General features: G+C 39.8%; 3 protein-coding genes and 5 non-coding genes across 12 annotated transcripts; 3 read left to right on the forward strand and 5 right to left on the reverse strand.

Moving 5' to 3' along the window:
* The first annotated feature begins 3,934 nt into the window (after positions 1–3,934).
* On the forward strand, positions 3,935–139,507 carry Bptf (bromodomain PHD finger transcription factor). Its single transcript, XM_047546629.1, is given in 34 exon segments — positions 3,935–4,779; positions 39,591–40,413; positions 53,860–54,083; positions 60,277–60,483; positions 61,007–61,195; positions 71,219–71,407; positions 75,847–76,034; positions 77,413–77,768; positions 78,228–78,359; positions 88,689–88,818; positions 89,190–89,328; positions 91,945–92,124; positions 93,166–95,476; positions 99,867–99,991; positions 100,510–100,636; positions 102,676–102,828; positions 103,290–103,332; positions 105,477–105,723; positions 106,453–106,517; positions 106,519–106,599; positions 107,217–107,222; positions 107,506–107,550; positions 107,552–107,611; positions 112,531–112,534; positions 112,953–113,158; positions 117,308–117,539; positions 118,236–119,164; positions 120,466–120,548; positions 120,820–121,045; positions 126,368–126,699; positions 130,724–130,916; positions 131,787–131,871; positions 134,941–135,127; positions 139,167–139,507. Coding segments are annotated over 34 exon segments (9,162 nt in total). The 5' UTR covers positions 3,935–4,151; the 3' UTR covers positions 139,204–139,507.
* Positions 36,571–36,693, forward strand: LOC124981548 (small Cajal body-specific RNA 23). The gene has a single exon (XR_007108058.1). It is a non-coding gene; the product is annotated as a small Cajal body-specific RNA 23 (non-coding RNA).
* A 2,808-nt stretch (positions 139,508–142,315) lies between the features above and the next one.
* C3H17orf58 (chromosome 3 C17orf58 homolog) lies at positions 142,316–149,134 on the reverse strand. Of its 5 annotated transcripts, none has more exons than XM_047547376.1 (4): positions 148,996–149,134; positions 146,300–146,818; positions 146,031–146,130; positions 142,316–145,429 (listed from the first exon to the last, which is right to left on the reverse strand). In XM_047547376.1, exons 1-4 carry the CDS (start codon positions 149,069–149,071, stop codon positions 145,291–145,293), a joined length of 834 nt encoding a protein of 277 aa, XP_047403332.1. In that variant the 5' UTR covers positions 149,072–149,134; the 3' UTR covers positions 142,316–145,290. The 5 variants fall into 5 exon arrangements, with proteins under 5 accessions (XP_047403332.1, XP_047403330.1, XP_047403331.1 ...); XM_047547374.1 differs by having other exon boundaries at positions 145,939–146,130; XM_047547375.1 differs by having other exon boundaries at positions 146,031–146,133.
* Positions 149,135–158,223: 9,089 nt separating this feature from the next.
* On the reverse strand, positions 158,224–158,330 carry LOC124981458 (U6 spliceosomal RNA). Its single transcript, XR_007107982.1, has one exon. It is a non-coding gene; the product is annotated as a U6 spliceosomal RNA (small nuclear RNA).
* Positions 158,331–161,308: 2,978 nt separating this feature from the next.
* Trnar-ccg (transfer RNA arginine (anticodon CCG)) lies at positions 161,309–161,381 on the reverse strand. Its single transcript has one exon. It is a non-coding gene; the product is annotated as a tRNA-Arg (tRNA).
* Positions 161,382–172,905: 11,524 nt separating this feature from the next.
* On the forward strand, positions 172,906–183,855 carry Kpna2 (karyopherin subunit alpha 2). The gene is made up of 11 exons (XM_047545154.1): positions 172,906–173,022; positions 174,340–174,437; positions 174,601–174,738; positions 178,022–178,110; positions 178,780–179,048; positions 179,446–179,540; positions 179,637–179,900; positions 180,089–180,322; positions 180,868–181,050; positions 182,522–182,671; positions 183,507–183,855. Exons 2-11 carry the CDS (start codon positions 174,363–174,365, stop codon positions 183,597–183,599), a joined length of 1,590 nt encoding a protein of 529 aa, XP_047401110.1. The 5' UTR covers positions 172,906–173,022; positions 174,340–174,362; the 3' UTR covers positions 183,600–183,855.
* On the reverse strand, positions 181,973–182,047 carry Trnak-uuu (transfer RNA lysine (anticodon UUU)). The gene has a single exon. It is a non-coding gene; the product is annotated as a tRNA-Lys (tRNA).
* Positions 183,856–209,117: 25,262 nt separating the features above from the next.
* On the reverse strand, positions 209,118–209,229 carry LOC124981480 (U6 spliceosomal RNA). The gene has a single exon (XR_007108004.1). It is a non-coding gene; the product is annotated as a U6 spliceosomal RNA (small nuclear RNA).
* Between the last annotated feature and the right edge of the window lie 1,141 nt (positions 209,230–210,370).

Here is a 210,370-nt window from a genome sequence, read left to right on the forward strand (position 1 = left end):
AGGGTAAAGCCGATGCATATATTATTAAGGTATGAGACTCTGACAGCCAGATGAGTGCCATTCACACCTCACTGTTGGCAAACAGTGGAAACACAATTCAACAAAATCACCCGTGTCACTTGGAATTAAAGGCAAGTCTCTAGATAAGTGGTTGTGGCCAAAGCTGGTGTGGTTTCTCTTGACAGTACTGGGTTCTCTGGATTTATATATACCTCATCTGCATATAATGCTTCATCCCATTTTGCAAGTGACCTGAAGCTTGCTAATGCTGAGCCACAAGGCAGAGCAGGAGGTTCTTCAGCAGATCCAGACTGCTGTGCAAGGAGCTCTGCTAATTGGGCCCCACGATCCAGGGTATCGCATGATCCTCCATGCACAGTTGAACTCTGGGTTGACAAACCCCCAAAGGAACATCACTATGCATCTGCTTAGAGTTTTGGAACCAAGTCTTGCTCTTTGGCTAATAACTATTCTTTTTGGAAACTGCTTTTAATTTGCCCCTGGGCCCTAACAAAGATGAAAAGTCAGATGACCATATACCTGCGTAGTTTACTGTGTACTGAGTATCTGTTCCACTTAGCCATAAAGTGCCCAGTAGCACTCCTTTCCCCAGGAAGTATGGTATATGCGAGCGGGTCTGAACAGGTTCTGGTGAAGCACAGATGTGGTGCAACGCCAAGCATGCTTGTTCTCACCTCATTATCTCGTTGCCACCACTCCCTCGATTCACACCATGTCCTTCTGGAGAATTCCCCATGACGAGGGGACTGAGGCGAATATTTGATTTAAGGATGGCATCAGCTGGACAGGGTAGAACTGCACTATGTGTTCTTGAAAGACAGAGACAAAAAGAAACCTTCCTAGTGGATGGAGGTTTGAGTTGTACTCTTCCATTCTCTTTGCCATGAGAAAGACTATTCAACCCAGGGACCAGGTGTCATGAACCTAGATTGGTGACAAGGAGGTTTGGGAATGAGGATGTAGAAGAACATCTCAGAGTAGACCTAGAGACTATTTGTGCCTCATATTGAACACTTATCAAAATGTTCTCATTGCTAAGGAAGTTTTAAGAAGCAAGTTGGGGGCTGGGGTTGAGCAGTGGAACACTTGCCTCGCATGCAGGAGGTCCTGGGTTTGATCCTCAGCACCACATAAAAATAAATACATAAGATAAAGGCATTGTGTCCATCTACAACTAAAAAAAGAAGGAAAAAAAGAGGAAGCAAGTGGATGAGAAGAGCCACCTGTGATGTAAATCAAGCTTCTCCTCTAGTCAAGTCAGTGCCTGCTTACTGGGGACCTGAACAAAATGGCAATAAGGCTGGGACTGAGGCTATGACAGGCTCATCATGGGTTTCTCCACATCAGGATGACCTGGCTATTGCCACTGTCAAGTGACCATTTTAAAAGGAATCATTATAATGGACTCTTTCTATCATGGAGGGACAGTGAGTCAGTTATCTTGGGAAAGTGCTTATACTGAATTTGGATCTGCTTTTCCTGCTAGCCAAGCTTTTACCAGCATCTCTCTATGTGAGTTTTCTGAATACCTAACTCAATAACATGGTATCTTATTCACCATGGTATTTGCTTAAGGAACTAACTTCACAGTGAAAGAAGACTGTCCTATTAGATTCACTAACCTTATTATTATTATTATTATTATTATTATTATTTTTTGCGATGCTGGGATTTGAACCCAGGGCCTTGGGCTTGCGAGGCAAGCACTCTACCGACTGAGCTATATCCCCAGCCCTCACTAACCTTATTGTGCACACCAACAACCAAAGTAGCTAGCTTCTTGGAACAGTGGAATGGCCTATGAAACATCAAGAATCTGAGCCAGATGGAAGGCAACAGCTTGAGAGCTTGGATTCCATTTGAAAGTCTATAAGTAAACTTATAGACTCTGGGTTGTAACTGTTCTATTTTTTTTTTTTTTTTTTTTTGTATAAGGAATTGGACCCAGGGGCACTTCTGAGTCACATTCCCCAGTCCTTTTTATATTTTGTTTTGTTACATTTGGTCTTGCTAAGTTAACATAGGGCCTACTAAATTGCTGAGTTTGGCTTTGAACTGGCAATCCTCCTGCCTCAGTCTCCCGAGCCGCTGGGGTTACCAGTGTGCCCCACGGCACCCTACTTGTACCACAATATTTTAACCAATCTGAAGGGTTTTAAAGAAGTTGACTTTTGCCAACATCTAAAAATCAAGAGATTTCATATGGAAACCACACTCTGATATTCTCTCGCCATTTAGGGCTACATTCCCATAGATGTCTTCATTAAACAAAACACGGGCACTTCCGTTTGCCAAAGCCATCACCTTGCCCGCTTTATGTATTTTCATTACTTATCTGGTTGGTGCTCAACCGAATTACAGTGAATGCATTTGGCAGTCAGTCCTTGTATTTTATTTATTTATTGGTACTGGGAATTGAATCCAGGGTGCTTTACCAGTAAGCTACATCCTTGGTCCTTTTTATTTTAAGACAGGATCCAAGTTGCTGAGGGTGGTCTGGAGAAATTTCGGGCCTCCTGTCTAACCCTCCGCAGTTGCCGAGTGTTGGACCTGGCTGTCGCTTGTATTTCAATTTACATTTCATATATGTGTATTTCATATATATGTATATTGTATATATGTATATTATATATATATGTATATTATAAAATTTTTTGTTGTAACCGGGGATTGAATCCAGGGGCGTTTAACCACTAAGCCACAACCTCGGCCCTTGTAATTTTTAAATTTAGAGACAGGATCTCACTGAGTTACTTAGAGCCTTGATAAATTGCTGAGGTTGGCTTTGAACTCCTGATCCTCCTGTCTCAGCCTCCCTAGCCGCTGGGATTATAGGTGGGTGAGGCTAGTCCGGCTTAATTTTCACTTCATGTACGTGTTCTATTCTCCTAAGTAGACTGTAGAAAGCCAATTAGTGGACTGAACCCTATTAAGTATTTTTCTTTAATTTGCTTTCTGGTTGTCTCATATTTCAATAGATATTAGTACCTGTTTATAAAACCTTTCTCTGATCCCCAGAGCTAACCTTGGCCCCCTGGGTTGAGTCCTACAGATTCGAGGTGTGAGCCTGCAATTTCGTCAACATGGTTCGTTCCAGGGGCCAAGTTGAGACCTAGTGACTTGTCAAGTAAATAAATTAGAGCTATTTTCCGATTATTACAAACATACAACACCTCGAAGTCGACTCGAGGCGGGATGCTCTTCCACCGTAAAGGAGAGCGAGGCAAGTTCTGGCCGAGTAGCAGAGTTCCTAGCTGGGACTTCGGGAAAGGGGAGGGGAGTGCGGAACGCAGCTGCGTTCAGGTTATCCCAGGCTTTCGGGAAGGGGACCCTCTGCCGCGATCCTGAGTGAACCTCCCTCCGGGCCGGCAGCCCCGGGCGTGGTTCCTGGCAGTCCCCCAGCAGTGGTCATTGGAACCAATTTCAGGGCTCTACCACCTAGCCTTCGGAGTTCACATTTCCGGGGGCTAGCCTCCCCGACCCCCAATTTCCCTCGGTCGCCGGCGCTGCCCAGCACGGCAAGTCGCTAGCTCGACCCCTCCGCGACAGCTTCTAGGGCTCCGGTTTCCCCACGGGGGCGCGAGGGGCATGATTATCTGGGGACTCTCCTGCCCTCCGGTACGAGTCGGGGAGGAGGCTGTGCAGCGTTCGGGCTCCAGCCGGGACCGGGTGGGGACTATGGTCCCCCGAGGCTTCCGGCTGGGGCAACTCGCGAGCGGCGCGCCCCTCTCCCAGCCGAGCCCCGGCGCCCGGCTCCCCGGCTCCCCGGCTCCCGGGCTCCCCGCCCCCGACTCGGCGCTCCCGCGCTCCCCCTAGCGGCCGCCGCGCGCCCTCGCTCCGTCCCAGGCTCGTCGGCGGCGCAGCTCACGTGACCGCGCTCCGGGCCTGCGGCCGCTGTCGGTTCCCCCAGTCACCGAGCGAGAGGGAAGAAACAAGATGGCGGCTGAAGGCGATCCGGAGTGGGGCCCCAGCAATTCGGACTGAGCCTTCTCCCTCCACCCGCTTCCGCCGGCCGGGCCCCTCCCGCCCGGCCGCGCCGGCCTCCCCACCCGGCCCCGGCGCCCCCCACCGCCCCCTGCGCCCGCCCCTCCCCCCTCCGCCTTCCCTTCTCCCCCCGCCGCGGCTCCGACATGAGGGGCCGGCGGGGCAGGCCGCCCAAGCAGCCCGCGGCTCCCGCTGCGGAGCGCTGAGCCCCGGCCCCGCCGCCGCCGCCGCCGCCGCCGCCCACGTCCGGACCCATCGGGGGGCTCCGCTCCCGGCACCGCGGCAGCAGCCGGGGCAGGTGGGCCGCCGCTCAGGCTGAGGTGGCGCCCAAGACGCGGCTGAGCTCGCCCAGGGGGGGCAGCAGTAGCCGGAGGAAGCCGCCGCCGCCGCCGCCGCCGGCCCCCCCCAGCACCAGCGCCCCGGGCCGGGGGGGGCGAGGAGGCGGGGGCGGCAGGACGGGGGGCGGGGGCGGCGGCGGCCACCTGGCCCGGACCACCCCGGCCCGCAGGGCCGTCAACAAAGTGGTGTACGATGACCACGAGAGCGAGGAGGAGGAGGAGGAGGAGGACATGGTCTCCGAGGAGGAGGAGGAAGAGGAGGAGGAGGACGGCGACGCCGAGGAGACCCAGGATTCCGAGGACGACGAGGAAGATGAGATGGAGGAGGACGACGATGACTCCGATTATCCGGAGGAGATGGAAGACGACGACGACGACGCCAGTTACTGTACGGAAAGCAGCTTCAGGAGCCATAGCACCTACAGCAGCACTCCAGGTACCCACCCCGGCCGGGCGCTGCAGACTCCTTCCTCACCTCCTCCCCCTCCCCCTCCCCCTCGCTCACTCCCTCTCGTGTGCACTGAGTGCATCCTGCTCCGGTCTCCCCCCACCCCCGCCCGCCCCCCAAACGGAGGGGAAATGCGACGACACATCAAGTGGCAAAAAACTAGATTTACAAGAGGAAAGAGGCGCATTGTTCAAAATGGAGATTGCATTGTTGCAGTTTGCAGGCCACACACTCGCTCGCTCTCTTTCTCACCCCCAGCCCCCCCTTTTCCTCTTCAAAATTTGTGCCAGTGCAGTGTCTCCACCGGGCAGGATTGAAACTTTGGCACACACACATCCATTGCGTTCATTTTTCTCCCCTTGTTTTGGTGTGGGCTTTTTGGAATGAAGGAAGCCTCTTGTTTTGCAAACCTCTTTGCATTTCTAATGTGGTTTCTTGTAGATTTTTATTGTCTATCTGTTCCTTAAAAGGGTATTAAGGATTTAGACAGTTTGTGGCACCCAAACACACAAAACATGCTTCCCTTCTCACCCCTGACTGTGCGGTTTAAAAATTATGTTAAGGAAATGATCAGTTGAGTTGGTAGGGGATTCTTATCTGGTGGTGTGTGTGTGTGTGTGTGTGTGTGTGTGTGTATGCAAGTGCTAATGGGCGTGTGCAACAGTTGTTGGTAAATGGTTGATTAAAAAACAAAGTCGAAAACCAAACCAAACCAAACCTAACGTGGTAATCCATTCGATTCAAAATCATTTTGGTTAAATCTAAAGTAAAATACAAAACCGCAGAAACGTGCATCCGGATGTGATCCTTGCTTTGTTTGGGAAATGCAAGTTCTGTGGCACCTGTTGCAGAAGATGTGCGGTTGATCATCCAGACATAATTGTTGAAGATGAACTTTTGAAGTCACAGCAGAAGTGTCAGATTTATTACAAAATGACTGTTTCTTTTCACTCTGTTTCTGAGGAAAAAGTCTTCCCTGGAACTGTAATGAATTTCTCTATGGTGAATTCTCTCCTGTTTTCTCACAGGAAAGTTTTTCAGGCTGGTGTTGAGATGCATTTTGTTAAAAAAAAAAAAAAAAAAAAAGCCACGTACAATTACTGCTTTGTTTTAAATACATAGTTGTAGTTTACTAAATTGTGAAAAAAACAACTTGTAGCAGCAACCTACCAGACTTTTCCTTTATATTTTTTATTAACCTGGATTAACTAAATTGGAATCCAGCTTTAAGAGCATTTACAAAATAGTTTTTGAGGAAATGGGAGGGTCTTAAGAAGGCAATTAATGTGTGTCCTGTCATTTTCTGAGAGACTAGGATAGTAGAAATGGTTACTTTGAAACATTTTTAATAATGCTTAAATTCTTATTGGGTAAGTGTGGGTATTAGTATTAAACCAGATGTAAACCCATTTAGATTGTCTTAACATCAAATAAGACAAGGTGAGTTTTGACTGAGAAGAATAGTTTCTTGTCTTCTTGGGGAGATGCTGGCCAGGAGAAGGAAGAAAACCATATCAAGTGTCAAGGGTTTATGTCTTGTATGTACAAGGGACTGTTTGCAAGGTTTCATTTATTGCCAATTTAGTTCTAGTATGTCTTTTATAGTAATAGGTTTTACTTTAAGAAATCACATGTCGATCATCGTTGTACCAAGAACCTGGAATTGAAACATGGAGACTGAATTACAGACACTAGGGAAAAAATTTTTTTCAAGTTAGAATTGAGGCATTTTGGCAGAGTAGTTCAGCTAACTTTAATTCCTACCTGAAGAAATTAAATAATATTTAAGAGTGATGGCTGTGCATATGCTGAATTAAATTATTGTGGCTAGTTGTTCTTTAAAACAAACGTGTATTTCTGATACTTCTGTGACATTTTGTTTTTAGTGACAGTTGTGACCTACCTTATAAACTTGTCCTGTGTTTATAGGAAATTGTTAATTTCTTAGGGGTAGACGTTTGTATGTACTCAGCATCTCCTGAGGGCGTGTTTTACACATAGCAGGTACCCATCAAAGATTGGTTGGACAAATTATTGTTAGTAGCTGAGAATTTGTAGTAAGTGAAGTTTTGATGAGTCACTTATTACATTATTATGCCATTGCTTAAATATTTTGAATTGAGGAAACTAACAATTGATCTCATTAAACTTTTTTTTTAAATATTTTTTTTAGATGTTGATTGACCTTTATTTTATTCATTTGTTTATATGCGGTGCTGAGAATCGAACTCAGTGCCTCATACATGCTCCGCCAGTGCTTGACCACTTAGCCACGACCCCAGCCCAATCTCATTAAATTTTGATAGACATTTTGACTAGTGAATGTTTCTAATAGCAGAGTTAACTGTTTTGAGCTGCTATTTCATATTGCTTCCCAGGCATTTTCCTTTTATTGGATGTGGCGTTAACTGGAATGTTTTGCCTTTTGGAACATATTCTCAAGATTATGGTAAAATGGATGTTACATTTTGTGTTCTGAACTTTTAGAATATGTCCACTGGCCTACAGTGAGTAACAATGCAGGGCAGTGAGTTGTTCAGGCTAAGGATTAGTTTCATTATCTGTATTTTCTGGGAGGAAGGCTGTCAGGTACATGTATATGTGTGTGGTTTAAGATATCACAAAGAAATAGAGTTGGTGGATATGAATTCTGTTGTACTATCAAGGCTAAAAGAGGAATATATTTTATTGATAATTTAGAATAAGTGGGTTAGTTTTTGTATTTTAGAATGTTGGCATAAGCACTATTAAATTCCTTGTATAAAAATAGCTTATTCATCTGTTGGGCACTTTGTAGTACTGTGTATCGAGTACTTTGAATATTTATTGATACAAAGACATTGGTTGACATTGCTAAAGCCATAGATTTAAAAAAGTATATTCACTGGAGATTAAATGTTTTCCTTAAAGAAGAAAACAATTTAAATGGATACCTAAGGTATTCCCATGATAAACATTATTGTAGGAATGTCAACTTGGAAATCATCTTATTTTGCTTAAACTAGAGACATTTGAATGAATAAAACTTTCATTATTTTTATTTATAAAATTTATTTTGGCCAATAGTCATACTTTGCTAATGCATTGAGAAAGATTATATAGAAAATTATTTTGAATAGGCATTTGCTAAAGTTTTCTTAGCACTCTGAAATTAAGCATTTGCTAATTTAAATGTTCTACTTGAAACATGGTTCTTGAATTTAACTTGTGTAAAATTTCTAAGAATACCTACCTGCAGTTTTGAAATTTGGAATCTCTGATAATGTCAGAAAGCAAAACCCCTGCCATTATACTGGGAGACTTAAAGATTATGTCCACAGTGGAGATCAGTGGCAGACATGCCTTGAAGGAACTGTAGATTCATCTGAAATAGAACTTGTTACTGGTTTGGCGATATTTATTCCCAGCAGTGTCAGCTAAATATCTTTTCAGTATACATGTAATTCCTGATTGCTACAAGTGAGGTACAAAGTGCAGAGGTGATTTAAAGGAAGGCAATATCATACTGGGTTAAGGGGGGTGGTGTGGGCAGATGCTTCCTGGATGGGTTTGTGGATTTAAGGACAGACTGAGGGAGGGAGTGAACAGCATGAGCTCAGGCACTGATAGTAACGTGTGGGCAGTTGGAAGAGCCTAAGCATGTGAATAGGAAATAAACTGTAAAGCTCCATTGTATGTCGTGTTGGGCAGTTCCTAGAGAAGCAGTCCAGAGCAATTTATTTCCTCCCTCGTTTGTTGAATAAGGCTTGTGCCAGATTGGTGATGTCAGGCTTTTTTTCACCTCCTGGAACACCCAAGGGATAGGCTGTATTCCCATCAGCACCATGCACAAGTGTGAATCACACCCACATCACTTCACTTCCCAAAGATACCACTGAGCCCTGGTGTAGCCCTTTCCCCCAAACTGAGAACTACCTGTGAGGTCGTCTGAAACCAAACCCCCCGACCCCTCCCCCCCAGTCCATTTCATATGTCTAATTTTGAGTACTGAGAATCAGTTAGAAGATCTGACAGCAGGGGGATAAGATGTCAGTGGTCTGCTAGGAAATTTAGCTTGGTTTCTGTGCAACAGGATGGATCTGAAGAGGATGTGATAATGGGTGGGATCTGGATGGATTTTGTAGCCTTGGGTGGAACATCTATCCAGAAGGCACTTCAGAATTCTCTGGGTCTTAATCTGTCAGAAGTGTAGAGTGAGAGTGGAAGCTTCACAGGTGCCTCTGAAAGGCAGCATGTGCAGTACCAGCAGGCAGGTCAAGATTATAAGGGATTCCCCTTATAATCTTCATTCAACACCATCTCTTTCCAGGTATGAGCACCTGAAGAGGTTAAACGTGAGAATTAAAAGAAAGGAAATGAGGGCCGGTAGAGTCATTAAAAAGTTGGGCAACATGATCTATGAATCGTATAGAGGTGTGTCCTAGGTTTGTGATAATAAATAGGTTTGCTCGATTGCTCTTCTGGTACTTGCCCATAGGCATGTTTGGAAATGGGTCTGTGTATTAAAACGTGTGCAGCAGGATTGGGGGAGTTAAGGCCAGGTGATCTGGTCTCTCCTGTTAGGTCTTCTTTTCCTCACTCCTCAAGACCCTGTTGTCCTCTCAGTGACTATAGCCCCTTGCAGGTGAGTATATGGGAGTGAGAGATTGGTGGGTAGTGATGGCCAGTGACAGCTGGGTGACAGCAGGAACAAATCCTAGCTGATGCCCTCTTTCTTCTCTGTTGCTTAGGCTCAAATCCCTCTTGCTGTGAGAAGTCTTCTTGGATTCTTCTTGCTCACCTTGGTCTCTTCTCCTTGAATGTCTGTTTATTGAGGTGATTATAGTCTTAGTTTTTTTTCTTTGTCTCTAGCTTAGTAGAGACCCTCGTTATTCTAACTTTTTTCACGTTTTTGGTTCTCTAAAAGGACAAAGCTTGGAAGTTTTTTTTTTTGGTAATGGGGATTCAACCAGGGTTGCTTTGCCACTGAACTACATTCCCACTTCTTTTTCTTTTTTTAATTTTGAGATGAGTCTCACTAAGTTGCCCAGATTGGCTTTAACTTGCACTTGTGATCCTCCTGCCACAACCTCCCTCCCAAATTGCTGGAATTATAGGCCTGTGCCACTGTGCCCAGTTGAAGGCAGAATATTTTTGAATTTACAAAGAAAAAAGGCAAAAAGCTTACACATGGAAAATGCACTTCAAAGACTGAAGGAAAATAATAAAGAATTAAAATGCACATTATTAGATATTGTTATGGTTCAGTTGTTTGTTGGTATATATCTAAAATTTTTTATTTCTTTTTGTTATATTATTCAAATAACTTTTTTTTTTTTTTTTTTGGTACCCGGGATATTGAACTCAGGGGCACTCAACCACTGAACCACATCCCCAGCCCTATTTTGTATTGACAGGGTCTCACTGAGTTTCTTAGCACCTTGCTGTTGCTGAGGCTGACTTTGAACTCTTGATTCTTGATTGATTGATTGATTCTTGAGTCTTGGCTTCCAGAGCTGCTGGAATTACAGGCGTGCCCCCTCTGCCCCACACATCCTCAGAAACATTTTTGATTACCCATAGTTTGCTGAAAAATTATTAACACAGTAACAGTAATAGCTAACATTTATTGGACATCTTCTAAATTGCTGATTCTTAAAACAATTTTTTTGATGCTGGGAGTCGAAACCCAGAGTCTTATGCATGTTAGATAAGCGCTTTACTACTGAGCTACATTCCCAATCCCCAAATTGAATTTTTTTTCTTTTGTTTTTTGGTACTGGGGATTGAATTCAGGGGCATTTTGTCATTGAGCTATCCCTAGTCCTTTTTATTTTGAAACAGGTTCTCACTAAGTTATTTAGGGTGTCTTCCCTAAGTTGCTGAAGCTGACCTCCAACTTGTGATTCTCCTACTTCAACCTCTCAAGTCACTGGGATTCTAGGTTTGTGCCACCATACCCAGCCCCCAAATTAATTTTTAAAATAACAACTTTATTGATATATAACTTACATATTATAACAAACTTTATCCTTTATATGTATATTAACTCTTGTGAATATACCAAAAACCCCCAAAGTGTGTGGTTTTGGTATAGTCACAAGAATAAATAACCATCAACACTGCCTGCTTCCAGAACATTTCTGTTACCCAAAAGAAACCCACACTTCCAGAAGTTACTCCTTGTTCTTTCCTCTTCCCACTTCTCTTTAACCACTAATCTACTTCCATTTTCTATTGATTTGCTTCTTCTGGACATTTCTTAGAAATGGAATCATAGTGAATGGGGTGCATGCCTGTCAAGATTTGTGCATGTTGTAGCAAGTATCAGTACTACGTTTAAATAGTATTTTCATTTTATATGAATATATGTTGCGCTTTTCTGTTTCATCAATTCATGGTCGTTTGTTTTCAGTTTTTGACTACGAAAAATGCCACTATGAACATTCATGTATATGTTTTTGTCTAGTTGTACGTTTTCATTTCTCTATACACACATACACACGTGTGTGTATACATATATGTGTGTATATATTTACTTAGGTGTGGAGTTGTTGAATCATTACAAATTAAAAAAAAAAAAACTTTGCTTTCTGTATGGGGGATTGAACTCAGTACCACTGAGCTACAGTCACATTCCCTTTTTATTTTTTATTTTGAGACAGGGTCTTGGTAAATTGTTGAGGTTGGCCTCAATTTGCAGCCCTCCTGCCTCAGCCTTCCTAGATGCTGGAATTACAGATGTGTGCCACCATACCTGGCTGCAAATTCAATATTTTTAAAAAAAATTTTTTAGATGTTGATGGACCTTTATTTTCTTCATTTATTTATATGTGGTGCTGAGAATCAAATCCAGTGCCTCACACATGCTAGGCAAGTGCTGTACCTTGAAGCCACAACCCCAGCCCACAAATTCAATATTGTTAGACCTACTTCAGCCAGGCCTGTTTCATTTGTTAATAATAGTTTCTTTCCTTTTTTTCTGTCCTGGTGCTGGGAATGGAACCCAGGACCTCACTCATGCTAGGCAAGTGCACTACCACTGAGCTATATCTGCAACTCTGTTTATAATTGTTTTTAAACAGAATTCTCTTAGGACAAAAGGCAGCTGGATTTTAAGTCTTCCTAAAGGTCTATGATTATTGGATTGCCTTCAGTCAGCTTGGGGAATTTATTCTAGAAGAATTTGCCTGATAAGGACCAGTATAAGTGGGATCATATGCTGATGTTCACACTTGTGTGTGGCAGGTATCAGGGGCATCTGTAATATATAAGCATACCACATAATTTAGTCTGTCATAATTTATGAGAATTTGGGGATTCTAGATGAGTCTTTTTGGATTTTCAGGGATCTAGAGAGGTGATTTGTGGCATAATGATTTAGGATAGAAACTGGAACCACATTTCATGAGTTTAAATCTGGGATCTGTTTTTTTTTTTTTTTTTTTTTTTTTTTTTTTTTTTTTTTAAGTACTGGTGCTTGAACCTAGGGGTCCTTAACCACTGAGCCACATCCCCAAGCCTTTTTATTTTTTGAGATAGTGTCTCATTGAGTTGTTTAAGACCTTGTCAATTTGCTGAACCTGGTCTTGAATTTGTGATCCTCCTGCCTCAGCCTCCCGAGTTGCTGGGATTACAGGCATGTGCCACTGTGCCTTGCAGTTGCTTAATTTTCTGTTTCACTTTTTTTATTTGTAAAATAGAGATATAGTACTGAATTCAATGTTTTATGAGTATTAAGTGGATTAATAATAATTGAAATGCCTAGAACTGTGCCTGGCAGAGTCAATGTTAGCTATTATTGTCTTGATCCACCCCACCCCCGAACTGCAGATGGCAATTCTTTGAAGATTGTTTACTGTATGGTAGTGAAGTAGTATTTTATTCTCTCAAATGCTGTCAACTGACTCATAAGATGTTACAAAATATTTTGAGGAACACCTTTAAGTAAAAATGCAGGTTAAAGTAGAGCTTTATTTCCCCCCCACTTTAATAGAAATGTTAAATGTTGCTCATTTAAAAATTTTAGTTCGCCTGACATTAGGTTTATTGCTCAACTATAACAATGAGGTGACCACTAGAAATGGGTTTATATAATTGTTCCATTTTTTAATAAAGTTTTTATCTACATAGTTAAAAAAGATAATCTGGATCATAGTAAACTGATTGTTTTTACTTAATATATGGCAAAATGTTTCCTATATCATTTTTTATTTGTCAAAGTAGTACATGAATATAGTTTAAATAAAACTGTTAAAAGTTTACGATAGGGGGGCTGGGGAGATAGCTCAGTTGGTAGAGTGCTTGCCTTGTAAGCACAAGGCCCTGAGTTCGATCCCCAGCACCCAAAAAAAAAAGTTTACGATAGGAGCCGGGGTTGTGCTCAGTGATAGAGCTCTTGCCTGGCACGTGTGAGGCATGGGTTTGATTCTCAGCACCACATACAAATAAATGAATAAAATAAATGTCCTTTGACAACTAAAAAAATATTTATAAAAAAAGTTTATGGGGGCTGGGGATATAGCTCAGTTGGTAGAGTGCTTGTGTTGCAAGCACAAGGCCCTGGGTTCAATCCCCAGCACCAAAAAAAATAAATAAATAAAATAAAAAATAAATAAATAAATAAAAAATAAAAAAAGTTTATGGCAAACAAAAGTAATTCCCTGCTGTACCTCTTCTCCCCTGAGGCTTCTCCAGAGGCCAGGGCTTTCTCTCCTGCAGCTGTTTTGTCCTGTTCTGTTTATCTGCGGTTTTTGCTATAGAATTTAAAAAAACACTATGCTCATTCGATTTATTGATTTTAGATATTTATTTCTTATTTGTTTAGTACCAGAGATTGAACCCAGGGGCACTTATACACTGAGCCACCAGGATTATAGGTGTGTGCCACCATACCCGGCCCAGACATTTATTTCTTTAACTTTGTTGTGGTAGATGAAGATTTAACCCTAATATAGTTCCCTTCACCCTCTCCTTATCCTCCTTTCATGGGGATAGTGTTGAGTTTTGGATAAATCATGAAGAATTGATTTTAGCTGTGCATAGTGGCACACATCTGTAATCCCAGTGACTTGGGAGGCTGAGGCAGGAGGATCACAAGTTCAAAGCCAGCCTTAGTAATTTAGTGAGGCACTAAGCTACTCAGTGAGACCCTGTCTTAAAATAAATTATTAAAAAAGCTGGGGATGTGGCTCACTGGATAAGTGCCCCTGGGTTTAATCCCTGGTACTAAAAACAAAAAAACAAACCCTAACTGATTATACCCGTATGACCTTTTGAATCAAGTAATGTATATGATTGTATTTTTTTTAAAGTTATTTTCCTTTTTTTTTCTTTTTTCATTTGCTTAATGTTCTGTGTTAACCCAGTTTGCTATCAAGTCTGTAAAATGTCATTGCTTATTATTTCTCAAACTTTCAAATGTGATAATTCTGTTTTTATTTATTGATCTCCCTTGTGCAGTCCCCAGCATTTCTCCTTTTGCTTGAACTGTTTGCTCTTTGGGTCTGTTGAACATTGCTCTGGGAATTATTGCTTCTCTCCCATGTTGATCCCTTGTCTTTGGTCTCATAACTTCTTTTTTGGGTCCTTTTTTTGCACAACCCCTAGTGCCTTCTTCAGAATGGTGGCACAAGAAGTAAACTTCTATCATTACATTACACGTGCGCAAACTTCCTTTTTTACTCTATTACTTGATGGATAGTTTGGCTGGGTATTGTGTCTTAAATTTTAAAAATCAGTTTCAGTTGGGGGGTTTGCTTTATTGTGTTCCAGCATTGTATATTGCTGTGGACAAGTCCAGTGCTATCTCATTACTTCTTTCATGTCTGACCTGCAGGCTCTTTTCGTGGTAATGGTACTGTAATTTTATATTCTATCGTGTGACTTTTTGCTTTTTTTGTTGTTGTGCTGGGTTGTTTGGATCTGGAGATTTGTGGCCTACTTCTATTATTTGATAATTATTTTCCCTCAAATTTGCTTAGTTCTGGAGCTCCTAGTTAGATGTTGGATCATCTAGACTGTTCTTTAGTTTCAGATCTTTTTTATTCTTTTTATATTTGTCCTTTTGGTCTGCTTTATGAAAAATTTCTCTTTATAGTCTAAGCCTTCCTTTTTAAAATTTTTTTTGTGGTGCTGGGGATTGAACCTAGGGCATTGCTATACCTTCTTTTGAATCAATTTTTATTTCAGCTACTAGGTATTTAATTTCCAAAAGCCGTTTTCTCTGTTCCTTTTTTATAGCATCCTGTTCATCTTATATTTCTCTGGGGACACCAATGATAATTTTCAAAAATTAGTGAAGTTCAATTTACACATACAGGGTGGGAGGGGTTAGTGTTAGGGTTAGAGTTAGGGTTAGGGAGGGGGGCAAGAATGGAGGAAGGAAGGACTGTATAGAGGGAAAAGAGGGGTGGGAGGGGTGAGAGGGAAGGGAAAAAATAACAGAATGAATCAAACAACATTACCCTATGTAAATTTATGATTACACAAATGGTATGCCTTTATGCCATGTACAAAGAGAAACAACATGTATCCCATTTGTTTACAATAAAAAAAATTTACACATACATTAAAATTCATCCTTATTAGTGTATGATTTTAAGTTTTGGCAAACAGTTATGTAAACACTAGAAGGTCCCATCATGACCCCACTTCCAAATTCCCTTGTGTCTTTTTTTTTTTTTTTTAAATTGTGGTACCTGGAGCCTCACACATACTAGGCAAGTGTTCAGCTATATCCCCAGTCCTTTTTTAAATTTTTTATTTCAAGACTAGAGTCTCATTAAATCACTGAGGATGGCCTTGAACTTGTGATCCTTCTGCCTCAACCTCCCAAAGAGCTGGAATTACATGCAAGTCCCTCCTTTCCCGGCCCTTGTGCTCCTCTAGTCAACTCCTACCTCTGACCTTTGACCAACTAATCTATTTTCTGTTCCTTTAATTTTGCCTTTCACTGAATGTTATAAATGAAATTATACACCATGTAGGCTTTTGAGTCCAATTTTTTTTATTATCTAGCATAATGCATTGGAAATTTGTCCAAGATAGTGCTCATATCAGTAGATCATCAGTTTTTTGACACTGAATAGTGTAGTTGGTTATGTGGGTGTACATCGGTTGGTTTACCCATTCACTAAGGAAATTTGGGTGTTTCCGGGCTTTTGGAGATTATGAATAAAGCTGCTCTAAACACAACTACAGTTTTGTGTGAACATAAATTTTCATTACTCATCAGTAAATAACTAGGAGTGGAATCACTGGATTATATGCTTAGTTTATTTCAACTGTTTTTTTAAGAAATTGGTCCTGGGTGTGGTGAGCATGCCTGTAACCCCAGCAACCCTGGAGGCTGAGGCAGGAGGATCGTAAGTTGGAAGTCAACCTCAACAACTTAGTGAGACCCTTAGTAACTTGAAGGGACCCTGTCTCAAAATAAAAAGGGTTGGGGAAGTAGCTTAGTAGTAAAGCACCCTTGGATACACTCCCATCCCCCAAAAAAGAAGTTGCCAAACTGTTTTCCAAAATAGTTTTACCATCTTATATTAGCAACAGCAATATATGAGAATTTCAGCCATTCTTATAGGTGTGTAGTGTTATGTTTCATTATGGTTTTCATGTATCATCCTAAGGTATTTTACATTTAATGAATGTGTTTATGCCAGTAATATATGAAAGCCCATTTCACCCAGAATTGATTGTTTAAAAACCATCTCTGGGGGCTGGGGAGATAGCTCAGTCGGTAGAGTGCTTGCCTTGCAAGCACAAGGCCCTGGGTTCGATCCCCAGCACCCAAAAAAAAAAAAAAAAAAAAAACCATCTCTGGCCATGTGTGTGGGCACATGCCTGTAATCCCAGCTACAGTGAGGAGGTGGTGAGGCAGCAGAATTGCAAGTTTGAGGTCCTCTGGGTCACTTAGTGAGACCCTGTATGAAAATTTAAAAAGAATAAAAAGGGGGTGGGACTAGGATTGTAGCTCAGAATCCTCCAGGGTTCAGTCCCCAGTGCTGCTGAAAACAAAAAACAAACCCAACTTTGCATTTAATAGGTTAAAAGTTCTGTTAGAATTTGTATTTCTTTGACTACTTCATTGATTTGTTCATTTATTAAAAAAAATACCTATTGAGTACATGCTGTGTTCCAGGTGCTGTCTCAGATACAGCAGTGAGTACCTCAGATTTGGCCCCTTCTCTAATGAAGTTTCTCCAGAAGCAGGACAGGCAGCCTGGGTGTCAGCAAGAGAACTGTTTCAAAAGGGGACAAGTAAATATAATGGAGTCAGCAGGGCTTGGAGAGAAGGCTTCCCTGAAGAAGTGATAGTTAAAATTAGAGTAACCAGGTTAAAGGAGGGGAGAGAGGGTTCTATACCCTGGGATCAACATGTGCAGTCGATGGGAGGGGAAAGCATGAGTACTTTAAGTAGGCATCATGTGATCAGATTTATGTTCTTTAAAAAATGTCTTTGGGCCAGGTGTGGTAGTGCACACCTCCCAACAAATTGGGAGGCTAAGACAGGAGGATCACAAGTACGAGGCCAACCTCAGCAATTTAGTGAGACCCTATCTCAAAATAAAAAATAAAAAGGCCTAAAAGGGCCTGAGGATATAGCTCAGTGATAAAGTGCCCCTGGGTTCAATCTCCCCTTGGGGTGGAGGTGGGGGTGGAGGGTGGCGACCCTCAAGTCTCTCTGTCTGTGGAATAGAGATTGAATTGGAGTGGTTCAGATTATAAAGGATTAAGGGAGCTAGACTGTTGTAGGTTGATATTGGTGGGAATGGAGGGAACTAATTCAGAAAATCAGGAGTTGGAATGGCTTCTTAGTGATGCACTGACTGGACTGGAGTATGGTGAGGGGGAAAAAGAAGACAAGGAAGAACTGACTTCTGGCTCTCCTGCATTTATGTTTCCTTGTTCTTATTTCTCATCACTTCAAATCTGATCTTCAGGTAAGACTGAATTCTTCGTAGTTCTCACAAACTATAGTTATTCTCTGCTGTGAATATTGCCTGCTGAAATATTGTCAGTCCAGTGGAATGTTCCATATGCACTTGAAAAGAGAGTGCATTCTATCATTGGGTGGAATAGTCCATTAAAGTTAATTAGGCCAGGTTCTTTGGTAGTGTTAAGATCTTCTGTGTCTTGCAGATTTTCAACTTGTTTTATTGATTCCTGGAGAGAGTAGTGTTAAGGTCCACAGCTGCTGTTAAGGATTTATGTCTTTCTTCTTGGAGTTCTATCAGTGTGCAGGTATTTTGAAACTGTTATCAAGGTCATAAACCTTTAGAAAGGTTTGTTTCATCCTCTTGATTATTTGATCCCTTTATTGTTTTGTCTTAATATGTTAAGACATTAGACTGTGAAGTAGCTGTTGATTATCTGGCACCTTCTTCCTTGGAACCTTCTTAGGGCTGGAGGGTCTCACCCAAGATCCCGCTTAGTGCCTGGCAGTCTCTAGTATGCAGAAGGCAGCATTGGGTAACTGTTGACTGGGTCAAAGAAAGCCTCTGGGTTCTTTTCACCCTCTAGTTCTAACTATTTAAGTTAATTAAAATGAAATTAAGCTTCTGTTTCCTCAGTGGCATTAAGTATGTTGCATGTGCTCAGTGGCCACATGTGGCTAGTGGCTTCTGTATTGCACCACACATTTGAATCATTTCATATTGTGCAGAAAGTTCTCTTAGACTGATTGTGGTAGTCACTGGCCTCTGTTAGTCCTGACATCTGTTTTCCTTTGGACTTTTCTTTGCCTCAAATCTTGTGCTACCTGGGTAGCCTCAGCATTCCGGCTGTGGTCCTCTGTCAAGATTGTTGGCCCAGTTTTGTGTATATGATGGTATCACATTTCTGTGGTAGGTGTTGGGGGTCTTTGAGATGCATGTACATTATTTGTTGTTCTTGGTGGTAGGGGTCAGGTGGGCGAAGAGGCAGTTAATAATGTTAGAAAGCCTGCCACAGTCCTGATAAAATTAAGGCAGATTTGGTAGTGTTAAAATCTTCTTCTTAAGATCTTATATACAGAACAGAAGGAAGGAAGGATTACAGTTCAGACTTGGTTGAAGAATTTAATGTGATAACTCAAACCATTGTGGTGGTGGATGTCTATAATCCCAGTGACTCCCGGAGGCTGAAGCAGGAGGATTGTAAATTTGAGGCCTGCCTTGGCAATTTAGCAAGACCCTCAGCAATTTAGTGAGACTCTGTCTCAAAGTAAAAAGGACTGGGCATGTAGCTCAGTGATAAAGTGCCACTGTGTTCAATCCCCAGCACATACCCACACACCCACACCCCCCAACCCACCCACACACACAGAAAAAGATGAGAGAATTCCTTCCTATGTTGTAAAATTAAAAGTTACAGTATATGAACCAAATTGTGAAATACTAGTGTGTCCTAGTATGCCAATATTTGTGGACTCTTTCATATGTGAAACCTCTTTCTCAAGAGTTACTGCCAAGTTGGGTGTGGTGGTTCATATAATCCCGTAATCTAAGTCACTTGGGAGGCTGAGGTAGGAGGATCACGAGTTTGAGACTAGCCTCAGCAATTTAGTAAGAACCTGTCTCAAAATAAAAAATAAAAAGGACTGGGGATGTAGCTTAGTGGTAAAGGGCCATTGGGTTCAGTTCCTGGTACCACACAAAGATAAATAAATGGTAACTGCCAAATTATTTAACGGTTTTCAAGGAAAATGCTTTTGTGACTTAAATGGTTAAGTTGCAGCCCTGGAACCTCCTGAAGTTTGCTAAGAAAGTTAATGTTTAGCTTCCTCTCCACTCATGGATATGTTCTGTAATTCACACACTGGAGACAGCCTGGCCAAGTGATTCACACTGAATGGCACTGTTCAGTAGGTGCGGTTTCTATATTTTACTGAAATATGGCTTCCTGCTTAATTTCAATATGTTCACATTACCTCCTTTGAGGTCTGTTTATAGTATATTATATTTATGGAACTTAAAAAGTATTTCAGAAATGTACATAATAATCAGTGTGGAATTTTTCTTGTCCTTTTTCCTTTCTAATGTGTGCACAACTATATTGAGACTTGTCTGAAGAAATAATCCAACATTTAAAATAGCTGATAAAATTTTAGCCCCTCCCATCAGTTCATTTTTCTGTTTTAGACATCAAATTATTTCACATACTTCTTAAACTCTTAGTACCTTTGTTTTTCTTCAACCATGACCATACTCATTTTTCAGAGTATTGTAAATAATGCACAATTTAACGTGATTTTTCTGTAATTTTGGATACATATTCAAATTTTTGAGTTTGAATTTTCCAGGTAAAAGGTCTTAGATTGCTGATCTTCTGTAAACTTGGACGCTTGCCTCCTGGATAGTTTGAGTTGCTGTCTCTAAAGTGGAGATTGATTGTGACAGGCGTCATAAACTCACATACTCAGAGTCCTAGCGTGTAAAGAGGTGAAGTGCCCTTTTTTAACTTTGTTAACATATAACTGCATTTGTTATTTGTCTTAAATTGCCTGAAAAATTAGTTGTATTGAAGGACTGGGAATGGAAATCACTGCTACAGTGCTCGCCTCACTTAAAAAGGGCTCTGGGTTCTACCCCAGCACCACACTCCACTGACAAAAAAAAAAAAAATTCAGTCCCCGTTTGCGTTTACAGCCAGTGCTGTCCTAAGTGTGCTGGCCATGTATCTTTAGTCGTGAACGCTGGTATTTCTTTCTGTCGAGTAGATTCCTAGATGGTGATGAGTGTGTGCTGTTTTGAAAGTCTGAACCAGGTTATACTCCCTTTGCTTGTTTGTTTTGACCTTTTTTTTTTTTTTTTTTTTTTTTTTTTTGGTAAAGGGCCACATAGTGAATATCTTAGGCTCCTAGTCCTTGTCACAACTCTACGGTTGTGGCACAGAGCAGCCATAGACAATATGTAAATGAGTGATGTTCTAATAAAATTTTATGGACACTGCAATTTGAATTTTACCTAATTTTTCTTTTTTTTAAGTTTTTTTTTTTAAATAATAACTTTATTTAGTTTTGTATGAGGTACTGAGAATTGAACCCAGGACCTCTGCATGCTAGGCAAGCACTCCACCACCAAGCACAGTCTCAGCTGTGAATTTTACCTGATTTTCAAATCACCTAATACTGTAATTCTATTGATTATTTTCCCACTCCTTTAGCTCTCATGGGCCCAAGAATAACAGGTGATGGTCTGGCCTTAATTTTCTCATCTCTAGCCTAACTGGCCTAAATTCCTAAAGATTTTCTTCTTTGATTTCTTCCAAGTGTTTTATAGTTTTACATTTTATATTTAGGTCTATGATTCATTTGTAGTTTTTTTTAATAAGATGTGAGCTAGGGGAGTTATTTTTTTCTGTAAGGAGTGAGATAGGGGTTGAGGTTCTTTTTTGGGGGCATATAGATGTCTGTTGTTCTGATAACTATTTTTTTGTGGCAGTGACTATTGAACCTAGGACCTTGTGCATGCTAGGCATGCGCTGTACCACTTACTACCTCCTCAGCCTTGCACTTGGAGTCCTCCTGCCTCAGCCTCCTCTGGGTAGCTGGGATTACAAGTGTGCACCACCATGCCCGGCCCTCTCTCTATCCTTTTGCTGCAATAATCTTGATTACTGTTTATAGTTAAACTTTGAAATAAGGTGGATATGTCCAACTTTATTCTTACTCAGTTTGGCTATTTTACATCTTGTGGCTTTCCATTTATGTTTTTTAATTGATTTATCCATAGCTACAAATTATTCTACTGGGATTTTTTTTTTTTTTTTCTTTTTAGTTTTTATTTTGACACAGGGTCTCAATAAGTTACCAAGACTGTCCTCAAACCTGGGATCGTTTTGTCTCAACCTCCCAAATTGCTGGGGTTATGAGTGTGAGCCATTTTGCCCAGTTTCCTACTGGGATTTTTGATTGGGATTATGTTGAATCTCTAGATCGGTTTGTGGAAAATTGACATCTTAATAATATTGAATCTTGCAATCCCTTAATTTAGGCCTTTTTCATCAGTTTCTTTTTAGTTTCCAGCTGGTCCTTCATGTATTGCTACTTTGATACCTAACTATTTTGTGATTTTTGGTGCTATTATAATTGGTACTCCTTTTTTTTTTTTTTGGCATGTGGTTCTGGGGATCAAGTCCAGGTTTTTGGACATGGCATGCAAGCCTTCCACCACTGAGTGTATATCCATTACCACTGTACTTCTTTTTTAAATTTGAATTTCCATTTATTTTTTATTAATAATAGAAATGCAGTTGGTTTTCGTATTTGGAATTTGTCAACCTGCTGAACTCACGAAATTGTAGCTTTATGTTTCTATAGATTTGTTAGGATTCTTCTGCATAGGCAAATCATCTTGTGTGGGAGCTGGAGATCATTTTATTTCTTCCTGTCTAATATGGATCACCCCCTTTATTGCACTGGCTAGGACTTTTAATATGTTGAACATGAGTGGTGAGGTGGATGCCTTTGTTTTGTTCCTGGTATTTGGCTTAAAGCATTCAGTCTTTCACATTACTTAGATTTAGCTGTTGCTTTTCAGATTGAAGAAAGTTCCTGTTTAGTCTTTTTCTGTTTTACTGAGAGTTGCTGAATTTTGTTCAGTGCTCTTTTTGGCAGCTGTTGAAACGTTCATGTGGTTTTTTTTGTTTTTGTTTTTTTTTCTTAGTCTGTTGATGTAGCAAATTATATAGATTTGTTTGTTTTTAAATGTTGAACCAGCTTTGTATTCCACAAGTTAAATCCCACTTGATTGTGATGTATTATCCTTTTAATTTATTGCTGAATTCTCACACATGGTGTTTTTAAAGTGTTTTTGTTTCTTGTGGTGCCAGGGGATTGAACCCAGGGCCTTGTGCATGTGAGGCAGGCACTTTACCTACTGAGCTGTATCCCCAGCCCTAAAGTATGTTTGTGTTTGTATTTATGAAAGATATTGGTCCGAAGTTTCCTTGTAATGTCTTCATTTGATTTTGGTATCAGAGTACTGCTGGCATCACAGTGAGTTGGAAAGTTTGCTGCTTTTTCTGCTTCTGCAGGTGATTGTGTCGAATTGGAATACTCACTCTTTAACGGTTTGGTAGGATATACCAGTGAAGCCATCTGGGCTTGGAGTTTTCTTTGCTGGAAGGAAAATTTTCTCACTGTGAATTCAGTTTCTGATAGTTTATTGCAGTTATAAATTCCTTTTGAATGGGCTTTGTTTTTCTCTTTTATGAAATTGGTTCCTTTTATTTGAGAGGTCCAGTTTATGAATATGCAGTTCATAATAAGTTCCTTATTATTCTTTTAATATCTATATAATCTATAGTAATGTACTCTCTCATTGAAATTTGTGTTCTCTCTCTGGCCAAACCGTCAGAGGTTTATTGATTTAGTTGATCTCAAAAGAAGCAATTTTGGAGTTCAGTGATTTATTTTATTTTTTATACATAGTTCTGGTACCAGGGATTGAACTCAGAGGAGCTCAACCACTGAGCCACATCCCCAGCACTTTTTTTTTTTTAATTTTTTTTTAGTTGTAGATGAACACAATACCTTTTTTTTTTAATTTTTTTTTTTATTTGTTTTTATGTGGTGCTAAGGATCGAACTGAGTGCCTCACACATGCTAGGCAAGTGCTCTACCACTGAGCCATAACCTCAGGCCCTCCCCAGCACTTTTTAAAAAAATATATATATTTTTAAATTGTAGATGGACAAAATACCTTTATTTTATTTATTCATTTTTATGTCGTGCTGAGAATTGAAGCCAGTGCCTTACTTGCTAGGCAAGTGCTCTACCACTGAGCCACATCCCCAGTCCCAGTCCTTTTTATTTTTTGAGACAGAATCTTGCTAAGTTTATTGCATTGCTAAGTTGCTGAGTCTGGCCTTGATCGTGATCCTTCTGCCTCAGCCTCCTGAGTCTCTGGGATCATAGGCGTGAACTACCATGCCCAACTGTCTATATAGTTTCTTTTATTTTTTTGATTTCTGCTCTTTATTGTTTTCCTTCCACTTGCTTTGGGTTTAGTTAACTTTTTTTTACTTCTAGTTTCTGAAAGCAGTTTGAGTATTGATTTAAGACCTTTCTTTTCTAATATAAGCATTAATTACTATAAATGTCCCTCACACAGTGTTATGCAACTTCTGATATGTCTCACTAAAAGCTGAGGCTGACCTTGGGTGTGTGGGCTTCCTGCCTCAGCCTTCTGAACTGCCTGAGTTAAAGGTGTGCTCTGAGACACTGGCGTTGATCCATGGATTTTTTTTTTTTTTTTTAATTGGGTATTGGGGATTGAACTCAGGGGATTCGACTAATGAGTCACATCCCTAGTCCTATTTTGTATTTTATTTAGAGAAGGGTCTCACTGAGTTGCTTAGTGCCTCGCTTTTGCTGAGGCTGGCTTTGAACTTGACAGCCTCCTGTTTTAGCTTCCCAAGCTGCTGGGATTACAGGCATATGTCACTGCACCTGGTGAGCCATGTTTTTTTTTTTTTAATTAAAACATTTAAAGGTTTTTACAGACTGCATTTTGATTCATTGTACACAAATGGGGTACAACTTTTCATTTCTATGGTTGTACATAATGTAGATTCACACCATTCTTGTAGTCATACATATACTTAGGGTAATACTGTCTGTCTCATTCTACTATCTTTCCTTCCCCCACCCACTCCTGCTCCATTTCCTCTACACCATCCAGAGTTCCTTCAATCTCCTCTCCCCTCTCCCGTTACCCGCCGACTTGTTATGTATTGTCATCTACTTATCAGAGAAAACATTTGGCCTTTGATTTTTTGGACTTGACCTATTTCACTTAGCATGATATTTTCCAACTTCATCCATTTACCAGCAAATGTAATTTTATTCTTCTTTATGACTGTGTAATATTCCATTGTGTATATATACCACAGTTTCTTTATCCATTCATCAGTTGAAGGGCATCTCGGTTGGTTCCACAATCTAGCTATTGTGAATTGAGCAACTATGAACATTGATGTGACTGCATTTCTGTAGTATACTGATTTTTAAGTCCTTTGGGTAAACTGAGGAGTGGGATAGCTGGGTCAAATGGTGGGTCCATTCCAGGCTTTCTGAGGAATCTCTATACTGGTTTCCAGAGTGGCTGCACCAATTTGCAACTCTACCAGCAATGTATGAGTGTGCCTCTTTCCCCACATCCACGCCAACACTTATTATTGCTTGTGTTCTTAATAGTAGCCATTCTAATTGGAGTTAGATGAAATCTTAGGGTGGTTTTAATTTGCATTTCTCTAATTACTAGGGAAGATGAGCAGTTTTTCATATATTTGTTGATCACCTGTATATCTTCTTCTGTGAAGTATCTGTGGGTTCTTTGTATTTTTTTTTTTTTTTTAATATATATTTATTTTTTTTATGTGGTGCTGAGGATCAAACCCAGTGCCTCACACATTTGATGCAGGTTCTCTACCACTGAGCTACTGCCCCGGTTCTTTGTATTTTTGGTGTAAAGTTTTTAAGTTCTTTATAAACTTTGGAGATGAGTGTTCTGTCTGAAGTGCATGTGTGGAAAAGAATTTCTCCCACTCTATGTAGACTCTTTTTTCACATTATTGTTTCCTTTGCTGAGAAAAAGCTCTTTAGTTTGAATCTATCCCATTTATTGATTCTTGGTTTTTATTTCTTGTGCTATGAGGGTCTTATTAAGGAAGCCTGGTCCTAAGCCAATGTGATAGAGATTCGGGCCTACTTTTTCTTCTGTTTGGTGAAGGTCTCAGGACTGATTCCTAGGTCCTTGATCCATTGTGAGTAGATTTTTGTGCAGGGTGAGAGATAGCGGTTTAATTTCATTTTATTGCATATGGATTTCCAGTTTTGCCAGCACCATTTGTTGAAGAGGCTATCTTTTCTCCATTGTATGCTTTTGGCACCTTTGTTTAATATGAGGTTACTGTACTTACTTGGGTGTGTCTCCGTGTCTTCTATCCTGAACCATTGGTCTACCTGTCTATTTTGGTGCCAATACCATGCTGTTTTTGTTACTATTGCTCTACAGTAGAGTTTAAGGTCTGATATTGTGATACATCTTGCATCATTCTTCCTTTCTTCCTCCCAGGATTGCTTTGAGCCATGTTTTTTTTTTTTTTAATTACGATGGTACTTTATTTTAATAGGCGCAAGATTTTACACTTCAAAAAAAAAAACTAATAAATAACAGAAGTGGAATGCTTATTAAAGTCACAGTAGACATAATGTTCAGCTGAGAATTGCTTCAAGATACCAGAGAAGTCAGTACTTGCTGGAATACACTGTGCGCTTTCTTACAGTTGGGTTATAGAGGTCCTAGTGCTTTGTGGTCAGGGTTATGGTCATAAAACCAGTTTGAGCACAACTGTGCTTCAAAATGAATTTTCAATAATTGTGACAGTCTGCACAAGATTTTGAGAAATGCCCCCCTGGAAAAGGTTAAAGTTTGAAAACTTCCTTCTAGAATTTCCAGTAGCTAATATATTCTTACATCCCTGAAAACAGAGCAAAATGAAATTTAATAGATTGCAATTTGTATCTGATGGAAGAGGTTTATATCAACTTGGTAAGTCTACATTTTGGGGAGTACAGGCAGCAGAATGTATTCAAGTTAGAATGTGGGAACTATCAGGACCAAATGAGAATACATTTCTTGACCAGTGTCAAAAATCCTCAACTTCATACAAAATGGTTAATAGCCACCAAAACTAAACATAAAATTTTTAAATATTTGATGTTTCTCCATACTGGTAACACTAAAGTCACTAAAAACTAAAGTGTATAATCCTCCTTGTAGAGGTAATACACAGGAATGAACTGACAACGGAAAGCTGCTAAACCTTTAAATGGGTCTACCCCTTTGTGTCTGCTCCCGATATTCCATCCCCCTCTTCCCTCCAAAATCCAGCTCAGGTTGTCCTAAAGTGATCTGTTGCAGAATACAAGCTGTTGGGTTCTAGCGTCTAGGACAGTGGATTTCTACTCTTGACTCTCCAATTTGGAAACCCCAGGTCCAGACCCCTTTAAAACCCTTCCTGATAAAACAATTTGTAATCCGTAGATTAAGACAATATAAGTTAAAGTAGCCTAATATGTGAAAACCCCTTTTTGAACTTTCAAATAAAAGCCACAGGCTTCTTAGTGGCCAAAAACCTAAATCTGAATTATTCGTGTCTGGCATTGTGTAAACATATTTTTAAGTTCCTTCTGCTGGACTTCATTAACTACTTCTGAGCCATGGGTTTTTAAAGTGGAATAACTTTCAAATATTTTGGATTTCCCAGGTGTCCTTCTATTAATAGTTTAACAGAATAATTTAATTCCATTATGGTCAGAGAATTTTTTTTTTTTTTTTTTTTTTTTTGCCTTACTGGGGATCGAACTCAGGGCCTTGTGCTTGCGAGGCAAGCACTCTACCAGCTGAGCTATCTCCCCAGCCCATGGTCAGAGAACTTAGTATGATTAATTAAAAAAAGAAATTGAAATTTGCTTTTTGGCCTGAAAGTTTGTTTGGGTGAATGTTCCATTTGCAATTGGAAAAAAAGGTGTATTCTGTTGCTGTTGAAAAGTTTCATTAAATGTCATTGAGACCAAGTTGGTTGATAGTGTTGTTAAGGTTTCTGAATCTGGACTGATTTGTAGTCTGCTTGTTCTGTTGGTTGCTGAGAGAGGTTGTTGAAGTCTGCAACTACCATTAGAGTTTTGTTCTCTTTCTCCTTGCAGTTTCATAGGTTTATGCTACATATATTTTGATGCGCTGTTCTAGGTGTATGAACATTTAGAGTTGTTTTTTCCTCATGGTTATTTAATCCCTTTATCATTGTGAAATGACCTCTAGCCCTGGTAATATTCCTTGCTTTAAAATTCACTCTTCCTGTAATCCCAGTGACTGGGGAGGCAGAGACTGGAGGATTCCAAATTCGAGGCCAACCTGGGCAATTTAGCAAGACCTTGTCTCAAAATATAAGAAAAGACTGTGGATGTAGTTCAGGGGTACAGTGTCCCTGGGTTTAATCTCCAGTACTACCAGAAGAAAAAAAAAAAAAAAAAAGAAAAAAAAAGCCATTCTTTCATTTCTTCATATCTCTTTTTTTGAGTTGGTGTATTTGGACCATTTACATTTAATATAATGGATATGGTTGGGTATAGGTTTGCTAGTTTGTTATTTTGTTTTCTTTATATATTCCCTCACCCCATTTCCCTTTCATGTCTATTTTTGGACTAATTGAATGTTTTTTCATGTTCACTTTTAATTTATTGGCTTTAGTATCTCTTTTTTAGTGATTGCTCTCAGAATTTCAAAATATATACCTCATTACTTAGAGTTAGCATTTTACCACTTTAAATAAAATGTAAAAACATCACAACCATATAGGCCCCTTTTATCTACCCCCATGGTGTACTTGTTATCTATCTATCTATCTGTCTATCTACATTGAAACCCTATAATCAGTGTTACAGTGTTTGCTTTCAACCATTATATGTACTTTAAAAAGTTTAAGAGGAGAAATAGTATTTTTTCCTTTTTTGCTTTGTTGTTGTTGTTGTTGTTCTGGGTTTTGAACCTAGGGCCATTGAACCACATCCTTAGCCATTTTTATTTTTTTAAATTTTGAGATGGGGTCTTGCTGCTGCTTAGGAGCTTGCTAAATGACAGCCTGGTCTTGAACTTGCGGTCCTCTTGCCTCAGCCTCCTGGATCACTGGAATTACAGGGATGCATCATTGCATCTGGCTCATGTTTTGCTTTTTAATTTACCCAGCTCATCTACTCACCATCTCTTCTTTCTTTCTAAATTAAAAAAAAAAAAAATTTTTTTTTGTATTCGTAGATGGACAGAATACCTTTATTTTGTTTATTTGTATGTGGTCCTGAGGATCCAACCCAATGCCTTACATGTGCTAGGCAAGCGCTCTGCCACTGAGCCCCAGCCCCAGCCCTCTTTCTTCATTCTTGTAGTTTTAGTTTTCCCTCTGGTTGCATTTTCCTTCATCCTAAAGACTGTTTACCATTTTAGTATTTGCTTTTTTAAGGTAAATTTTCTTAGGTTTTCTTCATCTGAAATATCTTCATTTTGCTTTAATTGTCGAAGGATATTTTTGCTGGATATTGAATTCTAAGTTGACATTTTTCTAAGTACTTTAAAGACACAGTGCTGCAGTTTAAGTCTCTGAGATGCTTAAAGTTAGGGCTGGTACAGTCACATATATGTTTTATAGGGAGGTTCATTACTTTTATATCCTCATCGTAGACTGTATTCTTTGTCAGTATGAATCATTCGTAACAGTTTTTAAAGTTTGCTTTGAAGTAAATCTTTATAACTCGCTTCTTTTTTATTTTCTATAAGGTGACGTTTATCTGGGGATAGAATAGGCAGTTAGAAATGTGTGTTTGAGGGGCTGGGGAGATAGCTCAGCTGGTAGAGTGCTTGCCTCAAAAGCACAAGGCCCTGAGTTCAATCCCCAGTACCGCAAAAAAAAAAAAAAGTGTGTTTGAAATTTATAAGAGAGAGGTCTGGGTAGAGAAATGCACTTAGAAATCATTGATATTTTGATGGTTTTGAGTCAAATGATACCTGGGGGAAAGTGAGGGCAGCTGGTTGGGAAGAACTGGCATGTGCGAGAGGGATGTGTGAATGAGATTGTCATGAGTGAGCAGTGGGAAGCTCAAGGACATGGCATCTGGGTGTTGTGGCACATGTCTGTAATTCCAGTGGCTCAGGAAGCTGAGGCAGGAGGATCTCAAGTTCGAAGCCAGCCTCAGCAATTTAGTGAGGCCCTGAGCAACTTAGCCAGACTTAGCCAGACTCTCTCTCTAAATAAATAAATTTGAAAAAAAGGGGGGGGGGGGACTGGAATGTGGCTCAGTGGTTAAGTACTCTGGGTTCAATCCCTGGTACCAAAAGAATAAAAAGGACATAGTAATCAGAGGTGACAGAGTTTTTAAAAGAAGGTGGTATGTTACCTTTATTTTTTTTTTTAATTTAATTTTATTTATTTTTTTTGCGGTGCTGGGGATTGAACCCAGGGCCTTGTGCTTGCAAGGCAAACCCTCTACCGACTGAGCTATATCCCCAGCCCTATTTTATTTATGTATTTTATGTGGTGCTGAAGATCGAACCCAGTGCCTCACACGTGCTCTGCAAGCTGTCTACCACTGAGCCATAACCCCAGCCCATGCCTTTAATTTAAAGAGGTTCTGTTACCTTCTCCTGGAAGGTTTCTTTGTGACAGTGACATTTTCTAATTGTCTAGGCCAGTGTCTTATCAAATGTCTGACTGTTGGGATTTGTCTGGTTGTTTTCTACATGCATAGATTTAGTTTACATACTTTTGGCAGCACATCTTATTAGGAGGCACACCATTAATTTGTCCTGTTAATGATGGTGGTAAGTTTGATCACATGCTAAAGGTAGCATCAGCCAAATTTCTTCCTTTAAAGCTCCCTTCCCCCTTTTTGGTACTGGGGATGGAATCCAGGGGTACTTTACCATTGATCTAAATCCCCAACCCTTTTTTAAATTTTGAGATAGGGTCTCACTAGTTTGGTAAGGCTATCCTCGAACTTATGATCCTCCTACTTCAACCTCCGAAGTTGCTGGGATTGGAATTGCAGATGTGTGCCCCCACACCTGGCCAGGGTTTTTAACACTAGGGGAGGAAGGGCAATGTGGTAGTAGCGTAAACTTAGGAGACAGGTTGGGTTTGTGTTTTAGCTATAACTTTATGGAACTGGCTGTTACCTTAGACAAGGCATGTAGGCTCTGTGAGCATCTTGGGAGGAAGTAATAATAGTACCTACTTCATGGAGTTTATCTGAGGATAAAATGAGATAATGTATTTAAAAGTGCCCAGCATAATTCCTAGCATATAGAAGGCACTCTGTGAAAGCTAGCAGCTTTTGTATTATCACTGGCGTGAAAGGATAGGGAATGGGTGCAGATGGAATGTACTTGAAGAGAAAAGCACAGCCTTGTGAGTAAGTAACCTCATGCTGGATTGGGATACTATTCCAGATCAAAGGGTAAAGCCTTGTTATTTTTGGCAAATTCATTTCCTTCTTCCTTCTGGAGATCCACCCAGGACCTCATGCATGGTAAGGCACTCTACCACTGACCGACACTGCCAATCCTTGTTTCATATATACGTATGTTTCATATATATTTTATATATATGTATATATGTATATATATATATATATTAATTTTTTTAGTTGTAGATGGACGCAGTGTCTTTATTTTATTTATGTGGTGCTGAGAATCGAACCCAGTGCCCCATGCATACGAGGCAAGTGCTCTACCACTGAGTCACAACCCCAGCCCCCATATATTTTTATTTCTGAGTTTTTTTTTCCCCTCCCTCCCCTCAGGCGCTAGGGACTTGAACCGGGACCCATGCGCATGCTAGGCGGGTGCTATTTCTTCAGCTCCCTCATATATTTTTATTTAATTTTATTTTAACTTTTTGGTACTAGGGATTGAATTCAGGGGCACTTTGTCACTGGACTACATTCCCAGTCCCAAGACCAGCTCTTGCTGAGTTTCTGAGTTTAGCCTTGAATTTTCAGTTTTTGTGCCTTAACTTCCTGAGTCTCTGGGATTACACACATGCACCATGATGCTCGACTGGTTTTGTAATATTTTAAATATGACTATTAAATTCATCCAGATTATTTTTGCTATGCCAATCATGGCTTATGTGTGTGTAATAGTAGATTAGAGAATTATATTTTATAAAATTTATGCTGTAAGTGAAATTCCCTCATCCCTCTACCAATACTGAGTTGTCCCTCTTTTCTTTAAATACCAGTTAGAAATAGGGGAGCATATTATTTCCCCTTTAGAAACATACATCGTATTTAGAATTGTCTTAAGAAGTCTAGAAGTAAAAATATTCCTTTCAGAATTAAAAATAAAAATTTTAGGTGTTGACTCTGAAAAATCATCAGTGACTTCTGGCAGTTAATCTTGCATGACGTCATTCCTAGGTCTCCACCCTCTGCAAGCATTTTGTTCATGGGTGTCACTAGTTCAAAACATATTTTTAGTTCTACAGTACTAAAGTGACAATCTGTGTTCTAAAGAAGTTAACAAATGAGACCGGGGCACATGAGTGATTGTAATCTGATGGAGGGCTGTACACCCTGGTCAGAGAAGCACAGTGCCAGCCGGCATACAACGGCACAAGACCATGGAGGTGACATACTTTTTTTTTTTGGTACTGGGACTTGAACTCAGGGAAGCTCTACCACTGAACTACATACCCAACCCTTTATTTATTTATTTGTTTGTTTATTTGTTTATTTATTTATTTATTTTGGGGATACCCGGGATTAAACTCAGGGGCACTTGACCACTGAGCCCCAGCCCCAGCCCTATTTTTTGTATTTTATTTAGAGACAGGGCCTCACTGAGTTGCTTAGTACCTTGCTTTTGCTGAGGATGGCTTTGAACTCGTGATCCTCCTGCCTCAGCCTCCTGAGCTTCTGGGATTACAGGCATGTGCCACCATTCCTGGCCATTTTTTCTTTTTAGACTGGGCCTTGCCAGTTGCTGAAGCTGGCCTCCAACTTTTGATGCTCTTACCTCAGTGGAGGTGACATTTGAGTGCAGCTTTGAAAACTGCCTCAAGTTTCTCAAAGCTTTAGCAATGTAAGGAAATATTTATTTAAAATGTATAGACAGGGTGGGTGTGGTGGTGTACCCTGTAATCTCAGTGATTTGGGAGGCTGGGGCAATGGATCACAAATTTGAGGCCAGCTTTAGCAACTTAGCGAGGTCATAAGCAATTTAGTGAGATCCCATCTCAAAATAAATAAATAAAAAGGACTGGGGTGATGTGACTCAGTGGTTAAACACCCCTGGGTTCAATTCCTGGTATAATATATCTATATCCATATCTATATCTATATATATCTATATATCCATATATGTGAACTTGTACACACTCACACATACACAGAGTTTTTTTAGAGAAATTAATTAAACAAATACAGATTGTTACTACAGTGCTTATTTTAAATACTCAGGCATGTAGAAAACTCTGCAGCAGTTAACACGTGGTGAGCCCTGTCAACCAGTTCAACCAGAGTTCAGAAGAGGGCATCCCGGTGAAAGACTTTTCTGTTACAAAATACAAAACTGCAGACAGTTTTGCCCCCCAAACTGCTAGGTCCTTTAAATTAAAGCATCTGTGCATAGCAACATAATTCCTCTCCAAGACCACCTGTTAGCTGCTCCTTGCCATTCCGGCTAAGTTCATTCCCTCAACCGAATGTGCTGGAAATTCATTGACAGATTGTTGCTCTTTCATTCTTTCATGCAGACCACATTCCTTCCTTTTCTTTTTGTAGGCTTATTAATGTCTTTGATTAAACTTAAACTTCCTTTTATATCAGTCTTATTCTAATCATGCCTCCTGAGGCAACCTATTCCTTCCCTTGCTTGAGTTTCCACGAAAGCCCTACTTTCTGCTTGGTATGGGGAATATCCAATTTCTTTAAAGAAGCAGTTTTCAAATTTGGCTGCACATCAGAATTATCTGGGGAGAAGGATGGAAATACAGTTTGCTAAGCTGCTCCTCCTGGGTTGTGTAAATTTTGGGTTGCATTCGGAGAATGCTTGAAGGATGACTTTGCAGCCTCTCTACTTCAGACTTAGGATTGTTTTTAAGGCAGCTTCTCAAATTTTAATGAGTGCATGAATCACCTGAAGATTTTGAGAAATCAGATCCAATTAGTAGATCTGTGTGGGATCTGAAATTCTGAATCTGTCTCAACATCATTTCAAATAGAAAGGCTTGAAGGGAATTCCTGGAATTTCAGCTAACACATTGGTTTTTTTACACATCTGGATCTCAAAAGGGAATGAATTTTCTACGTCATAGGGAGTTGCTTCAAAATGTGGTCCCCAGGGTTGGGGGTGTAGCTCAGTGGTAGAGTGCTTGCTTGCCTAGCATGGCCAAAGCCCTGGGTTCCATCCCCAGCACTTAAAAAAGAAAAGTGTGGTCCCCAGAACAGCAAAGTTAACATCACCTGAGAATTTTTAGAAATGCAGATTCTCAGACTCCTACCTTCATCTGTTTTAATCAGTCAGCCCTCCAGTGATCCTGATGCACTCTAAAGTTTGAGGACTACTCTTCCTGGGTTTCTTACTATAGTCCTCTATTTCCTTACACAGAAGTCAAAACACATTGCTAACGTTTGCAAGTAATGTAAAAGGCACCATTTCTGTGTAATTGTGTGGACTAGCAGTTCAAAACTACTGATTCTTTCAGTGTTTAAATAATTTACTATATGATGGCCACTTTTTAATTTAAACAAACAACATAAAACTCCCTGCCTTTAAGGAGATTATATTCTAGTGGTGATGTTAGCTACCAGTTCATATATGTATCCACCCACAAGCAGTAGAAAAACTGTTTACATGGTTTTAAATTGTTTAACCTTTTGTTTCAATGTTTTTAAGATTGATCCACGTTAATATAAGTAGCACTGGTGCTGGGGCGTGGCTCAGTGGCACAGCACTTGCCTAGCAGTGCACTGGGATCCATCCTCAGCACCCCATAACAGATCAAAAAAAGGCATTCTGTCTATCTACACCTACAAAAAATGAAAAGAAAAAAATATAAGTAGCACTAAATCCCTCTGGACTGCTCAGTAGAATTCTGTCAGATTAATGTGCCACATTTTAACCATTTTCTTGCTGATGGACATTTTGATTGTTTTCAGTTTGCTTTTTTTTTCTTTGGTTTTAGAAATATCAAACGTTCTACATATGCATGCATAAGGAGAGTTTCTTCAGAGGTGTTTTTCAAACTGTGGGCTGCAACCAGCTTTTTAAAAAATAATGGAGGTGGAGTAGACTAGGAGGTGGAGTAGACTCATAAGGCTTATAGTGAGCCAGGCACGGTGTCACAGGCCTGTAATTCCAGCAATTTAGGAACCTGAGTCAGGAGGACCACAAATTCAAGGCCAACTTTAGCAACCTAGCAAAGCCCTAAGCAACTTAGACCTTGTCTCAAAATAAAAATTAAAGAAGAACTGAGCATGTAGCCCAGTGTAAAGCACCTCTGGGTTCAATCCTTAGTACCAAAAAAAAGAAAAGAAAAGAAAAGAAAAGAAACGGCATGTTGTAAGAGCAGTGTTCTGGTTGGGTGTGGTGGCACACCTCTTTAATCTCAACTATTTGGGAGGCTGAGGCAGGAAGATTGCATGTTAGAAACCAACCTGGGCAATTTTGCAAGACTCTGCAAAATTTTTAAAGGTACCTCAGGATGTAGCTCAACTGAAGAATACTTGCCTGGCAAGTGTAAAGTCCTCGGTTCAGTTCCCAGTAATGCAAAAATAAATAGTGTTTTGTAGAACTTTTGTTTTCAGGGGTATTTATACTGGATTAAGATGTGAACTATACTTCCTACTGTGGTCATGGGCAAACAAGTTTGCAGGCTCTTTTCTCAGGATTATATATACAGCCTTACACCTGACTAGCTGAAGTTGTGATACTAGTTTATAATGTAAACTGGTATTAACTGATGTTTCTGGTGTTCTCCATCCTTTCCAATAGTTTATTTGGTTGTTTCTTTAACATTTTTGTCCCTTGGTAAGTATGAAACAGTATTTCATTGTTTGTTGTATTTTACTTTGCTGTTTCCTGCTAACTAGTGAGGTTGAGGGTTTTTTTTTTTTTTGCCGTGCTGGGGATTGACTTTCTTTTCTTTTCTTTTCTTTTTTTTTTTTTGTCGTGCTGGGGATTCGAACCCAGGGCCTTGTGCTTGCAAGGCAGGCACTCTACCGACTGAGCTATCTCCCTAGCTCCCCGCTTTTTTTAAAAAAAATTCTAGGGTGCATGTAATTACTGAGCCACATCCCCAGCCCCTATTTATTTTTTATTTTGAGACAGTATCACTAAGTTGCTTAGGGCCTCGCTAAGTTGCTGAGGCTGACTTTGAACTCAAATTTTTTTTAAACTAAGGAAAATTAATATAATTAGATTATTGATAAAAACAGTAACATCTCTAACACTTACTTAAAAGTAATTCTGTGACTAGTCAAAATGACTTCACTTGCTAATTATCAGGAGTGGAGGACCTTAAGTGGCTTAATTTTATGAGTTCTATAAGTCTGAACCTTTGAATTTGATATAATCACCTTATATTCATACAGGATCATCAAAAGTCACTACTGGGAGCATTTTATTGATTTAAATATTAATACTCCTTTTTTTTTTTTTTTCTTTCCCTTTTTTATGGTCCTGGAGATCAAACTCGGGGCCTTGTGGGTGGTTGGCATGCTCTGTACCACTGAGCTTATCTCCTGTACCTGAACATTAATATTCTTACATATTTACATAGATACTTGCCCAGTATTTTCTTTGAAATTATTATAATAAAAACACATTCATGAGATATTTTTAAAAGTATAAAAGGGTTAAAAATTTATTCTTTGTTCTTTTCCTGTCACCCATTTCTCCCCAGACACAAATACTTTTAGGTGGCACATACCGTTATCCCAGTGACTTGGGAGGCTGAGGCAGGAGGGTCACAAGTTCGAGACTAGCATCAGTAACTTAGCGAGGCTCTAAGCAACTTAATGAGACCCTGTCTCAAAACAAAAGAATAAAAGGGACTGAGGATGTGACTGAATGGTAAAGTGCCTCTAGATTGAATCCCCAGCCATCACCCCGAAAAAAGATTCTTATGTGACCTCCCTATCACTGTTCCCATCTTCTTTTCTTCCCTGCCCCTCTTTACTCAGATGACATCATTCTATTAATTTTCTGTAACTGGCTATTTCCTCCACTTATTAATATATCTTAGATTGTTTCATGGCTGCTCACCAGGACTGGGTCCTCTCCATGTGGTCCTGACCCACCCTCTGAGCAAGAGAATTGGGACTGGTTTGGGGGTGTCCTGTCCAAGTGGGCACAGGACACCACGGTTTCCAGTACAACAAGTTAAACTAGTAGCTGGGAGTGGTGGTACATGTCTGTAACGCCAGCTACTTGGCCTTGAGAGTTTGAGGCTCCCCCTTGGCAATTTAGGGAGATCCTGTCTCAAAATAAAAATAAAAAGGGTTGGGGAATGTTGCTCAGTGGTAGAGTGCCCTGCCTTCAGTTGTCAGTACCAAAAAATAAAAATAGAAGATTGTTTTGTTTTGGCACATTTTGTTAATACTTTTCGACTGCTAGATTTGATTTCCTTATGTAGTTCATTAGAATTCATTTAACTACTGATGCATATTTAGGTTAAAAAGAAAAAGCCACAAAACTTTAGCTTTTATGAACCATGTTGAATTAAGTTTTTTTAAACTTTTATTTATTATTTTGAGACAGGATCTTGCTAATTGCTAAGGATCTCATAAATTGCTGAGGCTGGCCTCAAACTTGTCATCCTCCTGCCTTAGCCTCCCTAGTTGAAAGTATACACATCTATCACCATGGCCAATGTTATACATTAAATACCTATATGGATATATCTGCAGGATAAATTCCAAGAGGCAGTATTTCTGGGTCAAAAGGAAGTGGGTCTTTTTTTTTTTTGGGTGCTGGGGATTGCACCCAGAGCCTTGTGCTTACAAGGCAAGCGCTCTACCAACTGAGCTATCTCCCCAGCCCCAGGAAGTGCTTTTAATAGATCTTTTACCAGATAATCTTCTAAAAATTGAACCCATTTATACTCTTCTAAAAATGTGTTCACATTTAATGCTTATACCGTTCAATATGTATACGAAAACAGTTTGAATGGAAGCTATTTTTTTGGTTTCCAGCTAGATAATATACTGTTCAATTTATGGATGTCCTTTGGCTTTCTTTACCTTTAAAACCAACAGAAAACTGACTTCAGCTTCATGGATTCTGAATGACTGAGAGAGACACAGGGACTTGCTCTAAAGCAGTTTTGTCTCGTGCTTTTTTCTTCTGTTCTCTATATTTGGGAGATTCATCTAGGCCCAGTCTTCCCTTCTTACTCCTTTTCTCAGTCATACTTATGTAGATGAGTCCCCGGTGTTATTTCCCAAAGATTGTGAGACTGCCCAGCCTGACTTTTGTTGTTGTTATTTTGGGGTACCAGGGATTGAACCCAAGGATGCTTAACCACTGAGCCACATCCCCAGCCCCTTTTATTTTTTATCTTGAGACAGTCTTGCTAAGCTGCTGAGGCCACCCTCAAACTTGTGATCCTCCTGCCTCAGCTTCCTGAGTCACTGGGATTACAGGTGTGTGTCACTGTGCCAATCCTCACATTAACTAGCATGGTGATTCTGTGATTTGATGGCTGTGTGACAAATGCATTTCTGTAGATGTAGTTGTCATTTTGCTAAGTCTACCAAGATGGAAGCGGCTCCTTTTACACTATATATGGCTCAACAGCCAGTTCTGGTCCAGGGTGATCACAAAAAAATAACAGGTACATTCTTGGAAAATATACTCTCCAGTGTAATGAATGTTGGGGTGCATTGTATATATTTAAAGATTTTGACTTTTTATATCCTTTAGCATGCCTTTTTTTCTCTGGTACAATGTACCAACTTAATTTGCAGATAGGGAAAGAAACCTGGAGGTGAGGAGAGTGTGTTAAGAGAGAGTAGTTAAGAGGCAACCCAGAATTGTGGTTCATAAAACTTGTACAAGAATGTATTTAATGTTTTATTGATGTCTTTAAAATTACTCCTGAAAATTAGGAATATATTTACTGTTCCACAGAAAACATCAGAAAGTGTAATAACAACAAATGACTTGGGAGGCTGAGGTAGGATGATCAGAAGTTTGAGGCCAGCATCAGTAACTTAGCGAGACCCTTGTCTTTAAACAACAACAACCACCACCAACAACAACAACAGAAACAAACTGGGGAGGTAGTTCAGTGATGGAGCACCCCTGGGTTCAGTAACCAGTGCTGCAAGATAAATAAGCAAACAATAAAACAATTTTAATAATACAGGCAGTTTAAGAATAACTTGTTAATTTCCACAAGTTTTCACATTTGTAAAACAGGGCTGATTATAATCCTTACTTGGACTTGTTCAGAAGCTTACATAAAATATGTTTATGCGTTATGGACTAAGCTCTCAGTGTGTATGTCATGATATATTTATGTACCTACATATGTGTGGCTGGGCCTCACAGCTTCCTAAACTGGGGACTAGGTGACTAAAAGTTACTTGGTTCCTTAACTGCCCGTTTCCTAGGCAGGATACCTTTTCCTCCCAGTGTTGGAATTCCTCTTCTCTCTTTCCTCCTTTTTGCTTTCCTTTCTGCCTCTGCCCTGAGGCTCTGCCTCACTTCGGGACTCCTGTCTGGAAGTACTTCTGGCAGTGTACATGGTGACCTTGCTGTCAGGCTGAGGGGTGTTTCTGTGTTGTACTTGACGCTCTCTGAGCTCTCTTGTCCCCTGTGCCTGTCATCTTGTATGTAGATGTTTTGTCTCCTTTATGCTGTTGTATCTTTCACAAATAACAGTTACTTTTGTTATTATTGTTACCTATAAACTAGTTAATCCCTTTGGGTAACTGAGAGTTGATTATAATAAAAATTATTTTGTCTGGTTTGGAGTCTAGTGGGAATGTTAATTTAGATTTTCTATAGACTTAAGAATTAGAGCTAAAATTAGAACTTCTGGTATTCTTAATGTTGGTGGTGGGGATTGAACCCAGGACCTTGTGTACTAGGCAAGTTCTATAATACTGAGGTCCACCTCCAAACCCTGTTCTTGGTATTTTGAGAATTAGTGTCATAATAGAAGCATGCTTATCTATTTTTTGAGGTGTTTGTGTTCAAAGAGGAAAAACTGGAGAGCCCTTAAGTTGTGCTAATGTACTAATTTATAATGGTACCATTTTTTATTTACAGGTAGGCGAAAACCAAGAGTACACCGGCCTCGTTCTCCAATCTTAGAAGAAAAAGACATCCCGCCCCTTGAATTTCCCAAGTCCTCTGAGGATTTAATGGTGCCTAATGAGCATATAATGAATGTTATTGCCATTTATGAGGTACTGCGGAACTTTGGCACTGTTCTAAGATTATCTCCTTTTCGCTTTGAGGACTTCTGTGCAGCTCTGGTGAGCCAAGAGCAGTGCACACTCATGGCAGAGATGCACGTTGTGCTTTTGAAAGCAGTTCTGCGTGAAGAAGACACTTCCAATACTACCTTTGGACCTGCTGACCTGAAAGACAGCGTCAATTCCACGCTGTATTTCATAGATGGGATGACGTGGCCGGAGGTGCTGCGTGTGTACTGTGAGAGTGATAAGGAGTACCATCATGTTCTTCCCTACCAAGAAGCCGAGGACTATCCCTACGGACCAGTAGAGAACAAAATCAAAGTTCTGCAGTTTTTAGTCGATCAGTTTCTTACGACAAATATTGCCCGTGAGGAGCTGATGTCTGAAGGGGTGATCCAGTATGATGACCATTGTAGGGTTTGTCACAAACTTGGGGATTTGCTTTGCTGCGAGACGTGTTCGGCCGTATACCATTTGGAATGTGTGAAACCACCTCTTGAGGAGGTGCCAGAGGACGAATGGCAGTGTGAAGTCTGTGTAGCACACAAGGTGCCTGGTGTGACTGACTGTGTTGCTGAAATCCAAAAAAATAAACCATATATTCGACACGAACCTATTGGATATGACAGAAGCCGGAGGAAATACTGGTTCTTAAATCGAAGACTCATAATGTAAGTAAATCTGGTTCTAATGTTTTTATGTATTTAAAATTAAACCATTTCCCTTCATCATTGATGCAGCAGAGCTATGTGCTGATGTGGTTTAAACTTTTGTCAATAGAGAGTTGTAGTTCACTTGTAGTTGTAATGCATTCACACAGTTAAAAATTATTAGAAACAGTGTATAAAGTTACAAAATGCATACCATTGGTTTAGAAGCCTAGGCTTGGAAATAGAATGTTCCTGGGTGGAATGCCACTGTGGGCCTTTCCTTGGGGCCTGTTGAGGTAATTGCACCCTAACGTTGCTGCGAGGAGTTTTTTGGCTCTCTTATTGTTACCATATCTGTGTTAAATGGAGCAGCACAAGCAAACCTCCCTGTCTAAGGGAAGATCAGCTTTGCTGTTGTTGCAGTCTTCCAGGAGAGAGAATCCTAGACTGGCCTCAAGGTTCTAAAGCTCTTTTGGGTATCATTGGGCAAGGTCAGGAAAACACTGGTGGGTTTTCTGCAGGGCATTTGGCAGGTTGAGTTTTGGCTTCTGAAGTCTGCAAAGCCTTCTTCCATTTCTCAGGAATAGATCAGATCTGAAAATCTGTGATGGAATGAAATGAATGTCAGAGTAGCGCATAGAGAACCTGAACTTCACCAACTTTGCTGTTGAGAAATATGAACTTGTTCTGTTCTCCTTTTTTTTTTTTTTGGAGGGGTGGGGGTGGGTATAGGGGAATGAACTCAGGGGCACTTGACCCCGAGCCACATCCCCAGCCCTATTTTGTATTTTCTTTAGAGACAGAGTCTCACTGTGTTGCTTAGGTCCTTTCTTTTGCTGAGGCTGGCTTTGAACTTGTGATCCTCCTGCCTCAGCCTTCTGAGCTTCTGGGATTACAGGTGTGCGCCACACTTGGCCCCATTCTGGTTCTTGATCTTTTTGTGGGTGACTGGTTTGGACTTAGCTGAAGGCTGTGGAATCTTCTGTGCCCCGTGTTCTGCTTGCCCTTTTGTGGGTTTGTGTTCATCCCGTGGCCGCTTGGTGGGCATTTTCCACTGGGCAGTCATGTCCTTGGTTCTGAGAGCTCTTCTGATGACTTCTTCCTCTCCTTTTCCCTGTTGTATTTGCCTTGAGCTATTATTTCATTGAATGTTAGACTTCTATTTTACTTTTCTGATTTTTTTTTTTTTTTTTAAATCTTTCCAGTTTTTCTCTTTTTTTTTTTTTTCCTCTCCCTTCCTTGGAGTAGGTGTGTGTTGATCAATATTTCTAGATTTCCTTATGTTTCCCCAATCCTATTTAGTTTTTCTTTTCTGCTACCATGGTTTTCCATGTTTTTACGTTAATAGCTCTTTTATTGTTAGAATCTTCCTATTTAAGAAAAATAAGTCCAGTTTTTGTTTCATATTGTATTTTCTCTTAACTTTCGTCAGGATGTTAATCATGGCCCTCCACCTTTGTATAATCCGTTTCTTCTAAATTGCTTCTATTATTGATTTGGTATTGCTCTTTCATCCACAGATGTCTGTATATAAGGATAAAAAACAGATGTTTTCTGTTCATGATTAACATTGTGCAACTGTACAGCTAATTGGGGAAGCTCTGAACAAGTGGGTGGGATTTAACAATTTTTGTTTTGGCCACAGGGTGACTTTCCTAGTTCTTTTGTTGGTGAATCCCTGGTGTCCGGATCTTTAGCCTCTTTCTCTGGAGCTGGTTGGTGACCCAGAGAACCTTTTCCAGTGTGCTCATTGGAGCAGACAGGTGTGCCTGGTGGCATTCTGGTGGTTGAGGGGTGAAAGCAGGTTGCTTTATGGTGCCTGTACATTTTTTGTTGCACTTAAAGCCTAATTTTCTAACCAGTACCTTTGTTCATCTGAGTCTAGTGTCTCCTGGTCCAGAGAAACCATTTTTTTAAAAAAAAAATATTTGTTCTATTTAGTTATACATGATAGCAGAATGAATTTAAATTCATTGTACACAAATGGAGTATGACTTTTCATTTCCCTCTGGTTGTACCTGATGTAGAGTCACACCATTTGTGTAATCTTATGTGTACATAGGGTAATGATGTTTGTCTCAGTCCAACATCTTTCCCACTCCCTGCCTGTTCCCCTCCCCTCAGTCCCCTCTGCACAATCTAAAGTTCCTCCACCCCCACCCCCCCCCTTATGTGCCAGCATCCACTTACCAGAGAAAACATTTGACCTTTCGTTTTTTGGGATTGGCTTATCTCCTTAGCGTGATATTCTCCAACTATCCATTTACCTGCAAATGCCATAATTTTATTCTTAAGGCTGAGTAATATTCCATTGTGTTTATATACCACAGTTTCTTTATCCATTCATCTACTGAAAGGCATCTAGGTTGGTTCCACAATCTAGCTATTGTGAATTGAGCTGCTATAAACATTGATGTGACTGCATCCCTATAGTAAGCTGATTTTAAGTCCTTTGGGTATAAACTGAGGAGTGGGATAGCTGGGTCAGATGGGGTGGGTCCATTCCAAGTTTTCTAAGGAATTTCGATACTGCTTTCCAGAGTGGTTGTACCAATTTGCAACCCCACCAGCAATGTGTGAGTGTACTTTTTCACCCATATCTTCACCAACATTTATTGTTGCTTGTAGTCTAGATAATTGCCATTCTAATTGGAGTGAGATGAAATCTTAATTTTGATTTGCATTTCTGTAATTACTAGAGAGGTTGAACATTTTTTCATATGTTTGTTGATCGATTGCATATCTTCTGTGAAATGTCTGCTCAGATCCTTAGCTCATTTATTGATTGTGTTATTTGTATTTTTGGTGTTAAGTGTTTTGAGTTCTTTATAAATTTTGGAGATTAATGTTCTGTCTGAAGTGCATGTGGTAAAGATTTTCTCCCACTCTGTAGGCTCTCTCTTCAAATTATTGCTTCCTTTGCTGAGGAAAAGCTTTTTAGATTGAATCCATCCCATTTATTGATCTTGATTTTATTTCTTGTACTTTGGGAGTCTTTTAAGGAAGTTTGGTCCTAAACCAACGTGATGAAGATTTGGGTCTGCTTTTTCTTTTATTAGGTGCAGGGTCTCTGGTGTAATTCCTAGGTCCTTGATCCATTTTGAGTTGAATTTTGTGCAGGGTGAGAGATAGGGGTTTAATTTCTTTTGCTGCATATCATTTCCAGTTTTCCTCACCATTTGTTAAGAGGCTATCTTTTTTCCAAGGTATATTTTTGGTGCCTTGTCTAGTATGAGATAACTGTATTTATGTGGGTTTGTCTCTGTGTCCTCTGTCCTGCACCATTGCCTATTTTGGTGCCAATACCATGCCTTTTTTATCACTATTGCTCTGTAGTATAGTTTAAGGTCTGGTATTTTGATGCCCCCTGCTTCACTTTTCCTGGTAAGGATTGCTTTGGCTATTCTGGGTCTCTTATATTTCCAAATGGATTTTATGATTGCTTTCTCTATTTCTTTGAGGAACCTCATTGGGATTTTAATTGGAATTGCATTGAATCTTTGTAATACTTTTGGTAGTTATGGCCACTTTGGCAATATTAATTCTACCTATCCAGGAATATGGGAGATCTTTCCATCTTCTAAGGTTTTCTTTAATTTCTTTCTTTTGTGTTGTGTAGTTTTCATTGTAAAGGTCTTTCATCTCTTTTGTTAGATTGATTTCCAAGTATTTTATTTTATTTTTTTGAGACTGTTGTGAGTGGGGTAGTTTTCCTAATTTCTTTTTCAGAGGATTCATCACTTATGAATAGGAGTGCACTAGATTTATGAGTGTTGATTTTATATCCTGCTACTTTGCTGAACTCATTTATCAATTCTAGAAGTTTTTTGGTGGAATTTTTAGAATCCTCTAAATATAGAATCATGGCGTTGGCAAATGGTGATAGTTTGAGTTCTTCTTTTCCTATTTGTATCCCCTTAATTTCTTTCGTCTAATTGCTCTCGCTAGAATTTCAAAAAGGACAATGTTGAATAGAAGTGGTAAAAGAGGGCATCCCTGTCTTGTTACGGCTTTTAGAGGGAATGCTTTCAGTTTTTCAGAGAACCTCCTTTTTGCCTCCTATGGATTCAGACCCTTAGTGGATATAAAAGGAGGGATGGTCTAGAGATCTCTTAAACCGCTTGCACCCAGTGTTCTGTGCATGTGCAGTGCCCTTTGAGGGACTGGGAATGTAAATTGGGCTAGTTTGGGATTGGACACTCTTGGCTCTGCACTTTGGCAGTAATCACTTGTTCGTCTGCTTTCAAAAACAAAAAAATTTTTTTCTCTCTCCTTTTTTCCCTGTCCTTAGGAGTTTTTCTCCCCTGACCCCTAGTAGGGGTTGAACCCAGGAACTCTGTACCACAGAACTGTATCCTCGGTTCTTTTTTTGTTTTCTATTTTGAGACAGATCTTATTAAGATGTCCAGGCTGGCATTGAACTTGGAATCCTCCTGCCTCAGCCTTCTGAGTAGCTGGGATAGTGGGACTGTGCCTCTGGGCCCTGAGAGTTTATGTGTTTGAAAAGATTTCTTTAGCGTAGTTTTAAGAGGGCTTCAGGAGGGAGCAGAATTAGATCTGTCACTGTTATCCAGAAACTGCTATAAGAAACAGTATATCAACATTTATTTATTTATTTTTTTGTCGGTAGCGAGGCAAGCACTGTACCAACTGAGCTATATCCTCAGCCCTATATCAACTTTTAAATGAATATTTTGTCTCTTTTGGTTTGGATCAGTTTTTTTTTTTTTAATATGTATAATTTTTTTTTTCTTGACTTCTTTATTGCCCAAGTATTTGGTCTTGTGTTCATTGTCCCTTTTCTTTTCTTTTTTTTTTTTTTTTTTTTTTTTTTTGTTGTTTTGAGGGGGCATCTTGCTGTGGAGATGGTAGCACAGCAACAGATCTTTGTTAAGAGTGATTACCAATGATGAGATAACTATAACCACATTTGGGGTTGAAATTTAATGCTGAATTGTCATTGCAAGTGAAAATTGAGTCACATTGTACATCAGGGAGCCTGGTGCTTGTCAGCCTCTCTGTATCCCTCCGGCAGTTGACAGCGATGCACACTCCGTCTCACATGCTCATAGGCATCAGGGTTGCTGTGAAGAGATAGATTAGGAAGTGAAACAGTCCTTGCTGCTCTTCTCCTGGTCCTGTGCTTGCTTTTCTTTCCTGCCTGCCTTCCTCAGCCTTCTGGATGTTCATTTTTACTGCCTCTTTCTTTTCCACAGCTGCCCTTTTTGGCCAAATAGTGACCAAAGGTGCTTTGTCCTCATAAGCCTTGAAATCGTTTTAAGGCTTATTACACAGTAAGCAGTGGTTGAGGCCTTCCTTAGTTTTAGAGAACTGGAAGTAGAATTAGTTGGTGGTGTTTACTGATAATAATACCCCAAAGCAATATTTATTGGGCACTTGATATATGTGTCACAGTGTCCTAAACATTTTATGTACTTTTTTCGTTCAACTTCACATAGTCCAATAATGTAGGTGCTATATTAGTCTGCATTTTATAGATGGAGTTAGTAAAGCTTGGAGCAAATTAAATAACTTGCTCTTGGATTTGTCCAAGATCCTGTGGCAATTAGGAGGTGGGACTGGACATTTTTTTCAGAGCCTGTAAGAATATTAAAAAATTTTTTTTTGTTGTTGTTATAGATGGACAGCATGCCTTTATTTTATTTGCCTATTTTCATATGCATTTCTAAGGATCAAACCCAGTGCTCACGTGTTAGGCAAGCGCACTGCCTCTGTGCCCCGCCCAGCCCCATAAGAATACTTTTAATACCTAATTTTATACTGCATTTAGTTTCCAAATGGCCACTTTGAAAAGTCTGTAACTTGTATTGTTTTAGCTGTTGAAACCAAAGCTTATACCTGGGGGATACTACTGTAGTGGTTTTTGTTATGTATATCCCCTGAGTATTTCTGACAGCTTTTAATTTAAAAATAAAGGCATTTTTAGAAAATATAAACTAAATGAACTGGTATTCCAGACAAATTCTGCTTCTTGATATATCAAGAAGCATGTAGAGCTGGGGTTGTGGCTCAGTGGTAGAGCGCTTGCTTGGCATGTGTGAGTCCCTGGGTTTGATTCTCAGCATCACATAAAATAAATAAAATAAATGTCCATCAACAATTAAAAAAAGTAAAACAGTATGTAGGAAAGAAAATTATGTACTACTTTGAAAGTAGTTAAGTAAGTGTGAGCTTTTGAAATACTATGACAGAAAGGACTTAAGCTCACTTTTGGGGTTGTAGTTCAGTGGTAGAGTGACTGACTAGCTTGTGTGAGTCACTGGATTCAATCCTCAGCACTACATAAAATTTACGTAAAGGCATTGTGTTCATATACAACTTAAAAAAAAAAAAAGAAAATAAGAAGAAGCTACCTTTTGTTGGATTTTTGTGGCCATGCCTTTAATCCCAGAGACTCGGGAAGCTGAGACAGGAGGATTGCAAGTTTGAGGCCACTTAGTGAGGCTCTAAGCAACTTAGTGAGACCCTGTCTCAAAATAAAAAATAAAAAGACTGGGAATGTAGCTCAGTGGTAAAGTGCCCTTGATTCAATCTTCAGTTAAAAAAAAATTTTTTTTTTTAAACTTTTAACCACCTGTGGATGAATTTTTGGTACATTATTAATAAAGTTAAATTTCTACTCTTCTAAATTGAACAGTAAAATTATTCATCTGTTTCATAATAAAATTATTCGTTAATTTAAATTTGTTTAAAAACCTCAAAATTAGTCCCTCAAGTTGCTTACCTTCCTTCCTTTCTCTTTTTTCAGTACTGGAACTTGAACCCAATGGTGTTTACCACTGAACTGTGCCTCTCTACCGCCACCCCTTTCCCCCACCAACCCTTTTTAAAATCTTGAGACAGAGTCTCACTAAATTGCTCAGGCTGGCCTTGAACTTGTGATCCTCCATCTTCTGCCTCCTGAGTCACTGGGATTATAGACATGCACCACAGAACCCCCACTCAGATGACCTTTCTTGATGCATAGTGAAGTGCACAGAATTTAATGATGATTTCAGACAAATAAGGATATCTCTTTTCATGCTGTGATATAGTGAATATTTTCTGTGTAAAGTCAAATAGGGAATCTAACATTATAGTTAGTGATAACTAAGTGTTCTCTTGCAATAATTTTAGTACACCTGGAAGATCATACATCTTTTTTTTTTAATTAAAAAAATTTTTAGTTGTAGATAGACACATAATACCTTTGTTTTATTTATTTTTTTTTTATTTTTATTTGGTGCTGAGGATTAAACCCAGGTCTTTACACATTCGAGGCAAGTGTTCTACCACTGAGCTATAGCCCCAGCCCAGATTATACATCTTTAATGAAAATTAGATTAAAACAATTTCAAGTTATGTGTCCCCTTGTAGTAGATTATATGTGAACTCCTGTGAAAGTTTTAAACCCACATAAAAGTTTACAGTATGTGGAGGTTTAGTATATGCTTTCCTTGGAAGCCCAGAAACTTAAAATGATGAATCTCAGTGGCCCTGTTGACCCAACTGGAAGGGGGTGCCCAAAACAAAGTCTTTGTCAGTGAACAATTTTTTAATTGTAATTTTAACAGGTCATAGAAAAATTTCCATTGTTTTCTTTATTGCTCTTAATAAGTTTTAAAATATTATTTGCATAAAAGTTAGTGATGCATACAATAAAAGAAAGTCTACCTAAGTAGTCTGCCTAAGGAGCTGAGATTTTCAGCAAACAACTTAGAGGTTGGTTTTAATTCAAAGTGTAAGATGACGTATCTTTCTTAAATGTTGCTTTCATCCTGACAGTCCCTTGCTCTGATACTGGAACTTTGGTACTATAGAAGTTACCAGATTGGATTAGTATCTTCTTTCTCTCTCCATTCTGAATAAAATTATCTTGGACGTAGCATTTAAAACTTTGTTTTTTAATTTTCCAAATGAACTAAATTACATTTAAAAAAAATTATACAGCTTTCTACCCACAACTCCCCATTCTAGCTACTTACTTAATGGTTTAGATTGCCATCAAACCTGTGCCTGAATCCCTGCCGCCCACATCCAGTTGTGTATATTCAGCAACCTCCTGGATATGTCCACACCACAGGTGCCTCAAAGATAGCAACACATCTAAACTGGAACTCATCAGTTCCCCTATTATCTGCTCTTCATCCATTCTTCTCATCCAGAGAAGCTGGAAACCTGGGAATAATTTTTTGTGATATATTTGTTATACCTTTTATTTATTATTACTGTTGTCTTTATTTATTTATTTAGTTCTGGTGGTACTTGGGATTGAATTGAGGGGTGCTCCACGCTAAGCTGTACCCCTAGTCTTTTTAAATTTTTGTTTTTTTGAGACAGGATCTCACTAAATAGATGAGGCTGGGCTCAAACTTGAGATTCTCCTGCGTCAGCCTCCCAAGTCACTGGGATTACAGGTGTGTACCACCATGCCCAGCTGAGTGATTTTTAAAACAAAAAATTTGGACTTTGGCAAGGTCTCTTTCCCCATAAATTGAAAAACCTTTTAGTTACTTTCATTTGCTCTTAACAGGTCCCTAACTTTGTATATTTAAATCTCTTCCATATCCAAAACAATAAATAAAAAGCCAACTAAAATACCTAAAAAATTCTTGGATTACCTGTTCTTCAGTGCTCAGCCTTATTTATGCCATTTCTTAGGGCTTACTTTTCTGAACCCTTCTCGTGTTCTGAAATACTTTGATACCCAGCCAAAGGTGGGGAAATAGTGGCATCTGCATATTATTCATGAGGTGTTGGCTCTGTTCTATGCACTTTACATATCCGAACTCATTTAATCCTAGCAGCATATCCATACTAGAACTGTCACCTTGTTTTGCAGTTGGAGAAGGCGTAGAAAGTTTAAGTAATTTATTTAAGATCACTCAACTAGTAAGTGGTGGAATCAGAATTTGATCCCAGACAGTCTGGTTGCAGAATGTGTATTCCTAGCCACTACCTTGGCCATTTGACTTGGTGTTTTCTTTAATTGCTGAACTACTAGTTAGTTGTTTTAGTTTCTTAGTCTGCTGTAACTAAGTTCCGCAAACAAGGTGACTTAAAACAGAAATTTATGGTCAAATAGTTATGAAGGCTAGAAGTCTAAAACTCAAGGTGCTAATCAGACGCTACCTACTCTGCAGGCTCTAGAAATGATCCTTTCTCCTTGTCCCAGCTTCAAGTTCCCCAAGTAGAAGCTTGTTCGCTTGTTGGCAGCATAATTCTATGTGCCTACCTCCATCTCTTCACTCAGACTGGGCCTTTTCTATCAAATGTCCCTCAATTAAAAAAAAAAAAATTGTAGTTGTAGATGAATAGAATGCCTTTATTTGTTTATTTTTAATGTGGGACTGGGGTTCAAACCCAGTGCCTCACACATGCTAGGCAAGCACACTGCCTCTGAGCTATAGTCCCAGCCCTGTGCCTCAGTTTTTCCAGCCTCTTTTCAATATCCATTTCCAAAGTTATTCCACATTTTTAGGTGTGTGTTACAGCAGCACTCTGTGTCTTGATACCAAACTTTGGGAATTTCCCAGGACTGCTGTAACAAAGCACCACCTACTGAGTGGTTTGAAACAACAGGAAACTTACTGTCTCACAGTGCTGGAGGCCAGAAATCTGAAATCACATGTCTGTGGGGTGGTTCTTTCTGGAGGCTTTTGGGGAGACTGTTCCACGCCTCTCTGCTATCTTCTGGCAATCGTTGGCTCTTTCTTGACTTGGAGACAGATACATCTCTTCAGCCTCTGCCTCCATCTTCACACTACCCTAGTTTCTGTGTGTTTCTGTTTCTTCTTTTTTAAGGGATGATTTCATCTCAGACCTGTAAGTAATTATATCTGCAAAGACCTTACTTCCAAAAAAGCCCACACTCTAAGGTTTTAGGTGGAACTGAATTTGGGGGGACACCATTCAACCCATTATAGGGTTTCTTACTGTTCATTTCTATGGATTTGTTTAGAAATGAAACTTGAAACATTGTCAGTCACACTGTCAAACTTACTGTCTAGCCTGGTAAGTTAGTCAAGCTTACTATCTAACTAGAAAAATTTAAAGAAACTTTAAAATGTTTATGTTCACCCTAAATTATATTTTTGGCAAATGTTTTCTTTCCACCCTGTCCTCTCCCTGGCACCTTGTGGGCTCCTAGAGAAATGGGTGCTGTTGTGTGTGTTTGGTTTGCCAGGCCATTTGGGTGGGCCTTGGGAAGTTCGTAGGCCTGTAGGAGTAGAGCCTCTGTGGAAACCATGGTGTAACTCCAGAACCAGCTATACACAAAAAGCAGGGGGTGTTTATACAGGAAAGTTGCTGTTGTCACTTTAAAATTAGGACGGATAATTTTGATTATATAAACTGTGTAAATAAGCGCAAGTACCTAACGATAAACAAGTAACTTCTCTTTGAAAGCACTAGCAATTATTGTTTTGCTACTTTGTGCTTGTAATGAATTTATCCTTCAGCCTCAAGAAGAGAAAGTGTAGTCAGTGTAAATATTGTCTTTGATGAGCAGCAAAGAGGAAAAACAGTTACTAGCATCACAGTTTTAGAGGGACATCAACAAACTATACTTTTGGAGGAAAATAACGGGGTTAGTGAAGTCTGGAAGACTTGCTGTGTAAAGAGTTATTAAGTATTTGAGCATATTTAGCATGAGACAGAAAAGCAGTAAAATTATAGATGCTGTGAGTGATTTGAATGATGATGTGTGGAGGAGGTGTTGGATTTATTTTGTACACTGCTAGCAGGCAGAACCAGGACTAATTGGTGGAGATACTAGGAATTTGAGTCATCTCATTATAAGAAAAAACTTACTAAAAACAATTCTAGTGTAGAATGGAATGCCATATGATGAAGTGAGTTCTCTGTTGTGGATAGGAGATTTCTGCAGATGCCAGCATGGACCTCACATGACATCAGCTCTTAGGGCCCCTTTCCATAGTCCTTGAGTTGCTTGAACAAATCGACAGAATGTCTTTAGTGAAAGTTGTTCCTATAGCATCTCATTTTTATAATGTAATCATAACACAAGTTACATTTTCTATCCCAAAAATGTTTAATGTAGAATGTTTTTCTTATTCCATTGAAATATGTAAACAAAGACTGGGCGCAGTGGTGCGTGCCTGTAATTCCAGCGACTTAGTAGACTGAGGCAGGAGGATCACAAGTTCAAGGTCAGCCTGGGCAACTCAGGGAGGCTCTTAGCAACTTAGTGAGACCCAGTCTCAAAATAAAATAAAAATGGCTGGGGGATGGATCCCAGTGGTAAGTGCCTCTGGGTTAAATCCCCAGTATGACAAAAATAAACAAACAAACAAACAAAAAAAACTAGTTCCATAGAACCTCATATGTTGGGGGTGTGTTCAGTGAAATGCACTGTCAGGTGAGCTTGTTAGTATGACCATCATAGAAACTGCATCCGGTATGACGTCACTAGGCAGTATGCTTGTATGGGACTGCCATCATCCATGTAGTCCATTGTTGACTGAGATATCATTATGTGGTGATGCATTTCTGAATAAAGAAAAAAATGAAGCCTAGCATGGTGACACACACCCATAATCCCAGAAATTCAGGAGGCTGAGGCAGGAGGATCAGAAGTTCAAAGCCGGCGTCAATAACTTAGTGACGCCCTAAGTGAGGCCCTTAGCAAGACCCTGTCAAAATAAAAAGAAATGGTGTAGATCAGTGGTAGAGCGCCCCTTAGTTCAATCCCCCCAGTATTGGGGAAAAGAGAAAATGAAACAGGTGAAGAAGTAGTTCAGCATCTTTGGGAAACTAAGAAGATTGGAAATTTTAGGAAAATAAGACTGTCTTAAAACTCTTAGACTTATTCAGAGCTCATTAAGTATTTTCAGATCTTGTCACATAATTAGGATTTTTTTTTTTTATATTAGGAATTAAACCCAAGGGCCCTTAACCACTGAGCTATTGAGCTATATCCCTAGTCCTTTTTGTTTTTTTATTTTGAGACAGAGTCTCCCTAAGTTGCTGGAGTTGGCCTCAAACTTGAGATTCTCCTGCCTTATCCTCATGACTCCCTGAGATCACAGGTATGTGCCACCGTGCTTGGCTGACCATCTTTTTTGAAGTCTCCAACTCCCTTAAAAGTGAAAGGAAGGGACTGGGGTTGTAGCTCAGTGGTGGAGTGTTTGCCTAGCACATGCTGGGCACTGGGTTCAATCTTCAGCACCACATAAAAACATAAAGTAAAGGTATTATGTCCATCTACAACTAAAAAAAATTTTAAAAAATGGAGGGAAGGGCTGGGGTTGCAGCTCAGTGGCAGAGTGCTTCCCCACCTTGTGTGAGGCACTGGGTTTAGCACCACATATAAATAAATAAAATAAAGGTCCATCAACAACTAGAAAAAAAAAATAAAGTGAAGGGAATCTCAGAAGAGATTAGTCAGGAAAGAAAGCTGTGCTTTTCTCCAGTTTTAGAGCTTTGATTATTCTTTTTTTTTTTTGTACTAGGGGATGAACTCAGGGGCACTAAGCCACTGAGTCACATCCCCAGGCCTGTTTTGTATTTTATTTAGAGACAGGGTCTCACTGAGTGACTTAGTGCCTTGCTTTTGCTGAGGCTGATTTTGAACTGCTGATCCTCCTGCCCTAGCCTCCTGAGCTGCCAGCATGCCCCACTAGCTTTGATTATTCTTAAGAGAGATGAGACATTGTTGCTCCATTGAGATGACTCCTTCAAGGACCAGAACTTAGCAAAGCATTTGTTACTGCCTGATGAAAATAAATCTAAACTATCTTAAAATGTGAACCTATTCTCTACCTCCATGTACTGATCATAGTTTAACATTTCTGATGGCTCAGTGGTTAAAGTTTTATCAGTTTGTTATATTGATGATGTAGTTAGTTGTTTAAGGTAAAACTGAACTGTCTCTATCAGGTGCTCTTTCATGGCTCCAAATTGTGAGTTCATCTTTCTGTTTGTCCTATTTTTAGATGTCTTTGTTTGCTGATAACCTCTCTTCCCACCATTAGTCCCAAATTATTTTATCCTAAGATACTGTGGGTTATGAAATCAAAATTAGTGGAGGGTGGTTAAATGAAATCAAAGTGCATTGTGTTTGAATAAGACCCAAGGGTATGTCTCATAATCTCATATAATGAGTTCATAAGATTTCGAAAAAACATTTATTTTTGCAGTTATAGGGTTTGCATCCAGGAATGCTCTACCACTGAACTGCATCCCCAAACCTTTATTTTATTTTGAGAAAGTCTTGCTAACTTGCTGAGGCTGTCCTTCAACTTGCAGTCCTCCTACTTCAACTCCCTAGTAGCTGGGATTATAGGCACGCACCACTGTGCCTGGAGAACTCATAAAATGTGAATGTATAGTGCTCATATAGTGAGCACATATCTTTGTGTTAACATATTTTAACTTTTCATTGGATAGATGAATTTGTCAGATGAGTGGCAAGTGTCTAATGTGTTTCTCCCCCTTCTACAACAGAGAAGAAGATACAGAAAATGAAAATGAAAAGAAAATTTGGTACTATAGCACGAAGGTCCAGCTTGCAGAATTAATAGACTGTCTAGATAAGGATTATTGGGAAGCAGAACTTTGCAAAATTTTAGAAGAAATGCGTGAAGAAATCCACCGGCACATGGACATAACTGAAGACCTGACCAATAAGGCTCGGGGCAGTAACAAATCCTTTCTAGCGGCAGCTAATGGTAAGTGGGGTTTTTCTCATTAAGTATTTATAGTTCCTTTCTCCAAGATAACCTCATTTACTCTAACATAAATTAGATATGCTATGTATTGTATTATTTTGTTTCTTTTTTTAGATTATTTTTATTTTTTTTGCTTGAATACTTCCTTTTTTATTATTTTTATTCATCTTTTAATTTTTTACAGACTGCGTTTTGATTCATTGTATACAAATGGGGTGCATCATTTTGTTTCTATGGTTGCACACGATGTAGAGTCATACCATTCGTGTAATCATACATGGACATAGGGTAATGATGTCTGTCTCATTCCACCATTTTTCATACCCCCCTCCCTCTCATTTCCTTCTAAAGTTTCCCCATTCTTCTCTCACTCCCCACCCCCCACCCCTATTATATATCATTCTCCACTTATCAGGGATTTTGTTTCTTTTTTTAAAAAAAGGTTTTTTTTTTTTTTAATTTTTTTTTCTGTTTGTCCTATTTTTAGATGTCTTTGTTTGCTGATAACCTCTCTTCCCACCATTAGTCCCAAATTTTATCCTAAGCAACTTTAGTTGCTGATGAACCTTTATTTTATTCGTTTATTTATATGTAGTGCTAAGAATCGAACCCAGTGCCTCACACATGCTAGGCAAGTAAGTGCTCTACCACTGAGCCACAACCCCAGCCCTGGTCATTCCTAGTACTCCACAAACGATTTGTGTCTTATTAAACCTTTGTGGCACTCCTCCCCCCAACCCCCATTCTTGTGCCTCAGCCTCTTGAGTTGCTGGGAGTTAACAGGAATGTGTCATCACACCTGTCTCCAGTCCTTTTAATTATAAGAAATGATATTCTCTTTGAATCATTCTTTGCTTTTGTTTTTCAAAATAAAACTAATTTTGGAATAGTTTTAGATTTATAGAAAGTTATAAAGAGGGGCTCCTGGGGGTAACCTTCAGTGGTAGAGCATTTGCCTAGCATGTACAAGGCCCTGGGTTTAATCCCCATTTCCCCCTCCTTCCACAAAAAAATATGGAAGAAAGTTTCAAAGATAGTACAGACAGTTCCCATGTTCTTTTTACTGTTTTCCATTAGTATAATACATTTATCTCAACTAATGAATCAATATTGATACATTGTTATTAAAGTTTTTATTCAAATTTCTTTAGTTTTTACTTACTCTCCTGTTTTTTTGGCCTCATGTTCTTATCCAGGATATACCACATCATATTTAGGTACTATGTTTTTCTCTAGACTGTAGCTTCTCAGACTTTTTACTTATTTTTGAAGACGGACAGGTTTTATTTTTTTTTTTTGGTACTGGGGATTGAACCCCTGGATGCTTAACCACTGAGTAACATCCCCAGCACCTCCACCCTTTTTTTAAATTTAGAAACAGGGTCTCATTGAGTTGCTACATGCATCCCTAAGTTGCTGAGACTGACTTTGAACTCTCATCCTCCTGCCTCAGCCTCCCGAGCTGCAGGGATTACAGACGATCACCACTGTGCCCATCTTAAGACTGACAGTTTTGATGAGTGTAAATCAGGGATTTTGGAGAATGCCCTCAGTGTGAATTTTTCTCGTATTGTTTTGATGATTAAGCAGGGTTATGGATTTTGGAGAAGAAGAGGGAAGAGTCAGAGGGCCATTGCCCTCTCATCAGTTCAGGGGTCCATGCTCTCTCCATGACAGCTTACCATCACTGATGATGTTCACTTCCATCACCTGGTTGAAGTGGTGTTTGTCAGGTTTCTCCATTGTAAAATTGCCCCCACCTCTACACCTTAAACCTTAGTACTTGCTTTATCCAAGCAAGTCACGCGGTGGAGCCCACACTTAAGTGATGGGGAGTTATGTTCTACCTCCGTGAGAGAGCAATAGCTATGCAAATTATGTGGAATTTTTTCTGCCTACTAGACTTGTCTGTTTTGTATTTATTCAGTCATTTACTATTATCAGGATAGACTCGTGTATTTGTTTTAGACTTTGGGTTGTAATTCATTGCTGCCTTATTTATTTTGTTACTTAACTCTTTGAACAAAATTTCCATGTTTTAAAGTAAAAAATACATGTGATTTTTTTCTTAAAAAGTTTAAAAAATACGGAAGAGTGTGCAGGGAAAAGTGACTCTCCTTGGTAACCACAGTCTCACTTGCTTTTTACAGAGGCAGACAGATTGCTCTTTTGTTTTTTCCTCCCTGCAGTACTGGGGATGGAACTTAGGGCTTACCATTGAGCTACACCCCCAGCCCTTTCCTTATTATAATTTGGAACCGGATCTTAAACATTACCCAGGCTGGCCTTGAGCTTGGGCTCTTCCTGCCTCAGCCTTTCTGAGTTTCTGGAATTACATGTGTGCACCACTTGCCTAGCTCGTTGCCTGTTTTGCATCTTGCCGGCTATATTTTGTGCGTGTTTACTAGATACCACCTGTCTTTTCTAATAGTGCCTTTTAATTTTAACTTAGATAAATACAAGGTAAGATTCTGTAAATACACATTTACCTGCCTCATTCTGTTCCTCTCTTTATATCATCTGCTGTATGTATAATCCTGTTTATTTTCCCCATTCTCCATTTGCTTACAAATAAAATGTTTAGATTTAATAAATGTATTCAGTTCAGTTATATCCACTCTTCTTTACACACTTTGCATCAGTGTTCTCTTCAGTTCATGATTGTTTTTAGAGAATGGTAATCATGCTGTCACATATAGATACTGTTGCCCACAAATATACTGTCTTCAGAAACATTTAGCTACCACAAATTAAATTTATTCATATCTGATAGTTGGAAGCATTTTTCTATTAGTTTTTTTTATCAGAAAAGTTTCAATCTTCAATAATATAATCCCTCTTTCCCTCTCCTCCATGCTATTGATTATATTGCAGAAAGTTTTATTTCAACCAGGTTACTTCCCCTCTTAATTTATTTTCATGAAGGCTTTCTACCATTAGTAGAGTAATAGAGAACCGGTCTCAGACAGTGTAAAGTATGTTTTATCAAGTATGTTGAATTATTAATGTTTCAGAATGAGTTTACCTGTTTAAACAATGGTATATGCAGTATTATCCATTATTAGTTAATTATCCATTCCAAAACAATGGATAATCACAAATCGTTAGTGGTCTGTTTTGGGGGAATGTCAAAAACTAAAACTAAAATCTTAAGTAGGGGAATTGAATAAAGGATTATCATGTGATAGAAGACTATGGGAGAATTAAAAATAGTGCCTGGGTAAAGAGGTACTCAAATTCACTTCATCTGAATAACCAATTTTATCATTAAAAGATAACGAATTTAGATGTTCATCAAACATCAGAGAAATATGATTAGTCTCCCTATACTTTTGTATTTTAAATGATCTAAGCATAGTAAGTCTTTAAAAAGTTTTTCTTGTTCTTACCGAATGGTGCTTTGTCAAGTAGGGAGATAAACAGGGGTTTGGTTGGGAGACAATTACAGTGGAGGATCAACAAACAGTTATGTGCCTTTAAGAAAAAAGGTAATTGGTAATTAAAATTTTCATTTTCCACATAAAGAGTTCTTTAAAAAAACAATCATTGAGATACTCTCATTGGTAAGTTTAGCAAGAGTAGTTGAAACTTGGGTAGATTTAAACTCAAAGGCAGTCTGTGTAGGTAGGTAAAAAGATAAAAACAGCTGGGCACCTGTAATCCCAGTGGCTCAGGAGGCTGAGGCAGGAGGATTGCAAGTTCATAGGCAGCCTCAGCAAAAGTGTGAGGTGCTAAGCAACTCAGTGAGACCCTGTCTCTAAATAAAATACAAAATAGGGCTGGGGATGTGGCTCAGTGGTCAAGTGCTCCTGAGCTCAATCCCCAGTACCCCATTCCCCCTAAGAATAAAAAGATAAATACAAATTATGTGAAAGGGGATCTGGGAAGACAGTTATGTTTCCTACAATTTAAAATTATTTTCCTGTAACTATTATAGGTGTTAATTTAATCATCAGCTCTGAATTCTTATTAGCAGTTAGGATTAGAAAAGATGAGAGTGTGGGGAATTAACTCTAGTCAACTCAATATGATCACTTTACTGGAAAAGTCTTTTTCTTTTCTTTTCTTTTTTCTTTTTCTTTTTCTTTTTCTTTTTTTTTTTTTTTTTTGAGTTGGGGATACTAGGAATTGAACCCAAGGCTGCTCTACATCTGAGCTACATCTCCAGTCCTTTTTATTTTTTATTTTGAGACTGTCTCTCGCGTGGTTGCCTAGGATGACCTCAGATTTGTATCCTCCTCCCGCAGCCTCCTGCACCAGTAGGATCACAGGGAAAAGTCACTGTTCTTTACAGGATTGGGTTGTTCTGTTGTTTTGGAGGTGCTCATGGAGCATTCCCCCATGAGCTAACCCTCTCTCCCTCTGCAGGGTTTTTTCTAATCCTGTCAAAACAGGTGAGATACCTAACAGTTTAAGAAATATTGGCCAAAATGAAGATCGAAAACATTTAAGGAAAGGAAAGATAAACAAAGAAATTTAAAAATCTGGAAAGGAGTATCATGGGTACACATGGCATTGCAAATGTTTTTTCTTCATAAACACTATACTCTAATTGGTAAGCTTATTTCTCATGGGGATACAGTGTAACAGTTCGGAACCTACTTTATCATGTGTACCAGGATTGAACAGATAACTGGATATCTTATAGATAATGAGAGCCAGTTTTCTCACCATTGACAAGTTGCAAATAAGCAAGGTGGCAGTGCTAGAGTGAGTCGCAGATACACTTTCACACATGGACACAAGTAAATATAGAAATAATGAACATGGGGGAAAATAATATCTGTGTACATGGCTTAGGACACAGTATTAATACACTGCCTAGCTGTGTTGGTGAAGAGAACCTAGAAGCAAGCAGGGTGCGGTGATGCACACCTGTATTCCCAGCCGCTGGGGAGGCTGAGGCAGGAGGATCACAGGTTCAAGATCAGCCTCAGCAATTCAGCAAGACCCTGTCTCAAAGTAAAACATAAAAAGGGCTGGGGATGTAACCTGCATTCAGTCCCTACTACTGGAAGAAAACAAAAAAAGAACCTAGAAGCAACAGTACTCCAGCAGCAGCAGGTACACCTGGATGTTTATTTTCTGATCTAAAAAAAGAACTAAGGCTGCTCGTAGAGAGAGCAGATTGTAGGACTGGGGCAGGGAAAAATACACTGTATCCTGGAGTAATATCTTGTAGTGCTGGAATGTAAGCAGATGCTTGTTGAGTGTATGAATGGATGAGATGTGAAAAAAGGACTTCGGAAAAGCTCCTAGTGGTCAAAGTTGGAATATTTTCAGGGGGAAAAAAAAAGTGTTGGGTTGTAACCTAAATACTGTCGTTAATACCCATTTGTCCATACTGATTTACTATGTGGTCTATACCCTGTGGTACTTTCTGTACTCTGTAGCCTGTGCCCTGCTGTATTATCACTCTCCACAAGTTGAAAGATGGTTAGGGTTCACTCTTAGAGACTTAGTGACTCTCAGAATAGTTTTGGGTTTTAGAGAGAAAAGTCATTTCCACATGGGCCTCTGCTTATTTTGTTTGTTTCACAGTGCTGGGCATGGAACCCAGGATCTTGTTCGTACTAGGCAAGGGCTCTACCCCTGATCTACACCCTAGCCCTTGGGACTGGGGAGATAGTTCAGCTGGTAGAGCGCTTGCCTTGCAAGCACAAGGCCCTGAGTTTGATCCCCAGTACCACAAAAAAAAAGAAGTATACACCCTAGCCCTTGACCTCTGCTTATTTTGCACGCTTGAGGAAATAAGAGGCCTGGAGAGGTTAGGTTAGCTTGCCTGAGTCACAGACTGGATTCAATTCAGTCTCTGTTGAGTCCCAGGCCTCTAGGTTTTGATCCTTGCACTGTACTGCTCAGACTGAGTTTATGTCAGCTTCTGGTTTCTGTCCTGTGGCAGAGGATATGACAGTAAATCTATATGAAGTCTCAATTTCAAAAGTAGACTAATTTTACTTTTTTTTTTTTTTTTTTAAAGAAAATAGAACCTTTAATCAACGTGTTTTCTAGAAGGTAATTGGTGGTGTGCTGAATACAAAATTTTGCTTGAAATCTGGTTATTTCATAGTTCAAATGATTTAAAAATATTTAATTTTTTCTTTAGCATTAAAACTCTTAAGTGGCATTAGTAGTACTTTTATATATGATTAAACTGAAAATAAAAATTTTATAATTTGATTTTTGTTTACAGAAGAAATTTTGGAATGCATAAGGGCCAAAAAGGGAGAAATTGATAATGTTAAAAGCCCAGAAGAAACAGAAAAAGAGAAGCATGAGAATGAGAATAACAACTCTAAAGATGCTGAGAAAAGCAGAGAGGAGTTTGAAGACCAGTCCCTTGAAAAAGACAACGATGACAGAATACCAGATGATGATCCTGAGCAAGGAAAATCTGAGGGTAAAAGAATTACTTAGTTAAAAAGAAATATTTTATCAGTATGATTTATAAAACCTCCAGTTCACTTGCAAAATAATGGAAAATTTTATTGCAAACAACTACTTTTTATTTCTAAAGAGGTTAGGGTACCCTCTTTCCCTTGTAATATACATAATAGTTATTCTATGTGTTGATGATTTACCACGATGTTACACCCATGTTTCTACTTACACTTCCTAGGTAGTTTCCATTCCCTGAGATTTCTTGATGAAAAATTACTATTTTTGTACCAGAATACACACTTTTGTGACAAACTGTTTATTTTTATATTAATTAAACATTCTTAATATAGTAAATAATCTTAAATAATTTTTGAATTACCTATTGCAAACGTATCCCAGAATCTAATTGCTTTAAAATGGCCATCAAATAGAGGCAGGTTTTTTGGTGATTGATCATTTTTAGTAGTTGTTTGAATGTGGCCATTTGTCCAAAAGCAGTTTTAAAGAATATCTTTAAAGTTTTGTTGTGCATTTTACTGTAGAGCCAACAGAAGTTGGGGATAAAGGTAACTCTGTGTCAGCAAATCTTGGCGACAACACAACAAATGCTTCTTCAGAAGAGACTAGTCCCTCTGAAGGGAGGAGCCCCGTGGGGTGTCTCTCAGAAACCCATGATAGCTGCAACATGGCAGAGAAGAAGGTGGCATCTGAGCTCCCCCAGGATGTGCCAGGTACAGAGGGCAGTGTATCAGTGCCTCTGTAATGGGGGGAATCCTTCCCTTTGTAGTAAAAGCTGAATGTCACCTAGAACTCTAAAGTATGTGTTCATTCATGCTGCTTGCTTCCAGTGCCATCCCTGATTGCTAAATTGTCACCTAACATTGGAAGTTTGATAAATGTTCTTGCAGTTAGTGCTTGAAACTCATCATAATCCTCATGCTTTTAAAACTTCATTTAGCTGTTTTTATTTAATACTTATTTTTATATTTTATCACCAGGCCATAGTGGCAGATACTTTGGTTTTAATTACTTACATATTAATGGCTTGGTGTTGAATGATTTGACCCTTCAGCTTTGTATATACTAACAAATTAATTTTATGTTTGCATGTGCTCATTTCAAATCATAATGTTATGACAGAAAATCCATCCTCAAAAAACATTTTTGTAAGGTACATTTTTATGTAATTTATGTTAACCAGTAACTCATTTTAAGCTGTTTAAAATTATATTCAAAGTAAGTTATATTGTACCAAGAATGTCATTATGTCTTTTTGCTTTTTTTGAAAATGAAAATGTATTTTTATTGTAGCATATATATGTTTTTCAAAAAATTCAGATGAGTAAAACAAGTTAGTATTGATAACCTCACAAAAATACCAAGAATTGTAGATGAAGGAAATCCTTAAAGATCTTTTTGTATGTGTATAAGAATGTTACCTATTTTCAAACTTTAGTAATTTTGTTACTACATCTTTTGCCAAGTTGTGAATTTACTGTGTTGGAAGATTAATATTTGAAAGACCTGTATTCTGGGTCTACTGCCATTAAGTTAATGTCATTTAATCTTCCAAGACGGCTGTGTTTCTATTTTATAACATGAAGGATTTTAGCAAACAGCAGTTGTTCTTTTGGGGGCTATTTACTTGAGTACTTGTCAACAATGAGCTGTTGCTGAAAATAATAGTTTTAAGATTAGGCTGTGCATCAGGCTGTACATGCAGACTTTATGAGTCACAGCTGTCAGCAGAAAGTTCACTGGACATTATATTGTTTAGAGAGTGACCATTAAGATGAGAAAAGCCGGGGCTGGGGAGATAGCTCAGTCGGTAGAGCGCTTGCCTTGTAAGCACAAGGCCCTGGGTTCAATCCCCAGCACCCACCCACTCCCGCCCAAAAAAAAAAAAGAAAAAAAAAAAAGATGAGAAGATCTGGGGTGGTGGTGCACACCTGTAATTCTAGCAGCTTGGGGGCTGAGGCAAGGAGGATTGTGAGTTCAAAGCCAGCCTCAGCAACTTATTGAGGACCTAAGCACTCAGCAAGACCCTGTCTCTAAATAAAAATATAAAAAGGTTCTGGGGATGTGGCTCAGTGGTTAAGTGCCCCTGGGATCAATCCCTGGCACCCCCGCCCCCCCCCCCAAAAAAAAAAAAAAAGAGAGAAAAAGAATTGAAAATTCTGCCATCTGGTAAAACTAATAAAGAAATTTGTTTAGCCTAGAAAATAATAGGCATGGCAGTTGGAAGTAATATAATTGTTCTCAAATACTTGATGGTTAAAAATGTTCTTTGAAATATAGGGTGTTTTGTTATAGAAATTATAGTAAAGAGTATTTTTTTTTTAATTTTTTTATTTTGTGGTACTGGGGATTGAACCCAGGGCCTTGTGCTTGCAAGGCATGCACTCTACCAACTGAGCTACATCCCCAGCCCAGTGAAGAGTATTTTGATTAAATATTTGCCATATTCTTAAATTAAAGCTGTTTATAACATAGAAGTAATAAGTTCCCTTTCACTATAGGCGTTCACTAAATTCCTATCATATTATTTCAGTGAGTCTTTTAGTGAAGGAATTGGAGAAACTAACAAGTCTGTAATTTGATTCTGTAATTTTATAGTTAGATCTCTAGGTACTGTCCAGTTTTTACAGGGTTAAAAGTTTGATAGTGGAGTACTACTGCTATGATGTGGGAAAAAATTGCATTTTTATTGGAATCATAGTTATATTTTAGTAAATACTTTAAAAATACTATGTGTTTTTTTAGACTGGAATACTTAATGTCAATCTCAGACTTAGTAGTGGGTTCATATATGATTTAGCAGTTGTGTTTTTTGTTTTGTTTTTGCAGTATTGTGGATTAAACCCAGGGTCTCACACATGCTAGACAAGCACTCTGCCATTGAGCTATATTCCCCAGCCCTTTTTACCTTAAGACAATGGTTCCTGAGTCCATAGGATTGTGGGTGTGTGCCATCACATCAGACTACATTTGCTTTTTAAGTTTTTTATTATCAATTTATTTATTTATTTGTAATATGTAGAATGTTTTTTTGGAAAAACTATTATCCTGGTATCTGACATATTTTTGAAGAATACAAAATGAATAATATATAAAAAGCATTTAGGATTGTGTCTAACACATTAACTGCACAATAAAAGTTGGATATTATTATTATCATTACTGCTATTATAAATCAGCTCTTTTGATGAGTGAGAAGGCCTAGCAAGAAAATAATAAAAATGAGTGACTTGTATTATACACTTACTGATTCAGTATTTATTAATCAACATATTGATTGTGAGATTGCTTATAGTTAAACTTGGCAGTTCAAACGGTATTTTCATGTATATATCAAAATAAAATAGTTACATTTGAACCTAAACCGGAAATTTTAAAGGAAGGTGGAAGGAGGTGAACAGCGGTTGTCAGTAGCTGGCATTAGAATGGAGTTGGGGTCATTATCAGGATGAGAGTGCTGTGTGGCCAAAGATTGCTATCTCTACATTATTGCTTTCTGTATATTAATAGAAATATTATTGCTATCTCTATAATAAATTCAAAACCTGACCAGTTATCAACTCATAATTCTCTTAAAACAAAACAAAAAACCAACCCTGGAATCTCTATTCTCATACCTGTTTCCAGAACATGAAAAATATTTTTTAAAGACTGGTATTGAACATATCACACCATTCCTCCCCTAGTGCTGGGGATCAAGCCCAGGGACACAGGCACGCTCAGCAAGCACTCTACCACTGAGTCACACACCCTCTCCCTCATGCCAGGTTTTAAAGAAGAATTTGTTATTTTTGTAAAGTGAATAAGCATTATAAGTTGTTTCTGACTTAATATACTAGTGGGGATAAATCAGTGACTAAAGTAACATGTAACTCTGCATTCTAGTGGATAGTAGACAGACTTATTGGCGAAGTTCTGACCTCAGAGATGACTCTTCTGCACCCCAACCCGCACCCTCTACCCCACTCCACCCGCTTTCTCTTTGCCTCCCTCCTTTCCTTGTTTTCTGTCCAGCATTTGGTTAATGCCCTGTGTGTATTTGAATAACACATACATGCACTTTCAGCTATTGAATGCAGTGTAAGACAATTAGGTCAAAGTTGTTTTTGTTGTTGTTTTGGGGGGTGGGTATTGAGGATTGAACCCAGGGGAGCTTTACCACTGAGTTAAGTTCCCAGCCCTTTTTATTTTTTGAGACAGGGCCTTGCTAAATTGCTGAAACTGGCTTTAAACTTGGAATCCTCCTGCCTCAGCCTCCTGAATTGCTGGGATTACAGGTGTGCACCAGGTCAAAGGTTTTAATTGTGTTGAATTAATCTATTTTCCTTATTGTGTTTTTCTCCCCCATTGAATGAGATACACACACACACACACACACACACACATATAAATTAGTTGTAGATGAACACAATACCTTTATTTATTTTTTATGTGGTGCTGAGGATTGAACCCAGTGCTTCACACATGTGAGGCAAGCGCTCCACCACTGAGCTACAACCACAGTCCCCACTGAATGATTTTAAATACTACTTAACAACCATTTATTGTGGAATTGCTTCTTTCTTTCTTTCTTTTTTTTATTATTTGTGGTGCTGGGGATTGAACTCAGGGAACTTGCTCCTACTAGGAACACTGAACTATACCCCAAGTTCCCTCTCTTTTTAAGTTTTTTTTTTTTTTGTATTAGTTTGAAGCTGTTAGATACACCTAATTTTTATATTTTCTTATTAATTTAACATTTTATTATTGTGAAATGTCCTTAGTGTTTTTTTAGAAATTATTTTAATATATATTTTAATTATTGATGGATCTTTATTCATCTATTTATATGTGGTGCTAAGAATTGAACCCAGTGCCTCATGCGTGCTAGGCAAGTACTCTACCACTGAGCCACAACCCCAGCTTGTCCTTAATGTTTAATAACATTTCCATGCTATCCTACCTTTCTTTCAGTTTGTATTTATTACATTTTGTATATTTTCTGTAGTAGAGGTTTTTCGTTATGCGTTTTTGTTTTTTGCTTCAGGGTCATGCTAAGTTGCCCAGGTTGGCTTGGAACTTGCTATTCTCTTGCCTCAGCCTTTTGAATCAGTGGAATTACAAGCATGGGAATTTGTCTTTTCTTTTAGTAGTATGAGGTTTAAAATATACTTTAATGTTCACTTTAGGAATTCTAATAGAAGTGTGTATCTTTTATTTCAAGATTAACCTGGAGATAAAATCTCATCAAAGACACTATCATTTTCTTGCAGTTTGACAGAAGATATTATACAAAGCAAAATGACAAGTTTGTAGCCTAGAACTATAGCAAGTGAACTCAAATATAAGAATGGATCGGTTTCATGATACCCACCCATTATTTTTAGGTATAATCAGTGATCTGAAATATTTCTTATGGCTCAGATTGAAGATGAAACTGAAAATAGGAAAGTATCAGTATTAAATAAAACTATTTCCATAACTATTTTTAATTGCTTTGAAAAAATGTTCTTGGACATGGTTAAGCTTTCACATCTATTACATTGAACTACAAAAACGTATTGTTTTAACCTATTTCTTAATTTCTTGGGAGAAGGACACCTTAAAAGAATAATCAGTTTTGTATTTTATTACAAAGGTAATCCACCAGTTACGAGGCTTCCTTTCCTTCTTCTGTTTTTGGTACTAGAGATTGAACCCAGTGCTGCTTTATGATTAGCTGCATCCCCAGCCCTTTTTATTTTGTTTTGATACAGGGTCTCACTAAATTGCCCAGGCTGGCTCCTCACACTTGTTATCCCCCTGCCTCAGCTTCCCAGGTAACCAGGATTATAGATGTGTACCGCCTTGTACTCTGGCTTTGTCAAGTTGATCTCTATGATTTGCTAAAAACGCTGTATTTCTGACTGGGTGTAGTGGCGCACTTCTGTAAATTCCAGCAACTTGGGAGGCAAAGGCAGGAGGATCAATCACAGGTTTGCCGCCAGCCTCAGCAACTTTGTGAGACCCTTCACAACTTAGTGAGACTCTGCCTCAAAATAAAAAAATTAAAGGACTGGCGATGAGACCCAGTGCTAAAGCACTGTGGGCTTCAATTCCCAGTATCAAAACAAAATAAAACAAAACAACTACATATTTCTGTTCTCGGTTCAAGAATATTGTGTCGAATGTAACTTGAAATTTCATTTTTCACTTCATATATACTGACATTATATTGCTGGAGGCCTTTTATATTCATGCTTTATAATTTTAATTTTCCTCACTGTAACTACTTGCTTGTTTATTCTGTTTTCTGTTTGTGTGAATTTGTGTTATGTTTTACTGAGGAATGCTTTTAAAATTCCAGCCACCATGTCATATCAATCCTGCATATGTCTAAAGAATTAAAGAATATGGACATTTTCTTACATAATTACTGTGTCATTTTAATAAACTGACAGTTCCTTAATATCATCTAATATTCTGTCCATGTTTAGATTTTTTCACTTACTTTTTTTTTTTCCAAATAGTTGATGTATTTGCAAATAAGATGGTTTGCATGTGACATGACATGACATGACATGACATTTGGTTTTCCATCTCTTGAGTCTCTTGGTCTAGAGCACTCTCTCCTCTGACTTTTTGTTTCCACATGCTATTGAACTTGTTAATGAATTCCAGTCTGTCCTATGGATTGTTCCATATTCAGGATTTGTCTATTTCTTTTCTAATTGTGTTTTTTTATTTGTCCTAAAGGCTTAATTAGATTTAGTTTCAGCTGTTCTTGGCATGAATACTTTACAAGCAATGTGCTGGGTATTTTGTATCATGTCAAATGGCTCATGGTGCTTGGTTGTTCTGCCTTCACAAATGGTAAGATCGATCAGTGAGTTCATGTAATGAGATTGTAAAGTTCTCTGATAACTTCTAATTCAGTAGTGATCTTTCCAGAATCGGTTATCTATTTGGAGGTTATAATATGGATCCTAATTCTATCATTTATTTCTGTATTTTTTAAACTGAAGTTCTCCTGTAAAGAGTTCTTGTGTAAAGAATATTCAGGCTGTTTGAACTCACTGTAACCTTGCTAGAACAGGAATGGTGAAATAAATGCTTAGGTTTTTTTGTTTGTTTATGGAGCTGGGGATTGTTCTTTGGGGTGCTCTATCCCTGAGCTACATCTCTAGCTCTTTATTATTTTTTATTTTGAGGCAGGTTCTCACTAAGTTGCTTAGGGACTCGATAAGGTGCTGAGGCTGGCCTCACACTTTACAGTCCTCCTGCCTCACTCTCTGGACCTGCTGGGATTACAAGCGCATTGTGCTTGGCTAGTTATTTCTCTTAAATTGTTATTTTCAGAATCAGAAGTTGATGTTTCCTTTGTTTTCAGTGGTGATTCATGAGTTAGGGTCTTCTCTCGTTTTTAAAGTATCAATTTATGTTTGGGAGGTTTTTAAAAAATATATATTTAGCTGGTTTCATTCACTTGCAGCTGTCATTCATTTTGTTTCTTTTCGACAGTGGAAGCCTCTTCATGGTGACTCTCAAGTCCTTTTAACCATTCATGACGTCTTAGATAGATGGCTTCCTCACTTTTTGGTAAAGTAGGATGTCTGAGACTTGTCTTATACCTTTCCTATCCTTGACTGGGGATCTCCCCCACCCCGCCCCAAGAAGTTTCAGTTCCTTTGGTGGGGAACGATATTCACAGACCACAGTTCAGACCGAGGGATACTTTATGCTATTATGCTATCATTTACTCTATGGTTTTTTGGTGAGTAATAGGAAATGCATGGTGAAAATGAAAAATATTTTTGAAGGGAAAAAGACCATCAGTCTGTTTTGATTTTTCAAATTCAGATAGGATTTTCTGCTTAGTTGGTTTTCACACATGTAGCTCTTTTTCTTACATGAAAAGTATTAATTCTTAAACTAGTAACTCAGTTATGTATTTATTTTTATATAGAATATGTGCTAATGTGCATTAATAAGAGGAAATGATTTTATATATGTATCATTATTTTCATAAAATCAATATTGCTGTTGACAGTAAACATTCCAAATGACTTTTAAGTTTATTAACTTAAAATTATTCATTTTTTGGTATTGGATATGGAACCCAGGGGTGCTTTCCCTCTTGAACTGCATCCCTAACCCTTTTTATTTTTGAGAGACGGTCTCACTAAGTTGATGAGACTGACCTTTCAAATTTTGATCCTCCTGCCTCAGCCTCATGAGTAGTAGGAATTATAGGTGTGGGCTACTGTGCTTAACAGCACTTAAGATTTTTTGCAACTCTTTATTTGTCCTTTATTTGTTTATATATTTATTTGTCCTATATTTCCAGTTAGAACATAAAATATTTCCCTCCCCTTCTGACATGAAAAGTCCCTATTTTTTTATTTTTTTTTCCCCACCGCCAGTACTGACAATTGAACCCGGGGGCTCTTTACCACTGAGCTATACCCCAGACCCTTTATTATTAATATTATTTTTTTGAGATGGGGTCTTGCTAAATTGCTCAGGCTGGCCTCAAATGTGTAATCTTCCTGCCTTGGCCTCCTGAGTACCTGGGATTGTAGGTCTATACCACTATGCCTAGCATTGAAAGTTGCCCCTTACATGAAATTTAACGTACTACAAATACTATTCTGCAACTTTCTTTTAACCTTGGAGATCATTGCTTGTGTGAATATAGTAATTCTCCTTGCTTAAGTGCATGGTATTTCCTTTTATGTACTCTTTTATTCAGTCAGAGTCCCATTGATGGACAGTTTGCTTTTGGCATTTTGCTGTTATAAATAATGCTTCATTGAATAGTTTTACAGCTAAGTAATTCAGATTTTTTTTGCAGTAATTTTCTGCACACAGGATTACTAGGTTAGGAGTAAATGCATTGCTCATTCTTGAAGGTACTTATTTTCATGTTATTTAACATTCTGTATGATATACTTATTTTGGTTATCCCAAATAATATAAGTTCTGTGAATAAATATGATTAGAAAAGAAAAAAAAAAAAAAAGAGTGAATGCATTTGCTGGCCATGGTTGTTCACAACTGTAATCCCAGCAACTGAGGCTTAAACAGAACAGCAGGTTCTGGGAGGGACAGCCCTGACAACTTAGTGAGATCCTGTCTCAAAAAATAGAAAGTTGCTGGGGATGTAGCTTGTCAGTAGAACACACCTGGGTTCAGTCCTTAGTGCTATAAAACAAAACAAAAACAAAAAGAATAGCAGGTGCGCCTGAAATCCCTTGGCTCTGGAGGCTGAGGCAGGAGGGTCACAAGTTCAAAGCCAGCCTCAGCAAAAGCAAGATGCTAAGTCACTCAGACTCTTGTCTCTAAATAAAATAGAAATAAGACTGGGGATGTGGCTCAGTGGTCGAGTGCCCCTGAGTTCAGTCCCTGGTACCAAATAAAAACCCAACCAACCAAACATTCAAACAAAAAAACAAACAAAGAGAGTAAAGTCTGTGTAGTTTTTCTAGATACTGTCAGTTCCCTTTTATCTACTGTGGCCCATTTTCCACACCTGCAAAGTGTAGGGAGTGTCCGGAACCAGCACCACTCCCCCTGAGTGTCTTGGGAAGGGTGGATTTCTGCTAGGCTTATAACTGTATGTTCTTTCCACATAGTTTTATTTTTTAATATATTTTTAGTTGTAGATGGATACAGTGCCTTTATTTATTTTTATGTGGTGCTGAGGATGGAATCCAGTGCCTCACATGTGCTAGGCAAGCGCTCTGCCACTGAGCCACAACCCCAGCCCTCTCCATGTAGTTTTATTTTGCATTTCTTTTAGCTTGAACAAAGTGAGCATTTTTCTTTAAGTTTAAAGGCCACTTCATTTCTTTCATAATTATTCCTATTTTCTGTCAGGTTGTTGGTTTTTTTTCATGAAAAATATTTTAGGCGCTCGTTATACATTCGAGATAGTCATTGTGACGTTCTGTTAACCACCTTTTACTTTAACTGATTCAAATACTATCTTACTATTGGCAAATTTGATTGCAGAGGGAGACTCTTAATTTCTGAACGGTTCTGGAAAGACTTGGGCTTTCAGTTCATGATTGTGTTAATTTTTTTTTTTTTTTTTTTTTTTTTTTTTAGTTGCCAATGGACCTTTATTTTACTTATTTGTATGTGGTGCTGAGGCTGGAACTCAGTGCCTTACACATGCAAGGCAAGTGCTCTACCACTGAGCTACAACCCCAGCCCATGATTTTGTTAATTTTAATACACTTTTAGGAATCAACCTCTTAGTTTAGTGGTTATGGTTCAGTTGTCGTGGAAAGTGAATTGCCTTTAGGCATTACCTGGGGGATGTAGAACTCAGACAGAACCTTAGAGGCAAATAATCCTGTTTAAATCTCTTCCTAGTATGATGGAATACTTTTGAAAAGTAAGAATATAAACTTCAGATTTTGACATATCTCAGCAAAACCACTTTGGCTGTATCTGGTATACCCTACGTTATGTGAAGTAGTTATATCAGTTGTTTTTTTCCTTCAGCTCTGGGGTATCTGACAGATTGTCTGCCTTGCACTATAGACTGAAATGGTAAGAGTCTGTTAGTTAATAGACAGTAGACTGAAAAAATAACTCATAGGGTGATGCTTATCCATTTCTTTTCATACAGTGCTTTATTCACACATGATCAGCTTTTTAAAAAGATACTAAAGCTTTGTAATGAAATCCTGAAAGTTAAATGCCTTTTCTGACAACTAGTTTTTTTTGTGTGATTTCCAATTTAAAAATCAGATATTCTATTTTTCTAGAAGAATCTAACAAGACATGTGACAGCAGTAACACTAGTGGTACCACTACCTCCATCCAGCCTAATCTGGAAAACAGTAACAGCAGCAGTGAACTAAATTCTTCCCAGAGTGAATCTGCTAAGGCAGCTGATGATCCTGAAAATGGAGAAAGAGAATCCCATACACCTGTCTCTATTCAGGAAGAGATAGGTAAGAATATACTTCATCCATTAAAGGGACTTTTTTTTTTTTTTTTTACATTTTTCAATTTTTTAGAATAAAATTTTAGTGGGGATGGGAAGATTTAAATTTTTCTTTACCCATTTTGTTTTCCTTTTTCTTTTTACATTTTCTTTTTATTTTTTTAAACATAAGTAGCCCCCCCACCCCCCGCCTTCCTTTTTTTAAGCAGAAAAGCAAGCTGGGCGTGGCGGTGCACGCCTGTAATCCCAGCTACTGGGGAGGCTGAGGCAGGAGAATCAGGAGTTCAAGGCCTGGCAGTTTTGTGAGACCCTGTCTCAAAACTAAAAACATACAGAGGAATAAAATAAACGACCCTTTTTATACCCTTTCCCCAAGTGTAACCACCATCAGTGATTTGATGTGTACCATTTTAGGTCTTTCTCCCTGCAGTTACATTTGTGTATGTGTGTTTATGAAGTTGTTTGGTTTTGTTTTTCACACAAATGGGATCATTCTGCATGTATCATTCTGCATCTTTTTTTTTTTTTTTCATGTCAAATGCACTATTTTTAACTGCTGCATGATGTTTGATTATTATAAATTGTGGTGCTTTTTAACATTCTCAGCATTTATCTTTGTATACGTGGGCAAGTATATCTGGCAGTATAGAAACACTAAATGGAATTGTTTGTTAAATGGTAGGCATATTTAAAAATAATGATAGCTACTGCTTAATTGTATGTCAAAGGAATTTATACCTATAATTCATACATCTGTTTTCCCCCATTCTTAAACCTTAAATTCAGTATCATCAATTCTACATGTTTGCCAACAGTAAAAAGTATTTCATTTCAAAATTTGCACATCCTTCCTTATTCATGTGGTTGAATTTCACATGTGTGTTGAACTTTCTGCGACTTGAGTAGTCTTATGTGCTCATTTTTCCCTATTGAATTTTGATATTTTTCCTTAGTGAATTTTTGGACTGCTTTACATATTATGGTTATTAATCTTTGATTTTTACGTATATATGTTTAAATAGTAGTTTCTCATTTTAGACTGCTGTATGTGCATCCAGAAATTTTTACATTTTTATGTAGTTAAATTTTTTAATCTTCAGTGTTTCTCTGAATTTTATGTCTTATCAAGGAAGAATAACGTGTCTCACAGCAGATTTCTCATGACACTTCTATAACTTTGTTTTTAATTTATCTAGAATATAATTTGGTATATTGTATAAGGTGAGAAACTGTTTTAATTAGGACATTTTCAATTGCAAATAATCAAACCAGTTTAAACTAGCTTAATTGAAGAGAAATTTAATTAGCTTATGCAGTTGGGACTTCTGAGCCATCATCAGGCATAACTGGACCCCCAGGTATAATGACTCTTTCTGTCTTCCTCTCTTTCTCTCTCACCTTTTGAATCTACATATGTTTGTATGTTAATTTCATTCTCTCCTAATACAAACAGGCTTTTTCCAAGTGGCAGGGAAGATGGCACCAGCAATTTGTATTCCTATCTTTCCAAGCAAGGTCTGTGACCCAAAGACAAGGCCCCTACTCCTGCTCCAAATCAAAAAGTCCTTGAGGAAGGAATTTGAGTGGCCTATCTTGGATCATATTGTTCCCACCCCTGTGGCCAGGGCAGGCAAGGTATTATGATTGATGACTCCAGCAAAAGTATGTGATTAGAGTGGGGTAGGAATGGTTTTCCAAAGAAAGAGGGGTACTACAAAGATAAAACATGTAAATACCTGCAATTCCACCCTGTGGTAGCTCAGCACATACATGTTTACTCACATTTGTTCCTGTACATACAGTTAAAAATACCTCTGCCTAACATAATGCAAAAATCTCACCCATAAGTGAAAAATTCCAAAACCTCTGTCCCACAGTTACATTCAGTAACTGTAATTGTTACAGTAATTGTAATTGTATCTAGATCCAAATCTAGATTTCTGTGCTGTGCATTAATTTTGACAGGTCTTGTCATGGCTTATCTTGATTTTGCAGTCTGTGAGTCAAATTATGAATTTAACTGCCTGTAGCATTCATTATCCTGATAGTAGAGGGTGCTCTTCAGTAAGTCTGGGAGGATAAATGTGCATGAGAGGTGAGAAGTATATGAGAAAATTCTCCTTCTGGAGGCCATTCTGTTGTAGCAGCCTGGTTCCTGCTGGGAATGGATTTCTGGGGATTGCTGTAGGATTCAACAGACTCATACTCCAATTTGGCAGGTTTGGAGTTTTTTTTTCTGGCAATAGCACTCCCTTACAGATCATTAGATATTCTGCTGATAACTTATTAATGATAATTAATGATTAATAATAATGTGTCAAGGTCCCTGAAGGTGAATCCTCCCTCTGCTTCCTCATTTTGTCTGTTTAGTAGGTCAGTAGCCCTAGCCCTCAGGTGAATAGAGTTTGTTTAGGCTTCTGCCTCCTGACATCATTCAACAATGAACTTTAGAGACTGGGGGAGAGCAGGTCTGTACTCTGCCACAGGCTGCATGGGAATGACTCACTCCTTTATAATAGAAAGAATATGGCCCTTGGGTACAATGTGTTGGGTAAGGACGTCTACTGTCAGCCTTGCTTCCTTTGCTCTTTCAGGTCTTCCCCTGGGGATCAGTTATCTCCTCCTAAGCAAGTGGCAAAGTATTAATTCTGAGCAATATTGGATTGTTGGCTCCAAATTGAGGAGCTTCCTTTAAAAAGCGCTGTGCCAGTCATTCCCTTTCTGTTTCTGGGAAGTCCAGACTACACCAGATGTTGTGAATAAGGTCTCATAGGGTGGTATAGATGGTTCTTAGAAGTAGCCGCCATAGCTCAGCATCGTGGCATAAAGCTCCAGCATGTGGGGAGTAAGGATTTGAGACCCAAGAGAAGACTAATGGTTTTACATTCAGCGTTACCAGCATTCAAGCTCCACATCAGAAGATAACTCGGTTTCTTCACTCCATCTTGATTTAGTCAGTGCCAAATTTTGGAGCCAAAATCTTAAAATACTCCTCTGCATTATTTAGGACTAGCTGGTTTTTGACAGAAACCCATCAAACTTGCTTAAAACAAAAAGGGAATTTTATTGGCACAGTTTAGTAGTCAGCAGGTTCAGGGCTGCTGGCAGCCCTAAGTTTGTTAGGTAGGGGTCCAGATAGCTGAATGAGATTATCATGGTCTTCTCTCAGTTTTCCCTTCTCATATTCCTCTCTTTCTTCTCTGTGATGGGCTTATTGTTTTCTACCAGTGTTAGTTTTTTCCATTTGTAGGAGTAAAATCAGCTCTCCCCTAATTTAAAACCCCTCCAGCTCACAAAAAGAAAAGGCAGAGATCTTTTCTCCATCTCCAGATTAAAAGAACTGGAGTAGAAAGCCGACTGACTGGACCACCTAGCCAGTTCCTGGGAGAGTCACTGTGGCCAGTAGTGGTGCTCTCTGTCTGGCCAGGCTGAGCCTGTTGTTCAACCCAAAGGAGCAAGATACTTGATTTGTAGCTCTGGCTGTATCATATGATTGAAGTGGGGAAGAAAGCATTTCTCCAAAGGAAAGAAGAGATGTGGAACAGATTAAAAGAACAAATGTTGGCTAAACTGTCTTAACTTTTTTCCCCTCCAACATGCACAGCAGTTTTCCTAATCCTATCTTTGTCTCTACTTACTTTAAATGCCATCTTTAGAATATATAATGTGATAAATTCTTGTCCTTTTAATTACCAATGCCACACTGTCCTAATTTAAAAAAAAAAACAAAACAAAACTTTAAATTAGAAAATTCATATCTTAAATTCAGTTGTCTGGCCAACATGGATGTTGGAACATGATGCAGTAGTTTTAATATAGAGAGAAATATTCAACTGAAGTGAGATTACATAGATACCTAAAGCAGAAATTGCTCCTAGGCAGTTTAGTCCATCACTTTAAAATTTTTACTATGAATATGTTGAGAGATCTTTGTTATATTAAGAAAACTAATTTAGTTGATTTTTATAATAAGCTTACACATCTAGCTTCCCAGGAGAAAAAAAATCACTTGGTATTTCTAAATACCAAGTTCAAAACTATTAGGTATTCAGACAGTTTCCTTGAAAATCTTTCTAAAATCAACCATGTCCTTTTAATACAGAAATCCATATTGAACAATGTTTTGTTAGCATGCATTTTGTGTCATTATGTTCGTTACTTGTAAATTTTGTAACAGCCTTTCCTGTTCTAGTAGATGAATTTTGAAACAGGTAACCTTGCCCATATATATTTTCTTTAAAATAATAAGCGACTCACAATAAAATTCTGACACGTTTTCTTTTAACTACACTAAAGAATTAGTGACATTTGCTTTGACTAGTCAAGAACTTTATCTGTTTACTTTCTGGATCTTAGATGCACACCACAGATGAGTTTTGAATAAATGAGGCATTGTTCTTATACTTATTGTCAGCAATTACTTTGTGGCTTTTTCATTGGTAACAGGTGACTTCAGATCAGAGAAATCTAATGGGGAGATGAGTGAATCTTTTGGAGCTGGAAGAGGAGCATCTGGCTCAACTCGCATTATCACCAGGTTGCGGAACCCAGACAGCAAACTGAGTCAGCTGAAGAGCCAGCAGGTGGCAGCAGCAGCCCATGAAGCAAATAAATTGTTTAAGGAGGGGAAAGAGGTATATTCTTTCTTCTTAAAAAAAAAAACTCTGGAGTATGAATAATTATAGTTATTATACCTTAAAATAGGTGCAGAGGTTTATAGATGTACTTTTGAATTATATTTTCACGAATGTAGTGGGTAACAAGTATAAAAGCCTTAGGCTTATATTATGATAAGTGTATTTGCACGCCCAAAGATGCTGTAAGAGGGTGATACTAGATGATCTTTTTTTTTTTTTTTAAATGTAATTCTAAAGAGATTACAACCTTTTACACATATGGTATGTGAGAGCTTTACAAAAAGCTTTAGATTATTTAATCACTTTGAGTGAGCTGCAGCTACAGGACAGGATATACCTAACCAAAAGCAGAAAACAGTGCACAGGATAGACAGCACCAGCTCTGGTAATGGGATCAAAGGTGGGACTCAGTGTCTCTGTCCCCACCTAGCTGTGGTGACAGAACAGTGACCACAACTGTTGTCTCCTAGAATTATTTGGAAGTAAAAGAGATTAGACAATGTTCTTTTTCTTCTTTAACATCACAACAGTTGCTTTCAGGCAATAAGTTTCAAACTTCTTTTTGACCCAGACCCTTAGTAAGATAAACATTTTTTTCCTAGTAATTCATTACACACATCTAAAAGCTTCCTGAGGTAGTATTTATCTTACTGTTCCAGAAGCAATCTGATATTTTTTTCTTGTAGCCTAATGCATTTTATTATATTTTATTATTTTAAAAGTTGAATAAGACCCACCGTCATTTCATAATCCACCAAAAGGTTAGGATCAACTTTATTTTCCCTTGCCGTGTGGTACTGGTAGTCAAACTTGGGCCTTGTGTATGCTAGGTAAGCACTCTACCAACTGAGCTATACCCCAACCTGGGGATCAACTTTTTTGTCAGTGCTGGGGATCAAACTCAGGGTCTCTCACATGCTATTGCAGTGGAATCAACTTTTTGAAAGCACTGTTTTAAATTATCCATACATTTCTTCTACTAAAACTGGAATAATAAAAATGCAGAAAGAAAGAGATGTTTTGGAGAATTTATTTTAGATGTTAATAACATGTAATGCCCTCTAATGTTACAAATTTGATATTATGGTTGGTGAATACTTGCACATACAGTCTCGTGTATATTTGAGATCGTGAAAGTAGTCACTAGTGTCTAACACTCACTTAATGTTAGTTTTCTTTCTTTTCATGGTCATATCTTGGTTGTTTAATTGTAAATTATTAGCTTTCACTTTTAACTTTTAAACCTCAATAGTTCAATTATAAGATGCATCTTAACTCATAGAAATGTTTAATTACACTTATTAAAAGGCAGTTGATAAGATAAAATTTGCATCTTTGCTATGAATAATGAAGATTTTTAAATTTTCTTTGTCAGGTACTGGTAGTTAACTCTCAAGGAGAAATTTCACGGTTGAGCACCAAAAAGGAAGTGGTCATGAAAGGAAATATCAACAATTATTTTAAATTGGGTCAAGAAGGGAAGTATCGCGTCTACCACAATCAGTACTCCACCAATTCATTTGCTTTGAATAAGCATCAGCACAGGGAAGACCATGATAAGAGAAGGCATCTTGCACATAAGTTCTGTCTGACTCCAGCAGGAGAGTTCAAATGGAATGGTTCTGTCCATGGGTCCAAAGTCCTTACCATATCTACTCTGAGACTGACCATCACCCAATTAGAAAACAACATCCCTTCCTCCTTTCTTCACCCCAATTGGGCTTCACACAGGTAAAGGAAACTAAGGATCATTTTTTGCTGTTAATTACTAAGTACTTATAAAGTGATTGATATGCCTTAAAATGTCATTACTAGTGAATTAAATGAAGTTAGTTTGGTCAGTCAGTGAAGAACCTAGAGGCGTGGGTGTACTTTTAAATTGTTGAATCAGCACTGGCAGTTGAGTGATTATTTTAGGAACCAGTCTTTATGCCTAGAAAGTGTAGGCCATCAAGTTCCAGGACATTGTAGAAGGTCAAGGAATTGAGAGGACTAAAAGATTTCTGAAATTTCCTCTAATGTTTAAAATCTAATTCTGTGAACTTGAAACTTCGAGTAGCAGTGCATTTTTCTCTGCCACCTAGAAACTTTGCTCACATGCACTCTAAGATGGAGTTACCATAAATTAACAACTATTATGCTTTTAACTTAAAATCAACTGAATGAAATAATTTTTCTTCTGAAATATAGGGCAAATTGGATCAAGGCAGTTCAGATGTGTAGCAAACCCAGAGAATTTGCGTTGGCTTTAGCTATTTTGGAGTGTGCAGTTAAACCAGTTGTGATGCTACCAATATGGCGGGAATCCTTAGGACATACCAGGTGAGTGAACTCTGATCCTTGTGAATGATGAATATTGGATACTGTTTTGGAAGTACTTATTGATTAAAAATGAAAGTTAATGTGGTTAAGAGTCACACTAAAGATGTCACACTTCTTGGCCACCTTTAGTTCTTATTTGTAATACAGTACTGTAATAAAGATCAAAAGACATCAGATATGGAAATTTTTTTAAAGTAAAAAGTATTTTTCTTGGAATAGGAAGAATACTCATGTTTTTTGAGTATCTGTACTAGAATGTTCCAGGTACTATGCTAAGGATCTGCCTTATACCCTTTTTGAGACTTGAGTGACTGAAAATCTTATAGTTCCCAAGGAGACCCAGAACTGTGTAACTTGGACAGATAAATCTTGAAACTTGAATCTGCTTAGCCCTGATAGACTTAAAAAACAAAACAAAACAAAACTTTAGTCTTTAAAAAGTTATTTCAAAATTAATATACGCTTATGGTAAAAAATGCAAATATTACCCAAGAGTATAAAGCTTTTTGCTTATTTTTTATAAGATTCATTCTATCTTCCCTGCTTCCCTATGAGGCTTCTACCATTTGTCTAACCCTTTAATTTTAATTTTAATTTTTTATTTTCTGTGGTAGTAGGGACGAACCCAGAGACCTCCTCCTACATTGAGCCACACCCCCACCTGGGATTACAGTATGCTGTTACTTTCCACATTTGTTTTATTTTATAATGAATTAACTTTTAGGTAAATTTATATCTACTAAACATTTTCATGTGCTAAAAACTGCTTCCAGTTTTCTTTGGTGTTCCCCCCGCATAATCTTATTGATGCTCCTGTCTTCTCCCTGGCCCCCTTTTCCTTCCCATTTTGAATATAATTGCTGCTATTTGTAGAGTCCTCCACAAATGGATGGACTTAATTTTTCCTAGCAACTGAAAAACAAAGTTAAACTAAGGTGCTGTAGAACTGTGCACCAGGGGACAAGAGAGCTCAGTGGGTGTCATGCATCTGTTGTATTTTTTTCTAGTTCTCTTTTATCAAGGCCAAGCCAGGAAAGAGCCAAAGTAACTGGGAGGTAGTACCCTGTTTCTGTTGCTCCTTCTTGTATGTACCTCCAGCCTTGTCCAAAACCATTCTTTTAGGAGGTGATCATCCTGAAACTTGTGTTGGCGGGCCAAGAAGCCATATGTCTAGTGACAGAACAAAGCTTCAAGAACTAACTATGTTAATTGTTAGCAAGTAAACCTCCATTATTCGATGTAATTTAAAATTAATTGTACCTTTTATAGATTTGTTTTCAAGTACTGAATATTCTAGTAGAAGATAGAATTCAGACTTTTTTAACCCATTTTTTTCATCGTGCTTTGTCAGTATGGCTGGTCTTTTCAAAATGTTCTTTAGACTTACAAAATTCTGCTGTGAATTGCATTAGTATAGCATCTGGTAATATATACATAAGAACTCTTGTTTAATATAATGATGCAGGGAGATAAAATAGAATAAATTTTTTTTTAAAAATTAGGGGCCATGATTTAAGAAAATTAGAAATTAAAAATAGGACTTCCTCTTTTGGCAATGGTATGGTTAACTAAATAGGTCACAAATTTCTAAAACTAGATTCTAAAGAAATACCTAGAAATTCAAACTAATATTTTATTCAAAAAGATTTTTTATTGTGATAATAAAGTTTTAGTTGAATTTCCTGTAGAATTGGTAAGATGATAGGAAAAAAGACTAATAACAGAAAAGGCAAATTTTAAGGACAGGTGGGAAGGACTTGCTCTGCCAGGTTACAAGATGACTTCTTTTTTTCAAACCTTTTTAAAGGTTTTTTTTTTTTTTTTAATATAATTTTAGTTGTTGATAGATTTTTTTTTTTTTTTTTTCCACATAAGGGAGTTTATTAAGCAAACAGAGTGTCTCCCTGCAGGGTAAGAGAGAAAATGAGAGGAAAAGAGAAAGGAAAGAGAAAGGGTGCGCGCTAGAGAGAGTGGAAAAGCGAGGAGGATAGAGAGAGTGAGGAGGAGAGAGAGAAGCATGAGAAAAGATCTTGTTGATAGATCTTTATATGCAGTGCTGAGCATCGAACCCAGTGCCTCATATGCTAGGTAGACACTCTACCACTGAGTCACAACTCAAGCCCCACAAGACTTCTTTTAAAGCTATGATAATACAGTGGTACAGACGCAAAGATAAACGTAGACCAATGGTACACCGTAAAGAGTCCACAATCAGACCAGCCCATGAGTGGAAAGGTAAGGCATGATGTTCAGGGAAAGGGGAGTGGTCAATGAGTTATCCATGTTGGTGGAACATGGTTCCCTGATTTATGCCACAAAGAAGTCATTTCCAGATTGAGCAAATCCTAAATGTGAAAAGCAACAAACACTTTAACAAACTCCAAGTAGAAATTATGGAACATTTTCTTTATGACTCTGGAAGAAACTTCCCAATTGTCTCTTCCCCCACCTTTTTCATTTACAAGCATGTTGCCAGATGAAAGTGAGTGTAAAAGAGTGTGTATGTATACACTGCAATGAGTTCCTATGTTTATAAGTGATACAAATGTAAGATTCTGTGTAATGTAAGCTGTAATGGATAATAATAAAAGTGAAGCCATATGCAATGGTGCACATCTGTAACCCCTGCAACTCAGGAGGCTGAGGCAGGAGGATTGCAAGTTCAAGGCCAACCTCAGCAACTTAATGAGGTCCTAAGCATCCTATTGAGATCCTGTGTCAAAATAAAAAGGGCTGGAGATGTGGTTCAGGTGTTAAGCACACTTAGGTTCAATCCCCAGTACCCCCAAAAAATAAGCATCTATGCATTCACCACCCAACTTAAAAATAAGGACATTACCATGATTGCATTTGCTTTTCCACTCACATTATCTTATTTCTCCTGAGAAACTTACTTTTTTTGTGTGTGGGGTGTGGGGGGTATTGGGGATTGAACCCAGGGTCATGTGTATGCTAGGTAAGCAGTATACTGTTGAGCTACATTCCTAGTTCTTTGTATTTTATTTTGAGACAGGGTCTCACAAACTTGCCTAGCTGGTTTCAATCTTGTGATCCTCCTGCATCAACCTCCTAAGTAGCCGGGATTATAGGCATGGGCCACCATACTTGACTAGATGACCACAACCTTTAAGTTTGTGTTTTATTATATGCTTCCTTTATAATAGTAGTTTGTTTTTTGTTGGATTTGAGCCACCTTGTAATAAAGTATTGTCCTAAAAGACTGGGTCATGAACTGGTTGAATTTATTTTTGTTGTTTTATTGTAATATAATCAAAAGAGGGTTAGTATCTATAGTATATTCAAGAACTCTTACACTTCAGTAATACAAAAAATGAAGCCATTTAGTAGTGGGAAAAAAGCTAAAAATATAAATATAATTTACTCAAGAAGAGACACAACTAGTCAGGAAGGATGAAAAGGTGCTTAACTTTCATGGTAAGTTGGGAAATGCTCATCAAAACCATAGGCTACTGTTCCACATCCACCAGATTGACAAAAATTTAAAGAAAGACTATTAACAAAGAGGTGACATACGAGTAAGACACTCTAATACATTTCTGATAAAAGATCAGTAGTGGAAGGAGTGGTATAAAAAGTGAAGTTTGGTGAAAAAGTTAAGGCAATTCTTGTGTTTCATACCAGAGAGGAACTATTACATGTATACACAAGGACGCATGTTAGAAGAATGTTCCTTAGAATTTTATATTTATGGTAAGATATGAAAATAGTCCCCAAATAGTCATCATTGGGCACATTTAAACTATGACATTGTCTTATAATAGATTACTATGTAATAGCAAAAGTCAAATAGAGCAACAATTTTAATGAGATTGGATCTATAAATATAGAAGAAAATGAAAAGAGTTCTATCACTAAAAATACATGTAGTTTGATATTATTTGTGTTAAGTTTTAATGCATATATGCTAATATACTACAATATTATTAAGGAAATATAGATATTTATAGTTAATGCTTAAAGAAATTCAAGGACTGTATGCTTTAAGCTTAAGAAGTAATACTTAAGGGCTGGGGTTGTAGTTCAATGGGAGAGCACTTGCTTGGCATGTGCAACATACTGGGTTTGATTCTTAGCACCACATATGAATAAGTAAAAATAAAAGGTCCATTGACAACTAAAAATATTGAAAAAAATAAAAGAAGTAATACTTAAGTAAATACGATCAAGAAATCATGAGTCAGGTACAGTGATACACCCTGTAGTCTCAGCAGCTGGGGAAGCTGAGGTAGGAGGATCTCAAGTTCAAAGCCATCTCAGTAAAGGTGAGGTGCTAAGCAACTCAGTAGAACCCTGTCTCTAAATAAAATACAAAGTAGGGCTGGGGACGTGGCTCAGTGGTTGAGTGTCCCTGAGTTCAATACCAGGTACCAAAAAAAAAAAAAAAAAAAAAGTCATTGTGAAAACAAGCAATTTTGATTTGAATGTTAATGAAAGCATTATATATATTGAAATTTGTAGGATGCAATTAAAAAGTTCCTAGATGAAATTGGTAGTCCTCAATGTTTGTATTAGAAAAGAAAAACTGCAAATTAATTAGCTACATATACATATACATCTCAAAGAGGCAATGTAAAGGAAAGAAATGTTGAAGGTAAGAACAGATTTATTGAAATAGCAAATACACCTTAGATGTGTAAAACTATAATTTACAAAATTCTGATGAAATTATCAAGGAAAATGAAAAGCCAGAAAACACAAATAACTGATATCAAGAATAAAGAAAGGAACTTACTAACCAATATTTCTGATTATCTAGTACTAGCACTGGGGATTTTAAAGTCCCTACAGGTCCTCTGACAAATACCCAGGCTCCCTACATCCATAGAGAAAGCATCCACCTTGGCTAATTTGGGGTTGGAGGGGGAGTTGGAAAGGAGATGCTAGAGTGATCTTATCTTTAGACGGCAGGTTATAGGCCACACTTAGAAAAAGGATTTCTGGTTATATTACTGTATCTATGATTGTTTAAGTAAGTTGTGGAAATTTCAGGAATCAGAAATTTTAAGTCCTACCAAAGTAGAAAATGAAGGAAATCTTGTAGATCTTAATTTGTGTTAGTATATAAAACTTGACAAACAAAGCACAGTGTGTGTACCTGTGGTGCATATCTGTGATTCTAGTGACTCAGGAGGCTGAGGCAGTAGGATTGCAAATTGCAACTTAGCAAGACCCTGCTCAAAATAAAAAGGGCTTGGAACTGGCAATGTGTCTCAGTGGTAAAGCATCCCTAGGCTCAATTCTCAATACTCACTTCCCAAAAATACTAGAAAGAAACTTGATAAAAAGAAGCAGGCAAATAGAAAATATTGGTCCTGTTTCTCTTATTAATATTTATCATTCATCAGTAATTAATAACAGATGTGCACATAGGAAATCTTATATAAAATATTAGCAAATATATTCCAAATAAATTCAAAGAATAGCAAATTGACTTCTTGCTAGGCATGGATAACTTGCTCTAATATTAGATTATTTTGAGAAACCAAAGAAAGAAATTTTATGATCAGTTCATTAGATGGCAGAAAAGTTTTGGTTTTGTTAGTTCATTGTCAATTAAAAAAAAAAAGCTTAATAATAAATTGTTCTTTTTTGTGTGTGGTAAAGATATATTTCAAACAAAATCATTGTCCTTTTTTCTAAAACCCTTAATGTATTCCCCTTTAGGTGGAACGAAACAAAGATGCCCACTATCTCTATTATTTTTATTTTTCAAAGATGTAGATGGACAGCATGCCTTTATTTTATTTGTTTGTTTTTATGTGGTGCTAAGAATCCTCCCCAGTGCCTCACACATGCCAGGCAAGTGCTCTGCCTCAGCTCCAGCTCCAACCCTCACTACTATATTTTGACTTTAACTAAAAATAACAGCCAGTGCAACTTGCCAAGAGAAATAATATGTTAACATTGCCAAGATATAGGCACAGTTATTATAATTGATCTAATTATGTACTTCAGAAATCCCCCCATGGCTGAAATACCATCAGAAACAATATGAAAATTAAATAAGATTTGTGGCATACTGAATAAGAGCTTTCATGTAAACAAAAAAATAACCATGTAGAAAACACCAGGGGATTTCTGAGTTAAAATAGCAAATTAAATAAACACATTTAATTTTGTTCTTCCCTGACTTCCATCAAAACTGACAAAGGGATGATGGTGATGGTGGTGTTGGTGGTGGTGGTGGTCGTGGTGATTTTTCAGTGGTGTTATGGATTGAACTCAAGGCCTCTTGTGTACTAGGCAAATCTCTACCACTGAGCTGCATTCCCCAGACCCCAAGGGCTATTTTGAAGTTGTGAACCCAGAGGGGCAAGGAATAGCACAGCATATAGCAGTAGTAAAATTACAGAAGCAGTAATTGAAATGGACATTGGTAACCTATTTATCAAGGCCACTGCTCAATGGGAATGTTCCCATGTCACACCACTGAACCCTCAAAAAGCACAAAGGCAGAAGTTGAGAGCAGTCCACTCTGGACTCTCTCTCTGTAACGGGCCTGTTTTACACTGCAGCCTGCCAGGTACTGTGATTGTGGTGGGCCCTCTGTCATCTTGGGCTTGCTCATAACCTCGCCTGCTAATTCACCAAAAGAGGCTCTTACAAAGCTACAGCCAGACTGTGTGACACAGGAACAAGGTCATATTTTATTGGAAACTTTTCGTATTGACAATATTACCCTTTTTCTCATGCAGCCAGTTTTATGCATGCTACTGAGTTTTCAAAAGCCAAACTTTTTACTATTTGGGATATAGACATAAGTAGTAAAACTGTAAGGACAAACAAGGGAATTTTTAAAACACAAAAGTCAGAGTAGTAATTGCCAAGGGTTAGGAGACACAAGCTTCTTGATACATTGCTTATTGATAAAGTTCAATTTTTTGAACTATGTTGCATTTTATATATTTTAAAAATTTTTAAGTGAAAAGATGCCAGCAACAACCAGAAAAGCTGTCAAACAGCTAGGAATAAGTTTTAAGATGAAATATTCAGGCCCTGCATAAAGGAATCTTTAAAACTTCAGTAGTCTTAAGAGATACTCTGCCTTGTGAATAGGATTTGCTCTCCTGAGGCCATGGGTGGCTTGACCAAAATGATATTAATAGTTCATCTAGAAAAATTAATGTGCAAGAATAGTCTTAAAGGAAAATGGATATTTAGAATAGGTGTTACAGCATATTTTGAAGCTAACATAATTAAGATAATAATTTGTCCTGCTGAAGAAGGAGAGAAATGGAGTAGATTAGGAAATCTAGAAATAGATATAAATGCATGTAGGCATTTAGCAAGTGGTAGCATTACATGTCAGAAATCAAAGAGGGCATGTTTGGGGAAAATGTTATGTAGATCCTGCCTTAGCAAAAACATTCAGATTAATGAAGATTAAAAAAAAAAAAAAAAAAAACCCTAAAACAAAGAAAATTGCAATAAGAAAGCATGCATTAATTTATATTTTTGTTGTGATACTTTCTTTTTAAACAGATAAAAACCCCAGATGGCATACAGGAGAAAAGTGGATACATGTATTTAAAATTGTGTGGAAAAATATTATAATCATATTCAAAAGACAGATGAAAAACTGAGGAAAAATATTTGCACTACAAATGGAAAATGTCCTTAATTGACAAAGACCTTTTATAAATGAAAAGGACTAATAGTCCAGTACAGACAAGACAAAGGAATTGAACAGGCATTGTGCAGAAAAATAAATATGAAAGGCCAGTAGACATAAAAAATGATTACTTCTCTCATAATTAAAGATCCATGGGATAGTGTCTCTTACTGCTCAGTTGGGCTAACAATTTGGAAGTTTGATACTAACTCAGCTCATATGGATGTACGGGACAGCAGGTTGTCTTTGTAATGGATGGGAGGCTGGAGGGCACAGTTCTGAGGAGCAGTTTGGCACTGTCTTGATTGGTTAAGTGCAGGAACTTTTGGTCTCAGCCATCCCATCACTAAGGAATCTAGAAGGATATTCTCCAACTTTACCAAGATACGCTACATGAAATGCTGTATGTAGTAGTTTTAGTATAATAGCAAAACAACCACAACAGAATCCTGAGCACTGCAGGCCGTCAGGAGTGGAGTTGATACTCAGTCCATTCCAGCTCTCAGATGACTCTGTAGATGTGGAAGGAAAGTCTGCCACCCACTATGCCCACCACAGTGGAGTGGCTGCTGAAGCCTGCGTGTTACCAGTCTGATAGGTCTTCCTTCCTGTGGCCTCCTGGCCGCCAGTAGTGCCAAAGATTTCTCCCTAACAAAAAGGATAGAAGTCCAACCAAGCTCCCTGTGCTTCTGCCTCTCCCGAATAAGATCATCTTGGTGACAGTGGTTTTTTTATTGGGAAAACATCACAGATTAACTGTAATACTATAATAATATAACTATTAGTTGTATCTATAACACTTAATGGCCTAGCAGCCTCAGTAAAGTATAAATCCTTTGAATTTGGGGACAGAAACCAAGAGCCCCAGAGTGTCATGGTGCTAGCATTCTCGACACAGTGCTCCATTCCAGGCCTATCTCAGGAGATAGCTCAGTTAGTATGGTGGACCTGGCCTTTTAGAGGCAGAAGAAACCAAGGTAACAAAAACTGTGGCAACTACTATTGGGTTCTGGCATTAGCATCCCTTCCTCAGGGTATCCGCCATGCTATGCCTCTGAGAGTATTGGTGAATAGATGGTATTTGAGTGAGTTAGTTCCTAATGAGAGACCTTTCCTCTCCAGCCATCATGTTAGGAGAACCTGGGAGCCTTATGGAGTATGTTCTCTATTGTAGTTGTGTGCAGTTAATAGTCATGAACTCTGAACCTGGGGGAGCCAGTGTGCTGAGGTCCTATGATCGTAGGAACACAAAGACTTCTTAAAAAGAGGGAAAGGAAGGAGGGCAGAGAGAAAGGGAGAGAAATGGGGAGTGTTTGATGCAAGATGAAGGTAAAAATAATCCAGTTGTCGTGTCCTCCCACACCCATCTTTGTAGCATCACTACACTAAGTTGACTAAAGGTCCCACACAACAATGCGTGAGAAATTGACTTACTTTGGTTTGGTTGGTATGAAAGCAATTCTACCCCTGGAGCTCTTAGAGACAGGAGCTCCTTTCTCTCTTTGTAGATTTTGGTTCATGTCTGTTTATGAGAAATATTCCCACTCATGAAAATCTGGACTAACCACCTTAATGTAGAATCCCACATAGGCCTGCACATTACTGGTGCATAGGTGCCTGTTTTCCTGCCTGATAATAGAGGGTGACTGTGCTTTACTTAGGTCTTATGATTGAGTTCATTGTAAACCTCCTTTCCTGATTCTTCCTCTTATCCAAAAGGGCCCCTTTTTCTGTGCATGTATAGTAAGCCAGAATTCTTTGTTAGTGGACCCTGCGAAGTCTTCAAAATCTCCAGTGCTAGTGAGAAAGAAACAGAATTATTGGTTGATGTAAAAATAAAAGCTTTTTGTGGGAAGGAAAAAAACACTGAAAATACACTTAAAATTTTTTTTTTGTTTGTCGATGAACCTTTTCTTTATATGCAGTACTGAGAATTGAACCTGTGCCTCACACATGGTAGGCAAGTGCTCTACCACTGAGCCACAACTCCAGCCCTGTGAAATATACTTTCATAGTGAACTAATTCAGTAAGATAGTTTCTCCCTGCAGTGGCATATTTTTTAGTTCTTTTGAAAAGATCTTTTACTCTGATATAGAAAGATCTTCTAGTACAATTATTCACTGTTTAAAAACCGTAGTGTGTACTACCAGTTCTTTTGTATAAATGCATAATAGACTAAAAGGTGAAAGATTTGTAAGATCTGAAGAGAAACCAAAGTATGCATGATGGACTCTGAAGAGACACATAAATGGTATTATGTGTGAAATCTTTCAGGAATAAAACGGAAGTATTTCTTTCAGGAAGGTATATGGAAAAGATAACATTTTTTGTTTTTGCTATTTTCTCTTTTTTTAAAAATTTTTATTTATTTATTTTTTTTTTGTAGTTGCAAATGGACAGTGTGCCTTTATTGTATTTGTTTATTTTTATGTGGTGCTAAGTATCTAACCCAGGGCTTCACAAGTGCTAGGCAAGTGCTCTGCCCCTGAGCTACAGCCCCAGGCCCCAGTTCTGCCATTTTCCACTCTTGATTTTTCTTGTTAACAAAATTCTAAATCTATTTTTTTTTGTCAGTTGGGACCGGGTTTGTGGGATTACAACTAACCAGACTTTGGTTTTATGCCTCATTTTCAGAATTGCATTTTTACCTTTTAAAGTTAAGTGTATTTCTGTTTTTATATCTATGTGTTTTTAGGTTACATAGAATGACATCAATTGAAAGAGAAGAAAAGGAGAAAGTAAAAAAAAAAGAGAAAAAGCAAGAAGAGGAAGAAACAATGCAGCAAGCTACGTGGGTAAAATACACATTTCCAGTTAAACATCAGGTAATTTTTACTGTAATCCTTCTAAATAGTGTTACCCATTTCTGAGACATTTATTCTACAACTTTGAATACCTTATAATTTTCACTTTTCACATAACCTTTTAATTGATACAGTTGGGACGAAGTACATCTGTCTGATAATTTTATAAGCATAGATTCCTCTTACTAGGGAGTGTTTGAGACTAATTTGTAGAAATTGTTATAAAACTAAAACTTTGTTAAATTTTGCATTTTAGGAAGAATTTAAGCTCTTTCATAAATCTCTGATTCCCAGTGAAAACTCAGTCAATTGAGAAAATTAATTTGCCTGATTCTTACTCTTGTTTGATAATATGCTGTGTTGTTTAATTAACTTGTTTTTATTTATACCAGGTTTGGAAACAAAAAGGAGAGGAGTATAGAGTAACAGGATATGGTGGTTGGAGCTGGATTAGTAAAACTCATGTTTATAGGTTTGTTCCTAAATTGCCTGGCAATACTAATGTGAATTACAGGAAGTCGTTAGAAGGAAGTAAGTAATTGAGTCTTTGAATAGTTATGCTTAATATGAAATATTTTAAATGTTTAGTTTTTCACTAGTAATAATTATATTTCTTTCTGAATAACCATGTTTGATTTGTCTTATTTTTTTTAATATTTTTACTTGTACACGGACATAATAACTTTATTTATTTATTTTTTATGTGGTTCTGAGAGTCGAACCCAGTGCCTCACGAGTGCTAGGCAAGCGCTCTACCGCTGAGCCACAACCCCAGTTCCCTGTCTTATTTTCTTATAAGTTGACAGTATATTGGCTATAATTTGGATTAAACCATTTTTCTGAAATTTTTGATATTATGTGCAAAATTACTGTTGTCATTACTAATTATAAACTCTTAAATTTTAAAAATTACCGTGAGCTGGGACTATAGATTAGTTGGCAGAGTGCTTGCCTCACAAGCACAAGTCCCTGGGTTGTTCAATCCCAAGCACCACAAAGAAAGAAAGGAAAAAAAGGATCTATATTCACAAGATTTTACTATCTAGAATTTCAGTTAAAGAAATACAGTATTAAAAAAATTTTTTTTTTCTTTAAAGCCACAGCCACCTAATTATAATATTGCTTTCAAAATCTTAAACTCACTACTAGTTGACTTCAGGAGTAGTTACATATCTGGTAACCTCAACATACTGCACATAGCAAGTCTAGAGAAGAAGTGATAAGTCTCCTGTACCAAGCATGTAAATGAGGTGTTCATTTGATTTACTACTGGCTAATAAACTTTAGCATCTAGAAATCAGAGTTCTAGAGATAAACTTTCCTTTGCAGAGACTACATGGCATGTCAACCTTCACACCGGCAGGGAGTGAGAAGTCCTTGACCAAAATGTTCTGTGACTCTTGGCTTCTGTAGTCCTGTTTCCTGTTTGCCATGTAGTCTCTCCCCATTGTTACCTAAGCAATTTTTAACAACCACTGTGCTGATTTATGTTGTGATGTGTGCTGTGAAACTTATATGTATTGCACAATAGTGTATACTTACCTAGTTAATCAATTTGGCTTCTTTGTGAATACTGATGAAAACTGGACTGGTAGGTTTGTGCTGTTGTTAATGTAGGAAAGTTAGTATTGTTTTATCTTTTTTTTAAAAATATTTTCTTAGTTGTCAGTGACCCTTTTATTTATTTATTTATATGTGGTGCTGAGAATTGAACCCAGGCCCTTACACATGCCTGGCATGCACTGTACCACTGAGCCACACCCCCGTGGCTTGTTTTATTTTTGAACAGGAAAAAATACATGTTTTATAAGTATCACTGGTATTTATTTTGTCAGGTCTGACAGTATCTTGAAAATGGTAGTTGCTCAATGAATATTTCTATTTGGTAAATAGCAACAGTCAATACTCAGTTCTATTATTATTGTATCCTTTATAATAAATTCCAGCTGATTATTGTAAGGTTCTTTTATTACCTTTTTGTTGCTCCACTTATCTACTTAGGACTTAAAATGTATTGAGCTCTTTAATTGTATCTGAACTGCTTTGATATGTATAGTAAAATACAGATGATCAATGTACAAATTATTTATACTTTTGCAGATTTACTTTGAATCCACTTTCCTTTTTTTTTTTTTTTTTTTTTGTGGTGCTAGGGATTGAACCCAGGGCCTTGTGCTTGCGAGGCAGGCACTCTACCAACTGAGCCATATCCCCAGCCCTGAATCCACTTTCCTTAATATAGGGTTTCTCATATTCAGATGCCAGACTTTATCTAATCTGGTACCAAGTTGATTTTTTTTTTCTGCTGTACAGGGGTTGAGCCCAGAGCCTTGTGCATGTTAGGCAAGCGCTGTACCATGAGCTACACCCTGACCCAGGAAGTTTGGGTCTTTTTGAGACTTTCTTTCCAGGTGGTAGTAGGGAAGAAAGCAGCAGTGCACACTGTCCCTGGCTCTGGGCTTAACTACAAAATAGGAACCATAGTGAAGGCAGTAGAAACCGCAATTAATGATGGCAGAACAACTGTTGCTATAATAATAGCTAACCTAGACTGATTGGGTGAGGGAGGCGCATTTATGTTGAAAAACAGAAAAATGCATTTGGGAAACTTGACTTGACCCAAGAAGACCAGAGTGTTGAATGTGTCTGGCTATTTATCTCTGACTTCTGGCGTCACATTAAAACTGGGCATTTGTATTGCACACCATTTTTTTAATCTTCAGTAAAGATTAGGTTTGAGATACTCTTTATGTTAAGACCCTTTTTTTTTTTTTTTTTTTTTTTTTTTTTAAATGTGATGATGGATATGGAACTCAGGGCCTATGTGTGCCAGACAGGGGCTCTGTCACAGAACTGCATTACCAGCCCATGAAGATCTTTAATGCAGGAAAAAAATCCAAACATTTGTAGTTGTCTATTTTAAATGTCAGTGTTCTTACAACTTGTAAAGGGTCTCCTGCTGGCTTGTAAAAATTTTCTGAGCAACTTGAATGTAAGAAAGTATAATGTTACCTTCAGCTTTTGTTTTGTTTTAATGAAATATGACTGACTGGAAAATAGTTGGTTATTTCTACTAAACTGGATATATTAAAGTATATTTCCAATATTGGAAATAATTGTAACTGACATAAATGTGGTTCTTTATAGCCAAAAATAGTATGGATGAAAATATGGATGAATCAGATAAAAGGAAAAGTCCACGGAGTCCAAAAAAAATAAAAGCAGAGCCTGATTCTGAGAAAACCGAAGTGAAAGATGGAGATGCTGCAAAAGGAACAGACCAAAGCGAAATGGAGATCTCAAAGATTACTGAAAAGAAAGACCTAGGTAAAGAGGCCAGAGTGGAGGGGAGGCAGCCTGGGTGTGGTGAGAGTACAGAGGGTCAGGTTCACACCACAGTGTGTGTGGTAGATAACAACTTTATTGAAACATAATTCATACATCTTACAGTTCCCCCTATTAAAGTGTAAATACAGTGGTTTTAGTATATTTCCAGAGTAGTTCAACCATTTCATCATCTGGAAAGGAAGTCTCATGCTCATTAGCAGTCACTTCCCAATCCTTTCTTGGATGGCCCCAGCCCACCAATCTGTTTCTATCTTTGTGGATTTGACTGTTTGAAATATTGCATGTAAGTGGAATCAGATAATATGCTTTCCTTTATGACTGGCTTCTTTAACTTAGCATAACGTTTTCAAGTTTCATTCGTATTGTATATTTCAGTACTTTATTTCCAAATAAGGATTACATTGATTGGCCACATTTTGTTTATGCAGTCATTGCTTGATGCACTTTGGGCTATTTCCACTTTTTAACTATTATGAATAATGCTACTCTGAACTTTCATGTACAAGTTTTTTTGTAGACACGTTTTCACTTCTTAGAGGTATACCTAGGACTGGAATTGCTGGATCATATGGTAACTCTGTGTTTAACCTTTTGAAAAATTTTCATTGTCTTTCGTAAAAAGTGGTTTTTTGAAAAACGATATGAGTTAGACAATGCATGCGTCTAAAGATATTTTAAAAATACAAAATCTTTTCATTAATGTGTGCAATAGCATAGTACATACTAAATAATTTTTCATTATAGCATTCCATCATTTTTAGATACTAAGAAATACTAAGAATCAGAATATTTATATATTTGTAAATTTGTGAATTCAGAAATATAGATTTTGTGTTTTTTAACCTTTTATCAAGTTTAGCCCTGTTCATATTTTAATCATGTATCAAGAACTTTGAAATATATACTGCTTTTTAAGCCCTAATGTGAAAAGAAGAAAAACGGGCACTTTTAAAAATAAGTCTCATAAATGTCTTGTTTTAGAATAGAAATTACACTTATATAAATGTCTTTATTTCACAGATGTAAAAGAACTTTTAGATTCTGACATTGATAAATCCTTCAAGGAAGAACCAATGGAAATAGATGATGATGTGAAAACAGAGTCCCATATAAATTGTCAGGAAAGTTCTCAAGTAGATGTGGTCAATGTCAGTGAGGGTTTTCATCTAAGGACTAGTTACAAAAAGAAAATAAAAACTTCCAAACTAGATGGACTTCTTGAAAGGAGAATTAAGCAGTTTACACTGGAAGAAAAACAGCGCCACGAGAAAATGAAGTTGGAGGGTGGAATGAAGGGAGCAGGGAAGTCATCTCCAAGTTCTTTGAAAAGTATTTCTGAGTCACCAGTAATAACAAAAGCAAAAGAAGGGTGTCATAGTGACCTGCTTAGACAAGAACAGAGCCCCAGTGCAGGTAATGATAAATCAGAGGACTTGATTCAGGGGTGTTCACAAAGTGATTCCTCAGTTCTTGGAATCAGTGGTCCTAGTCTTAACACAGACAAACTCTATCCAAAAGATCAAGTGTTAGATGATGTCTCCATTCAGAGTCCTAGGATGAACTATTGCAAACAAACTTCTGTTGAAAATGACATAGATGAGAGTGTCTCTGAACCTGCCAGTAAAGGCCAGGAACTCGGTAAGATTAAAACAAAAGGAAGTGATTTTTTCATTGATGACTCTAAACCAGCCAGTACAGATGATATCGATACTTTGATCTATAAGAACAAAAAACCACTCATACAGGAGGATAATGACACCATTGTTTCTTCTTCTAAGAGTGCTGTACTTCCATCAGTACCTAAGAGTACCAGTGACAGAGGTGCCCCATCTCTGTCAAAAGCATCAGACTTTGATGGAAAACTGGGATGTGACTCTGAATATAATAGCACTTTGGAAAATAGTTCTGATACTATGTCTGTTCAAGATAGCAGTGAAGAAGATATGATTGTTCAGAATAGCAGTGAAAGTATTTCTGAACAGTTCATGACTCCAGAACAAGGTATTGAAAGCTTGGAGCCATTGAAGTGCGATTTTGTTTCTACTAAGTCCACTGGAAACTGTGATGACAGGCTGCAGGGTAGGGTAACTGAAACAAATGGTAAAAGACCAAGTCAACAATACAAGTTAGAGGAGAGACCAGTTAATAAATGTATTGATCAAGTAAGTCTAAAAAATATCACTGACAAAAGGAATAATGAAAATCGAGAGTCTGAAAAGAAAAGCCAGAAAGCAAGTGCATTTCAAATAAATGGAAAAGATAATAAACCTAAAGTATATTTGAAAGGTGAATGCTTGAAAGAAATCTCCGAAAGTAAAATCATAAGTGGTAATGTTGAACCAAAGGTTAATAATATAAATAAAATAGTCCCGGAAAATGATATTAAGTCATTGACTGTTAAACAGTCAGGTGTAAAGCCATTCATTAATGGTGATGTTGTTATGGAAGATTTTAATGAAAAAAATAATTCAGATACAAAGTCACATGTACTGAGTTCTTCAGCTGGTGAAGGTAATTACCAAGATAGTCTTGAGGCACTACCATCAACCAAAGAGTCTGACAGTACAGAGCCCACCACGCCTCCACCATCTTGTCCAGGCAGTAGTTCATTTAATCAGGTAGAAGATATGGAAATTGAAGCCTCAGAAGTTAAGAAGGTTACTCCATCACCCATCACATCTGAAGAGGAATCTAATCTCAGTAGTGATTTTATTGATGAAAATGGGCTGCCCACCAACAAAGATGAAAATGTCAATGGAGAATCTAAAAGAAAAACAGTCATCACAGAAGTCACCACAATGACATCCACAGTGGCCACAGAGTCAAAAACTGTAATCAAGGTAGCAAAAGGTGATAAGCAAACCGTTGTCTCTTCCACAGAAAATTGTGCCAAGTCCACTGTCACAACCACCACTACGACAGTAACAAAGCTGTCCACACCCTCCACGGGCAGCAGTGTAGACATCATCTCTGTAAAGGAGCAAAGCAAAACTGTGGTCACCACAACAGTGACAGACTCACTGACCACTGCAGGAGGCACACTGGTAACATCCATGACTGTGAGCAAAGAGTACTCCACAAGAGACAAAGTGAAACTGATGAAGTTTTCAAGACCGAAGAAGACTCGCTCAGGTACCGCTCTGCCATCCTATAGAAAGTTTATTACCAAGAGCAGCAAGAAGAGCATATTTGTTTTGCCTAATGATGACTTGAAAAAGTTGGCAAGAAAAGGAGGAATCCGAGAAGTCCCTTATTTTAATTATAATGCCAAACCTGCCTTGGATATATGGCCGTATCCTTCTCCTAGACCGACCTTTGGTATCACATGGAGGTATGTGCGTTAGAATGTATTTGGGGGTGGGATAAAGATTTAAAAGAATTATCTCATAAAAGTATCTCATTTTCTAATAAAATGAGATGATAGAGATAAGACGAGGAAGCGTCTGTTTAATGGCCAAAGGTAGTAACTGGAAGTAAAACACAGGAAACTTCTAACTCAGCCAGCTTAGGTAGGTAATAACATTTACTTAGGAAAAAATAAAATGTTTAAGGACTTAAAATGTGGGCTGGGGAGATAACTCAGCTGGTAGAGTGCTTGCCTCGCAAGCACAAGGCCCTGAGTTCAATCCCCTGTACCGCAAAAAAAAAAAAAAAAAAAAAAAAAAAAAGACTTAAAATGTAAGGGAATTTTTTAACATGACTTTCAGTTTTAACTTTCACATGACAAAAAGAACATGTTGAACCTGATTGTTTTTGTGTCTAACTTCCAAGTTATTGCCATAGTGTTTATTCTGGGAGCAAGATACCCACAGAAGTGGATAATCACCACCTTTCTGGAATGTTTGTATTGTGTTGGTATTAGGTAATGCATAAAAACATAAGACTTAAGGAAACACGACTATAAAATTTTATAAAGTTCATCATAATGTGGAAATCTTCCTAATGTAATTTATTTGCATGAGAAACATGTTCTAGAATTCTCTGCTATTTATATGAGAAAAAGTATACCCTAATATTCCTTAGGAAAGTTTGAAACCCGGAAATAGTTCTAATTTAAAAATTTCTGGGCACTTCAGGCTGTGGGGACAAATCACAAGTATGTAGTATTGGCAGTTATAAAGTCGTGAAGTTTTTATATTGGGAAGAGATCTTAGAAATTCTTTTACAGACGTATAGTGATTTGTCTCTGACTACAGAAAGGCAGTATTAGGAATTAGTGCCTGGTTTTCCTAAATCCCATTCTAGTATTTTATCTCCTGTATCACATTTCACATATTTGTTCTTGCTTTTTCCTTTTTCATGTCTTTGTTTCTTATCTTTTCACTCTAAAATTGAGAATGATGAAACATAAACATTGAAAAAAATTGTGGGGAATATGCTAATCTTAGTAGCTATTAGATTTTGCTAGATTCCTGAAAGTATAATTTCAGTAAGTTACTAAGCAGATTTCATTTCTCTTAAGGTTTCATTTCTGTGTGTCTTTTAATGTTTCCAATTTCTTTAAAATCACACTTTTTTGTGTCCTTTATATTACAGTCAGCTAATATCAGAAACGACCAAAAAAGAATGTAAATAAGTGCTCTCTATAAAAGAATTAATTTACTGATACAAGCAGTCAGAGTTTGTATGACCAAGTTTTTTATAACTCATCTTTTGATTTGAAGTAAAATATCATCACTCCATTACACATTCAATAGAGACAGCTGAAAAGTACAATTTCTCTGCAGGGCCTGCAATGAAGGATTTGCAGAATCCTGCAGGGAATCAAGGAACTCTTCATTACAGTTCATGGATTTGTAGGATTACTCTGCACTTTTCTGCTTTCTTCATTGAGAGCGGTCCCAAAATGTATCCTTGACTGTCCTGCAGGTAACTTCTTTCCCACTGGAAAAGTTACTGTGTACAAATACTTTAATTAAAATGACCTGGCAGTTGTGGAGGCTGGCCTTTCTGCTCTTGTCTATTCTGAAGTGGAAGGTAGGCTCTACTGGGAAGCACTTTTCTCTGAACTCTCAAGAAGAAATAGTCACCAGTCCTAATCATGTGGTGCTCAGGGCCCTTCTCTGCACGGCTGGGTTTCAGGAGCCTTATATTATGTTTTAATATGCATTGTGACACAATTTGTATCTGTGTAGTTGATTTCTCATTTTTTAGTAGAAGGAAATACCTTCCTGTACATTTTTTATAAATAATTGCCTTCAAATATATGCTAACATCTTAATTCACTGCAGTTGGGACAAACATAATCCCTCTGTCTAATGGAGTCATGGGTACAGATGTAAGTTATTCTTGATTTTAGAATGCATTTTTAAAAACAAAATAAAACCATGCATGTGAAATGCATTTTATACTAACACTTGAATCAGATATGTTTTGTTGTTTAGAGTAGGAGCTAAGAATGCCAGCAGTGCATGTATGATCTCTGTTTATTTAATGTTAAGGCTGAACAATATGGAAAAAGGAAAACTTGTCTCATAAATGCCGGAGCGCCTCTTCTCCCTCCTACATTGTCCATTCCCTTATTTCCTTTCCCCCAGGCCCTGATGTTGTGTTTCGTTATCACTTTGAGCTGGTAGTTGTCTTCCACAGTGCTGCCAGAGGTTTTTTCCTAAAATGCCAGTCTCTCCCAGGAATATTCCTAGTGAGCTGAGGGACTTGCTGACTATTGCAGGGAGAAGAGGGAGAGCCGCTGTCACCTGTAGATCATATCTGTGAGCAGAACTCCACCCTGCCCAGTGCTGGAGGCTTTAATACATTGGCTTTTAATGCTCTTCTTTACACCTTCAGTCTGGTTTCCGCCTTCTTCTTCCATGCCAGCCTCACTCTGCATCTCCATACCCTCTCCAGAGCCATAACACATTGGATGTGGTGTCTGGGAAGAAGTGCGTGCTCTTGCACACTTTCCTCTTTAGCGTTACGTGTGCCCCTTGCCTTCAGTCAGCCACTCTCATACCCTTAACTTGTCCTCTGAGAGGCCAGCAAACTGCTGACCTTCCCTGAGCCCAGTCAGATATCCCTCCCTGGTACTTCCTCTCTGCAGTTCCTTGAGAATACAAGGACAGGTTAGAGTTGACTTCTGTGTCACCAGTTCCTTTCATATAGTCCAACAACCTAAAAGACACTCAACTTTTCCCCCCCGTCTGGGCATCAAACCCAGGCCCTGGCATGTGCTAGGCAAGTGCTGTATCACAGAGCTATGTCAACTATTTTCTGAATAAGTGATTCATCGAGCAGGCTAATAATCCATGAGGTGTGTTTCTCTTCTAATGTTATATCCATTTTAAATAGAGTGCTTTGAAGCTATTATTTGGCCATAGAGAGTTAGTGGGAAAGAAGAGAGAATGAGAGTGAACTTTTCTTTTCATTTGCTTTCTTCCATGAGAACAGTTCCTTAGGTGATTTTATAGGGTATGGTCTGAAAGTGACAGACACTTTCCCCCTCTCAGGACATCCCTGCACTAGTTAGCATTTCCCTGATGATTTAAAGATGATCTGTCCTGGGCTGGGGATATAGCTCAGTTGGTAGAGTGCTTGCGCAAGCACTAAGGCCCCGGGTTCAATCCCCAGTACCGCCAAAAAAAAAGATGATCTGTCCAGCTTAAAAGATTCACCGGGTGGTAACAAAATGAAAAGAATGGGATCTGCATGCAGAGATGGGATGTTAGGAAACTGTAGCAACTTTTTAGCTAGAACTTTCCCTTTCTTACATTGTTCATTTTTCCAACTAATGCTAACAGTAGAAAATATTGCCTTTCAAATACAAAGTTGTCTGAAGATTTACTGTCTACTTCTGTTAGTGGGGAGGAAATGATTTTCATTTTATAGGCTTCCTCTACATTGCAGTCAACCATATATTTATTTACATAGTTTGAAAATGTCCAAAGAATATTTAATTATCCAGAGATCCTGTTGGAGAAGTGATAACCCAGGATTGCTTTTAAAGCATTTTATGATAAATTACATGTTAGGACATGATAGTCACTACAATTGAGTAATTTCATTTTGAAACACGTCTTTAGTATTATAAAAGTATTCAATAACTCCATGCACAATGTTTAGGGGAAAGTATGGATACAGATTCCTTTTTCTTCTGATTAGTTCTTTTTCTAATGATGTTTTATTGTTTTTTTGTGGGATACCCAGACTACACTAACTTGGTTAAATGTTGTTGGTATTTGCAGTATTCATCATACTGTAGTTTGTGTTTTGAAGAATCACTATTTGGATACAAAATTTTCTTTCTGTTTGGGAAGGTCTTACTAGATTTCTAGAGGGATTTTAGTTTTGCTTTGCTTTTTGAGAAAATGTGAACATACTCAATTATTTTGTTTCAGCAAAATCTAATTAGTCACGATTTTATCCTTCAAGACTTCTGTATCAGTTAGTAGGAGTCTTTGATTTTTCTCTATTTGCTCTCCATAATTTTTCTGACATTTTTGAATTAATTTATAAAATCTTCATAAATTGTTGATATGTCAACCTTCCAATGAAACATGCACTCTTTACATATTTATATGGCATTTAAAGTTGTTAGATGCATGTTATGCCTAGAAACAGAAAGTTCTTTTAATGGACATGTAATGTCACAGTCTTATAAAACCACATTATAAATGCTGAAGTCACAATAAGGACAAGAAACACAATCTTTCAGTTTGTATAGAGAGGGGAGTGTGTGTATGTGTATGTGTATACATGTGGCTTTATTTGGGTTGTTCTTTCAGGTATAGACTTCAGACTGTGAAGTCCTTAGCAGGAGTGAGCCTGATGTTACGGTTACTGTGGGCCAGTTTGAGATGGGATGACATGGCCGCCAAGGCACCTCCAGGAGGAGGGACTACGCGGACAGGTAAGGGGTTCGATACTCTTGTTTAAGTTCAAAAGATGAAATCCTTGACCATTCACTTAATTTTAAGCACCTCTGTAATTTATAAAAAACAGCTTTGCTTAAGTTTGGCATATGCCATAAAATCCCAAGGGTCAGGAAGAAAGGCAGGATTATAAGGTGAGTCACGATAGGTGAAACCATTCTAATTTCAAAAGTAATATTTATTATTGTGTAGTGTAAGTCATTTAAACTGAAACTTCTGGAACCCTGTGCTTGTTGCTTGGTTCTAGGGTGTTTATTATTCTGGCTGAGTGCTACCAACCATAGCTAAGTGGCACCCAGAAGCATTTAAAAATTCTCCATGTGGATGAATCTCAGTATCATTGCAGTCTAGCAGTAATCCTGTAGTCATTAATTAATCAAATGTTTCTGAAAGTTTATTCCATGTGTCTCTTTTTGAAAGCACCAGATGTTGTACCTTTTTGGTCTCTTGAGTTTTTTAGGTGGTTATTAATACTATGTGAATTAAATTACCATAGAAACATCTGAAACGGAAATTACAACAACAGAAATAATTAAGCGGAGAGATGTTGGTCCTTATGGTATTCGTTCTGAATATTGTATCAGGAAAATAATTTGCCCCATTGGAGTTCCAGAAAGCACCAAAAGGTAAGGAATAGGACTTCTGTCCTTTTGCTACTGACCTATTAGCCCTAGTTTTATGAAATTGATGATAATTATTTCCTTACCGATTCAGGTTTTAAAAAAGGTATTCTTTCCCCACATATCAGGATTCCATTAGGCACACATTGATGACAACAGGTATTGTGCAGGCAACCATAGGATTCAAAGCCCTATAATAATACCTCATGTAATGAAGATAAGGGATGTGGCTTTATTGCCACTGTTAGCTCCAGAAAGGGAGCCACCATTCTGTTTGGGTCATCTGGGTCCTGGCACCATGAATAGAGTTGATGTAAAGGTTTGTGGGCTCAAAGGTTAAAGCTATTGCAAAATATTCCAATGCGCAGTATAGAAATAATTTAAGAGGCATATTCAAGATTCATACAGACTTCCATGAGAGATACTGTTTGGAAAATGAATAGAAGGCGATCTGGCCCTATTCTCAAGGAAGCAAAGAAAAGGTTATATATCATCATTATGTGTAATGTGCTGCAAATAAGAAAGATTAATGGATGGTTCAGATTGTAGATATATGTCAGTAATTCTATATGAATAAGAAATATATTAGGAAAAATATGTTAAGAAAAGTATGAAAGGAAAATGTCTTTAGATCGAAACTTATAAACATTGATTCTACCCTTGTGCACACATTTAATTTTTGAAAATTGATTAAGTTACTTAAAATTCATCTTTGTGAGTAAATTACAAGAAGGATTTTTTGAAAGAACACCAACAAGGTGGCACCTGTCCTGGTAGATGATGAAATATTATCATAATTAAAACAGCATTGTCCTGGCAAGAAATAGACATTTCAAATAGGCTGAGCCGCAGATGGGAGTAGACGTTCCTGACAGGTCTTCCATTGCCTGGACCCCACAGCTTTCAGTGCAGTTCCCTTTTCTTTGTCCTACATCACTTCGTATAGTCCAGGACCTACTGCTATTTCAGTTTCCTTCTGTTGCTCCCCTGTGATTATATTGCTTCTCTGTCCCTGAACGTGCAAGAAGGTTCCGTGCTCATCCTTCCCGTTTTTATTTTTTTTTTAATCTTAGCCTTAGAAGATCTGATCTGATTTTGATACTGGGGATTGAATCCAGGGTGCTTTACTACTGAACTACATCTCTAGTCTTTATTTTTTATTTTGAGACAGTATCTCACCAAGTTGCTGAGGCTGGCCTTAAATTTGCGTTCTTCCTACCTCAGCCTCCCGAGTCACTGGGATCATCAGCCCATACAACCACACCCTGCTTTATCTATTCTTAGTAGATTCAGATCTCTCCTTTATGTTAGGTAAATTTAGTGAATCCTCCTCTCAGTGCTGTGATGGAGAAATACATATAGCCATAGTTGTATACCACTGAACCTGTGAGAGGAACATGCTAGGTTTTTGAAGGAAGTTGAATCCATATTGATCCCTGAAGGATAATTTGGTTTCAGTGAGATGTAGGGAGGTGACTTGGAATGGAATTCAAAGCACAGAGAAAAGGCGTGGTAGAGGGGTTGGATTGCCTACTTTTTGGGGGTGGGAGGAGGTACTGGGGATTTAACCCCAGAGTAATTCACCACTTAGCTACTTCTTCAACCCCCAATACTCCACCCCCACCCCCCCTTTATTAACTTTTTATTTTGAGGCAGGTTTCACTAAGTTGCTTAGGACCTTGCTAATTTGCTGAGCACTTGCCTTGATCTTTCGATCCTTCTGTCTCAGCCTCCTGAGCCACTGGGATTATAGGTGTATGCCACCATGCCTGTCGGACCACCTACCTTTGATGTGAAATTTGATTGGAACCCAGCCACACTTAGTTATGCATCGGCTTTGGCTCTTATCATGATACAAAGGCAAAGTTGAGTAATTGCAACAGAAACCATCTGGCCCTGCACGGTCTTAAGTATTTACACCATCTGGCCCTTTAAGAAGAAAATGTTTGCCAACCATTGCTTTTCATGATATGAGAGGTTATGCCAGAAGTACTCTAATTTTAGTAGCTATATTGCTTAAAATATTCTGATTTCTTTACCACAGAAACACCTACACCTCAGCGGAAAGGCCTTCGATCAAGTGCATTGCGACCAAAAAGACCAGAAACACCCAAGCAAACTGGCCCTGTGATTATTGAAACCTGGGTTGCAGAAGAAGAGTTGGAACTATGGGAAATCAGGGCATTTGCTGAGAGGTAAGGAAATGGTTACCAGCTCATTACGTATTTGAAGAGTTTTGTCACTTCAGAATTAAAGAACCTTGATTTTAATAGTTTATTCAACACATCCCCATTAATTTTACTCCACCTTTTGATTTTAAGTGCTGTGAATAGTTTATTAATGTCCCATTTCTAATTTTTTTTTTTTTGCGGTGCTGGGGATCGAACCCAGGGCCTCATGCTTGCAAGGCAAGCACTCTACCAACTGAGCTATCTCCCAGCCCCCATTTCTAATTTTTAATATCTTATTCATTTGTTTCTGTTTGTCTGAAATTTTTTAAATTTATTTTTTTGTGGAGATGGAAAATGTTTACTTTTAAATAGAAATAATTTCATGCCTTTGTATAAAATGAAGGTCAGCCAGATTTCATGTACATTAGATTCCAGATGTCTGACAGGAGAGTTTCTGACAAATTTCTCCTTTTATTTCCCTACAGAGTGGAGAAGGAAAAGGCACAAGCAGTTGAGCAGCAGGCTAAGGTTAGTATCTAGAAGGTGTCACAGGGCCTCAGGCTCAGGTAGAGGCTTCCTAAGACAGCAGCGACTGGCCACCCAAGAAATTCCCACCCCGACACAAATTTGCATTTTGTGACAAACTCATGCACACCAAAAGCACAGTAACCGTATATTCATGTGGACCTCATCTGTATCTTAATTTTATTAGGTGACAATAACTCTGTGGGGTTGGTGATGTAGCTCAGCAGTAGAATGCTTGCCTCACATGCACAATAGAAGGCCCAGGGTTCAGTCCCCAACACTGCAAAAAAGAAGAGAAAAGAACTTTGGGATAATACCAAGCTATGGTTTTACATAGTATACATATTTGGAGAGCATTGAAATAATTTTTTAAATTATCTTTATAATGCCATGAATAGTTTCTAGAAATAGTTTTTCCTGCAAAATTCCAATCTGGAAAATTTCTGTAGTCCATGATAAAGCAAACTGTACTAAGATTGTATAAGAGTTTGTTGATCATAAAGCTACTAATGGTTTCTTAGCATTTCCATACTGTAATAAATGTAATGTAGACACCTAGATATTTGATACCCTAAGAAAAGGTGCTTATTTCTATTGAGAAGATATGTTAAGATTTTAGCCAACATGAATGAATAAACTTTTGGAATATACGGTAAATCTACATATATTTATAGTAAGTAGTATTAACATTATTACACATAACTACTTAAAAATTAATCATATAAATCAGTGTTTCAAACTGTTTTCTCTCACTTTCTGTAAACTTTTTTTTTCAAATTCTTCTGTATCTCTTAATTTATTGTATATCCTTATCTTCACTTAAAGTTTGAAAAGACAGCATATTTGGATGTTACCTTTCACAGGAAGTTTATCCAAAAATCACAGTTATCGATTCACATAGCAACTGCGAAGTGGTTTTGGTTTTCACTTTATGGGTTTATTTTGTTATCTCTACAATGTAGCAGTGTATTACATTTTTAAATTTTAGTAAAAAGCATGTTTTCAAATAGCCAATACTTACAGTTTTGAAGGCAGTAACCCCCAGTAAATTACTATTAAATGTGTTCAGTTTCTTTGCCTTGGTTTTTTTTTTTTTTTTTTTTTTTTTTTTTTTTTTTTGTCTTAAACTAGTTCAGTAAGATGAACTTCTTAAGTATCCGAAACTCAACTTCTGTTCTAAGGAATGAAAAATTATGCAGAGTACCTCACATTATATTCAGGTATATAAAGTGTGTGCAAAATAGATTCAGGAAAATTGAACAGAATGTCGTAGGCAAGCAGTTTGCAATAGCAGTGAAGCATTGAAATTTGATCTTAGTAGACATCCCAGCTCCATCATGAACTAGCTCTGTGGCTTTGGACCAGTTACACAACCTCTCTGAGTCTCAGTTTCCTCATCTTTAAAGTCACAATATGAGCAACCTTATCAGGAGTGTTAAATAAATTAATGGAGGTAAAGCATCTGTCACCAAATTGGCAGTAAATTTCATCTCTTGTTTTTACATGTGTACACTTATACTATTGGAAAATGTCAGCAATCTTAATGAGACATAAAATCCATCTTCAATCATGTACTTTTAAAGACCAGATTGTACTATTCTATATAGTCAAAACTATTTTTCTCTGAAGTTGTTTGAACTGAATAGTATAAGAAGTCTAGTATAATTTTCAGTTTGCTCGATTGCAGGTTTGTCCACTTGAATAATAATCTTAAATATTAACATGCTCCTTCTCACTTGGGTACGTAATATACCGTAGTAAACCAGAAACCTTTTACAGCTCCCAGATTTTGTTCTTTGCTCTAAATTTCACTGCTAAGCAATAAAGTTTTTTCTTTCTCCAATAGGATTACTCATATCTCCTTTAAAAGTTTGGATATTTGTACAGGCCAGAAAAATTAGAAGATGTATTATTTTCTGTTATGAACTCCTTAGTACTTGAAATATATGTGATGTGGAGATGTGAAATATTGTCTTCTTTTAAGAAATTAAATTCAAGGCCACATTTACATGGGCATATTTTCACAAGTAAAATATCTTAGAAATTTAGTGTAGTTTCTTAGCATAAGAAACATTGTGGCTAAACTTCTTGCAGAACGGAATTTTTATTTAGAATGATTTTGGTTCATGTTTTCTTTCCGGACTTAGAAACGATTGGAGCAGCAGAAGCCTACAGTCATTGCAGCTTCTACTACTTCCCCAACAAATAGTACAACCAGCACCATCTCTCCAGCTCAGAAAGTGATGGTGGCCCCCATAAGTGGCTCAGTTACCACTGGAACGAAAATGGTATTAACTACTAAAGTTGGATCTCCAGCTACAGTCACATTCCAGCAAAACAAGAACTTCCATCAAACCTTCGCTACATGGGTTAAGCAAGGCCAGTCAAATTCAGGTACACAGCTATAATGAAATCAAACATTGCATTCATTCAGGAAAAAGCATTTTCAGTTCTTTGCCTACTAAAATGAAACATTTCTTTAGAAAATTGTTTTCTTCTTTGGCTGGTTGAAAAAAACAAGCTGTAACATTTGGTTTGTTACAGATAATATTACATTAGCAAAGTTCCTCTCTTACATTATTTCACTTGCAACATCTACATTGTTCACCTTGAGTGGAGAGGAATGTTTTTATTAAAAATACAAGATGAGCCAATACATTTCATGCATTGGTACCCTACCTAGAAGTCACTACGTTGCTGGTTATTTTAAATCTAAAGCTTATTAAATGTCTTATACCCCATTAGCCACCAGCACAGCTGCCACATCTGCTACAACCATTGCCAGCACAGGTCAGACGTTTCCAAATTACAGGCAATCCAGTCACTATGGCAGGAAAAGTAATTACCAAACTGCACTTCCTGCAAACAGCAAGATTGTCGCTGTAAATGTGCCAGCAACACAAGGAGGTAAGGGAAATGTGAAGTTTTAATTCACATTTGCCCAGATCATACTGTTGCCATTATTTTTCATTTCCTTTTCACTGATTTCAGTCCTCAGATCTCACATTTTATGTAGCCCACTATAAAACCCTGCCACACATAGTTTCTCCTTAGAAACAAAGCAGCACTCAATGCTTTTCTGTAGAGGGGCAGTACTTAATTACTTCTTCATCTTTTTTTAAGGCGTTGTTCAAGTACAGCAGAAAGTCCTGGGTATCATTCCATCAAGTACAGGTACAAGTCAGCAAAACCTTTACTTCATTCCAGCCCAGGACAGCAACAGTCACAATTAGGCCTAATACCTCAGGCTCTGGAGGAACCACCAAGCACGTCACAAGTAAGAGTTCTTCATGGGCTCATTCTCTTTGGAAGCATCGAATGTTTCAGGTTGAAGGATTTAGAATGGCCTCTTCCCATATGAATATAGCTGATTTTCCTTTACTTTTAATCTGTCATCAAGTACTTATTTGTGAAAATTCCATTTATTCTGATAAGTAAAACTGATACTTGAAGTGTTAATTTTAATATTTGTTAATAGCACATTAGTGTAGTTTATGAATAATAGTAATTACTTCAAGGATTTTATAAAGAAACCTGCATTAATCACTGGACCTCCCTTCCCCTCAACAAAGAAACATGCTGTGCAGCCTAGTTAAGAGCTAAAAAGAAAAATAGTCCGTGGCACTATAAGTACTCTGTTCTCAGCTGTTCTGTAAACATAAAGGACACATTATTTCTAGTATTAAGGCAAAGGTTTGACATTTTGCAGACTTGAAAATGTTCTTTCTATAAGTAAAACTGGAATAATTTGCTATCTAATTGCCCTTTTAAAACTATGAAAGAACTTTTTTTAGTTTCTTATCTAACTCTTAAATGGTCTGGGTTACAGGTATAGATTGGAGCGTAGATAATAGGACTCAACATTTTCCTGTGAGCAGTAGTTACAGAGCAGAGTCTTGCTGGTTTCTTTTCCCTCCTTTCAGTCGGTAGACTGTTCTTGGTATCAATGGCAAGGAATTTCATACTATCGTATTTGAGTTAAATAAAATTTTCTCTTCTTAAAAATTCATCTTTATTCCAATGCTTAACATAATTAAAATGCAGTGTCCAGGAGCCTCTATCATTTCTGTAGGCATGTTTATCAATATAGAGTGTTTAAACATCTTGTGTTCTAAGACCATCCTGCTTTAGTAATTTAAAAACATTTTAATTCATTGTCCTTTGTGTCATTTATAGGTAATCACAGGGCCTCAGATCCGCCCTGGTATGACGGTGATTAGAAACCCCACTCCAACAGTCAACACTAGGAAAGGCAATTATTCGAACACCTGTGATGGTACAGGCCAGGTATTCATCCATCTAGTATTACCATTTTACATCTACGCAGCCAGTCTAAGAAGTCTGTAATACTCTGTATTTGGCACTGTGCGTATTAGAAACTACCAATTTGAATTAATACCTCAGAGCATACTAAATTTCGAATCCATTATGGGATACTCTATCATAGATATTATGTCAGTCTTGGTCTTGCCATTAAGAAAAAAAAATGGGTTCAAGTATGCTTAATAAAAATGTTAAAGAAACTGCTAATGAAAGGAATTATATAGGTTAAAAATCATTGAAGTAAAAAAATCACACTGAAGTTTGTATGACAAAAGACAATCAAGAAACAGCTAAGAAACATAAAACAGCAAAAATCAAAAATATGAAGGCAGTGCTAGAACTTCATTTATTAGAATTAATGTGAATGCCTTAAAACTACCGTATTAAAATTGGAGTCTGTAAAGATGGAGTAAAAAACAACCAAAAAAACCACCCCTATACATTTATGAGAAATATACCTAAAATCAAATTTCCAGAAAAGGTACAAATAAAAGATTCACAAAGACATTTGACATAAAGGCCAAAGAAAGAACAAGGATAATCCTACATAATATTCAGTGTTTACAAAAAGAAGGGGAAAAAAAAACAATTAAGACAAAAAATTTTATATTGTATTGACTTAAAGATAAGAAATTGCAACAAAGCTGTAACTGGAGTCCTTATAAATAAAAAGTATTTCAAAACTATTCAAAGTCAAGGAGGCACCAGCAAGAGCATAGTAGACCACAAATGGACCACTGTCTACCAACCTTTGTGTTTTCAGGAATGCACATTCATTTTAATATTTATTGACTACTTAGTGGAAAAATGGTTTTGCGCCACAAATAAATTCCCAAAAGTAGATGTGTATAGGCCATGTTCTTGGTAATAAAGCTAGAAGTTAATAAGATGATCTACTAATGACCTTTATTTACTTGGAAAATTTTCAAAACCTATAAGTAACTTTTAAGTTATAGAACATCAATTATGTAATTATAAATCGTCAAAAGCAAATTCAAGCCTTTCCACCAAAGCTGAACTCAGACATATTCAGTTTATTCATTAAGTATTTGAGCACCTACTCTAGGTGTTAAAATACGTCTTAGGTCGTAATCAGAAGTTAATAAAATGTAGAGAACAAGTCTTAAAAGAGAATAAAAGGAGAAAATAAAAGCACAAGTACCAACGATTAAGAAACAGAAAGGGGGGAAAATTAAATCAGACAGATCTGTTGCAAGTCTAATCTTGAGAAATGGAAGGAAAATGCCAGTTCACAAAATTGGGAAGTTTGAGAAAGTATAATAAAAACAGGAATTTTTTAAGTCAAGAGAATTCCAAATAGGCACCTTTATGGTAAGTCTTGCAGAATTCTCAGTCTCTAGCCTTTGGAATGAAATCTATTTGAATAATATAATGTAATTAAATACTGTGCTTATAAAATGAAAGCATCAGTGATTCATGTCCAAGGAAGAAATTTGGAAAGTTGCCACATTTTACCTACAAAAAGGAATTCCAGACAACTTGGTTTCATCGGTAAAATTCTTCTAAATGGATATGAAATAATTTCCTTATTATAAAACATAGTTCTAGGGTACAGAAGGAAAGATTCACAAAATAGTTTATAATCGTTATGTAATTTAGCACAATTCTAATGTTAAACCAGAGTTTTATGATTTTTGCTTTTTTAATAAAAAGCAGTCTTCTGACAGGCATAATGTTGTATCCCTGTAATCCCAGCTACTTCAAAGCCTATCCTGGGCTATTTAGCAAGACCCTGTCTCAAAATAAGAAGTAAAAAGGGCTGGGAATATAGCTCAGTGGTAGAGTGCTGAGATTTAGTTAATTTGCAGATTAACTGTTTCTCCTTGATACCTTATCCAGTGCAGTCATGTTTATCTGACCCGCATATGTGAATCTAGAGCTTCCAAACTGCCCATACCTGGGGTTTTACCATTTTTTTCTTCCCTGAAGTCTTAAATGCCCTATAGGGTGGAGTTTGATAAAACTGCTCAACCTTGCTCAAATGAGCTGTGCAGTGCTCATTTATTGTCTGTTAGACAAAGTTTGCCTTGACATACTGATTCTTAGTAGTAGTGATAATAATAGCAATTCTCATATACTGATCACTTACTCTGTGCCAGGATATATTCTCTTCATTCATAAGTTCTCATTTAATCTTTATATAAAATAAGTACTAATATTACCCCCATTTTATACATGAAGAAACTGAAACTCAGCATGTTGAGCAATTTCTCAAATTATTAAGCTGGATGGACTCATTTTGGATTTGTCTGATTTCCAAGTCCATATATTAATTTATTCATTCAACAAATACTCAGTACTACTTATGTGCCAGACACTGTTCCAGACCCAGATGATTGTACTTTGAACTAATTAGCCAAAATTACTTCCCTCATGTAACTGAAAGTATAAAATAGATAATAACCAGATAAATAAATTACATGTACATAATATTGTATATGTGTTTAAAATGTAATTGTATATAATGATATATAAACTTTATAAACAATAAATTAATGATCAGTACCTTGGAAAATGGAAATGAGGATGATAGAAATGTTGAAGAGTTGGGGTTTGGGTGTGATTTTCAGGGAGGGTTGAATTTTGGAAAAGACAGCTGGAGAAAGTTGAAAATTAGAATTTACCGACCTGAAGAAGTAAGAGAACTGAGCACGTCTCAGAAAAGAGTTTCATGCAAAAGGAACAGCAAATGTGAAGGCCCTGAGGTGAAAGTGGGCATGATTCCTTCAAGGAAGACAAGGTGGCCCTTTTGGTGATGAGGCCTAAAGAGGACAGGCACTGGGCGAGGCAGAGAAGGGTGGGTGGGCGGGTATATTCCATGCCTGTCTCCAGATTGCACTGGAACTTAACGATCCCTCTTCCCTCTACCACACTAGTCTGTCTTAAAGTGGGATTCACAATCTTGTAAGGTCTAATTGTCATTATTAAATTTTTGAGTTTAGATTTTGATGATAGTCTAAAAATAACATGTACATATTGGATTATTAATGAGATCCATAGAATTTACTAGTACCAGTCCTTTTATCTGTGTTTATTATAGCAATTTATTAGTGCCAGGTCATCACTTGAAATGATAACTTTTCATATATTGTTCCTCAAACCGCAGTGAACAAGGACATGGTATTGGAGTCCAAAAGCTCTCAGATTTAAAGCACTCGACCACACTGTTTTTTTAATTCATCTTGAATAAATAGATGAGAACAACTAAGAAACATTTAGGAGTAATAATAGAAAACTTGAACTGTCAGTTGTTAAAACATAAATTCACCAGAGTTGGTGGCATGATACCAGAGGAAACTACACAGATAATTGTAATTAAAAAGGTGTTGTATATGAACATTTACTGTATGACAAAAGTGTCATTTTGAATCAGTGAATTCTGCTGGAGTAATTGGCTTACAGTTTGCGGGGTGGAAATAGACTTCTGTTGTCACAACCTAATACCATAAATAAGAACACACCGATGAATGTATGTCTAGTCAGCGACTGCATGAATGTAGGAAAACTTCTTGAGCAAAAATTAAAGCAAAAACAATAACAAAAAACCTAAATTAAAAAGCTTAGGTTGGGGATGTAGCTAAGTTGGTAGAGTGCTTGCCTTGCAAGCACGAGGCCCTGGGTTCAATCTCTTACACCACACACACAAAAAATCCCTAGCCTACTTGACTGCATTAAAAAATATTTATAGGTTTAGAAATAAATAAAATTGAAGGCAAAGTGGGAAAAAGACATTATTTAAAGTGGGGAAAGTAGAGAAATGGACAAAGTATGAGAGGGAGTTCACAAGTGAAGTACTTTGAGATGCTGACTTTCTGTGGTACTTGAGGCAGTTCAGGCACTGTGATACTATGATACTTTTGATTACTGGAATATTCTAGGGTTTGAAGAGATGGGCACTTGGAGGTGGGGTGGGAGTGTGAATTTGCATATCCTTTCTTAAAACTCAAACAGCGTTATTTCCTACTGTGAACCCAGGAATATTTTGGGGTTTATTCTAAGGAAATCACCAGAAACACAAAATTTGTAATGAAGGATTTTACTCTTTTTCTTTTCCTTTTTTTTTTTTTTTTTTTTTTTTTTGGATACCTGGGATTGAACCCAGGGGTATTTAACCACTGAGCCACATCCCTAGCCCTTTTTATTTTTTATTTTTTATTTATTTATTTTTTTTCTATTTTGGGTGCTGGGGATCGAACCCAGGGCCTTGTGCTTACAAGGCAAGCACTCTACCAACTGAGCTATCTCCCCAGACCCCCTTTTTATTTTTAATTTAGAGACAGGGTCCCACTGCGTTGCTTAGAGTCTTGCTAAGTTGCTGAAGTTGGCTTTGAACTCTCAATCCTCCTGCCTCAGCCTTCCAAGCTGCTGAAATTACAGGTGTTACCACACCTGGCTTTTTTACTGTATTTTAACAAAGAAAAATGGGAAGTACTCTGAATTTTCAAATACATTCATGTAGTTTATCCATGTACAGTAATTGGAAATATTATTTAGCTATTAAAATGCATATATGTATACATACATATATTCATAGAAGGAAAAAAGAATAAATATAAAAACTTCAAAAATCTGATGTCATTTACTAGTAATGAATCTGTAAATGTCAAAATAGCTACCAAATAATTATCTTTAACAACAGGGGGGAAATTCCACTCTCCTATTTCTTCTAGTTTTACCAAATTAAACAAGAAATTTGTAGAAAACTATAGAGCCATTTCAGTTAAATGCATTCATTCAATGAACTTTTATTGAACAATTACAATGAAAGCATTCTTTGAAGACTTTTCCCTAGTTTTGAGGACATAAAATGGTACTTACCCTCATGGTTCTCCTAGCTATGTCAAGTAACTGTTAGAGCCAGGCGCACACCTGCAATCCCAGCTACTCTAGAGGCAGAGGCAGAGAATTTCAAGGTCAGACCAGCCTGGGCAACTGAACAAGACCCTGTCTGTAAATAAAAAGAAACAAAAAGGGCTGGGTGATAGAATGCCCCTTGTTTTAATCACCAGTACTGCCAAGGGAAAAGTAGGAGAAGATTATATTTAGAAAAATGAGAAATAATAGAAATAAAAACCAACCTTATAAATGTCTTATTTTTACATGTTCTCTTTTGTCTTCCCTGCTGTCATTTTGGCTTTTATCGAAGAATATTATTTTCATACTCTAGTACTTCAGATAGCAGAAACTGGAAAATGTTTGCTGCTAAAGTGTTGAATTATTTGAATTCAAGATAATGCTAAGGGCACGTGAGCATCTGGGATATTTTGCTGTTTGTGCAGGCACTCCCCAACAAGTGGTGACTCAGATCATCAGAGGTCAGCCTGTTTCCACTGCAATTTCTGCCCCAAGCACAGCTTCCTCAACACCTGGGCAGAAAGGAACATCAACTGCAAATCTACAGTCTCCAACTCCACAGTCCCCTCGTCCCCAGCAAGGGCAGGTGAAGCTTACCATGGCTCAGCTCACTCAGTTAACTCAGGGCCACGTAAGTAATTTAACTTTAGAGGTGATCTTATTTATTCTTGGTATAAGTTTGAAAACATGCCCTTAATTTTGATAAGTTAAAAAATGTACTTATTTTAAGAAGGATTTTTCCTAGAGTACCAACAAGAGTGCTTAACCAGGTGCCATGGTACACACCTGTAATCCCAGCTCTGTGAGAAGTTAAGGCAGGAAGATCACAAGTTCAAGGCCAGCCTTAGCAACTTAGCAAGACCCTATCTCAAAAAAAAAAAAAAAAAAAAAAAGTAAATGCTGGGCATGTAACTCAGTGGTAAAGCACCATTAGGTTCAATCCCTAGTACTGAAAAAGAAAGAAAGAAAGAAAAACAAAAAAAGAAGTGTACTTCTTATAATACAAGATACAATAAACCCCACTATGGAGTCCCTAGGTGGGGAGGTATACTAGTGAAATGGATGGATAACCCTTTTACCTGCCAAAGGTTTATTAGTTGTCCAGTTTCCATGGGAAAACCAAATTTTGAGCACATTAAACTGGTTCCTTGGAAGATACAATATTGTAATCAGGTCATTGTTTTTGGTGGCGGGGGAGAGGAGTGGGGGTGGAGTGGTACCAGGGATTGAACTCTGGGACACTCGATCACTGAGCTACACCTCCAGCCCTATTTTGTATTTTATTCGGAGACAGGGTCTCACTGAGTTGCTTAGTGCCTCACCATTGCTGAGGCTGGCTTTGAACTCGAGATCCTCCTGCCTCATCCTTCCAAGCTGCTGGGATTACAGGTATGCACCACTGTCCCCAGCAAGTCATCCAATATTGATCAATAGATTAAATGCAGTTTCCATCAAAATCCCAAGAGATTTTTTTTAAAAAAGAATCAGCACTAGCTGATTTTTAAGATTTAAATGAAAGCACAAAGGATCAAAAATAATTATGATGCTATTGAAGAATGGGAGAATTCGCCTTGTGATATCTTGATATCCATATTAACTATAGTCCTTCACCAATTCATAAATCGAGTTACCAAGGCAGGGATAAAGAGACTTAACAGAACAGTAGAATACAGAATGTAATCTCCACCTATGTGGACACTTGTTATACCACAGAGGTCACTTTACAAATCACTGAGGTAAGGAAAGATTTTTGAGTAAATGGTGTTAGGCCAACTGACTGTGCGTGTGTGTGTGTGTGTTATGTATATAATATGTATATTATATATAATGTGTAACCACAGAATTGGGCTACTCCCTTATTCTGTGAATAAACTTGATTCCAAGAAGATGGAAGTCCTAACCATGAAAGATAAGATACAAGAAGGTATCTTTCATAGCTTTCTTTATTTGATTTAGTTTGATTTATTGCAGTACTGGAGATTGAACCCAGGGCTTCATGCAACTTATGCAAGTATTCTACTACCAGGCCACATCCCCAGCCCTATAACTTTCTCTAAACCCACAGAGACCCTCACTGTAAAGGAAAACATTTAATAAATTCAACTTTCTAAAAATAAGAGCTGAGCATGATGATGTACACCTGTAATCCCAGCAACTTGGGAGGTTGAGGCAGGAGGATTTCGAGTTCAAACCCAACCTCAGAACTTAGAGAGACCGTGTCTGTAATAAAATATAAAAAAGGACTGGGGATGTGGCTCAGTGGTTAAGCGCTCCTGAGTTCAATCCCTGGTACCAAACCAGCCCCCTCCCAATCCCAAAATGGAAAAATAGGTCAGTAGAAAAAAGAATAAACAAACTTGATAAGGAAAGAGGAAATTCACATGCGTAAAATTTTTTAAAACTGATGAACTTTATTAATGATGAAGGAAATGCACATTAAGACTATATGCCTAAGATGGGTCTAAAGTTAAATGTTCAGCAGAACCAAGAATTAACAAAGCAGTGGAGCTCAGTGGACTCTGGCACGGTTCATTGGAGTGTCATTTAGTTTAGCCATTTTGGAAAAAAAAATCTAGATGTTAGCTAGTACAGTTAAAGATGTGCATTTTCCAGGCCATAGTAGTTCTGCTATTTATGTCCCTATGGAAATCCTTGTTCCTGTGAGCTCCAGAATACATGGATATAATATCTATCGCAGCATTATATGTAATACCCTCCTGTCAATCTATAGATAAATCGTATATTCCTACAAAAATTAAAGTGAACACATTGCAACTACTCAGAAATGCATAGATGACTCTCACAAATATTGAGTTAAAGATGGAAGTAACAAATACAGGGGCTGGGGATATAGCTCAGTTGGTAGAGTGCTTGCCTTGCAAGCACAAGGCCCTGGGTTCAAATCCCCAGCACTGCAAAAAAAATAAATAAATAAATATATATACATATATACATATGTATGTATATATACATATATATACATATGTATGTATGTGTCTATATATGAAATTCAGAAATGGGCAACACTAAGCTATACTGCATAGGGTACAGAGCTGCTTTATTCTACCTGGAATGGGAACCATTTCCATTGTATTATTCATGAAGCATGTTCTTGAAGTCATGAACTGCTATAGTCCTATAAAGACCTCATTAGGAACACTCCAAGAAGATAAGTGTTTTCAACAAATGCAGGTAGTGGTTACCTCTAGGGGTAAGGGAGAGAATTGAGATCAGGGCGCATTACAGGGGTCTTCCTGAATACGCACAACAATGGCTAGAGGGGTGGTTTTATAGATGTTTACTTTATAATTATTCTTTAAGTTATACTTGGTCTTCTGTATATTTTTGAGCTTGCCCAAAATATATAAATTTTAGGCCAGGTGCATTAGCACATACCTGTAATCCCAGTGGCTAGGCTTGAGAAAGCTGAGGCAGGAGGATCACAAGTTGGAGGCCAAACTTAGCAATTTAGTGAGACCCTGTCTCTAATTAAAAAATAAAAGGGGGGCTGGGGTTGTGGCTCAGTGGTAGATTGCTTGCCCAGCATGTGTGAGGCATTGGGTTCAATCCTTAGCACCACATAAAAATAAACACATAAAATAAAGCCATGCTGTCCATCTATAACTATAAAAATTTTAAAAATAAAAATAAAAATAAAGAAATAAAAGGACTGGAGATGTGGCTCAGTAGTTAAGCACCTCTGTGATCAATCCCCAGGACCAAGGGGGGAATATCTATGTATATAGGGAGATTTCTTTTTCCTGCTTGAAAAGCAAGAGTAAATAAGCTTTGAGAGATTAATGAGTATAGTGAGCTCAGTACATAGACTTTGTGGCATCAGTTTTGTCCACTGGGAATTTATGGGATTATTTTTTACTTTCGCTTTCTAATTCTTTGCCATGTTCCTGGCAGTCAAAGTTTGCTAGATTAAGGTTGCTAGGTTCTTCTTTTTTTCTTTTTTATTGTTGTTGTAGATGGAAAGAATACTTTTTTTTTTTATTTTTATGTGGTGCTGCTGAGGATCGAACCTAGTGCCTCACATATGCTAGGCAAGTGCTTTGCTGCTGAGCCACAGCCCCAGTCCCCAAGGTTGCTAGGTTCTTGACAGAAGAGGCAGTACATCCATAGTTTTTGGTTCCTTGTTCTCATTTGGATAACTGCTCAGACATTTGTGACCCTTCTTATTTGGGGTTTGCAACTGATACCCGGAACCCTAAGATTTTTGTACTTGTGTACACATAGACACTCAAACACACTGTAGGTAAAAATTTGATACACATTGAAAAAAGCAAAACTCAGTAGACCTGGGTTTCTCATTTTATCTCACCTTTAACTTGGGCTGGGGACTTGACCTTTCTAACCTGACCATTGTATCAGATGAGGTATTATATGTGAAGGTACTTTGAAAATTATGAATTAATATGAGTGTCAGGTGATTTAAATTCAAAATTTTATTGAGACCATACTTACTCACTCCAGTGCCTTATCTTATAGATGGGGAAGCTGGATCTGGAGGATTGATGTTGCTTATAGATAGATATCTGACTGTCCATTTGAAGTGCTTGAACTGGAATTCTGGATTGTTCATGTTTTTTCCACCAAACAATCCAAATATCCTTATTTGAGCTTATCTAAATTCTTGGAGATGACATTCCTTAGATATTCAAATATGTTTTTCCATTATGATGAGGGATCTTCACAACATAGAAATGATGTAGTAAAAATGCTTTACAGATTGATATTTTGAACACTGTTTACATGCTGTGTGTTTTTTCCACAGGGTGGCAATCAAGGTTTGACCGTGGTAATTCAAGGACAAGGTCAAACTACTGGACAGTTGCAGTTAATACCTCAAGGGGTGACTATACTCCCAGGTCCAGGACAGCAGCTCATGCAAGCTGCAATGCCAAATGGTACAGTTCAGCGGTTCCTCTTTACCCCATTGGCAACAACAGCCACGGCAGCCAGTACCACCACCACCACCACCACTACGGTGTCCAGTGCCGCAACAGGTAGAACTCTGGGCTTCCTGAGAAGGCCATGTGTTATTACCACTTGTTGCTGGGCTGATGGGGATGAGAGGATTGATACTTGCCCTTAGCAGGTCAATCTTCAAGCCAGTGAGCTAAGTAGTTGACATAGCCTCAGAACATTTCAGTGCTTTGATGGTTTGTTCTTATAGACTTCCTGTCTATACTACCCTTTGCTCCCATTAAAAAACAAACATACCCACAAACAGAAAGGGACAAAATAACAGGTATCATGATAACTGTGCCCACGCTTCCTCTTTATTGAGCCTTGTAGGTACTGAAGGCTGTCACAGAGGTGATCTCAGGAAGGGTACCTATATCCAGTTCAGATTCTGTAATTGCAGGGCACTATCATTAACTGCCACCACCCATAGGACAAATGTGAGACTTGGTACTACCCTGGCTCAGAAGACTTCGTTGATTTCCAGAGGCTGCATCTCGCTTTGGAAGCCAGCACTCTGGAAAGTTAGAAAAGTTAAGAGGCCGCCAAGAAGCAGGTCTCCCTCTCCCAGTTCAGGAGAGTCCTAACGTGAGCATGTCTAAGTGGACCTCTTCAAAGATTGAAGTCTTTGTACCAAAATCTAGAATTATCAACTTTAGGAAATCCCTTTCACATTTGTCTTTAACCACAACCATATGTTCTAGAAGAATAGAAATGCTTTGTCTTTTTTTTCACAGGTTCAGGTGAACAAAAACAGAGTAAATCATCACCCCAGACACAGGTGCAACAAGCTAAAACCCTGCCACCAGCTCAGTCATCGAGTGTGAGTCCTGCAGAAGCCCAGCCACAGACTGCTCAGCCTTCAGCACAGCCCCAGCCCCAGCCCCAGCCCCCGCCCCCACCCCCAACCCCAACTCAGCCTGAAGTTCAGACTCAGCCTGAAGTTCAGACCCAAACAACTGTTGCATCCCATGTCCCTTCTGAAGCACAACCCACCCAAGCACAGTCATCCAAACCCCAAGTTGCAGCACAGTGCCAGCCTCAAACTAATGCCCAAGGACAGTCTCCTGTTCGTGTCCAAAGTCCACCACAGACTCGAATACGTCCGTCAACTCCATCCCAAGTGTCTCCTGGACAGCAATCCCAGGTTCAGACTACAACCTCACAACCGATTCCAATTCAACCACATACATCTCTTCAGATTCCTTCCCAAGGCCAGCCACAATCACAACCCCAGGTACAGTCTTCAACTCAAACTCTTTCGTCAGGACAAACGTTAAATCAAGTTACTGTTTCATCCCCATCCCGTCCTCAGCTACAAATACAGCAGCCACAGCCCCAAGTCATTGCTGTGCCTCAGCTGCAACAACAAGTCCAGGTTTTCTCTCAGATCCAGTCACAGGTTGTGGCTCAGATACAGGCTCAGCAAGGTGGTGTGCCCCAGCAAATCAAACTCCAGTTACCTATTCAAATTCAGCAAAGCAGTGCTGTGCAGACTCACCAGATTCAGAATGTGGTTACAGTGCAGGCAGCCAGTGTGCAAGAGCAGTTGCAAAGGGTTCAGCAACTCAGGGATCAGCAGCAAAAGAAGAAGCAGCAACAGATAGAAATTAAGCGTGAACACACCCTCCAAGCTTCTAACCAAAGTGAAATCATTCAGAAACAGGTAAAGTTATTAAGTCAAAGCAGCATGTTCAGTAGCTTGAAATATTGTGCTGTGCAGTAGACTTAGTGTTTGGTGGTATTAGGTTTCCTAAAGGAGACAAAATCATTGGTGTTCAAATAGAAGCAGCACTGGGTGGACCAAAGGCAGTGAATAACTGCAATGGTTTGGAACTCTTTCCTTGGCTCTAGAGTCAGTGCCTATGAGAAACTTCCTATATTTTGGGAGAACTAGGAGGGGAAGAAGAATTCTGAGTTAAAATATCATTAATACAAAACTTGAAAATTTAAGCCTTAAAGCTACTTCAGGCATTATAGTAATTCATTGAAGTTATTTACAGTTGTCATTCCTTAGTTTACATAGAGACTATACAAATTGTAGAGAGATTAAATTCTTTTGCATTTCTAGCCACACCTTTGTAAAAAATGTTTTGAATACTGTTCCATAGCTTAAATAAAAAGTGGCACCATGTAAAGACATCTGGTACTAGCATTTTAGTAAAGCAAGGCAATTTAGATGATTTAGAATTATTCCACTAAAATGCAGTCACACATACAGCATCCTGTAACATTACTGGAGAAAACTTTGCTTTTCGCCTACAGTGCACTCTATTTAGCATGAGGCAGGAATTTGAGTGTGGATTCCAAGTGTTACCAAGTCATGAAACTCTCTTAACCCTGAGCTATCTCATTAAAACTCCTTTCTTTGCAGCCACAGAGGATTATTAAATGATTAAATGAGGTCATGTATGTGATTTTAAAGATGTAAGGTAATATTCCTATAAAAATGAAGTTATGTAATTTGTTTATATGTCTTTAGTACAGCTCTCGGTACTCTGTGATCTTCAAATTGAAATTTTTTCTAGTATCTTTCTTCCTAATCTTTATATAAGTGGGGGGTTGGAACACAATTCTTTAAAATATATGCCTGGGAAGGAAGCATAATGTTAAAAATATGGCCTTTGGGGCATGATAATTGGGTGAAAATTCTGGCTTTATTACTTATTATTTAATCTCATACTACTTGGTTAATTTCTTTATGTTTCAAAATTTATTTACTTATGAAATTATAGCTATGGTCAGTGTTGTTATAAGGAATAAAAAAAGTATTGTCAAGTGCCTACCTTAACATGATACCCCACATGTAGCCCTTCTGGTAACTGTTAATTTTACTTGTGTTAACGATATAAAATTCTTTGCATTTTTTGGAAAACGTGTGCTCTGATTTCTACTGCTGTTGTCTGTGAAGTAACTAACCTGTGGTCATTATAAAATGTGCATTTTTGGATTTGTTCTGTTCTAAAGGTGGTGATGAAGCATAATGCTGTAATAGAACATTTAAAACAGAAAAAGACCATGACTCCAGCTGAAAGAGAAGAGAATCAAAGGTAGGGAGAAACACAGGGCCTCCTTCCGTGTCGGTCTCTTCTCTTTAGCCTGTATGTGCACCAGAATTCTGATTTTGTATTTGTCTTGATTGAAGTTCATTAACTGAGAAGACTTGGCACTAATAGTTGCTCTTATTGGGTTTGAGTCACTCTTTGAAGATTTACAGTTGCAGAAAGTTTGCATATCATCTGTAGGGACATAGAAGACTCATGTCTTAAACCTTGCAGATTGAAACACCCAGCATTACATAGGTTGTATATTTTTCTCTAGAATGATTGTCTGTAACCAGGTGATGAAGTATATTTTGGATAAGATAGATAAAGAAGAAAAACAGGCAGCCAAAAAACGGAAGCGTGAGGAGAGCGTGGAACAGAAACGTAGCAAGCAGAATGCTACCAAGCTCTCTGCTCTGCTCTTCAAACACAAAGAGCAACTCAAAGCCGAAATCCTGAAAAAGAGAGCGCTCCTAGACAAAGATCTGCAAATCGAAGTGCAGGTAAGAGGGTGTATCTTTTACTTCTGTCAGTATTTAGTGTCTCAGGTTATTCTTTTTTGCCTTGAATTTCTGATTAAGCCTAAAATGTTAGCTTTATTTTCTCGAATTTACAGTTGTGCGTATGGTGTACATAGAGTAAAAAAGGCATACATATCTTTTGAAACAACAGAGCTTTTCTAAGTGTATTTTTATACCATATTCTCTGAACTGGCCACTCTGAGAGATTAATCCACTGATTAATATTTTAGAACTCTGTTGGGAGTAACTTTTATTGTCTGTGACATCATCCTGCCAAAAGTTACCAGGAGCCAAGTCCCACAAGAAAGATCTGACAGTACTGCAAAATAATGTTATAAGTATGAAAAATAAAGTGTGTCTTTTAAAAGACAGATTTTCCCCTAACTTATAACTATTTCTGAAAATGTTGCTAATCTACTACTTTCTTGGGGGATTTATTGGAAAATGGAAGAAGGTATTTGAATACTTGCGCATATTGACACAGCTGTTTCCTCCCTCTCGTTGCACTCTCATGACGGGGGGAGCAGTCATGCATGACTTTTTTAAAGACAGTAGGTGATTGAAAACTTCTCATAAAATGTCTTGTACAGGGGCTGGGGTTGTAGCTCAGTGGTGGAGTGCTTGCCTCACATGTGTGAGGCACTGGGTTCCATCCTCAGCACCACATAAATAAATAAAATAAAGGTATTGTGTCCATCTACAACTAAAAACAAAATTTTTTTTTAAAATGTCTTTTACAGTTTTAGGTGAGAAATACAAAGAAAATATCAACCAGACCAGTGGGCAACATTACATAACTACAGTACTGGAGATCTTCCCACTGAAGTCAGAAACCAGGCAACAGTGCCAACGGGCATCATTATTAGTTAGCATCTTGGGAAGTTCTGCCTAATGTGTTAGGCCAAGAGAAAGAAATAAGAGGCAAAAATTGAAAGAAAGAAGACAAAATCGTTATTATGTGTGATGTGATTATTACATTGAAACCCCAAGTTTCTTAAATCTTTTTTTTTTTTTTTTTTTTTTTTCTTTTTCTTTTTCTTTTTTCATACTGGTGATTGAACCCAGGGGTCTGTACCACTGAGTTATGCCCCAGGCACCACCACCCCCTTGTGAGGCAGTATCTCTCTCATTAAATTGCCTAGGCTGGCATTGAACTTAAGATCCTCCTCCTGGCTCAACCTCCCAAGAGGCTAGAACTACAGGTGTGTGCCTCTGTACTTGGCTGAGAAAATGATTTAAATTTATGAGAAAATTCAGCAAAGCATTCAACTACAATTAAACATTGAAACTGTGACCATTGTCAGTGTGTCATGCATAAAAGTGCCATTTCACAGTAGCAAAAGAAAATTTAAAATACTGCCCTCCTACCTTATAGATTAAGATACTCTTCATATAGATCAAGAATTTAAATGTATAAAAGAAAATCACAGGGCTGGGGATTTATATAGCTCAGATGGTAGAGTGTCTGTCTTGCAAGCAAAAAGCTCTGGGTTCAAACCCCAGCACTGAAAAAAAAAAAACAAAAAAAAAAAAAAATCACAAAAATACTACAAGAAAATTGTCATTTTAATGAGGAGGGAAGATCACTACTAAACCTTGGAAAAACAAGTTGTAAGTGTTGTAAGAAGGAAAAATACTGTAAACAGTATTAAAAATTATAACAAATAAGAAAAAAATAGTTTCTGTGTACAACAGAATTGGTATTCCAAAAGTTCATAGCACTCATGTCAATAAGAGAAAGATAAACAATGTGGTAGAAAGTCTAGTTCCTGGTAAACATAAACAAAGATACTCAGCATAAGTACTAATGAAAGAGAAAACACCATTTTTTAGAGAAAATACTATTTCTAAACCACATTTCATCAGTGCGTGTCTAAAATGTAGATGTCATCTAATCCATAATTTAACTTCTAGAAATTCATCTAAATCATCTGGACAAGAGATTTGTCTAAGAGGTTTGTCTGGACAGGGTCATTCGTTAAAGTGTTAATAACAACAAAAATTTATAATCACTCTCAGGTCTGCAAAGTGGAGATTGGTAATCAACCTTTCTCAGCAAGAACAGTATGACACTTTGACTAGGCTAGTTTTTATACTGTTGGAAGTTTAGTATCTTCAACCCTGGGTACCAAATGCTTGTAGCATCCCCCTTATTTTAACTACTGAAAAGGTGGCCCAGCCCCCTCCACCTATATTCTAAACACTCTCTAGGCTGTTTGAGGACCATCCCCAGTTGAGAACAACTAGTCTCTGCACAAAGTAGAATTACATTTTAACAAAACAGTAAGGGATTGGTATTTGTTTATTAATCTTGAGAAATTATCAGTGGTAAATGCTCAAACAAAAAATATAGGTTATAAAATAGTATATGTAGTGTGATGTTGATTCATTCAACAAATATTGAAATTTAAGTTGCAGCTGGGTGTGGTGGTGCATGTCTGTAATCCCAGCGAGTTTGGAGGCTGAGGCAGGAGGATCTTAGATTTAAAGCCAGCCTTGACAATTTAGCGAGGCCCTAAGCAATTTAGCGAGACCCTGTCTCAGAATTTTTTAAAAAACTTGGAGATGTAACTCAGTGGCAAAGTGACCCTAGGTTCAATCCCTGGTACCACCAAAAAAAGTGGGGGGGAGGGGACTTTATTTTCTACAGCAATCGTACATTTGTGCAGAAGGTACAGAGAATTTCCTTATGAGTCCCTACAACCCCCATACAGTCACCCTTATTATTAATATCTTGCATTAGTGTGGTACTTTTGTTACAACTGATGAGCCAGTATTGACCAAAGTCATTGTTTACATTGTTTCACTCTGTGTTCTATTATAAACTTGTATAAATGTATGTTTTCTGTCCTCCATTACAGTATTATACAGAATAGTTCTGCTGTCCTACAAATCTTTGCTTTGTCTTTTTATCCCTCTGCCTTTCTCCCTGCCTTTTTCTTTTTTAGTTGAGATGGACATAATACCTTTATTTTTATGTGATTCTAAGGATAGAATCCAGTGCCTCACAAGCACCAGTGCTAGGCAAGCACCCTACCACTGAGCTACAACTCCAGCCCCTGCTTGTATTTTTGATAAAATATTTCTTGTTTGTCTTTTGACACATATTTATTTAGCTCTTTGAGTATGGTAGACACATGTAAATTTTGTCAATTTACTTTATAAAATTAATTTCATTTGTAGTACATTCAGGTTCTGCTATTGATTTTGTTGGTTGCCTTTTTTCACATTCTGTGTTTTCATTTTTTGGCATTTGAGTGTTGCAAGCTCATCTTGATGGGAGTTGGATTTTTGCTTCCTCTCTTGAAGCCCAGTGTTGCTCAGCCAACCTTAGCTTCCAGTAGGAAGCCTGTTCACAGCCTCCAGTCCCAGGAGGCTTTTCTTGGGCCTGTCCCCTGCTGTGGGTTGGCTGCCACTTTCTGGTTCTGAACCTAGAGCCCAGCAGGCCTGCAGTGTTATCCCTGCTTAGTTTTGTGTCCCCATTCCAGAGAATTATTTATATTTTATTCAGGCATATCTTCTCTCTTTGCTCTTTGTAATATTTTGTTGCTGTGTGTATATAAGTTCAGAAAATTAAACTCAAGTACATTCTTTCTGTCTTTTTAAATATAAAAGGTCTGTTGAGTTAGTCACACCACTAACCTTCTCACTTCCAGACTGTCTCTAGGCTCTTACAGAGATAATGGATTCGTTAAGTAAGGCATTCAGGTTTGTTTGATAGAATTTTTCTGATGTATGTTAGCTTCCCAAAGTACTAACATCATGATTATTACTAAGGTACCTTAGGGCATGGTGGCAGAGGTGAAAGGTACAGGGTAAACTGCTGTGTTGTTTTTCCCAGATTCATGGACCTTTTCTTCAGACAAATCCTTGAAACGAACTTCCTCCCTCCCTTATCTTTTCATAGACCTCTCTTTTCATGATGTCTCTGCTTTATTTTTTCATATTTTGTTTGTTTATTTGAATGGTACTGAGGATTTAACCTAGGGGCACTTATACAACTGATCTACTCCCCCAACCCTTTCTATTTTTTACTTTTGAGACAGGGTATCCCTAAGTTGCTAAGCTTGGCCTCGAACTTTGAATCCTTCTGCCTCAGCCTCCTGAGTTAGTGGGATTGCAGGTGTGCACACCGCACATGGCTAAGTGTCTGCTTTAAAATCTGTGTAACTCCTGTAGGTCCAGGAATTCATTTAAATTACCAGTTAGAGCAGCTTCTTTTGTTCATTTTGCTATGGGGAAGCTATTCTGTGTCTTTAGAATTTAAGCAAAACTACTATAATAGCGAAAATGGGATCAGAAGTAGTGAACAGTGTACTCAGTTATTCCATCATATGAATGAGAGATTCAAAAGTCTCCCCCTTTGTAAACCTTTAATACCTAGAATAACTTCAAATGTTTATTAGTATTTTTAAAAGAATAATTCTTCTCAGTATAACTCTAAGATCAGTGGGATAGTTTTCTTTTTTTAAGGGGGAGGGGATTATTTAGAAGCCTGTAGAAAATTCTTCGAAGGAAATGGGAGCTATAAATGGTTGACCTGAACGCCTAAAAATTTTTGGAAGGAAATTAACAATGATTAAAAAAACATGTTTGGTATTTTGATTTATTGTGGAAGTTTATAAATACCTCAGATTTTAAGAGATTCTCTTGTTCATGGCGGTGGTTATTTGCACTGTGTTCATAGTTGTTGATCGCAGTGGTTTTTCTCAGGAGTAACCCAGTTTTCTTTACTCACTATTTCCAAGAGTAAGTTGAAGTTCTGGAGAGCAGAGTTCTGTCTAAGGAGTATTTCATGTGAAAAAGTCAGATTTTAACTTAACGGCAAAACTCATACTGAGAAAACCATGTGTTTTGGTGCTAGCTGCCCCCAGTCTTGATTGAGGGCTGATCTGTCTCATTCACTTTGTACTGGTCAGAATGCATTTGAGTCTCATGTTCAGTCCACGTCCTGTCTCCCTGTAAGGACAAGAATGCGAACAGCTACAAAAGCAGTACCCTAAGCAACCACTGAAATAACCCGGACAGGACAAGGGCTGTCTGGCAGGGGTGTTCTTTCTAGGCATTTGCTCATCTTTCTCTCTGATCTCCCTCAAAGAGATCTAATAGTTTCTTCATTTTCTATTTCTGATTGTTTTAATTGGGCTTAAGATATAGCAATAAAACTCTTAGAATTACTGAAACTCTCTCATCAGACCGAAATTGAACTATGGCAGGAAGCGGGGGTCATGTAGCCCCACCTGGCCAGGTCGTGCTGGTACGTATTTCTAATGATCCTCTTACATTGTCTTTAATTGACAACAGGAAGAGCTCAGGAGAGATCTGAAAATGAAGAAGGAGAAGGACCTGGTGCAGGCGGTGCAGGCCAGTGCAGTGGCAGCACCCTCTCCCCCAGCATCCGTGGCCACAGCCCCCCCACCCCCTCCACCCTCACCTCCTGCAGCGCCCCCTCCCCAGCACTTGGCCCTCCTCCCCACGCCCCCACTGCCTGCAGCTTCCCAGAAAAGGAAGCGGGAAGAGGAGAAAGACTCCAGCTCAAAGTCCAAGAAGAAGAAAATGATTTCTACTACCTCAAAGGAAACGAAGAAGGACACAAAGCTTTACTGTATTTGTAAAACGCCTTATGATGAATCTAAGTGAGTAGATTTTTTAACTCTAGTTCATATTCTTTAAAGTTTTAGCTGTTAAATTATCAGTTTTGAAGAAAATGTGTATATTGGTAACAGTATAAGCAAAAATCATCCATTGGGAGGATAATAATGTTATATCTCTGATCTTGAGTATGGTGTTCTTAACACTTGTAAAGTAAAATTTGCCATTTCACATAGTTACAAGTCTTGTGTCCTTCGTTATATTCTTTTCTGTCAAAAGCAAGCTTTCTGTTGCTCCTTTGCTTCCTCCTGTTCTCTCTGAATTAACTCCAAATCCATCAGTAATCTTCTGGAGGAAGTGTATTACCATTGATGCCCAGAACCAAGATGGTCCTTTCTAGGGTCTCCAAATCCTAGAATCCATCTGAATGAGACTGGTTCAAGAGGCTTCAAATTTGAGTGATTCCCTTTTTTATTGTTTTGTTTTAAGCAATTCTTTTTTGTATTGAAATCCTGCAACTTAATATTTTTTGTCAAAGTTTCAAACATCTTAATGAGAACAAAAATCAGAAAATTTTATAACATAAAATTATCTTTTAAAACTGATCACGGTGGTACTTGCCTGCACCCAGCACTCAGGAGGCTGAGGTGGGAAAATCCCTTGAGTCCTTGAGTTCAAGACCAGCCTGGGCAAAGGAGACCCTGTCTCGGGGGGAAGGGGGGGGATTTTCTTTTACCCATTCCTCAAGTATAAGACTCAAAAATTTAATAACCTTGGCAGCTGGAAGCTGTTTTTGACAGTTGTGACTTGTATTTGGTGATATAAATAAGACTTTAGAAACAGTAATCCATAAATGTAGTTTCTTTTCTTTTTTTTTTTTGTCATTACTATCATTAAATATTTAATTTTTATTTTGAACATTCAAGCATAAGTCAGTTTTTAAAGCCGCAATTAATCACAATATTTTTTTTACAGTGCCAAAAAGTCTGTGCTTTTAAAAAAATGATCATTTAGAATTAGAATGTTGACATGAAACATTCTAACATTAATGGGGTGCATGACCACTACGTAGGATAGATAGCTGTCTCTTAATGATGTCTGAGTGGCAGTGTTGTGGCTGCTCCCGCGCTGCAGGGCTGCACTATCATCTGTCTGCAAACGCTAGACAAACACTTTTTGTGTTGAATTAAACACAGATCAGTTTAGGCAGCTTCACTTTTCATTGTCTTACATTAGAAATTATACATAGCATAAAGAGTGGAACCCTGTTAACTGATTTGTCCCTCAGTTTGGTATAAGTGTGCCTCACTTTAAGCAAGACCTACTAAATGATTCCTTAAACAAATCAGAACATGAGTTACTTTCTTTATAAAAAGATCTGCTTGTGGAATTTCTTTAAATAATAAGGGTTCTTTGGCCTGTTAAAAGTATTCAAATCATAGAAATTCATTTCATACACAACTTTTTTGGAATATCTGAGTTGCATAAAATGAGGTGCACATGTATGTGTGCTCATTCTACTGAGATTGCCTCATTATTTTGTGGATATTTCATATTTTTCAGTTTGTCATCATTAACATTTCAAGTATTCCCGGTTCATTCATTCCCTGTTCTAGTTGGAATGAGTATTTTTTTAGGAGTATTTCCTAATCTCTCGTACCAAACCATCCTGGTTTGAGAATCTAGTGAAAGTGACTAAAAATTGAAATTCAAGCCGGGCATGGTGGTGCATGGCCTGTAATCCCAGCTACTCAGGAGTCTGAGGCAAGACAGTGGCAATTTATAGAACAGCCTGACAATTTAGCCAGACCTTGTCTCAAAATAAAACATTAAAAGAGCTGGGGAGGTAGCTCAGTGGTAAAGCACCCCTGGGTTCAGTCCCTGTTACTGGAAAGAAAGTTGGAATTCAAGTCCTGCTCTTACTCGGAGAACACACAGCCTACCACACTGAAGAGGCAATGTAGAGAAATGCCTCAGAAGATTCTCCACCTGTGACAGGGAATATCATGTGACTAACCTCATAGTTCAAAAGAAAACATTGGTAACAGGATAAACCACGTAACTATGTGTTATTCCCTCATATTTGTGAAGCAGGTCAGTTTGAAGCCTGAGGACCCATTTCCATTCTTCCAGGTGGATTTACCAAGAAATGTCTTGGTAGAAAGAAGGTGTCAGTGGTGTCGGCAAGGCCAGTCTGAGTCTCTGTGACTCACATTGACTGACTTTGACTCGGCGTGGTTTCAGCAGAGGGCCTGTCAACACTTTGTTAGAGACACTTTGATGTTTGTCATTAGGGTGCCTAATCACAAACTCCTTGAGGTTGCGTACCATTACATACCTGCACAGCCTCACCTTGCCAATGCTACAGAACCTCTTGGGGTTCCACAGAACTGTTTTACATCGTTCTCCCCGCCGTGTGTCCCCATTTGAGTTGAAGCAGTTCCTTCAGCACTCCTTACCAGTTAGCTCTCCACATTGTCACATACATGGTATGAACTGCAGAACTGGCCCATGTCATGCTCCTTTATGAAAGGTTAGATTAAATGCCAATGTTTATGTAGGAAACTTGGTAGAAAGTGAATTACTACATGTACCTTTTTAGTTTTCTTCTTCATATCATGTTTTGACCATTTATCTTCTGCACCTGGCTGACCTTGCATGTTCCTTGTAGTGTAACTTCTACTTGGTGTTTGCGCTTTCTGCTTTGTTTTCAAATTTAAATTGTGAGATACATTTTCAAACCTATCTAAGAAATAGCCCTGATATTGAAATGGCTTTTGTGGAATAGGTTTGACAGATGTAAGTCTTCGATTCTTTGGCTTTGGTTTTTGTGCCTGTTATAGTTTTACACACATTCATTAAGAGGAAGACATTACCATCAGTGTGTTGTTTATTTTTTCAAATTCCAGTATGTTTTTTAAAGACCCATATTTCACTAAACAGTGTGTTTGTTGAAATTGATGTGAGTGACCTTATGTTTCCACATTTGATACAGTGTCAGATGCTGTAGTTTGCTAGGGTTAGCATGGTTGGATTCAGGGTATTTAGCTGACTTACTGCAGAAAGTTATCCTGTAAGAAAAGTGAATCAGGGCCGGGAAGACAGATTTAAGTACCATGCAGCTCAAAATGACAATTACATTGTCATTTTCATTGTGAATACTTTTAGGTTCTATATTGGCTGTGATCTTTGTACTAACTGGTATCATGGAGAATGTGTTGGCATCACAGAAAAGGAGGCTAAGAAAATGGATGTGTACATCTGTAATGATTGTAAACGGGCACAAGAGGGCAGCAGTGAGGAATTGTACTGTATCTGCAGAACACCTTATGATGAGTCACAGTGAGTTCTGATAAGACCATCATATTTAATAATTTAGGAAGCCAAATTGCTCTGACTGGTTACTTATTTATTTTTAAATAAAAAGCAAGATATTTTTCTGCATATATTATACACTTACAATACAAATTCCTTTCCAATTTTTTTTCTCTTTTTCCCTCTTTACCTCCCCTTCGAAATTTATGTTGCTTCATAGTGAATGCTTGAGATGCTTTGGGAAAAATGTGGTTTAATGGCAGTTTTGATTCTTTAATATGTAACATAGAAATTAATGAGATTAAAATAGCCTGATTTGTTTGGACTTTATCAGTGTTTGAAATGGTGCTTTATTGTAGGTTAGAAAACTGCTAATTTGGGTACAAGCTCTGAGACTCTGTTATTAGCTTATAGGATTCTGAACTCCCATTTGATATGGTACTAGTTGAAAGATTTCTGGCTTTATTTTGTTTTGAACTTTAAAATCAATGAAATGTTTTATATTTTTCTTCAGATTGGTTCTCCAATATTACACAGTTCTCTTAAACTTTTACTGCTTGTTCTTAACATCAAAAATACTAAATTAACACGTTGGAATGTCAATCTCAAGAGTTTTTAAACAACCATAATACTAAAATTATACCCCAGAGTTTAGCAAATTCTCTCTTGCATGTTTTATTGTTTTTAAAAGTAAATTATAACCAATGTTATCCCATGTGTTTTGGACTCACATTTCCATTTCGGATCTTGCAGATTTTATATTGGCTGTGATCGGTGTCAGAATTGGTACCATGGGCGCTGTGTTGGCATCTTGCAAAGTGAGGCAGAGCTCATTGATGAGTATGTCTGTCCACAGTGCCAGTCGACAGAGGATGCCATGACAGTGCTCACGCCACTCACCGAGAAAGATTATGAGGGCTTGAAAAGGGTGCTGCGTTCCTTACAGGTGAGAAGCCACTGTGCCCAGCTTGGGAAAATGAAACCAACCTGCCTGATTTTGGAAACATTTCTAGGGTTTGAACTTTTGATCTTCCAATTCGTGGCTGTTTGCTGACTCCCAGCTCTTGGAGTGAAGAGCCTGATAAGCGAGGGGCTTCCCATGTCCACATCCCACCTCAGCTGTCGTTTAGCTAACACTCTGAGTTAAAACAGCTCACTTGTTTTTGACTTAAATTCTGTTCTTAAAATTTTATCTCATGGCCATAGGTCAGGAAGAATTTGATTAAATTTTAGTTATTCTTTTGTTTAAAAAAAAAAAAGTGAGGGGATCTACGTGGTTTACAAGATTAGGGAGTATTAGAGAAGTATGCAAGACACAGAGCAGCAGACTGAAACTTTTCTTCTGTTGTAATCAGAATCACAGAAATGGGAGGAGCTGAAAGGAGAACCAGAGACTCGATAGTGGTTGAATGTTGTTTAACATCACATCTTTGCCACCTCATTACCCGGCAGTGGTAACCATTCAACACTTTGAACCCATCCACACCAGCTTTACAGAAGTGATTGCATGCCAGCTTCACTCAGTTGGCAGGTCATTCACGCAGAAACCAGAGCACAGATGTCGTGACTCCTAAGCCAGTGCTCCTCCCCCCACACCAAGGTCCTCAGACCAACCTTTTGAGAGCCATAATTGTAGAGTGCACTCACCTTAGGTAACTTGTAACTAGAGCAGAAATCATCTAGTATTAATAATTTCATCTCAGATTTAAAGCTGACTTTTAGAATTTAAGGGTTTCTTGGTATGGTAATTCACCTGAGAAACTGAAATAGAATTAGTATTTCTACTGATAGTAATGATACCTGTTTTTTATCATAGGCTCATAAGATGGCCTGGCCTTTCCTTGAACCAGTAGACCCTAATGATGCACCAGATTATTATGGTGTTATTAAGGAGCCTATGGGTAAGTACCTGAGTTGAAGATAAAGTTTTTTCTGGAAGTCTCAATATCCATATAAAATTTTTACATCATGAGGATATCTTGAGCAAGACTGATGGGAGTGTAAATTGGTATGGTCACTCTGAGAGGTAAATTGGGAGTATCTGGTAAAGCTTAAATGTGCTTGCCCCTGAACCCAGCAATTTCATTTCTTAGGTGTCATGTGTGCACAAACAAGTATGTATTCATTGCAACAGTGCTTATAATTCCAAAAGCACTGGAAATGAAATGAATGACCATCAGCAGAGGAGTGACTAAATTAAATGATGTGAGTGGAGTATTACTCAGCTGTATGAAGGATAAATGTCTGACCCTCTCCTCCACGCTGTCACCTCTTCCTCATATTTTCCTGAGAGCAAAGCTGATAGACCTGCAAGAGAATATAGATTCATTTTCCAGAAAAAAATGATAATAAGTAGTAGCTATAACTGACTATATTAAGATGAACAGCTACAAGTGATTATATTAAAAAGTAATGTATTTCTAAAAAAGATTACAAAAATTAAAACAGATAAGAGCTACCAAAGCTGCTAAAGGATTAGTTTCAGCTGATGAAAGAATTGTGCTCCAAAAACCAGCAAAGCATTTTTTAAGTGGGGAGGATTTGTGTGTGGTGGCAACTTAAATGAGGGGACATCATAAAGAAGTAAGGGGACTTGGTTGGAGCTGTCTGATAAACAAGCGGCATCACCTGTTGCTTAATGACGAGGTGCTTAGACAGTTTCGCCATGGCAGGAGCACCGTGTTGCACAAGCTAAAATGACTGACACCCCTGGGAATATGGTCTTACGGAACTACCACCTACGTGGGGCCACAGTTGGCCGAGGCCACTCTGCTGATTACCTTTGTGCTCCTCTTGTGGAAGATCAGAGGAATTAAACATTGAACATATTTCAGGTTCACGTAGTCTTTGAGAAGGAACGAGAGTTGTTTGTTAAAATAAATTAATGAATTCTAATAAAAAATTATACTTATTAATTGTAGAAAATTTAGAGATGGAAAGAGAGACAGGAAATCCTATACAAACATGTTCCTAAGTCAGTCATGTTCAAAACATTGTCAGTGGTATTTTATAGTTTAGTAATTAAATATACCTTAATTTTTTAACCACAATTCTTTTCTTGAAGAACTAGGTTGTTTTTCTGTTCTTTCCCTTTCTCAAAATTTTGTTAATATCATGAAGGTAAACATTGTGTGTACCTCTTCTGTAGATGCAGGAAGATAACATAGATCTCTAATACATGTTGTTAGAGGAAGAAAAATGAACATTACCAAACAGTACCTTGCAGTAAACAGTTGTGTATTTAGAGTATGTGAATGTGTTTAGAAATGCATAGAAAATGTATGGACTGATACAGACTAAATTGAAAGTTGTTTCCTCTGGAGTTAGGAAGGAACTAACAGGAAAAATTAACAGTAGCTTTTTGTTTGTTGGTACTGGGGATCAAACCCAGTGGTGCTTTACCACTGAGCCACGCCCCCAACCCTTTTTATTTTTTTGAGGCAGGGTCTTGAAGTTGTTGAGGCTAGTCTTGAACATGCAGTCCTCCTGCCTCAGCCTCTCAAGTTGCTGGGATTACTGGTGTGTGCAACCTGTAATAAGAGCTATAAATAACCCTTAAGTAACAATGACAGTAATATGGATATCTCAAGAGAAAAATGGGCAAAATACATGAATAGGGAACAAATAGAAAAAAATTCAAACTGGTAGTAAAGACATGAAGAGTTACAGAACCACTTTCATTCTCCTAACAGCAGAAATTAAAATTGTAACATTGGGGTCTGGGGATGTAGCTCAGTGGTAGAGTGCTTGCCTAGCATGTGTGAGGTACTGGGTTCGATTCTCAGAACCACATAAAAAAATTAATCAGTTAAAGGTATTGTGTCCATTTACACCTAAAAAAAAAAAAAAAAAAAGACTTTTTTTTTTTAAATTGTAACATTGGCTCTTTACCAGAGATCATTCAGGATATTACATTTCAGACTATAAATTGGGATTCCCACAACCCCTTCCTCACTTCCCTTACTTTGCTACAGTGATTCTTAGAACTCAAGGAAACATTTATGTTTACTGGTTTATTTTAAAGGATATTACAAGGGATAGAGATGAACATCAACTTAAAAAAATGAATAGGACAAAGTATGGGGAAGTATGGGGCACCATCCTCTGGGAACCTTCACATCCTTGGCTATCTGGATTCTCCTGGAACCTAGTCCTTTTAGATTTTTATGAATGCTTCATTGCATAGGTATCATTGACCAGTGGTGATCAACTTAATTCTTCAGCCCCTTTCCCCTCCCTTGAGGTCACAAGTGGGGGTGAAAGTTCCAGCCCTCTAATCATACCTTGGTGTCTCTGGTGACCAGCTCCCATCCTGAAACTAAATATTATACCTATCTACCACTGTAATGATTTTTGTTGTTTCTGCATCCTGCTTGAACTATTAAAAACCAGTTATTTTTATTCATAACGGCTAATATGTTCCCTTGCATTTATTTTTAGTAATAATTTATATTACTACTGTATGAATGGTAAGTTAGTATCACTTTTTATAAATATAGGGCAGCAATGAAAGGGAATAAAGAAAATATTTAAGTCTAATACAGAATCACAAAATCACTAATACAGAGATTTTGCTCATAATTCTAGATTCCCACTTCTTTCTGTACTGTATGTAATTTTTTACATGTGAAAATTTATTATACTTAGACATGCATAGATCCTGTTGATGTGGTTTCCTTTACCTCAAACCAGCTGAATGAAGAGTTGTTCTGTGTAGTTAATTAAAAGTACAAGAACCTTCTTAACAACAACCAGTTTTTCTATTTTAAAACCCCAGTCAAAAACAAAATTTTGAAAAGATGCTGGTATGTTCTTCATGAATTGCAAAATAGTCTCCAGTGATAAAACAGCTTGGCTCCAGGACTGTTTGAGCAATAAATGTATATTCTAGTTGATCAGAACTGCAGGGCATATTCATATTGGAAAAAACCTTAAAACTTTGAAAATGGTTTCCATTTTATGTTTTGAAGACCTTGCCACCATGGAGGAAAGAGTACAAAGACGATATTATGAAAAGCTGACGGAATTTGTGGCAGATATGACCAAAATTTTTGATAACTGTCGTTACTACAATCCAAGTGACTCCCCTTTTTACCAGTGTGCAGAAGTTCTTGAATCATTCTTTGTACAAAAATTGAAAGGATTCAAGGCTAGCAGGTAAGCACATATGCTCGGGTTCTGAATTAACTCATCTCCTCAAACTCTATACTGTTCCATCCAAGGAATCCATCTAATTTAGTTTATGGTAAATTTGAACCTTAAAGTGAAAAGCTTAAAAAAAAAAAAAAAATCAAGACTCCACATTATACTGTTAGGACAAGTGGACAGGCTCAGCAGTGAGAAATTGCTGGTCTGTTTTTAGTGTGCTTAAAAATTAGAATTTTTAAATTCAAAAGTATTTATCTCATGCTTCCAGAATGCAAGCTGCCACCCTAAGGCCAAGGGGTGTGTGCACAGGTAGGCAGAGCTCTTCTTAACGTTTCCTATAAGGGATTGAAGAAATAGAAATGCCTCTTCTTAAGGGGAAGACCTGAGGGGTGTTCTCCTTGATTGATGTGTGCTTTGTCTTTGAAATCATAAAATGTTCTGTTCTCTGGGTATGTGTTCTGAAGGTAAAACTAGACTTTAAATCCATAGGCCTCTCCTTAAACATCTGATGACATAAAATCATTGAGCAACTTTGTGTGAAAGTCACTTACTGTTACCTTCATGCCCATCTGTTTCTGAACCTCAACTCCTTTCTCAAGCCCATGATTTTCTTCCTTTCCATAGAGACCATGTTTCCTTTCCTATGATAACTGCTACCATTCTATAGAGATTCATTACTTACTATACCCCATTCACCAAGCTGCCAGCTTACTAGTCCCTAGACATTTCAGATTGGTAGACCTTGACTGGGGTTGGGGCCTGGGCATCTATATATTATCTAATGAACTCCTAAGGGATTCTATACCCAGTATTAAAATCAACATTATGAAGCTGGGTGCCTGTAATCCCAGCTACTCAGGAGGCCAAGGCAGGAAGAATCTCAAGCTCAAGGCCAGACTGGGCAACTTAGTGAGACCCTATCTCACACTAAAAAATGGAAAGGTCTAGGGACATAGCTCAGTGGTGGCGCACCCCTGGGTTCAATCTATAGTATCAAAAAAAAAAAAAAAAAAAAAAAAAAACAGATAAAAGAAGTTATCAAGTCTAATATAAATTGTTACTTACTATACCCCATTCACTTTATATCCAAGCAAATCTATTCAGCAAATAATTATTGAGAACCTGCTAATAACCCAGAATTTAGCAGTGAATGAAGTAAAGCCCTTTCCTCTATGGAACTTACATTCTTGAGGTCAGTGGAGAACAACTGGTAAATATCATAAAACAGGAGGACAAATAGAAAAAGATCTATCCTCACTGTAAAATTTCTAAATGCCTAGGATGAAAAAAGCTCTTCTACAGAAGGCAATCTATAAAAAATACTAGCTAGAATGACACCAGACTTTTCTACTACAGTATGGGACTCTAAAAGGTTATGGAGGAATACATCCAAAAGTTTGAAGAAAAATCATTTTCAGCTTAGTTATCTATGTACAGCCAAACAATCAAATGTAGAGGCAGAATAAATACAATTTTAGTTATGTCTTAACAAGTTATTTTAAGATATGTGCATTAGCAGAAATAAGGAAGCAAATCAAAGCAGAGGTTCAAGAATTCTAACCTGGGGTGACATTTGTACAGAAGGCCTGTGTAGCAAGCATCTAATTAGAGCAAGAGAATGGAATTCTCCCAAGACAGGGGTGTATAGGGGAAGAAAATGGTTTTATGTATTAAATTTTAAAAGATGGTGATTAAGCCCAAAAAATGTAAGGAATAAAAAGAAAGTCCATTAGAAACTCCATGAAAAACAAAAAGCTATAGAAGAATGCGTCCTTAGCAAAAAACAAAATGCAACAAAGAAAGATATGCACAGACGATAATACAACTGCTGCATTGCTTTTCAGCTTTTAGAATCAACCTATAGACAAAGCAGAGAAAGATATAATGATTACAGGGAAATAAAACTTGGCTCAATAAGTAGGGTGAGGCCAGGTGCCATGGCACACATCTGTAATCCCGGTGGCTCTGGGCTGAGTCAGGAGGATCACGAGTTCAAAGCCAGCCTCAGCAAAAATGAGGCGCCAAGCCAACTCAGTGAGACCTCTGTCTAAATAAAGTGTGAAATAGGACTGGGGATGTGGCTTAGTGGTTGAGTGCCCCTGAGTTCAATCCCCAGTACACACCGTCCCATCCTGGGGAAAAAAAGGGTGAGGGGCTGGGGTTGTGACTCAGTGGTAGAGCGCTTGCCTAGCACATGTGAGGCACGGGGTTCCATCCTCAGCACCACATAAAAGTAGATAAAAAGTATCATGTCCATCTACAACTAAAAAAAATAAAATTTTTAAAAAGTAGGGTGAGAAAATGGATGAGAAAACTCAGTTCTCTTTTGTCATAGTAGGGTTTAAATAAAATAAAGTTGATAAAGCAAGAAAAAGCAGTGTAAGAAATCTGACTACCCAAAGAGCTAAGAGATGGAAGGACTTGGCCTCAGGGAGCCTGGAGTCAGGCTGAGTGAAGATAGGGCAGAGGAGGATGACTCCTCGTCGCAAGCCTCTGCTCCCGTGCTTTCAGCTTTGTGCCTCATGCAGTTATTCCTCTGATTAAAATTTCTAAAATTGCATTTTTAAATTGAAAGGCTTCAGAAGGCAGAAGCTGGGATATTTGAATCCCACTCTTGCTGCCCAGCTTGCAGGCAGAACCCTGAGGTGAACGGTTGCAGCTGCTGATGGAGAGGAAAGTGCCTAGTGTTCCTGAACCGAGTGGCAAAGCAGAGAAATTGGAGGAAGGAGAGGAGGCTTAGTGGCCGAGTTTGTGCAACAAAAGGGCCACTAGTACTTTTTTTTCTTTTTCCTTTTTTTAATTGTTGTTGTTGTGCTTAGGCTCAAACGCAGGCCTTTGCTCTGTGCACCTACACCACCAGGCTACACCCCAGCCCAAAGGGACCACTTAGGAAGTCTTGTCCCCTAGTTATTTAATGCAGCTTTTTATATACTCAAGTTAACATAATTTTCATTTAAAAATATGGAAACTAGATTGAGACATTTGCTCAGTTCCACTTAAATAAAAAGTTGTATAAAGGCCACTCACTACTGCCTTTTTAGGGAGTTTCTGTTATTGCAAGGTTTGAGGCTGAATGAAACATAAGTAAATTTATCAATCATTGAAACGTGATTTATGCATTTCCAGTATTTCCTTTGCCATTTCCCCATTTTTAATTTATGATCTCCAATATAGTTTGCACATCATTTTCATTACTGCACTTTGTTATATAATTCATCATTTATACCATCCATGTTCTTTCTTTTCTTACAGATTGTGATATCTTTAGTCTGAATTTTTAACTGGAATCAGAACTGGATGTTGGGGTCACTGTTTTATTGTACCACGTGATTACCTAATTCAAAATTGTCCCCCTAAAAGTTGAGATTAGTTAATATAATTTTTTAATGTTAAAAAAAGATGTATAGTGGTAAAAAATTTATTCTAGCAGCCATGTTGAACAATGTATTTAAAAATTGTAAACTCTTGGAATACTGTATTTATCTGCTATTGCAATATAAAGTACTTTGACTTAGTCCTGGTAACTGTACAGTAATTGGTTTACTAACGAAAGTTGTGAATAAAACTGTGAAACTAGAAAGAAGACTTTCTGGACTTTAATAGAAAAATGTGATTTTAATATTACTATTTCTCTTCTTTTAATATAATTTTTCCTTTATATTTCCCAAATCAATGTAAATAGACACACATACACACACACACATACACACAGTGCACACACACTCACACACTCCTTTTTCTATAATGGTAAAGCTTCTGTAAATGTCTCTATTTGTCCCGTTGGCTAAAAATGTTGTAATCTTTATTAGACAAATATATATATTTTTTAAAATATTGGCTTTTTCCAGTGAGCTATCATGTTTAGTGTACAGTGAAAAGTTTTAATATTATAGGTTAAAAATTTAATTGTTCTCTTCTATTTGCTTGCCAAGGATGAGTGAAAGAACATGGCTGCTTCCCCCAGACTGACTGCCTTGGCATCCACGTAACATCATTGTTTCCAAAAATGAAGGGTGCTTAATTGTTCCCTTTTCTCTGTATTCTGTAGGTCTCATAACAACAAACTGCAGTCTACAGCTTCTTAAAGTTCAGCGTGTTAACCTAACATAAAACACAGCAAGAATCTGGTTGTCTGAACTATTTTAAATTAAGGAGCCAGATGTTTTTAGTCAGGTTATCCTGACAAGACTTGACCTAAACTTCATTTTTATTGGTCATAACAGTCCAATTATATTCTTGGCCAATTTTGTCCAACGGTCAAGGGAAAAGCAAAGTCAACGACACCATTATCTTGTCAAGATCAAATGGTTTTACTATTGTGGCAGAAGCGGGAAAACTGTTTATTGAAAAAAAAAAAAAAAAAAAAGAAAAAGAAAGCAAGAAAAAAGATACTATGGGGTCAAGTGTAACTCCATGGAAATGCCACGTCTGCTCTTCAGTGAAGAAGCTGGTTTAGAGTCTCACAGAAAACTTTTGACTGTATTTATTTATTGTTGCAAAAAAGACGCTTTTTTATTGCTGCCCTCATTTGTCAGCTAATTATTTTTTCTTATAAAATCCAGCCCCGGTTCCATGTAATCCATCCTGTATCTTATCATGATTCCTGAAGGTAAAAGTACAAGACGACCTCTAGATGTCTTTTCTTTCTATGAAAGGAGCTGCTATGTACACATGTGCACACACACACAACTGGGAATCAACAATGAGTTTATTATTCATGGTAGACAAACATTAAGCTTGCAGAAAGGTTGGACTGAGTGGTCCTGGACTACAGACTCTGTTGCCTTGAATATACCAGTACAGTTTGTCATTTACTCCGCACCAGGCTAAAATGAGCAAAATCTATTTGAAGGTATCTTGTTTGTAAACATTTGTCAGATTCTAATTTTTTCTTTTTGTATTAAAATTCAACTATGGATGTATATGAAACAAATAAATGGAGATAATTTTTCTCCCACAGACGAAGGTGTCCTTGAATGTGCGCTAATGATTGTCTGTAAGCCTTTGTGGGAGAGGGAGGGCTGCCAGTTGAGAAAGGCAGAAGGCTCTACTCAGGTGGGTTTCTCCAGGACAGTAGTGGCCCTTAGTTGTGTAATTCCCAATTTGTTGTCACCATCTCAGAAAATCTGCAGGTGTTACATTGCACCAGTGATAAGGGGGATACGACACAGTACAAATTGCCTTCCTCTGTACTTCCTGATTCCAGTCAAACTACCAGTTACAGGCAGCTGCTTATATTGTACGAAGGGCATTTGTAGATGACCTCACCCTCTGTGTTTTTTTATTTGTCGGTTGGGTTGATTTGTTCCTTGTAAGGAAAAGTAGTGGCAGGAGTAGGGAGAAAATGGAAACTTGAGAGTTAGGTGTATTTTGCATGTTTTTCCTTTCAGTGTTCTAACCTTACACGTGGTATTACTGCGTTGTAATAATGGCTTCTCTAAAGTCTGCCAGAGTTGGATTATGCAGCTTTGCAAAACTTTTCCTAGTTTTGCACCAATTCATATTAGCTTTGTCCCATTGAATTCTGGAATTTACCTAGTTTTACTGCTCTTTAAAAGTTTCCATCTGTTTAATATTGCCCTGCTATGCAAAACCTTTCCCAGACCAGTTTCTTAAAAGAAAGATGTTGCTACAGTTCCCAGTTCTTTCTTATTACAGGCTCAGGTGTACGGGTTGTTCTGGGTTAATTTTGTCTGATGAAGCCCATTCCTTTTTGTGCATAAAGATATCACTTAAACCTATGCTTACAAACTAAAGAAACTAACTGCTCGATATGGAAACAGGACAACAACGTTTTTGCTAAAAGTATTAAGATGGAAGTAGTTAAATACAGGTTATTTTGTCCTTTTAGTTTTTAAAAAAATGTTACATATGTATGCACTGTGCCGATGCAAGAATTCTACATTTTAATGAATTATAAAATTATTCTGCATCTCATCATGTCACAGTATTTCTGTAATATTTATTCATATACATATATATAAATATATATGAGCTTAATCATTTAAAACTTGTTACAGCAAGAACTTTCCTACCTATAGGCAATAGATTGCTATGTTTTTAACAAATTGTGGCAAATTCTAAACAGCAATTCTTTTTGTACGTAATAGGACATTTCATCCTAGAAAAATAAAGTAATGTTTTTGACATTGGATTTGGTGCCGTTTCTAATGAAACAATGGTTGGTTGGTTGATTGGTTGGCTGATATATTTTCTAAAGCTGTTGGCATTGCCATATTGTACAAAAAAAGGTAAATTTTATGAAAATCCTGAGACCAGGAAGATGTTAATTTCATATGTGTATAATATAAAGCCTTTTGCAATTTCTATCACCATATAAATACATAAAGACATTTTATAGTTTTATCAACTATAGAGCTTTAGTCTTTCAAAAGTAATTTTTGAAAAACATACATTCTTATTTCAAAAGCTGCTTTTCTATGAGTATTCTTTGACAAGCTTCTACTACTCAATAAGATATTAAACTATTTTGCTTTCAGTATTCAAAGTAGTATAATGCATATTTGTGATACTGTTAGGATGTTTCTATCCCAGTCTTTAGGCCTGTAAATATACTTAATTTGCATCAGCAGATTTCTTTGGCTAAAAGTATTTTCAATGTTATGCTTTATCTGCCAAGTTTACAGTCCTGGAAACCATTTCACAAAATGTATTTTCATAATATTGGTAATGCTTTTTTCTCCTATCCTAATTCTGTGGGATTTGTATTTAGTGTCCTACAGTAAGTTAAAAAAAAAAATCGTGAACTTTTGGAGATAACTTTCTAAAGTAGAACAGTTAATTAGCTTTTTGTATTTCAAGTGGTCTGGAGTGTTATGTAGAGACCCTAAGATATGCCGTTGTTTGTAACCCACCTTCCTAGAATCTGCAAATAAACGTTCTTTCCCAATTTCTCTTCATTCCTGTTAGGCAAATTCCTGGCTTCTTTGTTGTGTATCCCATATTAAAGAGCCAACCGGATGCTAGGCACGTTGGCATACACTTGTAATCCCAGAGACTTGGGAGGCCGAGGCAGGAAATCTCAAGATCAAGGGCAGCCTCAGCAACTTAGCAAGACCCTGTCTCAAAATAAAAAGGGCTATGGTGGGTGTAGCTCAGTGGTACAGCACCCCGGGTTCAATCCCCCAGTACTGCCAAAAAAAAAAAAAAAAAAAAAATTAAAAGCCAACCTGGTGGCCTTTTAGAATGTCTACGTATGACAGAGTTGAGCAGACCTACCTGTTGTTACAGCAGTCACTCTTCTCTGATTGAGGCTGTTCCCCAGAGGTCTCAGAACTGTGTCCTTCAGTTGTGAACTGTGTACTTCATGGGCAAAGTAATGACTGCTAAATACTTAGTGGGGAAAGGCCAACTGAAGTATTGTTAATATTTTGAAATAGTGTGAGGCACTTCTAAATACTTAGAATGATATACCAAAAAGACATTTCTCAGAAGATCACACCATTTGATGCAGTTTGAACCAAATTCTATGAAAGAAATATGCCATATTTTAAAATGATAAAGATCTGCTTCATCTAACATACTTCCTGCAAGTGAGGTTTTTGCACTGTAGGTGGCAAGTCAGTTTTCAAATGTTTGCACATATGTGTGCTTAGTCAACCTGAAAAAAAAAATTTTAAGAGAAAGTTGAACAGTGCCAAATGATACCTTCAAAGGATAGTTTTGAAAAAACTAGTAACCCCTGAAAAAAAAATCCATGTCTTGTAGACCTTTCCCTACCGAAAGAAAAACAAGTACTTTTTTCCCCCTTGAATTCTAAAGTAACAGTTTAATTTGGAGGAGGGTCGCCATTGAATTACTCTTGAAGGCAACTGAGTATTTTATTGATGAGGGACTATTATGTGTGCACATAGGCACAAAGGGCTCTTCAGTCTTCAGAGCACAAAGCCATGTGCTAAGAAAAATCCTTATCAATGGGATAAGAGGATTAGAAACTACAATGAATTCACTAAAATTTTCCATCAAATTAAAAAGATTGTATTCAAGGTCCTAACTGAATATTGAAAGAGAAATTCCACTTTAAATTTTGCCTAACCTGGAATTCCCAGTCTGTTCTTCACTGTCTCCTGTTCATGTCCCCAGCCCTCTGCCATTCTACCTCAGCTGCTCCTCACTATTCCTTGAATGATGGCCTTAGTTTTTATCCAGGCAGTCTCTAAAAATCTGGCCTGCATGTTTTTCTGGGATGTACATGTTACCTGTGTGACCTCCAAGTGTCACAGATATCAGGGCTCTGGCTTTTTTTTGTATTTCCAAAATTTTTCATATAAAGTGTTATCAAATCAAACCAAGTCAAAACCTAACTCTCAGGTTTATGTAAAAGTGATTTTTATCTGTTTTATTTATTATTGTGTTTGTTTGAGTCAGTGTCTTTCTAAGTTGCTCATACTGGCCTCCAATTTGTGATCCTTCCATCTCAGCCTCCTGAGCAGCTGGGATTATAGTGTGAGCCACCATGCTGGGCTTTTTCTCTCTTAAACTAGGCCCACTTATAAGTTCTGTCTTATGCTTTAACATCTGACCATCCTACTAATAATTTATCTATTTAGCTATATTGGAATCTTCCCATAATGTTCCTTAAATCACCGCTTAGCCTTCTGACAATTAAAATTTTGACATTTTACTGACACTATCTTATGACTGAGTTAGTTAATTTTATATTAAAGAAAACAATTCATCAGCTGCTTACTCTATTGCCAGTAGTTTATGTCATAGGGAAGTTGTTCCCAAGAAATTCTGGTAGAATTTTTTTAATAAATTTGGGTAAGACGTATTTTGGGAAAATTATCCAAAAGTCCCTCAGAATGTCAGAACCTCTTTTCACCTCTATGCCTATCTTTGAGGCAAAAGTATCAAATGTTTTGTTTTATGCAATTGCTTCTTGCTTCCTTGTTAATTCTCTAGTGTCCCATCTTGGACATCCTTTAGATAATGTAGTTCTTCTCTGTGGCCATTAACATTGTGAACTCCCTGAATATGTCACCTTGAGACCAAATAAGCTGCTATTCTCTGTTTTTTGGCGGGAATCTTCATGCATATTGGCGTCTCTGTTCACAATGCTTCAAGTTAACTGAAGGACAGCTTAATCTTCTAAAAAGAAAATGCCATTGAACTCAAATATAAAATCATGATTAAATTTAGCTAGTGATTAAGCCTTTTTCAGGCCATCCAGAAAATATTTAAAATTCACTTGCTTGTGAGCTGTCATTGATGAATATTGGTTCCAGGGTTTGGGGACCAAGTTTGAAATTTTTGTTTTCTCAAAACCTTTTGGCTCAGTAAGGCTAAAAAACCCAGGTGCGTCCAAGATCTGATTTCAAGGCAAGATTTACTGCTTTACAAACACAAACATGATACTTGGTCTTAATAGAAAAATGACATCAGATACACCCAAAATACATTTAGCAGTGGAATAGCTGTCAGTTCAGCACAAAACATAAGTTATTGGGAGCAGGGAGGCATGAAAATATAGTATATCTTACATTTTGGTACATCAGGAACACTTGCTTTGAATACTATTTTGCTTGAAGTAAGCCCTTTAGTACTCTGCATATGTAAAATTTTAATACTTGTCCTGAGCTCTGACCTAGTGTTTGATCTAAATGACATTTCATACGTAAATGTCTTCTGACTCGTGTGCTTACTGTTATGTACAGTTATAAATGTGATGGTTTGAGTATATAAAATTTGGTTTGATATATGATATAAACTATTCAAAAGTTGTATATTTAAATTCAAGAAATGTTTTTTGTGAACTATTTCTACTGAAGAATGTATTAAATTAAAATAATTTAAAAACCTAACATGAAGCAGTGATCTGTTAACTGGACAGGTCAGGTATCTGAGCTACGTGAATCACTGTCTGGGACAACAGTTGACTGGGACTACAGTTGAATAACCGCCATTGAGCTCCCGAGGATATCACTTAAGAGGCATTTTGTAAATAATAGTGGCAATGTCAAGAGTAGAGCTGGAACTGTACAAGTCGTTCATAAAGCAGTGGTGGGCCAAAATTGTAAAGGAAGACCCCATTTCTAAAGATAGACCTTTCATGTCTTGTTCAAGTCTCCTGTCCAACATCAGTGGCGGATGGGTTGTTTTAAATGCACTGGGTGTGAACTGCACTCTGAACTTGCCGGTCCCTTTTCCGGTTAAACCTTTTCACATAGCTGCTGCTGCTCCTGAGCAGTCCATCTCCTGGCCGCAGGCGCCCTCTGAGAACCTGGAGCAGAGCTGTAGGGAGCTGCCGTCTCTTGTGGTAGATGTGGCCCATCACAATATACCTGCTGCCTGAACAAAACAATCAGAACATCAATTAATGGTGTCTTTACGTGCCATAAGACAATGAGAATATGTGAAACCTTTAAGATGCCTGAGTTTGAATTTTATTATCTTGCTGCATATGTTAAAACTCATGCAACCTGTAGGCTACAGGTGGGGACAATCTAATACTTTTAGGAAATAGCCAGGTAACCTGTAAACAACGGACGTTACACAACAGAGGTCTTAATCCCAACGTATGGTGCCAAAAAACGCTTCTCAGTTCTGTACAGAACTCCTTATCCCTTCTGAGAACAGGGTTATCCACTCCACTTGTTAATGTAGTTAAGTGCCTACTTCGTGCCTATCCCTAGTGATCTCACCTTTGCGGGGGTGAGGGTGAGGGTGGTTTAACTCACAAGGGGTCGAAATTATAACCTGTCGTCTAAATTCTATTGGTTAACAGTATTCCCAGAAGAAGGTACAAATGGCGGAATAGAGAAAATCTATGAAGCGGTCATTTAGGTCAGTTTCAATACCAGGTTTAAATTCTGGACATGGCTTATTGCAACTGGAGGAGTCTAGGGCTAATATGTGGACCCTGAAGAAAAACCCGTCCGGAGCGATGTACAGGCGGTTCATCTTGTACAGCCCGTCCTGGTCCACCAGCAGAGTCACCAGCCGGATCCCCGTGCCGAGCACGTCCACATCATGCACGATCCCGTTCACGGCTGCTTTCAAAACAGTGTGGAGAAAAGCATTACAGTGACTTCCTCTCCACTGCCCCGCGGGACTTTAGCAAATCACGCAATAGCCCAGGGGGCCGGGCGGGGCCTCTAGGATGGAGAGGTGGGTTTCTCTGGGCTCGGAAAGGCTCGCCTCGGCCGGGGACAGGCTCACCGAATTCGCTCTCGCAATACGACTCGCGCTCGTCCAGGTCCGCCCTGCAGGCGCGCGCGCAGGACTCGGCGCCGGGTTCCGCTTCCCTCGGCGGCAGCGGCGGCGGCGGCGGCGCGGGCGCGGGCCCGGGGGGCGGGGCGGCGGCGCGCGGCCTGTTGGGGTGGGTGGGGCCAACGGGGTTCTCGGCTGCGCGCGCGGCCGGGAAGCGCAGGGAGCGGGCGCGGGCGCGGGTGCGCGGGGAATCCTCGGGCGCGCGGCGCGGCGATGCGCGGTTCTCTGCCTGCCCGAGGCGCGGCCCCGGCGGCCCGGCAGGCGCGCGCGCGGCCTCCCGGAAGCCCGCCCGGTTCTCGGCTGACGGCGGGGGCTTCCGGCGCCGCGGATCCGGCCAGGCGCGCGGGGTGGCGTCCGCCGCGCGCGGCCGTCGCGGGGCCTCCGGGACCTGCTGCACCTGGGGTCCGGGAGTCTCCTCCGCGCTCGCGCCGCCGCTGGGGTCGGGCTTTCTGTTGTGTGGCGGCGATGCTGCGGGGGTGGGGAAGGGGAGAAGTAGTGAGGAGGGGGCCGGGGACCGCGGGAAGGGAGGAGAGGAGATGGCCTGGAAGGGAGGGAGGCCCCTGGGGGCAGCCAGAGAAAGGGCTCTGGGAGAGGAGACTGGGGACCAGGGGGATTCAAGGAGCACCTGCAAAAGCGGAGGCGGGAGGCCGAGAGACCTGGAAGTGAAGGAACGAGAACCAGGGGGTTCCCGCCCCTGTGGTGAGGGGAGGGACACGTTTCCCAACCCCCAAGGAAGGAAATGGGGGTCTTGCCCTCTAAGAATGGGGCCAACTAAGAAAATTTTACAAGTACCGTATGGGGAAATCAGAGGCCTGATTGTAACGTTTTATTCTGTTAAGGAACCATTTCAAATCTATAGCTTTTCAAATTACAGTTCTCTATTCTAGGACTCAACAGTTTTTATAACATTAGTTAACAGATTTTTTGCCCATATATACATATATACATATATATGTATATATATGTATATATATATATATATATGTATGTATACACATATATATGTATACACACACACACACACACACACTGTGTGTGTGTGTAAACATCCGGCTTTTTGCTATTTACAGTTTGTTGAGACAGTACCAAGAGCAAGCCCCAGGGGGAAAGTCTCATGTTACAGGTTCTCCTAATTGTTTAAGCGCCCCTGACAACAGAACTATTTGGTTTTCCCATCCGTATTTACACTGTCCTCTTGGTCTCTGCAGAATCAAGCATTTGTGAGTGGATTTTTATCTGGCTTCTTGGACACCACTTACTGGTAAACCGCAGCTTAGAAAGGGTTTTAAAAGCTTGACTGGGAGGCAGAGGCCCCTAGTTAAGTATAAAGCACACATTGCTTCCAGTTTTCTCCCCATTAGATGGTGGAGAAGTCTCCTAAGTGGTATGGCATGAAGACACACTTTTAAAATTATTAATGATTTTTCTCCAGTTCTGCAGACAGGTTGGTGAGCAAACCTCAGCCAGCTTGGAAGCTGGGCAACTTTCCATGCCCAGTTACACAACATCACCCGCCCCCAGCCCCCGCCTTTTGCCTTGGTCCCAGTGCCCTCCAATCAGACACAAGAACTGGGAAGCGGTCTTAATTTTTCGCTCCCTTTGCATTAAAGAGCTTGATCTGCCTATTTGGAACTCTGGCAATACTTCATTTAAAGTGATTTATCTTGCCAAATTGATAATCTCCTTTAAAATCAGGTTTTGCCCAGCAATAATGGCTGGTTATAGTTCATGTTTTGCAAAGAGGTTGATTCTGACTCACTATATTGGAAGGGTGTATCCTCCACAGCTGAATAAAGTTCTGGTGGATATCCAGTTCCTGACTGTCAACTGTTGACCTCGCAACTACTTCCCCGTTGATATCACCATCTGTTGTCATGGGAATGATGATCTGATATTTGGGTTAAATGCCACTGAAGTCATTCATTTCCATTGGAAAAATAACCCAAAGTAAATTGCCCTATGAGGTACGGAAGCTATTTTTCCCAGAGATAACGAAGAGAATAAAGCATCCAGATAAAAGCAAAACAAAAACACGATTCTGCAGAGAACGCCTGATTTCTTAATTTCCCTCGGTAACAATTTCATGTCATGCATGAAATGTGCGTATTGTGTCTTAAAAACAGATCCTGGCTCAGGTGTCCCAAGGCTATTCGCTGGGGCTGCGGGGAGCAGTGCCCGGGGCTGTCGGATCTCCGCTCGCCTTCACCGACATCCCAGCCCCTCCTGCGCGCACCCGGCGCGGTGCCCACCCGCGGCACCCGGGCGCCGGCAAGGCGGACCCCGCTCTCCTGGGCGCCCTGAGCGCCCGGCCCCGGGCACGGCTCCCAAAAGGCGCGCCACGACCCCTTTTGACACTTTCCCTCCTCTGGGACGGAGCAACTACTTAACATGCAAAGTTTTCTCCAGCCTGCCTGGCTCGCCCGGGATCGTTTCAGTAGTTAAACCGGCTTCTCTCCGAAAAGGCCGCCAAGAGACACAAAATCCTGGGGACCCGTTTTACCCCTTTCTAACACGCACACAGATCCGGAGTCTTCCCCATCTGGCAGGCTCCGACCCCTGCCTCGTCCCGCCCTTCATCAAGTCCTCTCGCCAGTCCCCGCCGGATCCCCGCTCCTCTCTCAGGGTCTGCATTTCAGCGATCCTACCTTTTCTCTCCGCCACCGGGGCTTCGGGGGATGATCCCACGATCAAACAGAGAAGCCAGAGGGCTCTAGCTGTCATTTTTGTAGACAGGGTTCGCAGGCTCTAACATGAGCCAGGGCTTTGGCTGGCTTTCTCTCCCCCCACCCCTGCTCCACACCCCCACCCCCGTTCATGCTAATGAGGGGCAGCCTTTGGGGAAACGGGCATCGCCGGCTGAACAGACCATTGGAACAAAACCGAGCGGCAGGGATCTCCCCCTCTTCCTAAGGGGGACGAGCACATGGCCTCTCGAAGTTCTCCCTGGCAAGGTCTGTCCTGGGATCTGTGGGCAAGGATAACATCACATCCTGAACTTTGAACCCGAGTGGTTTGCAGGTTGGGATGGGGTGACAAGTGAAGAGAATAAAGGTACTGAGGGGCCGAGGTACAGGGCGGGGGAGCATGAGCAATGGGAACGTTTTTCTAGATTTAAATCAACAACAAATAGAAAATTAGTGCTCAAGACAACCATGGCTTGTGGAAGGGGAGAGATGCCAGAGGACAGAAAATCCACACCAGAATGTGTGCCACCGTTCCAAGAGAAACCAAGTCAATACCTCTGGTCTGGTAAAACTATTTCACTGTATATGCAACATTGCTGTTTCAGAACCAGAGGGGGAAAGCCCTCCACAAAATAGCTCCCATCCCCCTCCCACCCTCCCTCCCTATTTTCCTCCATTGAAATTGGTATTTGAGATCTATCAAGTGCTTGCTGAGTGGCTTTTACCTGCTAAGTTCTAGGAGACAAAGCTGAGCAAAACACCTTCTCTGAGCCCTGGGAAGGGTTCCTCACCTGGAGAAAGGTAGGCTTTTTTATTCTTTCTAAGAAAAAGCTTCCTTCACAGCTTAGGTCTGATGTAATTAGACAGCACTGCAAGTTGGTCCTGAGCTAAGGGGACTTTTTGCCTTGGATTGGACAGAAACTCAAAGGGAAATAAGTTCACCAGAGTAAGTCCCCAACCTCATCCGGGGTGTCCACAACTTCAAATTGCAGTAGAAGAGATGAAGGAACTTTATCTGAAGTGCAAGAGCCAACAGAGAGGGGCAGCTGCTAAAGGAAATAACAAACTTGCTGCACCAAGAGCTTTTGTCTCAGAATAATAGTGCTAGTGGACCGAGCAGATTCTGGGGACCATGCCCTCAAAAAAGGCACTGGGAAGCTAGAGGGAGAGCCAGGGGCTGGTGAGAGGGCAGGACTCCATCATTTTCAAGTTCTTCTGGAGGGACTGAGGATAGGCAGCTGGGCCACACAAAAGCATTGGCTTTGTGCTGTGAAAGTACCAGAAGACAGGAGTTAGGAAGTCACTGGCTTAATGTTAGCTTCAGAAAGGATATTCTAGGGCTGGAGGTGTAGCTCAGTAGTAGAGCACTTGCTTAGCATAAACAAGGTCCTGGATTCCATCCCCAGTACCATTAAAAAACAAAAAAGAAAGAAAAGAAAAGAAAAATCTTACCGTCAAGGTCTCCAAGAAAGCAGACTGCTTAAAGGGGTTGTGGCAATGAACTGCCTGCTGCCGGGGGCATCCAAAGAGGAGAACCTCAGGGCTCCTGCAGAGCAAGCAGGTTCCTAATGTGTGTGTTGCAGTTTGAGGGTATAGTGTGTTCAGTAAGGTCACCTAGAGAAAGGCTGGGGACTGGGGGTGAAGTTCAGTGGTAGAAGACTTGCCTAGCACACACAAGGCCCTGGGTTCAATTCCCAGCACAAATAAATAAATAAAAATAGAAGAGGCTGGCTGCTTTCTGCAGCTCAACTCAATTTTGTTAAGGGACTGACTGATCAAGGGCCCAAACTCTAAAAAAAACAGATGCATAAACTAAACTATCATTTTTGTTTGTTTGTTTTTGGAGTATCTGGGATTGAACTCAGGGGCACTCAACCACTGAGCCACATCCCCAGCCCTATTTTGTATTTTATTTAGAGACAGGGTCTCACTGAGTTGCTTAGCACCTCACAGTTGCTAAGGCTGGTTTTGAACTCTCCATCCTCCTGTCTCAGCTTCCTGAGCTGCTGGGATTACAGGTGAGTGCCACTTCGCCCAGCCTAGACTATCATTTATTAATTTGGCATGGAGAGTCTGCAAAGTGAGTCACAGGTATAATTATGAATCAGAAACTTGCCTATGAAGCACTAAATCAGATCATACCTAAATGAGGAGTGAACTAATCTTCCTCATTCAAATGCAAAGGAGCAAATTTTCTATTTCTTCCAAAAGAATGTCATTACTGTAAGTCCCGTGTACACCAGAGTCTGTCCACACGCCATAGAGGACCAGATAAACACAGGCCCCTTCATGCTCTGGAGGCCCAGATTATCAATATTCTCAGATTCCGGTCATCCAAAGGTTCTTTTTTAAGCCAAATGGAATAAAAGCAATTAGGTCTAAACTTTCTCAGTTACAACTATATCTTAGTAACTTCAAGTGATTATATTCAAGTCACCCAGATTCAATGTGGGGTGTTCCCGAAACGCTTCTGTGACAGAGATGTTATGAATGCCCTGAACCCACTCCCTGAAATACAGTGGCAAAGAGTGAGTAGCTCCCAGGATGGCATCAATGGAAGAATTTGCCAGAGTTCAGGACTAGGTTTTGAGCAGCATCTGCCTTGCAAGTTCAGAAACCAAACTAGGGTGGAAAGCACAGAGAGTTCAAAGGGATTTTTCTATGTAGCCAGAAAGTCTACTTATTAATGTACAAGGGACAGTTGACTCAGGCAGATGCACTTGCTCATGTCAACCTGCCTAGCATCCTCTTATAAACAAGCCACATGGGAAACCAAGTTATCATCAGTGTGCTTCCTAATAGAAACCAGAGTATAGAGACTCCGTCATGTGATTAGAATGCTTCAGGTATTGGTTTATCCTAGCCTCATGTGGAAGATTCCAAGAGCCTAATTGGCATCCCCTTTCTTGACCATTTCTGGTATTTTGAGTGTACCTTTCTGCTTAGCAGATACTTACTGAGCATCTACTATGTACGTGTTGGAATTTTTCAAGTGATAGAAATGCTTTTGTTATTCATGAGCTTCCCGAATCATACCTGAGTTCATGCTAGTTAAGGTGGCTCTTGGAGGGTCTCCTGGTACTTCAGGATGAGGAAAGATACCATGATATGGTCAGAGGGTTGGGACTTTGAGTGAGGCCAACAATCTCTAGGTAAGAGGAACTCTAGAGATTGAGTTCACTTCCATGGTCAATCATATCTTTCCAATGAAAGCCCAACTGGAAACTGTGGACTCTGAAACTTCGTGATTGGTTGGGAAGTTGGTGTGCTAGGAAGATGGTATGCCTTGTTGCACAGAGAGAGGACGCATTTGGGACCCTGCCAGAACTTGCCATAGGTGCTTCTTAATTAGGCTGGCCCTAATTTGCATCCTTTAAATTAAACTGTAATCTCAAGTATAGCACCTTTCCTGGTTCTGCAAGGGAATTCTAGAGAATTATGAAACCTGAGCAGGATCATGAGGATCCCCCAGATTTGTAGCCAGTTGACCTGAAATAAGGGCAATCTCCTTATGGACCGCACTCCTGCATCCATAGGGTCTGTGCTAACTCTGAGTGTCAGTGCCATAATTGAATTACAATATACAAGTTGGTATCAGAATCCTACGTACAAAGCACTGTCTTAGAAGCCAGAAATACTACGCATACTGCTCTTCAAAAAGAGTATAATACCATGGCTTTGGTTTCCCTTATGTAAATTACAATCCCATTTTAGTTCTGTTTCAGGAACATCTTGATTGGGGCCAGTGTGTCCCCAGAATTCTTCAGACTTTCACAGACAACCCCTAAACTTAATTCCCACAAGCACTAGTCTAAGTCCTGGATTATGAAGACATAATTCTCCTCCCCTAAGTGGGTCACAGACTATTATGGGAAATAACATTTAATACATTATGTTAAGTGCAACATGATAGTACCTGCTAGAGAGAAAGGAGTGGTTCATAGGAGGTGGAGGCAAGTAAAGGTTGCTGGGAGACATCACATATGTGGGGTCGACCATCCAGAGCCATGGGTACTGCATCTGTGAATTCAAGCAACTTCTGATAAAATATATTTTTAAAATTGTGTCTGTACTGAACATATCCAGACTTTTTCTTGTCATTCATTATTCCCTAAACAATACAGTAGAACAACTGTTTACACGGGATTTACATTGTGTTGTGTATTACAAATAATCTAAGTTTTTTTTTTTTTTTTTTTATGGTGCTGGGAATCAAACCCACACACTTGTGCTTGCTAGGCAAGCACTTTGCTGACTGAGCTATCTCCCCAGTCCTAAGATTTTTTTTTTCTTTTGGTATTGGGAATTTAACCCAGAGGTACTTAACCACTGAGCCACACCCCCAGCCCTTTTTATTTTTTTATTTGGAGACAGGGTCTCACTAAGTTGCTTAGGTCCTCACTAAATTGCTGAGGTTGGCCTTGAACTTGTGATCCTCCTGCCACAGCCTCCCAAGCTTCTGGGATTACAGGCGTGCACCACCATGCCTGGTATGGACATGATGTAAAGTCCACAAGAGAAGGTGTGTATGTTGTTGCAAATACTACTCCACCTTATATGAGGCACTTGAGTATCTACAGATTTTGGTATCTGAGGGCATCCTGGAACCAATCTCCCAGGGATACTGAGGGAAAATATCACGTAATTATATTAAATACTCCAAAAATTTGAAATTAGAGTTTTCAACAAAACAAAACTTTCAAACCAGGCACAGTGGCATATGCCTGTAGTTCCAGCTATTTGGGAGGTTGAGGCAGAAGGATCACAAGTTTGAGGTCAACCTCAGCAACTTAGTGAGACCCTACCTTGAAATTAAAAAATAAAAATAAGGACCGGGGCCTGGGGGGATAGCTCGGTTGATAGAGTTCTTGCCTCACAAGCACAAAGCCCTGGGTTCAATCCCCAGCACCACAGGAAAAAAAAAAAAAAAAAGAAGGGATAAAAATAAGACCTGGGAATATAGCTTAGTTGGCAGAGTGCTTGCCTTACATGCACAAGGTCCTGGGTTCAATCCCCAACACAACAATAAGTAAACAAACAAATAATAAGTAAAAATAAAAAGGACTGGGGATATAACTCAGTGGTAAAGTTCCCCCAGGTTTAAGCTCCAGTACCAGAAATAAAAGCAAACAAACAATAACCTTCAAAATTCATTTCTAAGCTATTTTTATAATAGTAGTTGGAATAGTCACAATAGGAAAAAAATGCTCAAGAGATTGGTAGAAGCTCCAGGTTCAGGATAATGAACTGGTCCTTGGGGAAGGCAGGAAATTGGAGAAAGAAGGGCTTGAGAGGCCTTCCATTCTGTGTTAGTCATTTATTGCTACAGAACACATTATCCCAACATTCTGCAGATTAAAACAATAAGCATGCTATTTCATACTTTCAGTAGGCTGGCAGTTTGGCACTGGCTTAACTGGTGTTCTGCCCAGGACGTTTCGGTTGGTCTGCGGGCTGGGGCTGTAGTCTGACCTGCAGGCTCAGCTGGGGGAGGGTCTGCTTTCCAGTTCATAGTTCATGCACTGGCTGGCAGCTGTAGACTCCTGCTGGGTTTTGGAAGAAGACTGAAGTCCTTGCTAGTGGGGGACCCCCCCCATAACACTCTCTCTCTCTCCTTCTCTCTCTCTCTCTTTCTCTCTCTCTGTCTCTCCATATGTATACGTATAATTTTATGTATGTGTGTGTGATTTTTTTTTTAATTGAAGAAAGTCTTCTTTTTGTGTGTGTGTGGGGGGAAGGGGGTTTACCGGGAACTGAACTCAGGGGAACTCAACCACTGAGCCACATCCCCAGCCCTATTTTGTATGTTTTGTGCAAAGACCGGGTCTCATTGAGTTGCTTAGTGCCTCACAGTTGCTGAGGCTGGCTTTGAACTCTCCATCCTCCTGTCTCAGCTTCCCTAAGTCGCTGGGATTACAGGTGTGCACCACTGAGCCTGGCCTGGAGAAAGTCTTCTAAGAATAGCCCAAAAGACACCAGGGACATTGGTAAACAAAAGACTGATGGATTTTACTGTACAAAATTTAAAAGTTCTGTGGGAAAAAAAATCAGTAAAAAGTTAAATATTAAACAAAATATTCTGATGAAATATTTACAACATATATAGACAAATCATATGAACAGGCAATTAGCGAAAGAAGAAATACAAATGGACAGTAAACCTGTGGGGGAAATGTGTAGTATTATCAGTGATCAAAGAAAAGCCACATAAGACAAAAGAAATCTTAAGGAAAAACAAACGAACAAACAAAACTTTAGAACAGCAAGAACGTAAAATGCTGGTGATTTTCAAATGTGGGGAAATAGGTGTTATAACATTCCTATACTAACTGCTGCTCTGTGTGAACTGAGGTGATGCATCTGGGTGTCCAGTCAGCAATATGTAGCAAAAATGTGGAAATGGTCATAGGCTTTGACCCAACAATACAGCATCCAGGAACTTGGTCATTTAAAATTATTATGGAATCCTGTAATTACTGAATTATAAATAGGTTAATAGGTATTAAAGTTTTAAAAACCATGTCATAAAAATGTATCTGTAAACAAAAAATTACTTGTATACCATCATCCCACGTTTAGATTCAGAAATTATGTAACATATTTACATGTACATACCTGCATAGAAAAAGTTTGGAAATTGATATGTGAAACTATTTAGTTATTTCTAAACAGGATTATAGTTGAGGTTTTCTTTTTGCTTATTTGTGATATCCAATTATTCTGCAATTAATAGGTATTTCTTGTATACGGCTCTTTTTTAAAATTATGACAATCTTTTATTTTTACAGACTGCATTTTGATTGATTGTACACAAATGGGGTACAACTTTTCATTTCTATGGTTGTACACATCTCTTCTTATAAAGACACTGATCCTTTCGGGGGCTCTAACCTCATCCGAACCTAAGCACCTTTCAAAGGCCAGATTTCCAATGCCATCACCCTGAGGGTTAGGGCTTCGCCATGTGAATTTGAGGGGGCATACACTGAGCCCGTATTCAGTGGTCCCCTTCTTTGCCTGTTGATGCAGCAGCAGGACAAGCCCTGGATGACCCGGGTGGGCAGCCTCAGCCTCCACCTGAATGGAACCCTCACCGTTTCCTGGTCTCAACATTTTTCCCTCGGCCACTAGGACCTCCGCACCCACTGTGTTCCAGATCTCTGGCAAGAGAAGCAAAACTTTCTTCTTGTTATTTATTATCTAATTATTAGAGGCCTTCCACGGTGTATTGGTTATCTATTACTGCATAACAAATCATCCCAACATTCAGCAGCTTGAAACAATAAACCTTTGTCACTCCGCCCTTTCTGGGGGCCGGCCAGCTGCGAGTGGCTGGAGAAGGGCCACGCCCACCGCCCGCCTCCACATTCTGGACCCGCGCATTCTGGCGTTGTCTAGATCCAGGGAGGTAGGGTTTGCAGAAGCCTTGCAGGCAAGGGAGGCAAATGCAGACGCAGAACCTGAGTCTGCCCTGAGAGAAAGAGGCGCAGTGCGCACACCCCAGCCTGTCCTTACGAACAAGGGATTATTGTTCAGCCCCGCAGGGTGCGACCCTCACCTTGGAGAGGCGCCCTCTGCTGGCCGCTCCTGAGATTCGCGGCCAGGAGCCTCCGCCAATCCTTTTCCCCTTGAGGTTGGAGTTTTCAACCTCCCTCCACTGAAGGTGTTGCTTGAGGCTCTGATTCTCATCCCACGTGCTGCCGCCGCGGAATTCCCGAGAGTAGGAAAAACTAGCATCATTACCCATTTTTAAGGCTGGAGTATGGTGCAACTTTAAAAAGCAAAAATTTGAAAATTAATGCTATTGCATTGTATTTTCATATGGATTCTGCTATAGTTTCTGGCATTCCTAAATGAGTTTTGAAAACCTGCACTAATACAATACTAATAAAGATTTGTATTTACTCAAATGTTCGTTGCAAACATTAAAATTCCAATGTAACCAAGTCTTAAAAATAGGCCAAACTAATCGATATTGTTAGAAGTACGAGGTAGCAGTAGAAGGGGAGTCAATAGTGAGCCAAGACCTGTGTTTTACTACGGTATGGGGATTGAACTCACGGGCTCTGTACCACCATGCTACAACCCCAAACCTTCATTTTTTAAATTTTATTTTGAGACAGAGTCTCGCTAAATTACCCAGGCTGGCTGGCCTCCAACTTGGGATCCTCCTGCCTCAGCCTTCCCAGTTGCTAGGATTACAGGCGAGCACCACTACTACCAGACTAGTTTCATGGTCTGAGTGCAGATGATACAAATGTGTTCAGTTTGTGAGCACTAATCTGCACACACGGGTGAGTTTTTCTGATTGTATGTTAGTTACATGTTGATAACAATTATTTTTTAAAAATTCATAAGTAAAATAGCCTATAATTAAAAATAAATCATGACCCTAATAAATACTATTTATCTGACTCAATTAAAAAATGATCATTTTAAGTGAAAAGTTCAAATAATTTAATTTCTCCGAACAATTGGATCCATGGTCATATAACGCTAATGGGCACAATCACCCCAGTCTCCATACTGTCAAATGAATTCTGACCTATTCCAACATTTATCCCTTCACAGGCCAGCCTGTCCTGCGCAGCAATATTAGGGTTTTAGAACTAGGCCTTAGGCTCAAGAAGCTCAAGAAAGACCTGTGGGAGGCAGGGCTTCCCCCTGCTCACCCCAAGTGTCTCAGGTGGGAAACATCTTTGACTTCCTCTCTCATTTTACCCCTGAACCTGTTTGGGGAACTAGAAGAAATCTCAAAAATGGGGGCATGGATGAGGCCCTAAAATATTTTAATGTGGCCCATCGATAATATAGCTGTACAATGCCTGCTTGCTACACCGCTCAGGCAATCTTGGCATTGTGGGCATTTTGCCCTGGATCCTTTTTCATTTGGGGAACGTCCTGTGTGTTATAAGATGTTGAAGAACGGCCATGACTTCTCCCACTGGGTACCTCCCACTTGTGATTATTAAAAATGTGTCCAGACATGGCCCAATGTCCCCTGGGAAGTAAAACTGTCTACAGTAGACCAAACCATCTGGCTAAAAGAAATGATTGACCTTTACCACAGCAGAGCATTTTTAAATCTTCAAGTTGATTTTAAACCACTTTTAACCATATTATGTAATATATCTTAGTTTTATCTTTCTTCTTTTTTTTTTTTTCCTCAAGCCAAACTGTAAACAGCTTAAAAATATGGAACGCTCCACAAATTTGTGTGTCATCATTGCACAGGGGCCCTGCTAATTTTCTCTGTGTTGTTCCAATTTTAGTATATGTGCTGCTGAATTGAGCACTCCTCTCGGTCTTGATGTAATAAATCTGATGTGCCTGCCATTCGTTAAAAGTTGTTAACTTTGTTCCAAGGTCTCTTGCTCTGTCTCCCAATCATGTCAAAGGGCATACACTTTATATTGCAAAATAAAATGGGAGCCTGTGAAACTTTTGCAGTTTACATCACCTGAAATTCACGGTGGTGATAGAATAATTATGCAGAATATGAAAAGGAAATGTACAAGATTTGTGCAAGGGAACAGTAAGGGTGTTCACCATGGCAAGCATCGATGGCACTCGACTCAAATTTCTGTGTAAGAAATTAGCTTTTCCTATTTGTAGGAAGAGTGGATAGGAGGGTAGTTCCTGGGTGGCCTCATGAATCAACATAAAGAAACATCTATGACCCAAGCTGGACCAATCGTAACTCTCCCCTGGAAACTTAATTCTGGAGAGAGTGACATCTCTCTGGGATGAAGAAAATCACTAGAGGTGCTTATTTTGGTGATGACCCTCTGGCTCTGAGAATCATAGCGATTCCAGCTTCTTGCACTTTGGGGTCCTCTGGTGTATCCTTGCTTCCTACTGTGGTCCCCAAATCGGGTCCTCCAGCTCCACCTCCCCTTCTCTTTACTGGGTGCCCCTCCCCTCTTGTCTTTCCGGTGAGTTATCAGGTGCTTTGCTTCAGGCCTGATTTGCCGCCACCATTGGCAACAAGAGGAAACTGGAACTACTGAGCAGTTGTTCGCAGAAACAAGAAAAAGAGAAGCTCCTGGAAGCCTGGGCCAAGAATATGAAAACTGGGGCACGGACCAAAGACAAGGGCAAGACAAAAGCAAGACGAGGACTGAGAGGTATTTCTTCAATTTTCCAACTAACAGGTCACGCTTGGGAAGGAGCGTGCTGGGAGGCAGGGAGTGAGGACAGGGTGTGGAGAAGCCACTGGACACATGGAGATTGTCCTTGAGGCTGCCTGACTGCATGGAAAGAGGGCAACCAGGACTCTTGAGAGGCACCACAGGGCCAGTGGTGAGCTTTTCAGGAATGGAGACGCTGCAAAATACCTTGGGGCTCAGAAGAAATAGCCAGCAGAGGAGCAAGGCGAAGACCCAGGCAGCTGGGGAAGTTAATGACTTGCACCTTTCCAGTGACTGCTAAGTGACAGCTAAGTTTCCCAAAGAGAAAGGGGTAGGTTCAGAGCAAAGGCAGTGGGAAGGACTGACCTGGGCATGGGAAGGGACATTTTCTCCTCATGAGACAGGAGAGGGAAGGAATCAGGAACAGACCAGAGATGGAGGGAAGAGAAATTTGGAATTTGCATTGAGTGATCTGAATCCAGGATATTCAGGAGGCACTCCATCAATGTTTGCTGACCTCAGCTGAATGAGCTACGGTGGGTGAGTGAGAAACATCTTCCAGAGAGTTGCTGGGCGGGGGAGTGCCAAGGGAGGACTGAGGCAGGCCAGTAGCACCACGGAGGACTGAGCCACCCAAGGCAGATGCCTGGTGAATCTGCACACGCCAAGATCTGTGAGCAATACTTGCATTTAGGGAGCCGGGGTTACAGTGTCACCATTTTCCTCCAGATGTTGTCTACAAATGACAGGCAGGAGTCAGTGCAGTTCAGATTTTTTCAAACGCCTACTGCATGTATAGTCCTAATGTGGTCACCAGCTCCCAACTCTGAGTTAGAAAGAATGTGATGGAAATTATCCTCTGGTCTTCCTAATTCCTAATCTTAAAAAGGGGAGGACAAAGGTGTCAGTTAAAATTCTCCCTTGGTTGTTTAGTTGTCATTGTCGTCTTAATACAGTTTTTTATTTTGGAATAATTTCAGATTTACAGAAAAGTTACAAGATAGTGCAGAGTTCTCCTATATCCAGTTTCTCTGGATTTAACATGTGACCATATCATGATCCTTTGTCAAAACTAAGAAATCAACATTGCACATTACTAGCAACTACATTTCATACTGTATTCAGATTCCACTAATTTTTCCACCAAAGACCCTTTTTCTGTTTGAGACTCAAATCCAGTTTACCACCGTGACTTTAGTATTTAGTTGTTTTCAGAGTAGGACTTAACTCAGTGACATTCTTTTTGTACAAGTTTGCAAGAAGAGTTTAAACCGTTTATGTTAGTTAGCTGAACCAGTCTTTAACAGTCTGAACTCTATTTCTATTTCAATAATTTGTAGAAAACACATGCACGAATGTGCACCCAAACCCCCATATTCTAATTACAATTTACTATTCATAATACTTGAGGAAAAGAAACCATAAATTATGTTTATTATATTTGTGTGTTGTAACAGCACAGTTGCTTTTCTATAAAATCTGTTTAGCAGTGGAAACCTGGAGGCAGCCCAGTTGGATCTTGTCCCACGTCCCTTGGGATTAGGGTGAGGAGAAAGTCCTGCAAGTGTAGCTGCCCAGTGCGAAGCTCAGCCAGAAAAGCTAGACGGTAAAAGAGGTGATACTCTTTGTCCAGTTATCAGTTTATGTTTCCTAAGAATTTTTTTTCTTTCGAGATCAGTATAGACCCTGGGTGTGATCCCCAGCAACGCAAAAAACAAAAGAAACAAATAAATTGTATGAACGAAGCAAGAGTAAATTCTTCGTAAATATATACAATTTATATTTGTCAATTATAACTCAATAAAGCTGGGGGAAATACATTTTTCTCAGTATTTAGAGAATAAATTTATCAGTTTCTGTCATTCTATAAATGAGACTTTACATATTGCAGTGCTACTCCTGTACAAATGGGAAAAAATTGTTTAACGTTGGAGGAAATTCTTTTAAAAGGAGAGTAAATGCCCCTCTTTGGAAGCAGATTTAGTATTCCCCTCAAAGCTACAGTGGTTTCAAAACACTCCGATACTTCTCTCACTTTGTATTACAATAGATCTCAAAATCGCTGCAGAGAAGCGAAATAACGATTGCAAAGCCGACTTTTGGGTTTATAATCACCTTTCTCTCCACCAAAACTAATCTCCGTGCGACCCAGATGGGACTCGAACCCACAATCCCCAGCTCCGGAGGCTGATGCCTTATCCATTAGGCCACTGGGTCACCACAGAATCCGGGTTCTCACACCTTCTCCTTACGTGATGCCATCATCGCGGTACCGCCCCCGCGCACCAACGTCTTGCGTAAGGATGGCGTGTGATTTGAGGCTGCCCCCAGCGGCTGCAACGCGCGCCTGCGCCCTCCTGAGCTGTCGTCCTGGCATCGCATGCGCCTGCGCAGTCGACCCTTAGCCGCCGCTCTCGGCTCGTAGCTGTCACTCACCGCTCGGCGCGCCTGAGTTTGAGTTCCCTAACTGCGGGAACTTCGTGTGCTGCACGCGGACCGCAGCTGAGCGGTCTCCTTTCCGTTGAGTTTTTTCGTGAAAGGTTCTGAACAGTGGCTGTACGCTAGGCGCCACAGTGAACTCTAAGCAAAATCCCAATGCCTGCCCTTCTCTCCTGTATTCGAATTCATTTGTCCTGGGCAGGCCCCGGCGTTTGCATTTCCCAATGTCCCCTGGTACTATGCAATGAAAGACGGTCCTCAATGCCGTCTGCAAGGAAGCACTCGCAGATCTTCAGGTCCTCCGCTTTACACGAGCCCCAGCCCTAAACTTCCTGAAGCTCGCCGCCTTCTCCCTTTCTTTCCTGCTTTTACTCAACAAAGATGAATTTATTAATCTGCTATATACTGGGGACTGTGCTGGGGACCGTTGGCCGATTCCAGGGCGAACAGACTTTTTCACCCCAACAGAACTTAAAGTTAATCTGCCCTTTCTCACGCACCACTTACCTAGATCCGTTTTTCTCATCGTCTCCTCTTTGCCTCCAGATGAAAGGTTTTTCTCTTCATTTTAAAACTAGATCTTGGATAAGAATTTAGAGACTTCCTGATTCCATGCACAATATCTCTACGCTTGCTGCATGTAGATGCTGCATTTGTAGAATTTAAAAATACTTGTTTTCTTCTTGGACGAGTAATATTTGTCCTTTGCAACTTAAAAAAAATAATAAAAAATTGAACGGAGCCCTAGTTCTATCATTTGGAGTTAAACACTATTGACATTTTTGTGTATATTTTTACTTTTTTTGTGTATGGTATGTCACTCTTCTTATTACCTGTGGCCTGTGAACCCATGGGACGTTCAGGAATTGCTTTTCATGAAAGCTAGGGCGTTATTCGTTGGTTGACATTTGTATTGATGATGTGGCAGAAGCAATAATGTGAAAAACTGGCACAGCAAATTGAGGCAGTGGGCTACTAGTAGTCAAACTCTTCACCTTCATGACATGGGAAGAGGGGAAAAACAACTTCACTTAGCAATGTGGTAGGTGAAGCTATAAGAATAATTATTTGGGGTTGGGGTTATAGCTCAGTGATAAAGTGTTTGCTTAGCAGGTGCTGGGTTCGATTCTCAGCACCACATATAAGTAAAAAAAAATAAAGGTCCATTGACAACTAAAATTAAAAAAAAAGAATGATTAATTGTATTAAGTCTTAACTCTCAAGCACATATGTTTAAGAAACTGGAAAGTATTCATAAACCTCTTCTACCCCATCCTAAAATATGATGGTTGTCTCGAAAACATTAGTGGGATGTTGGAGTGTAGGCCGAACTAGCTGATTTGTTAAAGGGAAGTATGATTGTTTGAACTCGGGCATTTTCTAGGTATTTTTTAGAAAGTGAAAAGAATAAGCATGTCACTCCAAGAAAATAATAGACACTCTTTGTTGTGAATGAAACAAACTTTCAAGAAAACATTTTAAACATTGATACTTTGTGTGCACCACCAGGAGCTTGGCAGTTTTCAAATAAACATTTTCCTGATGACATAGGTTGTATAATGAGTGTGATTTTTTTAAAAAAGATTTTTATTAGTCGTAGATGAGCACAATACCTTTACTTAATTTATTTATTTGTATGTAGTGCTAAGAATCAAATCTAGTGCCTCACACGTGCTAGGCAAGTGCTCTACCACTGAGCTACAACCCCAGCCTGTGAGTATCATTTTTTGATGTACAGTGTGGTTTGTGAACACTTGGAAGATCTGCACAACTCATAGTCCAGCATATTCCAAATGTATATTAGAAAATAATGCATGGGTTAGACAATGCATGGGTACAGTACCATACAGAACAGTTTCACTGCCTTAAAAAGACTCTGCATTTTACCTGTTCTTTCCTCCCTCCCTCACAATCCCTTTCCAACTACATTAATCCTTTTGTAGTCTCCATAGTTATTTTTGTTTTGGTACCTGGGATTAAACCCAGGGGCACTCAACCACTGAGCCACATCCCTAGTCCTTCTTGTTTTGAGACAGGATCTTCCTAAGTGTCTTAGGGTCTTGCCAAGTTGATGAATTTGTGATCCTCCTGCCTCAGCCTCCCATACAGTCTGCATAGTTTTGCCTTTTGGCCTTTTCTAGAAAGTTTCACATACTGTAGTTGGAATCATGAGTATGTAGGTGTAGGCTTTGCAGATTGGCTTCTTTCACTCAGCTATCTACATTTAAGGTTACTTCTTGTCTTTTTGTGCTTTATCATTGAATAATATTCCTTTTTTTTTTTTTTTTTTTGGTGGTGCTGGGAATTGAACCCATTGAACCCAGGGCCTTATGCGTGCGAGGCAGGCACTCTACCGACTAAGCTACATCCCCAGTCCAATAATATTCCATTTTATGGATATACTACAGTTTATTCATCTATTGAAGAACATCTGGGTGGCTTTCAAATTTTGGCAATTAAGCTGCACATTTGTGTGCAACTTTTGGGGTAGACAAAAGTTTTTGGCTAATTTTGGGTAAATGACAAACATCATGATTCATTCTCACCAGCAATGAGAGTTCCTGTTGGTCCACATACTCACCAGCATTTGTGCGTTATTGGTGTTTTGGATTTTAGCTATTCTAGTCTCTCATGGTATGTAATCATGTCGTCGTCTTCTTCTTCTTCTTCTTCTTCTTTTTCTTCTTCTTCTTCTTCTTTTTATTATTATTATGTGTGGTACTGGGGATTGAGCCCAGGGCCTCACAGGTGCTAGGCAGGTGTTCTATCACAGAGCTATATCCCCATCCCTTTTATTTTGTTTATTTTGAGATAGATCCTTGCTACTTTGCCATGACTGGCCTCAAATTTGCAGTCCCCTTGCCTCAGCCTCCTGAGTAGCTAGGATTACTGGCGTGCACCACTGTGCCTAGCTGGTATTCCATTGTTTTAATTTGCAATTTCCTAATTTCACTGTGAGGTATCTTGGTTGGAGAAATGTTGTGTGAAGATCTGTGAGAGTAACACTTGCAGAAGCCAGGTTGATCTGGGAGGGTGAGGCAGGAGGATAGCAAGTTTAAGTCCAGCCTGGGCAACCTAGGGAGACCCTATCTCAAATAAAAATTGCAAAGGGCTGAGGATGTGGTAAAGTGTCCTTGAGTTCAATCCCCAGTAACTCACACACACACACACACACATACACAAAAGACCTGCAGATGTGCTGGCAGCAGAGTGACACACCAGAAAGTAAACATGATCCAGTCCAACTCAGTGTCTCTCCTGCCTCATCCATAAGGGAAGGGATCCATTGTAAGTGTCCTGACCCCTAAGTCATTGAGTCATCCCTTCAAGGTGTGAAGTCAAGAACAGGACTGGGTGGACACCCAGCAGGAGAGGTAGCCAGACCAGTCTCAGTGGCAGGAGGTGCATGTTCCTGACCCTTTGTCTCTGCCGCCTTGGCCATGTATTTTATGATCTCATTAATCAAGCTCTGGCCTGCCGAGGCAAGGAGATGATAGACATCCACAAAAGAGATCAGCAATGGCCACATGGATATTAAGAGCTTGTTCCGCAGTGGAGACTTTGAGTGACTATTCATGTAACTTACATACATATGCCTTCTAAATTCATTCCAAGAGACCCAGACACGTGCCCCTTCCCCAAAGCACCTGTGTCATCAGTACTCCCACCATACTCCTCTGAATCCAGGACTGTAGACGGTCCTCAGCCTAATGATGGGGTTATATCCTGATGAACCCGTCACAGATTGAAAAGATTGTAAGTGGAAAATGCATTAGTATACCTAATGTACCTTAAACTTGCTCAGAACAAAGCGACTGACTGTTGGGTGAAATCATCCAACAAAAGTCCATTTGATAAGAGAGTGTTAACTATCTCATGTACCCACCCAAATGGACACTGGAAGCAACGATGGATGCAAAAACACAAAACACAACATCCAACACCATGCTGGCCACAGGACACTACAGAGTTTGTTGATGGGGTCACGTGGCTGACTGGAAGCTACGGCTTCCTGCAGTGCCCAGCATTGTGAGAAAGTATCATAATGCTTATCAATAGCTCAGGCGCTAGTGTTAGGCACTGAAATGTCCCCCAAAGGCCTGTGTGTTAAAGGCTTGGTCCACTAACTATGGCAGTTTGGGAGGTGCTGGAACCTTAAAGAGGTGGGGCCTTATGGGAGGAGGTTATATTGCTGGGGGCATGACCTCAAGGGGACCCTGCCCCTTCCTCTCTTGTTTGGATTCCCAGTTACCATGAAGTGAGTAGCTTCCTCCAACATGTGCTCCTGTCATGACATGCTGTCCCTACCACAGGCCTAAAGGTGATGAGGTCAAGCAGACATGGCCTGAAGCTGAGTCAAGTAAACCTTTCCCCCTTCTAAGTTGATTATCCGGCATTTGTGATGTAATGGAAAGTTGACCTCACCCTAGGAAAAGATCAAAATTCAAATGTGCAAGTAAAGTTTCTACTGAATGCCTTTTGCTTTTGGTACCGTGTTAAAGCTACAAAGTCATGAAGTGAACCACTGTAAGTCTGAGACTGTCTTTCAGTTGCCAGAGGTAGAAAATCCAATCCGAAATTGGCTTAAAGCAATAGAGAATTGTTATGGCTTAAATATGAAGTGTCCCCCAAAATCTCATGTGTCAGGCAATGCAAGAAAGTCTAGAGGTGCGATGATTGGGTTATGGAAGAAACCTAATCAACACAGGGATCCACTTGGATGAATTAACTGGGTGGTAACTGCAGGCAGGTGGAGTGTGGCTTCAGGAGGTAGATCACTGGGGGCATGTTTTGGGGTTTATATTTTTTCCCTGGTGGGTAGGACTCACTCTCTCCACTTCCTGATTGTCATGTTCTGAGCTACTTTCCTCCATCACGTCCTTCTGCCCTCTGTCACACCTGCTGCCTTGATGTTCTGCCTCATCTAGGGCACAGATGTTGGCCGACTGTGGACCGAGACCTCTGAAACCGTGATTGCAAATAAACTTTTCCTCTTCTAAGATTGTTCTTGTCAGGTCTTTTGGTCACAGCAGAGAAAGAACTGACTCAAACACGAATTTACCAACTTATACAACTAAATCTAAAAATAGGTTTTCCTTCAGGTGTGTCTTGATCAGGGGTTTAAAAGTGTCACCAGAATCTGGTTATTCTCTTGTTTCTTATTCTATACAGATATATTGTTCCACTCTCAAGCAGGTTCTTTCCTCATAAGGGGAGATTTACAACAGTTCCAGACTTCCCATATATTATCATAATTCTCAGTTGTAGAGGGGGGCATCTGTCTCTTATTTGTCTGAGAAATCCCATGTCCAGCTCTATTTATCCAGATTGTCACAGGCTCTGAATCAACCACTGTGATTTACTGTAGGATTACTCTCCTTGACTTATGCCAGTTGGAGTCCATCCTGGGGCGAAGTTCACCTTGCCCAATCACATGGACTGATTTGAGTGAGCACTGGTTCCCTCAGGAAACTCAGGAATTACTCTTATGGCAGAAGAGTAATTATCTGCTGGGCAGTGTAAACAGTTAATGTCCATTCTGCCAACCAGCTAGCCAAGCTGGTTTTTAGTGCTCTAGTGTAGATCCTCCCCTCAAGCTATCTGTCCTTTTAGGAAAGTGGTGTATAGAAAGGGTGCTGTTCAAAGTTCTGCCCATCAGGGTTTTAGTGTTTACTCCTCTTCAGGATCACCTCCACCTAAGTCCATCAACTGGGAGCAATCTTCTTCAGCTAATGCCAACACATCATGCGGACGTGTCTTTGTCTTGCCCACTGAAGTGGTCATTGTATGACCCGAATGTCTATTAAGGTAAGAAGGGGGCAGCTGGAAACGTCAATCTCTTGCTCATATAATTTTCTTCTCCCTCCTTCCCTGCTTCTAATTCATCATGGAGTGCTGTTGTGTCCATCCAACTTTATGGCTGAAGAGCAAATGACTCTCAGTTCCTTGAGGCAAAAATTCTGAATTTGAGTTTTCTTAGTTCGTGTCAGCTAATTCAGGGTTTCTTGGCCACAGTCTGAACAATTCTTTCTTGTCAGGGGTTGTTCAGTGCGTCTGTAAGATGTTAAGCAACACCATTGGCTTCTAGTCACTGGATACCAGTGGCATCCACCTCTCAAGTTACAACCAAAAATTTCCCTAGACATTACCATATGTTCCCAAGAGGGGAAAAGTCACTGGAAACCATTCAACATGAGCATGCCAGCTGAGCCCCCCTCTGCTTTCCTCAACCCCTTTAAATGTGTTTATCGCTACAACTGTTCTGTCCCCAGCACTTCCCTTTCAGTGACTGATAGCTCAAGTAGGTCATTTGCACTAAAGCGTTCCAAGGACTGCCATCTCCCACATCCGAATATCGATGAAATCCCCACCTTTCATTCCATCTCAGTCCTGATCTAAACAGTTCAAAATGCCTCTTTTTCTCTGTGAGTCTTTTGCCAACTTCTTAATCCCAGTACTAATTCTTCATTCAATTTGGGGATTTGGGTTACTAACGACAAAAGCCAACTTTGAACTGTGTTACTTAGAGTCACTCTAGCTGCTATAAAAGATAAACCCTACAATATATCTGTGACTTTTCACAATAGACTTTCCCCCCCTCTTTCATGGAAAACCTAGGATAGGAGTTTCTGAGTGGCAGGTGATACAGGGACCCAGAATCCTTCCATATGCAGCTCCAACATCTTCTACATATGGCCCCAGTGTGGTCATCTTATCTGCTTCAAGCCAAGAAAAAGGAGATAAAGACACAATCACTTCCTAAGATTCAGAAGACAAACATCATGTTCATGTGAACTAGATGAATGGTCCCACCAGATCTAAGGAGACTGAGAAATAGAGTCACTGGCTAGGCAGTCACTTTCCAACAATGATTATTCCAAATCGAGAGTGGAATGTGAGCTTCGGTGGAGAATTAGCAATTTCTGACTCAGAAAGGGAATTTGAAAAATGTGTAATTCACAGAACTGAAAGATGAGTTAACAAGAAGGCCTAGAAGGAAGGCAGAAACCAAAGGACGTCAACCTCAGCAGCACGTGGACCCTGTCTTTCTCTAGGCTGCTGCTTTCTGACAGCTCAGCTCTAGTCCCATTATTTCTCTGCATGTTTCTGCTCAATATTCAGGTTTATAAGACAGAAAATCTGAATGGATGTTATGGACTAAATGTTTATCTCCCCCAGCCCAACTCATAAGTTGAAGCCCTGAGCCCCAGTATAATATTTGGAGATGGGGGGCCTTTGCAGGGTAATTAGGGCTAGCTGGGGTTCTGAAGGTAGGACCCTCACATTGGGTAAGTGCCCTAATAAGAGGAGATACCAGAAAGCTTTTGCAACTTTAAGAAAATAACTTTCTGTTCTTTAAATCTCTTGGCCTGTGATATTTTGTTGCGGCAGTTCAGCAGACTATGGAAATACTAGAACTCTTGGGTGCAAGTAACAGGATCATTATTAGTCATTAGTTAGAAATCTTCCACTTGGGACAGAAACTTAAGATGGTTTATCTGGAACATACAAAGAATACCTGGGCTCATTAAATGGTAGTACCAAAGGTATTCTGATTCCAGATATGGTTAGATCTATGGTTAGGTCTCAGTGTTTGAATGTCCTTGGCCATGTGTCTTGAACCCAGGGCCTTGTGCATGGGAGGCAAGCCCTCTACCAACTGAGCTATCTCCCCAGCTCCGGCCATGTGTCTTACCAATCATATAAGCCATCCAATCCATTGAATTATGGCTCGGTTGGCCTTTTTATGGATATACTTGTACTTACTCTCTGTTAGATAATTTAAAAAACTACTGTTTATGCCATCTATTCTCAGTTTTAAATCTCCTGATAGCATCTTAGAAATTCAGACCTACATAAGTTAAATTTCAGCTTAACTGAAGTCTCAGAAGCACCTGTATCATTCATTCATCTAATGAATATTTATTGTCTACCTACCACATGCCAGACACTGTTCCAAGTGTTGGCAATGTAGTAGTGGACAAAATAGATCAAAACTCTTGCTCTCATTGAACTTCCATTCTAGTGGAGTTGGTGAGGGGATTAAAATCTCACTTAAGGAATCCTTCCAATGCAAGTCAGCTTTATTTGGCTTAGTGAAAAGAGGATTTATTGAGGTGTAATCAGAGTTCACGAATACAACCGGCTTCAGGCTTGAGCTGATTCAGCTTTGTCTCTAGGATCCACCTTTTGGATTTGCTTCTCTGGAACAGTTCCATTCTCAGGTTCACATCATGACAGCACACAGTCCAGTGGAAGAACATCTTACTGTCAAAGGTTTCAGTAAACATTTGTTCTCATTGTTACATCTTTATCACTGTCTTGGACTATTTTACGTTGCTATAACAAAATACAAGGTTTTAGCTATTGCATGAAGAAAAGAGGTTTATTTAGCTTAATAGATTTGGAGGGCCAAAGAGCATGATGTTGGCACCTGTTCAGCTCTGACAAGGGCCATCTTGGCTACATCACAACTTGGCATATGGCATCATGGCAGAAGCACTTTTGAGAAGGAACAATAGAAATATCACAAGGTGAGATAGGAGGCAAGAGACATTCAGGGCCAAGTTTATTTAATTTAATTCAATTTATTTATTTAGTGGTTTTGGGGATTGAACCCAGGGGTCCTTTACCACTGAGTTACATCTTTTTATTTTATTTTATTTTATTTTGGTGTAGATGGACACAATACCTCTATTTTATTTAGTTATTTATTTTTTATGTGGTGCTGAGGATTGAACCCACTGCCTCACACATGCTAGGCAAGCGCTCTACCACTGAGCTACCACCACAGACCCTCTTTTTATTTTTATTTATTTTAAATTTTTTTGCAGTTGTAGATGAACAGAATGCCTTTATTTTATATATTTATTTTTATGTGGTGCTAAGGATCGAACCCAGTGCCTCACATATGCCAGGTAAGCGCTCTGCCACCGAGCTAAAGCCCCAACCCACATATTTTTATTTTTGAGACAGGATCTTGCCAAATTGCCCAGGCTGGTCTCCATCTTGCAATCCTCCTACCTTAGCCTATAAGTAGCTGGGACTACAGGCATGTGCCACTATGTCAGCAGACTTGCTCTTTTTATAACAACCCACTCTCTCAGGAACTGACGCAAGTCCCATGCATATGACACTAGTCCCTTCTGAGGCAAGCCTCCAATGACCTAACTACCTCCCATTAGGCCACATTTCTTGAAGATTCCACAGTCTCTCAAACTCTGCCACACTGGGGACCAGGCTTCCATTGGAGATACTGTCAAGCCATAGTCAAACCACACCATCACAACCACCGTACCAATTTCTGTGTTTGGGGAATGGAATGTTCCCATTGGCCTAGGCCAGATAAGGCCCTTCCTGTATTTCCATCTAAACTACAACACCGGGAGTGGTAGAGTATGGTTCCTCAGAACAACACTATCTTTTCTTCAACTGCAACTTTCACATTATACTTCTGTTTCAGGTCATTTTCAAGGTGCAGTACAGAATTGAGATTGAGAACAAGGATCATGGAAATATAATGTCTGGGTCCAAATCCTGTCTCTGTCATATTTTGGCCACGTAAGCCTAGGCAATTACTTAAGCACTCAAGATTGTCTTCTCATCTGTTGAGATGATAGTTCTACCTCAGAGAAATGTGACAAATATATTAATTAATTTACTACTCAGAATACTTTTTTTTTTTTTTTTGTCCTGGGGATCATACCCAGGGGTGCTTTACTACTAAGTTACATCCCCAGCCCTTTTTTAAATTTTAATTTTTTTGAAACAGTGTCTCACTAAGGCTGGCTTTGAACTTGTAATCCTCCTGCCTCTGCCTCCCAAGCTACTGGAATTACAGGTGTGTACCACCCATGCCCAGCTCAGAATACTTCTGGGAACATCTTCTCAAGCAAAAGAGAAACCAATTTAACAATACAGGAAATGCATTGGATCATATAAGTGTGCAAACCTTCAAAAGTATCACTGCGACCTTCAGACATAGGGCAGACTGTTGGTCAGAGCTCTCCAGATTTTTCTACAAATTTTCTTACTTGATTTCTAAGGACTCGCATTCTTGTTTTAAAGAACAGTGCCTGCTTTCCTTCAACCACTAAACAAAAGGGATAGGCTTCCCAAATGGATGAATTTAGGTCATGTGCCTGCCCCTGAACCATTCACAGTAGCCAAGAAAATGCTTTGCAGTGATTGGCTTAGGGATGAATTCTTTCCACATTCTTCCATTTAGGGGGATGGGATTATGCCAAGTGCTAGTAAGAGCAACCCCCTATGAGCTCCTTGGCAGGGGCACACCAAGTGAGGCTGGCATGAATGCCTGCAAGGGAGGACAAAGTTCAGTTTGAATTTACTTGTAGTAAAAAATAAACCAATATAATTTTCCTACAAAACTCCCTTTTTGGGACACAGGAAAACTGCAGAATGAAAACAAAAACGACCCGTGATTCAGATGCTCAAAACCACCTTTGATGTATTTTAAAAAGAAATACATGGCAAAACTTTGATGATTTGCTGTGTGATTATATAAGGGAATGTCTCCCACCCGCCTTGACACATTTTGAAATGTTCAGGGGTAAAGGGACATATTTCTGAAACACTGAAAAGGCTCAAAGATGTATAAAAATCAGATATATGTATGCACGTATACACATGTCTACATCGAAATAGCAAACGTGACAAAATATTTGGCAAATCTAGGTAAGATTTTGCGATTCTGTATTTGAAATTATCTTAAACTGTAAAGTTAAAAAAGAGTTTGGAGAAAGAGGCGTAATATAAATTTTGTTACCAAATTTGTAGCTTCTACATGTTCTCATGCACAAAAAAAAAAAAAAAAAAAATCGAAACTGAAAAATGCAACAAATCTGCTCCACCGCGTCCAGAAACTCCTGCCAAGTCCCTTCCTATGAGAAAAAAGTGCAAATCAATATTTGCAATATTGATTTTTCTTTAATATAATGAGTTTTAGGATCATTTTGTATTATTTAAGGCAGCAGCGCAGAAAGAAGAAACAGGACCACAACACCGCAGAAACGCGGAGCACCCCTAAGCTGGGGCCAGAAGGGGCTGTGAACCGCCCCTTCGCGCTGCATGCCGGGTCCTGGAGTCCGCCCACTCCAGCCTGCAAAGTGCTCTGGGATCGCCGGGCCACTCCCTCATCTCGCGATGTTGTGCTCCCCTTCTTCTAGGCCCTATCCCGCCCCCCCACTCCCCGCCTAACGTGTTTTTCAAATCCACCAATGGGTGCACAGCTTAGGCTCGAACCAGCCAATCGGAGTGCGGAGTCACCGGGAAATTTAAATCGCGCCGGCCGGCTGCACGAGGCACACCGTCTCTGGGCTGAGCCGCGGTGGACGTTTCGAGGGCAGCTGATCCGCAACCTGCGAGCCGCCTCCTGTGGAAGCCTGAGCCCGCTGTGCAGGTACAGACTCGGACCACAGCCGGTGTCCGAGCGAACGGTTGGCCAGCGGGCGGCCCTCGGCTTGTGGACGGCGGGAGGGAGGCCCGGGGTTTACGCTGGGCCTGGCCTTGGCCTCCCAGGTTGACGCGGCCTTGGGGCGTCGGTCGTTGACCAGGCGGGTTAATTTCGCAATGCGGGGTGGGGGCTCTCGGGACCTAGGCGCTGCCAACCGCAGCGCGTCGCGGCCCGGAGAATCCAGGAGACAGAACCGAGGGCGAATGTCCCAGGGTGGGCACGGTGTCCCTGGCCTCTCCACCCATTCCCCGCTGTATCTTCTCGGGGAAGGGGCCGGGGACACAAGGGCAGAGAGGCTGGAGATGAGGGTAGAGGTGGCAGTTGGGGAGGGCTCTCACCAACACATAGGCCCTAGGTAGACTGTGTCACAGTGTCACAGCACAGTGAAAGAGCATAATGGAATTAAAAATAGCAAATTGTGAGGAGGGCTTTGGCTTTTGTCATCTTCTGGAGTATGCTTTTAAGTGACAGTCTGACGCACAATTGATGTCATTCTAATTGGATACATTCACTGGAAATCTTTGAAAATGAAAATGTGTGTGAGATGCTGAAGATGCAGCCCAGTGTCACAAGTTTGCAGTGTTGGCAAGATGCACTGATTTTTATTTAACTTTCAAGACTGGACAGTGGGCTCATTTTGGTCATTTTAAAAGACAGTAAGGCAGGGAGTGCCTTCAGAGGATCTGGATTTAGTGCCCTAAGGACATTTTTTTTTTTTAAGTGAACCAGGTTCCCCTACTTTGTGTTCCATTAACTATAATGGACTCTAGAGTGCCAATGATGTGGTGACCAGAGCTTGTGGCTTCTGAGCATTTAAAAAGTGACTAGTTCAAAATGAAATAGCAGTATTCTGTGTAAGACACACTGTGTGCTATGTGAAATACACACTGGATTTCCAAAATGTGTAAAAAAAAAAAAAAAAAGTAAAAATCCCAATTTTTTATATTGATACCATGTTGAAAAATATTTTGGATGGATGTGTTGTTAAAATATCAAAATTAATTTTGCTTTTTGTTTTCATGTGGTTACAGGAGATTTTAAATTTGTATGGCTTGAATTATGTTTCTGATGCACAGTTTCCTTTTAGAGAGCAGGAGACAATTATCCTTTGATTAAAACTGTATCCATAGCACTGGAAAACTTGAAGTTTCTTCTTAGTATAGAGGTGGATTCAATTTTTGCTTGATAATTCTATTCTTATTTGGTTTCATTATTGACAAAGCAAAATGATAAAAGGGAAGTTTTTTCTCTCCCATCTTTTAGCTTTCTCCCTTTGTCTCATAACCATGTCCACCAATGAGAATGCTAATTCACCAGCTGCCCGGCTTAACAGATTCAAGAACAAGGGAAAAGACAGTACAGTGAGTACCTTCTGTTGTTTTTCTGTAGTACTTTTCAAATGAGAGGATACTTGAGAAGGAGGGAAGACTTAGAAGGATTTTTTTTTTTTTTTTAATTAAAATGCCCTTACTTGGCAACAAAAATTGATGTGGTAGGTGAAATGATCCATTATCTTTTCTCAAGGAAATGAGGCGGCGCCGAATAGAAGTTAATGTGGAGCTGAGGAAGGCTAAGAAGGATGATCAAATGCTGAAAAGGAGAAATGTAAGCTCCTTTCCTGATGATGCTACTTCGCCACTACAGGAAAACCGCAACAACCAGGTAAATATAGTTTAGTTTATGAATTATGGTAAATCCAGAAAATCAGTATGAATGTTTCTTGGAAATTTAAATAATATTCCATAGTATTATGGTTTTGACTATCAATCAGTGAAGATTATTTTCTGTTCCCAATTAGCAGTTCTTATTGTCTTCTTTTCTACTCATCCTCTATAATCTACTGAAGCTGATTCCAAAGTCTTTGGGTTCTGACCTTGCTGCAGGTTCCCTGCATTTCTAGCTGCTAGCTGGTACCTTGACCTAACTGTTTCAATCAGTGTTAACTGTGTTCAGAACTAACCACTTTGCAACTTAATTCAGATATTTTTGATGTACTCTATTTTTTTTTATTTTTTATTTTTTTAGTATTCTTTACCACCAGTGTTCAAGTCTTTTTCCTCCTGAAATATTTATGGTAATGTCCTAATTTATCTTATTCCCTGTATTCCGTGTCATATACTCTTTTCTTAAAATTTTCCAAAACTACGGTTGTGTGCCACACTGTTTACTTTAAATACAGACTGCAAATATGGTGTTCCCATAGGATTATAATGGAACTGGAATAGGAATGCATAGCTAAAGAAGAGACAAGAGAAAAAGAAAACTGCAGGAAAAGAAAAAACTCCTCAAGAAGTGAAGGGTTGAACAGAAGGTTTTGTAGCCTCAACAAGCTTTTTAAAATATTTAAGCTGAGCATGGGACTGCCTGCCTGTAATCCTAGCTATTTGGGAGACTGAGGCAGGAGGATCACAAATTCAGGGATAGTTTGAGCAACTTATCTAGAACCTGCCCCCCCAAAAATGAAAAGGTGTGGGGATGTAGCTCAGTGTCACCAGGTTCAATCAAAAGTATTTTCATGAATAGAATATGTTCATAGTACATTTTCTCCTTAATAAGCAAAACTGTGATGAAAACAACAAAAGCAAACCACCATGGGCACATTTCTAAAAAGAATGATTCCTTCTTAAAAAGAGCTTGAGGCAGATCCTTCAGGAGGTGTTTCAGAAGGCACTGTTATAGGAAGTGCCAGATTCATGTGCAGTACTGCCTCTGTAGACCTCTGGTGGGCTGAGATGGGGAGGTGGAAGAGGGTGACACATGTAGTGCTAACCCTGTACCGGCCTAGGCTGATGTGTACACTCATATCTTAGTTTTTAATTTAAAAAGTATACAAAGTTCAAGATGAAAAAGAACTAATAAAATGAGGATTAAGAAATCTTTTTACGGGGCTGGGGAGATAGCTCAGTCGGTAGAGTGCTTGCCTTGTAAGCACAAGGCCCTGGGTTCGATCCCCAGCACCCAAAAAAAAAAAAAAAAAAAGAAATCTTTTTACTGTATTTCTACTATACCTTTTTTACATTTAAATATGTCTGGATACACAAATACTTGACATTGTGCTAGAATTGCCTGTAGGTACAATAACATGCTGTACGGGTTTGTAGCCCAGGAGCAGTAGTTCATATACCTATAGCCCAGGAGTGTAGTAGACTGTACTGTCCAGGTTTGTGTAAGTACATCCTGCGATGTTTGTACAAGGATAAAAATCACCAAACAACGCCATTTCTCAGACTGTATCCCCAGCATTAAGTGATGTCTCATTACTGTTTCAGGCATGTTCTCTCTGCTCTAAATCAGTACTCTATATGAAGGACCTCAATAAATTAGACCCAGTTTAGATCTTTAGATGTATCCCTTTCATCTTAAAAAATACTGGGCACAGGCCTACATTTTTTTTTTTTTTTCCCTCCACATTATGCTCTCCTTTAGCACTTACATTTACCTCTATTTTATCCCCATTGAATGCTGTTTTTTTTTTTTTTTTTCCCCCCTTTCCCAGTTCTGGGGATGTAATTCAGGGCTTTATGTGTTCTAGGCATGAGCTCTACCACTGAACTGTACCTCCAGCCCCTCCTGTGAGCTTTTTTCTTTGTTTGTTGATATTGTATTTAACCTATAGGTACTCTTCCCTGAGCTATACCCCAGATCTTTTAAGTTTTTGAGACAGGGTCTCACTAAGTTGCTGAGGCTGGTCACCACTTTGTGATCCTCCTCCCTCAGTCCCCTGAGTAGTTGTGATTACAGGTGTGCAACACCACTCCTGACTCCTGTGTACTTTTTCTAGGGTACTATTACTCAAATACTATCTCCTAACAGGAGACACACCATTCTCAGGATTCTATAGTTCCTGTTTCTACAGAAAATACAGAATGAATGTTGTCTAGAAATATTTATTCGTTGATTCGTTCATTTATTTTTTGTACCAGGGATTGAACTCAGGGGCACTTAACCACTGAGTCCCCTCCCCAGCCCTTTTTTGGGTATTTTATTTAGAGACAGGGTCTCACTGAGTTGCTTAGGTCCTCACTAAGTTGCTGAGGCTGACTTTGAACTCATGATCCTCCTGCCTTAGCCTCCCGAGCTGCTGGGATTATAGGTGTATGTCACTGTGCCTGGCCTGTAACACTTATATTTGTCTTCCTGTCACATTTACTGTTAAGTTGTGAGCTCCTAGAGAAAGGGACACTCATTTTGGGTTTTGGTACCTGGGATTGAACCCAGGGGCACTTAACCACTGAGCCACATCCCCAACCCTTTTTAAAAAATTTTATTTTGAGACTTGCTAAGTTGCTTAGGGCCTCAACCTCTTGAGCCACTGGGATTACTGGCGGGAGCAGTGGTGCCCAGCTGACACTGTCTTATTTTTTAATTAATGGAAGTATTGGTTCTCAAATCCTTCTGCTGTGACTCAGCGTACAACTTTTATGTTTGTAGAACTCGAACTTGGAAATTATATACGTTACATGCTTAGTTATGAAAATACCCATTACATTGCCTATAACTCCTGTCTCTTTCTCCCGCAAAGCATATCTGTATGCAAGTGATTGAGATCAATGTAGTAATAACCTGTCTGCTCTAAATTAAAAAAAAAAAAAATTTAATATTGATAAACCTTTATCTTATTCATTTATTTATGTGTGGTGCTGAAAATCAAACCCAGTACCTCATGCATGCTAGGAAGTGCTCCATCCCTGAGCCACAACCCTAGCCGCTGCTCTTAAATTTTTGAAGGCATCCAAATCTGCCTTTTTTATTGACAGAGTGCTTAAATAACTTGAGACTCCAGTGAAACACCAAAACTGTTTTACATTTAGCAGGCAAAGTTAAATGTAGGGCTAAACTTTTAGTAACTGACTAAAAATCTAAGTGTCTAAACAATGGCAAACATGGATTATTTTGTTTATATTTGGTCTTAAAAATAATTTGTAAATTTCCACTTTTCTTTCAGGGCACTGTAAATTGGTCTGTTGATGACATTGTCAAAGGCATAAACAGCAACAATTTGGAAAGCCAACTCCAAGCTACTCAAGCTGCTAGGTAAGTCTTATGTTCTCTAGCATGGGCAACCTACAAAATTAGACCTATTAGAATTTTTTGGCTGGGAAGAACAGACAGATGGTGTGGGTAAGTTTAAGCCAGCCTTAGGCTTATTTAGAATATCTCCTGAGGTGAAACCAGGTGTGGTGGCACACATCTCTAATCCTAGCACTTCAGGAGACTGAGGCAGGAGAATCAAATTCAAGCCTCAGCAACTTAGTTAGACCCTGTCTCAAAGGGAAAAAAAAAAAAAAAAAAAAAAAAAGTTTTTTCTGTAGGTGACATTTTAAACTATACTTTTGTATAGTTCCCTAAAGTTTCACCCTGAGTGATAATTACTATTAATTTTTTGGTATACTTTAAAAACAAATTTTTTGTCAAAGTGGCACTTTAAGTCAAAGAATATAATAGATTTTTGTGAGGATGCAAAGGAAAGCAATCTACGTTACAGTCAATATTTTCGGTTTTGGGAAAAAAGGTAGTTAGCTGTCCCAAGTATATAGCACTGTATGTCATCTCTTCAGCAGCTTGTCACATTGTCTTCAGCATGTAGTGCTCCATTTAAAAGATTGTCTAAAGTTCTAAACGTTCAACCATTTTAAATTGGTTTTCTCATAAATGTCTTCTGTTAATCCCCTTCAACTTTTGTTTCTCTTTTTATCTTCTTAGGAAATTGCTTTCTCGGGAGAAACAGCCCCCCATAGACAACATAATCCGGGCTGGTTTGATTCCGAAATTTGTGTCCTTTTTGGGCAGAACTGATTGTAGTCCCATTCAGTTTGAGTCTGCATGGGCTCTCACTAACATAGCTTCTGGAACATCAGAACAGACCAAGGCTGTGGTGGACGGAGGTGCTATCCCAGCATTCATTTCTCTCTTGGCATCTCCACACGCTCACATCAGTGAACAAGCCGTGTGGGCTCTAGGAAACATTGCAGGTATGCTCACTTAAAATTCTTTTGACTGAATGTATCTAATCATAATGAGGTGGGAAAACGGCTGTGTTACAATTAATAGTGACCTTTGTGTCACGTTTTAATCTTGCTTTAGGCCCTTATTATGGATGAGAGAGGCATCTAAAAAAGGCACCAAAGAGGCATCTAAGTAAGTTAGGGAATTTCTGATGGTGTATTCAGTCACTGAACAATGATGGTGCTGGACAAGTAAATGCAATTAATCTTTTTTTAAAAAATTCTTTTAGTTGTAGATGGATACAATACCTATATTTTATTTATTTATGTGGTACTGAGGATCGAACCCAGTGCCCCACGCACTTGAGGCAAGCACTCTACCACTGAGCCACAACCCCAGCCCTAATCTTGCTTTTGTTTTCAGGTGATGGTTCAGTTTTCCGAGACTTGGTTATCAAATATGGTGCAGTGGACCCACTGCTGGCTCTTCTTGCAGTTCCTGATATGTCAACTTTAGCAGTAAGTTACTAACATAAGTAAAGCTACTTGTGTTTTTATTCTGATTTCTCCTACCTTAGTAGGACAGGCCATCATTACTTTTTTCTTTTTCCCTAGTGTGGTTACTTACGTAATCTCACCTGGACACTTTCAAACCTTTGTCGCAACAAGAATCCTGCACCCCCATTAGATGCTGTTGAGCAAATTCTTCCCACTTTAGTTCGTCTCCTGCATCATGATGATCCAGAAGTACTAGCTGATACCTGCTGGGCTATTTCCTACCTTACTGATGGTCCAAATGAACGCATTGAAATGGTTGTGAAAACAGGAGTTGTGCCCCAACTTGTGAAGCTTCTGGGAGCTTCTGAATTGCCAATTGTGGTAAGTTAATCATTAGATTACAGAATAAAAGTAGGATAATTGATTGATAATGTTGAAATATTATTTATTTTCAGGCAATGATGGGCCTCTTGCTTGTCAAAACTTTTAGGATAGAGAACTTTTGGACAATGCTAGAAAAAGTAAAAGCTGTAACCATCAGCATAATTTTTTTTTTTTTTTCTTTTCAGACTCCTGCTTTACGAGCCATAGGGAATATTGTGACTGGAACAGATGAACAGACTCAAGTTGTGATAGATGCAGGTGCACTTGCAGTCTTTCCAAGCCTGCTAACTAACCCCAAAACTAATATTCAGAAGGAAGCTACATGGACAATGTCAAACATCACAGCTGGACGACAGGACCAGATACAGCAAGTTGTCAATCATGGATTAGTCCCATTTCTTGTTGGTGTGCTCTCTAAGGTAACAAAATCTTAGGATTTAATCAGATGACTGTTGGTATTTATGGGGAGGCTTGCCTGGTAAGATTTTTTTCCAGTACTAGGGATTGAACCCAGAGGTGCTTTGCCCCGCTGGCTCTTTTTTTTTTTTTTTTTTAACTGGGGACATAGGGTCACACTAAGTTGCTATGGCTGGCCTTTAACTTGTGATCCTCCTGCCTCAGCCTCCAAAGTTGTTGGAATTGTGGGTGTGCCCCACCATGTCCAACAAGATTCTTTAATTTTTTTCTTTATTTGTAGATGGACCAAATACTTTTATTTTTACTTGTTTATTTTTATGTTGTAGTGAGGATCAAACCCAGTGCCTCATACATGCTAGGCAAGCCCCCCCCCAGCAAGATTCTTAAAGGACATTGTTGTATAGTGCATAATAGCTATTAACCCCTTTCATTCAAGGTTGGATAAAACCAGTTGGGTAGTTTTAGTCATTTTTCTTGTGAGATAGTACCTTTGGGATATCATTTGTATGACTTTTCTGAAGCAAAACCATTTTCTTATGCTTATCAGGCAGACTTTAAGACACAAAAGGAAGCTGTATGGGCTGTGACCAATTATACAAGTGGTGGGACAGTTGAACAGATTGTATACCTTGTTCATTGTGGCATAATAGAACCATTGATGAACCTCTTAACTGCGAAAGATACCAAAATTATTCTGGTTATTCTGGATGCCATTTCAAATATCTTTCAGGTAAGTCCTAACAAGGTGGCATTTGTTTCAATTTTCATTTGGTCATAATCATTTTACTATTTAGACTTGATGGGGGCAGCTGTGTATACTCAGTAGGCCATAGAATCTGAATCAGGAAGTCTGTTGATGTGGGACCACATTCTCTTTTTTGAAGAATGGGGTCTCTTGCCAGTGCTACTCTTGAATTCCTAGGCTTAAGCCATCCTCCTACTTCATCCTTTTGAATAGCTGGGACTACACATGTGCACCACCGTACCCAGCTGGACCACACCTGATAAAAGATCCAATGGGATTACAAGTGATACAAAGGAGATGGGAAGTGGATGATGTATGTGTCTTAAAGTCAGGTCCTTCAGTGGAGATTACCCATACCAAATTTTGGTGAAATTAAATTTGAATGACTCATTTATCTAATTATTTTTCTTTTGATTCCATCTCTAATTTAACCAAGCATGCCAGCATCTGACAGTTTGTCATAGTGATTGGTGGTTGATAAGTCCTACTCATCGACTTCTACACTTCGGATTCTGGAGATTTTTACATATAGAGTGCAGTCTGGAATGAGGAATGCTAGTGTTACTGTCAGATGTGGAGTATTCCTACTCCCCTCATCTAAAACCCCAAAATTATTTTGAGGCAAATCAGTTATGTCATCTGTATATTTATGTATCTCCTAAAAATTGAGGCCTTTTAAAAAAATATAATTTTCACCTGATATGGTGGTATGCCCTACCCAGCTACTTGGAAGGAGGCTGAGGCAAGAGGATTTCCAAGTTTGAGGCCAGCTTGGACAGCTTGGTAAGATATTCAGAAATTTTGTAAAGGGGCTAGGGATGTAGTTCAGTAGTAGCACCTTGAGTTCAATCCCTAGTAACCACTCTAAATTCCATACAATTCTTATACTTAATAAATTCTTTTTTTTTGGGGGGGTGCTGGGGATCGAACCCAGGACCTTGTGCTTAAAAGGCAAGCACTCTATCGACTGAGCTATCTCCCCAGCCCCTACTTAATAAATTCTTACTAATATAAATAAATAGTCCAGAGAAATGTATTTTTAGCACATCATAAGCCATGTTTGCCCATAGTCAGTGATTCTTCACCTTCACTATACTTTGAGATTATCTAAGATGTTTTTACAGAGGAATAATTCTGTTTCCAGGGCAGACCAATTGAACTTGAATGTAGTGTTGCTTTACTAATTACCTATGTGATTTTGATGCGTGGAAAAGGTTGAGATCTAAGATCTCTAAGATCTCTGTGGTTGACAACTATAATAAATAGTTGCTAAGAGATTTGATCACCATGAAAATTTCAAGAAAATGTAAAATGGACATAAAATTATCAAGGGTTATTGAAGCAACTGTTAAGGATTTATTTTTGTCTGCTGCATATTAATATGAAAATATGAATGTCTTTGTCATTGAAACAACATTCAGAGTACAGGCAAGTAAGCTTGGAAATTTTTTTTTAGGCTGCTGAGAAACTAGGTGAAACTGAGAAACTGAGTATAATGATTGAAGAATGTGGAGGTTTGGACAAAATTGAAGCTCTACAGAACCACGAAAATGAGTCTGTGTACAAGGCCTCATTAAACTTGATTGAGAAGTATTTTTCAGTAGAGGTGAGTAATGGATGGTAATATTAATAACTTGGAAAATACACATGTAAAGTCAAGCTCATGAAATTTTTGCCTTTGTACTTTTTAAAATGAGTCCTGTGTTCTTGTTAAATAGAGCAAACTTATCAGTGTTTGTAGGATTTACTGTATTTATTTGCTCCTCTAACATTTGACCTGATGGTGGTATTTAACCCAAGAGATTAAATTCACTAGTTTACTTTAATGAACAGCCTTGGGGACATCTTAGAGTTCCCAAGGCTAAGTTTATGGATGTCTGTGGAAGTTGATGGAGAAGTGGGCTAAGTTTAGGATTGTTCTGTGTGTTGATTAATAAGTGTTGCTTCCTTTCCTACTGAAAAGTGATAGGTGGAGAAGAAAAAATTCAACTTTTCTGTCATTGTAGTAGCATTCCTTAACCCATTCAGAACCTTTTCTTAGGCACTAATAAATTGACCAAGTGTTAGCAGCCCTCTTTCTCTTCCTCCCTATGTCAGATACTAGAATATGGTGCACGAATAAAGGTGAAATATACAGATGAAGATCTTAGGAATAAATGCACACTGATTTGCTCAGTGTGGTGGTACACACCTGTAATCCCAGATCCCTAGGAGGCTGAGGCAGGATTGCAAGTTCAAGGCCAGCCTGGGCAACTTAGTGAGACCCTGCCTCAAAATACAAATGAAAAGGACTGGGGATATAGCTCAATGGCAGAGCACCCCTGGGTTCAACCCCAGTACCACAGAAACAAAAGAATAAATGGCAGACTGCTAGACAGGCTATTGCTTAGAAGTGTGCCATGTTTGTGGTTTATAGTATTGTTGTTTTTAAATCTTTCCAGGAAGAGGAAGATCAAAATGTTGTGCCAGAAACTACCTCTGAGGGCTATACCTTCCAAGTTCAAGATGGGACTCCTGGGACCTTTAACTTCTAGGCTGTACAGCTGAGGCATAAAGTTTGTTGTGTACTATGTTCGGTATAAGTTTGTCTTACTGTTTCTCTACTAAGAGCTCTTTTTAAATGTGGTTTGTTATTGTAGCACTTTTTACAACAAAACTATACTTGAACAGTTCCAAACTGTACATACTGTATGAAACTTGTCCTCTAAATGGGTTTCTTATTTCTATGTGGAATTTCATATCTTACAGTGTCCTGTAAATAAAGATTAAATTCCACCCTTTTCTTCTTTACTTCACCATGCTTGTGTGTTGCTTTATAACTTGGGACTCCTAATTGTAAAAGAAGAATAACCTAAGGTGACTGATGTAACTAACCTGAGGTGGTTCCTGGTTGCAGAAATCTTTGATGCAGATTTGTGATGTCATCAAGGAGACACCCCTTTTTTTCATGCCAGATTTTGAGCCTCCTGGCTTTTGTCAAGGATTCTTCTCCTCTTGGTCCTGTTGGTTACCAAGGCTGTTCTAGAACTTGTGATCCTCTTGCCTCAGCCTCCCAGGTAACTGGGATTATAGGCGTGCTCTACGGTACCCTGCTAAATCTTAAAATTAATCACAAATATCTCCTGGAGCTATAAGTGGAATTTATTCCTCCTAAAGTTCTGGCACAAAAGTAGTTCCAGGTGAAACCCAGCTGCATATTTGCATATGTGGGAAAGTTTACCTGGAAGTTCTAATTTATGAAGGTGGGTGTTTTCTTTTTAAAGGCTCGTGCTCACCTATTCTGAGAAAGAACGACAAAAAAGTGTTAACTACAGTATCCTGTAATCCTTAGGAAAAAAATATAGTGCATCTTTTAAGTACTGTGATCAGTTTTCTGCTCATTTGATTTGTGGAAAAGAGTAAACCAAGTCTCCACTGCTGAAATGTGGAGCACTGACAACTGCTTTTCCCAATGGAACCTGTGCATGTGGAGGTGGGGATGTGGATGTAACAAAAAAAAAGTGGTTTATGACCTGTAGAGCTACTGTATTGAGTAAAGAAGACATTTTTTAAAAGTTGTTAGTGTACTACCAAAGATCTCCATATACCTTCTCTTGACTGCACATGAGGATATTTTCCCCCCGGTTCATCAACATGCACATAAATAACATTTTGTCTTTTGCAGATAACAGGGTTTTAAGTTCCTTCGACGGAACAAAATGTTTAATACTTATCGTGTTTGGGTACAAAACTAGAGCACACTGGCTAATGCTTATTTAAAACACTTCCTAAAGCCAAGTTCCCAGCATGGAACACAGCCTCCGTGGTACGCATGGTCCTGAGCATTTTGTTTGGAGCCCTGGGTCACTTTCAGCTTTTCCTGTACAAAGTCTCCCATAAAGGGAAGGGAAGAGAAGTGACAAACCATGGCTGTACCTTGCTACCTACTTCTCACTCTCTCCTCTTTCCTTTCCCCACCCTGAGTCCTTTCTAGAAGCTGGATCTTCAACTTGAGAAAAGGTAATGTAAACCTTTACACTCCAGGTTTCTGCTTTAAGACAGGAGCTTACTAACTTCAGGGGGACTAGTAGACACTTCAAGTGTAAGGTCTGAATTTGTTAAAGGCATGACTCAACGGTGAGGTCATGGACAGGAGCTAGCTAATTTCCAAAAATACATTTCATATTTTAGATAAAATTCTTAACATACTAGTTTCCTTGGAGTGTCAGAAATCCATAGAAGCAGGGATGTTTTCATTTAACTCATCTGTGGGCCAAATTTTGTATCTTTGAGAATGACTTGATTTTTAAAGAGTGACAATGCCCTAGATAGCCACCAATTTTCCCCTTTCTCATGGCTAATGATTTACTGATGTACCAAATTTTTTTTTTCCCTAACAGTTTCAAATCTCATTCAGTACTTTAATAAATTATATATCTTTGCCCATAACTTTCATTTCTGCACTATAGTAAGTTTGGGAAGGAACACTTCTAATTGTATGAGGCAATTACCACAGTTAAAACTGCTAGCACTTTGGTTGTTGCAGTAGTCTTTGAAGGGTAATTATCATAAAAAGATTGACTATTGGGCTGGAGGGTGTAGCTCAGTGGTTCAGTGCTTTCTTAGCATGCTTAAGGCCCTGGGTTGATCACCCAACTGCTCCCCCACCCCCCACCAAAAAAAATGGAATATCAGTGTTAAACATTTTAGAAAGTATTGGTTCTTTATGTTATTACATTATATCTTTGTTTTAGTATCAAGTTACTTAACTAGTTTTTGGACAAAGTGAAATAAACTGCTAAAGTTGATTCCCCCCTTTACCTTCCACATTTCTGTAACTGCATCATTAATTGAAAGGATTCAAATCTTGGGATACTTTATGGTTATTGTAAATCCTCACTGTCAAAAGGATATTTGCTTCAGCACTTGGTCTCTCTCTTTTTAATAGAACCAATTCAAGTCAAATCAAATACCGTTCACCAAAAGGATATATTCCTTTCCATCCTGCCTTTAACAGTAGGAGAAAAACCCTCAATTTTATTTGTATGGCCAGTTGGAGACCTTGTGAAATGCAGACCAAGTTCAGAAGGTTATTAAGGGAAGTGTAGCTGGCTACTTACTTCCCTCCGCCCTGTTGAAGTTTGCCAAAACCCTGCTGACTGAATTTGGAAAGGCCTAAAACATGTCACTAATGGTGCTTTCCTTTGAAATTGGGCTGTTGACCTAATTTGTGATGGACAAAACCTGGCCAAATCATGCAGCACCCCCCCCCCCCCCCCGCCGAAGGGGCAGGGTTGTGAAGGGTTTCAGCAACATCACTTGATTTAAGTTTCATAACCTCAGCTCATAAAGATGAGAAAAAATACCCAAGCTATCAAGTAGGGTCTTATGAGGGCAGAGGTATAATTTAATTTTGAGCATTTGTATTTAAATGGCATCTTGTTGGCATAGTTTGAAAGCATAATTCTGGTGTCTCTCCACACCCAGTTCCTCCTAAATATTTGGGAGAGTTTCATAACACTGTGTAGGAGTTGTACACACCAAACCCTCTTAAACCCATCAGTTCATGCATTCCTCCCAGGCTTCGCACGGTCATAAATGTCTTTCCCTATCCTTGTTCTGGGAGGTGGTGTGGTGCTGTGGAATGGACTAGTATTTAGAAGCCAAAGGGCTGGGGATGTAGCTTAGTGGTAGAGTGCTTGCCTACTATCCATCCCTAGCACAACAAAAAAGCAAATGAAGGAGCCAGATCTGCCTGAGTTCAAATTCTGCTTCTTCCATAGGTCTGTGGGTAACATTTAGGCTGTTGCAGGACACATCCCCTGGAGTAAAAGGAAAAGATACAAATGATTACATGGTATAAATATCCCAGATAAGTACTACCAATATTCCCAGTCTTTTATCAGAAAATATTTAGTTCTTCCACAGACCCCTAGTTTCATATATTTACCCACTAGGCTGAGTATTGTTACTAGTTTGTCAATCACAGATTAAAATCAATTTAAGGGGCTGGTGGTACAATCAGTGGTAGAACAGTTGCCTAACATGCTTGAGGCCCTGTGTTTGATTTCCAGCAAAAAAAAAAAAAAAAAAGAAAAAAAAATCCACAAAATCATCATTATGATAATAGATTGTTGAGTATATGATTATACCTGTACTCAGTGATAGTATTCTATCCAAATGTTCAATGTTTTTCAGCCTTTAGGTTTTATAGGGGTCAAAGAAGGCCCGCCAAGTTCAAGTTCATGGATAAGCTTTCACCTTTTATAGATATCCCAGTGACAGCTCCTGTTCTTTGTGAATCCACTGTTTCTCTTTCTTGCAATTCTAATATTAGAGTAACGGAAGCATTTCCTCATCTAACACCTCATTGGCCATGCATGAGACCCAAGTCCAGCAGGTTATGGTTTGCTTGAGATCTGTCAGAAAAAAGCATAAGCTTCTACTAGTTACTCAGGAATGAGTTGTGCTGAGGATCAAACCTAGGGCCTTGTGCATGTGAGGCAAGTACTTTCCCAGAGGTATATCCCTAGCCCCCAGAATCGCCCTTCTGAGGCGGCAACAACAGCATATTTTCTAGTCTGAAGAAGTTTTAATGTTTAGAACTTGAACACATTTAGGCAGAAATATTAGAAGTTTGTCCAAAAAAAGGGGGATCATGAAGAAGGATTAGATGAGTACAAAAACTTTTGAGTTCATTTAAAATTGATAAAGAGCCAAGGTGTGATATACAGAAGGCAGCTACTGATTGTAGCTGCAAAACATATGAATCATTCTTTTTAGGACAACTGTTGTCATACAAGAGAAATGTGGAAAAGCATGGAGAAAGAGACAACTATTTTTTTAACCCTTTGCCTGATACCAAAGTTTAAGGAGATCAATGACATTCACCCCCTCTATTCCTGTCTATCCTCTCAAGCAATGTCTCAGACACTTGGAGCAGACATTAATTTAGTCAACTCAAAGAAGTTTGTCCCCTCTCCTCCCTTTTCCACCTGTCCCCTGCACCTCCCCTTTTTCCTTCCATGTAACTTTTTTTTTTTTTAAATACCCAGGGCCTCACACATTAGGCAGATGTTCTACCACTGAGTCACATACCTAGTGCAAGGTAACTTTCTAAAATAACTTCCTATTTATAGAAATGATACTAATATTTTTAAATGTAAAAAACAGAACACCACAAAGATTAAAATAATAGCTGGGGCTGGGGGAGTAGTTCAGAGATAGAGTGCTTGCCTAGCATGTGCAAGGCCCTGGGTTCCATCCCCAGAAATAATAATAACCTAAAGTTCCAGCATTGGACTGTATAATTTGGCACAGATAGGAATATTTAACTTGAGTAACCTGAGATCCAAAACAGGCTGTGAGCCCAAGAACCTCTGAAATTGTACACAGCGTTTACTGTTAAATACATTGCATGTGCTTTTCTTTCACGTGTGTGTGTGTGTGTGTGTGTGTGTGTGTGTGTGTGTGTTTTACTGGGGACTGGACCCAGGGATACTCTACCACTGAGCTACATTCCCAGTCCTTTTTATTTTTTAGTTTTAAATTTTTGAGATGGGCTCACAAGGTTGCCAAGTCTGGTCTCAAGCTTACAATCCTCCTGCCTCAACCTCCCAAGTAGCTGGGATTACAGGTGTGTACCAACTACCCAGCATGCATGTGACTTGTCTAAGAAAGGGGCTCATGGCATGATTAGGTTTTCAAACTATCACAAGCTTTTTTACAATTTATTTTCTACACATTTGTATTGTAATATGCTTTCTTTTCTTATGTCACTATCAAAGATTGCTTCATGCAATAGTTTAAGACTTCTGACCAATGAGTTTAGCTATAATTTGATTAAAGAACTCTAGTTGAGCAGAAGCTGTTTTTTTATTTTTTTATTTTTATTATTCTTTAGTTGTAGATGGAACAACTAAAACATTTTATATTTATGTGGTGCTAAGGATCAAACCCAGTGCCTCACAAGTGCTAGGCAAGTACTCTACCACTGAGCTACAACCCCAGCACTGTTTGATTTTGAGATAGGTCTTGTTATGCTACCCAGGCTGGTCTCAAACTTACAGTCCTCCTATCTCAGCTTCCGGAATAGCTGGGATTATAGACATGTGCTACATTGCCTGGTGGAACAGGTCTTTTAACCATGGTCCCGAAAAGGCGGATTTGTGGGTAATGGGGTATAGCTCAGTGCAGAGTGCTTTCCTAGCATGTGTTCAATCCTAGCAACATACACACACATGAGTGCACAAGATGCGTTTTGTTGACACTTTTGTAGTTTGGATCTGAATGTCCCATAAAAGTCCGTATGTTTAAAGTCTTGATCCCCAGAGTGGCACTATTGGGAGGTGGTGAAAACTTTAGGAAGTGGGCCTAATAGCTCACTAGGGGCGTGTCCTCAAAGGGAATTTTTGGACTTCGGCTCCTTCATCTTTCTCTTTTGCTTCCTGGCCATGAGCTGAGTCGTTTTCTCTGTCCCACGTCCTTGTCATTGCCACTAAGAGACCTAAAAGTAGTGAATCCCCTGATTATGGACTGGAAACTCTAAAACTATGAACCAAAGTAAAACTTTATCTTCTTTTTTCTCGCCCCCTAGTGCTGAGGATGGAACCCAGAACCTTGCACATGGTAGGTAAGTGCTGTGCCACTGAGTTACATCCCCAGGACAACTTTTCTCTTTATAATTACCTCAGGTATTTTCTCATAGTGATGGAAAGCTGACCAACACGGACATTCATTCCCAAAGCAAAGGAAACACATGAAAACTCTGTGTTCCTTTGCCCCCGGAAAGAGAAGACAGCAGGGATTTGCATTTCTCCATTGGCCTTGAGTTCTTGGCCTCCAGTTTGGTTTTCCTCAGGTCCCAGTCTGTGGGTAATAACAATGGTACTCATCTGACTCCTCATCCAATCCCTGACAGCCAGGTCTCAGAGAGGGAAGTCACACACTTCCCAAGTGCTGATCCAAGCTCTGCCATTGCAGAAGGAATGGTTTGTAACTGGTTAGGAAGCACAGAGCTGGCCTGGTCTTCGCCAGCATGATCAGGGATGTCGTTCTCTTCAGGAATCAGTCCCTTTGTGGCCTGGTTCTTTTGCTCCAGAGGTAACCATTGTCCTTTTTCTTTGGTATTTCTGCAGTGGTAGTCTGACTTGCTCTTCTCATCTAAGACCTGAGGAGTTTGCCAGCCAAAGTCACAGCTGACTCCCAGGTGGCTCTCAGTCCTGTGACCGCACCAACACCCCAACACCGATTGGCTTGGAAGGTTCAAACTTGGCTCACTGGGGTACGTTGCTTCCCAATTCCCAAACCAGGAGATTTATGGGCAGGCCGTGGAGAAAACAAATCTCTAGAGGTGAGATGTGGCCAAGCGGTTTACTTTTGTTGCATGTCCTAGAATTCTGCCTAAAACAGAAGAGGCTGACCTCATTCTTACCCCACCCAAAGATTAAGTGAGAAAAACTAGATAACTAGCAAGCTATCATTGACATTGCTAAATGACCTAGCAAAGAAAGTTCTTCATTTTCTGTTTCTCTGTCTCTTCCTCTCTCTGAATATATGCTAGTGTGTATATACACATATAAAGAGTATACATATATATGCATGTATATCCTCAGATATGTACATATACAAAAAAAATATTCTCTTCCATGGTGTGTCATTTATGAAACTGAGTTCGCCATCAAAATGATCCGAGAATGTATTCTCTAGCTCCCACAGTTGCCAGTGTCTGCACCTTTCAGGTAAAAATGGGCGACAGAGCTCAAATAGTTTTTTGTTGCAAAGAAATTCTTCAGTGTCCATTTCCTGGAGATAATGGAGAAAATGCAAGCAGGTTTCTGACATACTTCAGCTGTTCAGGAAATACTTTAAATAATTTCCTGCTCTAGAGAATAGGAGGAGGGCCAGAGAGTTGGAAAGTATTACTCTCTTTCTTTACGGTCTCAAATGCTCTTCACAAGGACCCTTCGCCATTCACATACCCACTCCTTCGGCTCTTTTCTGGCTCCAGCAGCCTTTTTATGTGGGAATGTTCTTTTTAAGAATGTGGCGAGAATCCTAGTAACTTGGACTTCCCATCACATCCTGGCCTGAGCTTCCTAAGGAACTGTACAAATCTCAGCTAATTAAGCCTGGAAAGCCCCATGAGAATCCTCTGGGCCGTTATTGAAATGCAGCCAGCTCTGAGGTGGACCAGCCGCTGTTTTGCCCTGACAGCAACAATTCAGGCAGTCAGAGGAAGGGAAGCCTACCGCCTAATGCAGTCGAAACTGCAAGGAAGAAGCAGGCTAAGCAACACGTCATTAATTGCCTCCTCGGTTTGCTTCCGTGGGCCTTGGATACTGGCATTTTTATCTGGGTCATTTAGGCCTTTGGTAAGATTTCAGGTAGTAGTTAAAAAATAAATAAAAATCTTTTATCTAAAGCAGTCGTCCTCGGTCAAGGCAAACTTGGCTCACACCCTCCCCGCCAGGGGATATCCAATAAAACATGGAGACATTTTTTGTTGTCACATCTGGGGAAGGGGGAACGTTACTGTCTTCTAGTGGGTCAGGGACACAGCTCAATATCTTGTAGTGCACAGAACAGCCCCACAGTAAAGAACTATCTGGTCCAAAACGTCCACAGCGTGGAGGCTGAAAAACCTGGTTTAAAGGCTCCCAGGGACTCAGCGTTGGCGGGTGTCCATACTTCATCTTGAATCTTATGTTTGTGACCTTGTAGCCTGTTCAGCTCTGGAATCTACTCTCATGACGGCAGGAGCCTCGTGGGGTCCCAGGCTCAGTCCCCTTGGATACACTCTCCTGAGGCCCCTGGCGGAGACGCACCTCTCCCTGTACCGTGGGTCCCTGGCAGCCAGTGCCCACTGTGTCTGGTGAGGGGCCCTCCCAGAGAGGAAGCACTTGCAGTGCCCTGAGCGCAGGAGGTCCTGCGGTGAACCAAACGAGGCATTCCCGCTCCTCTGACAGCTTATTCAGAGAGCGGCTCTTTCTTTCCAGCCTCTTCAAGGCCTAACTGCCAGGGAGGCCCCAGGCTTCAGCCAGAGGCAGCCGCGGGGGGCATGCGGCTCATAGAAAGATGCCGAGAGGTTTAATTCCAACCCTTCCTTTTGCAAACTTAAAAATGGTACTCTTTGAGAAGACCTGGATCTCCTTCAGCTCACCGTGAGGGCTCCTGGAGACCCCAGGCAGCCCCGCCCTCCTCTCCAAGAGCCCCTGCGGCCTCCACCGCTGCTACCCTCCCACATGTGTCCACCTCTTTCCTGAGGTGATGGTGTCCACCTGTCTGCCCTTGCTCCACGTCTTGTTCTCTCTGGGCCCAGCACCAGGCACTGCCCATTCCCCCGGCAGGCATTTAAAGAGAGAAAGTTGGGGCTGGGGTGGCTCAGTGGTTAGCCCTCACCTAGTGTGTGAGAGGCCCTGGGTTCATCCCTGGCACCAGGAGAATGAAAAGAAAAAAATAAATAAATAAAAGGAGAAATCCATGCAGATCTCACTTCTCTGGAGCTGGGATGCTGGGAACTCACTTGAAAGCCAGAGGCCTGCTGGTCCTGGACAAGGAGCTCTTTCCCTGGGTGGCTGTGCGGGGGGGCCCTGGGTTACTTGTTCATCGTCTCAGACGGGCTGACTGCAACAGGCTGGGCAGTCAGGACTATGGAAGCTACTGCCTCCGAGTCTGGAGGCTCCTGGTCCTGGAGGTGTCAGGTCTCAGGGCCGCGAGGGAAAGGTCCCTTCCAGGCCGCTCTCCTGGGCTCATCAGTGACCGCCTTGTCCCTGTGTCTCTCCACATTGACTTCCCGCTATTCTCATCTGTCTCTGTCCAAATCTCCCTTCTTATATGGACGCCAGTCATATTGGATTAGTGCCCACTTTAATGACCTCATTTTAACTTGATTGTTAAGATCCGATTTTGAAATAAGGTTAAGTGGCAAGGTAGCGGGGGTGGGGGGGTTATGATGACAACGTACCTTTTTTTGGGGAAAACAATTCAAACTGTAATAACCAAATTCAATTCATAATCTGAGGTCACGCTTTCTTTTTTTCCCTTGAAGTGGGGTCTTGCCACATTGCCCACGCTGGTCTCAAACTCCTGGGCTCAAGGGATCCTCCGAACTTGGCTTCCACAAGTGCCTGACCTGGAATTGGATCTTTGGGAAATAAAATTGCATTACGAGATTACTTGGGGACTGGGGTTGTGGTTCAGTGGTAGAGCGCTTGCCTAGCACATATGAGGCACTGGGTTGGATCCTCAGCACCACATAAAATAAATAAATAAAATTAAGGTATTATGTCCATCTATAATCAAAAGAATTAAAAAGAGATTACTTGGGCTATTGACAATATTCGCATATGAACTGTAAATAATAATATGATAGCAATGTTAAATTTCTTGAATATGAAAATGATACTGTAGTCACATAGAAGAGTCTTACCCTGCAGCTGGAGTTCTGACTCGGTGGCAAAGCACTTGCCTAGCATGTGTGAGACATTGGGTTTGATTCTTAGCACCATATAAACAAATGAATAAAAATAAATATAAATGAATAACATAAAGGCCCATCAACATCTAAAAAAATTTTAAAAAGAAAAAAGAAAAGCCTTACCCTTAGGAGATAACATAAAAGCGTTCAGGTGTAAAGGGGCATAGAATTTACACTCCGTAGTTCAGCAAAAATTAAAAATATAAAGGGCAGGCCGGGCGTTCTGTAATTCCAGAGACTCAGGAGGCTGAGGCAGGAGGATCACAAGTTCAAGACCAGCCTCAGCAATTTAGTGAGGCCCTAGGCAACTTAGCAAGACCCTGTCTCAAAATAAATAATAAAGAAAGGCTGGGGATGTGACTCAGTGGTAAAGTTCAATCCCCAGGGTCGATCCACAATATTGCAAAAATTAAAAGAAAAATGTAGCGGGGAGGGAAAGAGCCGAAGGGCTGATGTGGCAAAATGTTCTTTGTATTAGTCTTTGAAGTTTAAAGTGATTCCAAGCTTAAATTTTAAAAAGCTAACACAGCTGTTGTGTAGTTGATATACTTTATGGAGGTTAGATCTTTTCTCTTCTCCAGATTATTCCCTGCTCTCCGCAGGTAGAATGTGAGGAGGAGTCTGTGGATTCTCAAGTCCACAGCTTTGCTTCTGAAAGGGAAGACTCTCATCGCCATTGTGAGGTGTGGACAGAGGACAGGATGCACAGCTCTGAGCGGCTGCCTGGGCTCCGGCGGGGCCCTCACACCACCTACTTTGGGAGGTGAGGGATATGCCCAGGGTGTCTTCCTCGGGGGAGACAGTTGCCAGCCGTAGCCTGGGTTCCTGACCAGTCAGGATGCAGCTGGGTCAGTGTGACCCTTCCTACCTTCCTACATTCAGGTGACAGTGACCTGCACAGCAGCCTTCTCTGTTGAGGCGTAGGCAGTGGGAGGTTGATCTTCATTCCTTGGGTGAACTTCCAAGTGGTGATGGTTCTCCAGGTCTTATGGTGTGGCTCTTAAATGTCCCCAAAGGCCAACAGGCCCAGTCTCCAGCCTGTGGCGCTATGGGGAGGTGGGGGAACCTCTAAGAGGGGGCCTCCCTGGAGGGGAGCTGCTCTGCCCTGCCACACGCTGCCTGCCAAAATGCTGTGCTGCCACAGGCCCCCAGACAACAGAGCCAACTGATCATGGGCTGAAACCTGTGAAACTGTGAGCCAAAATAAACCTTTCCTCCCTTTAAGTTGATTTGCCTCAGGTGTTTGTCACAGCAATGGAACACTGACGAGCACACCTGGCTGTAATCTTGGCCAAGAGGATCTGGGACATCAAAAGGGGCCACTCTCAGTGGGAGGACACACTGGTTGACTCAGGAACATTTATTTGCAAAACAGCTTTGGGGTCATGCATGGTCATGCATGGGGAAGTCGCAGGAAGCTACAGGTGGTATGGGCAGCTCCCTTGCCTCCTCTCCTGCCCACAACCCTACGGCAGCACCGCAGGCTCAGCCTTTCCTGTAGATTCCTATCAGGGGGGCGGGACTCAGGCTTGGCCTCGGCCACCCTGGTCACCTCTCCTGCCCTGGTCCCCTGAATTAATGATGCCTTCCAGTACGTCCCATCGAGGCCAAGGGTGTGGGAGACCGGAGATGGACCAGGATGTGGAAAGAAGAAGCAGTCATTCTGAGATGAGTGTGGGAGAAAGAAGAATATGAAACCAATTTACCTCTAAAAAGCGTAAGTGGGGCTGGGGACGTGGCTCAGTGCTAGAGTGCTTGCCTAGCATGGACGAGACCCCGTGTTCAATCCCCAGCACCACAAAGAAAGAAAGAAAAGGCACAAGTACAACTGGTGACAATGGCAAGGACATGCTTCCTATGCTCCTCCCTGTCTGAGAGATGACGATGCGTGGGCAACGCAGCAGCAGGCTCTGGTCTTCCTGCTGCCGCCTCCTCCTCTCCCTCCAGCCCACACAGCAAGCGAAGAGGCTGGTTTGGTTTGGTGCTGGGGATGGAACCTAGCGGTGCTTCACCACTGAGCTACACCCCAAGCCCATTTTATTTTTTATTTTGAGACAGGGTCTCACTCAATTGCTTAGGACCCTGCTAAATTGCTGAGGCTGGCCTTGAACTTGTGATCCTCCTGTCTCAGCCTCCCCGAGCTGCTGAGATTACAGGCCTGCGCCACCACGCCCAGCTAGACCTTGGTTTTTAATTTCCCTCTTCAAAGGAGAAATTCCCCTCATTGGCATCTTGGGCAGAGGCCTGGAGCGTGCGTGCGGGCTCCATCTTAGCCACCTACTTGCTGGGATCTTGGGTAAGTTATTTAACCTTTTTGTACTTCAGTTTCCTCCCCTCACAGGGTTTTGGTGAGACTTACCTGGCCCCTAGATACCATGATGGAAACAGCACCCAGGAAGCAGCAGACTGCGGTCTCCAGGTGTGCTCTGCCTCTCCGGACACGTTTTGGAGGCAGAGGTGTCTGGGCAAGTGAAAGGAAACACAATCTCCTTTTTTATTTTAAAACTGTGATTATTTGCAAGTTCACATCTGCTTCTCCCAACGCCTCTGGGTCCAGGAGCTGGTCACTCCCGCTTCTCTCCTTTGCCCTTTCTGTGGCTGTTCTGGCAGAATGACGTGAAGGTCGATTTGGTAGATCGTAAGCAACGTGTGCTGTGAGTGCCCAGTGAGTGAGTTATTCTGGTTTTACACAGGAAGGGGAGAAACAGCGTTTTCCTTATAGTAATGGTCTAGAGACAGAAAATGGAAGTTTTTGGTAAAATGAAACAAATCCAACAAAGTATTTTTTTAATGGTGGGTCAATATTTCATGCATTTTGGAAATGTGAACGAGGGGCAGGGGGTTCACTATGAAAAGTCACGTGGGGGAGGCTGAAGTGTTGATCTGGGTCTGGAGGTGTTTGTCAGAGTGGGTGAAATCTCCCTCTTCGCTGGGAAAACCGCCACAAGGAGGCAGTAGAGCTTAGTAGCTAGTAGCCTGGCTCTAGACTGAGACAGATTGGAGTTTCAATCCAGGTTCCGACACCTAATAGCTGTGTGATCACCAGCAAGTTGCTTAACTGCTCTGGCCTGACTGTCCAAGTTGGCAAAATGGAGATAAAACTAGGACCTAATGCCTAAGAGAAGTTTTAAATGTAAGAGTTCAACAAATAAGTTCTCAATTAATGTTAGTCTGAAAAAGGAGAGATTGAGGGGGCAACAAATTTCAGAGTAGGGGTTAAATGTCTGTGTCAGGATCCCGGTGATCAGGTGGGAGGAATTCAGAGCTCATCGCTGGATTGGACGCTGGTGCTTCGGGGGCTGATCCGGCAGGCTCATGGGAGCGGTTGAGTCTCGGTGGAATATGGGACTGCTCATTTTTACAGAGGCAGGGAGAGAAACCGAGAGGGAGGTGGTCCCTATTCCTAGCAGCCCCTGGAAGTCAGAGGTGGGCTTGAAGCCCTGTGGTTTCTGAACCAGTCAGCAGCGATCATTTAGGGACTGAGAGATTCCGAACGGCAGCTAGACTAACGGGGAGCGTTTCCTGAGCACTTGGGGTGCAGGCCCCATGCATGTCCCCATCCACACAGACCTCACTGTGAGAGGCTGGTGGCCACAGCCCTCTCTCCAGACGACAACTCGGGGAAACTCTGAGGTCTAGTGGCTTGCCACCGTGTGACCAGCTTTTCTGATTCCACCATCTTCCCCCAGGGGACCCAGGGAGGCACTGTCCCAGACTCTGGCTCTGCAGAGACCACTTGGGCTTTTGGTCACGGACAAGGGTTCCCACTTGGGAAGCAGATTCCCCAAGAACACCCTGGAGGGCCCCGGGGGTGGGGTGGGGGGGCAAACTGGTTTCATCTGGTCGAGGGGCCACTTCCTTTCTGTGTTTGAGGATAACAGGGGCTGAGCCGGGAGGGAGAAGCTGAGGCCTCCGAAAGGCCCTGGATAGAATACCCGGCCTCAGGGGTCTCTCCACAATGACCGGCTCTTCTCTGACTGCCTTTGAAGTATGGAAAAGGAAGGACCCAATGCTGGGCAGAAGAAGGGCCAAAGCCGGACGGTTTTAAGAGACTTTTCCCCACAGTGCTTCCTTTTAACCCAAGAGCTATTCTTTGAGCCTTCAATCTGAGTCTGAGAAGGAAAATCATATTTACCACAAACCCCTCCATCCCAAGTATGCTCTTACCTCTCAAGTCTCACGAATATACTTGGGAGCCGGGGACACAGATGCCACCTTTACAGAAGAAGAAACGGAAGGTTAGGGAGGTTAAGGAAGGTTCTCAGCCACCAAACAGCAAGATTGGAGAAGTGAGCTCTACTCAGTCTGCACCCTGCCTCGCAGGCCAGGGGTGGTACTAATTGCTGGGATACACAAGTCCTCCGCCCCTCAAGACTCAATAATAGAAGGGATGAGATGGGTATCCACAGGGCCAACTGCGATGGGGCAGGATGGACGGTCCTCTGGTGCTGGGCTGTGTCTTATGCTCAGTCACTTCCACAGGACAACTGTGGCCCGGTGAAGAGGGAACTGTTCCCATTTTGCCACTGGGGAAACTGTGGCTCAGAGATGGTGTGATGGTCGCCGAAGATTCCACAGCAAGCTGTTGTCCCTGCCCAGTCAAGGGAGGCACCACAAGAAGCACAAGCAAGCTCCCCGGGCGGACGCGGGTTCGTTCACTGTGCCCAGCCTCAGTCTGAAGTGAGTCATCTGCAAGTCAAGGAACCAGCCCCTGGACACATGATGAGGCTGTTTTGTCCATTACACAGAGCTGGGCCCGGATAATGTGGTTCTCAGCAGAGAAGACGGCCACATTCCAACCGCGTCCCCTCTGTAAGCCCTTGGGCGCAGTCCAGGCCTGGTGACCCATGGAAGAGGCGACGCTGTGCCCTGGTGTCTGAACCACATGGCTTGGCCAAGTCTGCTGGGCTTCTTCCAGCTCAGAAACCCATTTGTTTCTACCCTTCGATGTGAACCAGATGTGGGGCACCTGACTCTGCAGGAGGCCTCGGGCCCCCAGCCCTCAGTGCCTGGCCAGGGGTACACAGGAAGCCGCGGCTGGTGGGCCAGGCTCTCCCCTCTCTCCCTCGCCCACCCCATCCCAGTCCTCACTGGCACCCCCTGCATCTTCCCTCCACCCCCAGCATGATGTGAAGCAGGAAATGACTGGACAGATCTCAAAAGCCCATATGTCCTGGACAGTCTCTCTAGGAACTTTCTGGGCCTCTAGTTCCATGTGTCATGTCCTTTCCACTCACAGTGTTTGAAAAAAACATATAAAGGAAAAGTGCAAAAGGAGACTGAGGGTGGGCATGCTTCATCTGTGCTGCCTCACCCCTGGTGATCTTGGGCAAGGAACTCATGTCTGCATGGACGCGTGACTTCAATGGACTGTAATCCGTTACTATTTATTTAATTTATTAATTTATTTATTTTGGTACCGAGGATTGAACCCAGGAGCACTTAACCCCTGAGCCACATCCCCAGCCCTTTTTATTTTATTCTTTTGAGACAGGGCCTCACTAAGTTGCTGAGGCTGGCTTTGAACTTGTGATCCTCCTGCCTCAGCCTCCCAAGCCACTGGGATTTACAGGCCTCCCTATTTATTTTAATGATTAAACTATTCCCAGTCTAATCCCTGGGGGGCCCATTTCAGCTAGTCGCTAGACTTTTTTGTTATGACCCATCATTCTCTGAGCTTTCTAGTACAAGCTGTTCCAGGCTCATCTCTCCTTTCTTGCCCTAGTCCTGGAATTAGCTGGCTCTCCAAGGACCCTGGTTGTTTTTGGTGAAGTGGCATTTAGAAGTCGAGATATGGATGCTAAGTGTGCTCGTTGCTACTAGGGTGAGGTTATTCCCTGTCCCTTTCAGTGACAGAGCGAGGGAATGTAGGTACAAGCACACAAACATTCACACCTGTATTTATTTATTATATTATTTTCAAAGATTGTGGGACTGTGGAGGTGGTTAGCTCAGTGGTAGAGTACGTGTTTAGCACTTGTGAGGTCTTCGATTCCACCCCTAGCTCCTGCCCAAAATTGTACTATATATATACACACACATATGTAATATGTATACGTTATGAATATTTATTTCATATTACATATATATTTATTATATACATAATAGAATTTAGCAACTTGGCCATGATTAAATGTAGAGTTCAGTGGTATTAAATAGTCACATGGTCAACTATCATCACAATCTAGTCGCATAACTTTTTATCTGCAAAACTGAAGCTCCATACCTATTCGTCAAAGATTGATTGACCTATTTATTTAGTTAACTTTTTTTTCCTCAGTACTAAACCCAGGAGCATTCGCCCTCTGAGTTACATCCTCAGCCTCTCTCCTTTCCTTTTAAATTTTATTTTGAAACGAGGTCTCGTTAAGTTGCTGAAACTGGCCTCAAACTTGGGATCCTCCTGCCTCGGCCTCCTGAGTAGCTGGGATCTCAGGTGTGTGCCACTGTGTCTAGCTCTAATTTACTTATTTTGAGATGCTGGGATGGAACCCAGTGCCTCACGGATGCTAGGCAAGTGCTCAGCCACTGAGTCACAATCCCAGCCCATATATTTTTTTTATTTCTATACGAAAAACCATGAGTTTATCCTGATATGTCCAAGTCTTACCCAATGCCATGGGGGTCGTTCTAGACTTCTCTCTGACAACAGTATCTTCTGATCCCTGCTTGGGATCCAACGCCCCATTCCGGGCCACGTCCTGCGTGGACGTCCCTCTCACCCTGCATGGGCCGGGCCTTGCCATCAGACAGCTCTCTATGGGCTCCCTCTCCTGGCGCTGTGGGTCACCTGCCTCTTCCTGGCCACCGACCCTTCGGGCTGAATTGTCCAGGAAAGGAAGAGGGTTGGGAACGAGGTGGTAGAAGGACTCCTAACCCCATGGTTTTTAAACTAGACTGCAGGCTGCATCCGGATCTCGACAGTGGCTGGGCTTCTCCCGCTCCAGCTTCTGATCCAGGACACTCTGTTGTATCTCGTTGTCCCATCTCCTTGGTCTCTTCTGGCTGGTGACGGCGTCTCGTTCTTTCCTGGTGTCTTCTGCTGAGACTGGGGATGCAGATTTGGGGGAAGAAGGTGGAAGAGATGAAATGCTCTTCTCCTCACGTCACAGCAAGGGATGTGTTGTATCAACACACCATAGTCACATTTTAAAGACCGAGAAAGTGGGATTCCAAAGCTGCCATCTGCCTAAGGTCACAAGACCAGCAAATGGCCCAGCGAAAATTTGAGCCTGGGTCATCTGAATTTTGTATCCATTTCTTTTTCTTTTATGCTATTGGGGATTGAACCCAGGGATGCTTTACCGCTGAATCATATCCCCAGCCCTTCTATTTATAATTATTATTATTTTTAAATTTTGAGACAGGGTCTCACTGAGTTGCTGAGGCCTCACTAAGATACTGAGGCTGGCCCGAGACTTGTGATCCTCCTGCCTCAGCCTCCCAAGTTGCTGGGATTCTAGGCGAGTGCTATTGCACCTGGCTGTACCATTTCTTTAGTTTTAGCTAGCTGGTCAAAGAAAGGAAGCAAAGGGTGGAAGGTGGGAGATTTTACCCACAGATGAGGGCCTTCAGCCAGGGTTTGAGTTACCATCCACCCCTGACCTCTTCCTGGGGCCCTGTCTGTCTGGCCAGGTGTGATGACTCAAACCTACAATCCTGGTGACTTAGGAGGCTGAGGCAGGAGGATCTTGAGTTCAAAGCCAGCCTCAGCAACTTAGTGAGACCCTAAGCAACTCAGTGAGACCCTGCTCTAAATAAAATATAAGAAGAGCTGGGGATGTGGCTCAGTGGTTAAGCACCCCTGGGTTCGATCCCCGATACCACACCCCACCACCACCAAAAAAAAATTCCTCCGGTACAAGTAGCAAAGCAGGCTTCTCTTTAAATAGATCTGTGAGGACCATCTTTTGTCCATCAGATGGGATTGTCTGGTCCTTGTGCCTCTAGTGCTGGGATTAAAAATAATCTAATATGATCATTTAAAAAAATGCATTTTCCTCGAGGGTTCAAGTCAATGCTACCACTAAAGTAGCCTTCAGTCCTAAGGTCCTCTGTGCCCTGTCCCTGCAGTCTTCTGACTTCTCCCTGCCCTCTGAGCCTCCCCCAGTGGAACGCCACAGAACAGGCCATCCGAATGGCTTATGGGTACTGGACATGCTGACCCTCCTTTCCCTGCTGTCAGCCTCTTTGCCTAAAGTTAACAGCAACATCAGCGTCACTGCTTTAGAGACTCTGGAACATCCTGATGTTCCAAACCACGTCCTCAGGGCAGTATCCAACCAGCATGTGTGTTTTATTTGGTCTTCACTTAATTAGAAAAAAAAAAGTTAAAATTAGTTCACAACATGAAAAAATCAGGAGCTCATCAGAAAAGCCTGGATTTTGGCTTCTCTTGAAAAATCAGATGTGGCAATAAGTGGCCCACGTTCTTGCATGGCAGCACGTGGCCGGAGCTGAAGGACAGCTGCCCCCTTGGCTGTGACACTCCTGTTCATTCTCCTCCAGTCCTTGTTGCTGACACTGTCCTAGCCTCCCTCTTGGGATGGTCTTCCTGGCCTCTTTTTTTTTTTTAATATATTTTTTAGTTGTTGATGGACCTTCATTTTATTTATTTATTTTTATGTGGCGCTGAGAATCGAACCCGGGGCCTCACACATGCCAGGTGAGCACTCTACCACTGAGCCCCAGCCCCAGCCCTTCCAGGCCTCTTAAGGTGTTTGAGTCCACAACCTTAGTGTTAGATCCTTCTAGTTCATTCATTCGCTCAACAAACACTGAGCCTCCTCCCAGGTCAGGTTCTGAGCTAGACTCCCAGATTAACCATGTCTATGTTGGTGATTCCAGAATTTTATGGTAAGTCCCTGATAAAGGTAAACCTTGCTAATGGGGGAGCACGAAAGAGGGTTCCCTAGTGCAGTCTAGAGGGAGACAGGGAGGCGTCCTGCAGAGACACGTGCCCAGGAAAAGTTGGTCACCATCTAAATTCAAGTGGTTTTAAGGGGCCCCCTGACCTTGGGCTGGGCACCTGCCTGTCTGGGCTTCTCCTGTGGTATGCCCTCCACTGCCTCCTCTCTCTGCTAATTCTCTTCCCCGAGCAGGACTTTCAGTGTTCATCTTGGGGCCCTTCAGAGCCGTGAGTGGTCAGGGAGTGGCAGAGGACAAGTCGAGTTCTTTGGGCTATGCTGTGAGGTGACATCAGGGCCAGGAGGATCTCTCATGGGGATCAAGGAGGCCCCGTTCTTTGGAGTTTGTGTCTACAGACCTTGAAAGAGCAGGAACCTTGGAGTCAGCCAGCTTTGGCCGGAGTCCTGGTTTCGTTCCTCAGAGGCTGTGTGATCACGGGTAGTCATTATACTCTCTGAGCGTGTTTCCTTGTCTATAAAATGGGATTAATAGGGTGCGTTCACAAGGTGACTGTCAACCTGCCATGTAACGTGTGTAAAGTCTCATGAGTAACCCAGGGAGGCTCGGGGTGAGAGCAGTGGCAAAGCACTTGCCTGGCATATCTGAGACCCTGGGTTCCATCTCCAGCACCACACACGGCAGCGTTGGGAACGCAATAGGCTCGCCCAGCAGGTCCCCGTCATCACTTTGAGGTGTATGATCCATGAAATTTCATCCCCTGCATAGATTTGAGAATCCCTCACCACTGTCAGGACACGCAAGTGTCCCATCACCCCTAGGCAGCTCCTTCATCTTACCCCTCAGCCAGCCACGGCCTTCCCCCTCCCCTAACCCCTGCTCTGTTCTCCATCACTATAATTTTGTAGCTTCAGAATGTTATTCAAGTGGAATCACGCTGCCTTTTTTGAGATTGACTTTTTTCCTTCCATGTCAAGCCCTGAGACCCATCCAAGTGGTTGCAGGTACCAACAGCTCCTTCCCCTTCCTTGTTGAGTAGTATTCCATTTTATGGATGTATTATAATGTGTTTATCCATTCACCTGTTGAAGGGCTTTGGGCTTGTTTCTGGTTTTTTACTTGCAATGGTCAATTTTGTGTGTCAACTTGGCTGGATCATGGGATGCCCTGGTTGTTGGTTAAACATTATTCTGGCTATTTCTGTGAGAGTGCTTTTGGATGAGCTAAACATTGAAGTTGATAAACTGAATAAATCAGATCCATCTTCCTCATGTGGGCGAGTATCATGCACTCAGTTGAAGAACTGAAAAGAACAAAAATCTCCCTTCCCTGGGTAAAAGAGAATAGAATCCCTTCTGCCTAATTGCCTTTGAGCTGGGTATACATTTTTTTTTCCCTGTCTTTGGACTTAAACAAAAAATACCTGCCCTTCCTGGGAATCCAGTCTATTGACTTTTGACCTAGAATTGCACTTTCCTCTCTTGGGTTTCCCAAATACTGATGGCAGGTCTCACAATTGTCAACCTCCAGTGCTTTTATTACTACTGTTTCTTTCTTTCTTTCTTTTTTTTTTTTGGTGGTGCTAGAGATCAAACCCAGGGTCTTGGGCTTGCAAGGCAAGTACTCTACCGACTGAGCTATCTCCCCAGCCCCTACTGCTGTTTTTTGATGGGGATTAAGAGCCCACACTACCCCTTGGCCACACTTCTGGCCCAAGTCAATGCCTTACAAACCTCCATTTGGTTCTGTTTCTTTGGAGACCTCTGACTAATACACAGCTATTGCAAATAAAGCTGTTGTAGACATTTGTGTGTAAGATTTTGTTTTGTTATGATCTTTGAGACAGTGTCTCACCTAGTTGCACAGACTGGTCTCAGACTTGTGGGCCCAAGTGATCCCACGGCTTCAACCTATCTAGTCCTACATAGCTACAGTCCTGAGGCTAGGACTGTGGCCGTGGGCCTCTGTGCCCAACCAAGATTTTGTATGAACTTTAAGTTTTCATTTCTTTGGAATAAACACCCAGGAGGGCCATTGCTAGGTCTTTTGGCAGGTATATATTTAACTTTATAAGAAATTGCGGAACTGTTTTCTAGAATGGCTGTAACCATTTTACTTTACAGTGTATCATCTTTATTATGCTAATTGAACTAGTTAACTGAAGTGGGTTGGCATTTTGAAGACTGCTCTTTCAGAGATGTTTGCCCACTTGTATTATAATCACGGCTGGCACAACTGCCACATATCTTGTCCCCTGCTCCCCCCAAGTACTGGGGATTGAACCCAGGGGCCCTCTACCATTGAACTCCATCCCTAGCACTTTTTAGAAGTTGAAACAGGGCCTTACTATGTTGCCCAGGTTGGCCTTGAACTTAGAGTCCTCCTGCCTCAGCCTCCAGAGCCGCTGGGATTACAGGTGTGCTACCACAACAGGCCTGGTTTTAACTTTCACATATATAAGCCAAGCAGAGTCTGCAGGCTTATAAATTTGAAATAACAAACCTGCTGCCTGAGATTTTCTGACGGTGAAAGGTCTTGCCAGGTTTTTGAATTAGCCGGGTGCGGGGAAGTGTCACCAGGAAACTCAGGCTGCCTGGACCCGACAGGAAGCGTGGGGCGAAGCTTACTCCAGCTCTGGCTGCGGTCACTCAGTCACTCCCGCTGGGGCCTGAGGTCTCTAGGCTGGCTCAGTGTGCACCATCAGGAAATGGCCCAGGCTCTTAAAATGACCCCACCCCTGAAAAATAAAATTCACCAACAAGGAAGCGCCAAGCTCCATCTTTAGAGAAATGGTATCATACAGCCGGGAACAAAATTGATGCGCAGAGGAATTATGGCCCTGTGTTCCTGGGGCTGTCCGTGGCAGGTGGCCTTGGGAGTTCTTTTCCTGAAGAAGGCTACTGTGGATTATCTACTGATGCCTGATAACACGACCTTCTTCCTGCTTCCCTGCATCCTTACCACTTGTGCAGAAGTATTTCTTACTTTGCTTTTGGTTACTATTTTATAATGATAGAATTTTTTTTTTTTTTTTGGTGTAGTGCTAGGGGTTGAACCCAGGGCCTTATGCTTGACAGGCAAGCAATCTACCAACTGAGCTATATCCCCAGCCCCAATAGAATTTTTTAACATGTCGCATTCTGGTGTCAATAAATAGATTTAGTCAGATGTCTCGGTAAGGACCTTTATGGATTTATATCATCTCACCTAAGTCTGTCAATACGCCTTATAGCACAGGTGAACTGTGGACTTCATTTTATTAGGAAATTCCCATGATAGGCGCTAGAGATTCTCAATTGTTACAACACTTTACAAAGCCCCCATGGTGGTACATGGTGGCTCTGGGGTTGGACCAGGGGACCAAGTGCTGGTTCCAGGCCTTGCCCCTCACTCTTGCCTTGTAAAAGCCAGGAGCCACATAGGTGGCCCTTGAGCACATGAGATGTGGCTAGACTGAATTGAGGTGGGATGAAGATGACTTGGTGTGAAAAAAACAATGAAGATAGAATCGCTCATTCATGATTTAAAAATATTGTTTCCATCTACAACTAAAAAAAATTTTTTTTTGGGGGTGCTGGGGATTGAACCCAGGGCCTTGTGCTTACAAGGCAAGCACTCTACTGACTGAGCTATCTCCCCAGCCCTAAAAAATTTTTTTTTAAAGAAAAAAATATTGTTTACAGGCCAAAATGATATTTTGGATCTGTTAGGCTAAATAAAATATTTTTATAAAAGTGAATATTATCTGTGTCCATTCCAAAATGTGACCAAAGATATATAAAATGGACTGGACATACTGGTCCACACTTGTAATTCCAGTGACGCAAGAGACCGAGGCAGGAGGATTCCAAGTTCAAGGCCAGCCTCAGCAACGTAGCAAGACCATCAGCAACTCAATAAGATCCTGTCTCAAAACAAAAATAATAAAAAGGACTGGAGCTGTAGCTCAGTGGTAAAGTGCCCCTGGGTTCTTTTTGTTGTGCTAAAATACATATAACACTTAGTATTTTAACCATTTTAAGAGTGTAATTCAGCAGCAGTAGGCACACTCATAGCCTTGTGCAACCATCGACATCATCCATTTCTAGAATTTTTTTGTTATCCCAAACGAATTCTGTGCCTTCCCATTCCGCTGGCCTTGGACAGCCTCTGTGATACTTATATCCCATGAATGTGCCTACTCTGGGTACCCAGGTAGGTGGAATCACACTGTGTGCCTTTTGCATCTGATTTATTTCACTTAGAATAATGCTTTTTGAATTCATCCACATTGCTGCATATGTCAGAAGTTTAATCCATCAATCAATTAATTAATAATTTAGTAGTGCTGCACATTGAACCCAGGCTGTGGGTATACTAGGCAAGCATTCTCCCACTGAGTCACATCCCCAGTTCTCCATTCCTTTTCCTTTTTTTGGTGGGGAAATGTACCAGGGATTGAACTCAGGGGCACCTGACCACTGAGCCACATCCCAGCCGTATTTTGTTTTTTATTTAGAGACAGGGTCTCCCTAAGTTGCTCAGTGCCTTACTTTTGCTGAGGCTGGCTTTGAACTCACGATCCTCCTGCCTCAGCCTCCTGAGCCACTGGGATTACAGGCATGTGCTACCACACTGACCTTTCCATTCCTTTTCAAGGTTAAATGATACTCCATTTTATGTATACACTGCACTTGGTTTATTCACTCATTGCTCCTTTGTGTTGATCCAGCTTTTGGCTATTGGTAATCCTGCTGCTAGGAATGGAGGTGCACAGACATCTCTTTGGCCCCCTGCTTTCAGTTCCTCTGGGTCTGGACCAAGCGGGGGATTGCTGGAGCTCATGGCGATTCTACGCCTATTGAAGAGCCGTCGTAGTCTTTTCCACGGTGGCTATGCCATTTTACATTCCCACCGGCAAGGCACACATGTTCCAAATGAGTGGCTGTCTTCTGGAACACGGATGTTCTAAGTCCCAAGTGAATGCACACCCGTTACAACAAGCTCAAACTGTACAGATGGATGTAAAGTTAAAAGTCACTTCGAGGTGACTCACTGAGCTGGCTGCCTCTCCACCTGATTTTTATCTGTGCTTGCCACATCTCTCTGCCTCCATTGCTGCTCCCATACCTCATTCTCTGTACGATCAACAAAGAGAACACATCACTCCCCTGCCTGGAACCTTCTATGTACCTCCCAGCTTTCCTTGAAGTAAAGCCAAGTCTGACAATAGACATGGCTGCCACCTAGCTCCTTGCCCAGCGGGCATCTCCTCCCTGACTTTCTCTCTCTCTCTCTCTCTCTCTCTCTCTCTCTCTCTCTCTCTCTCTCTCTCTGGTGGTTCTGGGAATTAAACCCAGGCTCCCTTTACCCCTGAGCTACATCTTCAGTCATTTTCATTTTCTCTTGAGACCTGATCCTGCTAAATTGCCCAGACTGGCCTCAAACTTGCGATCCTCCTGTCTCGCCCTCCTGCATCACAGGGATGACCTCATTCACTCTTTTGCCACCACACAAGTTTCCCTGCTGTAGTTCAGACCAACCACGCTTGCTCCCATCTTTGCATGACCCCGCTTCTGTATGCAGGGCTGGTGACCGCTGACCTCCTTCCCCTCCCTCCCTTCCGATCCCTGGACCAAATGTCCTATTTCTCTCCAGATCCTTAATTCCCTCACCCTGCTGACTTTGTCAATAGCGCATTTATCAGCCCCTGTCCTCCTATGTGTTCATTTTCAATCTCCTTGACTCCACTGGAGTTAGACGTTCTCTATTTGGTTCATCTTCTCTCCCTCCCCAATGTCCAGAACAGCATCTGGCAAAAGAGGCTCATTTGTTAACTGCATCTACGGGTTAGGTGGGTGGATAAATGAATTAATACATATGTAAAGCACACATGTTTTCATTTGCAAATGTCTTACACATCGCAAATATGACTATTCAGATCTGCTTGCAGCATGAATGAAAAATGACTGCTCATCAAGGGATGGCCATGCTTTTGTGACTATCACAATCTTGTAAGTACCTTCTAGGCGATTATACAGGTCTAGGATATGAAGTGACACCGGAAGGCATCCCATCACCCCGCAGCTCATTCATTTCCTACCACAAAAGGTGTGTTTTCCCTGGCTCTTGGATAAAATGGCCAATACCCTTGGTGAGGACACTGTAGCCTATAAAACTGGTTTTCTGTCGCTGGACTCCAGTTCATTTCCTCAGGTCTTTTCAGGAGGGCATGCATCTGAACAACTCCCAAGTCACTCTCCCATTATGCTATCCCAAACCCCCTCGTGGGGGTGAGCGGTGGAGGGGGGTGGGTGGGGATGAACAGGAGAGCCCCCACACTGCGAGGTAGGATCTTCGACATTTTAATTAATTAAGTCATAATTTAATTAATTAAGTCGTAATTCGTGGACCGTAAAACTGATTCCTTTAAAATGTACACTTAGGTACTTTTAGTAAATTCAGTTACAGAACCATTACCACCATCTAAGTTTAGAACCTATCATCACCTTCAAATGAAACTCTGTCATTCCCTGCTTATCTCCAAAGCAAGCATCTGTTCTGTTTCTATGATTTTTTCTTATTCTATACATTACACGTCTGTACATGGAATCACACAATATGTTTTCAAGGTTCATAAATGCCGTAGAATAAATCACTATTTCATTCATTCTTTTTTTTTCCCTGCCTCTGGATTTATTTATACAAATAACACCAGAGGACACCAGACCCCATAGACACCAGTCCTGCAAAACATGGGAAGCTTCACAAATCACAAATTTGCACGTCTTCCTTGCGCAGGGGTCATGCCGATCTTCTCTGTGTGGTTCTGATTTTAGTATATGTGCTGCCAAAGCGAGCACTTCATTCATTCTTATTGCCAAATAATATGTTGGGTGGCAATAACACATTTTTTTTTTCCTTTTTTGCGGTGCTGGGGATTGAACCCAGGGCCTTGTGCTTCTGTGGCAAGCATTCTACCAACTGAGCTATAGCCCCAGCCCACAATAACGCCTTTTGTTTATCCATTCATTACTGATGGACATTTTGGTTCTATTCACACTTTGGCTGTTGTATGAATAATGCTGCTATAAACATTTACATGCAAGTGTTTGTGTAGATATGTTTCCAGTTCTTTGGATGAATAGCCAGGAGTAGAATTGCTGGGGTCTAGAGCAATATAGACCAACACATGTTTAAGATTTTGAGAAAGTGTCCACTACTTTCCAAAGTGACTGTGATTTTTACATTCCCACTAGCAAAACATGAGGTTCCAATTTTTCCATATCCCCACCCACCCTTCCTTATTTGTATTTTCTTATTGTAGCTGTCCTAGTGCATGCACAGTGGAATCTTGTTATGGATTCGATTTGCATTTCCCTAAAGGCTACTGATGTTGAGCAGTTTTTCATGTGCTTATTGGCCATTTGTCTATCCTCTTGGAGGATTGTCTGCACAGGTTCTTTGCCCCTTTTTAGATTTGTTGTCATTTTATGGATAATAATTTATTGAGGTGTGAGAGGCCTTCCTGTGTTCTGGATAGTAGACCTTTATCAGATATATGATTTGCAAATGTTTTCTCCCATTCCGTGGGTTGTCTTTTCCCTGTTTTTTTTCTTTTTTGGTACTGAGGATTGAACCCAGAGGTGCTGTAACACGGAGTCACATCCCCAGTCCTTTTTATTTTTTATTTCGAGACAGGGTTTCACGAAGTTGTTTACAGCCTTGCTAAATTGTGGAGGCTGGTCTTAAACTTGCAATCCTCCTGCCTCAGCCTCCTGAGTCACTTGGATTATAGGCAAGCTCCTATAATGAACTGCTCTGAGTTCACTTTCTTGGTAGTGTCCATTGAAGCACAAAAGTTTTAAATGATGATGAAGTCCAATTTTTCTATTTTGTCTTTTGTTGCTTTTGTGTTTGGTGTTGCATCTAAGAAATCATTATCTGATCTGAATTGAACTATTGTGTCTAGTTAGGTTTGTGATCCATTTTTCAGTTAATTTT

The sequence above is a fragment of the Sciurus carolinensis genome, chromosome 3 (assembly GCF_902686445.1).
Source record: "Sciurus carolinensis chromosome 3, mSciCar1.2, whole genome shotgun sequence".
NCBI lineage: Eukaryota > Metazoa > Chordata > Mammalia > Rodentia > Sciuridae > Sciurus > Sciurus carolinensis.

Coding starts and splice junctions, on each gene's coding strand:
- C3H17orf58 (XM_047547372.1), bottom strand. CDS start 149,071: ATGACAGCTAGAGCCCTCTGGCTTCTCTGTTTGATCGTGGGATCATCC. Junction 146,134..146,299: donor GTATTGCGAGAGCGAATTCG/GTGAGCCTGTCC, acceptor CTGTTTTGAAAG/CAGCCGTGAACGGGATCGTG. Junction 145,430..145,938: donor ATGTCCAGAATTTAAACCTG/GTATTGAAACTG, acceptor TGTTTTGTTCAG/GCAGCAGGTATATTGTGATG.
- Kpna2 (XM_047545154.1), top strand. CDS start 174,363: ATGTCCACCAATGAGAATGCTAATTCACCAGCTGCCCGGCTTAACAGA. Junction 178,111..178,779: donor CAAGCTACTCAAGCTGCTAG/GTAAGTCTTATG, acceptor TTATCTTCTTAG/GAAATTGCTTTCTCGGGAGA. Junction 179,901..180,088: donor CTTCTGAATTGCCAATTGTG/GTAAGTTAATCA, acceptor TTTTCTTTTCAG/ACTCCTGCTTTACGAGCCAT.